The sequence below is a fragment of the Strongylocentrotus purpuratus genome, unplaced genomic scaffold (genome assembly GCF_000002235.5).
Source record: "Strongylocentrotus purpuratus isolate Spur 01 unplaced genomic scaffold, Spur_5.0 spur5_scaffold_6, whole genome shotgun sequence".
Lineage (NCBI taxonomy): Eukaryota > Metazoa > Echinodermata > Echinoidea > Camarodonta > Strongylocentrotidae > Strongylocentrotus > Strongylocentrotus purpuratus.
This window is the reverse complement of record NW_022145612.1, coordinates 10,801,307-11,015,495: the sequence shown is the minus strand read 5'-3', so window position 1 is coordinate 11,015,495 and position 214,189 is coordinate 10,801,307. Positions and strand designations below refer to the sequence as shown.

The window sequence follows — 214,189 nt, the reverse complement described above, 5'->3', positions numbered from 1 at the left end:
AGTTGAAGTTAGCATAGAAAAGCACCCACACAGAACATAAGTTGAACTATAATTCGTAAGCGGGTTATGTTATTCTTCCTTTTTTCAAACTCCTTATCTGTGAACCCATAGAATGCCAGCTGATTAATTTTAGTTTGATGTTATACATTAAAGCTGTACACAAATAAATTGTATATATTTTTATCGATACTCTTAAGGTCTTTATATCACTACTGTTGACCACTTTATTATGAAAAAAATACAATTTGTAGATAACGTGCACTACTAATGCACTCCTCTCCATTATGTGATGATAGAATGAGAGTGAAAATAACCAGGAAAGATGTTTATCTTCTGATGGAACCCAATTTCGGGCAGTACCTTATAAATGGTTTGTTTTATTGAAAATCATCTCGCAGCCCGAAGGCTGAATTGTGTGACTTTTTACAAATTGATAAAAAAAATTACATTACAATAAATACATGTGAAATCAGACATTACAAGCTATAAATTCAAAATTCGTTCAAGTTCATGGTAAAAATATAAAATATAAAGATATATATAAATGTGAACATACAATAATATTTCCTCTCCGATATTCATTGATTTTAAACGGGTCGTGTTTGTTTGTAACCAGACAGGCTTATACAATAGTTGCATTGTATCTTTGATTCATTCACAAATGTATAGAATTTGTAAGGAGCATGACATATCTTAAATCTTTACTCTAATATGTTCTATTCCTCATTAATAATGAAAAACAATAGAGAATATGCATTGAGATTATACTATACTTCATCCCCCAAAGAAGTTAAAGCTAAAGAGAACAGTGTTCTACCATCCTCCATTGTGCCATCTGAGTATAGTGACTCTAAACCAGAGTCAGGTGATGACGGTTGGTCACATTTAGAGGATGTTTGGACGTCCACGGGAGAATGGATATCCACAACCTTACTGATGCTATCCATTTCTTTGTAAGGCATAGAATCGGCATAAAACTGACTCTCCTGCATATTCAGTCTTCCATTGATCATGTTGTCATGGTGAATAGTTGCTGGTACCATGGAGGGACTGGTAAATCTGCAGGTGGGGTCGTCTGAGTAGATGGTAGTTCCATTCGACAGAGGGAAGTGATTGATGTACCGGGTGCCATTCAGAGAATCACAGTCATCTGCAAGAAAATATTATGACACCAAAGTAGTCTTTTGAAGGAAATCATTGAAAATTATCAATGAAGCCGATATCAATAAATGTTGTGGATGTTCTGCAACACAAATCATGACATTGCAGATTCAGTTCAACAACAACGTTAACAAAAATCTTAATTGAAAGAAGCACACACTCAATAACAAAGTAATTGTAATAAACTGTAAACACGTTTGCTCCAAAAATAATATGTTTTTAATTTCTTCAGCTTCAGTCTAAAAATTATATATCTTGGTTCTTATACTTTTACTTATAACATAAGTATAATAGCAACATGTTATAATGAACTTTTATGGAACCAAGGAGACTAAATTATTATAGTGAAACCTTGTTATAGCAAGGCTAAAAAAATATATATATCATCATCAAGAATTGGGACTTGTCATTGGGACATACTATTATTATTTTTTTGTTATAATATAGTATTAATGACTGCTTTGAGAGAAATAGTTGTTTTATTACGCTCAAGGGAAGGTTAGAATTGTGCTATTCCCCGAGGCTTGCCGAGGGGAATAGCCCAATTGTAACCTTCCCGAGAGCGTAATAAAACAACTATTTCTCGAATATTAAAGCAGTCATTAATACTTTTATATGCCGAAAAAAAATAGACTAAAAAATACAAAATAAAAAATAATTTACATTTTTGTCGAAGACGGGATTCAAACTCTTGCGTATAACAAGAGGTGTATCGAAAACCAACGCTTAGACCACTCGGCTATCGCGCGCCGTTAACATGCTTGGCAGTTTTCTCCAATATATACATTAAAATGGATTGAAAACGGCTCCGCGTGAGGGATGCTTCGCAAAAGCTCCATGAAACGGACCCTTCTTTTACTTTTGCAATGCATATTGGCACGAACTTAGATCAAGATCTATCGGCAGATGTTGTTTTTTTTGTTTTTGAGAGTTAATTTTCGTCTTCATGTCAACAATGCAAGATAAAATTGTCGGTAAGATCGATCGTGATTCAATTGTATTGAAATTGCCGACCAATTTTTCGCACACGTATGGTATCCTCCATCGCTCAAACCATTTTTTAACATGTAAACCTATGGGGTAACCATGGAGACTGACCTATTTTTTTAATAACCATGGTTATTAAAAATATTGAAATGTTTTATGCATGGTTACCGGGAATTTTACAGGAACAGCTGAAGTTTATGAATGCAATTCGACCAATCAGATGGCTGGATTTCTTAAGTTAGGTATATAATTATTATTATTATCAACATTATTTTCTATATCATTATTATTATCATTATCATTGTTACTATATATATTATTGTCATAAGTACTATGATTAATATTAGTATTATCATTGTCATTGTTATCATCGTTATTATTATCATAACATTATTTGTATACCATGATTCCCCTGTGTCATGAAAGCAACAGGTCTTACTATATGGAATGTTCTTAAGATGAGGCATGGATGACTGTGTCGGGTCACCTCCATCCCTCGTCTCCTTGGGGGGACCAGGCGAGTGCGCGCGGCTCCTCATGTAGGAACGGAAGATAAAAAACAAGATCAGGACCATCAGCAATAGGCCTAGGACTCCACCCAGAGCTCCAGAGAGTGTTGCCAATGGAAGACTGTCTTCCGGTTTGACTGAGGTACGTAGATGTGAAGAGGGTGTAGGCGTGGCTGTAGGGGACGTGGTTGGGTCAGAGGGGGTCGTCGATGATGGAGGATGGGTCGTAGATGAGGCAGGAGTAGGCATAGCTGCAAAAAAAAGATGAATACCCGGTAATCATACAACGAAATTATCCCATTGTGTGCAGGAACCAGGAGGATTTTGTATAAAACCCTATAATTATATGGAAATGAAATTTCAAATAGTGAAGATCTTCAATAATCTTCTTCTTCTACCTTTAGCCTCGGTCACAAATGCCATTACGAACGGCTACGAACGCCGTACGAACGATTTTCAGACAATGGAAATTCGGGAACACAATGGAAAAACAGGGAGATTCGTACGAAATTATCGTTCGTACGAACCTTTGTGACCGTAGCATTACTTCAAAGGGCTATGTAGCCTATCACATAGATGAACTAAAGATTGCAAGCGGTGTGAGGGAGACATATGAGCTTTAAATGGAATAAAGGAATAACATGCCTCAGGAGTAATCCCTGGAAGTTTTTTGTACTGTCAGCGTGCACTTCATTTGCTGCCAGGCTGTTCCTTTTATTTTAAGTAGCATAAGAGAGGAGGATGTGCTATCTCGATTGAACGTAGCATGAATGGGGATTTGAAGATAAATAGAATTTAGAACTCACCTTTAACAGCGATGTCATTATCGGAGTCAATCCATAAAGGGATACATCCATCACACTGTGTTTCACTAATCCATACCTGAGGTGCAATTTATTTAAAAGAAGAATTCATAAAAGTGGTTAAGTTGTTTTGAATATTAATAAACCATGAATATAAGTATATGAATAAAAACAATATATTGCAACAGTTACTTTTAAAGTCTGATCACAATTGTGCAATGCATACCTGAGGTGCAATTTATTTAAAAGAAGAATTCATAAAAGTGGTTAAGTTGTTTTGAATATTAATAAACCATGAATATAAGTATATGGATAAAAACAATATATTGCAACAGTTACTTTTAAAGTCTGATCACAATCGTGCAATCTTCGGTTATCAAGAACTGATGATGATCTTTAAGATATTTCTTAAAGGGCAAATAGAGAAAAGAGAAAGATATTTATAAAGTTAGGAATATCATGGACATATAACAAGAAATTTAAAAATTAAAAAATAAATTGTAAGTCAAGACTAGTAAATTAACGCTTCTGAAATGATAAACATATTTTCATGTAATTGGAGGGTAACAATTTGATAAAAAGCATGTTTAAAATTACACACACTATTAGATCACTTGATCATGATTGTTTTACAATGTTACTTTCAAAACTTACATGTGCTCTATAAGTTCCCTCTTGCACGTTGTTGAAGAGCACAATAGGAGCTTCATTTTCCTGAATGAAATAATTACAGAAAGGTTATGAAAAACCTACATTGTATCATGAAGACAAAATAATGAATCTAATATAAATTGGAGATATACCATATTTCTTTTAAAGTGCATAAGAAGATATCAGGAATGAGAGAGAAAAAGAAACAAAACAAACAAGAACATGCAACAATTTCACTACTACTACTTTTACTTCTACTACTACCTTTACAAGCTACTACTACTACTACTACTTCTACTATTCATACTAACACTACTACTTCTACTACTACTACTACTACTACTACTACTACTACTTCTTCTACTGTTTACCACTGTCTACTATTAAGGCCTAACAAAAAAATTACATTGCTCTTTATAGGTGCCAGAACCTGTGTCGGTCGGTGGGATATCTTTTTTTTTAAATACTTCCCCCCCCCCCTCAAAACATCCACCGTCGCCCCACACCCCCCCCCCCCCCAAAAAAAACAAAAAAACCCGGGAACATTGCCCAAATCTCGCTGGTTTCTAGCTGGTACAGTGCATGGTATAGACTAGTACGAGGCTATGTCTACTTGTTTCCCGCTAGCAGGATTTGAGTGAGAATTTGGGAATAATTTGAAGATGTTATGCATTTATATCCCATTTAAACAAATAAAATACATATTTTTAAATTCTTTGATTTTTATTAAAAAGCCGACCGTAGATTTTAAGATTTTTTGGTCGGTCGCAAAGGGCAATTCAACATCAGTTTTTGTAACGCCAAATACTGATGCCATTGACTAAAAATATAAAGTATTAAGAAGTTTATTGAATGAATCCACGGTGGAGGCCTGTCAGGTGTTCCAGACTTTAGGGGCAAGAAAAGTTAAAAAGAAGTTACGCAAACTTCAGTTATATTCTTAAAAATGAGCTAGCAGCTCATTAACTCACCAAATTCAGCATGGGATTGAACCTGTAGGTCACCTGATAGTGCTCGTAGTTGCCTTCTTGTTTCTGAAGCAAGACTTCATAGACTGTATATTTATCGCTAGGCCAAAAAGTCACCTGCACGGAACCATTGGCAATTTGAGTAAGGGTTGGCCGAGAATATGGTCTCCAATTGTCAGGTGATTCTACATAGCAAACAAATTCATTTTCAACATGACACAAGTGATCTAATATCCTACAGCAGAATCATAGGTGAGGTTTACAAAGTTACACTGTGTAAGTCCTTTATAGGAATATGAGCCATGAATAGGGATGGGTTTTGCTTATAATGTAGAGCCCTTGGTATTCAACATTTCAACTATTCTCCTGAAGACGATCAGAGAATACATTGAGAACCAAGAGCTCTTAGCAACACACATCAGCTAGCTTATTCACGGCTTTTATTCCTTTGAAAGAATTACATTGTGTAACCCTGAAAACTTGAGCTACAATTCACTTTCTCCATCATATATAGTATTTACATTTCACTTATAAAACATAACCCAGAGCAGGACAGTGTCGCCTTTAAGTGATTTGTTTGCATTATCTTTTGATCCAAAAATGCTAATTATTGCACATAATCTATGTATTTTTAGCACGAGCAAAAATCACAGGAAATATGGGATTCATCTTTGTTGCAGTACATTGTACTATTTACAAATATATGTAATTGAAAATTAAATAGAAAAATTGGCAACATTGGTGGAAATCGTAACCATTGTTTCCATCTACAATTGGCATTTTTATTGTCTTTTGTAATATCTATTTGCATAGGTTCAATCAACACACATTTCCATTTGCTCCTACAGAATGAAGAGTGAACTGGAAATTGTTGCCAATTTGAAGGGGCAAAGGTGATCCATTTGGACGTGTTGGGAAATCCTGAACCTTTCTGGATTTGCTCCTTCATGCATATGAAACGTATTGTCTAAAGATTAGAAAGAATAGCTGACATAAAACATACAAATTGGTCAAAAGTGACACATGTATATCAAAGTAACTTACCAATGTTGCATACAGTTAAATTTGATTCCTGTCCACAACCTGCACAAAATATAATAAATCAGAAGGTAAATATGTACAACAGAAAAGTAGCTTCATTGTCCCTTCGTATAACATTTGAGTTTGCTCATCATGTTGATGAATACGAAAATAATGAAAACTATACCAAAAACAATAACATATGCCAGGCAGTGTAACATAGATTCTTGTTCACATGAGCTTTATTGTATTCGATTTACATGTACACTGTATCTCTGATTAAATATATATTCCCTCTTTTAATAAGAGCTCTTTACAAGTTTTCTACAGTTCTGTAAAAGCTTTATCAAAATAGATTTGGTCACTACTTCCATTCTATATTTTTACTGGCACTTACTTGGGAGTTTTGTAAGAAATCTTCCTTCATTTGAATTATCATCATTGTTTGGTAGGCTGCGGATAATGGTGATGTAATCCATGTCAGGCTGTGCAAAATCCCCATACTGGCATGTCACTGAGAAATTGGACTGAAAATAAACAAGAAAAACTTGCATAGTTAAGGTCACAAAAAGATAATTTACTCTAAATGCTGGTATATAGTCCAAATTATGTGCACGTGGCTTTACATTATCTGTAATTCTCCATACTTCTGTAAATGTTAAGCTATATAGAATACTGAGTAACTGAATTTAACTCAATTTTCATTTATTTCTCCTTTTGTTGTGGAGGGGATGGATGATTTTAAACATACATGTATACAAGGAGCATACAATTTACATATTAGGTGACTGATGGTACCCTTTAAACCTAACTAAATTGTAGATTAATACTTGGGTAGTCTCATATCATCCATGTGTTACGTTATTGCAGGACTAGAGCACATCAAAAGCAATCCAAGTATGTGGAAGCTTATATAAACATATTCATATTATATTGACTGGGCTTTGAGGGGTACATCAGAAATATTGACCAAGCTAAGATCATATTGACGAGGGCAATATAGTCTTAGCGCGGTCGGTAGTTCTGATGTACCCCGAAAAAAGCCCTGTCAATATAATTATTATTACCTATACAAGGCATTTTTAAAACAAAAAAAATCTTAAATTTCAATTTTCTTTTTGTTTGAAAATTTCCATTTGTAAGATTTCCAAAATGTTAAGAGTCTCGCTTTCAATTTCCATTAGATAATACAATCATATGGATTGTTTTTCAAATATATTTTCTTAAATTTGATAACCTCTATCTAGTAAAACAATACATGCATAGTCTAATGGCTATTAAATCACTTTTTTTAATAGCGTAAAAAAGTAAATGCGACCTACCTGAGCATCACTAACCGTCAATGTTCTGTTGAATAATATTGTGACACAGAAGTATTGCGTTGCACAAATACTTTGGTGACACATGACTTTAACTTCATATCCAGTCAAATAGTTGATGCGATCTGGACAAAATAATAACAGCCATGAGTTTTCTGATTAAGATACATCCATTATATTCAAACAACATTGGTACATTCCATTGGTATGGTTTAAGGGTTGATTAGTATTATCATCATAATTATGTTATACCGTATTTCATGGGGGGAAAAAGCTTTAGTTTCCAAACTACATATTATAAAGAGGGATCGACCCTTCTCTCTGCCATGTCTATTTTTAATGGATTTTTTTTGTTTACATTATTCAAATAACATTCAAATGGGCTGAAATGTTGTATAGCTGTATACATGCATACTAGAATACGTCACTAACATAGGCTTTTATTTAGTTGGGTAGAGGGGACAAAATATCCTAAAATTTCTTGACGAGGAAAATCAAAAATTCCATCACCTCAAATTTGGACTTGGGTATTAAAACTAAGCCTCTTATGTTTCAAAGGGGGGGGGGGGGTAAGTGCTGGTTATGTCTCTTAAATCTGCAAGTGGACAGTGCATTGTATCATTTACCTGTCGAAGCCTTCCAGCGAGGGGCCAGATCAAGATAAATCTTCCCATCTGTTGCTATGTAGGAGGAGGAGTAGGAGTCTAAACCAACCTGGAGGGGAGGGCCAGGTGCCTGATTGACAGGTACAGTGCCATCGGTTTCACAACTTCCTAATCAAAGTAACAAAATATATAAAATATTTCATCAATTAACAGAGCTGTAGCTACAGGGAGGCGAATGCCCCAATCAAATAACGGAGAAAAATATGAGGAAATTGAGAAAGGAAATTGACAAGATAGAATAAGCCTGGATCTCCTCTACCACAAATCATTAGCCCCATACTTAATGTTCCCCAATAAGATCAGTGTCCCCCCCCCCCCCTCAATGGTTGGACTCACTATATGCCACCATTAATTCTCATTCTCTTATCCAAAAGAAAAGAAGAAAAACAAAGCAAGACTAAAACAAAACAAAAATAAATGTTCATTTGATAATATGTATATGTCTGAGATGGATTTAAATAATAATAATAATTAAAACGCTGCTTTTAAAGAGCTTACCACCGAAGTCTCTTAGCGATATAACAAATAAAATACAATGATAAACAATTACATATTTAACAAAAATATTTAAAAAATTGCAAATAAACCTACAAATTACAATACATATGATATATACATCAATGTGAACAGAGTAAGTTAATCATTGAATGTGCCTTAAGACAAGTTTTGAATCAACAGTCCCAACGCTTTTGACTTATAAAGGTAGTTTGTTCTCATATTGTGTTTTCTTTGGATGATTGACATCATTTATTTTCATATGTTTTCTTTTTTTGCCACTTGACCCCTAAGCTTGCAATAACATTTTATTCCTCGTCCTTTATCTCATTTTTGCAGGTAAGAGATTGGGTTGCTATCAGGATAAAAGAAGCTAATAACCTGATGTATTACCTCTCCTCAATAGGATATGGATCCCAGGTATTTCCCCACCTTGATATTTTGGGATCAAAACAAAGTACGAATGCATCGAAGGCCTCAAAGCATTCTTCAAATAATGTTTCATTAAAATGCAGCTTTTGCTATTTCCACAAGCCTGAGAAATTGTAAGTGAGTGCAAAAACTAAACACTATAATTTCTGAAAGTAAAAGTGTCCATGATGTAAAATACTAAGATTATATTAAAAACAAGGATAGCCTATTCAAATTATAGACTTTGCATAGAAAGGTTAGTGTGGAAGAATACAATAAATGTGATAAGGAATATAAAGAAAGAAAGCGGAAGAAAAAGAAACAAAGAGAGAGAGAAAAAAGGGAGAGAGAGAGAGAGAGAGAGAGACAAAGAGAGAGAGAGAGAGAGAGAGAGAGCTGGTAGAGCAATTGGTGACAGGGGCAAAGCATACAATCTGTACGAAGAGATAAGATAAATAATTTTAGACACGCACCATAACTTCTAAACTCTAAATACACAACACAAATGGATCCTTTCTGCGACCCTTTTCCCGAAGGATCTGTTGACAAACTCTGTCAAATGTTTGCTATTACTTCTAAACATGAGTTTTTAAAAAAATCATTAAGCCAACAATTTAACAGGTAACTTTATATTAAGCACTGTACAGACTTTACACAATGGGAGCATTTTAATCAAGTACTTTGCTGATCCAAGATTTTGGCATGCCAGCAACTTTTTTGCTCTTGCCAATGGCAAATATGGCACCTTAAAAAGATTCATCCCCAAGTTTTTGAGTTTTCATTGAAGTTTTCATTTTTTTCAATTTATTGTGAGTTCTTCCTCTTTCTTCTCTAGTTACGTTTTGTTTAAAATTGATAAGATATCATGTATATATTCTTCTGAAATTAATATATAGAATTGTAGATGGACTTACTTGTAGTACTTAAAACGCATGGTGGTAAAGATATACCTGGAGCTCCAGTTGCATCCTGTAAGAGGGAAAATAGAATGATTAAATTACAAATCAGGAAACTTATTCTTCATTCAGGTATACTCAGGTATACAGGTATACATCTTCTGTAGAAAACTAAAATCGTACTTAGATATAATCATCTGATGAGACTCGGAAGGTCATGAGTTCATATCATTTGAGGGGTTAATTACGCCCCTCTAAACTCTCAAGAGATTTGGGTCACTTTCATACTGAATGTTTCCTAAATTTCTTCTTCAAGTGCCTTCCCAAGGCTTGATGTTGGTAGCTAATCGATTGAAGCCACCTCGATCTGTAGCAACACCCCTCCCCCTACACAAAATATCAAGTAAGCTTTTACCAGGTACCAGGTATAGAGCAACCTCCATGAACCTCAAGCCATCCATCAATGGCTGATCTTAGCTTTACAACATGATCAATCGCAAAGCCTTCATGAAGAAATCAACCTAAAGCAACTTGAAAAGCTTTATAAATCACCTATCGAAATCTGTCAAAATTACAATGACATACATTTTTATGAAAAATCTTTGACAATTTGAAGAAGAAAAAAAGAAAGAAAAAAAACCATCAGAAAAAAGTAGGGTGTCCAGGAAGGGGGGAGTATATGCATTGGACCTCTATTAGTGTTAAGCCCTGTTTCAAGGCCAAGTACTAAGCCCAAATATCAGTATAACTTTTCTTTAAATACATATAACGTCAATCATGGCTAGATCTAGGGGGAAGGGGTCGTGTTTGTGCCAGATAGCTTTTGGGGGGTAAATGAACACCCAATAATTTTTATGAGCACTTTTCTTTGCTTGCTGGTCAGTCTTCTGGGTTATTGGACCCCCCCCCCCACCTCAAAATTTCAGATCTGCCCCTGCTGATAGTAAGTAAACATGTTGTAAAAATCTCTTGATGGTTATCCAGGAGCTCCTTGGTGTCATTTCGCTGACTACCCGTATATAACAAGACGTCTTTTACTGCCATTTACAATAACTTGCATATACAGCCTTGTTGCGGACAACCGTTGATTTGTTTTAAGTTGAGCATAGACCTAGTAGGTCCATGGGTTGAGCTAATCAAGCCTATATATGCTGATTGTACACAAATTGTACACAAACCGTTTTCGCAATACAATAAAAGACTTCATAAGTTTCATGAAGTACAGCAGTACAGGGTTATCACCCTGGTTATCACCCTGGTTATCACCCTGGTTATCACCCTGGTTATCAACAGATTGCCAAGTCTAGAGAGGAAAACCAATGTTAGATAAGCCTTGATAATAACAAAAAGTATGCTTGTTTGGAATTGTATGACGTTTCCTAGCTTCCTTCCTCATATTCTTCATAATTTGGTTGGAAGGGTCTGATTTAAACAATTTTTTTCAAAGGGCACTTCCTCATTTGGATAAATGACATTTTCTGACATTTTCTGGCATTTGCTGCAAATATTAAACTTTATAACTGTCTGCTTCACTGCTAGATGTTCCTGCCTTGAACAAACTTACTCACTGTTAGTATATATTGCACCACTTTACCTGTCAATGTAAAACACAATATTTTGTTGTGGTTACGACCTTTAAAAGATTTACATGTCGATTGAAATGTAGTAGATTACTAGAAGCAAGTCTCTAGATTTTATTGTTTATCCACAAAAGCTCTTTGTAAGTTCAGAGCTTCAGTGCTCACTAATATAGACCTATACATAAATTTATCAAAGGCGTTCATAATTTATATCATGAGACGATTCAGACAACTCAGCTTTGCTTACTAGTATGTTTTGTGTGTAATATAACTTCACTGAACTTTGACCGTTGATATTATTATATTGAAACCTGATGATATGATTCCCTACGTGATACACATTGTTCTATGGTTTGAACTTCACGCCCCACTTGATTCTATCCCCTTAACTTCTGAAGTTGAAATATCATCCAGCACTTTGCCTTGCGCCTAGGCAAAAAAGAGGTTTTCCCCTTTCAAGATACTGTTTTCAAGTGAGCCTGTGTAAAGATTAATCAAGCTGCGATAATCCCTATCCTTTTCAATACCAAGAGCAAATTGTGATGGGGATCTGGAGTCTGGACCCCATTTTCTTTTGCTAGTCATAGTTTATATTGTTATTATTTTATATTGTATTTGACCTCCATTATGGAGGGTGTCAATTGCAGTCAACATCCTTGCCCCCCCCCCTTTAAAAAAAATTAAAATCCTCGAACTGCTAGTAAACACTGAGGAGAAAGATGGCAAGGGATAGTCTATACTGAATCAATCACATCGTCATTAAGATGAGACAAGAACCCTTGCACTTGGATTCCCTCAGAACAAGAATAGAGAGTTCAAAATGAAACCGAAATACGAAAATAGATCTCTGTGTCATGAATGTTGAAGATTTCTCTGTAAATTGACCCTGCAACATTCTGACCTTTGACATCCTGACCCCCCAATCTTCTGAGTTCATCTGCATGCCTGTGGGATACGTGCTGCAGTATCAAGATTAACAATCTTTAGATGGTTTGTGAACTAATGTAACAACATAATGGGATAGACCGCTCATAAACTATGGACCCTATATACATATACATATACCCAACTAACAATCGGACGTTTTCTGAACGTTCTAAAAAGGTTCCAAATTGGTTTCCTAAACGTTTTGTGAAAACGTTCTAAAGACATCTATTTGTGGTAGGTTTTGGACGTCTTTTGGAACGTTCCAACTGGACGTTTTTTGAACGTTTTCTAAACGTTTTTAGAACCAATAAAAAACCTTTTATAGATTTGCTTTTAAGTGCAAGGACCTGCAGAAAACCTGTCGGACGTTTGGGACGTTTTTAAAACGTTTTAAGAACCTTAAAAACGTCCGGAAAACCTTTTAGGAACGTCTAGAACGTTTCCAGGACGTTTAAAGAACGTCTAGAACGTCCAAGAGAACCTTTTAAGAACGTGTAGAATGTACTGGAAACGTTTTGAAAACGTTCAGAAAACCTTTTACGAACGTCTAGAACGTCCTGGAAACGTTTGGAGAACGTTCAGAAAACCTTTTAAGAACGTCTAGAATGTCCTGGAAACGTTTTAAGAACGTTCAGAAAAACTTTTGAGAACGTCCAATATACAGTGAATTTTTAATAAACGCTAGGTCACACATGTATTTGATTGATTTTATGAATTTATTATCAAACATATTTACAAAATATGTACAAAGGCTTGGCACTACAGTACATCATGTATATTTCAAAAAGAGTATTGGTATTTCCCGAAGTGCCCCCGAAAGAACATACAATTCTAATATTCAGAATAAATTGTTATTTGATCAATATCGATTCACAAACGGCTGAAATATCCATAAATATATTTTTATTCAAAATATTAAAAATGCTTGAAGACTACTTTGAAGAAAACAAATCTGAATAGTTCTTTAAAAAGCAATTGATATAGACATTATTTAATTATTATTTTAACAAACATTAAATGCAGAAACTGAAAGTAACGGGTCATTTTGAATAATAACAGGTGTTTTACTTGGCCGTTTGTAATTATTACTTTGCACCGTGATGGTGCAGGTTTTGGTTTTAAAGTTAAGTTTGACCAATACTAAACTATCCCTTTAAAACTATAGATACATAACACATGAACAATCTACAAATAAAACATAAGAATATGATAGATGAGTTGAAGATATGCCTCATTAACTGGCAAATATGAATACTCATATAATTCACGGGTCTATGTCTCTATGAATATACAAGGCAAGATAAAATGAATACTTTGAATAGTGTCAATAATTTGGCAGCACACATATAGCAACTTTGGTAACACACTTTATACAAGCAATTTGAGTTATTTACAGAACCTGGCAATTCATGCCAAAAAGATGCCCCAGCAAATGATTAAGAAATCTTTCTATAATAAGTCTTGATCTTTGGTAAAACCAAATAGTGGATTGAATTTTTTGAGTACTATATCAAATTCAATGTGAATAACCGATTTAGCTATGTGCCTCCACCCAGGATTAGCTTCATCATCCGGTGCAAATTATAACTATTCAAAAGAGTACATGTATTTACTTTCTCATCAACTTCTACAAGTGATAAAAATGTGACTATTTTAAGAAGTCACATTTCAAGTGAAAGTACGGCAAAAAAAAAACAAGGAAACTACACTCGTTTCAGCTCTACAAATTGGCAACACTGATGACACCAACTGTGAGTAGCTATCCATCAACTTTGTACTCAAAATTTCATATTTTCTAAATTTTCCATAAAGTTACACATTTCCACAGCTTTTAATCAGAGTATGTTCAGATTACTAATGACGAGTAGCTTTCTACACAACATGCTTTGACTATGGGGGTTAGAAAATGTGAAATTTTGTGTACAAAGTGAATTTAGAGCTACTCAAGATGTCATCAGCATTGTCAATTTGAATAGCTGAGAGTAATTTACTAGAAAATGTAAAAAAAAGAGTAGTTTCCTTACCGAGTTTGCCCATTTCTTATTTTTAATTTTGTTCAAATTTGTCTCCTTTGATTGCTCAGTGAAATTTCTAGGGTAGATTTCCCCTTTAAATCCGAGTAAAAAATTGTCCTTTTGATCGACCAAAGATTTAGTGGGCAGGTCAAGATTTCCCAGAAGCCTTGCATTGGACCTTGCATCTTACTTCAAATATAAAATCAACACAAAACACATAAACAATCTACAAAAAGCTATTTACAATAAACTGATAGAAATGAGTTGATATGAATTATTAACAGGCAAATATAAATACTCAAATTTAAGGGTCTATGAATATAGAAGACAAGGTTATAAGAGCGTTTGGCAGCACACACATTGGCCCGAATTCACAAAGCAAGGTTTGAGCTCAGACCAAGGTTTGAGCTCAAACCTCCTTTTGTTTCGCCAAACCTCCTTTTGTTCTTTACAAACCAGGTTTGTAAAAAACGCGTAAACCGCGTCATATGACGTACGAAACCAAGGTTTGAGCTCAAACCTCCTTTGTGAATTCCGGCCATCGGTTTCAGCATCCTTACAAAAAATAGTAAATTTACAGACCTATACAACTTTGTCTTGCATTCTCAACAAGATGATGGCAATTCAATTCAAAAAGATGCACCAACAAAACTGTTATGTCGCTGATAAAGTTTCTCCATTATTAGCTGAAATGGTCAAATTTGGTTTCAATATGAGTTTTAGGATTTTTGCATTGCCCCTGAATGAAGGTATCTTAATCTACCTTGAATGAAAATTTGGTGTTCACTGGTTTGGTAAACGGCTCCCTCAGGTCTTCCACATCAACGGCCGCTCCCGATTTGGACAAAAGCAGTTTTTGTACCAACTGCGTCAGCTGCTGCTGCCCTTCCTCCAGCCTCTGCAGCGTACAGTGTGCCTGCACTTGAAAATTGCCTGAGAAGAAAAAAAACAGACACATAAAATACATTATAATAACAGTTAAAGTCATTAAAAAGTTTGACAGCAAATTAATAGGATATTTTGGCGAGATATGTTTGATAGCTGAAAAATTTAGTCACTTCAGGAATATATCACCCAGCTTCAAAGACGACACCTGTGCAGCGCTTCCAACAAAGTATACATACTGTAAGGATTTAAAAGCGACTCATCTGTAAAAAAAACTATACCCATGCCTTGTTGATGAAATAAATTACATGTACGCCGAGATAATCTGCCTCTCTTATCCAATCCAACAGTATTTTAGTGTAGCAACTTAGTACAAATGGCAAATGTTGTTTTGTTAGTTTATACGCTCTACAGTATATGTTCTGATGATAAAAAAACCCATCAGAAACTTTTGTTTGTGAAATGCTATCTGAAAAAAACTTACTTTTCGAAACCCGAGCCCTTGCTGGAGTTGTGGGTTGGAACTGAAAAATGTGATGTGGACTTGGACTTCGCATTCAGTTTCGGCATTGGTATCTCTGCTGCCACAGCCTTAGTCGTTCCTCCGCGTACATGTTGTTTTCTTGGGTCCTAACCGATTCAAGATCTGAAAAACAGAGACACATTGCAGATGTTAAAAGGGATATCAAGACATGACAAGAATTCTCATAAACTGAACAAACTTTTGGGTAATGCAAACTTCTTGTCCGAAATTTATGCCTAGATTACAAATTAATTTCCAGTTTTGCCGGAATGGTGCCACATCTATTAATCATCATTTTGCATGGCTGGGACACAAAGCAGGTCTATAGCTATCCCAAATAAATTATCTTAGGTTTTCATCTGTTGGATTTTGAAGAAAACAAGAAATAAGATGTAAATTATACGTCTCTGGCCGAACCAAGCACTACTAACCATCAAGAGACAAATACTTACCAGCGTCAATTCCGGAATCACTAGAAGATTTGCTAAATCTCTGGGGAAGACGTCTCTTTCGCTTCTACATAGCATCATCTTCCGATACCAGGTTTGACGTGTCCTCTGCCTTCCTGGCGATGCTTTTGCGCTTTCACATAGTTGCCTGTATGTAAAAATAAAACAAATCAATCCTTAAGTTATTAATCTACGTTATTGGAAATCAATTTCTTTAAATAATGTGTCATCTGAACTAAAAAGATTTTTTTTAAAGTGACGAAATTGAGAACAAGATAGGCCTATAGATCTAGGTCTCGATATTTCTAAAAAAAAACAATATCCATACAAAAAAGGTGGTTTGGGGAGCTATTTCAATTGCCTAAAAAACAAACCTGTTGTAATAGGGGGTGGGATAATATAAAGTTGCTAAATGGTGGTGGAGGGAAAAGCATGGAATGTTCCACTCCCATGGGATTTTAAATGCTATTGAGGGAAGAGTAAATAAGTCGAGAAATGAGCTGGTAGTCGAGGGACGTATTTTCTTCACGAAATAGCATTTTAAATCCCGATGGGAACTTTCCATGATTTTTCCAGACAGCAAAGTTAACAACTCAACTGTTTTAATCATCCGATTACCATGTAATGTAACGAGCCATGCGCACATACCCACTCCAGCAAAGAGTCCATGCTATTATGCGTATTGACCTCTAACGTTAGCACTGCACTACGTGTTAATAGGCAGCATTTGCTCAAAAGGAATAGTCAATACACATAATACACATATGAACTTATCATGCCGATGCGGCTGTAAGCAAATGTTGACAGTAGATCTAGATTTTCTAGATCTAGACAAACAATTTGAATTTCTAAATTGTTCTTTCTAACAAAATAACATCGGTAAGTTGAACAAATTGTATTTTATTAGACTACTGCTAACAGTGCTATTTTATTTAGGTGTCATCAATTGTCACTAAAGTACCGATTTTTAGTGAAAGAGTTTTGTACAGTGGTGTTTGAAATGTTGAGTATCAATAGCACAGCTTTTAATACACACAGCCAGAATAGTAATGCAGCTATGTATGCACTAACTCCAAGAAGCTCCGACGCCGTTCGGCATCGGAGCTTCCTGGAGTTTATGTGTGCACAGTACCCTAGCCTACCCAATTACCATACCAGTCAATGCAATGAAAGTTTCAACGGCCTGCACATGCGACATAGAGTCTGCCGTACTTTTAGTTTTAATGCAAAATTGCAAATAATCAATATTTTATTTCATTTTACATGCTTCAAAATCAATCAAACAAAGCTTAAATTCCTTACAGATATCAAAATGTTAAAATAACGCTTACCTCGGTGTCGCAGTCTAACATATTATTTGAAATCTCGAAGTCACGTCATCAAGCAGTCAACTCGTCAGTCAGTTTAAAACACGCGGCATGCAGCTCCGGAGCGAGCGCGCCGCACCGGCCGCGCCGGATACGATTCACTGACCTATACAGTGGTACGATTATATACGGTGCGTACGCACTTTGTATACACGTGGTTGAATGGAGCATAATAAATGATGTAGCGCGGTCGGACTGATTGGGCTGGGGGGGGGGGGGGGGGGGGGGGGGGGGGGGGGGGGGGGGGGGGGGGGGAGGGGCACAAACATTATGTGAGGGGGAGGGGTCACTCCTTATGTATTTCTTTTTTCTTCATCTGCATCTGCATCTGCATCTGTCTGTGACGTACAATCACCAGCATCTGGTTGTCACCTTATGTTTTCTATTTTTTTCCTCAAAATTATTGGGGGCACGTGCCTCCCTACATCGCTACGCCACAGGAGTGCATCAGTTTCACATACCTCGACCCCCCCCCCCCCCCCATGCGTATGCATGTGGCCTAATTTCGCCAGCTGGTATTTTTTAAGAAATATTTATTTGGACATAAACAATAAATTCAACAAAATACGTCTGAATAAAACGTTCTGTAAACGTTTTACAGGACCTATCCAAGAACGTTTAATTTGTAACGTCCAAAAAACGTTTTCTGAACGTCTTCAAAAGACCTAGCTCCGCAGCGAATGTAAAGTCCCAACTTAGACGTTATATAAACGTTTTTTAAACGTTTAATATGGACGGAGACGTACGGAACCTGATACGAACGTTCTGTAAACGTTCTAAAAACGTTTTGTGTTTGCTGGGTACATAGTGCCTCTGGCACCATCTGTGGTGGCAGGTCTAGGCATAAATCTTACTTTAGTTGATTGCAAACAAGAACATTTTAGTTCAAAACTTTTTTTTCCCCATTCCGTTTCTGAGAGAAGCTCCACAAAACAAATACGGAAAGAAGTAGCTGGATGAGAAAGTCGTGCTTTATGGTATTCAAATTTATCTGAATGAGTGTAAACTAAAATATTTGGTGTCATAAACAAGATCTTTGTACAACAACCTGATGGATAATGCAATGTAATTTTGTTTCAAATTTAATGGAACATCTAGATACTCCATCAGACTACATCTGAAAGGGTACACATGCCTGTCTCATCAATGATTTCAAAGGTTTATGCAGGTGTTGTGTAGGAAACCTCGACAATCAAAACGAATTGACCCCTCTCTTTTTTTTGTATAAATCAAACTGTCATACTTTTTACTCAATACTATACGATAGATTTCTGAAGAAAAAAGCTATAACATTAGGTGAAGTTCAGAGGCTCAAATCATGTCTCAAACTAGATATTTCTTACCGTATAATAAAGAGGCAGTAGGGTATCAGCAAACCTTTTGCCCACCTTTAAGAACATCTCATTAATCATCTAGATATTTAATGGTTTTATTCAAAATTAGAAAATCTACATTAAATCGTCGCTGTTTTCACGAAGTGACGGTAGTGAAAAAAAAATGCATTCACTTTGCGTTACGATTTTCCTCACTACCGTCACTTCGTGAAAATGTATATTACAAACTTTCCAGGATAGGAAAAACAACCTTTAAAAAAAAAATCGAATTCCAAAAGTTTAATTTCTCTTTACTATATTCCTTTCGAGGGCCAACTCTTAATTGTCTGCATAATGAAACCTTCCACGTGTTGTTAGGACTATAATGGCTGTTTTGAACCACAATGGCATAACGTTAAAGGTATAGTTGAGTATTGGTAATTTCCAAAGTGCCCCTCCAAAACAGATTTGGTTTATTTCAGTACCATATGAAAGATCATCGAAAAAAACATGGGAGATGATAATAATTCCAAATCAAATGCTCTAATTGTTGTGCAATTTGCTTTCAAAACATTATATAAAAGTGTTTGACGTCCGGACATCACTTTTGACTTTCGACGGTTTATTTTTTGAATTTACGTGTTTAGCTCCCTCTATGTCATTTAACAACCAGCGTATTTACAACGAGTGTTTGAGTTCGTTGGTAGCTAGCAGGCGGGTATCCGACCGCGCGCTAGTAATACAGTACACAGCTGATCAATTCCAATACGCTGCTTTCACGTAAAGTATAACACACACAGCTCAGATCAGATTATCACCGGCGCCGATCGAACGCTAGACAGCTACAGACAAGCTTTGATTGAAATACGATAACGAGATCGAGATTGGAAAAGGAGCTCGAGGTCACGGACGATGGCCGACTCGGACTCAGCTAGTGCTAAGCCTAAGGACAAGGCTAAGGCTACGCTAAATCGGAATAAGACTAAGTAAGACGGTAAGAGGAAGGAGAGAAACAAGCAATGGCAGCTCGACCATCCGGCCCAGAGGAGGCGCGGGAGTGGCTGTGAACAAGGCCAGGGTACGGCGGAGAAACTTCGCGAGCTGCAGGCGGCCTTCTCGTTGCCGAGTCTAGAGGATGCAATAGACCCTATGGCTATGCCAGCTCACTGAGAGGTAAGTTGAAATGATATACGCCCCACTGCATTGGGTAGGCCTACCGTTTTAATTTGATCTAGTCTAGAGACTAGATGCATGGGATCGGCAAATTTAAGAAATTACGTTTTGTTATCTCTTGCCTTGGATTTTTAATTCAGATTTCATGAATCATATGATATTGATAGTCTAGCCTAGGTCTACAGTAGACCGAAAGCTTCAGTCTCTATATCGTCGGTTGTTCCACTGAGACTACGTCTGGCTCCACTAGACCTCCGGATGAATTTTGTTCAAATGAAAATATTGGAAGCATATGCGATCCTACAATATTCAGTGAACGTTGTCGCGTTGAAATCGAGTCTAAAGTGATGAAATTGTAAATAATAATCTCTTTATGGGGTATACTATAACTCTCTCTCAAGGTCAATATATTAATTCAGCTATACAACAAGCTACAATTGACCGATTGGCTATTACCTTTTTGAAATTATATATCACAACTACATATTCCGGGATTTTTATGGTAGCAGCTACCGTTGTACGACCGTAGGCGCTATTTTAAATTTATCAAAATTTACCGGGAGCATTCAATTTTTTTCGAAAGCAGAACTTGTTTTAGGAGCTAAATTTTCTAGTGCTTATAATACTTCCACAGGGGCATCCAAATATATCAAAATTGTAAAGAATCACTATCCACCCAATTTTCAAAATTTCCCAAAACTTTGTAATAGACCCTACCTTTAATGTCCCTCGTTACAACTGCAGTTTTCTTTGTAATGATGACGTGCAGGGCTAGTCAACCGGGTAAACATCCTGCTCTTTTTAAAAGTCGACAAGGTTATACTATAGCTTGCTTGAGATGTGACTGTCTCATCTATATTTATCTCTACCAAAGAGTGTCTCAACTTCACATACATGACAGAGAACCAATGCATCAGTTATTAGTCATGCAAATTCCAAATCTGGCTAGCTGTGATAATTATTAGAGAATGCCATCTTCAAAATAATTTCTTTTGGTGATTTAAAATCTGAATGTTTTTTACTTTGTGAATGACTTTCATTTCTTCACTTTTTACAGATATGAAGAACAGACAACACAATCCATCCCCAGCGAAGAAATTCCAAGCAGCAGTAGGGGAATTAGCAGGTGAATAGTACAAGTCACCTTTGACCGCAAATTCATGGAGAACTTGGCCTACTCTGCTGATTTGCTCGCTTCAGGTAGGATTCTGTATACATGTACGAAAGGCTCTGTAAATTGAGAGGAATTTAATGAGAATGCGTTCATTACGTACATGTTTGCAAGATTGAGCTCTTTTTCGGCTATGACCTATAAAATCAGCAGGTCAAGATAATGCATCTTATTTGCTCATGTGTATGACATGGGATTTTCAATATTGATTTTGTGGTATGAAAATAATGAAATGCCCTATCATTTATATCAGTTTTTATTTTGTTTTCATAATTCCTTAGGCACACCAGCATGCTCGAGTGTTTCCACAACCATATACTGATGTATGCTTCCAAGCGGTATTCCTTTGAGTAAGTATTTTTAGTATCATTTTGTATGTTTGAAGTAAGATTGTCTGTGGAAAAGTTGAAACATATCATTACAGTACGGTTACAGTTACAATATCATATTTTGAAGCAAATAGCAAAGTTAATGAGAAATTATGAATGACATCTAAATGCTGAAATCACTTTTGGATGCATGCAGAGTCTTGAAACAGCAGACTTTGTATCGTACTTGTGTCGGTACCTGATGTTAAGTCAAGTTGGAGTGGTTGTAGCAGGGAAATGTAACTACCTTTAATTAAGAGTCAATAATTTACAACACAAATCCAGAACTGAAGTGAATGGCTCGTATTCACAAAGGAGGTTTGTACAAACCATGGTTTGGCCAAGGTTTACATCTATGGAATGCCATTTGTAAACTGATGGAGAAGGAATGTAAACTCCATACTTGTTAACAATGTTAATTTACAATTTACGGTATGCGAGCAGCATTCCATAGATGTAAACCATCGTCAAACCATGGTTTGTACAAACCTCCTACAAACCTCCTTTGTGACTACGGGCCAATGAGTCTGAGATTTGTCTAAAGCATTTACTATTCATTCATCATGGTAGTGGTAATACCAATTGTTTGTCTTATCCATCCAGCTACCCAGCAAACCGGGCAAGGAATTTGCTTGCGGTCATCGACTACATGGCACACAAGGACAGGCCCGACCAGATTGATGAACAAGGCAATACAAAGTGAGTGGAAATTAGAAAGAAAGAAAAAAAGGTTTTCTTTTCTTTCTTGTTTTTCCTATTTTTATTTGTACATTTTTTTTTAGATGGACAAGGCAATCCAAAGTGGGTGGAGTAAAAAAAAAAAACATGATTTTTTGTTTTCCCTGTGTAGTTGGACAGGGCAATCCGAATTGGCAGTTCTTTCCCATGAAATTTATCAATTTTGGGGAAATTATTAAATATCTAATTGTCCTTCCTGGGAACGCCCCTTTTAAATCGCCAAAATATGACGTCATCTAAAAAAGTTGTCCCTGTACACGACGCACATCTAAATTATGTAGATGACGGACTGTAAGCTGATGGTTTGTCAATCATGCTGCTGATTTTGGACCCTAAATGCGGACTTGGATTCAGTGTAATAATATACTTGGTGTGTAATGCAAGGTTCTGGAGTCATCAAAATCATCATAAATTTGGCAGAGTTTTGGTAAAGTAACAATCACTTACACAGAAAGATGTATATGGGACAACACACATGGTGTCGGCCTGTCGGGGCTAGTACTACCCTGATTTCCTTATCTTTCTATGCTCATTACTCAGCCAGTATACATTTTCTTCCAAAATTGTTTGGCACATGACATTTATTTGTAATCTTGAACATTCAGTGTAAGTTTCGTTAGATTCTGTGAGAATTCATTTTCTTTTTTTACCAGAACTCAAGTTTATCTTTAAGAGATATGAATCATTTCCAATTGACAAGAATGAGTGTGCATATAATGCAACTTGTTACATTTTGCATGTTCTTTTATTTTATGATACAGATATGTTGCAGTATGGTCAAAGCGTGCCAACAACTACGTGGCCCGGAAGGAGAAGGTCCCCAAGACCTACCCCTACATGTATGTACAAGGACTCATCGGTGCGATACTGGAACGCAGAGAACAGGACCAAGGACCACTGTTCTCGAAGGCTGTTTTGCTCCCTGATGACCCTAGACACACAAGGCCCCGGCTTGCACCATTTCCTCCACCACAAGTTGATGTGATCCTAGCCAGGAGACTAGGCCTATTAGAGAAATCCATGTAATCCTCTGTAGTGAACATTTGGGATTGTCTGACTTGAGAACTGCTTTTTTTCGAGCAGAGACTAAGGGATCCAAATGTCGTCCTTCCGTCCATCCTCCGTGACTGTACACAAATTTGAATGAAGTCTAATGTGAAATCTTACCTGCAAAAATCAATTAGGGTTGCTAACTTTCCAACCCTGCATCTGTTTGTAACCATACTTGATTGGTAGATGCCCTTTATTTGCCTCCATGATATTCTGGAGTTGAAGGTCACATAAGTAGGTCAAAGGTCAAATGAGGTTCATTGTTGCATGATTGCATGCAAGACTCTTAATCGCCTCGATTTAATTTGTCCATGTGGCATGTTTTTAGGCTATCTTGAGGATTGGTTGGAACTTAACATTTTGGACTCATTTGGTTGCTAATGATTTTGTGGTCCGGAGGTGAAAGATTGCATGGCTTAGCATTACGAGCATGTATTCTTGATATGTCAGAGACCCTTTGACAAAATACCACCAAACTTGATACTAGAGTGTCCCTGGGGATCATGGGGATGTGGTTATCTATCAGTATAAAAAAAAAGTCACATAACGCATGATATACATGTACCAGAAATAAATTGTTATTGTTGCTAGATTAGCCACCATGCTTGGCACTTGTATATTGTATTACAATAAGAGGTTGGCAAGTTTACAAATGGAAGAAATGTAGAAATATAAAAGACAAATTGTGACATCAGTGTATAAAAGCTCTATGTGATTTATACAATTCATAATTTGTGATAAAATCAGTGCTTGCTCATGTGGAAATGGTGGATATTTCAATTTGTATCTATTTGGCAACCTATATTCCTTGAAGAAGTTACGGTAGTAATTATAAAATTTACAGCCAAGAGGTCAAACCATGAGTCAACAATGTGTTTGGTTTTAGTGACTGTGCATGTAACTGAGGTAACAGTCGATCATGAAAAAGACTATACTTCGGAACCTGTTGAAAATCAACATGGACAGAAGAAAGATTTGTAGAATATCTTATTGTAAATAGTCTTCATTTTTTGTTTAATGCAATCAATGTGACTAAAATAATGCAAGCGAAAAAGAGAAATGATCACAAGACAGCAAAACAGTTGGTTTCATGCATCATTTGAATCAATGAACGTGAATCAGCTCAACGCCAAAGTATTGCGGTTCAAGGTTATACCATCAAGAGATATGCTGCCTGTAACTACTTTGTAGTTTGAAAGGGTGTATAAAGGAATAAGGATACAGTTGGGCAGGCGAGTCTTTCTGTTGGTCTATTGTAAAAAACTGGGTCAAATTTTTTCCAATTTGTACGCAAATTGTAATAAAACTTGGTATACCGATTGACCCGAGGGTGTGCAAGACACATTTGTTGTGTCTGTCTGTTAAGGTACCTCCATGGTAACCAAGCTTTGCACAAAGAATACAATTTTGTTTTAATAATCTTGTGGAGCATATTCTTTCCAAGTTTTAGCAATTTTATAGTTTTGGTATCTTTGATGAGGCATTATAATAACAGTATAAAACTCAATGCATGTGCAGTGTGTAAAATAAGTATGTGAGCAAACTATTGGAAGTAGTTTGATCGATTCATATGAAACTCAGTACACACAACGCAGAATTGTCTTTTGTGTGCGTATAGGACATGACCAGTTTTGAAATGTCTGTGCTATTTTTTTGAAAAACCTGATGTTGGATGTTAATCACTTGAGGTGATATTCATAGTCGAGCATTAGGGAAGATGAAAGACATATATGTACCTAACTATACTTAATTTTGTGCTGAAACTGATATGATTCAGGATTTGAGATCGATATGGAGTATGTATACATGTATACTCGACTACTCGTACATATTAAGGAAAAGAATCACTCAGACAATTTTTAAAGCATTTATATATAAAGTAAGATGTGAAACTTAAAAGATAAAACCAGTTATGGTCATGCGACTGCATTGTGAAAAGATTGTTGTGGAATCGATCAGAAAAGGTTGATCATCTAGCATATAAGTCTTGGTGTGTACTGCAAGGTTCTAGAATCATCGAAATGATAAAAAAATTGGCCCAGTCTTGGTAAAGTTACAAGCACTGTACACAGAAAGATGAATATGGGACTACGCACAAGTGCGCGACACATGCGTTATATCTATCAAGTCCAAATAGATATAATAATTTACCAAATATATCAATTAGTAGGCAGTTTCTCGGCAAAATTTGTATGATCACGTACTAGTCAAAACATTGTGTGCGGGCAAGCACTGAATCAAATGACCGGGGTAATAGTATATTTGTCAAGCGCGTAGAAACATTACTGTTATAGATACTTTTCTTTGGTAAACTTATCTACACATTGCCTATAGAGAATGTCAAGTTTTTATGAAAGACACAAGATAAGATGTATATAAATAAGCAGTAACTAATAAGTAACAAGACATGGTGGTATACAAATAAAGTATATTGCTCCTTCTTAATGACGACGGTTAAAGTTGTCATAGCGATAGATGCTAAATAAAAATGTGCCTTTTTTAATACACATGATCTGTTTGTATGCAATGGTTGGAATCAACATCACATTTAAATATTGCCTTCAGTACAGCAAGTATAATTTGTATTCATCTGAATAATGTTGTGTAAATTTAACTGTTAGTTATGGCCGAATAAAGCTTTCAATGTACACCATACAAATATGTTATGTATCTTCATTTTAGCATTACTATAATTATATTAAAATCTTATGTCTTTACACATTTACACGTTATCACGTACTGACGTAGGTCATGCAATACACAGGCACTGTAGAACACAACTTATTTACAAGAAGTTACAATCACCTTTTTTTTAAAAACTTTACAATTGCATGCAGTACCAAAATAAGAATACTGAAAAACACTGCATTATGGACAAGTATGAATCAAGTAAGATGTTAAATTAATTCACTACTGTTATTCATTATAGTATACTGATACAACAATTTTTAATATTTTTTTAAATTTATTTCTTTTTATTTCTCCACTTTCCCTTTAGCCATGTACCTTCATGTTGTTATATATGTTAAAGGTGTCGCTCTGGACCTATAACATATGATAAGACAAAAAAATCCACCAGTTATTTCTGATTTCTATCAAATTTTTAGATTTTGTGTTGTTGTTGTTGTTTGGTATTATCGGCGTTTCATTCTTTTTTAGAATATTTACGCCTTTCACTTTATTTCTTTTTTTTCTTCTATTTTTGGTACTATTTGTCAATTCATATTCATCTCTTTTTTTTGGATAATATAATCTCAGATCTACTGGTCCATGAAAACCCCTCACCGCAATTGGCACCTTCCTGCCAGACCGGCGCGGTACATTGCGCAATCTTCTCGGCCATCATTGGCCTAGGCAACTCTGGTGCCGGTGAGAGGATTCTGGGGTAGATCTTTGGAGTCTCTTGTTTGGGGTTTACCGTCCTCAATCCGTCTTTACTCTTTCTTACCTTTTCTCTTCTAGTATTTTTCCATTTTGTAAAACCTTATTTTTCTATCAAAGTGGGTATCAACATCTTAGGGCATTTGGTTGTCGTGCGATATGTGCCAAAAAAAAAATGTGGATTTAGTAATTCCTTTTTGAATGAAACATGGATTTAGCTTCTTTTGGAATTGAATGGATTTAGCTCCTTTTGGAATGAAACTGTAATAATGTTGTTTACTTTCTTTTCGAAAGGTTATATTTATGTGTGATTTCACTATTACTATTAAGGAAAGGTTTGCTGCTAAATTTGAATAAAATTTCAGTGACTTTATTGAGAAAATATGATTTATTTTTTATTTTTTTAGGTACAATAGCATGTTTCATTCCAAAAGGAGCTAAATCCACGAAAATAAAAAATCTAAAAATTTAGTAAACATCAGAAAAGCCGAAGGGAAGATTTTTTCTTATCATTATTGGCAGATAATCAGGTCCATGCAGGGTGACACCTTTAACATATATAACAACATGAAGGTATACATGGCTAAAGGGAAAGTGGAGAAATAAAAAAGGCAATTTACTCAGAAGTACCCAAAGTGGATTTGGCTCCTTTTGGAATGAAACTCTTCACATATTATAAAAGGAAGACAAGTAATATAAAAGGAAAAACGAAGGCCCACGTCATTTACATAGAAGGTAGGTGGACAGATAACCTCGATGTTTTTAATCTAATTTCATCTGGGAGATCATTCCACAGCTTTGTTCCTACAAACGAAATACAAAATTGCCCTTGCGTTGTCTCACATATTGGTTGATAGATAGAGTAAGCCACTTTCTTTACACTGTAGAAGTAATCAACTGGGTCATACGACGTACAATACATACACATACACTACTACTATATACACATACAGTATTCGCACATCGCGCTCAAAAACAATAGCGCTACCAGTACCACAGACCATGCAATTATGTGCAGGCCTCGCATACCATAATGTGTACAATATAAATCAGTCAGCGCGCTATAGACATGGTTCGGATATTACTTGCACGCCCATATCCGATCGTCGTCTTGGCGAAAATTCACGGTGTGCTGCCGCTTGACCGAGAGGTGGCGCTATACAATTACACTGAACACGCCTCGAAAGTAAAATTTTTGATAAATAAAATCATTTGCAGTCGAACAGGTTTTTTGCATATAAATTCACTCTAATGTAATATTTCGGATTTATATCTTCAATGATGCATTCTTAGACATTTATTGTATGTTTTTTATGTTTAGATCATAGTTTCGTTCGCTAATGTGAGTATTGACCAACACTCAACTATTCCTTTAACTAGATGGTATTTTTTGTATCAAAATATAGTATATGAGTTATCAGCTTGTGGCTCTGAATAAACTGTACATAACGTCGTATCGCGTCGTATGTGATACAAACGTTTTATTTTGGCAATACGCTTTTTATGTCTTCATTGATCAATGTGGACAAAGAGTTAAAAAGTTAGAATGTGAAGCAATTCAATGTTGACATTATGATTCATGGGCTCATCCTGAATTCTTCTTACATAAACAGACCATTGAACTTTCAATTTTGTCGAAAGTATGGTAACCAGAATCACATGATTCTGTTCCATTTACACTAATAGATATTCCATAGGAGAAGAATTCATCACAAGATCATCCCCCACAAAGTACATCAGTCAGCCACAGTTGATGATTTGAGATTCACATTTCCATCTTTATTTTTCTTCCTTCTTCTTCAATTTGTTCTGGTATTATATATTATATATCAAACTAGGAATAGTTTGAAAATCAGAAAAAGGAATATTTCGAGTAAATTGGGGATAAACAAGTGGTAGATCTTAATCCCAATCTACCAATTGTTATTTCAACTTTCAAAAATCTTACTTATTCTTTGTCCATTTTATGAATCTTTCAGTAATATAATTCAGATCATTTTTAAAATCAAGTTGTGGCACAGGGGATTTATGTACAAAAAGGAAAAATAAAAAGAGAGAGTATATCAAAGAGAGAGAGAGAAAAAAAAGAGAGAGACAGAGAGAGAGAGAGGAAAAAGAGAGAGAGAGAGAGAGTATAAATACATAGACACAGAGAGAGAAAGATCGAGAGAGAAGAAAAAGAGATAGTGAGAGAAAGAGGGAGAGAGTGAAAAGGGGGAGACAGGGATAGTGAAAACGGTAGCCATGCACATTTTACTCTTTTGAAGTGTGAAAAAAAAAAAAAAAAAAAAAAAGAAGCACGTAATAGGCCCACTTAACATAGCAGACCTCCGCAGAGGCCAACATAGTATAAGCTCCTCTCCAAAATCCAAACACTTCTATTTTCAGAGTTGGGGAATCCCAGGTAGGCTAATATGACTTTTGTAAACATTATCTTCAACTGCTCTTTCACTTTCATCGCAAGTGTGATCTAAAACTGTTCAATGAAAAGTACACCTTCCCCTTCAAAATGATTCTGGAATGATAAGGGAAATCTAGATCTAGTTCATAGAAGGGTTACTCAAAAAATAAAACGTGACCATTTCAATATTCATGTTATACTTAACCTAAAACATTACAAATAAAGCTTTTGAAGTCAACCCATGCAGGTCACTTATATTGGATCAAAAATTGAATAACATTAACATACTAAAATTGTCTTCCGTAACCCAGTAAATTAAAAGTTAGGGGACAAATGGCCTCTAAATCAAAACAAATTTATATTTTAGGTTAATTCTCTACTATTCTGTTCACTTTTCTGGAGTGTAAAATGTAGGCCTGTATTCAATCAGGAGTTGATCATTGCATAATATACCAGCCACTTCGGTGGTAATCCACTCAGATTTCTCATAATATAGTACATATCCCTACCATCAACACTATCAAATATGATCTGTCAACTTATCAGCAGATTTTCGGACGATGTCACGGCTTGGAAGCTAACATTTCCAAGTGTTGTTTTTCGGAACATAACATTCTATGCAGCATTGATTATGCATTCGGATAAATAGAAGTATAAATAAGAAAAACAAACTTTAAACAAAAGATGTATAGAATGTAAACTTACCGCTTGTTGACAGGGGCTCGTGCATGTCAGTACTCCAGAGCTTGCTTCAGATTTAAACAAAATAACATTTAATACAATTCCTACCAGAGTAGGGAGAGATAGTGGAATTCTAAACATCTTTGCCTCGCTCGAGAGAAACCGTGTTTGTGGGCTTCTGAAAGCTCAACACGGTACCATTTCCCACTACCTGTGTGTGTGTGTGTACCGCGTAATTTACTTCCGGAGGCGGAGCACGTACCTGATTTATGGGGGATATAATTATGGTCGATGGGGGAAAAACTTTCCAAGAATGAAAGTATAAACCCGGACTCTGAAGTAGCAAGCTAGATAGTTTTATTTCTACGCTGTTGACAATGAAACGGGGTGGTATGCGGTATGTGCCCTAAACTGACCCGGGAAACTATAGTAAGTTCTGGCATGCATATACGAAAGGGAAGAAAAAAAAGAAGTTTGGACGATAAAAAGTACCTGACAAATGGGATTCTTACTGTTTTAATGAGTTACACATGATTACTAACTTTGGAAAAGTACATGTAATGCAATTTTAGGAGAAGAAAAAAATTAAATAATGATTTGAATTTCTGAATGCACGATGTAGACAGTGAAGCTAAGTTTAAACGAGATAACATAAAAGTTAAAATTGTAAACAGTTCGACGAGTCACAACATTATTTTTTGTTCCAAAATTGTAAATTAAAGCTTTTTAACATGCTGGTCCCAATTAACCTTTACAGTGCTGCATCGATCATGTTGAAAGTGGGAATCTAACATTTTGCAGAAAAAATGATTTGACGTTTGAGTTTTTAGAGTGAGGGTGCGCCGATAATCCTGAGCAAAGGTTAAGGGCCGAAGTAAAATCTTGTGGTGTTATTTATTTGGTTGCCGGTACTATACGAACTAAGCACACCTTGTTTATTCAGAAGACATGTTTCGATGAAATATTCCTTGTCGCCGTGTTTGTTTACCAAGAAATCTGTCTTGGTATAACCATCCGTGTTGCAAGAGAAAGCACAAATCAAACGAAAATAGTTAAACCTTTCAAAAAATTATCCAAATCAGAGAAACTGGAAACAAAAGACAACAATAAAATTGCGTTAAAATCTCGGAAAATCGGCGGTATTTCTGAAAGAAACTTCTCAATCACTATGCCACAATTAGAGACTTTCGGATATACACGTCGGCCCCATTGTTGAATCTACTTGATTTCACTTTAAAGAGTATATAGCTGTAAACTTTCACGTCTTACTCTTTAGTTATAATCATATTATTTAGTTTATTAATTATTTAGTTTAATCATAAATATTCTACAAACTTCAACAAGCGCGTTGCTCCCTTTCGATACTCGCTAATATGTAATTCATGTGACTTGCTCTTCAATTGAAAATGGAAACCATTTTAGTTTATCAATAATCTTGTACATGTCTATGTCTTCTTCCCCTCATGTTGCTCATTTCTCTCAACTTTCTTTTTCGCAGATCTAATATTGTTCCTGTCGCATTTCCTGATTTTCATTACTTTGGGGGGAAAATTAAAAAAAAGAGGAAGTTGGTCCGTTTTTTAATTCCTTGACCACTATTTCCTCGAAATTAACTAACAACCACGGACGCTTATACTCAAATAGTCGATAGCATACTATTATAGATCCTCTCAAAAGAACAAACCTTCCCCAAGTCATACATTTTTAGTCATTTTGTGGTTTGAAAGAAATGAGAAACACATCCGGCATTACATCAAAGTGACATTACACATTCAACCAATTTGAAGTGCCCATATAAATAACAAATTTACGATTTTTAGTAATTAGTAATTTAGTCATTAGAACTTCCAAAAATTCCTAACTTTTTTATTTTTTGTCTGATTTAGTTCAAACTTTGAACAGTCTATTTTTGTTGGCTTTATTTTAGAGTGGTTGGATTTTGCTTTAATCCAAATACATGTATTTGTTATCTGAAGGTTTGCGACCACGAAACAACACACACACACAAGTGATACATTATATACCTCTCAACACACAAATATTCAACTTAATTTGAACATAATCAACCATTGCAAGTAACTTCTAGATAATTTGGTTAATCATTGAAAATACATGACCACTACTAACTATGACATTTAAATTAACGATAAGAACATCACTTAACAGCAACAAATTACAAGAAAACTTTGATTTTCTGTCATACTCCGACATGTATGAGTAAGATTTATTAGCAAACAAGACAAAATCTGCCTCTCGATCACAGTTTCCATACACAAAACTGAAAATATACATCTTCTGCTGTTGCAATGTCAAGCCAAGGGCCAGGGTAATGTCTTCTTTTCTTTATTTGTTATTACTTTGAATATTATTCTGTATATGAACAAAGCAGTACTAGAATGCAGTAATGAAGAGAAATGAGTTTTCATGGAGAACCATTTCACGAGGACTACATTTTCAAACATCAAAGTCAATTTCAACGTTTAAAAGGAGTAAAGAAACCTTTTTGATTACACAGGGTTTCAAAGCATTATATCATCCACCAAAAGCCACAAGGGCATCAATTCCTATACTTTTATACAGATTTAATGCCCTTCTGGCTCTCAACAGACAATATAAGCTTGACACTTATACACCATTCCATCTCCTAATCCACATATTTCATATTGCATTTTTCAATTCAGTAGAGACACTACAAACCAAGTGACTTTTTTGTAAAGAGTTCAATTTAAGTTCATTCCTAATAACAGTCAAGAGACTTTTTATAATAACACTTTGCTTTTACAGTATTTCAAATTCTTTAGTATCAAGAATTCATTTTATATTTCAAATTTATAAAATCAAGATATTGTTTTTATTCCTCCTGTTCTATTTAGGTCCTGAACTCAAGGTCTTTTTCAACAATCAATGCTGTTCAACCAAAAAAGCATTTCAGCTCAATGACAGTCTTTTCTACTAATTCTATGCAAAGGGGACTTGACAGTCTAAACTTAATGACTCAGCAATTTAGTAGTACTTGACTTAATTCAAGAAAATGTTATCATACCAAGCAAACTTTTTTCCCACTATTGCAGAGGGGGGAATCCCACGCCCACACAATAAACCATTTCCTTGGCCTCGTGACAGGCCACAATTTCCTTCAATTGATGTGGTAACAGATAATTTTTAAATAAATTGAAACTACTGAGACCTGAACATTGTTTGTTACTCCAGTCCCATGCTAATTAAACATACAAGGTACTTTGAGATCACTATAGCGGTATGAGGATTGGCAGTCTCAAAGTGTACTAATCACCCTACAAAGGGATTTGTATACAGATAAAGTGTATACACGTTTACCTTATGACACTTTAAATTACATTCTATTGGGTAATGGTTAAGGACTATGAATATGAGAATAAAATTCAACCCTAATAACACAACCCAATTCCAAATTGGGTTATATTCAAGTACGTACTAAATACTAATGCATCGACTAGTAAACTCACAAGTCATTATTATGTTAATTGAGAATGTATTTAAAATTTGCTACATCTATTTTATAGCAGTATTTGAAGAACACATTTTAAATACAGTACAGCACAAGGTATACTTGTTGGTGCTTGATGCACTTTAATAGCAAGAGGGGGCCTAATACCCAAAATTGTCGGGTTTTTCCCCATTACTTTCTGAGAAGTATGTAAACTGAATAAAGAATATAATGCATCTGCTTTCAGTCCACGTCCACATTGATATCAAAACATTTTTTGTTTATTTGATGTGGCAGATGTTTGTTATATCCTTTTAAGAAATTTAAGTTTCTAAATCAAAACTATGACATATCAACAGTTTCCTGTTTCTACACAAAATGAGGAAGCACATTGCAATTTTTACGTTTCCAAAAACTCTTTATTTAAAAGGACAAAGAAGGAAGTCATATTCAGTCAGATATGGAAAATCCCTTACATTTTATTGATATTTATTTATTGTTTTGGAGGAAGCCCTAACCTTTTCATGAATATTACTGAAATCATAGGGTGAAATATATGAATGTTGCTAAACCATTGACTCGTGTGGTTTACTAGTAATACATGAAAGGGACGTATTAAATATCCTAATTTTGAATGTTCTACTTTTTGCTTCAAATAAATACAATTTTATAACCAGCTTTAACATTATGCATCTACCCATTGGCTACAGAAACTATGTTTTTCTTAATGAGAATTCAGTAACCATCCAGTCCATAAATGATTCCAACATTGAAAACCATACACATGCCAGTCATTAATTAGCAATGCTAACATCCCATATTTGTGGAAAGTGTGAAAATAATAATTAATCCATCCATACTGCATATGATGGAGGAAAAAACAACAATTCATTTCATTTTAAACAGTACTTCTAGTTCACCCTTTATACACTCTATTACATGTTTTTCCAAATCAAAATACATGCATGAATATCCAGTGGAAAAATAGAACATTAATGCATTTTTGTGCAAGTATAAAAGACTCTATTTTGCATTGTTTATACATATCAACACATGTACTTCAGGATATTATATCCACAAGCTACAGTACTGCATTTACATGTATCTATAACTGGATGAAAAAGTGGAATGTAAAGTACATCTAAACCCAAAGAGTACAGGAGGAAAACTGAAAAAATATCTACATGTATTTGGAAAGACTATGATATGCAAATCATGCCCAGACAAAAGCTTTGGTCTAACACAACATGGTCCTACATGATCCCTTTACTATATTGCAAACCTATATGAATGACTACACAGCTAAAGGGCAGTTTGAATGTTCACTCATCCATTTATCAACAAAATCAAACTATTTTCTATTCAAATTCATGTCTAAAATTAGATACATGTATTAGACATTTACAAATTAACTTCGAAGCATGAATGGGCTATGTATAAATAATAAACAAAAATAAAATCAAAACTGCACATAATGTTACATATTTCATTCAGTTCACTTCAAAACAAATAATACTATACACTATGTACACGTAAGAAGCACAAGGAAATAAATAAGTGCCCATGTTTAAAGTCAGAAATGATAAAAAGTAAAATAGGCCTCTCAAAATTTACAAGGTAAAATTTGCCTGAGATTTTGTTTTCTTTGCAGAAGTCTAAAAATATAAAGAGGTTGTGCTCAAATTTAGTTTACTTAAGAGAGATTAAAGTGGCAAGTGCTTTGATTTTCAATGAAAAAGACATCCTTTTATGTCTGAAAGACTGTTAATGTTTAACACTGTCTCTAATGAAGACAAGAGATTTATGAAGTATTAAATATTCTATCAATGCATGATGATTCATATGATGCTCAACTAATTTTTGGATAACATCACAACACATAATAAAAAGAATGAATTAAGTTATCAGGTCTTCATGAGCTAGACACTCATTACAAATAGCTTACAGGGGAAAAGTCCTACTGGCATTTCGGATTTCCACTTTCCTTTCTGGAAAGAACCACACAACTTCCAAATTCTCCCCAGCTTTTGTTCACATTTCCTGAAATTGTGTTTATATTGGCTCTGATTAATCTGTAAGGGAATCGTTAACTTCTCAAAGTGATTCCCCCTGTGTGTTGTATTTGTTCAAAAAAAAAAAAAAAAGGAATACCATTACTGCTATAAATTCATTTCACTAAAGCACATCATCTCAATCTCTTTTATCTTTTCCCCAGAAGTCATCACGCCTCTTCTTGGCTCTCTCGAGTACCTCAGACGCTAGACTGCAGCTGGATGCATTGGACATGGTTGATAAGGAGAGCTCATCGCTGTCTCTCCGCCCCCCTCCTCCACCCCTGGGTGGGGTCAGGTTCCAATCATCGGGAGACTCTAGACCGTTGGACCTGGGTGACATGAAGGAATGGAGTCTTTGCACCTGCTGAGAGGCAGCTTCTCTGGTCTGTGGGACGGCCGTCTGTGGGCGTCCGCCGATCCTCCCAGAGTGAGGTCTTTCAAGGGGACCTAATGGTCAGAATGAACATGCAAGTTAGAATGGTCAGTCTATTAATCATCTGTGAAGAGCCAGAAGGGTGTTACCTCTCAGAATATGTGTTAACATCCTACTGGCTGTCAGCAGATGAAATTTGAACTACTAATGTTTTATGACAAATGTTTTTATTTTTTAATAAGAGCATTTTGCTGCAATCTGAATTAGTATCCTGACATTCTGTAATTTAAACTTTAAAAGATCACAAAAACAGATGTCTCTAAAATGCCTGACCCTTGACGAGTCCCATGTTTTAAGGGTAGCAAGATAACAACCACACTAACACAAGAAGTGTAATATGTCACTTTCTAAGGTTATCAAACAAATACACATAACGTTACTAAGGAAAGCAGAAGAAAGGACCATGTCAGTTATTTCAGTAAACTTGGTCTGACATTATCCAAGGTGTTTTCAAACATTATTCATTGATTTGATCAAAATCTCTATCGTAAAACTGACAGATAAATGTTTCTTCTCAAACACACACCTGATAGCAATGATACTTTCAATCTTATCTTTCACAGCAGGAAGGACTATTTTTTGGACCACCTTACAAGATCCCCCCCCCCCCAACGTTTAAAAATAAATAATCTCAAATAAAATAACAGATGTGTCTTCTCCAAACCAGTAATGAAACTCACCTTTCCCAGCAGCAGGAGGAGCTGTTTTGAGACCCGCCCAGGGGGCAGCCCACGTCTTTGGCGGCTCGATCTTGTTTGGGATGGTTGGCATCCCGGGACTGGTTTCAAAGAATCTCTCAGAGTGCCTCTGGAAGCCTGGGGATATCAGTTCCTCGTTGAGAGGATGTGGATCAGAGGTTCGCCTTCCAGCTGATGGTGAAGAGTGCAAGAATCTTCCCATCTGATTAAGAAACAGTAGGATAGGAAAGAAAATTGTTTTTAGAACATTCTAAGTACAAAATTATACAGAAATGGTACCTTTTGGAAAAGTATTAATCATTTTATTTTTTATTCAAACAGAATGAGGAAAACATGTAGGAGTCATATGAGAACATGCATAGATCTTAGAGAACAAGAAAGAACAGACAACTGGCTTTATCTAATAATTTTTTTTTTTTAAATTAAAAAAAAGAGTGTCAAAAATCCCCTGCACTAACAATAATACTGAAAAAGACATTCTTTTTTGTTACCCTATCCAACCCTAATTATTGCAGATTCAGATTCAGATGAATAAGGCCCAATGCGTACCTGTTTTTGTTGGGTTGGATTACGAGGAGGAGTCTGCTGCCCCCGTGTAAGTGTTCTGTCGAGGTCAACATCATCCTCATCATCATCATCATCACTATCATACTCAAAGCCTTTTGTGATACCACCAGGAATGATTGCTGTAAAATAAAAAAAGTACAAGATGTGATGAAAATTAACTATAACGCATTTATGTAAATTTACATGATGCCAATATAAATGTACAGTCAAACCTGTCTATAGCGACCACCCAAGGGAAACACAAAAGGTGGCCTTGAAGACAGGTGGTCTTTGTAGACAGGTTCATTTAATACAGGTTTCAATGAGAAACCATTTTCAAGAGAAACAAAAAATGTGGTCTTTGTAGACAGGTGGTCACTATAAAGCAGGCTTGACTGCACTATACATAGAACATGATAGAGGATATGTGGAGCAGGCCAAAGTCATACAATGGGTGATTCCTTTTCTCAGATTTGGTTTACAGCTTCACATAACCGTGCAAATGTAAATGAAAGCAAAAGCCATGAAAAATCAAAGTGCCAAGCTTTAACTAGCTTCTAGTTTTTGTCCCATTACATCTGCACCTCTCTCTCTCTCTCTCTCTCTTCTCTCCCCCTTTCTCTCTCCACCATTACAAGGTTAAATTAAAAGCATATATAAATATATTTTCATTTAGCAATGGTCAAGTCTGTAATGGTCATAAAAATAGATCCCCTTTGCCTATTACACAGTGAGAAATCACCAAATCAAGAACACTTATCAATATGCAAGTTAAAGAACATTTTATTAAAAGGGAAACCATATTTCGGAGCAAATCAGAAAACTGGAAATCCAACTCCAGACTGCCTACAATGCAATCACACACACCGACATGCCAATATTTATGAAGTAAGAGTTTAGGACTCACCTTTGACAGGGGCAGACCTTGCAACGTATGTACGACTACTGGGCTTCATCAGCTCTCCTTGCCTTGGATAGGTCACTGTGGTTTTAGGAACATGGGTGGCTCTTCTTCTCGATGCTGGTGAAGTCAGCAAGGCACCTCCTACAGAAACGAAAACACATCAAGCTAACACAGTGACCTCTGTCGTTTGCTAGCCAAATACTTCATTCTGATAGGTATACATGTGAAATAATATCTGAGTAAAGCTGGGGTATTGATATGATTGCAAGGCCCTCATGGAGCACAGTATGTATACTAATGAGGCTACCCTTGGTAAACAAGACATTTATTAAAGGGATAGTTGAGTTCTGTTTTCAGACAGCAATTGCCTTCAAAGTGCATGGTCATTGCTCTTATTCTTATCTATGACATTTCTAGTGCCCTTTGATGACCTAAAAATTGCTATGAAGATAATTTTAGACCCCAAAATGTGTGAAAATTAGCCAATACGATCATACCAATTCAGCTCCACTTTAAAAAAAAAATATGGTGACCGCTAATTAATTAGTTAATTAATAATAACAATACATGGGCGGCTGGGTTGGGCTTATTATAAACAACACAAAAAAAGCCAACAAAAAAGCAAATATCTGCATTGGTTGAAATACAACGTAAAAGGCGCTATTTCATATTTGTTTTCAACGGCTTTTTCAAATTATTGAATATTTGTGGTGGTACACAAATATTAGAAATCATTATATTTATGGATATTTCAGCCGTCTCTGAACCAATTATGATCAAACAAAGATTATTTTGTCATTTAAATTTTATGTTCTTTCAAATTTGACACTCAGTTTTTCATTATCTCACAAAAAAATCATTTTGTGTAATGCCCTCTGCAACAGAACTCAACTATCCCTTTAAGAATAATCATTTTTGAGTAGTACCTTTGAACACAGTAGCTTAAATAAAACTCTTTAATTTATGAATTTTAAGATGCCATTTGTCTAAGCATTTCCTCTGTTATGTTATATAGTTTGCATAAAGCAACTCTTACTCATTATAAGTATATGTACATGAGTAAAGCTTCTAGCTTCTACTTTAATGAATTCTCCAAAGGTTTTCAATCATAAATTTACATGCTTTTTTTTTTTGGGGGGGGGGTATTCTGTGCTCTTATGATCTCTTCCAAAAGTCTAAGATCCAAATTTCCTGAAAGAATAATGGCTTAACATTCAAATATCCAAATGCTAAAGGTGATAAAATGTACATTTACACTACTTTTGACCTCTCACCCAATTCCAAATAACCACTTTAGACTGCAGCAAATTGAAATTTACTTGAACCCAGGCTTCTTGGACATCTTTATAGTACACCTTGAGGAAGTGTTTATAAAATGACACGTCTTCAGTCTGTGGATTAATTACATGGTTTGCGGTCTGGGCCCCGCCACGAAACTAGTATCCTTTGGAAAGACAATAATCTTCATTTGGCGCTCTCCGCCCAGGTATTGAATGGGCACCAGTAGGAAGGAATTCCATGAATGCTGTGAGCACTGAAATAGGTAGCCTAGGTGAACTGGGTGGATATGTACACTATAAAAATATCCAACAGTATCATCATCAGGGCATAATGATAGAAAGAGTACCTTTTGCAGGAGTGGTCCTGTCTAAATGGTGTCTCTTACTTCCATGTGACTGCTGTTCAGACTCTTTAAGGGTTGGGGTTGTGAGGCGCCCATTCTCTTCAATGCTTTCTATCTCAGAACTCCGAGATGACATGCTTGGCATTGACTCAGGGGTTGTAACACTGCTGATACTGTTAGAAGATACATCAATTAACATACCGGTAGTAAAAAGTTATCCAACTATGAACACAGAAGGTAGAAGAAGTAAAATGTTGGAGATCTGTGGATAATTTCTCTGTAACCATTAACATTGCTCATAATGTTTCTGAATATCATGGACTCTTTCTATGTAAATATATTAAGAAAAGGAACACTGCCTGGTAAAATTACGGCAAGAGTTACATTGCGTAACTGCTTTTACTTGTGCATTGGCTGTATTGCATTACTAGTTCCCATACATGTAACAGATGGAAGGATATATCTTTAACATACAAGAAACAACCAACTGTTTTAACTTACTATCAACAAGTACGTTTATGAATAAACTTTTTCTTTACCAAAGCATAGCCCTTTCTAGCTTTACAGATTCATTTATATCGCTCCTTATTTTTCTCTTCCAGATCTCAGAACTTATTTTCTTATATTTCCTGAAACCAACCCCTATAATCAGGAAACAAACTCATACCTTGATCTCCTTTCAAGATGTGCAATGTTTTGGTTTGGGTTGGGTTCTTCCTCGGCTTTGTTGTTGTTGGCATGCCAAGCTAGCTTTCTTCTCGTTGGTTCATGGCCCAAGTCTGGAGCGCTCGCTGAAGGGCGTGCTCCCTCCTTTGGTTCACTGTAAATTCATACAACGGTGAAAATATAAAGTGAATATGTAATAGAATTCAAAATGTTGTCATAAGCTCATATTACTATCTTGATCATAAATTTGTATAGCTATCATGACATAATGCTCACTATCATACTGGTTTACCAGCAAGGGAAAGTAAATCAGCCATTTAAGCATCATGATAAGAAGTAGATCTATGCTCTTGTGTAAATTGCAATCAGAATTGTCAGATTCTTGTTTACAAGCCAGCAGGTCTTCAACATTTGTTTGAAATATGTACATAACAAACTTTTACAATTGCAAAATACCGCACATTCTCACTAAAAATATTAAAATTTCATTTCATTGCTACATTACTAGAATAATTTTTCATCAGATCTGTTTCTTAAGTAGCAGAGCTGTGGGAGCACTCACTCTTTTTTCTCTGACCCCGTTGTTTGAGTGGAGATAGAGCTTGATGTACTAAGTTGATCACTGGATTCCTCCCATAACTTGGCCTGATTAGCCAGTAGTTGACCTAGGTGCTGCCTGGTAAAATGAGTGCCTCGGGACCGCTTCTGATACTCTTTTGCCCTCTCACGTAATTCTAAGACCTGAAAGAACAGCATTAATTTTAAAATGTCATATCTGTGGGCAATTTTTCTAATCTGTGACAGCTTAAATTTGCCCTCTCACCTCCTAACATCACTTCCAAATTGACAAAAATTTGAAGTGATGTACAAACCATATGATATAAATGACATGAACTTTGGAGGGTAACACAATAATGTTCCCTTCGATTGATATGACCAACAAAGGCAACCATGTAACAGTATTTGTGGAGTCTGAGAAATTTTGGATTGGCAGTTGGATGCTTACATATATATCTTCAGTACTGGGCTGAAAGAAAAAATCCAGATGGTGGCAAACAAACTTTGAAAAAAATCTTTTTAAGGTAAACAATGTTTAAAACATCCACCCAATACACACCTTCCTAACCACTGCTAGAGGTTTAGGCACAATACAGTGTCACATAGACAGTGCATCCCAAATGAAATAGACCTAAATAGCCTGTATATAAAGACAACTTTTCTAGAGCAGTCATTATAAACAAAAATTGACTCGACATTAAGTTCATTGTAAATAATGTACTTGAAATCACTGAGCATTTTTGGAGCTCCAACAGCATATGTGCCAGAAGCAGTTGCTCTGTGGTCTTAGCCCTAACCCTAGACCCAAACCCACTTGCAACATTGACCCTACACCCTATACCTTAAATGAAACCCTAAATGAAACATCTGAAGAGCAAATGTCAGGTCACCTATGTATACCTGAGTGACTTACTTCTGAAAACCAGTTGGGTAAGTCCCCTACGGACTTAGACCTGGTCAGCTGTTCTGGTTTACCCCCTCTATCTGATGAATCATCTCTAGGTTGGACATGAGGAGGATCCGCACCTTTCCATACTCCATTCTCATAACTAAACACCTGAGGGGTTTTGAAGTTGGACTTGTACTCTGACCTCCATTTTCTGAAATGAGAATTTGTATGTGAGATTTAGGCTAAAACCATTTAACTCTAGAAAGCAGTCTTTCCCCCAAAGTACTGAATTAATTTCTAGGACATATCAAATGACAACACCTTTCAATAAACTTGGTTTACCTGTTAATAATTGTGTGTACACAGCATGGGTGTAAATCCTTACGTAATACCTATTGATCAGGGGGGATGAATGAATAGATCATCCCCCCCCTGAACAATAGGTATTACGTAAGGATTTACGCCAATGGTACACAGACATTAAAAAAGATTATTTTCAGGTTATCTAACTTGTTATTACTTTTGGATTTGTATCACTTAATGGATAATTGATATTAAAGTAAAATGCAGGTCGACTATGCTTACTTTTCCTTGGTAATTTATTGATTTTTTTTCTAATCACAACTTAATTTATAACAGTAATGAAAAGGAATTACATTAAAATATACTGGTATTGTATTTTGCTGTGCAACTTATCTATTGTACAGTTCTGAGGAAAGACACTTGACAGCCTTATAGAAATATCATAATCATTTTCCAAGTTCATTTTTATCTGCACTGCCTTTGTTTAAAAAGAGACATAACCAAAAAAGAACTCATCCAGATAATATGATGTAGGAGGGAAAGGATGTACTGACCTTACTGTTGCATGTGGAAAGAAAGGTCTCTGAGGATTTTGAGATGATTTGACGAGTCTTGGATCATCATGTGAGATTACCGATAGCACTCCAGCTGGTTGCTGTTTATCAGGGGTCAGCTTCTTACCTCGTTTGCTCTGAGAGATGGAGAAAATTGGCAGATTTATATTTACAAATACACAAATATATAAGACTCATAGACAACAAACCAGATATATAATTGTCTCTCCTCAATTATATTAATTTGATATGGTAAGGATATTATCAACCATAAGATGTGGTACAATTTCATATTCAGTGAGAAAGAAAGATATAGAAAATTTCTTCAAATGATTCTGAGAAAGGAATTTTATTATTGGAAATCAATCTGTTCTTAGAAAATGGGAACTAATGTATAGATACATGAGAGGAAGTTAACCGAGTCGCACAAGATGAATAAAAACAAAATTTAAAAATAAAATCAAGAGTTAAAAGGATGAGTTTAGCAAGTAACCATCAGAAATTTAGGGGGAATCTGGAAAAGAATATTAATTATTTCAGTTTTGTATGATTAGATAAGTGTGATTAATTATCATACATTACTTTGTATTGTTTTATAGTTCTTATGAGAATTTGTTTTATGCTGTAAGTGTAAAGCTTGTGACATTTGGTGTCCACTGCGTTACAGTTTTGATTTTGATTTTCTCAAAGTTTACTTGAATGAATTGATTATTTGACAAATCAATGAATTCCTTTCTGTTCTCCCACTGATGAAACTTACCTTTGTTTTGACCCTGTACTTTGCTTTGATCTCTTGCTGTGCATTCTGCATGAGCTGATCTTGTACCAAAGGGCCACCATGGTTCTGCTGCTTGAACTGCCTCTGGTATTCTGTGTGCCGGGGTATCTTATCTGGTACGTACGGAGCCAGGTTTGCATTAGAGGTATGTACCATCTGAAGAAATAGAACAAATTGGATACCAAATATTCATTATAAAAGATGACATAAAAATAATATGCACAGACCGTGACAACACAAAGTCTAAATCTATATGCATGTTATGGATGCTGGATAACTTAATTGGTAAATAAATATTTTGTCAATGACATGTTGCACCTATAGGTTATTACAAGGATTCGAATTGAGATAGGGGAACGATCATAAGAAATTAAACTCAACTCCATACCAGCTTTGGTATACTAATGAAACAAATATTGGACTGCCATAGTCAAGTTTTTGTCACACATGCAGTGTACTTCTATAATGCACCGTCATGATTATTTAAAATGTTAACTCTTACCTGTTCTGCAGCCATCAAAGGTGATTCTTTTGATGGTTGCTTCCAGGCAAACTGTCGCTGGTACTCTGATGAATACCTGGGACCACCAGGCCTTGCTTTAATACCAGCACGGTACTGTAAGGCTTCATCAGTCTAGGATCAATTAAACAACATTACAACAGTGCCAGAAGGTTGTATCAGTCAGGATTGTGTGTGTGCGTGTATGTGTGAACATAATGCATCTTTCCAGTAATTTCACAGGAAGTTTGAAGGCTCAAACTTACATGGTTTTTTTGTTTAAAATATCTACAGACTACCTTACTAACATACAATGCATTTGAAGTGCTTCTGGTTAGAGAGAAAATGAGAGAAAAGGAGAGAAAGAAAGAGAAAGAAAGAGAAAGAAAAAATTGAAACAGTAGAAAAAAAATGTACTTGGCAAAGGTAATAATCTAATTCTGAGCTAAACACTAACATGGGTCAAATGCTTTTGGAACCCTAGAATTGAACTCCTGACCCACCACATTTTCAAATTTCAACAACAGCCTTGTGCACACAATCCCTTAAAATTAAAATCCAGACCCCCCTTTGAAAAAGGTTAGTGTTGAGCTCTGTCTAATTATATTTTCATAATCAATAAGATGCTTACCTCCTGTTCAGCTTTGCCCTTTGTTTTTGATGCATCGCCTCCTGCTTTAGGAACATGTTTGCCCGTCTTAGTGATTGCTGGACCCTTAGCTGCCCTGATTGGAGAGGGAGGGGCCACTTTCTTGGGAGGAGGAGGTGGCTGGCTAGGTTTGGATATGACTCTGGTTTGTGCAGCAAGGGCTTTGTTCTTCTCCGTCTTTAGAGTCTTGTCAATAGGTGGCCTGAAGAAATATATATTTAAAAGCGATAAGTACTGCATGAATGATATAACGTTATTATATACGGATATGATGATGTAAATTGATATGCACATGAAGGACAACACAGATATACATTAGCATGTGTATGTAGCTACATATATAATTACAACCCCTGTTTTACAGATATTGATGTTGCATTTGAACAAACATGAATTGCATAAAGATTCATGGTCTCCTAACTGACACAATAAGTTCCGCTGACATCTACAACACTATACATCATTGATTCTTATGCAGTATGAGGCACATAGGCTGACAAAAGCTATACATGGGTTGTATCACCTGACTTGATTTAGTGAGCGGACTCAACTGTATAATCACAGCAAGGAATGCCATTCTTTTTGTAATAGGAGTAAATAGTTTCAACTGGAAAATTTAGCTATAAACCCTTCAAGTGTCATTGGTAAAATCTGAAATGAATTTGACATTTTCAGACAGCTTTTAGATTGAAAACTTGTCTCATAAAATTGCATGTACTTAAGAGGCACTGTAAGGGTCAAGGTCAATGCACCTGATCTGTATCAATTTGGGATCCAAAGTCTCACCTTGTTTTTGCGGGCATATCCACTTTCTTCAGGAAAGTCTTTGAAAGCGATGACCCTGGTATCTTATTTGGTTTGCCTATATCACTGCTGTCCTCCGAGTCACCTGCAGCCATGAACTGCTTTGTGGTGTAGGTCATCTTGTTATCTTCCTGGATCGGTTTTCTCCTTCGCTGAAGTGGTGGCTCGCGGGTGATTGCAAAGCTATCAGCTAACAACAAATATCCAAACAATTACGGATAATACATATCACACATATATATATATATATATATATATATTAAAGAACTAATCTGTATTGTAAATTTCAAAACATTAGATTGCATACATGTAGCTATAAGGGGAAAACAATAAGATGATACATAAAATCACTTAAAGTAATTCAAAGTTTCAAACCTAGTACTATCAAAGAAGTGCATTAAGTTATTTGTTTGTTCTTGTTCTGTGTACAAAAGTTTATGGAGCTGAAAGAAGTCCTGTGCAATAGGGGGCTAGGGGAATGAATGGTGTACTAATTCGCTTGAGAGCTCAACAAGTTGTACTTACCATGGCCAACAGATGACATTCCCGCCTGCGGGGCATTTTGCTCTTTGGTAGGAGTAAATGATGCAGACTTGACCGAGTCATTCCAGCGGAACTTTTTCACATATTCAGAAGACGACTGTCAAAGGTGAAATATAAGAAAAATCATTTTACATAACATTTATACGTTTCAAAGTAATGAGATAGCACTTACATGTAACACGCTGTAAGATATTCTCAGGCTGGCATACACTGCGCGTCTCCTCTTTGTATATTTGCTAAGTTTTATAACCCCCCACCCTCCCCTCCTCTCAAAAAAGAAAATAATAAAGTAACCACTGCTCTATTTTATTCTATACAAGAATTTCTTTTCATGCGAGTATCATGTTTTGTTTGTTTAATTTTTTCACAAATTCAGATTCCCTGACCGCATCCCACCTGCTATTTGCAACAGAGGAGTGTTCCTTTTAATTTTTTGGAATGCGATTTGAATTTGGCATACATATTCATACTGTATTTGTCGGCGATAAGGCCGCACCCCGATTTTGACATTTAAAAAAAATTAAAAAATAAAAACTTTTGTCGAAGGCGGGATTCAAACTCTTGCGTACAAATGTAGATTAGGACCCAAAACCACCGCCTTAGACCGCTCAGCTATCCCGACTCTAATGCTTTCTTTTGCAGCTTTCTCTTATGTATTGCTTCTCTTGTGTATTGCGCCATAGCTTTGCTTGCGTGAGCTGAGAAGATTGAGATTGCGCCATAGCTTTGTTCGCGCGAGCTGAGAAAATTGAGATTGCTTTAGCTATGGCAAAAACTTAAATCTAGATCTACCAGTAGAGTTTGGTTGGTAAGTTATGAATTTTATTTACGAGATTGACATGTGTTATTCTAGACAGTTATTCTAGAAATGTCCATCACCTTTCATTGTTGTCCCATATGTACAAATTTGTGCTGTCTTTCATGGTTTTGACTTGCAATTTTTTTTTTTTTTTACTCTTTCGACGCAAAGGCCGCACCCTGACTTTTTGATATTTTTTCTCCCAAAAATACTGCGGCCTTTACGCCGGCAAAAACGGTAATTAAATGATACATGCCAATAATTAACAAAAACAACAACCACTTTATTTTACCTGCGGCCACGGCAATCCCGTTTCAGGTCCGTGGATAAAACGGAAGGGATGTGAGACAAGGGGAAGCGGAATGGACCGGGCTAGATTTTTAATCAGTCAAAGTCACATCTCCGCCACCAAGCCTCTGCACCATCATCGCATAGATCTAAACCCCTTTACTCGTTCATCACCCGTCATCATCTTCATTGGACTTTCCACGTCATTTCTACTGTCTCAAGCTTCATTTATTCACTGCATTTTTATGCATATCCATCTCATTTATTTAGTAGATCTATTCACCGATTTATTTTAGTGCAATATTCTCTTTTCTCCTTCATATGACTTTCTTATTCTGAGTCATTTATTTGCCTGACTGCACTTGCAAGCGCAAGTGTACAATTTATAACTCAATAAAAAAATGAAAAGGGAATAGATCTAGGCCTAGTCTAGATCTCTAGGATTTACAGTTTTAACTGTCTGTGCAACTTTGCTTCCTCATACTGTTAGACTAGGACGTGGCTAAAATAAAAATAGAGTTATGTTGTGTGATCAGTGAACACGCAAAACAATTTTCATTCACAACACCACCTCACACTAATTCTACATTATTATTAAGCGTCGTCCCAGGCCAGGCCAGGCAAGTGAATTCGCGAACTAGGCCTAGACTACACACATTCATCACACAGCAGCAGTCAAAACGGCCACGGCAGGCAGCAGCAGAACTTGGCCGTTGTCTTCGCCTGGCTTGACCGAGTCGCATACACGGGCGACAGTCACACACACAGACTCGATTGTGGCATTCTGCAAATTATTAAATCCTGACGAACACCGATTAATCTGAGGTATATTAGGCGTTGTAAATTTACCTTCGCCCTGACTGGCATGATAGCAAGCTCACAGTTTCATCATCCAAAAATAAAAACGTAAAAAACCCAGCGACATTAACAGTAGTATGGAAATGCAGTGTTTGGTTTCGGTCGCATTATATTCTAGGCTGCCACCATATCAACAAGTAGGTCACGTCAGAGAGTCATTTGTGTTTGGCGTCCTTTACATTGCGCATGCGTAATCAACGGTTCTTTAATCCAATCCCAATTTATATCCGTGAAGGGGTGCATGGGGGGGGGGGGGGGATTCATAAGTGATAACGGATCCCCACTTACCTTTCAATGCTCTAAACACAAAGAAACTGGTGTGGGATGATCCTTTTCAACAGTGCCCCGTTTTTGTTTTACGCATGCACTTTCACTTTAGAGTTCTCAGAATTTGGGGAGCCTATAGGGGCGTGGCGTGCATGTATACGTGGTTTATTTCAAGTTCAAGTTTTCAAGTTTTCATTGTTCCACATTTTACAAAAAATATAGACCTACATATAAAATTTAAAAATTATACAATACAATTGTAGTATAAATGAGCACGTCTCAGTGATTCTCAATTCATATAATAGGAACCTATCAAAAATATTATAGGCTCCAGGAAAAATAAGTAATGTATAGATGAAAAAGCGTAGCAGTAGAGAAAGACGTAATTTAGAGGGGAGAATTTAATACACAATGGTATAAAGAAATTTGTAAACAGAATAATAATGCATTAGCACCAAAACCCAGAGTCACCCAGTTAAAATGCGTAGTCACCCGAGCACTAGTCAGCACGTACAGCACAAAGTAATTTGTTTATAATATACATTAAAAAACCGGAACAAGCATCATTAATTAACAATTAAGATTAGCATTGAAGAAAAAAGGACTGGGAGGGCAAACAAATTATATATTAGATGTACGAATTTAAAAGAAAAACTTGAAATTTGCGTTTAAAGGCCCACTGCACTACTTGTAGCTACTTGCGCCCTCTATATAACAAACAATTAATGCCTAATCGGTGACCATTGGTCCCCCATGATCCTCTTTTTCTTATGTTAATTGAGAGCTGAGTTGATGAGATAACCACCTGTCCAGTGACCTTGCAGGGCAGTCTAATCCCTCCTGTAAACTACGGCAGATAAGCTTTAAAGCAATTTAACGATGGTGCTATTTTACCTCTGAATCCAAACCATTCCAAAAAGAGGAACCGGTATACATGATTGTTTTGGGGGCAAAAACTGTCCGGATTGGGGGGAGATGGAAATCGTCTCTTTGTCTTGTGGGATAGGAGTGAATAACTCTGTTCAAAGCGATCATAGGAGGGATCATCCTTACTTAGCTGATACATGAAAATTCCAAGGAAATAATTGTATAAATCAGGTACTTTTAGAAAACGATTTGCAAGAACTGAATAAAACGTTAGTGTGTGCCTGGAAGTCTGCCAGACTGTTATTCTCATTGCTCTTTTTTTGATCATGAAAATCGAATTGATTTTTGTTTTTGAACAATTTCCCCACGTAGAGCACCCCTTAATTTAGATAAGATAGTAACAGAGTTAATTTGTTTGCTTGTATCCATTCATCTACAAAATGCATTAACAATGTTGATCGCTATGTTTAGCAATGCAAAGTACTAGTATCGGGAATTAGCCTAGGGCCTCGTATTGTCATTATTGCTTATGAAAACAATAGCAGCTTCTTTGTAATCTCTCTCCTCTTCCCTACCTTTTTATTGTTTGCAATTTCATTTTTGTTTTAACGTACCTAGTTTTTTTCATTGGCTATAAATTGCCTTTTTCATCTGATTTGGAAACTTGAAACTCTAGGAAAAGAAAAAAACTCTCTCTCTCTCTCTCTCTTTGTAATATCATAATTCTTAAGTAATATAAAATCTGTACTAATGAAGAAAAAAAACATAAACAAGATGTGCACAAATAACATAATTTAATATTTCACAAGAAACCAAACTCTTACACCACATACACTTCACAGATGACATTTTTACAATAAAAAGACTAATGTCTACAACAATATACACTTGTCATCACCAATGAACATTTACATTTGATTACAGGCTAAGTAGTTCCAACCCTTTATAAAATATTCTAATGTGGGATAAGTTTTTTCTCAAAGTTCCTATACACATTAGTTTTGACCAAAATATATTCATTAACAAGTTCTATACCACTTCATATATCCAAAAGATCTGTTTACCCGGAATACATTGCACATATAAAAAGTGTTTGTAAAAACCAAACTGGAATATATAAGATTATAGTAGACAGGCAGTGCCCTATACATTTTGAAAAACTATATTATAATATCATTTTCCTGAATAGTGCATTGACGCTAGTTGCCTGATGTAACAATGATAGTTGACATTTGATTCATTTTTAATGAAGTGTAATATTTGAGAGTCACTCCTCACTCTGAAAAAAGTATTTCAAAAGGGTTTATCATAATAAGTATGATAATACTTGCATCATTAAACTACTTGCAATCAATGGATTATTTTCCTGATTTACTTTATCAATAAAAAACATAATTTCTCAACAATATGCATCCGAATATAATAAGTAGTGAATCTCTTTTGTTTTGAGGCAAGAATACTAACAACATAATAATAACACACAATTGTGTACATTTCGTGGACAATTTGATTCATTTTGGAAAATATTAGACACAAATTCAATATTTTTCTCTTTTATTATGAAGGAAAATCAATGCAATAACTTTTAGGAAGAGTGACATCATGAATTATTTCTTTCCAGTTCCATTGCTAACATTGGCAAAGCATTTAATTTTGAAAGACAAGTCTAAATCTAGACAGAGAGCAACATTCACTAAAAAGACTGACGTTTGATGAACAGATATTTCACAAAAATGAAGAACTACACACCAAATCAATGGCACTCACTAAAAACAAATTGACAAAGATATGCTCAAGAAAAAATAAATAAGCAACAAAGTTGCTCACATCTGATTTAACATGGAAAGGGTATGATTACCCAACATATAATTGATTCTGTTCACTTTAATTTAAGAAAGAGCAACAAAATCATGAAGAAAATGAAAAGCACAATTGTTGCTTACAATTATATAAAACCAAAAATACATATATATAAATAGGAGCATTTATCATGTACCATAATTTCATATGAAAGATAAGGCCTTTTTATGGCCAGAAAAATGACATTTACGGGGTCATGAAGAACAAAAAAAAAAATAGAAATAAGTGTAGAAAAGAAAGCCTTTTTCCTTATGAAGATATTTTGATTTGAAAGATATATGATAGCATGTTAATACACATTTACAATGAAATAACCTCTGATGAATTGTTTAAAAACAGTTTAAAAAAACATGTTCCAAATATGATTACATCATTGACAACACCACTGATACATGGAAATAACTATTCTGCCATTTAGCAGAGTCAAAATGATGGAAGACTCATTAAAGGACGTGTGCTTCTTTCATACCATCATACCTTGTGATAGTAAATCATTATTCATGCCATGCTATAAGCAAATCCTCTGTAAATGAAGTTTGTTTTCCTTTCATTTTTATCAATGAATCAAGTAGAAGCTAAATCCATACATAAAGAATTTGTTTCAGGAATAGAAATATTATTTTGTTTCCATACACATCTATCATTTGACACACTTTTAGGCTGCATAAAAAGTACATAAAAAGGGCTAACATTGAACGAACACTTTGCAAACTTCATTTGGAACTGATTAAGCAAGCAGAAGTATAATTACAAATCTTTGATTTATACCAAAATATAATTTGCCCGAGAGAAAATTTCAGATCTTCAATTGCAACCAACCTGAAAGTCTAATTCAGCCATTCATAACAATTAATGTCTTATGCTATGAAACTGTTGGCATAGGAACTCTAACACTTGCATCATAGCAAGCCGATGTAACTCATATAAAAAACACTTCTAGTTTGCTTCATAAAACAATAAAAAAGATAGACAACAACATAAAATGTACTCAATTCATAGGTAAAGGGGCTCATACCCCCAAACAAAGACTTCAATTTCACTGCAAACTGGAAATTAAATTTACAAAATGAAATTCTGAAAGCAAAGTTATGATACATAATGTACATACACACCCGTCGGTTTAAATATTTCAAAAAATAAACACAAAAGGTATTTACAATGTGCTGATGTGCACTTGAAATCCTGCATGAATAGCAAGCCCAAAACACCACCAAAAGAAGATGTTACTGCCATTATAAATTGTTCATCTACTGAACAAGTTATGCAATCTACAGCACTGGTTTCCTAATTTAATCTAAGTCTTCTCTAGACATGCAACTCTCCAACATTGCTGTTTCTGTATTTTCTAACTTTCAAATTTTTCAAGAAAGATTGAACCCGGGTTTGACAGCAGTTATTTCAATGATTTTCTTAATATTCTATCATTTATGATACCTTGTACGCCCTTGTACAATCTTTTCATTCCATCCAATGACACGATAAACATATATCAATATCTTGAGGAAAACAAACATTTCAGGAACCATGACAAGACATATCAATGCAGGTTTTCTAAACATGTAGGTATTTTACAGTGTTATATTTATTTAGAGCAGGAGTTTCAAATGATAATATTATATTTGAAGAATCATGTTTGTAACATTTTTCAAGCTCTTGTCAGTTAAATTTAAGACAAGTAACACAATATATTCTGGGGTGAAATTAGACTTAAAGCTTCAGTCGCTTCCAAGTATAGTTGTTCCAATGAGACTACATCTAGCTCCATTGACAGCCGCAGTGTGTGCTTGCCAATCTGGTCACGTGCCATAGCTTCGTGAAACCGGACAGATTAACAAAATGCAAATCTGTACACCCATTTTACAAAGATTTTACATACGTTTCTCTTCAGATCATAGATCACCAGTTGAAATGTCAAGGTTAACATAAAGGCAACCTGGGGACAAACTTTTGGCTACATTGTAGCCAATATTGTGAGTTAACTCCTCTGTGATTCCATTGTAATGGGGTATCATATGTCAGTTATCATCAGTTATATTAAAGAATTCCCAATACCAGGTGTTTATTTCTGTCCAGGACAAAATATTCATGAATGAAAAACTTATATCAAGGCATGATGCAAAGTATCAATATCAAACATATCAATCATCCAATAAATAAACAGGGAATCCTTAGTTAACAGAGGCCTTTCTCAATTAATCTAAAAATAACCACATACCGTAAAAGGAATATCCTCCTGATTTCATGTATAACAGCTACTTCTAATCTACTATACAAGTTTATTTCCAGTACTTCAAGATTATAAAAGGATCACATATTCTCTGATCTTTATCCCAAATAACTCCCTAATTTAATATTCACCACACAAGACACAGGTAAGGGGAATACATAGCACACAAACAACAACAACATAATTATCCTCATGATTTCACAAGATATAGGCATAGTCCACCACCCATGTGGTGCATTACCCAATCGTTCAGATATAATGCGTAGATCATCATTCATACATCTCCATTCACCTCTGTTCTCATTCGAACTTCTAAAATTCATTAAGCATCTTAATGCATAAATATATCAAAATGAAATGATATAGCTTATTCTTAGCATTAAATCCCCACACAGCTAATCTGTATTAATCTCCTATTCATGATTAAGTAGGTATACACAGGTACATAATTGTCAGTGTCAAAGCCATTGGGCTATTCATGTGCTTGGCTAAAAGCCTTTATACATTATAGACTGGACATTATGCAAGGCAGAGAAAATGAATCTGAAATTAATGAAGGTTATTGTCCAACAGCACTTACAAGCTATCATGCAGATTTAAATTTATAACAAAATATGCAATTTGATGATAACAAAATTGAGCTACTGAACGAAACATACGATAAGAACATGTATAGGAAAGCTTTACAAAAGCTATTTATAGAACAGGAATTCACACTACTTATAATCTCGCACCCACATACCCAAAGTTCTTAACCAATTGATTACCGGTACTGAATTATGTCATTGCCGTAGGCTTGAATACAGGAGCCACAAAAAACAAAAACAATGTGACCATAATTGATTTGAGAGAAAAAAATCTTTGCCTCTTGGAATTATATAAAAGTGATTATATCATCGATTTTATGCCTTCCCGAGGCCTTGCTAATGAAGAGTTGTGATTGATAAAAATTTATCACGACTTGCTCTAAATCGTAAATGTGTACCTAAGAGATATCAAAGACATTGTCAATTTGTAACTGATTGGAAAACTATAGATTGATTCAGATCAAATACATCTCTTTGTATCAAAGACAGGGCCTTGGTGATTCAGATGTGAACTACTTGCATGCAATGTGTCTGAATGTGAACTGATAGCTAATCAGAAAAACTTTGAAATGGATGAAACTAGCTGATCTTCTGAGAGGCCGCAAGGAAGAGTTGTGTAGTGTCAAATTCAAGACGGTCATAAGCCATATGTCGAATAGAAAGAAGAGTGCAACAATTAATGTACAAGCTTTTACAGTCAATTAAAACACAAACTGTTTGTACAAGAATGAATACATGCTGTTAATGAATTGCATATTGTACTCTTTATGAATAACTTGTTAAGGGTCGTGCACATATAATGCGGTAATCACGGCAGTTTTGAATTTGTTGTAGTATAAATGAATGACAAGGGGCGATGTAGAAAAGTAGCAGCAAGCAACAAAGTCCCACACGTAATCACTATCATTGTGCTTTAAGTTAGACAAATGTGTAGTGCACTACGCTAAAGTCGCTATATTTAGCCGGTGGTTTCCTGCGACATATGTAAACGAAGCTTTATTTTACATTGTCCAGTATGCATGTCAAGTCTATCGATGTATTATGTGCATCACTTCAGCCTTGTTTCAAGGTAGTCTTTATGGCGGGGTTGAGTGGCTGGTGGGTTGAGGTCATGATGTGAAGCTCATAGAAAGCCGAGAGACAGAGTCTGGGCTAATCCTCTTCAGATTATACCTGCAATTTAACAACAACAAACACAAAAAATAAGTGATTAAATAGCAAGTTCATAATTGTTATCAATACGTCACATATTTCTGTACTACCTACTATATGTTTCTATCAATTACAGGCCTTTAATGTTATCAATTTTAGGTGCAGTCCATTTCAGCTGGTAAGAATAGTACATCTGACAAAACAAAGATGATGCAATGTACATGTAGTAAACATTAACAAAGGCATAGCTAAAGAAACATTCAGCTATCTTATTTGGAGAGAAAATGGCAGCTGGAGAGTAGAGCATCAAAGGATGTGTTGTAGTGAGACCTTTACAGGCCTTTAGATCTCCACAAGATCTAGAATTACTATCTATTTTTTTGTTAAAGGTGTATTCCAAAAGTGTTTGCAATATCTACATTTTGAGAAAACAATAGCTACGTTATATCTATCTCGTATGATCAGGATTTGAGCTGACAAATCTTTGATTTAATAATAAGCAAATAACTACCGTTGGTGAAGGTGATGGGACAAACTATCACTTCCGAGGCGATCTGGATGTGAAGCTGAGGAAAGATAGCGTATATACATTCTGATCGACGAGGAAATGATAGTTTGCCATCGCCTGAAACCAAAAGGTGATTATTTGCTTTATATTCCACATCTAAAACAATTTAACTACAAAAAGAAAAGGACGTGTATGCATCTACATAAAAGACACCATGCCCAAATTCACACCAACAAAGTTAAACAGTTTATAACCCAACCCCTTGAGGGTACGGTGCGCATGTGTTTGTTTTAATTGCGCGCTTAATTACGCCTGTTTTAGTGCGCTTTTGGATAATCTTCAGTGAAAGTGCGTTGCCCTTTGTAGATAGTACCTCTATCTTCAGTAAAAGTGCGTTGCCCTTTGTAGATAGTAGTACTATCTACAAAGGGCAACAAACTTTTTGCTTCTCCCATCAATGATGGGCGAACTATCTTTGATCACGTGATTTACTTATGACCAATCGTAGAGCTAGATTCTTAGTATGTGGAATATAATAACAAATAATAATATGTTTATTTATATAGCACAACTACTATACAAGTATATTATACTGCACTCAATACACACTATCATATCATTACCCCGGTTGTAGCTGAGCTGCCACGATAAAATGCTAAACATTCAAACAATTTCTTCCTACTGGGTATCCATTTCCCTCACCTGGGTGGAGAGTGGCTGTTGTAAATGAATGTCTTGCTAAAGACACAATTGACCATAGTTTACATTTACACGTACTCATCCAAAGACAGTTGCACACTTTGCACATTCCTAACAAGAAAATATGAAGACTTGGATTTCAGAATTTTAGTTTTCTTAAACTTACCATTCTGTTGTGGCCTTGCTGAGGTCTAGGGTGGCAAGGTCGATGTCAACCTATGATGAGAGAGAGAGAGAGAGAGAGAGAGAGAGAGAGAAAGAAAAGTTACTTCAACAAACCTGGTTCTAATGTTCCCCTGTAATCACTACCACCCCCCCCCCCCCAACTGTATTGACTCAGATGTTAACCTGTTACTTCAAAACATAGTCATCTTTTAGAAGGCTAATGATAGAGAGGGATGGAGAAAGAACTAAATATGGCTCTAGTGTGAGGAACTACCCTTGACAAGAACACCACAGAGAGAGAGAGAGAGAGACTTAATACTCCACTAGTAGTAAAGGTTAGTACTGAGAGTACAATAATATTCCCTTACCACTGTGTGTGATATGACTTCAGTGATATGTAAGCTACAGTGTATGCTACTGTGATTTCTCAATCTTAATCTCATTAACAGACATTATATAATACAACACATCATTATTTTCTTAATTTTAGTTAATAATAATAATAATAATTCAGTAATGTGAGAGACACCCACTAACATTGAGTCTTTACCTAATATCAAACTCATTTAACCTATTCATCTACATCTCAGGAGTAGAAAATATGTTTAAAGGTCTGAAAGTGTGAATAAAAAGGTATTTAAAGCATTATTTTTACCTGGCCAATGGTCGGGTTGTTGAGGGGAAGGAAAGAGTGTGAATTCTTGATGCAGATATCCAGAACTCTCTCGGATAACTCTGTGGACGTGCAGGAAAACTCAAACCTGGTAAAGAAATTACAAAAAATATATCAGTTTCAATCCAACACAAAGTGAGTAGCAGATGACATCTGGTTCAGAACTGCATAATGGCAAGAATATCAAGTTGTGCCTGGTATGGAGAGGTCATTTTAAAACCAAAATTAATAACTTAACATATTCTTTCTTTTCCTAAAGGCTAAAGAAAGTCACATAAGGAGGATAGTCACTTATTATAAGCGCTAGAAAATTTAGCCCCTAAAACAATTCTGCTTTCGAGAAAAAAATTGATATAACAACTTACTGGTGCTCCCGGTATATTTTGATACATTTTTAAATAGCGCCTACAGCCGTATAATGGTAGCTAAGAACATGAAAATCTCAGACTATGTAGTTTTGATATATAATTTCTAAACGGGAATAGCTAATCATTGATTTTAGTCAAGAAACATTTTATAGCTTTATTAATATCTTGACCTTGAGAGGGAGCTATACAATATAAAGAGTTATTTATTTACAATTCCATAACTTTAGACTCGATTTCAACCGCAACAATGATCATTGAATATTGTAGATCGCTTATGCTTCCAAGATGTTCATTTGAACCAAATTTGTAACCCCATACCAAAACTTTGTATTACCTTTAAGATGCTACATGAATTCTATAAGTTTAAATGAGAACAGAGGTGAATGGAGATTTTAATATCCAAAGCCAGAATATTAACAGTATGATAAATCCATGTATGAGGTAAGAATAATAAATTCAAACTGCAGGATAATTCAAGGCAAAAGATGTAATTCCCACAACTGATTTGGGCCTGAAAATCTCTTGATTTTAGTCATGAATCTAAAAACGGTGATTCTATAGTTTGTGAGAAATTTGTTTACAAGCATGCCTACCATAGCCTGCAATGTTTTACTGTAGTAAAAATAGGACGTGATACACCGTAGCACCACCGAACCACCCAGAGAGGACAGGGACTACAAATGAGGGTATACTTACGTGTGATCAAAGACAGGATCTCTTGTGTCCTTGATGACTTTGGTCTTCTGTTTACCACTTTTAGACTTGTCTGGTAGAAGGTATGCCCTGATGTAAGAATCAGGCATGTCTTCAGAGTCAGGGATCGTCAGTTGCCTGGCATGGAGATAGATATAGAATGAGAGTGTGTTTAATTTATTGAGGAAGACAGTCTTTAACACTTCATAATAATTAAAACAATTACCAACACTTTTGGGAATCTAATGTCATTATCATGATATTCTGCATTTGAACATTATTTGAACACATTCTGATCAAAGAAAGATTACAGAGAGTCCTTTTCAGGACTCCACAATCCTCTCTCTCTCTCTCTCTCTCTCTCTCTCTCTCTCTCTCACATGGTGCACCCGCAAGCCTACTGTATACTGTACTCATTCTGTAAAAAGCAATTAGTAATTTCAACATTGGGAAGAATCATAGTATTAGATACAAAAAATTCATAAATTTTTGATGATCACCAATGACAAATCCAAAGGTCTTCATGTTTTGTTTAAAATACCAATTAAGGATGAATAAGCTAGTGTTTAAGATTTGAGAGTATCCTCTACGTTATTGCATGTTATCAAAGTCATTAAGACAAATAAAGACAATGAGAACTGTACATGTACATTCGGAAGTATTCAAATTGATGCTACAGAAATGTTTTCTATTACAGTACTGGTATTTAAGATATTGATAACTGATGTATTCAATTACACAACTGCAACCTGCAACATTTCTAAATACTACATTTAACATCGCAATCAGGTAAGTCTTAAGGTCAGTTTAAGGTCTTTGATTGTTTTACATCCCATATGTTACTAAGTATCATGGAATATTGATTACAATCATCATCATTATCATAATTATCTTTTTCCTTCATATTTCATCTGATCAAAGATGTAGTAAAGCTATGGACTTCATGTAATCAAATTATAAAGAGTTACGATTGACCCTACAATCATAAGTTCTCCAATCAATCGCAAGTTTGCAGCCTCCTATCTCTTATGTACATAGTTGCGATTTATATCAATTAATGTCAACTCTTTATAAGACGGGCCCAGGTATATGAAAATCTTTGATGTAGTCATTAATGTATATTACTTACGATGCCTTGTGAATGACGACTATGACCTTCCCTCTCGGTGAACTGTATCTAATTGTCATCTGGACACGACCATATGGGAACGGAGCCTTGGGACTGAAAGGAAGACATTAAACATACAAATTACATCAACATGAATTTACAAATTATGTATCAATCACAATCATGATTTTCTCATTATGTTGTTGTTTTGTGTATTCCTTTCTCAAGTATGGATATTTTTGTATTGCAGTCCTCAATAAAAATCCTAAAAGTTTGTTATTTGTGAGAATGACTTAAAAAGTATAAATAATAAATAAAGAAAGAATTTGATTATCTTCAATAGACTTCACCGATATATATATATATATATATATATATACATACATGCATGCAAGGCTCTCAATTAATTTGATTAAGCCGACATAAACAGAATACTTTCCTTCACAAATAGACAGGACTGCAAAAGAATTTTACAAAGAAGGAAATTATAACTGTAACAGATTATTACCACGCCTATAGTTTATCATGCATGCGTTGTAGCCCACAATAATGACATAAGTATGCAATTAGTTCTAACTCCACATTCACCTTGCATTTGAACACACTGATGTTAAGTATTATTTTGTATTTTATTTACAATGAATAACATTTTACTGAGTAATACTTAGTAATTTAGAATCGAGAGTTACAAGAACCAAGAAATCAAACTGGAACTCAAACTGATTAGCAACATGCTAAAAAACAGCAATGGATGAGTCAGAAAATGTTCACAAAATCAGAACAGATAAGCTGATTTAAATTTGATTCTTTCTCATTTTTGCTCACATCTTCAGAAAGTTAAAATAAGACCTGGCCCTGTTGCACCAAACTTACCATTGATGGTAACTTTGCCATCAATGGCTACCAATCTTGATTTTGATTGGCTGTCGAGCCTTGTTACCATGGTAGTTGCCATTGATGGCAATTAAGTTACCATCAATGGTAAGTTTATGCAACGGGGCCCTGTACTGCCATTTTACTATTCAACAATATACTTTAACATTTTAATTTTGTTCAGTTATTCTATTTTTAATGTCTCCATCTCCTTCTTGTAAGGCAAGTGGCACAAGCAAGCTTGAGCTTTTATGTAGTAGAATTAATAACCTAAAACAGTTTTGAACCATCTGCACAGTCAAACAAGATTTAGTATCATGAATATAATATTGTATAATGTTCACATTATACCTTTCTCTCTATCACATTATTCATGAGAAAAACAACCACTCCGTAGGCTACCTCAAACCACAGATATCAGCTGCTGAAAGCCAAAATACTATTTAAATCTACATAAAACAATAAAAGTACCCTACTAAAATTATGGCTTACAGCTGAAGATAAAGCTTTTCATCCCATACCAAAATATTGAAACGGTTCTTATGATACAGTGTACAAGATGGTAGTATGTTACCAATGATTATATAATGTTTACAAACGTGTATACACCACTGTGAGTAATATATTTCATTATACACTGGATTAGAAGCCACTGGATATATAGTGATATATGTCTCATCATTATTACCTCCATGTATACCGGTAGTAAGAAGTTAATGAGTATAACCCATGACCCCTAAATGTGGATACTTCCTACTGCCTCTCACCAATCCATCATCTCCATTGACACCATACTCTGAATATACTCCGTATTTAGTAGAACATAACCAAGTTTTCCCTTTTAAATCAGATATATTTAAACTCACTCTCCATTCTCAGGGATTTTGAGACTTTCTGAAGTTTCTGCATCATTCCTAAATATCAAACATGTAGGCCAACCACAAGGTCAATCAAAATTAACCAATTGAATAAACTCACCCATTGAATTACATAAACATTTGTATGCAGCATGTACCTGATTAACTTCAGTAAAACTTTAATGTAACTTAAGAATAAATTTAGGGGGATCAATTCCCAATTACATGTACACTTTGCTTATATACAGTGTAACACTGAGTTGACATTCCTGACTTCTTGTCTGACCTGTGCTCAAGCAGAATGATCTTCACTTCTGATTACAAACAAATATATCTCCTAATACTCATGTGATCAACGATACAAAACAAACATATAGATCCAAGGGAACTAGGGCGTGATCTTAACTATGTTTGAACATACCAGATGATAATGAATAAATAACAATAGATGCATCACTTTCATATAATTAATGAGATATCTTATAAATTATCTATTTACAGTATATTTAACACCTCTTATCCTATCTCACAAAATTTTTAACTAAAGTATGTAAATGCCATTAGTTCATCCCTGCCTTTGCATCTCGTATTAAATTTACTGACTAATTATGTCTATAATTATATAGAACGACATAAAACAATATAAAATAATACTCTGCTACCGATACTATCTAGCTATTGTGCAGTGATATTTCACTTCTCTTGCTTTTATCTATAAGGGTGTACATTGTTTTTCATTTAAAAATTATCAGATCATTTGAGGTACAAATAATCATGTATTCTGATCGATGCAACCTCTAAACAGAAGCAGTAATATCCAAGATTGTTCTGATATTGTATTACAAATGTACAATGATAATTTTTTATCCTGAAAATTTTCACTGTTAATCTACAGGCTTTACAACACTAAATAGGTCCTAAAAAATCTGGAGCCGTAGTATAGGGCAAGTACCAGCTATTTTCTCCCATACGTTACCGACCACATCTAATATTTCAGTATATCTGATGACTGTATCAAGCTGATAACCCTAAAAGAGATTGAATCAGATACATCAGATAACAATACATTTCAACAAAGCTTGGTAACATATAGAACATAATCGGACTTGCCCACAATACTAGTACAAAAGAGAAAATAAAAGTTGGAGAAAGAAAGGCTAAAAACAAATGAAAGTAGAATGTTATTCATCATCCTCTCTCTCTTACTTCTCTAATCTACATCTTCTGTGATCTACATCTTCTATGGTCTACATTTGACTCACTCATATACATATGGATGCACATTCCTCTTCCTCAGTTCCACCCCGCTGTTCTCTCCATCCCCCACCCTAGGGGAGGTCCCATTAGGGGGTGGGGTGCTGCTCTGACCGTCTTCTTCCTCGGGACCGTTGATGGTCACTTCGGCCGCTGGAAGATCTGATTTAGCATCGGATGACTTCTCCAGGGATTTCTCCATCTGACCGTCAATGTTGTCATTGACAACACCCTCGTCTTCTTCTTCTTCCAGTAGCTGGTTCTTTGCCTACGAGGTACACAAGCAAAAATGAATGAAACGGCACAATTAAAAAAAAAAATTTAATTATTTTACCACACAATTCATGTTACACATTCATCTCCTTTGGCTGCTAATTGCTGGTTCTTTTCCTGCAGGGTATACAAACAAAGTTGTATGAAACAGCAGAATATTATATGAAAAGTATAACTTCTTACAATTTTATATCATAGCTTTTGATTTTAAGTTACATGAAACGTATTAATCTTCATCATCTTTTAGTAGCTGGTTCTCATACTATAGGGTATAAAAGCAAATCTGAATGAGACTGAAATTAAGTGAATTAAATGACATATAAAACAAATTTCATATGGTCATTCATATTTTACCCTATAATTTGAGTTACATAACAGTGTTCTTACTTAAATACAGATTATTATTTTGATAATAAAAATGACAAATAATTGACACTAGGATAACAAAATGATAATAGAAAGAGCTTTCTTAGGATTTAATTTCACAAATGCTTACCAGAGCAGCCATAGGCTCAAAAGGACCATGTTGTTCCCTTGCTTGTCCTTTTTCCAGAGCCTGTCAAAAAATACAAAACCATAAACATCATAAAATGTAGAAGAATACAACGTTTATGTCTGGATTGGAAATGCAACCAATTAAAGTGAAAACCCTCCTCAAATATGAATGCGCTTATCATACACAATTTTAACAACCTGTTTCAATCTTTTTTCACTTATAAAGTTATAACAGAACCATCTATCACACAAAGGGTTTTTATTTGGTACTTTATAACCAGGACTTTGCCTTGGAATCTTGCTAATGCCACCAGTCTCATCCTCAAAACTCATTTGCTGGAGATACTCAGCATATGGTCTCTCGATCATCTTGTCTGGTTGGCTAAGGAGAACCTCTTTTGGAGGGACAGTGATTATTTAGAAAGATCATCCCTACACCCAACTCTGACTTACCCTGAGACACATCTTGAGTGTGATATTACTCTGTGGGCCAGAGTTACTCAGCTTAAATGGTCTCTCGATCACCATGTCTGGTTGGCTCAGTAGCAGCTCTTTCAGAGGGACAGAGACATTACCCATAGTTTTGTTTCCCTTCTTGCTGTCTGTCACCTGAATAATTAAAAAGATGAATCGTTATTTCATAAATGGCATTTGGGAAATAAATATCTTCATCACAGCTAGAAAAATGCCCTTAATTGGGTTCATAATAACTGCCTCCTAATTCTTGAAATCTGTTTCCTGGCCCTAAGCCGCCCCAAAATGCCGCACTGATAACATAGTCCTTTATTACATTCATGTAATATCTTATCATGAATAAAACTTGTTGTCAAAGCAAAATAAATCAACCACATACATATATAGAAGGCTTGCGGATGCACCATGTGAGAGAGGGAGGATTGAGGAGTCCTGAAAAGGACTCTCGGTAATCTTTCTTGAGGGTGTGTGTAGTCCTGAAAAGGACTGTTGGTGTAGTCTTGAAAAAGACTATTGGTTATCTTTCTTAGCTTATAGTTCTAAGGATTGGAGAGGATGGGTGGCGGGAGTGGCTCAACGTTTCGAACAGGTTGACTATCTGTCGTCACATGGTGCATCCGCAAGCCTACTGTATATCTACATAACCATGCAAGCCGATACTTACAAGCAGCATCTAACCACATACATGTAGTATATTTAGTTTTTTAATTTATTATCTAGCCCTGTGCGCATTCCCCTTAAAACTGAAATGTTACAAAATAAAAAATGTTACCAATGTAATAAATTTGTCACACCAATGATATCAATCAGGTTTTAGTTCCTAGCTGTAGTTTCCTTGTTTATAAAACAGCTACGGAACAATGCAATAAGTGATTTCAAGTTAGGTGTTAGTGTTAGTGTTAGTGTTTAGAGCATTGAAGAGCTCTTAAATCGAGCGAAAAAATTGCTGATGAAATTAAGAGCCCGATACCGATATCAAAATCGATAGCTTAACACCAGGTGTGACGTCACCACATACTTGATTTCACGACGATAATTTAAAAATGGTACATTAAAACTAAGATATCATCAAAAGTACAGAATAAATTTACACCTATTTCTCTGGTCTTATAAAATAACTCATTTTGTACAAAAGAATATATGAACTACCTTTTTCACATATTTTTACTTGATCGTCAGACAATAAATTGGCGTCGATCGTGCGTTGTCTGTGTGCGGGTACAACACTAACACCGAACTGGAAATCAACATTTGCTTAATCCCTAGGGGCTAGTGTTAGTGAATAGGACATTTGTACGTAAAATATTAACACCAGCCACAAAGGTCGGTTCAGCAGACGACAATTTTGCAAAATCAATAACACTCGCTACCGGAAGTTGACGATATTCAGAGGTCAAAGCCTTAACACCAGCTGATTTCCATTTCGGTGTTTAGGCTGGTGTTAGTGTTTATTAAACACTAACACCAGCTTTAAACACCCAACTTGAAATCACTCAATGTCCTTCTAAGTATAATGGTGCATTATCATTGATTTTTTAAATGTTGGTGAATTACTAGATTCTTACCTCTATATCAAGGGACTGCATGGCAGGATTCATCACAAGGAAGTGATACGTCTCTTCCCAGACAGGGCGCATTGTCTTCTGTTGAACCTGATTAAAAAGAAAACCAAGAAAAAATCAATCTAACTTCCTCAGCTATGACAAGGAAATGATAGCTATCTTCCTACACAAGGCATATTAGGTTTCACCTGATCAAAAACATAAATTAAATCACCAATCACTGACTTCTTCAGTAATCACTAGGCAGGATGCTTCTTCTCACAAAGGGGATAGATCATCTCCAATTGTACTTGAATATCAAACCTTAACAATTAAATAATCAATCACAGCTACTCCTTTTATCAACAAGATATGCCAGGTACGACTACACAAATTAACCACATAAATGGTGATATTCATACATTTTATGCATGCATGAGTGTCATGTGTAATTTCATCAACATTCCGTATGGTATGACTGCATGGGTATTGTAAGAAGACTGTAGTTTGTTCGACCTACACCATACATACGCAAATATGAATGATCTCTATGGGTGAAGGAGATGATACAAGGTATATACTTACATGACTCTTCTGCATAGTCTGACCAACCTTCAGCGTACATACAGGACTGGGCATACTGGTAGACCTCGATGATACCTGCATAATTCCAAGATTAAATAATCAACTTCTATCAATCTGTTACAAAAATATTGTAGGACCAATCACTCTTGTAGAAGCACAATGATCTTTAACCCATTGCCTGTAGGAGCCAGGTTGCTCATGAATTAAATCCTAGGAATAAGAGAATTCAGGAGTCAATTGCTGACCACAGAAGTTCTCACTCCCCTTGGCTAAATCTTAGTTTACATATGTAATGGGTTATTCATAAAGCTGAAATTAGATTTTTGTTCAATACTGAACAGTTTGACTTGGAAATAATAGTGAAATAGATCTTTTTTTCTATTATTCATAATAATAATAATACATTACATTTATAATGCGCTTAATACAATGTTTCTAAGCGCAATTTGGAAGTAAAATACAATTAGCATTCATATAATATAATGTTTTGGGGTTCAATCTTTTGTTGCACTGGTTTGGCTGCCTAAGTTAGGGAAATGCTAACCACAGCTCAAAGTCCTAAGCTACGCTGCATGGAACCACAGTAGAAAACAAAAAAATATTATTATGAATAACCTTTAATTTAGAATTTATATTGAATGCTGAAAGACCTGGATTTAGAAATGACACGTTGAAATAGAAATGAAGGACACACATACATTCTTATTATATCAAATTTAATTAGCCTAGCATTTTGGCTTTATAGCTTAAGCTAATATAATGGTCATTTTTGGAGAGTGATGAGAAATTTGATGAAAAGCCTGGATCATGCAACATGTGTAGGTAGTTCTATCTACCCATTTCTGTGCGCTAGGCATGTGATTTTTTACTTTGAGCAAGACTTAGACCCTGTTCTCACTTCTCACTCACTTCCTAAACCGATCCAGGCTAGATCGATCTACGCTAGACAATTCCTAGGGATGCCATATATTTCAGTAAGTTTGTAATAATACATATATGATTGCATACTTTCAACCTTTCAAATTGCATTGAATCTCTGAAATCACAACTTAGGATGCTTCCTTTCTTCTTCTTTTTTTCAATTTAGAGAAAGGAAAGAACCAACCAACTTCTCCTAAGAAGCCTGTGTATAGGGCCGCTGTCCAACAAAGTTATGTTTGTCCCATTTAAACTAATCCCATATTAAAGCAAAATGCATTCAATACTTGCAAAGATGTTTCACAGGAGTGTAAAACCAATTATGCTCAACATTCATTTGCTTTTGTGAAGTAATGAAAATGACAACTGCAACATATTTGTCAAGAAATCCATGCATGATTTAATATACAAATATATGATCTGCATTCCAAATATATCTGGTAAGCTTTCTCATTATTTGTAATTCAGTTTGCAAGAATATCATAGTAGAAATATCCCCTGATAAAGGATTGCTCTTCTAATGCCCTCAATGTTTTCAAATCCAATTTAAAAACTTATTTGTTCAATTGAGAGATCTTATTTTGTAGAATTTAGTAAAAAAAAAAGAGCTCTTAACAGCGCGGCTGAATATATTTTGTATAAAAGATGCGCTATATAAATTTATTATTATTATTATTATACTCAAAATGTGATGAGAAATAGATGAAATGCCTGGACCATGCAACATGTGTAGTTCTATCAACCCATTTCTGTGTGATAGGCATGTTATCTTTCACTTTGAGCATGTTTTAGTTAATACTTTCAACTTGGATCATTCCAAAATCTTACAGATTAGGCCCAAATCAATTGTTAAGTACTACTTTAATAATCGAATTTCCTAATTGCTTCCAAATAGTTACTTTCACAATATAATCACATGACCTTTATTCAACTTTATCTTTAATCTTACATCACAAAGTGCAACATAACTGAACAAATACGACTACTAAAACAAGGGAATAAGTTAGTTCAACAATCACTAATTTAAAAAAGAAAACTTCTTTGAAAGTATCATATTATTGAATCAATTAACAGCTAATGCTGTGGAGAAATTATGAGGAACTACCTGTACTTATCAACTTATCAACATCTTGAACTTATAAACATACTGTAATAACACAATTACTTGTTAAAAATGTTATAAAGAATTGAAAATCCTGTCAATTGTAGGATCTATACCCCATGTTATATTTTATGCTTTGAATTCATTCACATGCTTGAATCAACAATTCTTTGAAAACTGATATAAATTGTAATGGATTAAAAATATATGTGGAGTATGCTGATTTAATGCACATCAATATAATCCCTGCACAAATATTCCTAAGTATATTCTTCAGCTTTAAAGAAAAACGACTATAAATAGAGAAATGAAAGTACAACATTGTTTTTCTTTTTTTCTCTAATGAAACAAATTCACTATTTTTAGTGAAAAAGCAAACACACTCTGAATGCAATGATGAAAACAGTGAGGTTTGCATTTAAAAATAAATCAAAGACATGAAAGGAAGGCAAAAATGATGGATGCTTTCAAAGTTCAAAGAGAGCAATCAAAAGGTGAACATAAATAATAAAATACTCACTAAACCTGGGATTGTTCTTATTAGTGTACTTTTCTGTTGATGAAAGTACACACAGTTCAGTGCTCTTATTTCATTACAAGTATCTAATTGACTATTGGTACGTACAGGACTGATTCTATATGAAACTGATGAGTGATGAATATATTGGTATATATAATTTTTGTAATAAAACTCTGTGGGGGCAAATGTTTTTAGTGTGGAAATCACACTCAATTCTTTATGCCCTATGATTGCAGATACTTTCTACATGTTCTATGCATTATTGCCTTGTACACTGTTGTTTTAAATAAGCTATATTTATCTTATTTATACTGATTTATTTTACAAATTCAATATATCATGTTATACTATGTTATGTATTACATTATGTGTTATTAAGATTGTTGGTAAACTTTTGTAATTCGGCTAAATGCTGCGATGAAAGATTTATTTGAAAAAAACCATTTTGAATTGAATTGAATTGAATAAAGAAGAACCAATGTGATGTATATTATTTCAACATTAGCATCACTGACACCTTTAGAGTCTCTTGGACTACAATTTGCAGGCCTGTTTTTTAACCTAATCAGCACAATCCTGGGTTTAACCTTGGCTCGCAATGAGCTTGTCTCAGAGACAACTTCAAGAAGTCCTCTGTTAAACTCAACCTTAGACCAAACTTAAACCCACATCACAGAGATTATATTTGATTTTGCTGCATGGGGTAAATGTATGATCACAACTTTTTCTGTTGACAGCCAGAAGGGAATTACCATATACACTTTTACAGAGAGTTAACACCGTACAGGTGCTCAACATATGATATGGGAAGTTCAGAAGGACATTAACTCTTACTTTTTTTCACAGGGTTGACTTTCTGGCTCTAAACAGATCATACAAGAAGTTCAGAAGGGCTTTAAATCATTATTTCATACTGAATTAACACCCTTCTTGGCTCCAAACACACGATCTGAGAAAAATTCAGAAGGAAGACGGTCTTACCGGTAGATCCTTGGCAGAGTCCAGCTTGACCACCAGCAGGGCACAAGAATGAAGTGACTCTGAGGTTGGCGAGGATACCTGTATGCAGTCGGCTACTTGCTGCTCAGACATACAAAATATCAACCACAAGTGAAAGAAATAGAATTTAGATACATGTATGATGAGTAAACTTTCTATAACTATCAAGAAAAATAGATTTGATTTTCAAAAATGAAAGGTTCATCAATACCAGGTATACAATGATGTTCAATATTAAATAGCTCATTCAAAATGTTTATGATGCGATTGAAAAAAATATGATTTTACTTCTATGTGAAAAATTGATTTGTCCAGACTTATATATCTTTAGAATACGACATACATGTACTAAAGCTTACATCTAAAAGTATTCAACACAGGCCTGAATTCTTTCTTGAGTTACAAAAAACATATAAAACATACAATTTACAAGGGGTACGAATGTTTGAGTTGTTAACTTATATTATATCAGACTATATAGTCCTACATACTGAAAGAGAAAATCTTACATCATGGATGATATCAAAGTTCTCTGAAGGAACGAGCCATTCCAAATGAAGATGAAGATCACCATGCTTGATGTCTTCAAGGGGCAACCACTACAAGGTAAACAAAGAAAACAATTAATCACTTTATTCAAACAAGCATTTGTGTACATCTTCACTCTGAGACTATACCAATATAATATTTCAACTTTGCATCCTTTTGCAACCTTTGAAATATTAACCATTTACAAATATGTACAAGATCGATATGAGCAACAGGTATTGAAGCATTAAAAAAAATAACCAAGATCCATGTCTACATACAAACTAAAGACGATCTGTGAGCTGTTTTTCTGCATTATATCATAAATAAAAGAAATGAAAATCCTCTAAAATTTTAAGCATTGTTTTACTTACAGAATCAAAGGTTCCCATCTTGGAGATGTAGTGAATGTCAATGCTCAAACTGAAAATGTAAAGATGAATAAGGAATAATTAATACATACAAGATGGAACATAGCAGTAAGTCGTCTGACAGGCATATGTAATTTGCATGATAAGACGGTATTCAAAATGAAAGAATACAAATTCTAATAAACGAAAAGTTCTTCCCAATTCTGGAAATTATGTTTAAACACTGATATACACACAAGAACAGCATAATGGATAATTTTGAGGATAAATGTCAAATGCACTTACTATACAACTACAAGAGGTAGAGTATTAATCAAGCATAACAAGTCCTAGTGTAGGCTACACTTTCATATTTGTCTGTAAATCACCTCACAATGTTCTTTTTGTTCAATTATTAATTTCACATTTTGCTCTATCGGTTTTGAGTGATAAAACTAAAACAAATGTTACAAGTAAGATGTACCTAAAATTTGGATGAATAAATACCTACAAATGCCTAAACTCTTCAGGTCAATAGCAGCATCATATCTATGGACTTTACTACTCTTAATGGCCTTCTGGATCCAAAGACAACTGACACACTTACTTTCCTAGAGGATCATCTTTGCTCCCTGGATCCTCATCCCAACAATCCACATCTAAAGTCTGCCCATGCTCCTCATACACTAGGGCCTGGTAATAAGATAAATATTTCAATGTAACTAGTCATTCAAATTGTAGTACTACTCGTTTACAGGAACGTTTCTAAATATCTTAAACAATAGTATTCAACTATAAAATCAGATACTTTTCACACATGACACATTCACCACAAGGGATACTCATGTATGTTTCTGTTGTACAAATAGTTTGAAGATTGTACATTCTATCAAATACAATAAATGAAATGATGGTCAAGAATAAACACTGCATCATTATGCTGTGTTGGTGTGATGTTTTCAACAGACAAAAAGAAAACAGGAGAATTGACTTGAAGAGAGAAGTAAATCATAATAAAAATCATATTTTATTGATTGGAACCCAGCTTCCTTTCGTTTCCTTAGGCGTATAATCGACTTATGAAGCAGAATCAGAAACTACACCGCACTCAAGATGATCTAAACTCAAAGAAAACTGATTCCAGCATCTAATAATAATAATAATACTTAAAACTTTCTCCTTACCTCAAAAGTCTGATTCCACTTAGGATTGAGATTGTTGTTGATCGTTTTGGTCTTGAATTTCTGCATTCCAACTGTAAATGTTTGAAATAAAATCATACATTTTCATTGGATAGAAGTAAAAAAAAAAAAAAATTAAAAAATTAAAAAAAAAAAAAAATCATCCATAACCCATTGGTAAGCAATAGAAATTAACCAGAAGGAAAGGACACCGACAGAATATTACCATATTACAATTTAAAGAAAGTTTTTTCCTTTTTAACGGATGAATAATTTTGATAAATGTACTTTAATACTTTAACAAGGCTGTGGTCTTGCTTGGTACATGACCTTTCTAATGCAGCAACAACCATCTGAGTCATGACTTTACATGATCTGATAAACTAGGATCAGTTTTTAAACCTAAGGCACATCCTGGTTTCAACATTTCCTTTTCAAACAGAGCTGAAACCACATTCCATCTAAAACACATGGAGGAATTTACTTGAAAAGGCCTTGTAATGTGACATCATGTTATTTAATGAGCTCTTACGATAAGTTTTTAAACCTAAGGCACATCCTGGTTTCAATATTTCCTTTTCGAAACAAAGTTGAAACCACATTCCATTTAAAACGCATGGAAGAATTTACTTGAAAAGGCCTTGTAATGTGACATCATATTGTTTAATGAGCTCTTAGGATTTCCATTTCTAAACCAATACTGACCATTGATGACGAGATAGGGGTCAGATTTGCCCTTCTTGAGCAGGCCCATGTCAGCTCTGACCAGATTCCTTGCTTCTACTGCTGTGATACGCAACACTCCCTACGAGATAGACAGACAGAGATAGAAAGGGCAAGAGAGAGAGAGAGAGGCGGAAGAGTTGGAGGATTTATATAATATAGCATTCACATAAGACTTTTATTATGAAAGAAATTACACTAAAAAATATATTTCATTAGTCTCCCAAATGATTATCTCTTTTGTACACAATCAACAAAATTTCATTGTGAACACTTTTGAAGAGTCTTTTAAAGGTCATATTCAGTAATTAAAAGTCAGTTATTCCATTAAAACAAGATTCAGTGAAGGAATATAAATCAAAAGAGGACACGAGGTTGTTTAAAGATCAAAACCACAGATACAACTTATTTTTTCATCTCCCATTTTGCAGATTACAGCACTCCTTTACCTCGGGATGATTAATATGCACAAACTTAAAATTGCAGGGATGTACTTGTATATTGTGTAATCTATCAGCTAAAATCAAAAGATTCCTCAGGAAACAAAAGCTTACTAAAATTGTATCTGAGCTATAAAAGGAACCCTTTTCCATCCTACAGTGGCAAAAATCTACAGCAAGGGACACTCTAATAGATAGTCATGGCACTACATGTCCTTTGGCAAGACATTGATCTACATTTGCCCTCTCCACCAGGTGTTAAAATAGGTACGCAATAGAATGCGAAAGCTAATGTGGTTAGATTAGCAAGTGTGCCCTTGTAAAAATGGCGTCTGACTGGAATGCTTCCCAGGGAGTGGAGAATGTGCATACATTGTGTGCGGGTAAGCCTGAATCTGATGACCGGGGTAATAATATATCTGTAAAGCACTTTGAGAGCTTTGCGGTCCTGAAAAGCACAATATAAGAACAAACTAGTATTATTAGTACATAATTATAGACAATCGAGGAACAGTGAAACTTGGTATTCAGTTGGTCTTACCTTAGGCATTGGGTACTTGAGTTCATTGATATCAGTCGTGTCCATGAAAGTGAGGGGAATTCTATTGGGTAGCACCAGGAAACAGGCAAACTGATCCTCTAAAATACCATGAAGCATGTTGCTGTTCAATGATAAAACAATAAAACATTGATAATCAGTTTCAAGCTTAGGGCACTTGAGTTCATTAGGATAGATTCTACTGGGTAACACCAGGAAACAAGCAAACAGATCTTCTAAAATACGGTGTGAAGTAGTTTGTTTTTTAATGATAAGATAATGAAACAATATTTATGTCACATACATGTACATGCTTAAGGTCCCTGATAAAGAAAGTACATTGAGACAAATATTTGTATCATCAGATAAAAATGAATGTTTAGATAGATACTGAATATAACAAACTAACAAAAGGGAAACAAAAATGAAGATCACCCACATGCATCTACATGTTCTGTAGACTTCAATTTCCTGTTTTGTACAGAATCACTGCAGAGCCAAATATATAACATACTGTGTTTATCTGAAACTTTACTTTTCCTAACACCATGAAAGCCTATCATTCATAATGACTCCTTAATCACTAAATATGCCTATCCTATACTTGTAAAAGTGGCACTACAGGTAGCAAATTACACATGTATAGCATCATATTACAATTGACAACATTTCTTTTTCGTACTACAATTGTTGTCAAGAAGGTGGAAAAAGAAGGAGAGGAGGATAGCTAGGAGAAGAAGATGAAAATGTAAAAGAAAAAAAAAAGATGAAGAAGAACACACAATTTTAAAATAATCCTGTAGGAGGTTATGAAAAACAGAACAAAGCAACAAGAGGTTTCTACCAAGACAGCAGGAGGAAAGGAGGAGGGGAGGGTGGGATGGGGGGGGGGGGAGGGGGGAGATGGAGGAGATATAATATATTTACCTTAGACCTGGTACATCCAATAGGTCTGCCAAGTTGGTAAGATTGAAGTCTATGGCCTGAAAGAGGAGATAAGAAAGGAATTTATACTTATCTAATCCACAGTATGATATCTATAGGCATATATCCATCAATTATAGATTTAATCAAACTGCACAGATGGAATTAAAGTGATGCTTAGCTGCAAAAACAAATCTAATTCAATAATTGAAAAACAAATGTTCATTAGCATCCGTCTGCAAATGACTTCTGCTTGCAGCAAGGAGGGCGTTAACTCTGTGTTTAGTGTATGAATCAATGCCTTCTGGCTCCAAACAGACAACTAATTATAGCAAAATGCTTGGATATATGATATAAATGTACATCTCAATCACATTCCTCTCTATGCAAGACTTGAGGAAAATGACTGTTGTAGAGTATGCAGCAATACAACATAATTATTCATGTACCTGCACACATTTCTGATTGACTGTTGATGTTTGTAATAGTGTACAAGCAAACTTGAACAGAAAATATACCTTCATAATATCTGGGGTATGCTACATTGTTTAATGTTTAATGCTTAATGAGCATTGTAGTACACATACATGCAGTAGATCAAATATCACATACTCGAGCTTAGTACAGTACATTTGGTCATTAATTCAACTCATGCTCATGATATCTGTACATGTAGATGTCATACTAAGCATTCAGAACCCTATGACAGTTCTGACACATAGCTTTGCTATGCAATCTCATTCAAATATTTGAAAGCTGATTTGACAGGTCAGGGAATACACTCTCAAAAAGGCAAGGGTTAAAAAACGGTATTTTTGCTACTGTATCTGTAGACGTCATACCAAGCATTCATGACACTCCCACATTCCCGGCACATAGCTGGATGCAATCTCATTCAAACCTTTGATAGCTCATGTGACATCTAGCTGTCTAATAAAAGACAGTGGTATACAAATGATGCATCATTTTCATGGTGTAAATTTTAAACCTAATTTAACAATGGAAGAAACATCTAAAGTCAAAACATTAACACTTTTATTTATGACAATCTTTCAAACAGAAGAGGGAAAGAAAAAAGGGGGAGATTGAAAAAAGGGGGAGATTGAAAAATGGGGGAAGGGGGAAAGAGCGGGAAAGTGGTAAGGGGGAAGGGGGAAGGGGGAAAGGGGGAAGGGGGAAGGGGGAATTGGCAGAAGGGGGAATTGGCAGAAGGTGGAATTGGCAGAAGGTGGAAAGAGGGGAAGAAGCAAAAGGGAATGGGGAAGGGGAAAAGGGGGAGAGGGAGGGGAAAAGGGGGAGAGGGAGGGGAAAAGGGGGGGGGGGAAGAGGTCTTACCGGTCTGTTCAAAAAGTAGATTGACATCCCACCAATCAAGGGCATCTTGTTAACCAATGGCCTCATCTCTACTCTCAAGGTACCATGGAGCTAAAAGTAAACAAAGAGAAATATATTTACATAAAAAACAAATAATGTTAAATACATTGTACATAGCTAGGTATATCCTCATGAACCTCTATACAAACTACATTCATTAAAATAAAAAACACATCTTTCAAGAGCACAAATTTTCAAAGAATTTTATAATTACTTTACAGATGCTTATAGGTAAATGTATGTACATTCTCGTTCTCTAATGGTAGATTTATTTATAGTCCACTCTCCTCTACATTTTTCATCAACCAGTGCAGAACAAACTTTTGTATGCATACATTTACATTGTACACAAAAATTGTATATTCAAAAGGATAATGATAAAGCGACTCCAAATCTTGTTTGTGGTTTGACCAGCTTGCCCATCAACCAATCTCGATTTATACTTTTAACAAAATCAAATAAGGAAACTAATTTGATGCAGATAAAGGAAACACACAGTTAACCCTGCTATGTGTTTTTTTTAAACTTGAATTAATGGTGATAAAGGTTAAAACTACATACCTGTAGATCTTGGATTCCTGCTTTCAATCTCTTGACTGTCTTCACACTGATCTCAATGTCACAGTCACCTGCATAGCTGTACAAAAGACAAAAACAAACAAACAATCATTCAATATTTGAGAACTTGAAAATAACGTTACTCTGATGGGGTATGTGCTGATTCCTTGAAAATTAAATAAAACGATACTAGTAACTGTAGTGTTCTGATGATGAAGAAGACACAACTAAACTGATAATGGCATTGTTTTTACCAAACAGCATTTTTAAATGAAAATACATGGTGAAATAGTATTCAACAAAGACATCTCATTGATAGCAAACCAAATTCAGAGAGTGACATGTTACTGCAAAGAAATCTACATATGTTTTATATTTTAATTGATTGAATAAATGCATCCTAATGTTTGAATAGCCATGGCTGTGCCTGGGTTACATACTTGCGGTTAAATGCATGCGTATGTACCTGTACAACATTTTAAAGGTAGCATTGAGATTATAGATAGCATGGGAGTAGTATCCTCTTCATATCAGTCATGCATGGCCTTGAAGAATTACACTAAAATCTACAATTACATATAACTTAAATTCAAATTCAATCATCATGCTCAGTAATAGACAAGTAAAGAATATTTCAAATCCTTGAGGTCTCTCAATTTTCTCTTTGCCCTTGCCCTTTCTCTCTCTCTCTCTCTCTCTCTCTCTCTCTCTTTCCCTCTTCCTTTCTCTTCCTCCTTCTCTTCCTGTACTATCACTCCCATCCAACTTTTTTTTCCTAACATCATCCCACTATGTTATATTTCCTTGTCACATTCAATGATTTTTGTGAACTACAAGTTATTATGAATCAGCTGTTTTGAAGCTAGAGGGATTTTAACTCTGTGAAAATACATTAGGAGTTAACACCCTTCTGGCTCAACTCAGACAAAATGTTAACAAGCTTAATCCTGTTTACATATCTCTATGAATGTTTGGCATAACACACAATATGCCTGTCCTCATCAGACCGAAGTTGCAAAATAACCCGCTATAATAAGCCCGATCTCAAATTAGCCAGCTACCGGTAATTTGAGTCATCATCAGCCAGAGAAATCTAATCTTGGTCTTGTTTTCCCAAATAGCCTGTTATAGTCCGAGCTAGTTTGTGATGAGCGTGTCAGTCTCGTGAAGACGCAATTCCGAGCTTCGGGAAAATATCCAGAGTCTGGAAATAGTGGGTTATTTTGCAACTTCGGTCTAATGAGGACAGGCCTAATATGGTTTTGAAATTTCTGTCCTTGAACTGGAGGATGCATGAATAATAATTCAAGTACAAATAATAGACTTCATATACATGTAATGTGGCATGAACACCCATTGTCTGACCTAAAAATTTCTTTGAGAATAATGAAATAGGTTTGTTCACACAGTCAACAACAAAATCACTAATGCACAGTTGTACATGAAAACATACAGTCAGTGAGTATCTCATGATGTACATGTAGGGCTACCTGTATCAGTTTTATTGAAAGAGCTTATATGTCTGTATCTACAGGTATGTTCTTTTGATATTGATTATTGAATAGAGCACCACGCCAAACAAGAGATGGAAAGCTATATATAGGGGGTATATTTCAATGGGCATCTTTCCTCACAGACGAGTCAGTTTGCATAGGAGTGCATGGAGAGTCCTTTCTTAAGAATAAATCATGGAACAACCTTGAATAAAAATGAATAGACAGCAAGGTTACACATTGTTCCCTATTCAAAGTTACCCAAGCTCTAACTTCAGACAGAATACCACAGATCTATCATTTCAAGGTCTGTCTTTGCAGGTTATATTTTTGTGCCTTTCACAAAAGAACTCTACACTGTAGGTATTAAGATTCCTATAAAACATCCATGCATACAACTTAATAAAGACAAGCTCCATGTATCCATGCCTCTTCTACAAAATAATGACTTCTTTTATCACAGGACAATCATATGCCTAAAGCATATTGTTTACTTATTTTTCAGTGAAGTTATTTAGTGAATAATGCAAACCTATCAGGCAGAAAATGTATCCTTTGAAAAAGGAAAAGCTGAGCACAGCAGGTTGCACATGAAAGCACACTGAACATATCTTCCCAAGCAACAATATTTCATTGTAATTTTTAAATACATAAATAAGGAAACATTATCAGATTGGGAGAAAATACAACTCAACTAGAGGAAAAGATAAGGGGCAGGCAAAAACATTGAGTGAAAAAAAAAGGACGAGGATATACTGTACATGTAGAGAATTGGGAAAAGAGAAATGCTGATGCTTATCAATTTCTCACATCAAAAGATTAGCAAAGAAAGAAAAATATTTCTTTCAGACCGACATAAAAAGCATTTAAGAGTCTGATCAAAGAATATATGAATGCGAAATTAAATATGTGGCATATAGTGCAAACAAAAAGTTAAATCAATATTGAGAAACAAAATAAGTTATGGGGACATTATAAACATGAGAAGTTAAGAGGACATAAAACAAAAAATTCAAGAGAGAAGTGGGTGAAAGCAAGGAACAAGGTGATATACATGTATGAGAAGGTGAAAGACTTTCCAATCTAAAGTCACACACTTCAACATGCACATGAATGATGTGTGCATTTCATCTGTTAAGAAACATAAGGGCATTACCTACATGTAGTTTAAGACATACATGAACACCCTCCCAGTTCCCAGCAGACGATATCATGTCTCAACTTCAAGGACCAGGATTTAGTTTGTCTAATCTTAGGGCAGATGGTCTAACACTCTCTAGATCTCTTCATCCTTCGGCTTTCGTCGGGAGAAGGTCTCTCCTCCCAAAGGTTTTATCTGGTCATTGCCTCATCATCATCCAAGGAGACATACTATCAACTGCATTTGACGGTACTTCTGCCTCATAGCACAGTTTTTTCAAGCCTCATAAACATATGCTCATTTTGCTTTTAGCTTCCTGTTGAAAACATTCCTCCACATTTGATACATACATGTAGGTAGGATGTGTTCATACATCTTAACATCTTTCTAAGCCTACATGTAAGTACAAAAACCCTGAGTCTATTCCTTTGTTTTTACACTCACATAAATGATATCAGATAACTAGAAAGGTAAAAAATAACATCCTTACTGAAAATCATCTTATGGGTGATCGATTCCATGCAATGTGTCGTGTCGTGTCCCATACCACATATGACTGACTATTTGTCGTACAATTTATGCATATAATAAGATAGGATTCTTTGATAGGTGTGTACTTTTTAACATACTCCTTTTTATTTGTTTTTCATTTATGGATATTAAGATTAATATGGATTCAGATGTATCCCAGTAAAATGAGTCACTGATAATCATGTATGCTTGTTTCATCTTTTATCTCTATCCATCTCAATGTTCCTTCCATCTACCATTCTACAAGCTGCAACATATGGCCAACACACACAAAATTCTCAAATGCATTCATATGCTCTTTGAGGGAGACAAAATTTATGACATATTTCAATATGACGAGCGTCAAGCATGTGTGGATGAATGGGAAAAAGGCTTGTTGCTTCTAAAGCAGTGCATATTTGCCCTAAAATGAAGTTGGCAAGCGCTGGACTGTCTCTCTCTCGAGTCCAGCTGCATCGTTTCTGCCAGTGAGGGAGGTGAAATTCTAGACACCGGGCTAAAATACGCAGTAAAAGTATTCCATGTTTATTCACACATGGGCAAAGTCTTCTGCAAACATAATTCCCTGCCATTATTGATCCCGGAGCTCAGGAAAGAGATTTCGTTACACACCATTTTCCAGGTAGATGAATATCGGGGAGAGTGATGAGGGTTATAGTGAGACATTATGTAGACTTTCTGTCTCACTATTATTTTTTTCGATTCCATTAAAACATGCCAATCTAATAATTCAGATATGGGTAGGGTACATCTTTATATGTATTTACAGCCAATTTAGCTACATTGACAGCTGGCATCTTCGAAAGGAAGACAGGTATACTAAGAGTATTGTGTATGCCTGTCTAGTACCTGCCTACATGTGTATACGTGGGTACATGATAAAAGAGGGCTATACTTATGTTCAGAGATCCATCTATAGGCTGATTATTATGAAATGTTTAAAGCATCATCAAAACTCAATTATGAATAAGACAACGTGTAGATCCTTCCCATCAACTCATTGACACAAACTTTATTTCATGCTGGTTTTTTGCTTTCATTAATGGGAAAATATCACCCTAACCCCTCATGTTTGTTTGTGTGCTCGTTTTCTTTGTTTCTTTTGCTTTTAATTTATATCTTTCTTACCTGTACACAAAATTTACAAAATTTAGGTGTGGGAGGAAATCACAAAACAATTTTTTTGTTTAATAATAATTTTTTTTTATTATTATCATTATTTTAATTTTGATTTCAATTTATTTTTTATTTTAATTTATTTTAATTTATTTTTCATTTTATCTTATTTGTCTATTTATCTGTCTACTGGTATCTATCTATCTACATGTATCTATATCTATCTACCTATCTATCTATCTATCTATCTATCTATCTATCAATCTATCTATCTATCTATTTATTTGTTTATTATTATCTTTATCTATTTGTTTATTTTGTTGTTGGGGGGGGGGAGGTAACAATTTACAGTCATCCAAGTACTTTTCAAATTTTTAACAGACAGCCACAAAAGTACCCCCTCACTGGAAAAAAAAATACTGCACAGACCATGTACAACTACAACTACTTCATTATAGTTTATGAACTTGTTTAATTTCAAAGCTAAATTTAGTATGGCTAGCCTAGAAATAAATGTAGTTCATCAATGACAGTGATGCATGCTGTTAACACCATGGGACTGCACCTGGTTTCTTCACATCATTCCTACATGTACTGCATGTACACTGGCTTTATGGATGCGCTTGCCCTGTCATCTTGAGCTGCTTTACCATCTTATCAAGCACTTGAACTCGTCCTCAGCCAATAAATCATTCCATCAATTATCTCAACCATCTAAGCTCCTCAACCAATTCAACATAATCTTGCAGTCATGCTTTGAAAACTACATGTATTTGTACAGTGCATACATGTAAGTAGGAAACCTACAAGACATCATATTAAGTCCATGCATATTGTACATATTGGAGACTATATTTTGGAATCAGAAAATGTATACAACATGAATTGTCCATTTCTCTAATTATCTTAAAGACTTTAGTGATTTATCATTGCATTTTAATTTGTTTGTTCTTTTTACACGCATGATTTAGGATTTAGCAGAATTTCACAAAATATTACAAGATATTTTTTAAAAAGATGAGACTGTGTATCTAATGCCTTTAATAATGTGCAGGAGGAAGGATGAAACTCTAGACAGATATCAGACTACATATATGCTACTTCATTACAATTATATGTACAGGTCTATTACAATTTCATCACGGGCAATGAGCTCATCATATCCAATTCCACACCTGTGTCATCATGTTTCACCAATAAATGAAAACAACTATGTAATACCAATTTTATTCCACCAAGATGCTACTGCATTTTACAAATGTCAAGCATAGCTTTTGGGATACTCAGTGGTGCTCTGTGGTATTCTAACTCCATAGCTCATGAATTTCAGGTATATTTTCAAATTTTAGAGTGCTGCTAAATGTATACATGGGCAGGATCGACCAATGAATGAAAATAAAGTGCAGTAATACCATTTTCATTCCTCCAAGATGCTACTAGTATTGCATATTATTAATGGCAAACAAATCATTTGGCATACCGGTATACTCCACATTTTAGGACCTACATGTATATGTAAATGACTGCTTTGTGTGCTTTTGTAGTAAAATACCGTAAATCTCTGTGTATAAGACGCAATTTTTGGCCGCCGAAAAAAATTGAAAGTCGGGGGTGCGTCTCATACACAAGTACACACACACACGCACAAAATATATATTTATTTTTTTCTAAGTAAAAAAAATAGGGGTGCGTCTTATACACAGAGATTTACGGTATTTTTCTAAATGAGTTGATTTCATATTTTAAATGAGTTATTTTTGGTTTTGGAGGACTGTTGGATGGACAGGAAGAGTAGGATCATCATATTTCAACCTTCACTGTTTGACATGAAGAATCTCTGTGAAGCTCATATTATGAATCACTGGATTATGTTCCCATGGTACCCTTCCACTGCACGATAAATACCAAGACTAGACAAACAGTTCTTTTTTTAATAAAGGGAGGGTTAACAAAATGCTGCTTGTATTTTTCTTCTCTTCTGAGTTATTTTGTTTTATAAATACTGGCTTTTGGATTTACATTGAAAATATCAGATTTACAAATGAACCAGTAGGATTGTGTTTTTCGTTAAATATAATATATTTCCTTTTTTGCAAACCTTGATTACAGTTTTTTAAAGCTTTTTTGAAGCTTTACAGTAAGTACTATGTGCTCTGGAATTTTTTTGCAATGAGATACCGGTACATAATTTGTAAGTATAAATAATTTGCACTGTATAACCAAAAAAAAAAGAAGAAGAGATCTATGGTATGGTGCAAAAGTGCAAACATTAAAACCTACATTATAATGAAATATATTAAATTGGCCATTAGTCATTCAAACAGCTCGTCAATCCGGATGAAAGTGAAGAGGCACTTGTACGAAACGGAACGTCAGCATTTCCAAAGTGATAATGATTCAATCCATCTGATCTCTTTAATAGCAATGCTCCAGGCGAACATTATAAAAAGCATTTTCCTTTATGTGAGAGCAATGCACACCTGTTTAACCGTCATTCCAAAGAAAAATTTGCTGCATCGATCGATCTATTAGCCAATGACATGGAAATCAATATTTTTTCTGAACAGAGCCAAAGGATATTTCCTCTAAAACTAGCACAAAGAGAGTGTTGAGCATTCTGGCTATCAAAACACGACTTCACAGCTCACAGTGTACAGTATGCATAGTAAATATCATCAAATACCTTTAATAAACATTTTCTGTTTACATGCTTTGATAAAGAGAAAGCTTGCATTAAACATGTATTTAACAAGATCTGTTTTGAATACAGCCAATTAGAATGTTGTTAACATATTGTTATTTTTGGAAATTTGATGTTATAGTTTTGTATCATTGTGTACATGTATGCTTACAGTGCACATGAAAAAAACAAGTTTTTATAATCATTTTAAAACATATCTAGGTTTTTAGTGAAAATATCATAATTTTGCAAGGATGATTTTTGTTATTGGAATAGAGTAACATTTGAATGCATTATTTCAGTATTCATTTCTTCTTTGAACCATGTTTACTAAGCTTGAAGCCCATGGGGAGAGTGGGTGCAAGTCAAACACAATCCTCCACCCACAAGCCCCTATTTCTGGAAACAGAGGGAAATGGAATGACAGTCGACAAAATGTCACCAGCCACCATCATGAGCTCGCGGTCTCCACTCTCCAACCTCCATCAGTGTATTTCAAACAATTCAATTGTGCATTGAAATCTAGTTTATATGGAATTACCTGACATGCATACTATACATGTACATGTACAGTAATTCCAACCATAATTGATTGAGTTACATTCCGATAATGTATAATAATATGAATGAAAAGAGGTATGAGGAAAAGAGGTATAGAGGAATAGAAGTTTCAGTGAATCTCTTATATCCGAGACATATTGTATGATATTCTTCGCTTAAGATAATATTAGAATATATTCAGTTTCGCACGGCTATTTGCGGCAGTTGGCAGAGCAAAGAAAGCAAATGGGTATGATGTTGCCATGGATACTGCGCTCCGTCTGGCTGCATGCTACGTCACACTTCACTGCGTTTGATTTCAATTTAAATTATGTTTCACACAATATTTTAATAAAGGTATGAACATTTCTTCTAGTAATCTTCACAATCTATGCAGCCTATCAGGTAGGTCAGAGGAAGAATCCCATTTTAAAATCATCAATGAAATGATTTATGAAAGAGAGAGAGATCGAGAGAGTGATCACGAAAGAAAGTTTTTCATTTAAGATTAAAGATTTACAGCTATTTAGTTGTGACAACTTAGGTTTTTGTTTAAATCTCGAAATTGAAATTGAGAGCTTATTACAAATTTCAAAGAAGTATTTTAGAAATAGATTTTCATACATACATATTTTAAAGTTTACAATAAAAAGAGTAGTCATTATAATGCCAATTCGCCTGTAAAGGAAAGAAGGTGAAGACATACAGTATATGTGTAAATACATGTTTGTGTACTCACAATATCTCCAGATCCAGAATCATTTCATCTCTCCCGACATGCTCCGTATAAGCCTTCACTCCTCCAATACGAGGTGACTGTTGGCAGAAAAAGAAGAGAAAAAAAACATTAAATATCAAATTGTACCTAATGTATTTCTCTTCTTTCAAGGAAAAGAACATTTAAGGGAACCTATCATTCCCAAAGAATTCTTTCAGTTGTATGTACATCGTAAGAGCACGTTATTATCTAAAATCCATTAGACATTGAAATGAAAGACATTCTTTTTCTTTTGCTTCTTAATAGACACCAATAAGTGGACATTGACAGACATCAAAATGGTTAGAGACAAACGAGCATTTAAGAGGAAAATGATATCACATGAAAGCCTGCAAAGATGTTACTTCTGTGGATGTGTACATGTATGTGAATACATCATATATAAGAAAAGAGTTATAGCATGAGTACATGTATATAGACTCATATTTGCATTCATGATACCTTCCATTAAATAGTACTTAAAATCGTATATCTTCTAAGGTGTTTTGATGCTGATATTTTCACTAGATATACCTACATGTAGTAGCAGGGTTATTACCGTATATCAGCATGGAACCCCAACAAATATTGTTTAACTATATATTTTATCTATTCATTTACTTTTTTATGACTGGTCCCTTTATGGTTTAGTACCAATTGAGTGGTTTCATACCAATACAATATGTGAGACTTGACCTTATCATTGAAAACTGAACTGCTAAATGAATTTTAATATAAATTGTGTATTTTGTCTACTTTTGTCTGTGACCATTCGTTCATGATGATGACCTTCATGACCGAGCATGTTCAAGTGCACTTCCTAACACTGTACTTTTAATAGTCTTTGTTGTTGGTGCACCTGTCTTCTGGGATAATGACTAGAGGGGGAATGAGCTAGTGAATGAACTGAGCTTCATCACCTACTCACATGTACATGTAGCTATATAGCCAACGGATTGATAGTCACTCAAGACAAAGGTCAAAGTTGAATTATCCATAATACATACACTGTAGCTAATTTTACTATTCAACTTAATTTAAAATTGGTAACCCATGGCACTTACTTTAATATATATCTCTTACAGTAACAAGTACAACTAACAGTACTGGTAATAATTTTCCTAAGACCATGCTACAACCAACATCCTGCACTAACTGATTTATAAATGCCAACCATAGACCAAATACTGTACCAGTAATGCATACAAAATCCCAACTCTAACCCTAGTCTAAACCCAGATTGGAACCCTAACAGGTCATCTTTGAGGAAATAAAGCCTGGAGCTACATGTATTATCACCACAGCAAATATATCTGAGTACCTCTCTATTAAACCAGGGAGATCTCCCTGATTAAACTTATACCCCAGTTACAACAGCGAACCAACTCCAAACCGACTAACCATCCACAAAATCTTGGCCATTTGGCCAAGATAATGTAATTTTGTCTAATAGTGGTCTCGTGTTGGTCTTGCTGGTGTGAAAGGTGTTATAATCAGTGATAGTGATTTTTTAACAAACGAACCTGTTGACTATATACTTAAATCTCATATTTCCACAAACCACCCATTTCCAGTATAGCAATGGGTTAACAGTTATGAGAAGAGAAAATGTTCTCATCAATGATTCTAGGTTCAGGGAATGTAATAAGTCCACCAGATTTTCTGCCCTTGCCAATCATGAGTATCATCTGTGTACCAGGCAATCCATCTGAACTAAGAAATCCTACCACCCAGCTATCAACTACAGAATACCCTGAGGACTATGAATGCATTAACTGGATTAGACCATGAACCTTTTAGGTTCATGATTAGACTGACATGTCTCACTGTAGAACACTTCACTACAGCGAGAGGAAACCGGCCCTTACTCTGCTAATACTCAAGAAGCTCAAGAAGTTGCCTGATTAGAGCCAAAAGGGAATCAAGTTGTATGCCTTTACATAGCAGTAGTACCTTTCTAACTCTCAACAGATGAAGTATCACTGGGATCTGAGCATATTATATTATATTATTATATTATATTATATTTTATGATGGTTTACGGTAATCATGTAGGACACATGAACATGTGCAGTTTAATAACAACTAAATAATTTATACCCTTACCCAAGTTTTGTAATTTTTTAAATATGTGCAAAATTTATTTGTCAAGATTTATATTCCTTGAGAATGTGACATATTAAATTAAAGCGTACATCTGAAAGTATTCACCCAGACCTTTCATTTTTTAGTTACAAACAAAAATAAAAAACAAATTTACAAGGGGTATGATTAATTCAGTTATTAACTATATGTTCTTGATACTCAACTTTATAAATTCATATAATTCATATTCATTCATATGTGAACTGAAATAACAGCAGAAGTGTAAGCATTAGTCAAAAGTAAAGGTATTTCATTTTCATGTCTAGCTCAGCTTGAAGCTCATACTTCATTAAAAAAAAAACATGTTATATTCATAGCTATTCATTATTTTGGTGTATGAGAGAAAAATATACCATTATTTAGGTGGATATATGTAAAATAAAGATATAATTTTGTCCTCAATTAAACTTTGGCTAAGGCCTAAAAGAAATCAGGTTCATTGGGGAAAATGAGAAAATCAGGAATTTCAAATCATACACAATTGGTGACTAGAGACCCTGTGATGTCACAACCTCGGGAAAGAGTTGCTATTTTTTTCATTTGTCTTTGTTAGATACATGTAGCAACCTTTATTACATTAGAACATTTATGACTTTTTTATCTTTTTTTTATCTTCCTCTAACCTTCATTGATCAGTTTCTCTGATTTTCCTACCTGTTTTAAGACAACTTATTTAGAGATGACTTTTTTCCCTTTAAGGGAGATATGCTAACATACACAACCTTAAAGTGCCTGTTCAAAGAAAATCACAAATATGGCAAATAACACTAGAAACTTGTAAGCTAACAGATGGCCATCATACAAGTTTTAGGTCAACTACATATCGGGTGATTTATAAAAATATAATTAAAACCACCTCCATAGCATCTGGGATATGCGAGAGATTCGCTGGAAAAATTAGAGATGATTTAATGCCGTCACAATATGAACCAATCCTGCCCAAGCAGACGACATCCCATACAGAATGAACATGATTGCAATGCTATTATTTCTCAAATTATAATGAGTTTAGTGTATAAATGTGATGGAATTTTACACCTTTCAAAAAGGGATATGAAACCGATTCTGAAAACTAAATTATTTTGTTTGTAAATACACAGGATAGGGGTTAATGAACAATCAAAGAAACCACACTTTCAAATAAAAAAAACCCTGGAATGACAGCATGACGGCCTATGCAGGTGCTATGCTGGGGCTGTATTTAAGTGTTTTGCAATTGATAATAATCATTACCTCGAATGTTTCCAAACATTGAATTTTGATAACCTTGTCCAATCAAAGTTTCACCTATGCAATAATGACAATAAGTTAGTTTTTAAAATCAATGAACCTTCTCTTTTTTTTAAGTAAAAACCTTGTTATTGTTATCATTAGGCCATGTAAAATTGATTACATGTTGATCGTCCGGATTTTTTGAAAAAGAGGAGGAGGGTGTACCATGTTATTTGATATTTGATATTTCAAAATGGCCGCTCAAAATGGCCGCTCGGTACATTTTCCCCGACAGTCGAGGCTATTTTTTTTCAAGATGGCCGCCGACAATTTTTTTTTTTTTTAAATCAGAAATAGAGCCATTTTAGCAGTGTTTTTCATGTTTTTTTTCTTTCAAAAAAAAAAAAGATCAAAAAAAAAAAGATCAAAAAAAAAAAAAAAAAAAAATAACAAATAACAAAAAATAGGAGGCGGCCCCCAAAAAGGAAGCGGGCGGGGACGATCAACATGAAATCAATTTTACATGGCCTTATAGTTCAGGTCTGACTCTGACCAGCCCTTTAAACTGGCAGATGGGAATGTACAAGTTCAGTGTTCTAGGTAATACAAGCAAACATACAGGTGTACCAAAACACAGGCACATTAATCACCAAGGAAGGACAATGACTCAATAATGGAGATTGATGTGCGGTTTTTAAGCTGTGATGGATCTTGGGTACCTCAGGATACGGATGAACTTTTGTTGAATGGAAACTGATAGTAGGCATTTAACAAGGACATACAACGAATGATTAAAGGGATCCGGTAACTTTGTCTCAGATTCTGAAACAAAATTCTGGATTTAGCTCATGATGCAATGATAATTATAAACATTTAGGTCAGTCAGGAACCCCATGACTTTTACAAGCCGATCGCCTGTCTGATTATCAAGATATTTATGATTGGAATTACAAATTTTGAAAACCGTTCGCCTGACAGCTTTCATAACACTACAGTCTATTAGGGAAAACGAGTATGGTAAAACCGGTCACTCAAAGATTTTTTACTTTTTTGAGGCACTTCTTGATCATTTTGAAGCACAATTTTTTTAGGGCTTCAATATTACACCATATCACAGACACTGATAACATGTAGGGCCGTGTATCTCAGATTTAACATTGTTACACGATCCCTTTAAGCTTTGGAAAGCTTGATTGAATTATTTAACAATTTTGGGGTTGACACAAATATATATGTACCTGTATATCCCTAAAAGTATCTGGGATAGATAGCCAATAAAATAAAATACATGGTGGAATCTTGGGGGTTATTCATTTTTCTGAAGGTTCATTATTTCCAAAAATGATAAAGAGTTCTAGTTAATTTTCTGAATTATGAATCCTTTTTCTTTTTCTAAATTATGAACAATCGGAGTAACAAATCTTTCATAAAACGAATCTTTGGAAATGGGAAAACTTCTGAAAAATGACAAGTACGGTAACCAAAATCTGTCCCTCCTGTGGGTGACTTGAGCATTTATCTAAATATGCACTTATGAAACACACCTTGAAAACAAAGAGACATAAAGATGCAAATATATATATCAGCACCATATCAGACTATAATTTTTAAAAGCTAATGATAGTTTTAAATGTAGCCATATTTGATTGAAGCGCTTCATTAATTCTAGTGTTTTTAGATGTAGGCCTTTAATTGTACATCATCATGTCATACAGTGTACATTTACATTATTGTCTTGATTTTAGCTTTCTTAACATTACTAGATCATTGCCACCATTCACTGGCAGACTCTACTTACATATCTTCCAAGCCTGATCTTCTCAAAGCGAAATGACTTGAGGTAGGATGGTAGATTATCCTGGACAGCGGGCTCTACGGATGTTCTCAAGAGATCCTCCACATACCCCTCCAGGTACGGCCAAAGGTGCTTCACAATCTACAACAAATAAATGATTATAGAGGTATCTTTTTCATTTCTCTCTTTGACTCTGTCTATAAGCTCTTGCTCTACAGCCATCCCACCATAGTACTTAGTAGAGTTTTGGTTAGAAACTTAGAGTCATTGATGAAACAGACAACAAATTCTGATATGCCAATGGCTGCAGGAAAGCAAGAGATTTAAAATAATACCTGCACGCATTTCATTTTTTATAATTTATCTAGATATGAGATCAAGAAGACCCTACAGAAATAAACACATATTGTACATACTTGTACACAAAATAATGTAGATGCATCACTCAATTTATTCTTATTTCTATATTATTGAAAGCTGTTAGCAATGAAAAAAGATAAGAAAACTGAAGTTTGGCATTCAATGAAAATTACCCTTTGGGAGAACCATTGGTATCTGAATGCAAGTTCAAGATTCTGGAGCACTGCCACTGTCACAGTGCACTACTGCATTTCTAGTACGACACCTTGTAACTTGTTGAACATCTGCTATCTGTACACCATGCAAACAGTTGGACAAAGGCACTCTTTGTTGATGGTTCTCAATTTCCCTTCCTTCTATCACTTCCATTTTCTTCTCTTTAAACAAAATTTCTTAGGTGTAAATTGCTCTTTCGCTCAAATTCTCAATCTCTTATTCTCTTGTCTCCCTTCCCCATAATTAATGTACCATCCAAGACATGTAATAACTCTTCAAAAAATGAAACAATACATAACATGTACAGTCACTATGAATATGACTGACAAAGAAAGCGGACAAAATATACAGTTCCCCAGGTAGACAAAGGAACATCCCTTCAATGCTATTATGTAAAAATGTGTAGAACAGGTGTCACATGCATATTCACATTTTTACATAATAGGAGTGAAGGGATGTTCCTTTGTCTACCTGAGGAACTGTATATTTTGTCCGCTTTCTTTGTTCGTCATGTTCATAGTGAGTACATGTATTTCAGAGGGTTGTGGTTGTACAGGACAGTTAGTGCACTCAACATCAATCAGTGTGTGTACCGTAATGAGTCAGCTTGCTTGCCCACATGACATCCCATCTGTGAAATCCATCTAATCAATAATACTACCATGACGCTTCATGATGCTATTCTACTCAGTCAAGGACAATCTTGGTCAGTCTTCCCTGGATACCGTACTTACTGTCAGCGTGACAACACTGGGATCGTGAACAGTTCAGTTTTTGCACCTCTGCACTGTGTTTAGTTTGCAGGCACAAGCCCTAGTCAGTCGGTATGCGTAACATGATAGTGTCTGAACAGTTAAGACTATGCAAACTGCATGGTCAACTACAACAATAGGCTCTGTACGTTAGCTGCTCCTCATTTGACACAGTACCAGAGAGGGAGAGACTCAGAGGCCCGAATTCACAAAGCAAGGTTTGAGCTCAGACCGGGTTTGAGGTCAAACCTCCTTTTGTTTCGCCAAACCTCCTTTTGTTATTTACAAACCAGGTTTGTAAATAACAAAAGGAGGTTTGGCGAAACAAAAGGAGGTTTGAGCTCAAACCCGGTCTGAGCTCAAACCTTGCTTTGTGAATTCGGGCCAGTGAGTGCAAATAGGCTCTGCTGAAGACTTAAAGGAATTTTGCTCATGTGTCAAATTAGGGCCTGTGCCTTCAGACTAATGTTTATTCATTGTGTGAACAATCTAATCATGGTGCTATCTTACTGTGCCAATAACAAGGCAAATTGAATGTTTAACCCATCTGATATATAAATGACATGTAGATCATTAAATCGTCATTAGTCAGTAGCTAAAAATATATTCTTTCTTCAGCCTTATTTTTCACACCTGTCTCTAATCTTTTTAATGTAAATAATCTGTAAAGAGCATTATCTCTGTAAAATTATATAATTTAGCACCCTTCTGGTACTCAATAGATAAAAATACAAGGTACAATTCACTGCAACAAACTGACTTGGTTTCACTTTGTTTACATGATACATTGGGATTGTACTCAAAATGCTCTTGTGAGATCACTTCAATATGACAGGTTTCAAGTGCTTTAACCCACAACAAGATGAACAAAGGAAGAAAAAAAAGAAGCAGGTCCGGTATAAAGAGATGAATCACATTTTGTAAGGCATCCAAGCTGCACCTGTACATCATATCTGATTAGTCTGTCGGGTTGTGATGAATCATACATGTATGTATCATGGATATAGACCCTTGGGGCATCATTGCCTCATAACACTTGAACAGGAGAATCATATCACAGAGCTTGCTGATTCAATAGGATTGAATGTACTGTACATGTGTTAAGTGATTCAAGTTCCAACACAGTATACTTGATGTAGGCTCCAGTGACGATTGCTCTCTTATACTTGGTAGGTCCATGTATACTGTACACTAACCCAATTCTTAACTTCAACCAAGGACCAAACTCTTGGCCTGACTCTATTAACCCTAGGGCAGTGGCGTACCTGGGGTACTCCGTCAGGGGGGGCAAGCGACCGAAACAAACAAAAAAGGCGATGCTAATTTTCACTTCTGGCGAGCGAGCGAGCGAGCAAAAAAAATCTTTAAGTAACGTTTGGTATATAAACTGGTATTGTTGCAAGTTGGGGGTGGGAACATTCACTTGTTAGCAACGTTAATTTCATTTTTTTGCAAACTAGTGTAGCGAGCAAGAAAAAAATCACTTCTTTTTTAATAATTGCCACTTAAACTTGGTTCAATTGTCCCATGCAGGGCGCGGGAACAATATTGTGTTTAGGGTGATTGTTGCAGGTAGGGGGCGGGCACACTCGTGTTTAAGGCAATGTCAATCCCATTTTGGCGGGCAGGCAACCCCCTACATTTCTCTTTTTAATGATATTGTAGCAGGTTAGTGGTGGGCACATAATTCCACGAGCTAGCGAGCGTAGCGAGCGTAGCGAGCGAAAAAAAAAATCACTTTTCTTTTATAGGGAAAATATGGTACATAAAACTTGGGTTCATTGTTCCATGTCAGGGACGTGATTATTAAAAGCGGTGTTAATTCTATTTTGGCGAGCGAGCGTAGCGAGCGAGCAAAAAAAATCACTTCTCTTTATAGGGAAAATATGGTATATAAACTTGGTTTAATTGTTCCATGTCAGGGACGTGATTATTAAAAGCGGTGTTATTTCTATTTTGGCGAGCGAGCGTAGCGAGCGAGCAAAATTTTTGTAATGATAATTGGTTCATAAATTTCAGATTTTTTTGTTGCAGGGCAGGGCTTACACAATCATGTCTAAGGTGATGTTAATTCCCTTTGGCGAGCACGAGCACACCAAAACTTCTTTGAATAACGTTTCGTACATAATTATTAACTGGTTGTTGCAGGTTGGGGCGGGCACGTTAGCGGTGTCAATTCCATTTTGGCAAGCGAGCATAGCGAGCAAGCAAAAAAAATAAATTCTCTTTTAATAGAAATTAATAAATAAACTTGTTTTTATTGGTGCAGGTCAGGATGGACGCAATCGCGTTTAACGCGATTCAATTCCTTTTTGGCGAGAGGGCGAAAAAACTCTTCCATTTTTAATGATATTGTTGCAGGTCAAGGGTGGGCACAATTGTTTCCAAAGCAATGTCTATTCATATTATTCGCGAGCGAGTATAGCGAGCGAGAAAAATGAATTAGTCTCTTTTAGTAACATTTGGTACATATATTGTGTGTTATTGTTGCCATGGTTGCAGGTCGGGGCCCGTCGGGGCAGGCACAATTGTATTCTAGGCAATACTAATCCTTTTCTCTTTTCAGGGGGACGAGGAAGTGAAAACATTTAATACAAAATAGGCTAGCAAGCAGTTCGCGCCAGCGAAGAGTTTCAAATTTGTTATATCACTTATATTTTCCTATTTTCATTTGTTTTAATATTTCAGGGCCGTATGCTAAATATTTTTCTGATGGGGGAAGGGGGAAAGATGCGTTAAAAGTTTTCGAAGAATCTCAAAAGCAAAAGGAGTGAAGGGAGTTCGAGCGACCGAACTGGTCATGAGGGTACTTTTGCATTTTCAAAAGTAGAATTGAAGGATTTGGTATAGGCCTACACTACATTTTCAGGAAAAAAACTGTACGATTTCAAAATATCTGGGGTCAACTGCCCCTCCCCTGGTGCTTACGGCCATGTTCTTTATTTTTTTCCCCATTTTTATTCCTTTCCTTTTCTTTTCCCTTTTTCTTCCTTTTCTCGTCTTCTTCCTTTTTTCTTTCCTTTTTTTCCTTTTTTCTCTTTCTTTCCTTTTTTCTTTCCTTTTCCTTTTTTCTTTTTCTCTCCTTTCCCTTTCTTTTCTTTTCTTTCCCCTTTTTCTTTTTTTCCCCTGGAGCCCGTCAGGGGGGGCACTCTGCCCCCCCTGCCCCCCCCCATAGGTACGCCACTGCCCTAGGGCTAACCTAAACTAAACTAAACTAACCTAAAACCAAACTGGAACCATAACCTTACATCTTTGATGACATAAATCCCACAACTTTTGTCACCTTAGCAAATGTCTGATATTCCTCAGGTCATAATTGCCTAACATCAAAACATGACTCTAATGACCTCATTAATCAATATGATGAGATTGATGACTTACCTGGTTGAGCCATTCTGCCCTCTCGATGTCAGGAAAGTATACCTGAAACATAACAAATAAAAGGTAATATGTAAGTAAGCATGTTCAATTGATTTTAATATAAATATTTTCAATGTACAACTTCACTTTTAAACAGATATGATATGACACACAAAGATTTTTTTCCACTGAAAGTGATAATCGTACTGCTGATTGCCAAAGGAAACTTCACAACTTTTAAAATGAAAAAAATGTATGCTACATCTAAGTGTGTTTTTATAAAGAAGAACAAAAAACTGTTGTACTTTTATCCTAGTGGCCTCTTGCATTAAGGGGTAAGCTCTAATGTAATTTCCACTATGTATTTCCTACATTATACTGTACATACGGTAGATTATTTATATGATCATGAATAGTTAAAAAATAAAGTGTTAATTTTCCAAGTTACCCACCTCTTTACCACTTAAAATGAAATACTGGATTTTTCTGGGGGAAGATGATGGGAGTAAAATATAAATCTACAATATTTTATCTTTTGTACATACCCACAGAATTCAAGAGTGCAATTTTTTCTGAAATATTTTTCTAAGAAATTTTTCAGCAGTGGAATTACTACAATAAGTTTTATTTTATAATGGCTTCAAAGGAAGAGTACCGGTAGGTGGATGAAATTTAGCTGTATTCAGGTTGCATAGAACTATCAAACTGAAATAACACTTATTCTCTGTTTACAAATAAATAAGAGCTAGATTCGCATGTCAATGCACATCGCATCATCCCCTCCCCGTTCCTTCTTTTCTTACCCTTGAAACTGTACCAATCAATACATGTAATAATAAAACTAAGGTTTTCACACTCCACTGGTCAACTTCAGCCATAATCAGTTGACCCTTTATTACCTATTGCAAAGAATTGTCAATGCAAGCTCTATTAGGAATTTAGGATTCCTTGTATATTTGTATCATGGAATTTCAGATAAAACATCAAGATATAAAATATCAAGAGATAACAGTGCAAGAGATAACAGTGATCAGTACATGTACATGTATAAGTTTCCTTTTTTTTCCTTTTCATTATATTTTCTCACAGGTGTTTAAGTCATTAAAATTAACACTTTAGGCAGTAGATTCAACCTTCCATTATTCAAAATGTATATTGGTTTCACCAGGGAGGTGAGACTTTCACTTAGATTTTGGGAAATTTAAAGTCAGTATTGAAAGTGAATGACAACCTTGTAGACATGTGATAGGTGGATCTTACATTTACCTTGAATAACGATTCACTGAACCACTGAATACACTTTTTAATGAAAAGCTTTATCAAATTTCAAATCACCCTAGCAAAATATGTAGATAATGAAAGTCGAGAGGCCACTTTCGAAGACAGAAACAACTCTTTATCTTCAATGGTAATTCTGGTGTATCATGATTATTACCAGGACTACCGGTACTAACCTGACAAAGCTCAAATTATCTGGAGTCTATCTTTTAATCGTTTTTGCATGACTTTGTCCAATTTTCATAACTCACCAGTTTCCATGCAGATCATTGTCCATTGTTACAACTTATTTTATTTAAACAAATTAAAGGTTGATGTTAGTAGCAGGAGCATGAGAAAGTTTTCTTTCTTTTTTTTTCTGAGAAAAGGCAATGAGTAGTTGGGTATCTCTTGCTTGAATGTTTTAAAAAGCCAGGTTTCGTAATTCAATTAAAACTGAGAAATATTGAGGATGGTTATCATATTCATAATCCTATTCATAATGGCTTGGCTTGAGTTGGGTATCCTTCCATTTCTAGTCTATCGTTGATATTTGGAGCTTATATTTTAATAAAAACAAAACCTTTGAAGCTTGTATATCATGAAATAACAGATTTCAATATCAAATTAGTCTTTAGAAAAATTAAAAAAACATACCTATGACGGCAAATCCCAGGTTTCGTAATTCAATTAAAACTGAGAAATATTGAGGATGGTTATCATATTCATAATCCTATTCATAATGGCTTGGCTTGATCTTGAGTTGGGTATCCTTCCATTTCTAGTCTATCGTTGATATTTGGAGCTTATATTTTAATAAAAACAAAACCTTTGAAGCTTGTTTATCATGAAATAACAGATTTCAATATCAAATTAGTCTTTAGAAAAATTTAAAAAAACATACCCATGACGGCAAATCCCGAACTACACCGACAATGCTATCTCGCTCATTCTCCACGGCTGCCCTGGCCAGTGCGGTCGACCGGGCTTTGCGGCGGCTGGCGCGATCTCTCCACACACTGACGACAACAATGAGCAGCAGCCATAATACACTGAAGCCGAGGTATCCGACAAGCCAAACCATCAACAAAATTCCCAAAATGAAGCCATGTTTTCTGATCGATGACAGCAAATCGGTGCTCTCTTCCACCTTGATATTCCGGACAGGTTCAGTGGTTGTTTCATCTCCCACCGTTTCTGAATTTCCAGGTACCATCCTGAAGACGAAATTCCGCAGAGTCTCCGCCGCATCTGCAAACAACAGTGGTAGATGGAATTAATAGAATTTGAAATCGATTGTTGGTATAACGCGCGCGCGCGTTCGTGGGCCGACCGTTTATTATGTGTCAATCAATCACAAAGCTTCTTGTTTGGGGGAAAGTGCGGTCAAGATTAAAACCATCGTCTCGGCGCGGCGGGCCAAGGTAGTAACTCCTTGCATACACCATGTTCACCTCCTTGGTACATGCCGCGGTTGTCGATCTAGGGGAATTTTCTATTTCAATCACAGCTGGACAACCAGAATATTATACCCAATGACTATCGCTTTGAGTTTCCAGTTTAGCCTTTTTTTGGTGATCATCAAAGGCGTATTAAAGTTATATAAGACCAAGGCAAGACAAGAAAAGTAAATATTTGAATGTGAGAATATGTGGATTGACTGATCTTGAAAGGGCTCCCTGATATAACCAATGGACCTACATAACTTATAAGTCATATCCCTACCAATTTACCATATTAAAAAAACTACAAGAAAATGGTTTACAGGTGCCCTCCCCCCCCCCCCCCCACAACAAAAATCTGCTGGGGGCACAGGACCACAATATTATTCATTCATTTAATAACATAACTTTGATTTATATTGAGAATGACCCCATACAAGTTTTGATTTTACACAAAAAATTGTATTGGACTTGGAGTTTGAATTTTAATTTTTTTTTTTAAGGGGGGGGGGGGGTTCTTCCACGAGATTTATATTTTTGTTATTTGTATAAAATTATCATCATATGGTTGTTGTTGCTGGTGTATTACTTTTTCCCCCTGAAATGTAAGATGTTAAAAAAAAAAAAGAGCCATATGGTAGTAGGGCCTATACGTAAATTTTTGCTACTGTAATTTGACATTATTTGTGTCTGAGCGCAGGGTTAGTTCTCATGCGAAATGGTGGGGGGGGGGGGGGGAGTCCCAGTGGTGGATTCAGTGGCGGGCATGGGAGTGAGGTCCCGAAATAAGTTGATAAAGGGCATAATATTCAGACAGACTGTCAGACGTATTAACAGGGGTAGAACGTTTTAGAACATTACTGTCCAAGAGTGCTATATGAAGCTTGTATATTTAAAAGATTTATTGATGTATAACCTACTGGGCCTCCGAATGAAAGGAGCTGGCCAGTCATATAGTTTCAATATCGCTCTTCCCACACCGGCACCACCATATTCTGTATACTATACCACGTATACCGGAGATTCAAGCTGGCTTAACAAACCATTTTCATAAGTTTAATGCACAAATCTTAAGTGCCTCGTTCATATTTATTTATTCCAATCACCTGTTACGAATAATTGTATTTCAATCGTCAGAATGCAAATTGCATATTACATTACGTGTTGTAAGGTAAGACAAGTCATGATCTTTGTTCTACCAAGGAGGTAGGATTAATACATTGAAACGAGGCTCTTAACAAAACTTTGTGCATCAATTATTATTGTATTACGAAAATGAGCGTGCTGAGTGAAAGTAACATTTGGGTCTATATTATTATCTTTCAACAGAGAGGTCGCTCTGCAAGATGGCAAGCTCTGTGAATATTGGAGACAATGATGTTCAAGGTATACAGGGGGAGGGAGTACTAAAAAAAAAAAAAAAATTGCCCCGACATTAAAATAAAAGGTTAAAACGTGTTTTTTGGCCCGGGGGGGGGGGGGGACAAGTCTATTTCAGTATTACTATTTAAAGTTGCTAAATCCCTAATATTTTGTCTATTTCACATTACACATTATACATCTTTCTTGCGTGTCCCTAATTTAGCGTATCTATCACAGGGTGTGGTCGACGTATGCTCCCCATAGCTCCGTCTGCAGGCAGTCACTGTTTTAGAAGATATTTGCAGGGGGAGGGCTGGGGTTCTTGCTTTCATTATGAGTATGCCGCGCTTAAATTCATTTATTGTCACACACATCACCCACTCCCATTTAGCTATTTCTCAACTAGTTAATCAAATCGAAAGAACGAGATCAAATTATCTTAAAAACTGTTTGTATTTACATTCCAAAGACATTTAATAATAATATTCCGCTTTTTATATAGCTTGTGTCTCTAAGCGCTTTACAGACTAAACATTATTTTCCCATCCGTGCTTTGATAAGGTCTAAATGATATTTATTTTGCAAAGTAAGATAGTTATCTCTGTTTATCACAAAACAAATATTTACAGATAAACTGCGGACCTACAAAATGATTATGATGCGTCAATAAAGGCCTACCCCTTTTTGTAAGACCGAGTGCAAATAATCATTAATACCTAAACATTTATTAATTATTACTTCTTCAAGTGATAAAAGCCATGGGTCTTAACTTTTTACCTGTCTCGGTATAGGCAATTAGAGCAAACAGTGGGCCACCACATTCATTTTTGTCACACGTACAATGGGTGAAATATACTATAAAACAGTTGTACAGTCTATTGAATTTTTAATGAGTGGTGAATTTGTGTTTAAACAGGTAAAGTCACGAATTATATCAGTCAGTGGAGGATCCAGGGGGGTGGGCAGGGGCCGGGCCCCCTCCACGTGTAAGGGCTGTGCGATTTTTCGAGGACCAAAGAAATTAGTGCTTACTAACCCCCGAATTATCGGCCGGCTGTTTCGCCACTCACGAATTGGACCCCTCCTCAATCAGATCAATTCAATCTCTTCCAATATTTCACAGATACAGCAAACTTCTGATTTACGTACCTTTTTCAATTTTATGCCGCATTGCTCTTGCTATGACAATTGGCACAGACCGCACTTTGTTTTCCAGTATATGAGAATCCATATTCATTTTCCTACAACGACAAATTCAAGAAAATGCAATTCACTGCACCTCGTTCTTAGAGGAAGCAACATAAGAAGAAAAACTATCCTGGTTACGATAGTTACATTTGCGTTTCCGTTTATATTTTAAATCTCAATAGTGACAAGTTTTATGACAGGCGTCAAAATTGTGGCAACTAAACTGACAGAAAATCCGATATCTAACTGAAAAGTAAAAGTTGCATGTAGCCTTTAATATTCCGGATAGGGAAAACGGAGATTATTTTGTACATTATGTTCCTGGTATTAGTTACGGTATATGTTGTGGCATATAGCGGGTATCCAGACATTGGGAGGGGGCACCGGTATCATGGTGGGGGCGGCACCGTTACTCAGTGGATGAAATGTGAATTATCATTCAAGGCCATTGATTAGAATAAGGGGTGCACGGGAGAGGCTCATTATCATCTTTTTTATGTTCTCTTTTCCCCTCTTCCTTTCTGTCTCTTTTTTTTTCACTTCTGTTATAATGTGAGGGGGGAGGTGCCCCCGACCCCACGTAAATACGCCACTGTGTGACATTTTGAGGTCATTGATTGGTATTGAATTTTGTGATTGAAGTGTCAGGTTTCAATTACCATCAATCATTGTCTTAGCCACATTCAAGGGCGTTTTCGCAAGTGGAAAAGAGACCTTAACACATTTTGCATATAATTTATAGCACTGATCCCGTGTCTACGGGTTTGTGGGAGGGCACGGTCCTGGGAGTGTTCCCATGCAACTAAATGGCGAAAAATGCCATAGAGATATAGAGAGGGGAAGAAAAAGAAAGGAGTGACACACCCCCCATCACCGTTGGCCTTCTTGAGTCAAACAGGTGCCCCCCCCCCCCCTCGATAGCTGGATCTACACTACGCCCACTACCCCGAGGGCATTGCAAACACAATTGATTCTGTCTTTTTTTTTAATGATATGGTCAAAGTTATCATGGAGTATTAAAACAATAATGTGATATATCCACGGTTATCCCCAAAGTGGAATGGGGTGGGGGGGGGGGGGGGCACAGCATATGGTGTTACCACAGTTATTCTTCTGATAAAGGGGGATCTACATTGTCCATACGATGAAACTGGCCCAAGGAAGAATTCAGCATCACTTTTAATAAAATTCAAAGGCCTATTGACTCCCTCACACTAATAGTTACTTTCTGGAGGTCACCTTTTGTCATCACGATCTTGCATACTACAATTAATTTTAGGGCAATCTCTTTGTCAAAAATGCTGGGATCCAAAAGAGAAGGCGTAACATAAACTAATATCAACCACGATGGCCTTGAGTATTATGCATAATTATGCATGCATTAAATCCTGTTATGATTTAATCACGTGCACAATGTATTCTCTTTAGGGTTAGGGGTAGTCATAAATGACATTCAATTTTCCTGATTGGGCTAATTTCAGGCATGAATTCAACTAGGCCATAATCGTAACATTACCTTATTGAGTTGTAACATATTTGAAAATCAAATAAGAATAAAAAGTGCTTTTATTTTAAATCTTGATTAAGTTTGAGTCTTGTATAACTATAAAAGTTATCACGCATGCAGGTATTACAGAGTGCCCCAAATTCTATAAAAGGCGAACACGTATACAAACCCACTTAATACTCCTCTTTTGTGCTCATACACAAAAGAGAGGAGGATTTTGTTACCTTGTATTTAAAGTGATAAACGATTCCCCACCCCACCACCCCCCCCCCCCCCCAATCGGTAATTTAGGTTTGGATTGTTCATTGTTGATCATCCAGAGTGTTGATATAAGATATACCTCACTATTTTCAAGTCACCATTATTTATGATTATAGTACGTGAGCCACCTTTTTTTTATTCGGGGGCCTTCAAAAAGGGGGGGGGGCGTCCTTATGTTTGATGCACGCACCACTAGGTCTGATCTACATTCTTATTGAGAGAAACAAACTATATTGGAGGAGCACAGACAATCTGTATTTACTGGGTATACCCAGTTGTTATTGTGCTATGAAAAAATAGACACTGAGAATACAACAGATGCAGTGAGGCAAATTTACCTTTCAAAGTAGGCTAAGGGTTTATACCAAGGATTCTAAATTTGGCTGCAATGCACTCTGTTGAGAAAGAGGACTGTTAAAGCAATCTACTTCGTAGTAGGTCCATGGTTAAAGGTATCAATACACATACGATTTATATCAAATATTCTCTGATTAATCATTATAACAGATGTATCAACGAGGTTTTTAGACCCAACATGGATTACAAAATATCAACAAATATAATTTTATTTTTGTTTTACACAAACGCACGGAGCAAAGACAAAGTGCTTGTATTCGTGATGGTTATGATGTTTTGCGGTTGGCCTTACGGTATCTTCTCATTATAAAGGTGCTTTGTGGCTTCGCAATTTAACCAATACCATTGTGTTTCAACAGGTGTTGTGCTCAAAATGGAATTTTCAAAATTGATGGTAAATAATGATTACCCGATGATTTTTTTTCTTCTCCAATATTGAAGACCTTCGTAAAATGGCGATCCAATTTTGTAACAAATGAAATTGACCGAAAACTGACAAACCAGAAAATCCGGCAGATGAAACTTTGATCCCAAATCCGAAAAATGACAAAAAGAACGTTCTGAATATTCATATTTTGATATCACGAAATGCATGTAAATCTCAAATTGGCGAAGATCCCCTGACTGCTAAGTAATAATGGATAATGCTCAAATTTTGTGTTAACTAAAATATGATTATTGATTTTCCATTCTCTCTTTCATGACCTTTACCTGGGCGCTTGAATCGAGAAACAGTGGTATATTGTTTCTCCGTCCAATTAAAAGATCCTGTTTATCAACAGAATTATTAAATATTATTATTACAGACACTGTGTATAGGATCGACATGGAGAGTTGTCCAACAATACATCACAGTGATATGACCAATTTGCCAATAGAAAGTTACCATGATACTGATCTCAAATCTATAGAGTGATAACTTTCTCATTGTTGACCTAATTTCCTTCCATTTTACGAACCTCTTTCCTTTTTGTTTTAACTTTCCTTCTGAGCAACAAACAAGGTAGAATTACAGTTTAGGGCCAAGTTGCATTATTTGGCAAAAATATAACTTTTATGAAGGAAACCATTGGTGGTGGCGTAACAAGGGACAAATAATGGGGGAGTGGGGAGGCACTGAATGCGATGAGATGGCGAGGGTGAGAGGGGCGGCGTGGCATAATGGCGTCCTCGTCTCTCATTCTTTTTCACACCTCCTACTTTTCCCCATCTAACCTTCCTTTTCTGTCACCCCATTTCCTTCTCCTTTCCCCCTTCCCCTCTCTTTCTCTCCTTTCCCACCCCTCTCTCACTTTTTTACCCTCTCTCTCTCTCTCTCTCTCTCTCTTTTACTCTCTCGCTCACCCACTCTTTAACCCCTTTCTTAATTTCCCCTCATCCCTTGGGATGCATCTGCCCTCTGTGCCCCCACCTTTAACACAGCTTAACATAATTTATGCCCATCTTGAATATAGGAAGTGTGACAGGAAGAAATAAAATTTAACAAAATTGTAAAAATGCAGAATCTATAGCCCACATGACCTATAACTATGATGTTAGAATCAAAACGAAACATTACAACAGAACAATAATCTGCGTGTCTATTCTAAAACACTTGAACTTCAACGTGATCAATATTATACAAATCTTATAGAGAGACCATAGCCTACCCACATCTTCTTCTATGCACAATGTACGGAGAAGACAAGGGGTATTGTTTGTGTAACAACGATTTTGTCACATAATTCTACCAACACACTATTATGTTACGTCTTGAAAAATAACGTTATTTTACAAAGAAAATCAAATAAGTGGTCAATAACCCCTCCTCCCCCCCCCCCCCCCCCTCCGACAAAAAAGGGCAGGTGCACACTAATGGTAAAGATGGCACCCACGGTCAACTGGGGCAAATGAAAATTATTAGATACAGTGAGTTTTTAGGGATGGATAAAGGCCTGTAAAACGAAGGGGTTCTAGGGGTTTGAGCAACTCCCCACTGCAAAAAACAATCACTTATGATTTATGTCATATTTCCACCTTTTCCAGTGATAAGGGATCCCCAGATGTGAGGATTATTTCCCCCTTTTTTTAAATTTATTTTTTGTTTTGTTTTGTTTTCCTTTTCATCAGACAATTTTATTGGAAAGAGATTCTAAGAGATGTGAGGATTTTTTTTGACCCCCCCCCCCCCTCCCCGAAAGGAAAACAAATGCTTTAATAGAACTGTTGCTGAGCTAGCACCATGAGCGTCCCTGGACGGTGTAAGTTAACACTATTACTATTATTATTATTATTATTATTATTATTATTGTTATTATTAAATGGGAGTGGGATACAAAAATGTGGTGAATAGAGCATGGCCTGAGAAATCGCGCTTACAGAAAACGGGAGGGAAGTCATTTTTGTTAGACTTCAACAAAATAATCGTGAAGGCCAAGTTGTCACAACTATTTACCATTGCCTGGTGTGAAGGCCCCAAAAGCTAATTTTGTAACTGAAATCCCACCGGGCAATTTCCCAAGCGGAAGGATGTATACGAATTCTCTCAAAATGTCTTCAAAATCAAGTTAATTTCCTACATTTAGCCGGCTTTGGAGCCCCATGCATGATCCCAGTGTAATGAGAATATGAGTCACTGGATACAATTAACAATCTGCTAAGGACACTTTAAAGGTAGAGTATAGAAGCAACCTAGTATGTCTATGTCTTTTTCAATAACATTTCAACATTTTCAATAGCCTTAAATACACCGAAAAATAAGGGAATATTTTTAGTCTGTGACTTTCAACTAATGGCTGACAAATTACTCGTACATGTTGAATTGTGTTCATTATCTTGGCAAGAATATTCATTTTTCAAAATAAGTACTTTTATAGTTAATTTATAATGCACTGTGATACTGAAAAAAAAGCATTGAGAGAGCTACAGATATCACTTCACTTAATATTTCAATTATCATTGTTGTTTCAACCCATTTTAAATAGAGAGAATATAATTTTATTTGGAATTGATTTGATAATTTTATTGGCGTCTTGTTTTAGGACAGGATCTTCGACAAGAAGTTTCTTTGATTTAAAGACCAGAGGATCTCGTTTGTTGAGGCCAATAAACACGAAACTGCTCAGTTTGTTTTAAGCCTATTTAAAAAAACGTTTCTAAGTATATTTTGTCGAGGTGCCACTTTCAACCAAAAAGCAACAACATATTCATATCGGATTGATTTTGAATTCGTAAGGCTATGTATGAACCTATCAAGACAGAATTAGTCTTGTTTATTAAGGCCTATTATAAACAAATATTGGAAGTCTTGTCTTTTTTTTATTGGCGAATAAAAAACTTTATAAGTTTGTTTATAGGCCTACAAACTAAACGTTTCAAGTATATATCACATGTAGTTCACAAATATATTAGTTTGTTTAGGCCTATACACACATAAGCTACAGAACAGAATACACGTTCTTGTTTTCGTTGTTTGTATTTTCCATTGCATAACTATTTTGTTTTCTGACTACTGTGATACCCTTATCATACAAGAATGTGGACAAGATAAAAAGAGACTGGTTCTATTACAAAAAAAAACTGCACTCTAAAAACTGAAATGTTAAATCACCATTAAAAGGCCGAGGAGTGACCACTCTTTCAGAATGGTAGATTAACACTTTTAACATGCTGGATCCAACACTATAAAGGTTGAATCCAGCAAGTTAAAAGTATCAATCTGACATTTTGAAAGAGTGGTCACTCCTCGGCCCTTTTAAATTGCGATTTAACATTTTAGTTTTCAGAGTGTAAAAAAAAATGTAGGCTAATAATAAAACTGATTAATATACTGTAGTTTTAAAATTAACTCTCTCAATTTTCACGGCAACGAACATTATATACCCGACTTCAAAAAATTGAGCCTCACTACAGATATTATGATGCATTATGGAATTATCTGGTTTGATTCCCTGTCAAATGTATGAGATTAAAAGAAAAGTTTAAAATAGTAGCCTGCAGATTAGCAATAGAGCTTAACTGCAGGTTAATGGCTCTAGGGGTTTTGCAGAGCTAATGACTCAGATGAATATCCGACAGTTTGTGCTGACCCCTACTGAAAATACTTTTAATAGACAATCACCCATGTCATATTTAATCATACTAATGCGAACTCCAAAGTATGAACCGACATTTTCCACAAGATTCGCATAATTCCGGGAAAACTTTATTTAATAAGTTTAGTACAGCCTTTATCTTTATAGTCAGTAAATTTTCTATCATCTGACCATGGTATATTAAATTGTAAAATATATTGCTTAATCAGGGGCGGATCTAGCTTTTTGCTAAGGGGGGGTTGACCAATAATGACGATGCGGAGCATCGTCCACGAGCCGCGAAGCGGCGAGCCGATTTTTTTGGGGGTGTTTATTTGAACCCCGTAAGTGATGTTTTCCTGGCATCTATTCACACAATGGAGACCATAAAAAGCAGTGCATGAACACGTCCGTATTACACCCCCATGTATGGTAATTTACCCTGTATGCCAACTTTTTTGCATGATTCAAACATACCTTCCAGTAAAAAAAGATGCGAGACTGGATTGCCGCAACTTAATTCTTTGCCCTGTTTGCTTCCATATTGCTTGTCACTGGCAGACCAGACTGATAAAAAAGTGAGCAACTTGAACAAGTAATCCAGGAAATGAGCAGCCCAGCTCAGCGTGCGTTAAATCTTCACTAAATGCCCACCCAAACGACACTTAAAATATCCCCAAAGTTGCCAAATTTTGACAGAAAATCCCCAAATTCGTTTTTCATAAAACTCAATATTATTTTCATTCCCAAATATTTATTTTTCATCCCCAAAGACTTCAACAATCCCCCAATTTTTTTTTTTTTTTAATGTGGGGATTTTGGGGATGAGAATCGGCAACGCTGGCCTAGCTTGTCACTTCGGCGGTGGCCCGTGTCCTCAAAAAAGCTGATGGGGGGGGGGGGGGCAAGGGACTCTGTGACATTTGTTCGCCCAACCCCCCCCCCCTCCCCCCAAAAAGAAATAATAATAATAATAATAATAATAATAATAATAATAATAATAATAATAATAATAATAATAATAATAATAATAATAATAATAATAATAATAATAAATGAAATAAATACATAGAAATAGAATAAAATAAAATTACAAGTTTAAAAAAAAAGATAAGATTTAAAAAAATGGTCCCCGGATTTTTTTTTGGGGGGGTTGCAACCCCCCCAACCCCCCCCCCCCCTCTAGATCCGCTTCTGTTAATACACAATGATGTGATGTGTTTATCATTTTCAAAGCCATTACTGGCCTACAGCAGTCTGTAATGTTACCTTTACATAGGCCCACTTGCTGCATTAGGCAAGTCGCCAATTCTTTATTTGCTTGCTACTTATAGACCATACATTTTTGGATATCATTGATAACAATTAGGGGCCTACAAACAACAGCCAATATATTGCTAATGCAGCTAAAAATACAATTACTCGAGCGTTTCGAGCCCTGGCTGAAACTTCTTTGTACGTCGTTAATAAACAATATAATGGGGATAGGAGGGGGAGGGGGGGGGGGGGAGTCGAGCAACATTGGCGTTCAGCCAAATTGTCAACACACTAACATTATACGCTAATAACCATAAAATATATGACATTATTGACATTAACATTTGCAACGTAGATAGGTAACAAAAACCTCTGAATCTTTGGATGTAAACTTTGAATGGTAAATGTCAATGCATGCATGTATTTAATGCATGTGTGTGTGTGAATGAGGGGGGGGGCGGTTGTCATTTACCAACTTACAGACTTAAAGAACAGCAGAAAGTATATAAAAATATTCAATCCCAACGACTATTGCCTGGATACTCAAAGTATTACCAGGCGAATATCGTGAAAAATGAGATAATGATAATAGATAAAATATTCGTAGTTCCTATTTCAATATGTTGATAAGCTTACCTTCATAAATTGTAGCCCACATTCTTCCGATTGACGTCCAGAACTTTTTCCCGATTTCAGGCTTAATTTTTTTCCCGAAATTAATATCAGGGCTAAGCTTCTTGACAAAGTCCGTGGACGAAAATTGGCGGGTAAATTTCGGCATCGATAGTTTTCTGGATGCTCGCTTCGTCGACCCTTTGCTGTCTGAATTATTATTCATCTTGAAGGAGAAAAGCAAATTCTTCTTTACTGCAAAGCACTTTTAATGCAAGTTGATGATCTTGGTTATTTTCAATGGATCATAATTGAACGTCTTCATTAATTTGATGACACAGGAGTCGACACTTTGATGATGATCGTCATTCTTTCAGATAATATCAAGCTTGAAGTATATAAACAGAGGCGATTCAACACATTAGTACCTCAAAGATGACACAGGAAGGCTTATAATAATGTTTGTTTATCTAGGTTTGATGTACGTATATAAACGTGAGCAAGAGCCTTCATGGTTTTCAGTCGCATCACCGTCTTGAATGCATGTTGGTGTGATTCACAGATTTTCTGTCTCAGAATTTCCGGCTAGGGATCTGATGAGAAGATTACGCAAGAGCTAAGCTAAAGACCTTCGTTTTGGCAGGGTCTTGGGGGCTCGACTAAACCATGGACGTACTAAGTAGTTCCATGAGTAAACCGAGCAAGAATTCAGCTGTTTTAATCCCACTGATATCAAGAGAGTTGTAAATCCTTAAAACCAAGACGAGTCATATATCCACAGGGTTCAACATTATTCAAGTGTAATTCTGTTTTAAGCCGTCAGCCAGCGACTATCGGGTGTGCCCTGCATCACGTGACAAATTTGTGAACATAATGTAGTCTGCTACACCCCCTGACACTCCCTATACGCTATGTCGTGACTCTGTGATGAGATTGTAGTTTAGTCAACGCAGTCATAAGCAGCTATGAATAGGCCTACCACAATGATTATAAAAATCGCTCTTATTTGATATCTAGAGCGACAGTGGTAAACGAAAACAATTTTTAATGACTCCAATAGTCGAGGTTTCTCTTAATTCTCTCAAACTATGCAGAGTCCAAATCAAAGATCCGTGATAATGTATAGTTTAGCCAATTCGCTTTCTGTGTTGATACTCCGACGTGCAATTCTAAAGTGGACCAGTCTCTGCTATATGAAGTTGATCGCATACAGGCCAAGTCGACCTACCCACATGAACTTCTCGCTATGATCTCGGAAAGTTATGAAAATTCCTTTTCGTACGTTGTCTGCCACGAGACACTGTGCTGTTAACCTCTAAACCTCTGAAACCTCTGAATTACCTCTCAAATATATTTTCCTGAAGGAAATTGACTGTTAAATTTGCGTTGGTTGGCTATACGTAGGCGTGAGGTATATAGGTTGGCCTGTTCAAATAATATGCTCGAATGATCGTGCGCTTAAATCACTGCACTGGCTTGGCGATTGTAAACACAAATACGAACACACATGCATACAAATATACGTCTGATAGAAATCCCTTGATGACAGTTTAGGTATTCCAAAGGTATTTCACGGTATTTTTTTCAAACAACAAAAATTATCAACTGGAACGCGGCCAAAAAGGTGAACTGTTATGCAGAATCGTAAAGTTTCGCCCATGAAAATATCAAGGGTTAAGAAAAGTCCGCACTCAAGTTGAAGTTTAAAACAGTAGTTATTTTGGTATATCCTCTGATATTTCAGTCAGAACGAGTCAGAAGAAAATTATATTGATGAAGGTTCACTTTGAGTTTACAGTCTTCTCGAGTCCATGGCTGCATGTGATCCCCTGAAAGCATATTCCAGTTTACAGGTGTTTTGTAACAGATTACAGACGATCAAAGCTAAAAAATATTGTTTAATTTATTGGGCTCAAGACTTCTTCCCCAATTAGCAAGATGCGCTTTAATAGTCGCAAGCCATTTTGGCAACAAACCTGCCGAATTTACTCGGACTAGTAATTGCATACCTCGGTTGAACAACATTATGAACATAATAATTATGTAATATTTCCTCTGCAATGTTTTACAGGCTACAATGCATACCACAGCTGATTCAGCCAATATTGTTGGTATATTCGCTTGAGTGGTTTTGTAAACAGGTATTGGATCCGAAGTACGTATAGGACGTTCGGCAGCGCACGACATTCAAAAGAATATATCCCTTCTTCTCCTAGCTAATTCTGTTGATTTTTGTATCAGAAACTTCTCAAGCGTTTCTTTACCTTCCTTTTATGTCGCATATCAGAGAGACCTGGAATATTATTACCTTCAGGAATGCGAGTGCGTGGGATGGCCCAAATTGAGTTTGGTAGACCAAAATAATATTTTACGATATTTTATGCTAGTCAGTGGCGTAGCTATAGGAGGTAGGGAGGGCACCTCGAATGGCGGGAAAATGTGTGTAGAGAGAAAAGGTGGATATAAAGATCGAGAGATTGCGTGTGTGTTTGTGAAATATAGAGAGAGGGGGGGGGAGAGAGAGAGGAAGAAGGAAGGAGGGAGAGAGAGAAGGAGAGAGAGAGATGGGAGAAGAGAGAGAGAGGGGGAGAGAGACAGAGAGAGAGAGAGGGAGATAGATAGAGAGGGAGAGAGAGAGAGAGAGAGAGAGAGAGAGAGGGGGGGGGGGGAAAGGGGGGGGGGGAGGTAACATTAGAATAAGATGACTGCACACTTCCGCAACCTCACGCGCACAAAACGACCTTGTTCTTCCACATTTAAACCACCTAACTCGGGGTTCCACCACCCCTCCCCCTCCCCTCCTCAGTGGTTGGACTGCCACGCTACACCTCTGCATCTACCGTAGTCAAGTTCACCACGCTACAATGAGTGTTTACATGGCAGTGTTGGTATCAGTATTCAAAAGGCAAACAAGATGACTTGACTTAACCTTCATTGAAGTTCAAAATGTATATGCCCCTGGGAGAACGTAGGCAAGTTGAAAAGCTTATCAAATGGTAAACAAAATAACAAAATACACTGCGAAACGCAAAATAATGATTTTGCACTTTTCGGAAAAGGTTAAACTCGGAGCTAATTATAATAATATGAAAGAGTTTTACATAATTTGAAATCACGTTATACTATAGAGTCAAAGGTTACGACCTAGCCTGCAAGATGAACAATCTGTAACAAAATGTTATACTGAATATTTATGTGATAACAGATAATAATCCTTTAAGTATTAATGCGCCTCTTTCCGCCTCTCTCGTTATTTTTTTAATTTAACTTCTTTTTTCTATCTACCCTTCTCTTCCTCATTTTCTCTTTCCCTTTTCCCACCCATCTCTTCCATTCTCTCTGCCATGGGTCTCTTTCGAGTTTTGATCCTTACAGGACTGGACTTGACCCCCTTGAGAAAGAGAGAGAGAGAGAGAGAGGTGGAGACATTAGAGCTGCATCAGTTTTAGTGTCTTGAAACTATAAAAGCGCTATGGATAATCTGTCGTTCCTTTTTCCATTGTCTCTGTCCCTCTATCATGGTTGCACTTCATTGTGTATTGAATAGCTGGATGATTTTATTATAATCATGTTACTAACTAATCAATCAAAATCATTACAGCCGACATGATACTGAAATGAGGGGAAAAGGGCCAAATTTGGGAGATTTTATTATCATGGCCTACACGCGCTGTTTAAAGCCTATCTGCACTAGTTTGGCCAGGAGAGATTAGACCTCCCTGCATGGTCACTGACAGGTGATTGTCTCTAATATTTCTAATGATCTAATCAAGTTTAACAATTTTGGATGGCGTAAAAATTATTAATTTCTGTTCTGAAATTGTTTGCTTAATTGTTTTGCATGTTTCATATTATTGTACTCTGTTTCTTGTATTATAGTAATGCTGGTGGGAAGCATATTTCCACATTGTGGACGAATAAATAAATCAAATCAAATCAAATCAAATCAAATCAAATAAAATCAGCTCCAATTAACATAAGAAAAAGGGTTTCATGGGGAGCAGCGGTCACGGATTAGGCATTGTTTGCTATGTAGAGGGCGCAAGTAGTTATGCAGTAGTGCAGTGGGGCTTAAATCCAGTCAAATTAGAATGATTTGCAAATGAGGGTTTTGCTATTAATATGATCGCAAAGACTGCCAACAGCCTTGTTCATCTGTCCTCATCACCTATTGTGATATTATTTGCGAACATTACAATGGCACATTACGGAATCCCAATATGATTTCTACATGGGATGTACAGACATCGGTATTGAAATTGCTCTTGAATTGATATTTCGAAAGTGTTTACGACCGTGTGAATTTTGAGTGACACTTTACATTTGCAGCTGAACACTGCACTACTTTGATCAACCATAATGGGGTGCAATTAACTCGATCAGTCGATCCTCTGATTCAGTACATGTTACAAAATATACAGGATGAGTAAATGCCTCTTAGCTATAGTAAACGATGCGGATTAGACAATAGCATCGACGAGGATCATAATACATGTTTGAAAAGATATCACTGTAAAACTTAAGTCAAACATATTTTATCCTGGTGACTCGACATAATTATGCTCCTGCGACAGTTACCCCAGGCTATATTTCGCCAAAGGCAGGCGCGTACACAGGGGAGGGGGTTAACCTCTGTGTGTAAACCCCCCCCCCCCCTTGGATTTTTTTTTTTTTATTTTTTTTTATTTAAAAAAAATAAATTAAAAAAAAAATATTCCCATGGCTGACCTAAAAAAGCTGACCTTACCCCCCCCCAACGGAGCAATGTCAAATTTTCAAATTTCGAGACCCCCCCCCCCCCCAAAAAAAAAAAGTGTCCTCTTACCCCAACCCCCCCCCCCCCCCCCCCCCCCCGCTTATTCAGCGGCTTGCTGACTCGTTGCGATTTTGGGGGGACCAAAAAAAAAAAAAAGTGTCCTCTTACCCCCCCCCCCCCCCCCCCCGGCTTCAACTGGCTGAGTCGTTGCGAAATTTTCGGCCCGATTTATAAATTTTAAACCCCCCCCCCCCCCCTTGAAAAAAGCCTGCGTACGCGCCTGGTCAAAGGTATAGGGTTATGGTTGCAGTTTGGGATTATGGTTAGAGTTAGTTATTGTGTTAGATCCAGAGTTGAAGTTAAGAATCCGGCGAGTGTAGGAAATTGAAGAGGAGCAATACATCGCATGAGCTATCCTACAACCTTTAGTCTATATACGTAATTAAGCAAGAAGAAACAGAGAATAAGAAACACTCGAAATATGTTTGTAGTATAAGGCAATTGTATTACACACTAAAAACTATGCCATGAAGACGTAATAGAAATAGGAATGACAATAATCATGATGGGTTGTGTGACCTTAGTGGCTTGGCGTAGCCTGTCTGTCTATATATTGAGGGGGTTACTTGTCTTATACTATAGGGGATGAAATGCGAATTAACAAGGCTATTGATTGGAAGGGGAGGGGGATGATTGGCAGGCACGGATCCAGGATTTTTTTTTTTTTGGAGGGGGGGGTGCATGGGGGCAGACAAAGAAAAATCCACATCACCCCACTCTTACATGCAGGCCCCGCTGAACGTTTTTCAAAGTACTCTCTAAAAAAAATCGAGTGATCACGGACGTCACTCCTCTGGAGAGTGAAAATGTAGTGAAAATAGAGTGAACATTCACTCTTTTCTTCTTAGAGAGCACTCTAAAATCAATCGATTTTCACTCCTAAACAAGTGATCACGGACGTCACTCCCAAGAAAGTGAAAATAGAGTGAAAATTCACTATTTTTTTTAAAGAGAGTAGGTGGGAGAGGCTAGAGTATTTACGATCAGGTAGAGCGTAGCGTAAAATTGGCGTGGGGTCTAGGGGCAAAGCCTCGGCGGGGGGGGGGGGTCCAGGGGCAGAGCTCCCGGAAGCGACTTTGCGTTTTACACCCTGGCCTGGACATTTTCCCGGTAAATAGCAATGAAACTGCTTGAATGAGTCTAGTCTACGCTCCTCGATCGTCTCAGAGAGCTAAAATATTAAATCTCATTTCTTAACGTCTAAGCCTATGGAGAATTCATAATAACATAAAATATTGGACGCAATGAACATTCTGCCACGCCCACAAGATTATGATTGGTCAATACATGATTGTGTGCATTCAGCTAACGTGAAGTAACAATAAAACCTATGTTGCTCTTTTTTATTTTTCCTCTTAAGCCACGCCATTATTAGTGATTGTGCGCATGCAGCTATTAAACGTGACGTCACCATATGAAATTGCACCATCCAAGTAACTACTTCGTTTTCAATAATTGTAACGTCACAATAACTTCAAGTAACAACTTGGATTGGGATATGTAAATTCTAGATGTTCGACTTTGTACAGGTAAATGATTATATTAGTGTTACGGTAGGCCTACTGTTTTCTTGAAATTCAAACATTTTTAACTTTTCATGTTAGTTGTGCACCAGCACCACATAAATGCTTGGGAAATTTCATATTTGCACTCGTTTCAAGCTTCAATTGCCAAGATGCAGTTTACAAGTACATATTATAAAAAATGGTGAATAAATCACAATATCTCTGTGGAGTATCTAAATAATAATTATAATATTGGATGATCAATTTTCGCGAAATACGTGAAATATTGTTACTCGCTGAAGAAAAATATTTTCACGTATCATCCATTATTATGTGTATTCAGTTCGTTGTCTCCAAAGTAAAGTGCGGTGCACGCCTCTGCGCCCATGAATCCGCCTATGTTCAGATCTCTTTTTATCTACATGTGCATGTATTTTCAAATAAAAATTTCTTATAGTCATTTCTTGCATCTAAATCTTAACACACTGTCAAATTATCTGTTCAAATTTCTACTATTGTTTGCTTTCACTTTTACTACATATTTCTTCTTTATATAACTATTTATGCATACACATACTCCTGTATCTTTTGTATTACTTCTCTGACATTGAAGGATTAGATTACCTTCACGAAAAAAAAAAGTATATGAATGTAAAGCAGTAAATAAAGTGCAAATGAATTCATGTAAAACTGGTGTATAATTTCCTTTATATATATGTGTCTGTACATTACACTAGACAAAGTGATGAATGGAAAAAGAGAGAAAGAGAGGTCTTATAAACAAATATCATGAATTTAAAACGAGAAAGAGAGAAAGGGAGAGAGAGATAGAGGTCTTAGAAACAAATATGAATTCAAGAAGTGAGAAAGAGAGGGGGTCTTAGAAACAAATATCATGAATTGAGAGCTAGAGAGAGAGAGGTCTTAGAAAATGAGAAAGAGAGGGGGGGGGGGGTCTTAGAAACAAATATGAAGAGAGAGAGAGAGGCCTTAGAAACAAATATGAAGAGGGGGTTAATGAGTGAGAAAGAAAGAGGGGTCTGAGAAATACATACGAGAGAGAGAGTGGGTCGAGAGAGAGAGGTCTTAGAAAACAAATATGAATAGAGATGGGGGGGGGGGGCGGGGGAGAAATGGGTCTTAGAAAACAAATATGAAGAGAGATGAGGGGGGGGGGGTCTTAGAAAACAAATATGAAGGGAGAGGGGTCAAGAGAATTAGAGAAATTAGGTCTTAGAAACAAATGACATACATTTAAAAAATGAAAGACGTGATCCCACAATAATAGAAAATGGTACGAGTGCAATATTTAAATCACAGTTTATGTATTACATTACCATTACACATATTATGTCGAGTGTAGTCTGTGTATGTGTCGATATGTGTACACGTGTGTTAGGGGGGGGGGGGTCCGAATCAGCAAATGGTTTGAAAGTAGGCTACACGTCAAAAATTGAAACCCTGAAGAAGGCGGAATTAAACCACAAAAACCATAATATTATTTGGTTTCTCTCTTTCCTTACTTTGATTAATTCCTTCTCTAATTTCTCTCTTTCTTTCAAGTTAGTTTTTGTTTTCTCTCTCTGCTTATGACATTCTTTGTTTCCTCTCTGTTCTTTAATTATTTATTGTTTTTCTCTATTTCCTTCTGTTGTTATTCGTTGTTTTTCTCTCACTCGTACGTCTCGATACAAAAGTACATGTACCGCGTACCGCGACACTGGACATATAGGACGTACGTTGAGCATTGCAGAAGAGCTACGTGCGCGCGCAATATCTTGTCATGGATAGACTTTTCCCAGTCGGTTCCTTGAAATTTATTGGGAAAAGGTCCAGGCCAGGGTGTAAAACGCAAAGTCGCCTCCCGGAAACTCAGGGGATATAGGCATTTAATTACGGTCAGATGAGCATATTTTGAAACCGTAATGTTGTGACACTGGCAGGACACTAATTGGCTTGGGGTCCCGGGGCTGGAGCCCCGGCAGAAGCTCAGGAGTTTTAGGCATTAAATTACTGTCAGATCCAGGGGGCCCTCCTTAGGGCCTTAGGTGGAATCCAGGGGGCAGAGCCCCCGGAAGCTCAGGGGATTTTAAGGCATTTAATCACGGTCAGATGAGCATATTTTTATACCTCATTATTTTGTGACATTGGCAGGTCACTATTCCTTGTTACTTTCTCTCTTTCTTTCTATTCTCTTCAATATACTTTTTCAAAAAAGTGGGGGGGGGGGGGGGGGAGCTTGAGGCCTCCGAGGCCCCGCAGTTTCGAGGCCCTGACATGTAGGCCTCTAAATAAGCATATTTCTTGCCTGATTGAAATTTTAGGAATTTGTCATTTTCCAACAAACGCATAACAAGTATAATTTATTAAAAAGTGAGGAATAATCTCGGAAAATTATGCCATTTCAGCAACATTTCTAAATTACCGGTATCGAATTAGAAATAAACCACCTTTGAGCTATATTAGTAGGGGAGGGGCAACTGACACCCCTCCCCCAATCAGAGAGGCAAAGGCTTTTTGGGCCCCCTCCCGGCGGGAAAATGTCAACTGATATCCCCCTTCTTCCTTTTTTCCCCTTTTTTATGGGGGGGGGGGGAACAGCCTGGGAGGCAATTAAGGCCCTAATTAAGCCCCACCCTCCCCGATCTCCGTCTTTTCCCCCATTTCTTCTTCTTTTTTCTTTCCCTTAAATTTTGCTCTATACCTCCTCTTTCCCTTTCCTTTCTTGCCCTTCTCTCTCTCTCTCTCTCTCTCTCTCTCTCTCTCTCAATCTTTTTGTGCGGGGGGGGGGGTGAGACAGTGGCGGATCCAGGGGGCAGGGGTCCGGCCCCCCCTGGGGAAAAAAGATGTGTATTTTTACATTATTTAACGTTAATTTTACCTTTTTTTGGAGATGCCCCCCCCCCCCCTCCAATGAGCGATATAGTGGCCGGCACGATTTTCATATTTCAGCACACAAAGTAAATTTCAAATTGATTTCAAATTTGGGCCCCCACCCCTAAGAAATCCTGGATCCGCGCCTGGTGATTGGGTCATACCATACTTTGTTTTATACTATTGTATCCCCAGTTTTCTCTCCTTTTCTCATATTCTCTCATTTTCCCTTTTTTTTTCTTTCTTCAATTTTATTGAAAGGGGGCACAGATTGAGTGCGTTGTGCTAAATTAAAGAGGCGCGAATGAGCCAATGGGAGGGCTGTAATTTGTGAATAATTAAGTCATTTAATTATCGATCGTGCGTGTGATTTATATCCGACTACTAGATTTAGACGCTGAATTTGTTTACACAACTTCAACACTCCGTGTCGGCACGGACACTATGACTTAGCATTTATATTCAGAATAGAACTAGACCTCTATGCTAATGTTGTGAATGTTGTCAATCTAATCTGCCATGGACACGAACTCATGATATAATTTTAGCCGAGTCATGTTGACATCATTAGTGAACCACAACAAGTAGGTTCCCGCTCGCCGCGGATCACCACTCGCAACACTCGAGATCGGCCAGAGCTCAGGGCCAAGCAGTCGCTGTTCTGCCACGGCTCCAACCTGTACATGCATAGCTCTTCTGCCACGGCTCCAAGGCCAAACCCACTGCAGCAGCACTGGCAACTGGTCATTTCCTGAGCTTGATCTTGAGGTAAATCTCCAACCATTAACCAAGGAGCTTACCCCCGTTTACGTTGTTGTTGTTGTTTCAGTTTTTATTGCTGTGTATCATTCATTCCTGAATATTTACGCCGAATTCAAGTTGCATATTAAACAATATTAAACAAAATTAAACCAAGAAGAAGCAGAACTCCCAGAAGAAAGAAGGGAAAAATATCTATGCCTACAAACAACGTTCAATTTTTCGCATTTTGTGGAGATTCCAGACAGGCTGTCTTTTCTGGCCAACTTCATGCATTTAGGAGTGACTCGATCCAGGGACCGTCACACGGTTTAACTGTTTTTACAAAGAAAGAATTGCGTAGGGCTTAGCCCTAGGGTTAGGCAATCTTGTCTCTTCACATCAAAATTATTTGTGAAATATCGATCGATCATGTACCAAGACTTGAACGGGGGGGGGGGGGGGGGAGCCGGGGGCGTCTTCTTTTAACCTTACCTTATAGTTATAGCCATCCTACCGCTTCATTTGATTGGCTCAATAGGAACCTACATGTATGCATCATGCGCTAGAGATAAATATTCATGATACTTAAATAACGCACGCACACATAATCTGATGCGATAATTTGTCAAATAATGAGATTTCATACAAAAATTACAAGTGCAAAGCTATGTTTACTTAAAATGAATAACATTGCAATAAAATTTTGAGGCTTACAGTAAATGAATGACTACCCAGGTCGTAATGTGTCCATAATCATTGCAACATACTGGTTAGTTCAGAACTGGGCGATTTAATTCTGATCTCCACCACACCGTACCAATGCAAATATTCATATATTCAAATATGATATGCAGCGCTAGGATGGCTAGGCCAGGTTAGGTTTTTAAATGATGCGGGCCTGTTCAAGCTGACTTATTTTTGATCTGTTATTATATTGTTGTATGTTGGAAGCTTGTCGAATAAAAATCAATCAATCAATCAATCAGTAGATTGTATGCATCTAATAATGTTTTAATCTACTTTTGTTTAGATTTTCTTTTCATTTGAATTTCATTGGTTTCATTATTTCATAGAAGTCTACCAGTTTGAGTATTTATGGGTGGAGTTAGCTGTTACACAACTCTGCAAGATGTCTACTGAAGAGAATACGTCGACGTCTGTATCTTACACAAGACTAGTGGCAGATGACGATGTCGAAGATTTTGATGATGCAGCGAAAGTTGATGAAACAAGTAAGTTTTATACTTTCCTCATTCTTTAAATGCATCAGTAAATATTGTGTTAAGACTCTGTACATGTCTGATTCTCTTACAGTAATAAAATATTCTATAAGTATAATCCACAGTACCATAATCTGTATCTACATATTTGATATGTACACCATACTCAACTTGTACATGTAGTTGTATATGAACATGTCCAATATTCTTTAAATTGCATAGACATGAATTTGATTAAATGACTTGACTCTCTTCAGTGTATACAGGCAGCAATCGTTTCAAACCTGGTGCTTGTATTTGTATTGTAATAATCAGTGATACTAATATTCTACTCTGATTTAAAATATATAGATTTACAGAAAGTAGAAATTAAATGGCTTGTAGATTTTGTAAGTGTACACCACATCACCACGTTATTTCATGGAACTAGATACATTTAATAAACTTGCATCTCTGCATGCATTTGGCTGCGCTTTACGAAATCTCACTCCTTCTGTATTCTGTTCTGTAAAGCACATAGAGACATGCAATTGTGTCTTGTACATCCTGTTATGTGCTATTCAACTTTTTGAATTATTATTGTTGTTATTATTACCTTTACCTTTACCGCAAATACTGGAAGAATGCTGAGACAGCAGTCGAGCTTCCAGGTCTATCTTCTTGGTCTATCTTCTTGTACTCATACTCTTTAATAATAATTCTCATTATATACAAGTCAGGGAGGCAGAGGGGCAAGAGGTTGCATCTTGACTGGACAATGTACCATGTACAATGTCCCAGAAGCAAAGAAATTGAAGAAATCAGTTTGAGTATTGAGGGATATGATCTTTTCCTTAACTTGCTTTGTATCCATTTTCTTTCTTTCTTTTTTTTGTTTGCTAGCTTTTCTTCTTTTTTCCATTGAAAAAAAATGAATCAGATTGCCAATATGGAAGTTTAGATTAGACCAAGATACTCTTTTGATAAGGATCGACCCAAGACTAGGTTTCAGTTTTCTCTCTCTCATGCAATCCATTATATATTTTTTGTCATGGTTTCATCATTACTTATTGAGTACATCTATGTATGTGTGTATTTTATGATATTACTCTGCAGGTTTACTTGTAGACCATAGCACGGGAAACGAAGACTCCAACAAAAATGAAAAGGGCATGTATTTTACTCTTCTCCAACCTTACTGCAATAATCTTGATGCACATGTACACTACATGTATGTAGTTTCTTCTTAGCTTTCTCTTTTGGAACTTTCTGCTCAGTATTCACCAGATTTTGGGGGCCTGAGAATTTTTTCCAGATTCATCCACCATAGTAGACAGGGAGACAGAAACTGTGCCATATGGTCTCATCAGTCACTGCATTTTAATTATGATTATTGAAGCTGGAGAAGGTCTCATTAACTCATTTACATAAAGAAAATACAATATCAAGCAGCCATCATACTATCCAGATAAAAATGTGATGAATAAATCAATTTTTCAATGAAAGCTGAAGATTTTTTATACCAGCACCTAATGATGATTGAGCTCATAAAATCAGACAAAAACAGGAATGACAACTTTTTGGTTACAGCTTACAGAAAGGATCAATCTCTCCACTTTAAACAGTAACATGCAAAACGTATATACCGGTAATGATCAGTCATCATCACTGTTCATATTATTGATGTGAGTGGAGAATCTTTTTGTTATGGGTATTAATGGTACCATGTTGTCATTTTGGCTTTTAAAGCTAAGTTCCATATGAACATCTGAATCCACTTGAATAATCACGATACTTTTATAAACGCCAATTTTATGTACATACATTGATTTTCATAGACTCATTAGCTCATCCTTCTGGTAGTACCTTTACCTCTACTTTTACTAATTTTTTTACGATTGTAAGTTCGTATCTTTTCACAATTTGTACATATACCGGTAAGTATTATTCACTTGTGCATTGTACAAATATTGTTGAACACTGTAACATGATACATCCTACCTCATGTTTTGTGTCTTGATCTCTTCTTATTACTTAATTTTCAAATCATGGTTCATATTTTGTAATTTAATTCTGAAGGTAATAGGATGATAACATAACAAAAATAAATGCTTAACTTTACACAGTACACTGTAATATTGCTTCAAGGGAATCTAAATTGCTGTCATGATTCCAACTTCATTTTTATCAAACTTTAACTTTTGAAAGATAGGCCTACATACTGCCCGCATCCCGCTTTTCAGAAGAAATTTAAGAAAAAAAGAGCAGAAAATAAAACAAACAAACAAACAGAGACAAGCACACAACATATTATCAAAGAGCATTCACCTTTTAATCAATGGTTTGTTTTTTTCTTCTCCTTTTGACAAGCTTTCCAGTTTCTCTCTCTACACTTTATAATGCATTTAAATTATTTAGAGAGCTACGTGTACATGTACTGTACATGCATCATTTGACCTCGAGTTGGATAATACATGTATTAGGCATCTAACTGTATACACAATGATAACAGATGGTTTATCTAGGCCTACAATGTATACTATGATCATACATGTATTAATTCATATTGTACAGACCATAGGCTAAGGTTGGAAACTCATAAAGGTATTTGTAGTGGTACTCGTAGCTTGTCAATGTTCCGGTAGGTCACTTCCTAAAGTACACATACTTGTAAATTAGACAAGGTCAGTACACTTTCGGGTAATGAAACTGTTATCAGATTTTTCTCTTTATCAGTCTTAATGATGTTTATCAATTCAGAAATTAGATTGGAATATATGGAAAGGTACTGAAAAAGGGATGTACATTGTTTTGAGTTTAATCCTTTGCATACAAGTACATACTAAACTTTGTAAAAACACATTTTTTTTATATCATATGATGAATTAATATGTAACTGGTACATATACATATGATAGGAAATTTCACAATTTGTTTAGATTTGCAAATCCATAAAGCTCTAAATGTGTATCTTGACCTTGTTTGTAATTACTCTATATTTTCCCCATTTTTTAGTTGCTTCCAAGTTTCTATACCATATCTATTTTCAACATACTCTTTGTTTCAGTCTGACACATAACTCTTTGATACATACATGTAGTTAAACATTGTAAATTATTGCAGTTGCTCTTTCCAGTGTTACATGTAGAAACATTTGTATTCATTTCCTTATCTGTTTTCTCTTTTTTTTAAGGTTTTTTTTTCATCAAAATTTGTGGTAGCCTCCCATAATATAGCCATGTGCCTCTTCCCTTTCACCATTCATCATTTTCTCTCTATCTTGAGATTTAGTGTTCACGTTTTTCAAAGCACATCACAGTGATTTTATCTCATTCCAAGTTTTTTCGATGATTCTCTTGCATTTATGTTATTAATGACTGAATTTTGTTAATTGGAAATACACAATTAGATATTTTATTAATGGCAAGAAAATAATCAAACTTCAAAAGAAAATATAAATATGTACATCTACCTGCTTTTGTTAAGTTGTTGGAATAGGTCATAAAAACAACCAGTTTGTACATTTTTGCTGGAAAAATAGAAGCCAGAATTTGCTTTTACTCAGATTTGTTGTCCTTCTCAAACTGTATGTTTTCTATAGAGGGTTACCACAAGCAGCCATCTTGGAGGACAAAACAAAAGCAAACCTGTGCACTAGACCAGGAAAACAATGACTTTTCGTAGTCTAATGCACAGGTATTTATTGTTAGTCCTCCAATATAGCTGCTTGTGGAAACCCTCTATAGATGCATCTACTATACATGGAACATAAAATGACGGAACTCACATGTATACATGTATACTCGAATGTGTTCATGATTACAGTTCTGTACAAAATCATCTGGGTAGAATAAATCATTTAGATGCAACGTCTTTATGTTCACTTTCCCTCTCCAATTTCTACCATAGAGATATTTATTAGAGAACTGGACATTTGAAATAATGATTAAATATTGTAATGTTTTGTTTGTTTCCGTTATTTTTCAGATTCAACAAACGGTGTTGGGGCAAGTTACAGTGAAGCTGTTGAAGCATCAGGTAAATTTATTTGTTTTCATTATGTGTTCAAATGCTTTAAAGACAAGTTGTAAAAGAAAATCAGCTCAGGCCACAAAAAATATTTGAATGAATGAATAGATACCGGTAGATAGATAGATTAATGAATTAATAATGATTAGGTAAATATATAAATAAATATTTATTAACAAATAAGTGAATACATAAATGAATATACAAATAAATGAAGGAATGAATGAACTAACTATATAAATGAATCAATAAGTGATTGAAAATATAATGGCTCTTCCATTTGTATTTTTTAAAGAAGTGATGCAGGTTAGGTACATGAAGAATAAACATTTGCAATAACATGACTGTATGATGCTTCTTGTTTGATTAGGTTTTGGAAAGTTCCATGCCTTGCTACTGATAGTTTGTGGATGGGCTAACATGAGTGATGCAGTAGAGATCCTTAGTGTATCCTTCCTCCTACCTGACGCCTCTGTAGACATGAATATCAGCAGTGTTGAGAAAGGACTTCTCACGTCTATCATCTTTGTAGGTGAGTACATACAAACTCAAGTTTTTGCCCTGGTAGCCTGGACATCGTTTCATGAAACCATCATAAGTACAACTTCACCGACATCTCATTGAAACACTTATATTCAATACACGCATTTCAATAGGTTGTCGAAGAATTTGTACTGTTTTACGGTTTTGTGAAATACTGTGCAGGTGAGGATTTGTCATGGTTTAGATGCAAACACTCAATGCTCTTGTTTTAATGCTATCAGAAGTTATTCCCCAAGAGTTGATTCCACCCAACAACAACAAAAATAAAAATATCCCTAATCCTTCTCACTGTTTTTATTAATTGTTGGGGGGGGGGGGGGGAGAAGAGAGAGAAAGAAAGGTATATGAGGAACAAGAAAATGACAATTTGATGATATGACTCCCTTCCACACTCTCACACTAATTAACGATCTTGTGAATTTGCATTTAATCAAGTAGGACCTGTCCTACTCCGAAAATGAAACCAGTGTCTTCTCAGTATTTGGACTCCTCCTAAAAGGATACCAATGTCTTCTCACTATTTGGACTCCTCTAAAAATGATACCAGTGTCTCCCCAGTATTTGAACTCCTCCTAAAATGAAACCAGTGTCTCCTTAGTATTTGGACTCCTCCTAAAATGATACCAGTGTTTCCTCACTGTTTGGACCCATGCTGTATTCCTTAAAAATCAACAATAAACTTATGATTTCTCAAAAATGCACCTTAATCTGAAAACTTTCAATGTGAACTATTTGTAGGTATGTTAGTAGGAGGCTACCTGTGGGGCTCCTTAGCAGATGTCCGGGGACGACGTCAGATCCTCATCTACTCCTTGTCCTGCAATGCTTTCTTTGGTGCTGCTTCAAGCGTCTGTCAAAACTTCTGGCTCTTCCTCTTCATGAGATTCCTTAGTGGTGTAGGGTGAGATATGTTATTGCTACTAATATATCAATACTTGTCATTAATTGTCATAAATATAACCCAGTGAGTTAACCCTGTATGTTTAAACATTGAGTGATAGTTGATGCTCTTCCGTCTGTTTGGAGCCAGAAGGGCATTAACTCTATGTTATATGATATGAGTTAACACCCTTTGGACTCCAAATTGATGATTAAATTCATCCATTCAGTTTAGTGAGATAATAAGTTCCTGTATTTTCCTGGCTTTTGCCCTTTCAATTCTATCTAGTTTAGACTGACTAATTGCTTATTACATGTATATGTATTTTTAGTGAAACCATAGTGTAAGTTCACTGTTGAATTAACGATTGTTATCAATGAGAAATGAAAGAGATCATTTATAACTTCATGTACATGAACATTACATCTTTTACATGATATGGATGCTGGGTAGATATGAAGAATAATTCACATGATTGATGTCAGAAATCTGCTTGAGTTCCTAGTCAGGAGCTGAAATTTCAGCTCATTTTATCCTCCTTCTGGGACCTGTTTCACAAAGCCTTTTTTCAATGACAAATGACAAAAATCAGAGACAAATCTGTTGAAAACCAATCAGAAGCAAGGATTTCAGTAGCTTATAACAATAACAACGCCCCCCTGATCTGTATCATAAATGTATTTTTGCTATCAATCAGAGTTGGTGGATCAATCCCAGTCATCTTCTCCTACTTTGGTGAATTCCAACCGAACAACCATCGAGGAAAGATGATCAGCGCCCTCTCTACCTTCTGGATGGCTGGCAATATATTGACTGCTGGCCTCGCTTGGGCTATCATACCCAGGGAGCACTTGGGTTACCACAACCCAGATGGGTTTAGCTATGAGAGCTGGAGAATCTTTGTGGCTGTTTGTTGCATACCTGCTGCATCATCGGTCCTAACATTCCTCCTGATGCCTGAGAGCCCAAAGTTTTTGCTTGAGGTAAAGATTATCAACTGCCAATGTTTCATTAGTTGGTTTTCTTTAGACGATCATGTGCTTTGTTCATATTCATGAAAATGGATTTTAATCTATCATGTGCAGAAAATTAAATGCCATAAAAAAAAGCTTTTCTACTAAAATCTTTTGAAAGTTCTATAGCTTGTGATATAGATTCAAACAGAAATTTGTCTTTAAAAAATAGCTAAGTTCCTTCAGATATATTTGAGTTATATTCTACTTACAGAACAGTAGTACATGTATATTAAATAAAATAGTAATTAAAATAGTAAGTAAAGTATTACATGAGAAACACTTGTACCAAAACACATACATGTGAAGGAAAACATTTTTGAATAGCAAATATACTACTAATTGGTTCTGATAAGATGGGATTGAAACGCTTGAAGAAGACAACGAAAAATGGAGAAAAAGATTTTTTGCATCTACTTGTAAAATAAGTGGTGTACTAGTTGTTGCTTTTTTCTCTCACATAAGTTTCTCTTCTTTCTTTGTTAATAATGATTGTAATGTCTGTTAACTTGTATGATTCCACAGCAAGGAAATGAGGAGAAGTCACTTGACATTATGAAGAAGATCTACTCTTGGAATCATAAGGGTGTCAAAGCCAGTGATTATCCGGTAAGTTTATCAGTATTTTATTTGGGCATGATGTGATAAATCAGATATGTCATCTTGATACTCTATGACCTTTATCGGTTAGACCTTACACTTAAGATTGTCCAGTTATCGTTTGTAATATGGAGACTTTCAATTTGGCCTCCAAAAGAGGGCACTTTGTCCTAACATATATTACAGTTGAATTTATTTTCATTTTAAATTGACTCTTGTCCCGACTACTTTGTATTTGTCCCCTAAATTTTAGCAGAAATTTTGAATTTTATTATTCTGACATGCATTTAAAAAAAGATGCCTTTTTCAGATGAAATGATGTACCCATATGTATGAGTAGTTACTCTAAAAAGAAACAGGTTATTTTTGTTTATTTGTTTAATTTTTTTTTTCTTCTAGTATCTCCCAAGGTTATGATTTATATCTCTTCAGTCAGAATTTCCCTTCTCCTTCCAAGAATTCAGATGCACAAAGCTAGCATAGAAGTAGCCTGTCAAGTATCAATAAAACTCAGTCATGTACATGTAAACGAGTATCATTTCGTTCTGATACAGTGTCAGCCTAATTTTTGCGTTTGGCTTCTGGTTTATTTCAGATTGATTATCTTGTACCATCAAGCAAGGACAAGCAACACACAGCGGATGGTAGGAAGATGACCCTGCGGGTACAGTTTGGTGCCCTTTTCATGGCCACCAAGCAACTTTTTAAGCGCCCTTTGACAGGAATCACAATAGCCATGCTTGTCATAATATTCAATCTTTCATTTGGGTAAGTATTTTCTTGAAATCATTACCAGGAATAGGCCCTTCCGAATATCCTTTCATACATGTAAACCCCAACAAAATTTCATCAGAGTAGCTTGACCACCAAGTACACATTCAGAAGGCCTAATTATTAGCTGCAAATCATCTTCATACGATTTATTAAACTTTGTAGATATGCTTTTTGGTTATTATCAACAGTAATATTAATCACAAGGTCCGCGGTTCGAGTCCCTCCACGGCACTAATGTCCTTTGGCAAGACATTGATCTACATTTGCCACACTCAACCCTGGTGATGTAAATTTGTATCTGGCAGGAATTAATTCTTTGAGATGCTAGAGCACTGTAATGGCAGCACAGCTAAAGCCGGGGTAATAATCTCCAATTTTAGAAGCGCTTAGTGATTGTAATAAGCGCTATATAAAAGCTGAGTATTATTATTATTATTATTATATGCATAATTATAGCTCAACAAAAGCCAAACAATCAAATCCTTCGCATTCTTGTGTTTCTGTTTTTTTTTTTTTACAATAGTGTCACAAGTATACAATAGTGTCACAAATAGTACTAGCTCATGGTAGATAACTCTATATGTCATTTTCTATTGCAGATATTACGGTTTGTTCATGTGGTTCCCTGAGCTCTTCAAGAGAGTAGAGAATGGTGGTTCAGCATGCAGTTATTTCAACGAATCAGCTGTAACCAATTCAACTGTACCAAGTGATCGAATCTATGTGGATGGTTTCTTCACATCCCTCTCCAATCTACCTGGAAATCTCTTGACCATCTTTCTCATGGATAAATTGAGTAGAAAGTTTCTAATAAGTAAGTAGCATTTATTGGAAGATGAAATTATTGATGTACACTGAGAGAAGTATTCTTATTTCAGCTTTAAGAAAAATTTTAAGAGGAGAATACTCATCTTTGCTACTTTGGAATGAAAACAGGATAGCACTGACTGAATGCCCTGCCAGATATAAGGGGGCACGTCTTTCGGATGGTGGCATTAAAGGTCGGTCCCCAGATGTAAATAATCATATCTGATTGATACACATCTGTAAAAACCAAATTATACACACACACACACATACACACACACACACACACACACACTCATATGTTGATATACCAAGCATGCTTACATCATTTCATTTATTTTCTTCTTGTATCTAAATCTCAGCTTCCAGTATGATTGTCTCTGGCATCAGCGTGTTCTTCATATGGTTCCTAAAGACAAGAATCCAGGTACTCATCATGTCTTGCGTGTTTGGCGCCATCTCTGTCATAACATGGAACACTCTCAACGTGGTCGGTGTTGAGCTCTATCCCACCAGCTGCAGGTGGGTTGTCTTAGCGCTCTTAGTTTTTAACAAATGGAACAAGGAAATTGCAAATAATGGAGCAAGGGGGCAATGTGAATGAATCTGTACCATCCTACTGATCCTAGGTGTATTTTGTTATCTGAGCTGACTCCAAACATATCCTGAAATAAGATTGTGTTATTTTTACTTGAATAGTGAGTTCATGTCTATGTACCCAATTTTCTGCTATTGAAATGTGTTCGGAACTTCAGATATGTAACAGTATTGCGAGAAAGCTGATAAATCTTTAATTCAGATCAAGATTGACTTCAATAAGGATTTACTCAAGGATAATCAGGGTTTGACATTGATAATGTTTTTTGTGTTTATGAAGAAATACAATTCTTGTATTGTGAAGATAAATTTATAAGGTTTGTTTTAAGAATGAATCATGTTTGTATGCAGATGCTCGGTCTTCTATAACTGCTTTTGGGTATAAATTGTGCTATTGCAAACAACAGCCAGTTCAGGTATCAACAGATACATTGTAGTTGTTGATGCTTTTTAAAGCCAGTCATGCTAAAACATCAATGTACATATTTAAAAAAATCACATTGATACAAATGTATTCATCGTCTCTGTCTGTTTGTTTGTTTATCTTCTTTACAGGAGTACAGCATTGGGAGTCCAATCAGTGTTTAACAGAATGGGAGCCATATTAGGAAATCTCATGTTTGGTATTCTCATAGATCTGAACTGTTCTGTGCCTATGATATTGATAGCAGTCTTGTTGGCGGTAGGTGGTTTTACGGCATTGACTTTACCAAATACCAGCAAAAAAGAACTCAAGTAGAGACCTCACTGGGGCCATCTTATATTTGGTGTTCTCATAGACTGAGCCATACTTAAGATTCTAAATGCTCTCTTGTTATACATGTAGCTGTAGTTGGGTAACATAATTGACTCTTCCAAAGAAATCGCACAGGAAATGACAACAATTTTGTTCTGTAATATGCAAATTTTAGTAATTAACAAGGCAGTAATTTTGAGTACTGGAATACATGTGCTTCAAAACTCCAAATGCTCATTTTTGGGGTATTACTCTGAGTGAAAAGATAAGACATTTCCTCAATGGGAAAACTCTGAATTTTAGAATTGTCCAAAGAATACTTAGTACTAATGAATGATCAATTTTGTGGTGTGCGACCTGGCAGACTGGCTCTTACTTTTTCTAGGGATTGGAAAGTACTTGAAATGATGATGATGATGATAAGTATAGTAGCTCAGGAAATATGTATTTAGAGGAAAAATACATATGACTATATTAGTTATATTATCAACTTTTTATATTTTGTTACTATTGCTGCTCTGCTTTCTCATGCAATTGTTTATGTTGTAAATATTTATTACTTGGAAATATGTGAAATGAAGACCATGAGTGACTATCACTACCTACAGAGACAAAGGCCCATATTCTTGAGAGCGGCCCAAGTTAAAACGAGTTATTTAATCCACTGAGTTATTAAAAGTCAAGTGTTGACCCTTAAGTTTTATACAAATTACTTTGATTATGTAACGGCATAAATAAACAATGACGTAGCATTTTTCTGATGAAGCCTTATTAGCAAAAATTTGAAGTTACAGAGGTTTAACAGAATCATTTATTTATTTTCAACTTGCTTTGAAGCAGACTACTAATTCACTAATTAAACAATGATTCATTTAAGAAATGATAAGGAGAAAGTAATGTCCTAATTGTTTTTTGTGTTTAAGGTGAAACAGACTACTAATTATCTAATTAAACAATGATTCATTTAAGAAATAATAAGGAGAGATTAATGTCATCATAAGTGTGTATATGTTTTGTGTTTAAGGTAAAAGCAGACTACTAATTCTCTAAGCAAACAATGATTCATTTAAGAAATAATGAGAAAGTAATGTCATCTTAAAGATAAACTGGTAAAAAAAAGAAAAAAGAATTCTCACAGAATCAAACGAAACTTACACTGAATGTTCAAGATTACAAATAAATGTCATGTGCCAAACAATTTTTGGAAGAAAATGTATTCTGGCTGAGTAATGAGCATAGAAAGATAAGGAAATCAAGGTAAGCTAGCCCCGACACCATTTGTGTAGTCCCATTTACATCTTTCTTTGTACAGTGCTTGTTACTTTACCAAGACTGGGCCAAATTTATTATGATTTTGATGACTCCAGAACCTTGCAGTGCACACCAATACTTACATGTTACATGATCAACTTTTTATGATCCATTCCACACCTTTTCTTTCATAATGCAATCACATTACCAGAACTCACCTTTATCTTTAAGTGTTTATGTTTTTATATAATTACAGAATTTTTATGGTGATTTGTAAATGAGGAAGAAGTTGACAGTTAGGACACCATAAATTGCTGGATGAAATATACGCATTTGAGTGAGGTTTAAACCTTGCTTGAAGTTTGGCAGCTTTTGAGAATATGGCTCAAAAAGTCTAGATGATGTATATTGTTATTGGAAAGGTGGATATGATGAGGTTCATGAGATCATTATTGACTTTCATGTAAATAAAATTGATATTTTTTATACATGAATATATATATATATACCGGTATATATAAATAATCATGGCTTTCAATTTATTTTGGATTAAGAAGAATCTGGTTCATAATATTTTTAGAAATGTGTATGATTTTTTCAGGAAGCAAAGATTTTTTTTTAGATGGCAGAGTTATACACGTATAGATTTTTTTAAATGATTTTCTCTAAAGACTCTAGGACAGCGTGCTTTCTATGATAATGTGCTGATAAATGGCATATTAATCACATATTTGGTGTATTATGTGTCATTATGCTAAATGTTACATGTTCTTAAACTATTTTTGTTTTCCTCAACCCATTTTTTTAATACAGTTGAACCACAATGTTGGTAATTTTTATAATTGTTATATAATATATCTTTGATTTCCTTAAGTTTTTGTCATCTAACAAAGCATTCCCATGACTTCAAAGATATATCAAGATTTAGATTTAAATCAGTCAGACCAAGTGTATAGGTGTCATTTGAAATACAATGTTATCCTTTGCAAATCCTCCCACAATTTTTATTTTTATATTAACATTCTTAAACTCATTCATTTATACAACTTTTGAGATATATCAATCTCTGAAATATATAGTTATAACTCTTGTTCACAGATACTGTTGACATTTTAACAGTGATTGTCTTAACATGTTAACTCGTGAGTTACATCTCGATTCTGATGTCTGTGCATTAAGTGTATTTGATAACAAAGATAAAGTGATCAGAAATGTGCAATGAAAAATAATGTTAATATAATAGTTTCTTTATAGCATATACTATATATACGAACTCACTACTAGCAATGAATTTGACATTGATTTGTAAAATTGTGTAAACTTGATAAGTATTATTTCTGAAGAAAATAATGACATGAATCAATCACATCGTTTAAACATGGTTTATTATTTAGAATCTTGGTGTTTCTTTTGTTTTTACTTTGGCTGTTTACAGCTATGAGATTCTTAAATGAAGTTGAAGGCTCTTCTATGAAAAGCCTATACCTGTAGAAGTGTCGTAGTCGAGTGGTTTAAGGTCTTGACTTGAAATTCAAAGGTCGTGGTTCGATCCCCGATACGGCACTAATGTCCTTTGGCAAGGCATTAATCTTCATTTGCCACACTAGACCCAGGTGAGGTAAATGAGTACCTGGCAGGAATTAATTCCTTGAAATGCTGGAGCGCTGTAATGGTAGCTAGGCTAAAGGCAGGGTAATAATTAATGCACCTCGGAATAGAATTTCTAGATAGACGGCACTATAGAAATGCCTATAATTATTATGAATTATTACCTGTAGCTGAAAATAATTATTTTACCTTTTCTATTATCATTCAAATGCATTAAAACATTTTAAAATCATCTCAAGACCTTCATTAATGTATGGTCTGCATGGTATATTACAAATATCATGAAATTTTACCAAAAATTGTGATTGACATTGTTATAATTTTTTACATTTGTAAATTGTGCCTTAAATAATGTTGATGCATTTGAAACATTTTCATGACGTTTCATACATACTTTATGAATAATGGTTGGATGCATTGACATGCTGAATGCATACGTATAAGTATATGATATACCAGTACACTTAACATAAATGCAAACATTTTAGCTATTAAATGATACCTGTTTTATCTTTATTCTATTTGTGCATCCATGCGTGTGTGTGTTTATGTGTGGGTGAGAGAGAGAGAGAGAGAGAGAATATCAAAAGTGGGTTGTGCAAAAGGCAATATTAAACCAGGGACTTGGAATGCACATTTTAGAAATCATCTATCACAACTGTCCTAAAAACCTTGACCCCTTATGAAAATTAGATTTTTAATTAATTCAGTAAATTTTTCCACGAAAGAATTTCGCATTTGTTCTTTACATGGTCATAAGCTTATACTTACACTAAACTTGGTGGTACAGGAAGAATTGAAAGACAAAGTAAATGAGATGGTTCCAGACATGAAAAATATTTCATGTTTTATTATATTATCTCAAAAGTATAAATATTGAATTATCAACATTGTACATGTCCCTTTTTCTTAAAAAAATGACATCGTAATAATAAACACAGTTAAGTACAGAAATATTTCACTTTCGGTCATGATCGTCGCATAAGAGTCTACTTCAACCTACATGAAAAGTGTAGCATGATGCAAACAAAATAATGCCCCATTCATTGATGTTCTACAGAAAGTTCTAATATTTAAAAATATTAGATGACCAACAAAAAATTGTCTATGAAATAAACTATATGCTCACAAAACTCACTGCATGATAAAGAAAATATCTGGGAAAATATTGTATTTCATTATACAAACTAGAAAAGTATTACAGTATACTCAGTATAGGAATTCGAGAGTGAGGGGGAGGGGTAAAATGTGGATAAAGGGTGTGTGAGAGAGAGAGAGAGAGAGAGAGAGAGCGAGCGAGAGAGATAGAGAGAAAGAGACAGACAGACAGACACAGAGAGAGAAAGTGAGAGAAATAGAGAGAGAGAGAGAGAGACAGACAGACCGACACAATCTTATGAAACCAATATAGACAAATTTAAGAGAGACAGCGGAGGATGACAAAGAGAAGTGAACAATTATAAAGACAGACACCGATATTCAGGATGGAATGATAAAATAATAATTCCTTACATTAATGAACTAATAACGAACAAAAAAGATTTGAGAAGATAAGTAGCCTCATGCCGTTGATGATTATCAATATAAAGATAGGAAATAATTATCACCAACACGAATTAATATGAAATATAAATATATTTGACCATACATTTAGCTGAACACTGCTCTATACTTATGATGTGTTTTACTATGGTTTTTATATCCTTACATGATATTGAGGATTTACTTTAACTTAAACATATATAACAAGTCTTATTCATTTGATCAGTGTTAAGCAATTAGCATGAGATAAGTAGTATGGAAATGTTATTCATTCTTTTCTTCTTCTCATTTTTGATTAATCAAGAGTAAAACGCATCTACGTGGCTGGAGCACACACAACATGTCGAAAAGCATATCCGGACAGTTACCCCTGGACATCCACCCCCGGATAACCACCCCCAATCAACTACCCCCTAGGACAACTACCCCCTAGGACAGCTACCCCCTAGGGCAACCACCCTCTAGGACAACTACGCCCGAGACAGCTACCCCGGACAACTACCCCATGATAGTTGTACGGGGGATAGTTGTCCTAGAGGATGGTTGTCGTAGGGGGTATTTGTCTGGGGGTATTTGTCTGGGGGTAGTTGTCCGGGGGTAGATGTCCTAGGGGGTAGTTGTCCGGGTGGTAGTTTTCTGGGGGGTAGTTGTCCCAGGGAGTAGTTGTCCTAGGGGGTAGTTGACTGGGGTGGTTATCCGGGGGTGGATGTCCAGGGGATAGGTGTCCTAGAAAGGTAAAAAAGGGAAAGAAGGCAACATGAAAAGAAGATGATATGACTCCATCCCACACCCTCCCCTAACATGACGGCCTTATTTTCTGGAACGTTTTCCTCCATAGAATCCTTCTCTTAATTTCCTCAGATGGAGGAGAAAATTGTTGTTCATTGCTGATTACGGTTGAAATGTAGCAAAAAGAAGGGTTTATCAACAAGAACTCAACTGATCTGTACTCCGCGATTTGGCGACCCTGTAGCATGGTTTCCTAATTTTTGAGTTCTCATAAATGTGGTCGTCTGAAAGAGATAACATATCTTCGCCCTCGTCGTCTTCATCTTTGAGTTTTGATGGACTTAGAACTGATCCTGCTCTATCTTTAACGATGGGTCTAAGCTGCTGACACGATATCGTTTTAGGATTACTATTTGAGTCAATTCTCGAATCGGGATTATTATTCCGTCTGTTGGTCCCATTCGTTAACGAGCAACCATTGATAAACATATGTTCACTTTCCGATTCTAAACTCTCGGATTTCTCGAGGAGTCTTTGGTGTGGGCCAGTCTTTTTGCTGGCGGGGACGAGTTTCAGTACATCTGGTTTAGGTTTGATTGTTGGTTTCCCGTTTCGCCGGAACGCGGCTTGAAGGATCTCTCGTGCTTCGTTACGACCACGGGTAGCCGCCGCACCGACGACCACGGCTGCGGGCGTGTTCGAGTTCATTGGAAACGGCACCTGCCCAAACGGAAACAATCTCTTGCTGATATTCCTATCTTGCCATTTCGCGACGGAGTCATTCACATAGCCATGTGGAGCATTGTTCAGCGCCCTCATTTGTCGTTGGACCATGTACTGTAATAAAAAACACTCTGGGGACATCTCGAGTGGATCTTCCCCGTTCCCTCCTAAGATTCCATTCTCCCCATCCTGGCCAGTTAGAAACTCGTAAGGATGTGAATAGTCAATGCTATACATGGAGTCTTCGCGGTCTACGTTTAGGTACACATGCGAACCGTCACTGCTGGTTGAAGATTCGAGACTCCTCGAGTCGGCTGGTTCAGGAATGGGAGGATCTCGATGAGGGGGGCTGTGTTTGAATTGCGTGGAGATGCTACCGGCGAATCGGACGTGATGCTTGCTGGCATCTGGTGGTCTTACGGGTAGTGATGGTGATGAAGATGGTGGTGATGATGCTGGTGGTGGTGGTGGCGGTGGTAATAAAGATGGTGGCGGTGTTAATGAGGACTCGTTTGCTGATATGTTGATTTCGGATGCCGTAGTTACTAAAATAGAATGAAAAAAATTGTATATCGTTTGTTAATAATATCGTTAAAGTGAAGTTAGATTTAGAGATAATTACAATATATTAGGATGTTCTGTATTTCTTCATACTTTGGAGTCGTTCGTTTTGTTTCTGTAGAAACTCGTCAATCATTATTTATCTATGGGTGTATGTCCTATACCTAGTGGAATCAGTACCATATACATTCATTTTTATAACTGAAACCAATGTCTTTTAAATTCAAGCTGCATGAAAATTCATCGATAATAAAGTAACGATGATAAAGTATAAATTATAGTTGTACTCGTGTTGATTACCTGTTGTAGGTTGTGTGCTATTGGCCCCCAATTCTGTCTCATCGTCCGAGTCTAATTCCTCACAGTAATCCGAATCGCTGGAAAAGAAGATAAGAAACAGTAAGGATATCAATGAATGAAGATTGGTGAACAGTGAAACAATGTGATTATTCTGAAGTATTGAAAAAAAATAAAGAAAAGAAAGGCAAGTAATTAAAAGAAGAAGGAAATGAAAGAAAGAAAGAAGGAAAGAGAAATAAAGAACAAGGAAAGAAAGAAAGAAAGAAATGCAAAGAAAGGAACGAGTAAAGGCGTTGTCAACGTTTGCCTGGGGGCATCTACTGATGTGTCCAACTTCGTTTGGTGCAGGGGAATCCCCTTAGAGTTTACACAGTGAAGAATATAACAGATAATTAAATACAGTATCAAGAATGTTCTAACCTCTTGTAGGTGGGGAAACTAAACGAGATTAACTACAAAGCTTTTGAACTTTGAACCGTAAGGGAAAACAAATATATGTCTGATGACGAAAGGGAATAAAATAAAAGACCATACAATTAATGTGAGAACATAAAACAGAGAACAAAGTATGTGTGGGAGGAGGTGGAGGCGGAGGGGGTTTCCCCTGATGCTTGACTCACCGTTTGTATTCAATCTTAGACTTATAGCGCCTCCTACGGATGCTACACACCACACAGACGCCCCCGAGTGTTATCCACGTTGTTATGGAAACCACAAATAGGGCGATGACGTAACCTGTAAAGAAACATAAAAGAAGCATACAGTAAAATAAGATTTTTTAAAAAAGGAATAGGCACAATGGATGATTTCGTATTCGATGTTGTTGAACAAAAAATAAGTAGGCCAACCTACAGACAAAGCATTTGGAAGAATAAATATATCAAAGGCAAATGCACCCATCATCATATTCTAAATCAGTTTTCTTTGGAGACACTGATTATGGCGGTAAGCACCACTCCTGGTAGGCCGAGAAATCACTGCGTTTGAAATAATCAAATACAGTATTTCTATATTAATACAATTTCCCCTACTTTATGTGTTGTTGGTATATTTTGTCCGAGTTAACTTGAAACTGATAAACCTTTCCTTTCGATTCCATTTTAGACTCTTTCATTTTTTAACGGATTAAAACCTTACTAGATGTAACATAAGATGTTAATCATATTTCATCATCAGTGAGAATCCATGTAGAGATATTGCGTCGGCAACCATCTGGAATCATGATAATGAAGTTTACATTCAGAATAGTATAGCATGTCTTAACCCATTCTCTTCGTCTCATGTTTGATTAAGTGAATAATCATGAAACTGTATTGATGTGAATTTTCGAACCAATTAAGACCGGAGAGATTTATGTGATGTTGCTAAAATTTGACTTTTTTGTTGTTTTTGTTGTTGTTGACGGTTTATATTTTTATGTTGTTGTTGTTTCTCCTGCATTAATTTTTTGGTGAAAAAGATAAAGGTATTATATTAAATGTTCTTTTTTTGTTACACCGATACCGAATCAATGTGACTTCATGCGGCAATACAACTTCTGACTAACAACTGTTGCATCATGCCTACTTTTCCACTTGGCTTAGATTTTCATTAGAATCCCCCAGATTGCGATATTCCAACGAGAAACCATTTTCAAGGCGTCTCCGTTTCTTCTCGATACATCGAGGGACTTTAAAGAAAACACCACAGTGTAATCTTCACCAGGTAAGTCTTGGATCAATCTGGGTTTACATGTAGATCATCCTCATTAACCTGACAAGTCTACATACCACAGTACATCGGCGTGTCAATTATTCATGACTCAAATGATTAGATCTAGAAAGGACGTGCTCGCGGTGAGTCTAGCACAATTATCAAGATTCTCTATCCCCAGGTATATACATTGTACTTTGATTAGGTTCTGGAATACTTAATTAACAGGGATTAGTGCAGAGATAGTGGCGCCATGGGATATTCTAAATGTCCCCCACGGCAGTGGAGCCTTAAGTTTTCTAGGTACATGCTGCATTATTGTTATTGTCTTTGGTTGCTAGCTGTTAACACTGGTTATTTATCAACAACACGTACGATTTTTCATTAAAATAATTATGTGTCTATTATACATGTAGTGTCTATTTTTATCTAGTGAAAATTTCAAAGAGAATATTTTTTGGTTAATATTAAGCAATTTAAACGAGACTGGGGGGGGGGGCCTGTGGGATAACCAAAAAAAAGGGCAACTTTCGCCAGTTGTCAATGGGGGGGGGGGGGGGGGGAGCACGCATCCTTCTCTCGTACTTGGCGAAGTGATTCAAAGAGATCAAACTTCAAAGAAATCATTAACTTTTTAATGAGCATTTCTTCGTCACAAGAATGTCATAAAATGTTTACAAGGTCCTTCAATGTGTCCTCTTCGTCCTTAACACTCATTTTACAAGTTCCGATGAATTCCTAAGAGAGTTTTTCATAGCTATATACAGGTATAGTCGGTTGATTCATGCATTTAAGTAACTTGGTTTCCATTGATAGATATAATATCCTTGAGGGATTTTCAAGACGGTCAATTTTGTTTTTGTCTCACCCAAACCGCATCATTCTGACGATCTTCCTGGTTCGTGCATTCTATGACACATATCTTGTCATGCCGGGAGCACCAACACTGCTTGTCGGCCAAACCCTTCCTTTAAAGTGCGAGTCAAAATCTAAACCAACATTTCGAATTCCTTAACACGTTCCTTATAAGTACATTTATACAATTGATTTCAAATTGTGATCAATTTTAATGGCTTTCTTATTGTATTAATTTGCTAATTGTTAATCTAAATTATTCGCTTCATAAAAGTAAACATTTGGACATAACTAAAGACATAGGATAATGCTTAAGAGTTTAATTTTCATCATGTTTCCATCAAGCTTATTTCGAGGAGTAATGGTTGTTATATTCAAGCCAGAGGAGGCGCGATAGCTAAGTCGGTAGAGCATTGGTCTCGTAATCCGGTGACCCGGGTTCGAAACCAAGTCGATGCGCTATTGCCCTTTGGTAAGGCATTAATCCTCATTACCAGGTCCTTCGGAGAGGACCTAAAGCCGTCGGCCTTCTTGTTGCTTCCTCACAAGCATTATGCTTTCTTAGCAGTCAGGTAAAATAACCACCACCACACCATTTCTTGATATACAGTATGGGGTCACATTTTCTCAAATTGAATCCGTTTTTCTTCTAACCAACGACAGCAACTTTATAATTACAAAATCTTTAGCTATCAAAGAAACAATGCAAAAAAAGGGGGGGATATGCACAAGAGCCCTTGTGGAATGTACTTTTGATAATCTATGAAAGCATTCTTGGACAATATTATCAATCCTCGTTATCCCCTTTTTAGAAAAGCGATCTCAACAACGGTTTGTAGTTCTTAAAATCCATTGAAGGCCAAAAACTAGTTATGTTTTTTTATATAAAAGTACTGCCCATAATATTATGTGCCCTTTCTCGACTGCTACAATCGTATCAACAATTTTCACTCGGGCATGACTACGTTTATTCTCGATATTCAGTCAAAACTTAACACCAGAATAAACAGAAAGTCAAATATCTCTTGTTATCATAATTGTATTCGTCAAATTTTTTCATCCAGTTTTTTACATTGCATTTATTCTGTTTTTTCCATTCAATTATGTTACAATGGGGCAGTCCACTCTCTGTCATGAACCTAATAATTATATTTAATATCTTGTTTTGTATCTCAGAAACAAGAAACAAATTTTCAAACCATCTCAGAAATAACTCATCATATAGAAATGTGAACAATATCGCCCGACGAAGTGTTGCAGCGGCGCACGAAACATCGTGATCTTTTAGATCCCTTGTTGACATACATTGTGAGACAAACGAATATCACTAGCGATATTATTTTCGATATACATCCGTAATGAGTAATATATTTAATATCTATCATTTTATGGTCAAAGATCTTTAGAAAATTCTAAATATTCATTCCACCCCCGCCCGAAAGTTCGAACCACTCGCCCTTTGCTGTTAGAGGGGTGCACACACGTAAAATAGGTCACCCTCACCTTCACAGTCTGTGTTAATTAAAACTCCGTCTGAAGAAAATAGATCATTGCCCGGTTTCTTTCAAGCATGTGTTTAAAATCAGTGAGTATGAGTTTGCAGGATTGGCGACAAAAGGCTTGTCGATTCTATTTTTTAGTTTCGTGTATACAGTGAGCCTGAGGGAGTTCAACCATAGCCAATTGCAAAGACCTTTTTTTCTCGATCTACTTGAATAATAATACCTAAAACATACCTAGGTTTGAGAATTAGATATATTTTGTTTTTTTGTTGAGGTTTATATGTTTTTTCATCGGATTTTTTATCAATGGAAATGTTGATTCGTTGTGTGTATTATTTGATTAACTTACCGATATAGTATAAGATGTACATGTATTGAATTAAGAGAATCATATCGAATTAACAATAATTACATAACACAAGAAATAGTGTATAAACTTAGCCAAAGAGGGCAGCCCACTCCCTACTTCTATTTTGTTATTTACGCTTGACATGCAATTTGACAGTCAATACTTTAAATACTTTCTCTAATTTTATCTTGCATTGTAATATAAACGTTTCCGGTATACAGTTGTGGCTATATCGTGAAAACAATTTGAATAATGTCGTTTAATAAGCATTGAGTTTAAAATGTCTTACCACTGTTTATCGGCAAATAATCTAATTCATCTCTTCTCTACCCTTGCTTTTTTTCTTCTCTTCTTCTTTTCTTTTTCTTTTGTTTGTTTATTTGTTCTATGTTGGTGTGTTTTTTGTATACTGTTGTACTTGTTATGTGTTTAAATGTTGTGTGGGGCGGGGGTAGTTGGTGTTCTCTATTTTTTTTCTTTTTCTTTTTATTATTTATCTTTTTTAAAATCATAACCCTTCTTTTTTCTCTGAAGGAAATTTAAGATGAAAAACAAAATATTGTGGAAAAGAAAAGAACTAATTTGAAATTTATACGCAAGCTGGTCGAAGAAATAGTACAAACTTTATTTGCGATTTATTCAAAATATGAAAATAAAATTTTGGCTATGTGAATATTTTTCATCTGTACTATGTGTAACTTTATTTGTAACCTTGTATGGAAATGTAAAAGTTCACTTGCAAATTTATTTAAACCTATGTGAGATTATTTTGTTATTTTGTATACAATGTTATAAATTATATACAATTTTCTTTATGAGAGAAATGAATAACAACCTATGAAGAAAAAAAAAAATCAATTTACGAAAAAATAAATAAAGGGTTAACCCATGCCCCCTTAGCATCTAAACTAAAACAAGTGCAATCTTGATGAAATAATCGCCTTTCTTCTTGTTATGACAGTCTTGGTCTATCAAAGTTCATACTACAGGCTTATCGTGAGGATTTAACCGGGGCAGCTAATATTTCGCTGTGTCACAGCAGTGAAGAACATGATTGGGGATTGAAAGAGGTATACAGGTATGGCGGGCGGAACATGCCATATACATGACAACTATACAACTATACATCCATTCGATGGATGTAGGGTTTTAACCAATCAGAACGCAGGAAACTGTACAACTATACAACCATACAACTATACGACTATACGGCTATGCATCCATCGAACGCATGTATAGTTTACAGCGTGCGGGCCGAAGTACCATAATCAACAACTATACAACCATACAACCATACGACTATACGTCTATAAAGCCAGGGGTTACTGCTGCTCGTGCAGTGGTTTCTCTCTCAAAACAACTACTGCTCGCGCAGTGGTTTCTCTCTCCTCACCAAACAACTACTGCTCGTGCAGTGGTTTCTCTTTTCCCCTTTCTCCTCACAAAACAACCACTGCACGAGCAGTATTTGTTTTGTGAGGAGGGGGGGGGGGGGGAGAAACCACTGCACGAGCAGTAGTTGTTTTGTGAGGAGGGGGGGGGGGGGGGGAGAAACCCGCTGCACGAGTAGTAGTTGTTTTGTGAGGAGAAAGGGGGAAAGAGAAACCACTGCACGAGCAGTAGTTGTTTTGAGGAGAGAGGGGGAAGGGGGGGGGGGAAGAGAGAAACCACTGCACGAGCAGTAGTTGTTTTGTGAGGAGAGATCGAGAAACCACTGCACGAGCAGTAGTTGTTTTGAGAGAGAAACCACTGCACGAGCAGTAGTTGTTATGTGAGGAGAGAAACCACTGCACGAGCAGTAGTTGTTTTGTGAGGAGAGAGGGGGAGAGAGAAACCACTGCACGAGCAGTAGTTGTTTTGTGAGGAGAGAGGGGGAGAGAGAAACCACCGCACGAGCAGTAGTTGAAACCCGAGCTTTATAGACGTATAGTCGTATAGTTGTATGGTTGTTGATTATGGCACTTCGGCCCGCACGCCGTAAACTATACATGCGTTCGATGGATGCATAGCCGTATAGTCGTATAGTTGTATGGTTGTATAGTTGTACAGTTTCCTGCGTTCTGATTGGTTAAAACCTTACATCCATCGAATGGATGTATAGTTGTATAGTTGTCATGTATATGGCATGTTCCGCCCGCCATATACAGGGTGTCTTAGCGTTACTCGTAATACCGAAGGGGGAAAGATCTGCCTTTTCTAATTACCGGGCTGCTCTGCCAACAAACGTTAAAGCTCCCTTCAAGTGTTGGTAAACCATCTTAAATCGAATTTGTCAGACTTCTTTGATTTGAAAGTTGATATTAACAGTAAGATAGCTTAACTGTAGACGACTGCCAGAAGCACGTAAGAAAGTATTCCCCCCTTTATTTTTGTAACTCTTTGAATTTGCACTAGATGGATGTCCAATAAACATCATTTCAAAAGCTGTTTCTACAAAAGAGATCTATAGAACGAAAGAAAGGGAAAGAAAGAAAGAAGCAGATATCAAAGTATTACTTCATTATTGAGACTCTTGTATTTCTATCCTATATGAATATGATTGATGGGGGGGGGGGGTTAATCTGGAAATATGTAACTCGACAAAATGTCATCAATTATGTATTCAAAGGCTGTATATATAAAATGGCAGCCATATCAATGCTGTGCGAAGGAGCACTCGCGATTAATTTCGTCATATTCAACCATCTGGATGTTAACATGCAAAACAGACATGAAAAAAAAAACGAAAGAAGGTGTTTTGATAAGATCTTAAAAACACAGTTAACATGCCTTTTTAGTCAATATGACACCCTAGACATAGAGCATATAGAGATCGTCATCAAACTTCTCGACTGTTGTGGGCCCCATAAAATGGTTTACGTTATCGTTGATTCAATGAGGTATGGCGGTACATTACTGCAAGTCATGAACTACAGACGTGTCACACACTATTCACTGAGCGTAGATCAGCTCAAAACTAGGGCGACAAAAAAAAAAGAGCGAAGATTTCCTCCGTAAGTAAAAATCATGGTGGGATTACAAGCTGGATCAATTTCAAAACAAAATTAAAAAAACCACTGCTAAGAACGCTATAGTCCAGTTTAGCGTCGAAAATAAGTTTTGACGAAACATCATAATTTGAGATATGAGTAATAAGTCATTTACTTTCTACAACGGTAAAAGCACAAAACCTAACAAAGTCAATAGATCGAGGTAAATAAAACAGAAAGTATGTGTAACTACATGTACCATGACTGAAGTTACATTGTCTGTAGATTTATTCATGAAATAAAGATCTTTTACATGGTCAAGCTGTCCAGACATTCTTGACCACATGCAGGATAGGCTAATAAAATTGTAGATTATTTGAATACAATTTGACTCTCTTTCAAGGGTAATCTTTAGATATGGAGAACTTGGAAATTACATTTGGAAGAAAAAAACAGAGCCTATGAACTGATCATCATTGTAGTGAGTTAAAGGTTTACTTTGCATCTTAATCCAGTGAAATGGCCATACTCTGGTGGACAGGGTTGGTGTACTTACCAAGTATACTTTTTATAGCATGAATATATTAGGCTTATAGGTACATAGATTCTTTCATTTTTCTTACATACATCATTCATGCGCAGTTCTTTACTTTAGAGTAGATTCCGTTCGCTTCAGTCTGTGAGAAGCCCACGTCACATTATTACCCAAAGTCTCGTCTACCTTTAATTGATTTAATTTCGAAACATTTCCGTCTACAACTCCTGCATGTCTTCAGACTCACCTGGACATTTACACGTTCCTCCATCCAGCGCACAGGTGCATCCTATCTTGCTCAGCACACCACAAGATGAACGGCACATGGCCGTACCGTTACCTGGTGGTAGTCGGTCGTATGGTCGTAGAGGATTGACCATCTCATCGCCATCAGAATCATCCTAAGATATTATGAAGGAAATGGCGTGGACAGGAGTTAAGTAATATTCATGTCATTGCATTGTGATAGATGTCTTGAAGCATTGGGAAAGGTTGATTGGGAATATACAAGGATTTATGTGTACTGTGACATTTTGTAAAGATCTAATAGGAAAGATATTAACTCATTCGTGATCGAGAAAAAAATGACACGACTACTGAAGGGATTGGTTAAATAGAAATAAACAAAATGTGGCATAAAAAAACTGCATATCTTATTCAGGGCACTACAAGATGAACTTCACATAGTTGTACAGTTACATCATCCTGAGATGTGGAAGAAGTGGTGTAACTAAATTTCAAAGTTCACGGTTGAATGCTGACATATTTAGGCGACGGAATAGATATCAATGGGAACATTCGATGTATGTTTGGATGCCCGTTGAACGCGCAATGATGGCAGGATCATCAATGCAGTAGAATTTTTTTATTTTTACGAAGAACTCTTCTGTTCACACTTTAAGTTTATTTAGATAATGAACTGCAGCAAATAAGCTATTACATACATTAATACAGGTTTTATGGAATGACCGTCCCTTTTACTTATTATCTTGCCAAAATAAGAACGCAGTTCCCTCCACTTCACATTAATTGCAAATATCTACAGTAGCTTTTCATTTTCTCGTACATCATTTTATCCCGCCCCCACCCCCCCCCCCCCCCCCACTCCGGGGTCGGAATGACCGCATGCGTGTTACCAAAATGTCCGGTAAAGGGGTACTTTTCACGCACCAAAGTCCGGCTCGTACATACACAAAATTGACTTTACACACCGGACTTAGGTGTTTTCAAAAGGAGGGAACAAAATTATGCGTACCCTAAATAACACTGAGTGGGGGGGGGGGGGGGGGGACGGGCATTTGATATCGGGTTATCAGCACATTCAGTGATAAACTTGGTCGCATAAAGTCTTATTTCATTTGCAATGTGCATCTCACCAGAGACCGACAGCCTAGGCGACCGACAGCCTAGTATACCGACAAGTCAGTCTCCCGAGCTGTCATTCTACTGGGATGTCCCCGACTATTCTATCAAGGAACCCACCTCTGATGAGCTGCATGTCCCAGTGACGTGGTGGCAAGCCTCATGATGACTGCATGCACACAGTCCCTGGCAGTTCACACCATAACGACCCCGTCCACACTTGCGATCACATCTCGGCCCTTGGTAGCCCGGTTCGCAACCGCATGACTGGGTCTGCTCGTCGCAGATCTGACCGCGGTTACACGTGACTTGACCGCAGCGGACGCGGTAGTTCTTAGCTGTGGAGGTCAAGAAAATAGAATAAAGTGTCACGATTATTAGATGTTATACATGACTATATATAACCACAGAATGACATGATATTATAGAACATGATATGAGAAAAAGACGTAAACGATATAATTAGTATTGATTCATAAATAATAATAACAATAAAAAATCAGAATGAATATTTAAGTGACGACTTTAGATATAGATGCACAAACCTAATCTACATCTTTCGAAAGGCGCAGACCAAGAAGTTTTCTAATATTCCAAAAATAAGCTGATTCAGACGATTTTGGGGTAATACAGAGTTCACCTATAGTAAACAATTTTACCGATATATCATAGCTATTGCCCCTTGACAATCCTCGGCGATTTAAGCTCCGAATATATTCGGTTTGCTATATAGAATTGCTCCTCCCAACTCCTCTGTGTGTTCAGAATCAGAATCTATCGATGACAGATCCGACACACTTTTGAAGTTGTGATTCAACTCGGACTCATTGGAAGGGTATTATTCACTAGTGGTTCTTAAATGTGCTGGAAAAAGTTGCGTCGCCATGGCAACTGCAACTCATGTTCCCGCCGCATCCGGCCAGGGCAGCCCAGCGCTTCATTTTTAGCTCCATGTTCATCCGTTCTCGTGTGCTCCCCTATTGGATGCAGGCTGTATCATTCAACAAGTAACTCGATCATTAAAAGTGATGATAATAGATAGTTACTGCGAGAAGGATTTTTTTTTGTCATTGAAAAGTATCAGGTTGCTTTCCGTTTATTCTTCCTTCGCTTTTGTATCTTATTTCTTTTTCAATTTCTCCTTTTTCTATCGTACCCTTCTCTAAAATACTCTTCGTTGTTTCGACACAGGCCTCTTATCGTGTATTTTTTGCTGATTCTTTTCGCATTCTCTTTTCGGTCTTCTGACTCCGAAAAAGAGACATCTGTCTCAGTAGTCTGGTTATAAAATATATAACCCGTTATTTCATACACATAGAACAAAGGTAAATAAACTTGAAATATGACCACAGTCATTTTAAAATTGAGGCGCTATTCAATAATCAGAGAAGATGAAGATGAGCATGCTCAAACAATTCCCATGTTGAAATTCTACTTCTTTCTTGAAATATTTAAGGTTTTATTTATGCGTGTGTTTCCAGTTGTTCTCATTAACTTTTTGATCTCTCCCGATGTCTATATTATATCGCCCTCTTTTAGTTTGGCTGCCTCCATCGACTGTCTTTCTGTCTCTGTCTCTGTCTCTGTCTCCGTCTCTGTATGACTGTCTGTCTGTCTCGGTCTGTCTGCGTGCGTGCGTGTGTGTGTGTGTGTGTGTGTGTGTCTCTCTCTCTCTCTCTCTCTCTCTCTTTCCCTCTCTCTCTCTACTCTCCCTTTCCCTTTCTTTCCCTCTCCCTTTCTCTCTCTCTCTCTTTCTTTCTCTCTCTCAAACTCAAACTCTCTCTCTCTCTCCTTCTCATTATCCACTGCTCTCACTACTCTCGCTCTCTCACTCTGCCTCTCTATTTTCTTTCTTTCCCTCTCTCTTTTCTATTTCGCATCCCTTGGTTTTTTTGCTGCTCCCTTACTCTGTCAGTATATTCTTATTTTGTATCATTCTTTATCCCTAAATCTGTCTCTCCCTCTCTCTGTCTTTGTCTCGCTCTTATATATTCTCTCTACATTACTCCCTCCCTTGCACAACTCACCCTTCACGGAGTATCAAGGGACTGACAGCAAGAACAACATGAAATTATAATGTCTGCCCTAACTCACTAATTTAAGTAATGACTCACGGAGGGATAAATTTAGTATACCCTGCCCCGCTCGTGTCCGCTGATCGAACCCAGTGGAGAAAACTGGAAGGAAGGAGGAATGATTTGAAAGCTAAGGGAAAGCCTGAAGAAGTAGAAATGAAAGAGAGAGAGAGAGAGAGAGAGAGAAAGACAGAGAGAGAGAGAGAGGGGTAGAGAGAGAGAGAGAGATATATAAAGAGAGGGGGAACAGATAGAGACAAACATACAGATACATACAATGACAGAAAAAAAGATGTAGAGAACACAACTCCGGCATTCATGTCGACAAAATAATATTGTATAAATATACTTGTTCGGGATACAAGGAAACCATTTGAAATTCATTCGAACAATTAAGATGTTAGGCTAAGGAAGAGCGATGATTTTTTTAAAAACATTTTCGTAATCGAAGTATTGAAATGCGATAAACACTCCCATTAATCCAGGACACATTTAGTAAGAAATAAGTTGATGTCCGTATTAATCAAATAACTTTTACATCGAGTTTGATACTCCTTTAACTCTTAAAGAAAAGGGAGAATCACTTCTCATCCCCGATTGCTATTTGAGGTAGTGGACTCTCAATTCATCCCTCATGTTCAATAGTTAGCATTCCATTTTAAGAGTATTACGTATACCCTATTTCCAGCGTGTTCTAGTTTATTAATAAAACAAAAACACGATGAAGCCCTCCCCTGACCTCGACCTTCAGGAATTGGGTCCAACTTCCAGACCCGTTGACATTCGATATGACTATGAAAAGCCAAGTTAGATGATTAGGAAGGATGGTCATTATCATCGAGAAAAAGATGGTCAGGAACAGATTTCGAGAGTCATCGACTAAACACAGGCAGAGAAGATAGTTCATCATTAAGTGGCGTCACTGGAATATTTTACGAAATTTTACACAATGTCAGGGTCGGGTAGCGATGCTTTGTACGGCATCAGTGATGTTATCAAAAGAAGGAACATAACTAATGCATTTTAACATGTTTATTGTACGATCATCTCAAGCTCTTTCACAATGATTACTGCAATTTTCTGTAAACAATGTAATTGTTGTCATACATCTTTCGTTAAAAGATTGCAAATTTACAACGACGATGCACAGTGTATAAACGAATATCAAATGATAACAAATGTGTAAATTATAGAATATTTTAGAAACATCTAAAGGTGAGCGGTCAACATGACTGCAACGGGATGGAGAACGTCAAAAATGCAGACCACACTATCATGAAAGACCCCCTTTCCTGTAAACTTCCACCTACTTGTCTACATGCAGCACTTATTACTAAGGTTATTCCTGATAGGATATTGAGAATGACGTCGGAAGGAAGTGGAAGACAGCACACTGACCAGTCTAGATCATGATGAATCTTAAAGAGAAGGTCGCGTTCTGGTAATATGATGATTAACTGGGGAACTTTCGTATTATTTCTGTGTCAGTTTGGAAGGTTACCATACTGTCATGTTCCCTGAAAGCTGCTCTTAAATAGCCCGATTATTCGAAATATGCCAAGAAATAACTGAAAAGACTTTTGTGGACCATGCAACCACTTGTGTGTAGTCTGAAATAGCCAGGCGCGTACGCAGGGGGGAGGGTTTGGGGGGTTACCCCCCCCCCTTTGGTAATTTTATGTATGTAAACCCTCCTAAAAAAAACTAAAACCCCGCCCCTTTTGATTTTTTTTTTTTTTTGTAATAAAAAAAAAAAAAAAAAAAAAAAAATTATGCCCACGGCCGACCTAAAAAAGGTGACCTTACCCCCCCCCCAACTGAGCAAAATGTCAAATTTCCAAATTTCGAGACCAAAAAAAAAAAAAAAAAAGTGTCCTCAAAACTTTTCAGTGTAGAATTATTGTAATTTACTACATAATGTATACTAAAACTTTCCCAGTTGGTTATAGAAAGCTTCTTTCACATACGTAATTGCATGACTAGTTCTCAACTTCATCTTTAATTCTATTATGTGGAAGATTCGGAAAGAAATGGGTTGATGAACAGCTATTATTTTCTTTGAAAAGACGTTCTCCTAATTTCTTAATTTTTGTCATCCTTACAGAGATCATATCAAATATTTTCTACCTCTATTGTCGTAATCACTATCTGCAAGCTGATATTCATTTCCTTTATCATCGTGAACAAAGAACGTTATATAGCCATAATACGCGATATATTTATCGACCATTTGCTTGTCTCCTTTTGATTCTTTCGGTATTTTGATGTTCTTATTTTTCTTCGTCTCATTCTTCTTCTTCCTCTTCCTTTCATTCTTCTTCTTCTTCTTCTTCTTCTTTTTCTTCTTCATCTTCATATTTTTCTCCTCCGTTCTCTTTTTCGAACTCTTGAGTCACCCTCACGTGGTTAACCGATGAACAGTGGCACATCTTGAGTCATCGATCAATTAAAGACGAACAAAGGTAGTTCAGAACGAAGAATTATGACGAGGAAACGTTGGAAATGAGGTATATCTGTGAGAACAACCCATCAAATTTGAGTAATTAAGAATAGAGATTAAACTAAGAATAACAAATATATGAGGCAATATGGTCTCTATAGTATGAGGAAAAGGTCTGAATACATTAAGATATTTGGTGAGAATAATGATCATCTTAATAAGAAATTCAACGAACGTTGATCTATTTTAAATTAAAATACGAATCTTACGAATCTATTAGCTGATACATTTCATATTTTATACAACCTGTTGAATTTAAATTTTATTATCTACGTCCCTATACCTAATGTTTTTTTTTCTTCACGTTAATTGATTGTGTAAGATATATTCGCTGTTAATTGTTTATTTGTTATGTAATCAATTAAGCAAACTTTTAGGAATGCTTTTCTGATAAGAATCAATTTTTTTCTAAAATGTGCAAAAGTTTTAATGATCGTACGGCTTTGGGTATTGTGTGCGTATGTGCGTGTGATTGTGTGCGCGCGTATGCATTCGAGACGCCACTTGAAGAACCTGCTTAACACTCTCTCGTACTTTTAACTGTATGTACCTGCTGGCTTCTCGCGTTGTTATGGCAGCATGTTGTAACTATGTTGTCGAGCTCCCTCGAGTCTGACAAAGCAGTATTGTAACCGTCCATATTTCTCTCCTGCGATGATGGAGAGGGACTAGCACGACCATGAGATCCATGGCGGGTCCAGGGGGTTTCAGAGAGAGAGGTTCACCCTCACCTTCTCGTCCAAACCAAATCTGACATTTACATCGAGTCTATGGAAATGTGGTCTCCCCTTAACAAATTTAGCCCCTAGGAGACATCTTAAAATGTGATATTTTTGTTTGGTCACGCAAATTTTCGGACTTCTACCCCTTCTTGTACCCCCTCCCCTTTCAGAGAATCCTGGATCCGCCACTGGATACTGACAGCATACTCAGCAAAACATGCATTGGGGCCACTGTGATTGGGGCCCTACAACTCTGCTTTAATGTACCGTGGCATTCTCAAAGTCATTGGCTTGTGTTTAAAGATAAAAACACGACCACGCATTCGTGAGCCTGTTATATTATACGCGAACATGAAAATGCTTTTCGCTGCGGGATTTAAATTTCAAGAGTTAAAGTGACTAAGCCTCATTGACAGGTTAAACGCCAAAGGCATTGATTTCTACTATTCGAAATGTAGTGAGGTTGCTGAAAATCCAATCTTTACTACAACTCAAATTATAATGCTAACATGATACGCACAGCTTTTTGTTTGATATTAACACTCTAATACGAATAGCCAGTCCTTCAATTAAATAAAAAATGATAACATTGCTTTAACAAATCATAAAAACTATACTTATATCTAGTATAGCAATATTTAATACCCTGTTGATGGTAGGTTTGAAAGATTTGCTATGAAGTAGTTGTTGCAACGTATATCTGATACTAAAGATGTGTTAAACACTATATGCTTCTGGAATACTTTAAGAGTAAATCACTGTTAGTATTCTGATAAAGGGCTCAATAAAACAATTAGTAAAATAAGCTCAGTATTATTCCTAGCTTTATTATACAAGGTCTAAAATATGTAGCAATTGCATTCATTCTGCTTTTTTATACAGACATCGTTCTTACAAAAAAGGTTGCTCGCGATATCATTACTTCTACTCTCATTACTTTCACTATTTTCAAGATTTAGATCTTATCCGTGGGTACACAGCCTCGAATTTCTAATTCTCTACTAAAAGATATTTATTTTTAAAAAGAAACATTATACACTGTCCTGCTTCTGTTTCTCTAGCCTCATTATCTTTCATCTTCTGCACCCTCTTCTTCTTTCTTTATCGATAAATCATCTCCATTTCTATAATCTCTATGGAGAAACAGCTGTTTCAAACAATTTCTATTTCTCGGAAGAGTATTTGAACATTTTGAGATGGCTTTAAGCGATAAAGTCTGAGGCCTTGTGAGGAGTGCATGAAGCAGAAGCATTATACGTGCAGAATAAGTGATTACGAAGGAATAACAGGAACTCTGGTTTGCAGGGGGTATTTTCCAAAATAGAATGATTAGGGTTAGCAGGTGAAGATACAAAGTATTCATCACAATGATTAATCCTTCAAAATGATATAACACGTGATTTAAAGAATCACATGATTATGACTTGGAGAAGTATGGAGTAAGGTCCGCTATTTACTTGACTTTGAATAAGTCAGTTACATTAGACAAAAAAATACTGAACATATTTCTTTTTTATATGTATTGATTGATTGATTGATTTTTATTAGCCACGCTTCCAACATACAACAATATACAAGAATAAGATATCAAAATTAAGTCAGCTTGAACAGGATAGCCCACGAAAGCTCGAGAGCATATTTCCAGTGGGGTCCCCAACATGCACGTACAAAATTAATAAGTTAAAATAGTAATATTTACAGACAGATAAAAAAAAATATCAACGTATACATTGATCATTTTGATTAAATGATATACCAATTAAGCAGAGAGGGCTTGTCTGTATATAAGTAATCGATTTAGCCTCTTTCGAAATTGAATGTAATCTCCTATACTGATTAATGCAAAATTAATAGTCCCTACATCATAATTTGATATCAGACCTAATTGACGATTGCATCCATACATGACTATCGCTTTTTCCATGGAGTTACTGAAGCTAGTAACTCCATGCTTTTCGAAGCTGGCAGATTTTTTGGGTGTTGTATTAGTGTAGATTACACGCTGATTTATTACTGTTATTTGCATACATTATATTAAATTCACAAATGCTGTCTAGGCGTTACAAATTTCACTGTAACAAACTTTAAGATATAGTGTTGTTTTCTCCAAACATTTAGTTCAAACACGAAAAGCATTTTCATCGTAGATTATAAAGTATCTACCTTAAGTTTGTGCAAAGTTAAATACTCTTTGACAAGGTGCAAATCTTCAACTTCTACATGAAACATCTGGCGGAAATCATGTTGAGCCACTGTCACAAAGCTGAACCAGGGACTTGATAGACGGCAATGTACAGAGTATGTTATCACATTGGGACTATAGAAAGCTATCATTTGATCGTTGAAGCTCTCATGAGTGTCATAAAGAGTGGGAGATAACTTCTCTTCGATAAAATAGAAGGATGGATAAGTATGAAAAGGAACAATCATCGACCAATAGAGATTTGGTTTCAGAATCCATAACAACTAAATATATAAATTCTGCCAAATCTTGGGTGGCCTTTTTTTAAAGTATGTGGTATCGCGTGCATATGGTTTCGTATATACTGTACGTCTATTTAGTTAATATATGTTTATGATAAAAACCTGGGTTAAATTTAAAAAAAGGTATACTGGATTTGAATTTGAAACCATCAGGTAAAGGATTGATACAAGATATTTTGTGACATAATGAATATGATAGAAAATAAAAACATTAATGAGATAAATATGATATGGTTATCTTGAAGGAAGAAAGCGCTTTTAGCATGCATGCAAGAGAAGCCACTTTAATGATAATACACATGTAAACCATTTAAAAGCAGGCCTGACTTTAACAAAATTACCTGATGTTGAACTCGTGATTAGCTCTTCTTTTCTTTCTCCATTTTGCGGAAAACCCCCTTCCTCCCTCTCACTCTTTGAGAATTCTTGTCTCTCGATCGCCTCACCAATGACTATGCGCACACCCGTCAAATAACTCCTCAGGAAATTGTTCTCATAATGCGGGGTATTAATCATAAATGGCGACAAAAATAGACTGGGAGAATTGTACAGGGAGAAGGAGAGAGGGAAAGGGAGAGGGAGAGAGAGGGAGGGAGAGAGAGAGCGAGAGAGAGAGAGAGAGAGAGAGAGAGAGAGAGAGAGAAAGAGAGAGAGATGAGCAGCTTCAACATGACCAAAAATAAGTACCGCATCTCCCAAGGGTCCAGCGTACCCTGTTCATTTTTCCGCAAAATGAATTAAAGGACTTTATAATGGTTCTGAAAAGTCTTTATGAGTGGCTTATCTTTTTCCTAATCTAAGCGAGATATAAAGTAAGATTTAAAGAATTATACTACCTGACTCATTTAAGTATTAGCTGTTCAATGGGCAACAGAGAATCATTAAGCTGTCATGCTATAATTTGGAAGCAATGTTTTAACACGATATATTTTTGCGGTGTGGCACTTTACCCTGCCAATCCGTAGGATGAGATTTTGTGTAAAAAATTATGATTTTATAAGATGTGGCATGCATGGGCATATTATTTTAGGGGGTGTCTAAATCACCATGATCAGACGATAAAGCGACAAACAAAGTTGTTTAAATTGAGCCATTTAATAAGTCATGTTCTACTTATATAACACGTCATTAATTCTTCTATTTTAAAGATGTTTAAATGAGTAGATATTATCACCCAAAGAGGAGGTGTAGGGTTTCCCCTTGAATCATTAAAACACAATGGTGACTCAACTTAAAAGGTCGGATTTCATTAATTACCTCTTTTCTCATCATGCATGTTTCAAAACCAACGGGTTCATCAATCGTCCTACTTTCATAACATGATCAGAAATTGAAATCATGTAAACTGTGTTGCCAAGTTTTTCGATGTATTTGCGTTTCTAAACAGGGGAGTATCCAGCATAGGATAAATCCTATACGTACGACTCAACTAATGGCCCACCTTACACCCGGGTTGCCCAGATACATTCCTCCGCTTGGGAAAGCTCCTGCCCCCTTTTTGAAAATCAATCTCTGGATACGCCGTTATCAAATATAGGGTGTCGAAAATATCAAGCATGTCAAGTAATAACATAAAAACACAGTCAAACTTGCAGAATTTTGTAACAAGTATGAAATATATTATACTTCATACACACACACGCGCACACGCACACATACATACAATATTAGAGGTGATTGATTTATGTTGTTATATTCATATAAAAATTATTTTGTTTTGGTAATTTCTATTTTCTATTATTGATTTTTGTATTTTCAATGAAGTTCTGTGAATGAAGTACAAATACAAATTGCCCTGAGTGTTAATAGATGACGGTCATCCCATTGTTACAGTATTCTCTATACCCTTTAACGTATTATTTGGCATGCAAACGACATGTGCCAATGATTATGTAATTCGGAAGATGATATCATCCCGCCATTACCTGTTCACGTGATGAGGCATGCTTACAAATGGCACCAAAAACCACCTGCCGTGAGTTTTGGTATCAAAATGAACAAAAGATGATGAAAGATTTCTTTCTTATGCATGTCCGTTCCAGATATAAATCATGATTAGTCCATTTATGTTCCCTAATGTCAATGTTAATTAGTCTTTCATACCTGCATCTTAAACTTTTTATATCCCCCTCACTTATGTATTGTCCATCATAACGTTTTATATACCCATCTCGTCTTTATGTAACACTTATGTAAATTTCTTTGGATAAACTGATCGATTCGAGTTTGACTGTACAAAAATGCCGCTCTTTATCCAAATATCACCCCGAAACGCTGAATGCTTGTTGCAGATCTTTATAAATCGACTCGGCTAAAAATGCGGTAACAAGGAAAAAAGTAGAAGGCGCATTGAGTATCCCTGTACAAGTCTTGTCTTTCTCTACATCAGTATACTCCACCCCTTTTACATCTTCTCGCTCCGTAATTATCAATCCTAACATCATACGTTTCGGACTTAACCCCAATTACACCTCCCGACAGCTGTTGAAATATGATGATGAAACTCGATATTATAGCCACAAAGCCGAAATTATTTACTTAAGGCTGAATGTGACGTCACCTATACTGATGACGTCTACGAGTGTACTTTTGATGACCTTGTACTTGAAATTGAGTTTTAGTTTGGCTTTGTCTGCTGACCATTATCAACTGAAGATAAGTCAAATCGTATTCCATTGAGGGCTCACGACAAAGCGATTTTTTTTTCCTTCTAGATTGTTTATTAAACTATTTTAACTGTAGTTTAATGGTTTATAAAGGAATAAATGAAACTTTGTAGAGCCATTGTTGCAGTTGTTCATTCGTGTAGTCCAAATAGAAGCATTAGTCCCAAGCTAACAAGAGATTTAAATGAGCAAAAATGTAGAAATGCAAAAATTGTATAAGCTTATACCTTCGTGATCAGACCGTGCTTTCTCTCTCTCTCTCTCTCTCTCTCTCTTTCGCTCTGTGCCATCAAGTAAGAGAGCAATCTGCTATACATCCTACTAAACATGGTTAACAAGTTAACATATTGCACAAACAAAACTAAATCTCTCCCACTCACCCATATTACAAGTCTTCCTCGGCTTGCCGACGTCACAATACTCCCACGTGATGACGTCAGAATGCGGCCGTGCCTCGACGAAGCACCAGGGCATGGGCCGGTCCGACCACGGGTTGCGGCAGTTGCTCTCACCCCGCGCGAGTATCTGGTCGACCAGCGGAGTGATGACCATCGAGACGTTTAGATAAGGCATGATACGGTGGCTGGACCACGGCACACAGCTGCGACCTCGGATGGTCTTGTTCACGAAGCCGTGGTAGTCCTGGCCCAACCGCATCGAGAAACACTCCTCGTCTACAGAGAATATAATGAAGAAAAGAAATTAAGGGTGGATTGATATAATTGTTCAACATCAAAAGTAGATCGCATTAAACAATCAAACTTAGCACACACGACATACACAGTTGAATGTATGGCTAAACCTTCACAGTCCTCTCGCAATCAGGGCATCACCCATTTTCTTAAAATTTGTTCCTCTTGTGTATCACAGATTCAATGGATTATCTTCTATGCTAATCATAAGCCTATTAAAATGACATCGACATTTCGTTCAGAATTTGTCTATCATTATTATTTATTCATACATTCACAACAGAGAAACTTATGGATATGTATTCTTTTCTCTTAATCAGTTCCTTGTCCACATTCGGCCTTTTGCTGTTACCTTCCAAGTCCCAAAACTAAAACTAAATCCAGAACATCTCGAAGAAAACCATCTCGAAGAAAAAAGCCCAGACACCACAACTCTACTAATGACTAGAATTGTGTTCATTTAACGTGTCGAAAATTGCAATTCAAATGATGTCTGTCTGCTATCTGCCTGTACACGTTCACCATGTTCCATCCTTGTCTCACCTCACTCTTTAGGGTGTCTATACAGGATATTGGATTTCGCTGCCTCTTCATACAGCACTACCACAACTTAATAGCATATGAAATAGGCAATAACTTAATTTAAAGCGAATTCTCGTAGTTTTTTTTCTCACTAAGTTTTGCGAGTCGCTGTATACAAGGATGACGTCATTATGTAGATTATAGTCAAAACGGTTTCCTCAAAAGGTTTAATTGTGTGTGTCTGCCATTATCCAATATATGGTTTACATATAGCATCATCTCAAAATTGTGATATCGTGCAATTGGTTTGAAAGTTTCATCTAAAGATAAATTTGAAGCGAGATTCTAGCACTAGGAACAGTATGATGATGCTGAGTTTCCCCCTAGAAATCGTCTATCATAAGCGTGTTAATTATTCGATAATCATTGTCTGTTAAAATGACTAATTAAATCTGACCGTATTTGGGTTACTAGTAGGCCTATATGAAAATGTTTAAAGAAAATATTCTAAAAATATATCTTGGTTTATCAAGACACTATCAAGCAACTAATTCCATGTTGTATATGAGTCTTTATATGGAGGGACTTTATAACCCCAATATTCTCAATTCAGAGTTCAATTAATGCTGCAGATACAGGATAAGTTTAACTTCAAGAAAACTGAATGAACACAATTATTTAATCAAAAATCAAAAGACATTTCGATATGTCCCGCTTCAAGCTATTACACGTTTCTTATGTAATCTTTTTATCATATTCCTAACACAGGATCTTTACTCTTATTCCTTTACAGCTTCAAGACATGCTGCACAGTGAGTCAATCAAATCCGGGCATCTCAGATCCTCTGATTACGTCATTGACATAACCGCAGTTTCTTGACTAATAGATATTGATGATAACACTTTGCTTACATCCATCCTCTGGGAAACATTCACAGGTCCCGTTCACGGAATGAAACGAGGTTTGATAGTTACAGAATGATTTAGGAACTCTTTTTAAACACTTTTTTTCCCTCGTGTAATATTCCAGTCTCCCATCTCACCATCCACCTACACTTTACTCAGGAAAACATAGAAAAACCTAAAAGGAGTCTATCTTTCCTTTCTTTAGCGGTTAATCTATGTTCGTACAGACTACAAAGCATTTTGACTAGATGACAACAATATCTGAAAAAAGAAAACGTGGAAGACCCAATCATGAATTGTCTTTATGTCTTATCAATGTAATATATCACGTAAATACCACAAATTTTCATTCATAAACGAACAATAAGACGAACCCTATGAACCTTATCATGTTCATGTAATTTGTTCAAATTGGCTACATAAAATACCTCCCATAAAAGGTTCTGGGTTGCTTGGCTTTTATGTTCTTATCATGGATCAGCAAATGTTCAAACTCATCAATCTCATGTTCATCATCGGATGATACACACTTTACAAACTTTCAAAATGAAAAGTCACTCGATGTGGAGGCGTATGAAAAGTTCAACAGTTTATGAAAACACCACCCCTCCCTTTCCTTCACCCCTCCTCTCCATCACGTAGAGAGATATACATGTATGCACGTCCATCTATGAGTAATATTGGTGGTGGGTGTGTGCGTATGTGTGTGTGCGTGTGTGTCCCTGTACGTCGTGTGGGTGTGCGTGTATGGTGATTTTTATGGGACATACAATACCGTCTTGTAATTGCCCATAGCTTTAACGAAAATAGTTGTGATCGTGTTGGTGATCGTCTTTTGAAATATATGGTAAAATTGTTGTGATGATGATTGAATTAAGGCTATTAAAATCATAAGCGTGGCTATTTAAGGGGCGAAAAATAAACCAAGGATTAGCTGTAACAAGTGTTGAAACATTGGATAATCTTTAAGATCACTGTTAATCCACGGATTAAGAAAATGGATCAGGGCGCTACCGAACAGGTACATTCAGATTTCAGCCACTCAACACAATGTCGAGTTTCTCCTTGTAGCTAGAGAGTGAGTCATGGACTTTGTGGTGAGTTCTACAGGCCTTATCCAGGTGAGCTTCATGACAGCATATCGCCTGCGATTCACATTCTTCATGTTCCCATATAACAATGTTAATTTATTTTTTTAACCGTTCACAGGGGCGTAGCCACCAAAACTTTGGATGGGTGTCTGGCAAAATCGTGAAACAAGTCAGCGGGAAAATTTCCAACGATTCATATAGCCATAAAATCGAAGAAAATACATCAATGCTTATATCAGAACAAGGATGAATAGAAATAATTCTTAACTTATCGATTAGACTTAAATCGACTTTGAAGGAGCATTATTCTTTATTGATGCACAATAAACGTAGAGATTATCAGCTTTTTCCCAAAGCAAAGTTTTATTCTGTTCAGAACTTCCCAGGGTATGGTATGTAAACTCATCGCGTATCACTCTCATCATTTCATGTGATTTGAACTGCAGCAAAAAGTTTCACCCTTCTTTACAGCTGAAACACGACAACTACACATCGAATTTAGCCCCAAACTTTACCAAAACACATTGGGAACGAGTATCACTCAGCGCATGATGACGCACTGAATATAAACCCGACGGTTATTTACTTTTTCATCCTACATTTCAGAATGCATTAGAAGGAAGATGCTATCTTTTGGGCTTCAGTCAATTCAATTTGACACCCTCAATTTCTCTTGGGTTGTACTCTTGTCCGAGACATTTCAACAAACAGACAAAGTCACACCTTTCGTGTAAGTCTACAAGATATGTGTGTCTCTTTCTTTCTTCACGTGAAGTTCTTAAAGGATGTAGTTATGCTAACCAATATTTGAATACTAATCATTACCTTTTCAATCACACGTAGATCTTACAGTAGGAAATAAATAGTACGTTCTACTCTCTCAGTAATTCTGTTTTTCGTACAGGTGAGCGTAGACCAAATACAATATGAATCTTGAAAATAATTATTAGGCCTTATTAGGCCTACAATCTTAATATATTATTTTTTTGGAATGATGCTCGAGATTTTAGTATCCTTAAAAGGTTTCAAACTTAATCAATCAATTATTCCCGGTTATTTGGGATAAATTTGCCTTCACACATAATATATAGATTTGTATTGGTAATTTTACATTTAACTACTAAGTAGGCTACTTCGTATGCTCATTGCTCTAAGCATATTGGACACTTGAAACAAAAGTATGATTGAAAGAACGGATCTCACATCGCACTACTTTTCATGCAGTTGGAGAAGGGTTACGTTTATGCCCCTTTCTTCTTACCCCTTAAAGTGTTCAGTCTGTGTCTAAATCTGGAAGCGGGTCCGTCTTATATAGAGCATTAAATTGAATTCATTGCAGTTGATTGGGAGCTATCAACCTCGTCATTGGATTACACGGCCAGCTTGCTGAATGATGATACTACATGATAGAGGAGCTTGAACCCCAGAGAGGGGTAGATAGGGGTCACGTGATGTGCCCCTTCTACAACAGGTGGATAAGAAGAGATCTCTATTATTATACTTTCATTGCCAAGTAAAACAATATGCAAATATAATGACATCTTGGACAACTCTCTCTGAGCAGTCATCCATCTTGGACATAACACAGCTATTATCCAACAATTCCAACATCTGATGATTGTACAACCCTTTCATCATCTTAAAAAACTACCACTGGCAACTGCCATCGAGGTTTACCATTACCATCTTAATCGTTTATAATACCATCTGTTTAAAAAAATACCCCGATAGACCGGCTCCATTGTAACCGTCCAGTGGTAGTTGTCTGGATAGTTACTTCGAGATATAATTTACTTAGCAGAAACGTCGAATTAATGGTTTGATGGTTTGTTTGTGTTACCTGACTGCTATAAAAGCATGCTTATAAGTAAGCAACCAGGAGACCAACTGTTTTAAGTCCTATTCAAGGGACTTGGTTATACGGATAAATGCCTTGCCAAAGGACACTAACCGGCACTACCACATCGATTTGATTTCGAACCCTGGATATAGCCTACCAGTTACGAGACAAGTGCTTTGTGAGTGCGTTCATGTAATAAGTAATGTTTGAATTAGGACAGATTATTAGGAATTAGAAAGTTAGCTCGCTTACCTGGCATGCACTTGTTTTTCTGCAGCTCCCAGCCCTCACAACATGTGTAGAGCGACTCCCGACTGAAATGAAAATATAAAGGAAAGAATATGGATTAATAGATTAATCTATAGAATAAGTTATGAGAGTATGAGTAGTAAATAGGTTTACCCCTGGCAAATTAACATTTTTATTTGGGACTTAATACTTCAACATCAAACTTTCTTACAAAAGTGAAAAATCATTTATCGATCTGTTGAACACATTCACGTATATACTAAAGAATAAAATACTTTCAAAATCTGTTTATGATTATCAGTTTCTGCGACTTTCATAAACTACGTTTACAAGACGGGTATGATTACTAAATAAATGAAGAAGTAATGATACCATGAGCTTACTAGTAAGCTACACTTCGGTATAAATTCATTCAGCTTGATTATAGGTCAAATGCAATGACTGTCGCATCAGCAGATAAAGTTTCAATTGGCAAAATGTGATATGGTGAAAATTTAATCTTTTTTTCAACAATTTTCTTTCTAGAAGATTACAGTTCACTATAAAAAAAAATAGTCTGTCTAGATTACGATTTAACTAATATCAGCATGAACGAAATCTTACGATAAAAAACAAGATGACCAGGGCCTCGTTGCACAAAACTTACCATTGATGGTAACTTTGCCATCAATGGTAACTACCATGAAAACCTTGATTTTGATTGGCTGTTGAGCCCTGTTACCATGGATGGGGGAAATATTTTGTTTCATTCCTACAGAGGGAAGTGACGATTATCAAGCAATTTGCCCCGGAGATATAGTGGAAGACAGTAAATTAATAACATCCTCTTCAAATTAATTTACCGTCTCTGATTACTGTCATCTTAAGAAGCCGCCGTTATTTCATCTTGTCGCAAAACTGATTATATGATGATCACTCATATCATACAGTTTGTTAGTTGAACAAGCATTCGAAATATTCATTGTCTCTTCACAAAGATCTCTATCTGAATCTTTGCTACCGCGCCACACACATTTAGAGTTATTATTTTTTTTTTTTTAATCTACAACCTGTTTAATCCAGATGCACTCTTATCGGTAATTCAAGATTAAAGTCTTTCGGAAAGAAGAGTTTATTTAAGACTTCCGCGAACAGTCACAATGAAACTATAGTTAATCTAATCAATTTTTGGATATAATTTCATCTCCTTTTAATTTTTTCCTTTTTCTATAAGTTATTGCACAAGGAATAACAGGAAATACTGATAATGCTCTCATTTAGTAGAGCTTTCCTTCAGAAAATTAAAATGAAATACGATATCGTACATATTTTAATAACTAAAATCGGATATACATGATTACCACATTTTCCCAAGCTTCCCATTTGACTTTTACTTTTTTTTTTATTCAATACATTCTCCGATGTTATGGAATTGACTTTTTTAAAGGTAAAAGCAATATAGAATTTCAAAAAGGGAAATCTAAGAAAGATTGATAGAAAACTAATGCATTTTATGGAGTTTTGGTTATCTTGCTTGTCGTGAATTAACGGAAATCCTCGAAAAGTTTTTGCCAAAACAATATAAAAGTATTGAGTACATGAACCTAAAAACTGACACAACCTTCTACAACCAATAGATACCTAAACAAACAGAATTACACCAATCATATTATTTGTAAGCTTTACGAAATTTACTCCACCCCGGAAACAAATAATTTCGTGTATTTTTATGATTCTCCTAGAATCAATTTCTAGACAATTACAAACACTGCCAAGTAGTTTGTACACCTGTTGTCTTCAAGCTACTACAGGGGTCGCTATAGTATAGGGTCAAGCGGGGAAACCTTTTCCCCTCGTAGATCTTGGATGCCTGCCATGAGGGGGAAAGGGGTTCAGGTAAGTCCGTCTGTAACAGTGTTTCCACCTTGATGCTTTGTTCATGGTATGGAACCGTGTAGAATTCTTGTTTTGTATTCAGTCTCCAGCATACACGAAAGGAAAAGCATACTTACTGTGACTAAATAGTAATATTCTTGTTGTAGTTCTTGTTTTCCTGTGTATAATCATGCTAGACTGCAGACTGAATGATAATTCTATTTACTATAATCAATATTGCACATGAATTTGAACTAAGTGTCTATGACAAATATTACCACTCTAAAATGGTTTCTTCCAAATGTTTTTTAATTTCTTATTTTATTCTTCAAAGCTTTTTCACAAGATATATTTTCCAATATGAAAACGAGGGTTTCGGAGCCTGCTGCGGAATTTTACATTTTACCAAATGTTCTTGTATTGCTTTATATCTTAATTCATCTTATCTATCTTTATATCCACAATCCCTGTCGTCCAATTACTTCCCCCTTTTGTATGATTTTTCTTTCTTTGGTTTTTATTCTTGCTATAAAATTTACGCCCCTCAAACAACAGTGGAATGCTATTCAACCCGTATACATTCATTCCTCCCTTAAACATCAACATTGCGTCACCAACTATGAATAAAAGCAAAATAACGAAAGTGTATGTTTCTTTCAACTAATTCCGACACGAAACAAACAATGAGCCATTTTTATACAGGATGACAGAATCAAGAGCCGAAAATATCAAAATCCAATGAATCATTGAATACGAATGCTAAAATGGTAACTGTACATCTACCCCCGTTCAAGGTTGACTGGCTATATGTGGACTTAAAGTGGATTTACTCATTTTGAATGAAAAGTTCATGCTTTAAATTGTTGATGACATTATTTTGGAGCCATTTACGGTAAACCGCGGGGCATAAGAGTTACGTGCAGCGATTGTTATGCGTTGGTTAATTACGTCCTTCCGAATTAGCAGGCTGTAATCAGAACATTAAAACCTTAACACATTCATCATGTTCGTTGTGGCGAACAAGTTGGTCACATCTTAACTGTGTATTTGGCAGGATAACTAATCACTTTCGTCCATTGGTAGTATCACAGTCTCCGATAATTACAATAGTAAAACGAATAGAATATCATATATGTAGCAAATGAAAGTTATACACTTGAAACTTAAGAATACGAAAAGTAAATATCTTGACTTAGAGATAACATTTTACACTGAAGAGAGTATCACAGCAAAAGATCATAGTTGGAACATAATCTGAAAGACAGTTTCCCCTCCCAATCCATCTTTAAATATGTATTCTTGATTTTTCTCATTCCATCGTTGCATAACCTTAATAATTTTGTCTATCATCATGATCATTAGAGAATTAGAGATCACTATTAATATTGTGATGTATTTATTTTGAAATTTAAATATTCAGGCTTACTATACACTGCGTATAGGATGAGCTAAATTTAAGAGTGCCACTGCTGCCGCAATCTTCTTTCTATTGCCTCTTATCTTATACCATCCTTTAATTCATACCTTAAGGTGGGTTTCTAGAATACAAGATTGTAAGATTGTAAAGAAGTTTTGGTTTCTACGAGAGGCAGCGCAACTGCACAACTGGTTAATGCACTCTTTCGTACTCCACATTTTGAGCAGAGAAAACTAGTTCACATTGAAACTCGGTCGTTGCACTTTCTTTTCGTCAAAAATATTATGTTTTAATGATTTAGTGAATTATGAATGCAGTTATACTTGGCAACACATTTGCGAATTTACTGATCCGGAATGCAACAAGATACCGATAAAATTAAAGCTTGTTCTCTGATCTCTGTTCCGATTTTGATTCTATCTATAAAGGAATGTATAGGTCTAATTATTCTATCATGTTTTCTATTGTCTTTATAGGCCTCGTCTAAAGGAGAGGGGAAAACAAAAATTACATGTGATATATTCTAAAGCCTCTCAATATTTCATTTCATTTTAACAAAATAGTTATTGGATTTGAAAGCTGATACAATGATATCAACAGAGATTTGAATTTTATTGAAAGTTTCCAAATATGCAGTCTGGAAATATATATATATATATATATATATTTAAAAATCTTACTTCTTCAGAACAGAAGAACTGTCATTTCATGTTATGGATTGACCATTAAACAAACCGTTAGTAAATTTTTTAGAATCCTTGTGAATATAAAATGAATAAATACTATCAAAGCAGCAGGGAGATTTGATTCACTACTCCACAGTTTGCGCACATACTAAATAATGTTCACTTGATTAGAAGTACGTGATTTGGTTAGATAAAACGGAGTGTGAAAATAGGACTTAGTTCACCGACATATATGGTTGCAGTGCAAATTGATTTCAACCATATGATTTGAAGAAATAATTTCATTTTCATCTCTACTTGTGGAATTAAATTAGATCAGACACATTCAAGTTATCATGGTGTTAAAATAAGTAGCTCCGAGATTAATTCTCAATGTATGAAAGCGATGTAACATTTAATCCCCTGTTCCAGGCCACATGGCTTGAAGACTGTTTGGAAGTAAACAACCATGTGTCTTCCTACGCAACCGTGCTAAGTATGTTCTAGATGCCTATCACTACAGGAATACATGCACAAACTAGGGTTTCGATTCTTTCTAAAGTTCAGGTTGTAGTTTTTTAAACTGAGTTATAGTCCTTTCTCTACTGTAAACAAAATTGTTTTTATTAAACATCATACCTGTTCAGCCTCATTCTATAATACCTTTACTATGAATACTGAAAGCAATATTACAATTTCTAGTTCCTCTTTTAATTCCAATTAAACATGTAATGTCAGCATACCTGGTGCAATATGTATAGACCGACTAGTTCTCCCTCCTCTCTTTTTACTACAATGTGGCCTCTACTTTAACTTTTTTTTTTAATTTCGTATACTTATTAGTATCACACTTTTCGATATGCAAGTAAGAATTTAAATTAAATAAGTGTTACAATCATTACCTCTATTGTTTTAATTTTTAAAATCAGATATGCAATTCTGAACACAATAAACTAAATATGCATTATCGACCGAATGTCCTGAGCTATACAGATTTTGTTTAATTCAGCTTTTCAAGAATATTTATTAGAGAGGCCGCTAGAATGACGATGAGTACACAAACAAGTCTCTCCGTTTGGGAGGGGCAATTTCCATGGTCCTGGCTACATCTACAGTCCACTGCGAATTTTCAAACATATCTTTGGAAAATGGGACTCATTTTCATCTTGATCTAGAATTTGCACGTACTTTTGCAGGAAACGTCCGCATCAAAGCATCACACGACACTGTTAAGCGTCACTGAAGATCCCAAGATAGCACTTATTCCCATCACATCTTAGCCCTCCCTCCAGGCCTACCACTCCTGTTATTCGATACCATACCTGTCTGTTTGGGAAGCAGAACGAATTAAAACTCAATTGATACATCCCTTGGTCTCCTGAGAGCTTCCATTGCCATCTATCTAGAGAGGTATCCTTTTATCAAATGATGCATTGCAGCCAGAGGATATGTAGCCGAAAAGTCAAAAGGTGATTTAAGATCAAAGTGAGATTGTCAAGGTCTATACGCTGGCAAAGTTTCCAATCATATAGGTCTCCACCTTTCGCAAAATAATAAGCCATAATATGCTACTTCATATGCGTATACAAATTCATGTAGCCCAATATCATCCATGTGATTTACCTAACGAGCACGCAATTGTGATGGAGAAGTTTAGACATTTTCTATTGTATTCTCATCATAATGCTCTTGTTCATAATCTGAATGAATTAATCACCCCATGCAACATTTCGCTTTCATTTTTTCTTCAACGAGTGTAAATAGCCGAAGTAAAAGTTAGATAAAGATGCAATGCTCATTACGTGTACTGACCATCGAATTGCAAAGATGAAGACGGTGTTCCTCAGCTTTCAAATTATTCAGTGCAAAGGCACAAAACCTTTTCTAAAACACAGTCACATATAGTTTGCCAACATTAGATTTTAATGATTTTCGTTACAAATGTGAGGTAATTCCATCTGTCTAATGTGGTAGATGGTAATTTTTTGTCGATGTGGTTATTATAACATCATTGACTCCGATGTATGCACAATAAACCACCAAAAGATTTCACACACAAGCATGTAATGTTCAATTTACAATGTAGGGCAAGGTTCCTAATGAAGCCATTACTTACAGACATTAACATGACGATTGCAGTTTGTGTAGAATATGTTTTATTTGTACAATTTAGGAATGTAAATTATATTTCTATAAGAGCTATTCGGGTCTGTAACAAAACGTAAATTTTCTCACATGAACAAAGCAATGCCAAGGTTTGACTGGGCTTATTATCTGGATGGCAGCGTATGGTATGCTTCCTTATACTGTCTCGTGTCATGACTATGTCTCTATCACCTTTCATGCACCCCTACCCTTCTTGTACCCCTTCCCTCAATGCACCCCTTCCGATTCCTTCCAGTCTAAAAGTATGGTCACAAAACTGCGTCGTGTACTTAGATATGTGTTAGGTAATTCTCGTCATGACAACGTGTAAATAATACCAATAAGTCAAGTGCGGAACATATATCATTGCGATTAATTAATTTCCATATCTAGTCATTTACCTATCTTATTGTGTTTGTTAACAAATTCCACCTATTCAAATTGTTCATACTGTCTAATGTGATCGCTCAGTCTTTATTTTGTATTTTTTACCGCGGTGACTAATTCGGCACTGAAGCAGACAGATTTTCCCTCTTCCTGTCCGCTGTCACCATTCATTCCCTGAGTAGAAACAAAATGCTGATTGTCCGGAGATATAACGACACCAAGGAAGCGAATTCAAGAAGCAGATCTCAAACGTCTTCTTTTGTTTTAAGTTGTTTTTGTTTATACATCTGTTTTAGGTATAACGAACATTAAATATTAGTCATCAAAGTCTCTATAAAGTCCCACGTAGGCTGGTATCTAATTTTGGACGGTACCTGTCAATTCTTTGTCACATTGATCAAGGTATTATCTCTATGGAAAGACTTATTTCAGCATGTATGACTATTTATATCTCCCTATGGTCCGAAAGTTACTCTCTTTCTTTCCTTGTATATTTCAACTAGCCATATTGTTGGTTTAATCCCATGCTTGTTTATATATCGTTATACAATTGTACTTGAGTACAATTTTCGTCATCAACGTTATCATCTCTGCTATGTATTCAATTTCTTGGTCCTTTAATGAAATATGTTTACTAAGTTTGCTCATATTCTTATTTACAATGGAATTATGTATGAACTGTTTGAAAGATAATCGTATTTCCAATTTTACCTTGTACCTACCTTTTCCTAAAGATGAAAACAACTTTAGCGGCAATTTTCTTTTAAATTCAATCTGCATTTAATATTCGATTATTTATTGATCAACCATTTGACCAGAGCATGAAGGCACTATTCTCTTTTACTTATGAATTATTCCAATCAAATACTTCATTTGCATTGGCGTCACGCTAACCGCAACTAGGACAAGAAGGCCCCTTGAAGATTCCACCTCCACTATTACTCCCTTAAGTCTTTCCAAACTATTGAAAGATGCACAGTTTCTACACCCACGCCCTTTGTTCCTCCCAATTCCGTTTAATTACATTGTCTCAGTTTTGGCTGTGAAGATCTGAGAGGGAAAACAAATCTTCTTTCCTGCGGGAGCACAATCTGGCTGTATTTCAGAAGATTGATCAAAGGATGAATTCGAGGGACTCACCAAAGTTTTCTGATCCTTCTTTTCAAGATGACTACAAAGGCACAAGTTACTTGTGAACAAAATACAATAATTCAATCATACCATTAGGACATGTCTTGTCGACAACCTAAACACAACCGGATGAGTCTGTAAGATGTGATCACTGATTAATGATTCTTTCTGCCTTTGCTACCAATAGACACTGGTCAAAAACTATATCAAGTGAATTCGCTTTGGATGAAAAACTTATGTCGTACGGGGAACATCTTATGGAATCGCCGAAATGGGATAATGGGAATTATGCGCATGAACTGTAAGGATGACGAAGTCTTTCTCATTTGCTCCCAACCACGAGTGTATCTCTACTCGGTTTACTGTAATATAGGTAGCATACTGGACATGAATATGCATATTATGATGTAGCTTTAGACTGGCTAGAATGTGTGTTAACTTCTAGTTCTACGTGCTGCACCCTATAGATTTGAATTGTGCCTTGGATACCCTTCTCTTTCAACAAAAGTATTTGATTTTGGCGATAGCTACATTAAACGCTTCCTGTATGCGTGATGGCTGCAGTTTTTAATACAGAGAGCCAAGGGCATGCCCGAGATATACATCAGAAATTTTCAACAATATACGAACAAAATGAGTTTCCACTGAGTCAGTTCTCTTCACCCACAGTAACTTGGGATGCTGATGCCACAAGATAAAGTTAGCTTCCGGGTGACCCTACACGTCACTTCCGATGCCACTTCAATGTATCGCGTATGGTCTTGGACAACACTTCTGCTAAGGGACACTGTAGGGATAATCTTCTAAGACCATTTGGCTAGACCACTACTTCCATAATAGATTTCACGTGACTACAATCATTTGAAGAATTGTAAATTATAACTATCATCGTTAGATTTGACCACTTTTATGACTCTACATATTTAGGTACATTCCATTTTACCCGATGGTTTGGATCTAATCGTGGCGTAAAAACAGCGCCAAGGCGTATCGACTGACCGATACATAGCAACAAAATTAGCTGCTCAAATGAACTTCAAGAACAAGGCTCCCTATTTAAATTTGAATGACATTTGAATAAATACCACTAAACAGTTCGTATCAATATTATTCTAGGAATGAGGAATAGATGTGCATGGATTTAGAAACAGGACTGGTTACATCGAGTTAAGGATGTTTGTCCTTCAGAGATAAAAAGTAGGCCCCTTTTTCTTCACTTGCAGGGCAGATGACAATCCCGCATGGCCTCTGAAAATAATTATCTTCATGTTCTAGTCGTACACTTATGCATTAACCCCATGGGGGCCAGGAGAAGGAAGAACAAACATATGTTAAATATAGATTTCGTTTATTACTCTCGAAAATTGTATTCATGTCAACCATTTGCAGTATAAATTTGTTTAAGACATCAATTTATATGTCTAAATATGAGTCGTGTTAGAAGCTGGATTAGAGAAAGATGGTAAGGAGCGACTCATTCCATGGATTGGGCAAACTTTGTAGATACACAGGTGGTTGCGTAGCAGTATCATCAAAACGATGATCTCTGGATCATGGCGGCAAAGAGATCGGGGTCTGGCCTTTCCGGTCAAGATCATTTCATATACATTGGTCATCAGTGATTGCGTAATAAAGGTCTCTAATTGCAAAAATATCGTTCTCTAATTGCAAAATGATGGCCTGTGATTCTGTTATCCTGTTCATTTTCCCCAAAACTCAGTTCTGAACCATAAATGTATGTCTTTAACAAAGTTATATACACATCTTATTTCTCAACAAAGTGAAATACAACATTGGCATATCTGAACAAGATAAAAAGAATAACAAGTTAAAAAGAATAAACAAATGCTATAACATCTGATAACATCAGTGATATGATGAAAAATTACTGCATGCCTATGAATATGGTATAAGTTTCTTTAAAAGAAGTTGTTATTGCATGGATAACTTCAAAGCGACCATTAAAATGTTGAGATCTTGTCATGCATCAAGATTCACGCACCTTGGTCTTGTAAATGGTAAGTCTATACGGTCAAACAGACAGGTTGAGTAAACTTTGTTGACGCGCTCAATTTTCCATTCATTGATCTCTATTACACCTTCATTGATGACCACGTAATGAAACGTTCTTGACCGGAAAGAAGCTAGATCTTTTTGGCGCCAAGTGATCATCGTTCTGATGAGCTGTATGAAGGTACAGGTGTTTTAGCTCTTCTAGTCAACCACCTGCCGAAGTGTATTAATAAAGTCCAAGACCGGCACCTTTGAATTGGATTAAGGGCGACAGATGACAACAACCCAGTCACTCAACCACAACATGTCCAATCATGTTGATTACAATCCAGCAACAGGTAGTCATATCTTGTAGAATGTTCTCCTGGATATTATTTTTTTTGCAAAAAAACACATTCATCAAATAATTCCTTGCGAGGGTAGGAAGATTATGATGTCGTCATTGGATTAAGGTGATCATAATATTAGACTATCTTGACAAGAAACGTGGTGGTATATCGTCTGTGGTTAAGTAACATTAGTGATTAATACAGCCATAAATCACGGAAAAATAAATGATGAATGTGCTAAATTTGTCGACGCTAAAATAAGTGTAATACCAAAGTGATTAAAAAGCGTCTAAGTGATTCGAAATTGGGATATTCAGTTCATTTTATCAATTTCATTTTCTTATGGTGAAAATTCGTAATCTCTTTGCAAAAAAATTAATCGGTCAAAACCATTCAAAAAGCTTTCTAAACATGTATTGCTCCATATAGTTATCGAGGAGAAGAAGACAAGAACCTATTAATCTAAATTTTAAAAAATAACAAAAACTGGTATAGATGTAAGCCTATAAAGTCCCTCCAGATTGTTACATTGTTGTTCAGTGTGGCGCATACTTTGGCATAAGTGATTAACTCTTGCGATGATCTTGAAGAGTTCCAAGTGCTCATACCTGTTTGACCGAGGTAGGTCTTTAGCCTTCATCAAACCGTGTTGTCACCTAATGAGGCCCGACGGAAGGATGCACCTCTGATCGCTAAGCTTAGTATCTGTCTCCAAACTGTGCCTGTCTTCATACGATATGACCCTTTCTTCTGGCGCTACTTAAGGTACCCTACTTGTTAACCCTTTACAAGCCCCATATAAGATTTTCTTTTGCAGCACAACTTTATACCGCTACTTTAAATTTTAAAATATCGGTAGTAGTTTACTCGTATTACGATATTTCTTAAATAATGATTCAGCATATGCTGTATATATACACTATAGCCCATATAGTTGGAATAACTTTTCTTACCTCTTTTCAAGAAACGATAGAGACGATATGGTTTATTATTGATGGCTGAAACTTTTATATTCTCACAACTTTGGTGATCGATCTCAATGGCTCTTCAAATTGATCAATAAAGTTCTGAGAAGATTATAAACTTTATCTTTAAAAAATAAACCGTATTGACACAATCATTTCATGAAAAGAGTTTAGAAAAAAAAAGAAAACAAATTCATGGGCGACAGTATATTATATAACTATAGTTCAGGGTCTGAATTAGACAAAAACATGCGATTGCATGGGGGTATTCACAATACATTTGATTAATTCTGTTCTTGCTCAATATTTGTGCTTATTGGCACTCGCGGTAAAGCAGCAAAAGTTCCAGTTGGTAGATTCGGCACACAAACAGGTTGAGATTTGCATTAATGAGGCACACCATCATGGGTTTACTGTATAAAGTCCAAGTACAAGTACAAGTACATGGTATTTGGTTGTCTTGGTGCCCCATGTTTTTTTTTTGTACCTCTTATTGTGGAATTAGGAATATGAATTTACAGTTCATATTTGGTGTGGTCTAAGCTCCAGTAGAGCTATAAACTTCAAACAATGTCGGATATACTAAGAACTTAACTGTGGTCGGTAACTAATGGGACAAATTAGCTTGGACGAACCCATTACTTTGATCCGAAACTCGATTTTGAATATAGAGGAATGGAAAGTGGTGAACAGAAAAATATACATTACATACGATGTATAGTCAGAGTCAATATCCATAAAAATATTATTTTATTGAAAATGCACCAAAAGCAAGTAGAGTTTTTACAAGCAGCCATAGTCCTTATCCTCCATTTATATAAGTCGTAAATTACCAATTTATACATGTCAAAAATCTTGCGAGTTGATAATCCCTTCACAGAGTTTCCATCTTTAAATGACAAAAGTCTTTTTACAGGAAGCGGAAGGCTTTCTTACCGCTATGTGTGAAGGTGTGAAACTGTATTTTGCACCTTCATCCACCTGTATTCACGACAGTACTTTGCCCATGTCGATATACTGTAATTAGCAGAGTGGGTGGGTGGGTATATGTATGTGAGCGTGTGGGTGGGTAAATGTGTGTGAGCGTGTGGGTGGGTAAATGTGTGTGAGCGTGTGGGTGGGTAAATGTGTGTGAGCGTGTGGGTGGGTAAATGTGTGTGAGCGTGTGGGTGGGTAAATGTGTGTGAGCGTGTGGGTGGGTAAATGTGTGTGAGCGTGTGGGTGGGTAAATATGTGTGAGCGTGTATTTATAATGCAATCCATACTCAACGGTTAAGCTTGAAGGAAAGAGGACAGTTTCAAATGACGAGTTCTTGCTCTGCAAATTAAAAATCCCATTTTAATATCTTAAGAAATTTGGTAATGAACATGCATTCCTTTTTAATTTGTTGATACGATGACATTTTCTGTTCATGCTGTATAATAAAGTTAAACGAGTTAGACGAGCAACATATCCCTGGTATAAAAATATAACTCTATAGAAGACAAAAACTTCTTGGAAATTGTCAATGTACAATTTCTTATATTACTAATGTCGTCATTTGGATACTTTGACATTGACGACAAAAGGAAGCGATTTTGTTAACAAAAAGGACTGTAATTTTTTTTTTTAAAGTTGAAGACATTACTCGCTCTATGGCCTACATTTTGGATATTATTTCTGTTGAGAAAAAAATGGTCCGGGGACAAAGTTGGAAGAAAGAAAATCAAATCGTTGTAGATATATCAATAAAAAAGATGCAAATCGATTTGTTTAATAATGTTATCATAACAGTTTACTACTTTTTATTCCAATAAGTACTCGACGGAATTACTTTCAACAATTGCTTATGTAGTAAGGATCGCTTTAACCGAGTGTGACATCCAACATCTGCTATGCGATTGACTAATACGAAAACCTTACATAAACGATAAATCATGATAATTCTATATCAAATACATGTAGCACATTTCTAAAGATTTGAGACTGGTTGACATAGATACACAATGAGGTGGATATAGATGTAAATGTGTAATCAGTAAAGATCATTATAATTTGATTTTGAAACATGTTTAGGAGAAAGCGCATTTCGACAATATGCGTTGTTTTAGTACATAAAATGGCATCTTTTAACTGACAAATGTTGTCTTAAATTAATGTAATAATATGTTCTACTATTCATTCCAATATTAATTTTTTATTTTATTTTATTAAAACAGACGAAAGGAAAAAGGTATCAAATGATCGTCGCTCTTTCTGCAAATCTTCTGCTGAACTTTAGAACAAACTACCTTTAAATGTCAAAAACTGTCAGACTGTTAACCAATTAAAAACTTGTCTTAAGACACATTTATTCAAAATTGCCTTTGATGATTAAATTACTCTGTTCACATTGATATATATTTCATATGTATGGTAATTTGTAGGTTTATTTGCATTTTCTTTTTGTTTTGTTTAATATGTTATTGTTAATCATTGTATTTTGTTCGTTATAGCGCTTAGAGACTTCGGTGGTAAGCGCTTTATAAGCACCGTTTTTATTATTTATTATTATTAAACCGATATTGATCTCTATAAAAACAAAGAAGCTTACAGAACCAACGAATTCGAATAGAAAAATGGGTAGCAATTTAAACAGTATAATTATTTTATATCATATGACATTCATAATAATATTGTTCTCCCCTAGTGCCTCGAAATAGAATTATCTAGATAGATGGCGCTATAGAAATGCCTATTATTATTATTATTATTATTAGGTCTCATGTTCTTGGATTAAAAGAAAATAGAACCTACTGGCTCTCTTGTTCAATTGACGAACTTCAATCACGTTGATATTAGTTAAGCTAAATGTTCTGACTGAAAGGTAGGTCACATGGGTAAGGTCATTGGAGGAGGGTAGTTTGTGAGGGTTACATTAAACTCGACCGGTACTGTTCCCTTCCCCCTCCCCACCTCTTGCTCTCTCTCTCTCTCTCTCTCTCCCTCTCTTCCCCCTCCTCTCTCTCTCTCTCTCTCTCTCTCATGTGAACTCGGTGCCCCTACTTTCAACTCTCCTTGAGACTTCCAATTTTAGACAGCAAGGAAGCGTAGCAGTATGCCTTCACGGGTATCAATTGCAACACGGAAAGGAAGTTTGTTAAAGGAATGCATTATTTCATCGGAAAGGGAAAACGATGATGGAGAGATAATTGTTTATAATTTTGCTGAAGTCAACCCATTTCATTGTCATAATGGTTTAATCTCTTAAAAATATTATTTCGAAAATTATTTTTTAAGTATCTTCTTCCTCTCCTTTCTAAGTATATTGTATCAATAGTTATTTACATTTTGTTCTGATCAAAAATCACCCTGCCCATACTCTCATGGAAATTAATATCAAGATTATCAATCATAATAAACATGCTATTTATTCATTTTATAGGGTTTTCAAACACGTGTATGCTGCAATGAAATGGAATCGAATCGTTTAAATCGAATCTTTCACTTAATGATCAATAGCAATTTTCGATAAATTAAGTCTAATGTAAAAATTGTTCCTCGTTCTGAAAAATAGATATGGGCAAAACCGATGAAACAATACAATAATTCCATTATCACGAATAATGTTTTCCAATTTTTTTAGACGTCTATCTTAAATCTTGGACAGTTATAAGTTGATCAGTGATGAGCTTCGTTGGTGTAAAAGAAGGTTTTTCCTTGAAAATCTGTCTTCGCTATACCATCGAATACTTCATCGTACTTGCAGGAAGATACCGCTTCGCACTAAGCGGAATCAAATGCACCGAACAGGGTGTGATCTACCTTTAATTACAAGAATGGATCATTACCATTCTCCTCGACTGCATTTAGCAACCTGGTGATTGGGTAGGACGGAAAGGACCCCTGCAGGGCCAGAATCCCACCGGGTTTGAAGGTTATTCACGCCTGTATATACGTGAGAACGGTGAGATCGGATTGGATCTAAATAAGGTTGGTCCTTCTTTAAAAGTTAAGTAGACTATATACTGATTATACAAATTTCACTGTGGAAGAAACTGTCTAATAATTCTAGTACTACTCAGTAAGGTTGCATGTAGTTTTGTCCTACATACAAATAAGAGTGGTTTCTAAGGTTTTAAAATAGTCAATATGATATTTCAATATGGATAGAATTAACTTACAATAAAAAAGCATTGTACACAGATATGGGGTTGTAGGATTTGTCCAAAGATTAAAGCAATATTAGCTGTCAAGAATATGAGGGGAATTTCAGATAGTATAGCACTCATGGTACGTTAATAATTAGACATGCTTCCTCACAAAAATACAAATAATAGGAAATTTCACAGATTGTTTTCACCCCCTACAAATTGCTTTGCATTCTAGTTGTCTTCATAATTGATTTAAATCAATAGTGATTTAAAATAATTTAAAATCAAACTAATAATTGTGGTGTTACAGAGCTTGCAGACCCTTGTTCCACGGGCGAGGGCACTGTAATGTTAACCTGTAAATTTATAATTCCAATACACTGAACCAGTTGAAGCAAAATTATAGTGTTGAATCATTAATCATTATTATGATGGGGAATAAACTTTTACCGTGACATGGCTCTCTGTTTATCAGGTTAATGGTGGGCCAAGATGGGGGCAAAAAACAAAGAAGGCTTTTTTCATGGGGTAGTGAATGCTCATATTTTCTATTTGTAACTTTTCAGATTAATTAAATTGGAAAAGAAGTCTTGCTGGGGACGAAATCTTTATGACCACCATAATCTGTAAGTCTTTATCTTCACCTAAATGTGCGCGCGCGTGCGTGTGCGTTTGTGCGTGAGTGTGTGTGCGTGAGTGTGTGTGCGTGTGTTTGTGTGTGTGTGGGAGATGTAGGCGTATGTAGGGGATGGGTAAATGCATGTTTTTACTGAGGTGTGAGATGTGTGGGTACATGTGAGTGTGCGTGTATCCTATTATAACATCACTCATGGTATTATAAAGAAGAGAGAATGTTTACGTTATAAAAATTATTGAAAAGTTTTTTTTTTTTTTAAAGATGCTTATAGCTTTAAACAGCATATATAAGGTTAAAAGCTATATATTTTATGACGTCTTGTGATAGACGAATACAAATATGTTAGTCATTATTATTATTTTTGTTTAATAAAAAATATTTCTTTTAATTGGTGCTGGGTAACATCCTAAATATTAGGATTCATCAAATTTATTTCTCTACATACACCAGCCTGCAGGCTACATTACTTCGAAATCTAATTCTAGGGTCGGACTGATGAAATCGAAACAAGGTACTGACTAATGAAAGAAAGTCAAACATCATTACTGTGGAATGTTGCCAAATTCAGAGTCTTTTTGGCGGAGTAAGAACGAATGATGCAGCTTCAAGATCATGGCGTCGTTTGTGTACAAGTTACCAAGGCAACAGAAATAGCGGTAAGTGCTTAATAACACATGTTGGAAAATGCGTAGTAATGTGCAAGATTGGCAAAAAGTGCTGGGAATGAATACAACATTCATTTCTTATGAAAATGTATGGTCAGTATCTTTCAATGTTACTGATTTAAACACTCTTTAAAAAGAAATTATTCAAATTCGTTGTGCGTTGTACTGATTTAACGAGCTCAGCAATATACTGTTTGTTCGATTTGTGTCATTTTAATGATTGAAAAGGTTCTAAATAATAATAATTTCCAGTGGTAAAAATAAAAGCTATGATATCGTTTGTTCGGTATGGTATACCTAACCGACATGAATTTACTTTTACTAAAGTAAGAGCTCACACCACTCTCACTTCCGACATTGCGCTTACTGCCTGTGTATATCTACTATAATACACACACATGCTATACTTAGAGACTCTTATAAAGGGTAAACATACACCCCTCTCTCTTTCATCTTACCCTCTCAAGGTTTACATGGGGTGCATGTCATTGTACAAATTGGATGAGTAATCGCCCTACTCGTTAAACTTAACCTGTATGTCCGAGTTATAAGATTGGACCTCATGGAGGCTAAGAGAGGCCTGCCTATAGTAGACAGGATATACAGACACGGGAACGAATGATTGCCAAGGCCAGTGTGCTTAAAACACTGCTATTTACACAAGTAGCAAATCTAGGGTTCTTTTTGCTAAGCTGCAGTTTTGGAGAAAGCTCAACGAACGAACAAAAAGAAAGTGATATCGTTGATGAATTTAATACACTCTGACATCACCTTCCTGTGTGCAATGTCAGCTGTCCTTCTCAGTTAATATAACTAATAGCCTTTCTATCTATAGAAAAACAATGCAAAGAATTAACTAAAAACGCATCCTGAGTCCAATCTTCATTGATGTGCTTAGTTTTAGTTGGTAAACGAATCATAACGAGCGAAATATACTTCAAATGCAAACAAAAATGGATCGGAAGAAAACGTTGGCAAGTTAAACAAAAAGTTGTGGCAACAACATCTTGCAAGACATGTGGCTGCGATTTTTTGTAAACATAAATATGAAATGCAGACATGTAGTTCACTACAAGTGATCAGTCTTTGCAGTAGTACTCAACGCTGTGCAAACGAATTTCATCCCCAAATAACTCGATTGCTATAATTACGCTATTATTAACACAATGTCATCTTGCGTACAGACTTCTTAGATTCTACCTTGGGTTAGCTTAGGCGTTGCCATTACGGATTATCTGTCTGATCTTGACAGAATGACATGCTTACCTTGGAGATCGACTTGGTATAATCTGAGGCCTGGTACAATCTGTTGACGAACCTCCGACTGTTTGTTGTCTGTTGTAGATGATGGCACCGGGTCGAGCAATAAACGATGACGACGACGACGACGATGCTAGTTCCATCCGATAGCATATCGACATCCACAGAAGTACTATCCACCTTCCTTGAATTATAGGCGTACCAATTAGATCAGATGCCATTTCAATGGTTATTGTAGATAATTATATCCAATATTCGAATCATCTAGTGGTATTTTATTCCTCAAATGTGCAGTGATATCTTACCCAACACAGGTCTGGATGGCATGGTCATCTTGGGAAAGCTGAAAAATGACAGATCAATCGAATATTATTCTTCGGGAAGTTGGAAACTTCTAGATTGATTGGTTAAATCCTTAAAAAGATGTTACTCGATATACATCAATAATATCCAGAAAGCCTCATTCATGTGGCATAGATGAAATGCTTGAAGCATCTGCTGTACATCATCTTGGCGCCAAAATCTGCATAACTGTGTTGCCAATATTTATTTCCTCGAGATCTTAATGTTATAATCCACAATGCGTAGGCGACACTGTACAGCTGCTGCAGGAGAAAATGTCTTGATGCATTGATCAAGCTGAAGTAGTATCAAAATATCGATGCAATGGAATGGCTCATGTAAGTTCCATTTAAAACTTGTTGAACGTTGTTGAACAGCGCGCTTGTTTCGTTCTCCAACCGATCGTTTAAGTCCTCAGCGTAGGAACCACGCAGAAGCACTCATCGTCAACCCCTGAACTCGACCTCACTCACTCACTTTCACTCTGGCCGAGTTGATGTGTATTCCGTAAACTTGCAAGAAGTGGACTGAGTTCTACATTCGCTAGTCATCTCGGCCGCAGTGGAACACATGCAAGCTGCCAGAGTGATCCTGAGTCATCCAACTTCAACTTCCGTCTGCAGTCGATGAGCGCGTCATACACTCTTTGGTTCTGCACCCGCACTGGGGGTATAAAATCACAGACGGGTTATAAAACAAAACAGATTGATAGATTCTCTTTCTCCCTCTGTGTGTCTCTCTCTCTTTCTTCTTTTCTCTTCTTCCCATTTCTTGTTCTCGTTCTTGGTCTTGTTCTTCTTCTTCAGATCATGTTCAGGTCCTGCAACATATTCTCTTATGACTATTGTTTGAAATATTTCCTCTTCTGTTTTCGCACTTTCCGTTTTTGTCTCTCCCCCTCTCTATATATATCTCTACACACACTCCCTTTCCCTCACTCCCTCTCTCTCTCTCTACCTCCTACTCTCTTTCTTTCTCTCTGACAGACAATTTATCTGGCGATCAAGAAAATAAAAGGTCAGATCTAATGCTCCAAATTCTTCAAGGATGAGCTCCGACTGCAAACAAACTTCTTTCCCTGAAAGCTTAATGTAAACGAAACAAACTTTTCTCCTATTACAAATTTTGATCCAATTGCAGTTTAACTCATGTGTACAGCTACCAGATCTAGATTATTCTTGGAAGAAATGAATATAAACAGATAACGTATATATATAGATTTTTAATATACCTTTTTAAGAACTGATATTCCTATGACAGAGGTCAATCAATAATTTTGCCATTATGGGGAGAAAAAAAAATCTCCATTTTCGTTCGTTTGGAAAAACGTGGGAGTGCCACAAAAATACATTTTGATTAAAAAAAGAATACAATGGAGGAAGAGAACAGTGGATTTAGAAGATCAGGAAGGGAATAATTTTTCACCTCGGGAGGGGCACATTTTTCAACTTCTGCTGCCTAGGGGGAAATGCACTGGGTTCCTAATACAATTACGTAAAGTAATATAATAATTGAATACAATTACTGAAACCTGGAGAAGATCCCCGTGGACATAACAATGTTTTTTACGAAATTGAATGAAAATAGATTTAAAATTTAGTGAATAAATGACACATTGTGACTATTATGAATTTGTAAATGTTTGTTACACTAATAAGGGGGTTACACTAATAATTCTAAACGAAAGTATAGACTTTATATAAGATTAGTGTACATAATTATCTACATTTCAACGAAATTTAAGTAAATATGAAAGCTCTTATCATAATTGTTGGCGTACAGACACATCAATTATTTATGGCACACAGGTTTGTGTATCAAAACATTAATGTTTGCCCAAATTATGACAGTTACCTCTCTAAAAATGACACCGGGATTCGTGTAAACTTTTGACGCAATTGGTGTTAATAAGTAGATGCGTCACAGTCATGTTGTATTCTTTCACCCTTTCTTCACCTTACTGTCACCTTTCTCATAGTAAAGCATGGTAAATAACTCTCTTCGTGAGCTAATCAAAGATCGGAAACGATTGCTTCGCGGTTGCTTAACACATAAATCATCACCGAAACATTAACTTTCTCAGTCATCATCTTTAAATCCAACCTTTCCTCTTTTATTGTTTTAACTTGTCTGGAGGAGGGATATAAAAGAGTAAATGAGAACTCTTTTATAAGGATATATTTTAAAACAGACGAGATTAATCCGCTTTATATGATTTATTACCCGATTAGATTAAGATTACGAAGAAGGGGTTGATTCATATTTATTTTGCCGTCACTCTATAAAAGAAGAGAATGTTTGCCTGGTGTGCTTAATCTCATAGCGACGTAGAGGCTATACGACAGTTGATTAAAACGTAAGTGATCTGCCAAGAAATTTTCCGGAAGGAATAAATTAAGGAAGCACACATTTATATGTTCTCTGTCATTACCCCTCATATCAACATGCCGATATCTGGCACAATAATTTGACATTTGTTCTGAAAAATGGACAGGTAACCATATTATTTACTATTTCTAATATGCGGATGTCATTTTTACTGATAATCGGATGTCATAATATCATAGGGATAGTTTTCTCCTAAAATCATAATTATACTTCTACTTAGGGCTACTTATATTGAACAAATTCTACTGCTATAGGCCGGTACTGCTAATTACGTTCTTCTTCTTCTCCTTCTTCTTCTCCTCCTTCTCCTCCTCCTCCTCCTTCTTCTTCTTCTTCTTCTTCTTCTTCTTCTTCTCCTTTTTCTTCTTTTTGTTGTTGTTGTTCTTCTTCTTCTTCTTCTCCTTCTTCTCCTCCTTCTCTTCTTCTATTTCTTTTATTTTCTTCTTACTTTTAATATAATTTTATTACTACTATACTACTACTATACTACTACTACTACTACTGCTACTACTACTACTACTACTATATACGACGACGACGAATACTACTACTACTACTACTACTACTACTAACTAGTACTACTACTACTACTACCACTACTACTACTACTTCTACTACTACTTCTACTATTACCACTATGTTATAACAATAACCTCAATCAAAATAATTGTATTGTAGTATTGTGGTCTTTGTAATTTTTATTCTCATGCACGCTATTGATAAATCTTCATAAAATGATATAAAAACATGTTTCTCTGTCATACCTAAAATTGAATGCACGGAGTGGGGGTTCTTTTAATTGTCGCAAACTTTTTAACCTTTGGAATATGGCGTCATCTTTCTTAATCGATGTCATCTGTTTACTGACAAAACAATAAAAATAACCTACTTTGGTCAATACTTAAGGGCAGCATGCCAGTAAAACTAATACGTTTGGAAAATTCTCAAAAACGATAAGTATTTCTCAAGAGCGTTGACTCCTGAGCAAATGATAACCTATATGCGGACAAATCACTTAAAGTTTTAGCATGAAATAACTGGATTGCGAGAGTGAATTTTAGAATACCTAAATATGAATTGTATTTGTACAGTAGGTAATAACTCAATTCGCGCGTAAATTGAAGATTATGATATAAGAGAAACAACACAAAATGCGTGTTGGACAACTGCGAATACACATGGAAACAAACGAATATTAAGTGGTTTTAACGAAATGACAATCGGTATATAATTTTAGTTTTAGAAGCCGTTTAATAAGGGGCTTTCACACAATTTTGATCTACTGTGCATACAAAATATAAAAATGAAAGAATATACCATAATGATATTCATAAATGGACTTTTGAATTCTATTCTGAAGATGTTTGAGATACATTTAAATGATTTATCTAAACATCTTCCTAGAACCGCTTAGGTAATATCTTTTATAAATTAAACAAAAAATGCAATTTCATTTCGTTTCCGAAAAAAGAACTATAATTTAACATTGCCTATCTACTATTACATTCATTTGAGAATTATCTAGATTTCTTTGTTTATTTTCAACAAGTCCACATCCGCGCGTGTGACCAATACGGAACCGTCATACACACAGTACGACCGTTCTTATGACGTCACGAAACGTCATATTTTCGTTAACCTTGAAGTTCATTGACACAATGGTGTAGTATCGTGACGTCATGTACACTTCTTGCCAAGTCATAGTGTTTGTAAAGAAACAGAGGGCACAATTTGTACAGAAATGGCTATAAATCAATTTCATAACGAGAAAGGATTATTTCGATCTGTTAACGTCAGTTAAAGTTTAATAATCGAGGTCAACTCGTAGTATCAATATTAGAAAACGTTTAGTCGTTTTATTGAAAGGCGAACAGTATAGAGTACCGAAGTGTGACGTCATACTGGTCTATTTGTCAAGGTTGCTGTTTCCAAACAGTTTTGTGCTAAACAATAGTAAGGTGATCACACCAGTCCAAACACTGAATTGCCCTGCTCCAGCCCGTTGCTTGAATGATTTCGCGGTGAACCTCATGCGCAGTCTCCGTTGTTTAAAACAGTAACCTGGGAGACGAGCGAATATGACGTTAGTACTTCACTTTTGTAGGCTGCCTAATATTTTATCTTTATTTTAAAAAAATTGCCCATTGTTGCTAAAATTCAAAATTTCGACAAAACTAGGTGAAGACGGTATCCCCATGGACAGGTTTACATGCAGAAATGTCATGTCGCACCACTTTGAGGGACATGTCTTGTTTTATTTAAATACGATCAATCTAGTTGTAGCAAATTTCACAGCGTTTTCACATTACTTTTTTCATTTCAAAATGCAAACATACTTTTCTTCGGTTACTCCATCCCTCCTGAAAGTTAAGTGATACCGAAACTTCTTCGACAAATCCGTCATCACTGAGCAAATCTCACTTTGATGTATTTTTAAAGGTTCTTGTCTTCATGGTATTCCAATATACAAGTGCCAATTTGTACGTGTACCTGATAATTATGACACAGCAAAAAAAAAGTCACTTCGTCAAACCTGACAGGTTACTCTTTTACAGGTTTATACACCCTGGATCCGCGGGCTTACCTCTTATATCTGATGATGAACCTAGACAGTCCAAGAGAGATTTCCGCCCAATCTCTATAACGTCCTAACACCCGTAAACATGGGATTTGCAGACGGATCCAGGATCTCAACGGATAAATCGGGGAAAGTCTTGAGCCTAGCTAAACGTGTGTCTTTGAGGGAGTGAGTAAGCTTGGAAAGACGCGAGGCTGAAGAAGAAGAAGGGGAAAAAAGACTGATAAAGTCAACCATTTTACTTGATTTAAGTCAAGAATTTTCCTTAAAGTATGGAAATATCATCATATTATTGTGATTTTCATGCCCTGAAGCAGATGTTAAAGGTAATACAAAGTTTTGGGAAATTTCGAAAATTGGGTGGATAGTAATTCTTTACAATTTTGATATATTTGGATGCCCCTGTGGATGTATTAAGGGCACAACAAAACTTAGCCCCTAAAACAATTCTGCTTTTGAGAAAAATTGAATATAAACATTTACCGGTGCTCCCGGTAAATGTTGATAAATTTCAAATAGCGTCTACGGCCGTACAATGGTAGCTGCGACCATGAAAATCACAGAATATGTAGTTGTGATATATAATTTCCAAACGGGAATAGCAAATTGGTCGATTTTAGTCAAGAAACATTGTTTTATAGCTTAATTAATATCTTGACCTTGAGAGGGAGCCATACAACATGAAGAGCTTATTATTGACAATTTCATAACTTTAGACTCGATTTCAACCGCGACAACGATCACTGAATATTTTAGGATCACATTATGCTTCCAATATGTTCATTTGAACCAAATCCATGACCCCATACCAAAACTTTGTATTACCTTTAAGTGAAGAAATTAATGTGAACTTTTGTGTTTATTTTCATTATTATTTTATTTTCATTATTATTGTTTATATTATAATAATTAGGCAACACTGAAAGACAAACAAGTGCAAGCTATAGAATCAGTATATTTAAAGGCCTGCTGTACTAGTTTAGCCAGAAGGGATTAGACCACACAGCGAGGTCACTGACAGGTGGCTATCTCATCAACTCAGCTCTCGATTAACATAAGAAAAAGAGGATCATGGGGGACCAACAGGCACCGATTGGGGAAGTTTTCTATATAGAGGGAGCAAGTAGCTACAAGTAGGACAGTGTGGTTCAACTTCTATCTATATGAAAGGGTAGTTTGGTGTAAAGATACCATGTCCCTTTTGCAGCCAACATCAAATTCTGTATATAGAACCTTGCGAAAATTATGAATATGTCGTGTATGTGCTATCTGTAAAATTTAAACGTTAGCAGTGTCCTAGTATTTAAATAATGCAAGGAAACCCGTTTACTTTCTAGACTTCTCTGTCAGTGACTGACTGACATCTGTTTTCTTTTGTAATAATATACATAAAATGAGCTGTAACAGGTACATGAGCATTTGCCTACATCAATAACACACTATGGCCAAAATTCAAATGATTTAATCGTTGTGCTGTACAAAACGTACGACCATTCGGTACAAGGTTCTGAAAATCAGACTATTAATTAGGTGATTGCAATCACTTATGTCGATCCGAGAACAGTTTACTAATGGTCGTTATTTCCCACAAAAAGCAATTTTCAAACGTTTTAAGGAAAGTTCTAAATAAGTATCTTTAAAATGCCGTTAGAATATAACCTTTTCATTTTGTTGACCTGCCAATGGTACATAGTACCTCGAACTCTGTAATACATTATAAAGATTGCACCAATAAATACAGTGCTCTTTATATTTTGTATAATTACACATTCTTATTTAATTTTAATTTACTTAATTCAAAAAATTACTCTGCATTGCAGAGTCTGCAATGCAAAATGCATAGGCGTCTTACCATGCTCCATTTCGGCAATGATTAGACAAGATAATTGGAGAATACCGCGATGACTGTATCTCATCTTGACTTCCTTCCAACTCAAGATTGTCCACCTATGAACCCCATCTTACAACAAATTCAAATAGATATCCACCTGTCGGCTGGTCAATCTGAATCTCGTTTGCTTGCCAAACTCACGGGCAAGCACAAGTAAACGCAGTAGCAGATCTCGGAATCTCTGACGGGTCATAATTCCTCAACTTATCTGATATAAAGCAGAGAGAGGGAGAGAGAGAGAGACAAAGAGAGGGAGAGAGAGATAGGGGGGGGGGAGAAAAAAAAGAAGAGGGAAAGAAAAATCTCACATTTTGGGAGTGCTCGCTCTTTTCCAAAATTGCTTAAATTTGGGGAAAGATCGAGCATTCCCAAAATGAAAAATTTAAAAAGAAAGAAAATAGATACGAAAACGGTCAGAAAAAAAGTTTATCAAATTTTCAGGTGCTTGTTTAGTCTAAAATTTCTGACAGGGGCACGCAGGAGAGGGGTGCACATATCATGTTTGTGTCCAATTCGGATTTTTCGGAGTGTATATATGGACACTGTACTCTCCATTATGATCCCAACCTCCATCCCTAACAAGTCAACGTAGTGGCTTCCGCCAGCTAGTCCGATCGGTGCGGGCAGCAAGCGAACCTATATAGGCCTACTTTCTGAACTAGAATCGTGAGACAGCAATAAATCTTCCAAGACAAGATGAGTGAAAGTTAACTACCATGACAGGACAGAGCATGTCATTGTAATTTGATTGACCAATAAAGGGATAACAGATGTCGACCGCGTTAAGAATGACCGTTGACATATTTTCGAGATTATGCGACTATAATCCAAAAACGTCACTTGACATTGGTTGAGGAAAGTCAAGTGTGCTCACAAATTATTGATGACCTGTTTGACTATATTTGTTAAATATTTTGTTTTATAGAAGTTATGATTCCCACTTATAGGTACATATAGTCAGTATGAAATTGGTAAAGACTCTGATAAGACCAGAATCTGATAATAAGACCGGCAAAAACTGGGAGCCCCCCCCCCCCCATCCTGTTTCTCCGTACCCCACTCCCTTGCAAGCTCAGTGAACGCCATAGATAAAGCCCCCCCCCCCCCCCCCTTGTGAAGGAACAGCTCTTTACTACGATGAATATGCATGATAATACCTTATTAGTTTTAAAAAGTCAACTTTCCGAAATCGTCTCTATTTTGCCCCTGAAAAAGTTTAGTCTGTTCCTCCCTTTCTCTCCTCTTTAAAAATATATCATCATTACCTCTATCAAACTCTAAATCCCTGATGCTCTCTTCCCTTTTACCTCTTTTTCACCCAACAAATTTGTAATATTAATGTACCTGGGTTGAGAAAGAGAGAGGGAGGGAGAGAGAGAGAGAGAGAACGTTAAATGACTTGTCTCATCGTGGCTTGAGTCATCAGATCAAAAAAGAAAGTGGTGGGGTATTGAAGACAAATCTGCAAGCCACAAATCTCATAACTATATAGCAGTTAATTGCAACGACATTCTCGAGACAGATGTTTCTGTACGCAGACTTTACAGAGATGAAAATCTTCATTTGTTGACATGGGCAATTGATATTTCTCTTTTGTGAAATCCTGTATGGACAATGGAACCCCCCCCCCCCCCCCCCCCCCGAGCATGGTTCTCCAAATGTTTAGAATGAAGAATCATAAAATAAACCCTAGGCAAAACATATATCGGAAGAAAAAAAGAATAGTTGCAAAGGAGGAACAACGCCCTTTTCTCTTTATTTGTCTTCTCTGACCTATACACTTATCAAAGGATACATCCTTATGTAGCATCAGCTCTTGCTACTTCCTTTAAATGTCCCCTTTGGTATTCTTAGTCAAGCACTATGTGTTTATACTGATCATAGATGGACTTTAAAAAAAGTATTAAGAATCAAGATAAACCCTAGGCAAAATGTGTGTAAAGAAGGAAGAATAGTGGCATGCACGTTTTAATGCGATGACATACTCCATTAGAAGATGTGGTTAACAGATCTAGATCATGTTCAATTCTATTAGTTGTGTTCTATACTTTGTCTTCAAATTGAATTTTGGTGGTTTGACTCTTAGTCTAGCTCTTAGTCTGCTATGAGAAAGAAATACATTTAAGCTAGGTGAAGCATTACAAAAATGACAGCAATATCACAGGAGGTAACAAAGACATTGGAATAGAGATGTTGGGCATTTAGGATTTTAAAGATAAAGTTGAGTTCTGGTCTTGCAATTGCATTGTAAAAGAAACAGTGTGGAATTGATCAGAAAAAGTATTGGTGTGTACTGCAAGGTTCTGGAATCATCAAAATGATAAGAAATTCGGCCCAAGTACACAGAAAGATGTATATGGGACTACACAAACATGTGGCATAAAAATGTGGTCATTTTAAAACTGTTACATGTCAAATTAGAATATGAAGGCATTTGAAGAGCTACGTTTTGCAGGAAATATTTTTTTTATTCTTCCGCACCTGCATAAATTAAACAATTAAAACGCTCACAAATCATTTTCCACCTCATCCCAGAACTCAACCTTCTCTTTAAATAACAGAGATTTATCAAAGAGTGACTACTTTGATGATTTAACTCGGTGGAGATATTTCATTTTCAAAAACTGAGTCTTGTGTACTTTCATGTTGCTAATGCTGCCTTTCAGGAATTCTCCATATTTCTAATGATAATGGAACAAGAAGAATGTATGTATCATCTTGCTCTTACTAAAAACATTCTCAAATATGATTTAAAACAAATAAGAGTTGAATCAACATAATCTATGATGGGAAAGTACATGTATTGTCATTAAAAAAAAGAGAAAATAAACAAAATGATAATTTCAAAGTCAATTTAATCTTTCTTCGCAAGATATACACAGGCCATTTCCCTTCAATAGATTAAACATTTAAATCAAACTTAATAACAAATACAAATACAAGACAAGAACGGTCTTGTTTACCTTCAATATAATATCTAAATCATCAGATGGTATCTCTACTTGTTTTGAATGGTCATAATCTGCTAATCATACCTTGGAGTGATATGATGTGACTTCATGTCTACTCAGTGCCAGAAAGGCATTAACTCTGTCTTGAAGCATATGAGTTAACGACCTTCTGGCTCCAGACGACTTCTATGTCAGCAGTTCTTGCCCTTCATGACTAATCCCCACCCTAAAATAAATGACAATGCACTTTATGGTAACAACCGAGTGACTTCTCATTTGGCAACGGGATCCGACCATCACCTTGTGTACTGAATTAGCTTCATCAGAAGGGGGCCAGGCCATGTACATTCTTATTATTTAACTAATAAAGCATGCCAATAAATGAAATGTGATTTAAACAAAATGCAGAAATATCTCCCCAACAGAATACAAATCTGAGTCTATGACCTCTTAACCCTCTTTGGTCAATTAATGGGACAAATAGTGGACTGTCGCCTTGATTTTTGTGACACATATAAAACGTAATATTCCACAGAATGTTACATTCTAGGGATTCATGAGGCAGGGAATGAAGAGTTAACTTATTAAAACTTAAAAATAAACAAATTGGGGTGGTAGTCTATGAAACATTATGTTACAGTAAAATCAAATCATATGCAACAGCTTAAGGCATGTGTAAGGTAAAAGATTTAAGGGCTGAATTTATTTTTTAAAAGGGAAACTCCAGAGTATGTACCATGCTACATGTATTTCACTAATCACTACTATTGTATAATGCTGCTTCGAAATTGTTGATTTGTGAAGTCCAAAGATGAAAGCTCATTATAGAGAGTAATAATAAAAAGATGCACTTTAGAGTAGACATACAACACAAAATGTCCACTGTATATTTATATATACTGTACCATTTATAAGCCTCTCTCATCTTCAACACCACTGCATAAAATATACACTATTTGTCATGACCTATTAAAGCAACATATGTCTTGATTTTCAACAGAGTTCCCTTTCATATTGTTGTAATGGCAACCAAAGTCTGTACATTTCAGAAACTCTACACATACATGTATTTTGAATATTCATGTGAATTCATATTTTCAAAACTTAAATTACGATACTCAAGAGCAGAACAAGTTGGCATATTATGACTTGCTGAAAGCTTGAACAAAGTTTTGAGAAATGTAAAATAGCCAATACACATCTAATCTCTACAATCAAATATTTTTTTATTCAGAAATGAACCGATTAAAATTGTCATTTACCTAGTAGTTTTATTCCCAGGATTACAATCGGCAAAATGTTGAAACAAAGCACACATATATGGTGCTCAACCAATCAGCAATTTGTGATGAAAATGAATTATTGCACCATTAAAATACGTGCTTACAGTATTCTTTTTTTTAATAAACATATTAATAAATCTTTGGGTTTATATGAATGTGGCTTAAGCACGGTATATTACTGGAAATTATTTTCAATTTATTTCAGGCTACATTTGCTGGGTAGAGTTTCCATTCCACGTGTTATTTTCATCATCATCTTCTTGTTGTGTGTTTAACCGATGAACATTGCCCTCTTGGCGAGAAAAGTTATCAGCATTACTTCCAGAAGCTGGTGTTCTCCTCCTCGCGTATGAACTGTAGGAAATAAAGGTAAATTATCAAAACAGAGAACATTAATATTAAGGGTAGACTAGCTGTACATGGTCAATGAATTGATTCCTAAATGTTGGCATACATCGTAAGTTATAATGCAATTAATCAAAAGTTGGTATTCTTGACTTATCATGTACGTGGCCTGTTGTGGACACCAATTCACTCATTTATTGAAATGTTTCTATTATTTAATCTGTAGAAGTTTAAGGGACAAACATCAAATGATAGAGAGAAAGCATGTTGTTTCATCATCAACATACCTGTATCCCTAAAAACAAGTTGGAATTTAAAAGATCCTACTGGAAAATAAGCACAGGGTTCATAGTTAACTAATTTAAAACACTTAATCAAATCATTTCCTACCACCAGCCAAAAAAATAGGTGCATTATTTAAATTATTCTTTAAATTTTGATATCAAATATACCACAAAAAGCACCAATCTTTTTTTCTTTTCAATCCTCTGTATTAAACAAAGGAATCACATGCCTCAAACAAGATACAAAAGGAGAACTACTGATAATGCTTCTAAATTTTGGAGAATCCCCTGCTATCTTGTATAATCTAGACAAGGTACAGACCAAGATATATAATAATGATAATAATATTCAGTTCTTGTATAGCGCATAATACATTATGAATTAACATCTCTATGCGCTTCCAAAGAGCTTTGGAAATTATTACCCTAGCTTTAGCTCTGGCAGTATCAGCGCACAGTGCATTTCAAGGAATAATCCTACCAGGTACCCATTTACTTCACTTAGGTTGAGTGTGGCAAATGTAAATTAATGTCTTGTCAAAGGACATTAGTGCCACAGGCTTTCTAAAAAGCTGACATTTTTGGGGGTAGAATGAGTTACTTTTTGAGAGCGAACACTAAAATATATTTTGCTATGAATGCTTCGCATTTCAAGTCAGTATGCTATATTATAAACATCAGTGTTAATATTACTTCTGTATAGAGAAGTAGCGAGTTTAAATACTCTCTATTAAAATGATAGTAAAAACGAACTGTGGGTAGACAAGTCAACCAATCTATAAGCCAGACATGGAACCCACGTTTGATTCTCTGTTCTATGCGGTGTTTCTTTATTATCCTTCATTACCTTAACCTTTGACCCATAGAACATAATGTAAAGTGTTTGTGTCATTTTTAAAATTTACTAGCTGTACACAAATAATGTCATAGGTGATTGGGACCGTTATTCTTTTAAGAGATTTACCTTTTTGGTCTAGCACCTGCGCCTCTACTACTCCTATCTCCAGCGGGGGATTCCGGCCCGACGGGGCTCTGTGAGGGTGACGGGCTAGGCTGGGGGCTGGAGGTTGACTCCGGAGAACCAAAGATGACGTTGTAGATGATGTTGTAGACGAATAGGAATGGAGCGAGGACCCAGGAGACGAGGCCACCGTCACTGGATGCAGATACCTGGGACCTGGACTGGCCCGATGTTGTAGGTGTTAATCTCCCCTGGAAAAAAGTAGAATGCACAAGATCAATAATGGATAACACTCCTTAGTTATGAAACATGTTAGCGGTATAACATATGTCAATGTCATTTGTATATCACTTATTTTCAAACGGATGTTAGTAAACCCAGACTACATGTATGATGGTAATAATAATACTCAGTTTTTTGTATAGCGCTTATTAGAATCATTAAGCGCTTCCAAACTAGGAGATTATTACCCCGGCTTTAGCTGTGCTGCCATTGCGGCGCTCTAGCATTTCAAAGAATTAATTCCTGCCAGCTACCCATTTTCATCACCTGGGTTGAGTGTGGCAAATGTAGATCAATGTCTTGCCAAAGGACCTTAGATGATGCTCTAGAATAATAGATGTATGTCTATCATCATCATCTATACGGGAGTGTAGGATATCCTGTAGGTCTCCCGGTCAGATCACTTGGTACATTAGTAAAGGTCTATAAATCAGTGCATGCGTGGATGTCAGACTATGCTATTACAAAGTTATTATTACTATTACTCTCCTTCTGTTTAACTAGTATGATCCATAAAGAAGTTGGATAAAGAATGAAGTTGTGTATTACAATCAAAATGATATTTAACTATATAGCATAAAACTGATTCAGAAATGTTATAAATTCTACACAAAATTAAATAACAAAATTTCAAAATATTTTAAGATTCCAACCATGGTGCAATGTTGGCTCAATTCAACTGAACATTGAGAACGTCACCATTCTTCCATGGAGTCATTGACTCATTGGTGATAAGTACCATGACCTCAAATTATTTCAAATACAATTATAGGAAGGAAAAAATTCATGACAGATGAAGTAAAAAAAAACTCACTGGCAGTACAACTATTGCTGCTCTAGGAGCTAGACCAAGATCAAGGAACGTTGTCTGCATGTCGTTGGGTCCAAAGTTCCTCCTTGGGTATGTCACTGATAGAGTAAACTCAGGCAGGGCTGCTCCAACATTCTACATACAGAGACCGTTACAACAATTATTTATTCATGTAACCATATATATTTAAAGCAGGCTCACCAATTCAAGATTCATGTTTTGTTGTAATAAAAAAAAATTAAAAAATGTAAGTGATGTAAAATTTAATATTTAAAAAAAAAGGATTGTAAAATAAAGAGTGCATTGTACATTTGTACATTGTGAAATTATCATTATCCTGCGAACACATGCAAATAATAACTAACAAATACAAACTAAATGAAACTGTTCTATAATGGATAAGCATGGCTCGTGAAAGATACAACTTTCATGCATATTTGCCTTGATCATATATTACGTAGTTTGCCACTATAAAATATAAAGAATAAACAACAAATTATTCACTTTGTCAAGATTTCAAACCGAGTGATTTTTTTCTTCTTCAAGGTCAAGTGTACAAACATCGTTAACACTAGATTGTGACCATGTTTTTGTATATGCTATCTCTTACTCAATGACCCAAGTGTAGTAGGTCATTAAGAAATGACCCAAGTCTTGAATTTTAAAATGTATGAATACCTGTTTGATATAATCTTGAGCTTCTTGAAGGGGTGCTTTGGAATCAAACTGATTGGTCATAGTGGAACCATCTGGTAGTCGGAACTGTATCATGGCTGTATCCCTATGGCAACAAGGAATAATAACATAAGATCACAGATGTTGTGAGAGAATGAACATGCTATATCTTTAAATATTTTGAATTAACCAATTGACCATGGATACTGGGTGGTTCCTACATTAAGCCTTTGAAGAAGAAGGAGAAGAAAAAGAAGAAGAAGAAAAAAAAGAAGAAGAAGAAGGAAAAAGAAGAAGAAAAAGAAGAAGAAGAAAAAGAAGAAGAAGAAAAAGAAGAAGAAGAAAAGTAAGAAGAAAAAGAAAAATAATAATAAGAAAACTTACAGCTTAGCAGCTTCCTTTTGGGCCTGTGTTGCTTTCAATGTTTCTTCCTTCTCCTTCTGAGCTTGCATCTTCTGCTGTTCTCTCTTCTCTTTCTCTGTTCTGAATCTAGCCTCTTTCTCTGCCTTATCTCTTGCTAGCTGCTGGAGAACCTATACAACATGTATAGAAAGAAGTGATGAACATCAATATTACATTGTGGATTTAGAAATAGTGACATTAAAACAACAAAGCACTTGTACAGTAAATCTTTAAGGTCAAAATACGACTACTGTTTGATTTGTTTTCAAGATCTTACTTGGAGTTACCCGCAAATTACAGTCAAAAATTGATTTAGATGAATCAATTTCTAAATAGGGTTTTCTAAACAAACAGAAGTAAAAAAAATCATCAAAAATTGATTTAGACGAATAAATTTCTAAATAGGGTTTACTCCGCAAACAGAAGTCACAAATCATCTATTCAACAAAACATTTACTCATTGACATTTACACATATAATGATACACGATTATCAAAGCCCATGAATTTTATCAACCCTGTTCCTTTCTTGATACTTTTGATAGGTTTGCAATTCTTCTTACAATTTGTTGATTGACCAATTATTTATTTTACCTGTTTGCTTAGATGTCTCAGAAATTCCTATACACTTCTTCTGAATCTGAGGCTTATGTGACTAGGGAATTTGAGGATAAATGCAGGGATGCCAACCTTTCAGAGCACAAATCAGTAACCATAAGGCTCAAAATCAGTAATTTGGGGAATAAATCAGTAATTTCCTATGCGGCGCCATGAATCTTAAAAGAATGGCGGACGCATGCGCGCATGATTATCTGAAATTTGTTGTGATTTTACTCCCACAAAGTTGCTAAATATTGATTTTCAGTTCATCACAACACATAAGTTTTCAATGAAAAATTGGCTTCTATTAAGAGAATACTTGATAATTTTCCATCTTTCTCATGCAGCGAGTGCTGGATGGCCACCATACTGTACAGCACTTGCTACGATAGATCCCTATGCGCAAAAAAAAAAAAAAAAAAAAAAAAAACGTAATTTTTAGTCAACATTCCGTACTGCCGTAATGGTCGTTAATTTCCATACCAATTACGGGAAATCCGTACTAGTTGGCATCTCTGTAAATGCCCCATTCACCTCCTCTACAACATTTTTGTGAGGCACCCCTCCTACTTTCAGGGTAATGAGATGGGCTGCATTTATTACTGTCAGATACTGATCCAATTTCTAACCTTTTCCCTGGCTAATTTGTCATCAAGGCGTTCCTTGCGAAGATCATCTGCTGCCTTTCTGGCCTGTAGCTCAGTTCGGCCTTGATCAGCCTTCTGAATTTCTTGTCCTACCTTGCGTCGTTCAAGCTCCTTTTGCTTCTCAGCCTAGATGGATAGAGGATAAAGCAAAGCATTTGGAATGTACACAAATATTTATTTTAAAAAATGATTCAAGATAAACTAGATGGAACTTCGACTGCGCGCAGTCGAAATGATGCCTCCGTCATAGAGCAATTTTACAAACCAAAACAGAAGAAATTGTTCAAATTCAAGTTCAATTGTAATCCATTAACAGGTTCTCAGAATATCGTGATTACAAGCAATTTCTCATATACATATATGACCCTTTGATCTTTGACCACATGACCCTAACATCTACTCAGTTCATTGGCTCTGCAAGATGTCCCGAGTTAAATAGTAATCCATCTGTCAGTTCTAATGAGAATGCGTTCACAAGCTATTTTTGCATACATAATGAGCCCATGACCTTTGACCTTTGACCTCATGACCCAAGAATCTACTCAGTTCATTGGCTCTGCAAGATACATACATGATCTAAGTTTGGGAGGAATCCATCAATCTGTTCTAATGATAATGCGATCACAAGCTATTTTTGCATGCATAATGAGCCACATGACCTTTGACCTTGACCTCATGACCCCAAAATTTAATCAGTTCATCGGCTCTGCAAGTAACATACATGGCCTAAGTTTGGCAGGAATCCATCAATCGGTTCTTGAGATAACGCGATCACGAGCTGTTTCAGCATACATAATGAGCCCTATGACCTTTGACCTTTGACCTCGTGACCCCAAAATCTAATCAGTTCATCGTCTCTGCAAGATACATACATGACCTAAGTTTGGCAGGAATCCATCAATCGGTTCTTCAGATAACGCGATCACGAGCTGTTTTTGCATACATAATGAGCCCTTTGACCTTTGACCTCGTGACCCCAAAATCTATTCAGTTCATCGGCTCTGCAAGATACATACAATCATACATTACCAAAGTTTGGCAGGAATCCATCAATCGGTTCTTCAGATAACGCGATCACAAGAACGGGACGTACGTACGTACGTACGGATGGACGGACAACCCGAAAACATAATGCCTCCGGCTACTTCGTAACGGAGGCATAAAAATTCCTGTCCTCACTGAGGTAGGAATATGTTAATAAGCAGTGTTACAGAACGTAATTGTATGTTTTCTTTATGAAAATTTGTCAACAATGCTGAATTTTCTTAGACTAGATTTTTGAATAAAATGAAATAAGTGAATGTTTTATTGAAATTTTTGTGCCAGATATTTACCCTCCCACTAACAAATAACCCTTTGAATAAATTAAAAACTCTGTTCCTCTGAAATGCGCTTGCATTTACATCATACTAATATTTTCTATCCATCCCTTTTACCTCTTTCCTCTGCTGTTCCTTCTTCCGATGAACCTCCTCCATCTTCTGTCTCATCCTGGCTGCTCTTTCTTGAGCACTCTCCTTCTGACTACCAGATGAGGATGATGAGGCTGCTGCAGATGATACCTGTTCATATGTGTACAAGGAATGTGAAATAAGTGATCTAAGATCCATCATCACATTGTGCCTAGCTGCTACATGTATTTAAAATAGATTTTCTTTTTCTTTTTTTTTCCATCTTTTTATTTTCAGACAGCTTATTGTTTGGGGCTTTGTATGCGCAATCCTCCAGTGACAGTGGCTCTGTGGACAATTTGTTATCCTAGTGGAATTCCTAGCTTGAACCCTGGACATGACACTACATCTAACTTTATAAGATGATGACGTGGATCCTAATCAAATGATTGGTTGAAAGAGTACACGTGACCAGGCATTTATTTTGCCTAACGCGTAATTTGGATAATGACCGGTCATTAGTAAAATCATGTTATAAAACAAATAAACCATAATCATATAAAACAAATAATACACATCATTTTGTTCAGGTATAAGTAAAATTACCCACACTCAGTACCTTCAAAACAGTTGAAACACCCTTGGCTACCGCCTCGGGCGTGTTAGACTGTTCCAAAGGTACGTTGTGAGAGTATTTCTTATTATAAGATGATGACGTGGATCCTAATCAAATGATTGGTTGAAAGCGTACACGTGACCAGGCATTTATCTTGCCTAACGCGTAATCGCGCGTAATTTGGGTAGTATAATAGTATAGTATAATAGTTTATTGTCCTTTTCAGGAAATTTGTTTTCCACTGGTTACAGAGTATTGCGATACAGATATATAAATGAAATATTACATGACAGTGATAAACATACACATATTATAAACATACAATAGATGAGGTAATATATATGTAAGCTACGGTATATATCGTCCCTGTTTTCACGAAGTGACGGTAGTGAGGAAAATCGCACATATTTTCACTTTTGATTTTTTTGCATTTTTGGACATCATTCACTAATACCTTGAACCTCACAAAATTTCAGATCATAATAATGTCTAATTATGTCACTATGACGATGACGTAAACAATAAAATACCTAGCAAAAGGATTTTCTGTTTTCACGAAGTGACGGCCAAGTACGCGCTTAACAGCCGTCAATTCGTGAAAACATCGCTTGCTCTTTTCCTGCTTTTAATGTTTTCACGAAGTGACGGTAGTGAAAATTTCGCAGTTTGGAACAGTCACAGACCATGAAAAGGTGAGTTTTTAATTTTTTTTTTTAGGTAAATTAATATGATACACTCTTTTGATTGATTCTGATTCTTTGTAAGCCATAAAAATATGTCCATGAGCACAGAAATGTGTGAAAAATACACCGCCGTTCCACATATCGCCCCATATACTTGTTTTCATGTAAGTGAATAAGGGAGTGAAGTATCATGTGATCCAAAACTAAAAAGATCAACTTATGTCTTAACAAATATACATCTAGACTAAATAAATTAGGTGGAGAGTCTTTCTTATTTAGCTCCACACCAAATATTAATGCTATAGATCTCTCCGGAGATCTCTAAGGTTCTTTTTATATCTGCTTAAGTTATAAATTTGAACAAAGTTTTACAGAAAGTTAGAAAATAGAATCTATTCTAGAGACCAGAGTTTTACTTTTATTTTTTCAGTAATTTACTATTTAGCTAATTATAAATTTGATTTAGAGTCTAGAAGTCTAGTTACTCTAGAATCATCATTTTATAATTATCAGTTTATGTCAGCCACTACTCATCGATCTAGAATCTAGAGATGAGTAGATCAGGATCTAGACCAGACTGAGACCTTTCTTGTAAGGCGTGCCTGGGGTTTAAGAAACTTCAGGGCTCCAAGCCCAAGGCCAACATCAACATTGCCAAGGGCAAAGGGAGTTTCGAAAATTGTCATCATGCGGAGTTGAGATGACCTGGGATGTAGCCCGTCCTGGTTAACTGTAAGGGAATTCAATGATTTGCCTTTCATGCAAAGAAGGACATGAATGAACATTTAATTAAAAATTGAAAATTAGATACGGTCCTGCCCTGAAAATGAGTAAATGGCACCATCCGAAAAAGGAATACTTTTGTTTTGAGACTGAAGTAATCATGAGTAGTCTACCCAGGGTATGTGAGTTAAAAACACCTCCCTGGTCTACCTTTTGGGGAACAATGTCCACATGTTTAGCTTAGTTTCTCTCATTATCTGTACTCTGTGTCTGTTATATTCAAAGGCAGCACTTTAGTACCCTTGGTCCCTCACCCTATACAAAAATTTGTTCAAACAATTGTTCTTGATACCAGCAAATGTTGCCCAACTCCACTTCATATTTTAAAGAATTTTCCAAGCAAGCACCATACCATACCAGATAGTGTACATGTCTCACTACACTTCAGTGGTAATGAAATTATGATGATGTTTTTGCTTTCACTTAGTTTCAGATGCAGTAGATACAATTTTCACTTGTATGAAGGAAGCACTGGGAAAGTACATCTACTTTTCAAGAATGCCACAGGCCAGAAAAAAATCCAGGTGAGAATAGTTTCATGATCTGTTCAAGAAAATCACACTTTAGCAGCAAAGTACTAAGCACACTCACTGCGTATGTGCATTGGGGTGGTTGTGTTTGGTAGGGACAATTGGAAAATTCTATTTTGGGGTAATAGGGGCAATTGAAAACTTCTGTTTGGGGTCAGTTATGCCGAGTAATTAATTTGATGTACAAAAGATAATATTGGATTCATTTCCTTACCTCTGCTTGCAAATAAATGAAAGAAAATAACTTGTAATTATTTCTTTCGTTCTACAAAATTAGATTGGATACGGGGACCGACATGCTGGTAAGATGGGTCCTTGATAATTCACTGAACACAGAGCTGCAGAATGTGACTTGGCATAGTGACCTAAGAGTGGGAGCGGTATGGAACCGTTGAAGCAATTCACTGAACACGTACAGTCAGAGCTGCATGTGTGACTTGGCATGGTGACCCTTAAAGTCTCCTGACGGCTCCGATTGCGATTCTGATGATGACCCATTGTCTATGCTTCTGAGCGAGTCAAAAGGTATCTTCTCTCCTTCTTGATTGTTTCCCAATAGTTAAAATTTTAGATATTCTTAATTGCTTTTAATGCTTAGGTCCCTTTGTTAAGGGAATGAGTGGTCCTATCGAGGTCAGCATCTAATTTTTTTTTAAATCCTTAACAAAAATTGCCAATACTAAGGTGATACCAAATTAAGTATTTAATTCATTAAGAGCCTCTCTAAAAGTTGGTACCAAAACTACACAAAATAATTTCGCCCAATCATAATGCACTGTAAAGTTTCCCTTTCATAATTGAAATTCTGATAATGGTTTTCTATTGATCGGTCTTTCTCTTATTTCATTTTGCTTTCACGCAGTCTAGATAAAGGATCTTCGCTGCTTCAACCACTATTGCTTGGGTGACATACGTGTGAAGAAATTTGAAGAACTGTTGTTGAAGAGCATGCTTGAGAAACTAGAATCAATTACATGATTGTTTTGACAATGCTTCAATGTTTCAATACCTCAATCTCTCTTTTATACTGTTTTATTTTAAACATTTGAAATATCATAAACAAAGCAACTCTACTCATAATTGTAATTGTGTGTTGTAATCGCAATGAAATGGATTGATTATACAAATCAATGAATTGATTTAAAGCAAACTGGTAACATTGTCCATGATTTCTGAAACAATGAACTGAATAGTTGTACAGGTGTCAGTTTTCTGTTACAGTATTGCAATGAACTCCTGCATACATAAATCTTTATTATTCAAATGTATAGCTCAGAAAAGCTATTTATCAGGTATACCTACCTCAATCAGTAATGCATATTAGAGTTTTCGGCTCCATGAATCCTCATATCGTATCTTTGTATTGAAGAATTTGTTTATCTATTTTCTTTAAATTTTTGTATTCACAGGGGTTGATGCCTTCATTAGAACATGAATATAAGTTACATTTCCACAATTGATTTTTCTTTCAAAACACAATGTTACTAGTTCACATTTAATGCTTTTATTTTTTACTTCTATAGTCATTCTCATCATAATTGTATTTGGTACTTCAAACTATCTTATAATCATACAATATAATGTTGCTGTTTTGAATTTTATCTGTTTGATGAGAAATGAAATTGTTTAGTGAAATTGATATTTCCATGTTTATCATGCATTGTTCAGCTGATAATTGTTTAGTCAGAGATTACGTGTTTGCCTGGGTGAAGACAACCTTTTAGCATGGGTAAACTTTGAAGCGTTTGAGACTGTTTACTAAATTTTATTGAAATACCCTAGAAAGAGATTGTGTAAACTGACTTGCTTCTGAAACTCTACTCACAAGATATTAATGAAAAACAGTAATGAACAAAAAAGTAATGATGATGATTATATTAGTCATATTTCCCATTGAAAAAACTGTGCCATCTTTTTTTTCAAGAACTGCCTCGTTTACGATCAAAATGTAAACCTTTCAGCCAGAACAGGATAACCATGGCGTGCAAGAAAGAGACTATACCACACAGTACTGTTTTGAATACCTCTTTTGTCTTCAGGTAAACAAATCTGTGCAGATGACCCTTTAAAAAAAAAGAGTTTATTTAGCAACCAGTATATTTCAGCATGCTAATGATGTAAAATTTCTTATTCATTTTGTTTTGGAATGGTATTTTGAATATAGATTTATTTCTTTGTTGACTTCATCATTCATGTAGTACATGTATGTCAAGCATTTTGTATGTCACATGTGGCATTTATTTGCTATGATTGCTGAATAAACATGATAACCAGGACATGTATGAAGAATAAGTTAAAGAGTGACATTTTAGCATATTTAGTACTGTATAATGTGCTAAATAACCTTTGTATTCCGTGGCTGTATACCTGATGGGTCATTTCCACAAATCCCTAAATGTACATTTCAAAATGCAATATAGTATTGATGATAATTGATGATGATATGTTTGGTATGAATTATTTAATATTTTTAATTTATTCTCCATTTGCCACTTGCTGTTCTGGTTCCAAATGTTTGAATTAAAACTGCTCAGTCGAAATTCATTTTCTGTGTTTATATTGCAGAGTTGAGTAGTTAACTACAGATTATGGTCAATGATCAATACTGAATCTTTTTCCTTCATTCAAAAATATTTCTTAACACATTTGCTTTATTTCCTATGTGAAAAAATATATTTAGCAAGGCCCCTCTCTAAAATTTTAGAAATTCTTCATAGTAATAGAGTAGCAAAAGCCCTAATATCACCCGCATGAATTTCAACAAGAAATGGCAGAATTTGTGTGATATTAAGAGGAGATGGAGGGGGTGAAGAGAGAGAGAGGGAGAGAGAGAGAGAGAGAGAGAGATAGGGAGACTAATTGAACGTGTTCTTAAGTGGAAAGTATATAGTAACTTTAGTGCAATCTTTAGTTCCTACTACATACAATATACCTGATAATTAAACCTCAAAGAATATTAAATACATATCCATTTTTAGCTTTAGATTAAAGAGAATAGCTTATTAATCATTTTAAAAGCACTTTGTGCCAATATCCATCTGTGCTATTGATAGTTAATTTATTGTGAGCCGTAGCTTCGTGAACAAAAACTGACATCATACATCTAACATCATAATTATACAAAGAAGAAAAGGTGCTCTTATTTTATCCATACATCTATTAAACAAATAATTTTACCGTATTTCAGTGTCTATCTCATGAAATTGCTTCACACAATAAAAATCCCATATGTTTTATACGCGCTCGGCTACGAGCCGTCACTTCGTGAAAACAAAATACAAGCGTTCTATATGATTTGTGTTTTCACGAAATGACGGTTAAGTTAAAAGTTCATACAGAGACATTCAGTTTATTCTTATCAATAAAAAAAAAACAGCTACCAAACGAGGAAAATGTACTCTATCTCTCAGTTCGCATTATTTTATCTGTACATCAATTAAACAAAACATAATGCCGTTTTTAGTGTCCATTTCGAGAATTCCATCCACAAGGGAAAAGTCCAATACGTTTTACGCGCGCGGCTACGTACCGTCACTTCGTGAAAACAAAATCAAAGCGTTCTATGCAATTTGTGTTTTCACGAAATGACGGATGTGTTAACAGTCCACACAGAGAAATGAAAAAGCAGCTACAGAAAGAGGAAAATGTACTCTTTCTCACAGTTCGAATTATTTTATCTGTACATCAATTAAACAAAACGTTTTGCCGTATTTAGTGTCCATTTCGAGAATTCCATCCACGAGAGAAAAATCCCATATGTTTTACGCGCGCGGCTACGTACCGTCACTTCGTGAAAACAAAATCACAGCGCGTCCTTGAATTTCGTGTTTTCACGAAGTGACGGTAATGTTTACAGCTCATTTCCTCAAAAAATATAAGAAATTATGGAAATATTTAAAGATAGAACTAAACATTGAGATATTTTCAATCCCAGGATATAAAATTTATTTGCCTTTGATAAATTACAGAGGTTGAGATTATGGCTCGAACCTTTGAAAGCGATTTATTCAAAACCAACTTTCTTTTAGTTGCGCGCTCTACCGTCACTTCGTGAAAACAGGGACGATATGGTGGTTAAAGAGGTAATATCAGATTCCATTTTACAAAATATGAAGCTGAATTATTTAATATCAATGATTATTTCATAGTAAATCTTAAAATGATAATAAATACATAAATCATTTTTATTGTCATTTGTATTATTGTTTTATTATTATTATTATTATTATTATTATTATTATTATTATCATTATTATTATTATTATTATTATCGATTACCATTTTGAGTATAATTATTACGGGCATCGTTTTTATTGTTAAGTTTATTGATGACACATAGATGGTGGTTACTGGCTCGAACGGTAATTGATAGTTGGATGCAATATTCATGGCATATATTTGAAATTTATATTATATTACATTTATATTAATACATTGACATGGTAAGTTCATAGTAATCAAACACGTTTTGCTTTGGAATTGAAAAGATGAATGGAGTCGGGGATAAAGGATCTTCGGAAACGTGCACGTTGAGTTCGTGGTGTGCACAGGCATATTCCAGATCTGTTATAATTGAAATGCTCATTCAGTGGGTGCGAGGGGTCATGCATTATTTGTTTTACTTTAGAGAGGGCATTTTTCTGATACAGATCTTCTATGGGTGTTAGATCGGCTCCTGTGATACGTTTTGCTGCCTTTCTGGGACGTTCGAGTAGTTTCTTGGCAACAATTTTAGCGTTTGCATAATAGCAAATTAGGTTGAAGGTTAGGACACTCTGAATTAGGGACTTAAAGAACAGTTCTATCAACTTACTATCTACTCTTAAGTTTTTCATTACCCTAATAAAGTATAGTCTCTGGTTGGCTTTCTTTTGGATGTCTACAATGTTCTTAGTCCAATCAAGTGACTTTGAGATAGTAGTACCTAAATACCTGTACTCTGTAACTTGTTCTACAGGAGAATCATTTATCAAAATCGGAGTATGATCGAAGGGGTTTCGACGAAAATCAATTATGATCTCTTTTGTTTTAGTTACGTTTAGTATTAGGGAGTGGTCATTGCACCATTTAACAAACTCATCTATGACCTTAACGTATGGGTCTGCATCTTCAGAAAGATAACCTGTGATGACAGTATCATCCGCATATTTGATGATGCTGCACTCTCCTACATTACATAGACAGTCACTTGTGTAGAGGGAGAAGAGCGCAGGGGAGATGACACAGCCCTGGGGCGCCCCTGTATTCACAATTCTTGGACAGGATAAGGCGTTTCCTAAGACCACTCTCTGTGGTCTGTCACTTAAGAAACTCTGTATCCACAGACTTAACTGGGGTGGGACTTCCATATCAATGAGTTTGTTTATCAGAAGGTGGGGAATAATAGTGTTGAAAGCACTAGAAAAATCCACGAAAGTGGATCTTACGTAGGTCTTAGCCTTGTCTAAATGGGCATATACCTTATGTAGGTATGTTAATGACCGGTCATTATCAAAATCATGTTAGAAAACACCATTTTATAAAACAAATAAAACATAATCTTATAAAACAAATAATACACATAATTTTGTTCGGGCATTAGTAAAATTACCCACAATTGGTACCGTCCAAACAGTCCAAACACCCTCGGCTATCGCCTCGGGCGTGTAAGATTGTTCCAAAGGTACCTTGTGAGGGTATTTCTTACTAATGCCCTCACTGCTGTCTATTATTTGTATACTAACTCTACATTTGCCTAAATACAGCCTGGAGCAGATGGTGCAGGATCAATGTTTGATCACTGGTTCCGTGTGTGGTATAATTATACAGTGTACTTCTGAAATAATATCATTTGGCATTTTCTCACACAAAATTAACTGGGAAGGCAGATCGCATTACTCACAAACTCTTATAACAAATAACAAGGAAGTATTTCATATTACATTCACAGTCTCGGAACATGACGATGGACTATAAATAACACTGTATCTGTCTAGAAAAAGAGGATGTGTTTCAATACACATCTTGGCAGAAATCCAGCACAATGTATCTGAAATCCTTGTTACAATTTGCTTATTCTGAGTAATTACAAGAATAAGGTCTAAACATGATCGCACAGATTTTCAAGAAATAAAGCAATTTGAATAGCTTATATTGCATAACATCAACATAATTCCTGTCTAGGCAATTCAATAGGATATTTGAAATAGGGCCTAATTTGAAATTTCCCTTGAGTTTATTCCTCATAAGTCTTTGCAATGGTGTTGAGGTACAAACCTCTGGTGTGCTACTTGGTTGCACAGGAGTGACTGCAGCAACTTGTGGTGCGGTGGCAGGTTGCTCAGCAGGTGGTGATGCAGACTGGGCCTGTTTCATTGTCTATAAATAACATACAATTATTACAAAATGAATGAAAAAAGGGGATTCTCATCTTTCAGTTCAAGAACTAATATTAGAAATGTAGCCCTCACTTCAATAAACGTGTTTACAAATGTACTTAACTGTAATTTATGGATGATTCTTACCCATTTGAACCCATCTATTTGAGATTGCATATTAAAGGTTTAAATATCTGTTATTCACCTTCTGAAACAGAAAGCATTCATATCGAGCAACCTTAGCCATAAAATAACTTGTTTACTCATGTATTCAAATGTGCACAATTTCTAACAATCTTAAAGTTTACCAATCACTTGAAAAAAATACTTGTATCTAGGTAAAATGTATAAAATACACATTTCAAAACATTTTTTGAAAAGATAATCTAAGCTGACATTACAGTATATAGGTAAACAGGTTAGGAGTATGAAGAAAATGAAGGATAAAGCAGAACCCAAGTCTGACTTGGGTTCCAAGCGCGCCCCATACTTTGCTAGTGCCCACGCGGGCATTAAGCAGTAAACAGTCAACTGGGAGTGTATCAAAGCTGCCATATATCCCTTTGTAGAAGAAATATTTGAAGCAAATAGTTTGACTGGAGTATATATACATGGAACCCTTTACTTCAAGATCAAGAGCAATACAATATTTTGGTGATTGATAGGGTACACTTGGCTTTTATGAATAAAATAATTGTGAGTGTCCCCATCCAATGTCAATAACTAATTTGTAAGAAATTAAATTAAGGGGGGGGGTTCAAATTATCATTGCTCCATCCAGGAACCAAACGTTACAGTTTCCTCTTAAATCTTGCTGCAAAAATAAGCCAGTAGAATAAAATATATTTTGCAAAGACATTAACTTGGCTTATTAAAGATGTTGAGACTTGTTTTATATTCTTACCTCATGGACTTTCTTGATTTTCTGCACTAAGTCTGAAGATGTAGCGAACCCTGCAATGCTCTCAATCAAAACTCCAGTCTCACCGGCGATGAGATAAACGCAGGGAACACAAATAACAGGATCTTGATGCAAGTATACAAGGTTAAGGAATTTGTTTCTTCAATATACATGTACCTCCAGCAAAAGCAAAATGATTATAAGCAGCCTTATTATTAGGAACATAGCTTCATGTTAAGCAAATATTAATATACTACGAGGGTAATGGTGCAAACTATCATCGCCGAGGTGATCTCGGGGCTACATGTACTATCTTCCCGAGCCGCAAGGCGAGGGAAGATGGTAGCCCCGAGATCACCGAGGCGATGATAGTTTGTATCCATTGCCCGAGTAAAGGAGGTTAATATTTGTTTTATATCCCACATCGGCAATAAGGTCTATTTAAAGTGAATTTTACATAATTGAAACAACTGATTTTGCAGACAGTTTAGCTTCAGCTAGATTTTACAAAGCACAACATGCGTACATGTAATAAAGTCGATGCGCGCTCATTTGACATTGACATTGACTTTGACATTTCGCGTAACCTACTTTGCTATGCTTATTCAATGCGCAAGTCGTGCAAGTGGGGCAGCAGCAAAAAATTCCTTTACAAAAAGACCTATCTCAGGTAGATAGTACTTATCTATACCTTTTTCGTGCTCTGTACAATCACAATGCAAACAACTATACATGAGGGATATAATATTTTATATCCCTCATGTATAGTTTTTTTGCATTGGGATTATTTGTACAGAGCACGAAAAAGGAATAATTTCACTATCGATTTTGAGAGAGTGAGAACATTTACTATTTGGAGTAGTATAGTAAATTCCGGAATCCACTTTTTCCACCGATCACCGATATTTCTGGGATTGATATCTAATTTTTTATTTTTGGGAGAGCAACGAGCGCGCAAGCTAAGTCTCCAGCATGAAGTTTCTGCAGTGCAGCCGGTAAAGTGCAGTGTGCAAAGCCATCGGGAGAGTTCTGGCGCGGCGTGCGCGTAGGATAGCGCATTGAGAAAAGCAGCTGGAAAAAACGTAGTTCGACAAATTGGCTACCGACTATCCCCGTTTTCACCTGTTAAATGTGGAAGAATTGTTGAAATTTAACGAAGGAATTGACAGCAGAAACACGCAGAAACAGATCAGGTACGGACTTTCTATGTTTCAGGATTTTTTCAAGGAAATAAAAGCCGATTTTGATGATGATGTTGTTGATAACGAAACGGTATAACGAAGCCCTAGACCTCCTTCACTCGCACTCGCAGTTCTACCTTATTATGCTGGAGCTCAGAATCAAAACGGTGAATACTAGAAAACAATGCAGGCTTTGTAATACTTTCTTTGTAAAAGTGAGCTGCTCATGAGGGATATAAAACAGATATACAATGGCTTTCTTGGCTCTAGCAAACTATGAGCATTCAGAGGCATAAATATTAACTTCTCCTCGAGACAAATTTATATCAAATTTACTATATCCTCAGGAAGCCTCAGGTATACTAAATTTGATATAAATTTACTCTCGGGAAAGTTACTATTTATGCTTCTTCATTAGCTCATAGTTTTTGCTAGACCCTCGAAAGGTATTGTATATTTGTATACTATACATCATATTTAACTTGTTTACTAAGAAGTTTTTAAAAGATCATAAAGAAAAGGCATAACTTTTCATCTACATCTAGTATAACAGGTCAATAATTTTTTAACCGTGATTGTCATCTGCTGATTCTAAATTCATGTTGAAGCTTTAATTGGCACAATATAGATTTAAAGGATACAATATACAGAAAACTGCTTGCACTCCTCACTGCAAAGAAAAACATTCATAAGACAAATATTAAACAATAAAATAGCAATTTGCACTCAAACATAAATACATTACTACCATTATAAGCAATTGATAGCCTGGTAGAATTTTGTTTTAATATATATGAAATGGTCTAAACTCTTTTTTATAAAGTTGAAAAAATACATCCTGAAGGATAATTTGAACATTAATAAATTTGCATTCACAATAATCTGATACAAAAAACAAACAAAAATAACAAAACCATGAGATTTGTTTATATATTTTGTTTACGGTTACCATGCATTACATTGAGCATAAGAGAGGGAGAGGAGATAATCTGGGAGAGTGGCATTTACATGTACTATGGATTCAACAGTTGGTAGAAAACATTTGATGGGAGTAAAAACTTCATGAGAGGCATACACTGTACCTATCTGCTTGGAGTCTCAGGACAACAATCCCTGCTTCTTGACAGCTTTTGTCTACAGTTTCTTCCTCCCACGTTGCATCCATTTTCTCTGAGTCCTCATTTGATCCTGTAAAATGTACGAAGGAGATATGTTAATAAATGGGCCATTGTAGGAGTGCCTTCATAATTTGTATATATGAGAAGGGTTTTTTTTTTCTCAAGTTGTGATCAATCAAACACAAATTGGCAACTCTGTGAATTATCTTTCAATGTCCTCCCCCATTCCCTCTGTACAGAAAGCTTCATTTACGGTAGAGGCACACAGATACATGTAGCAGAAATACAGGAGAGTATTTCTTATTTGGGAAACTGTCTCCAATCTCTAAGACTTTTGTCAAGAATTTTGATTGCCTATTAGGGAGACAGTCTCCCATTTGGAGAAAAAAATTCCCTTTATTTAAATGAAAATTTGCTAGACACAGAGAAGTTGGCTCAAAATATAAATATGATGAGCAGATTCCTCATGAAAAGTTACCCATATTGAGAATCTAATTTAAAAGTAACCATCTAATTTTGTTTTCATTTTTGTTTTTGTATGATCCACACACAAAAACAATGGGCTCCTTGGCTCCTTGCGCTTGCCTCGGAGTCAACAAATTGCCTTGGTGTTGATGTTTTTTTTTTTGTGTGTGTAATTTAAGTCTTCAATATGGGAGACAGTCTCTCAAAATCGGCTGTGCACCTCTACTGAAAAGAGCAGAACATGAGGTTGGATTAGTAAATCTTGAGCAAAATCTAATAAAAAATAAGGAAGTTATGAATGTTATAAGATGTAATCAACCTAAAACAAATAAGGAAGTTATGATTTTATTTTTTCCAAGTTGTAACTTGTAATCAATCTATAAAAAAATATCATGCACTTGAAGGAAGATGACGTTATTCATTGACAAATTTGACAGTAACACTAACAGTTTAAAATATGGCTGCAAGAATTTCAACACGGAGCTCAGTTTCGAAAAAGATCATTTGGAAAAAAGACCCTTAAACTCATCATACAGTCAATCTGGTAAGTGCAACCGATGCATAGTAGCCTAGGCCTAATATTCGAGAATAAATGTCTCTGATATGAATCCGCTAAAATTTAGTATTTTTGGCAGAGTTTGGTGACCAGATCTTGCCACCACAGTTTTCGCAGGAGACACAGTAAGGAGTAAGGTCGGCTTCTCTTCTGTCTACATTTCAAGAGCATGAAGAGAGAAGCCGACCCTACCCACTCCAGCAAAGCATAGAGAGTCAATGCTATTGCGTATTGACCTCTAGCACTGCATACATGCTGTGAGGCAGGGACCTAGAAGTCTATACACAAATATACACACCACACAATATCGCATAGACTGTACACAATCATGTCGAAGCAGCTGTAAGCAAAGTTTGACACCAGACTTACAATTTGAATTTTTAAATTATTCTTTTTAACATCAGTAAGTTGAAAAAAATGTATTTTACTGCTATTTAGGTGTCATCAATTATCACTAGAGTACCGATTTTTAGTGAAATCAGTCGAGTTTTGTACAGTGGTGTTTGAAATGTTGAGAATCAAAAGCACAGCTTTTACTACACAGCCAGGATAGTGATGCTCCTATGTGTGACCCTACCCAAATAATTAAGAGGCTAACGAACGAAAGAGACAGAAATTTTCGGTTTATAGGTATGGTTGCCAATTATTAACATGATTAAAGCCAAGGCTAGGTGATGTCAATATCATAATTCATGATCATGGCCATGATAGCCGCGCAGACCCTACAGCTACAACCGTTCTGCCCTGGTCCGGCGGCCGCAGGCAATGCCAACGGCATCATCATCGGTGGCCGCGCCGCGATCCCCGAGAAGGGTGACATTGCGAATTGAGTGACCCAAGCTTACCTCTAATGTAAACCATAAATACACTTCTCTGTTGTCTGGCCTGAGCAACGGCATTTGAAATTTGTCCTTCAAACCACTTCATGATGGTTTCCTGCTGTGGTTTGGTATGAGAAGAGCAAGTATTCGGTTGTTATCTTGTAATTTCTCTCAGAAAATCGGCATGAAATGACCAAAAGAACTAACGACACGTAAATAATAGAAGTGGATTAAGCCGTTTTCATTTAATCTTTTAATAATAAAATGAACGCCGGGCAAAAAATGAGAGTCGCAAGTTATGCCAAAACTGGGGATCATGATCAGCCTATATTGTAATTGTTTCCCATTCCCAATGGTAACTTGAAACGAAATGAATAGTAATCTATAAGTATAATGAACAGACTATATTAATACCCATATTGATTGCCTGCATAGGTGTGCAGAAGAAAAAAGTGCAGCCCCTAAATTTTTTCCAAATTTATATGTCAAAATTATGGATTCTGCTGATCTCAATAAGTCTAGTTGCAAGGTTTTTTTCATTACCTATTTATAATCTTTTGATTTTCAAAATGGTCCAAATAACGTAAATGTGACTTATTTTCACTTGAGCCATCATAAAATATTATATTGTCATTTAGAAATGCATGAAAACGGTCCAAGAGTGCCGCCCTGCCAGATGCCCTGTTGAAGAATTTCCCATTAAAAAAAAAATACAACTCTCCTTCTTTCTTGACTTTTTTGTTTGAAATTGTCTTCCAATTGTATGAAGTACAACACTTGTCTCTAATTCCCCCTTCAGTTAATGTAATGATAGGGCATCTCCGACCCCTGAAGTGATAAATGGCCATGGTAAGCTCCTTGGGTATGCATGAGTTAATACGTTATAATTAAGCCTGATTTTTGTTGTTGTAACTTTGACCTATCTGCTTAATAATTAAATTATTAGAGAAATAAGACGATTCGTTGTACTGTTTTCGACTCTTAAGCCTTGTCTAAATTCAGTTTACCCCTCCCGCGCAAAGCGCGGAAACTTTGACGTTTCATAACATTATTAGAGAAAGAAGACGATTCGTTGTACTGTTTTCGACTCTTAATCCTTGCTGGATGCAGTCAGTTTCCCTCCTTCTGCGCGAAGCGCGGAAGCTTTGATGTTTCATTAAATTATAAGAGAAAGAAGACGATTCGTTGTACCGACTCTTAATCACTCTGTCTGAATTTTCTAAAATGTTTTCTTTGACCGATAAAAATTCATAGTTCGTAGGGGGGGGGGGGAATATTGCCGGCCGACCGACATATTACATCTCACCGACTTCAAACTTCTGCATTAAAAAAAAAGTACACGACTCAACACGAGGATCGAGCAAGAATTCCGACACAGCGGACCCGACACAGCAACATAATTATCTATATATGCGTATCTTTCTTGCCCCATCGACGCGGTGACTCCACCCCCCTCTCTCTTACTCACATCCCTCTTCTCTCAGGCCCTTACCCCCTCCCTCTCTCTCCTCTCCTTAATCTCCCGTTTCTTTTGACAAAAGAAACGGGAGATTCTTCCTTTTCTTTACTTTCTTTCCTTTCCTTTGTTTCCTCTCCTTCCTCTTTTTCTTTTTTCTTATTCTTTCTTCTCTTCTCTATCCTTCCTTTCCCTTTCTTTTTTCCTATTTTTCTTTCCCTTTTATTTTCACCTCCCCATTTTCCCGACAGCAGCGCAATTTTACCGACAAAAAGGTGGAGGGGGGGGGGTGTCGCACCGTCCACACCCCCTTTAGAGACGCCCCTGGTTGTTATCCCCATTATTCTTTTTAAAGAAATACGGATTCCTCTTGCTCTCCCACCTCTCTTCTATTGTTGTTTAATGTTCTATTTCATTTTTTCCTTTCACCTTTAACTTACAAAAATTCTCTCTTTCCCCCTCTTTCATCTATTCTCTATGTTCTTCATTTTTTTTTGTTGGGGGGGGGGGGGGGCTACACGCCTGCAAGAGGGACCCCATATTATGCACACTGCAAAAATGCGTGCCCCCGCCCCTTTCCCGGTAAAAACTTCTTTCTTTCTTTTTTTTCCCTCCTCATTATTCTCTTTTCCCCCTTTCTTCTTTTTCCGCCTTTTGTCTCCTCTCTCTTCCCCCTTTCTTCCTGTTCCCCCTCATTTCTCCTCTCATCTTTTCTTTCCTCCCTCTTTTCTTCTTCTTTCTCCCTTCTCTTTTCTTCTTCTTTCTCCCTTCTCTTTTCTTTCTTTTTCCCCTACTTTTTCTCTTTTTTTTTTTACCGGGGGGGGGCACGTTCCCCCTGTGCCCCCTGAATCCGCCACCGTTTTCTGAGGTGCAAAAGAGTGCTTAAGGAAATACATGGTCTAGGACCATAATAGGTAGAATGTTCATAAAATTGAATAAAAACCCAAACGTCTTTAATCGAGGTTAATATGAATGATACACAATCCATTAAAAGCCGCACCTGTCTGGGGTCGGGATTAATGCATTGGCCACTGCATGCATGCGCTAAGGCTAAGCCGCTATGCACACACAATATATCACATATCGGGACATGGATTGTTCGATCAAGAAGCAATCAGTTAGGCCTACTAGTTAGCTCAACTCACACAGTCACACAGTAGGCTAGCACTAGCAGATTAACAGGTGAGATTCTTGCTGTGAGTTCAACATTTCCTTAAATTTCTTAATGTAGTTTACAGACCTGATATTGTTCTACTTTGAATGTTAATGATTATGGTGACCAGATCAGAATCTGGACAATTATTTAATCTACCACGCAAGTATTTTATAAAACTATTTTTTTTAGATCTAGATCTAGATGTAACTTAGATTCTAACGTTAGATCTAGATCTAGCTAAATCTGAGACTGAATTTTCTGTCTCTTTCGTTCGTTAAGCCTCTTATTTGGGTAGGGTCGGTTCTCTCTTTAGAGAGAGAGTCGACCCTACACAAATAGTCTAGACGGAAAATTCGGTCTAGCTAAAATTAAAATCTTAGACCGAATTTTTCTGTCTCTTTCGTTCGTTGGCCTCTCTCTCGAGACGACCCTACCCAAATCAGAGGCTAACGAACGAAAGAGACAAAAAAATTCGGTCTAGTTAAATGTAGGCCTAGACGATCTAGATCTAGTCTAGACCAATATTCTAGCTCCTCTGACCGCCTCTAAATCTATTAATCTAGCAAACCAATCGTAGTCATTTCCAGTGGCAGTACAGACTAGATCTAGGTCTAGATCTAGACTCTATATGGGGAATGTCAACAAATGTCAGTTTAATTAAAGACCCATACCAGACGGTTAATTCTGTCTAGATCTATGCTAACTAGATTCTATACTAATTATTACTTAAAACTAGAATTTACAAAAACTATTTCCTGTCGTGCATTGTGTGTCTGCATGCATGTTTGCGGCTGTGCTAGACCGAAAATTTCTGTCTCTTTCGTTCGTTAGCCTTTTATTTGGGTAGGGTCTGCTCCTCTACCCTAAGTAAGAGTATGAGTAAGAGGCTAATTACGAAACAAAGAGACAGACATTTTTGGTCAATGACTGCATGCTTCAACATTTAAGTCTAACATCGAGATCTATAATTCTAAATTAGTCAATTAGAGCCTTAAAAATAATCTATTTTATACACAGATGTTGTGACTAGCTTTAGGCCTGACAGCTAGGTACATGTAGGTAGATCTAATTGTGTTTTCTATACTTGGGTCTAGACATCTAGACTAGTGTAAATAAAGTATTTCTTGTTATATTTACTCAATTACTGTGCAAGGTGTTGTAACATGGAGTATTAGGCGAAATCATTTTAATTTTCATGTTTAGCATCCACGCCCACTTTATTTTCTGTGGTCACCTGCTTTTTTATATTTGTTAATAATACAAAAATTTAAAAAGATGGCAGCCATCTTGAAAAATAGCCTGAAAAAAAAAGGGCCGCCTTCCTTTTTGAAAAAGGCAGTTCGCTAAAACATTTTTTTGTGTGTGCCTTTTATGAGAGAAAGCAAGATTAAATGTAAAAATACATGTCTGACTGTATTCCAACACAGGAAATGATAGAGTAAAAGATGGAAGAAGTATAGGTCTAGTGACACATAAAAATACAGAAATAAAAGATGAAAGAAGGATAAAAATAAATGACATCAAAGGAAAGGAAGATAATTGTTAAAAGAAGAGAATGGAGAAATACCAAGGGAATAAGGAAAGATTAGGCTTAAAGGAGAAGAAAATAAGGAAAGATATATAATATAATAGGAAGAAAAGAAATACATATAAACTGTAGGAAAAGTTGAAGAAGAAATGAAGTATAAAAACAAATAATGTAGAATGGAAGAAGAAAACGCTAAATAGGATTTAACACAAAAGTGACATGAGGAAAGACCGAAAGAAATGATCAAATAATAAAAATAACGAATCACAAGGAAATGATAGAAGAAACAATGAAAAGAGGGGAAAAAGAGTTGTACTAAAAAATTCATAGAAGATAGAAAAAGGACTCAATATGGGCTTTGGACGTGTAATTTGCATCACTGATAGTGATGGGCCTAGGTGTTAAGCTAGTATTTCAACTAAATTATGTGCACTAAACAAAGTTTACTCATTTGAATCTGCCAACTTTTTATTTATGTTGTTAAAGGAACTCTTTACAAAAAATTAAACCCCCACCCCTCCCCACTTTCCATTTTGAGATTCTGAATAATGCAATCAATTCAAGTAATGGCATCTGCCTACTGTATACATGTAATTTTAGACCATGCATATGATCTTTAACACACCACTATAGGAAACTTCCAAGGAAGTGCATGTTATCCAGATGGCCTTCTTTCTTTATACATGTTCACTGTAACACTGTCAAACCAATCTGTCTTAAAGACCACTGCAGGAAGACAGCTGTCTCTGTAGGCATGTTGTCTTCTGGAGCCCGACCTGTTCATGTTAATGCAGGTTTCAATGAGAATGTATGTGTTTCAGGGGAAACAACAACAAAATGCTATTTTGTTAATGTAGTCTTTATGGACAGGCGATCTTTCTGCATGTACACTGTA

At 36.0% G+C, this 214,189-nt stretch overlaps 7 protein-coding genes and 3 long non-coding RNA genes across 14 annotated transcripts; 3 read left to right on the top strand and 7 right to left on the bottom strand.

Annotated features, from left to right (window-relative positions):
* Positions 1-361: 361 nt before the first annotated feature.
* Positions 362-30,122, bottom strand: LOC100892022. Its single transcript, XM_030973401.1, has 11 exons — positions 29,932-30,122; positions 9,904-9,958; positions 8,045-8,191; positions 7,422-7,543; positions 6,497-6,626; positions 6,124-6,162; positions 5,083-5,264; positions 4,115-4,174; positions 3,464-3,539; positions 2,588-2,908; positions 362-1,150 (listed from the first exon to the last, which is right to left on the bottom strand). Exons 1-11 carry the CDS (start codon positions 30,046-30,048, stop codon positions 768-770), a joined length of 1,632 nt encoding a protein of 543 aa, XP_030829261.1. The 5' UTR covers positions 30,049-30,122; the 3' UTR covers positions 362-767.
* Positions 13,090-17,707, bottom strand: LOC590718. Its single transcript, XR_004061868.1, has 4 exons — positions 17,596-17,707; positions 16,268-16,412; positions 15,777-15,938; positions 13,090-15,340 (listed from the first exon to the last, which is right to left on the bottom strand). It is a non-coding gene; the product is annotated as an uncharacterized LOC590718 (long non-coding RNA).
* Positions 19,691-25,203, top strand: LOC115919475. The gene is made up of 5 exons (XM_030973402.1): positions 19,691-20,117; positions 21,175-21,317; positions 21,570-21,638; positions 22,260-22,355; positions 23,156-25,203. The coding sequence occupies exons 3-5, from the start codon at positions 21,580-21,582 to the stop codon at positions 23,418-23,420; spliced, it is 420 nt and encodes a 139-aa protein (XP_030829262.1). The 5' UTR covers positions 19,691-20,117; positions 21,175-21,317; positions 21,570-21,579; the 3' UTR covers positions 23,421-25,203.
* A 1,975-nt stretch (positions 30,123-32,097) lies between the features above and the next one.
* On the bottom strand, positions 32,098-47,977 carry LOC594510 (nuclear protein MDM1). The gene is made up of 15 exons (XM_011683423.2): positions 47,812-47,977; positions 45,858-45,972; positions 45,315-45,522; positions 44,511-44,730; positions 43,883-44,014; positions 43,363-43,536; positions 42,603-42,739; positions 41,770-41,956; positions 40,861-41,039; positions 40,300-40,452; positions 39,636-39,805; positions 38,012-38,149; positions 37,108-37,244; positions 36,541-36,760; positions 32,098-35,874 (listed from the first exon to the last, which is right to left on the bottom strand). Exons 1-15 carry the CDS (start codon positions 47,827-47,829, stop codon positions 35,564-35,566), a joined length of 2,499 nt encoding a protein of 832 aa, XP_011681725.2. The 5' UTR covers positions 47,830-47,977; the 3' UTR covers positions 32,098-35,563.
* A 1,754-nt stretch (positions 47,978-49,731) lies between these two features.
* On the bottom strand, positions 49,732-108,797 carry LOC579674 (extended synaptotagmin-2). Of its 2 annotated transcripts, XM_031000436.1 has the most exons (26): positions 106,919-108,797; positions 95,761-96,107; positions 93,621-93,662; positions 88,915-89,052; positions 83,742-83,818; positions 75,505-75,580; positions 74,905-74,994; positions 73,573-73,628; positions 72,649-72,769; positions 71,650-71,749; positions 70,948-71,018; positions 70,371-70,456; positions 69,788-69,836; positions 69,395-69,484; positions 68,868-68,966; positions 65,347-65,421; positions 64,786-64,872; positions 63,200-63,355; positions 62,748-62,807; positions 61,987-62,246; positions 60,734-60,781; positions 59,016-59,108; positions 57,890-58,024; positions 56,808-56,913; positions 56,154-56,203; positions 49,732-54,801 (listed from the first exon to the last, which is right to left on the bottom strand). In XM_031000436.1, exons 1-26 carry the CDS (start codon positions 107,118-107,120, stop codon positions 54,738-54,740), a joined length of 2,778 nt encoding a protein of 925 aa, XP_030856296.1. In that variant the 5' UTR covers positions 107,121-108,797; the 3' UTR covers positions 49,732-54,737. The 2 variants fall into 2 exon arrangements, with proteins under 2 accessions (XP_030856296.1, XP_030856297.1); XM_031000437.1 differs by lacking the exon at positions 60,734-60,781 and having other exon boundaries at positions 106,919-108,796.
* A 7,666-nt stretch (positions 108,798-116,463) lies between these two features.
* Positions 116,464-129,127, top strand: LOC582715 (synaptic vesicle glycoprotein 2C). 3 transcript variants are annotated; one of them, XM_011683421.2, is made up of 12 exons: positions 116,464-116,857; positions 117,907-118,062; positions 119,146-119,199; positions 122,017-122,067; positions 122,429-122,590; positions 123,340-123,502; positions 124,179-124,464; positions 125,020-125,103; positions 125,690-125,862; positions 126,468-126,682; positions 127,038-127,197; positions 127,828-129,127. In XM_011683421.2, exons 2-12 carry the CDS (start codon positions 117,960-117,962, stop codon positions 128,009-128,011), a joined length of 1,635 nt encoding a protein of 544 aa, XP_011681723.2. In that variant the 5' UTR covers positions 116,464-116,857; positions 117,907-117,959; the 3' UTR covers positions 128,012-129,127. The 3 variants fall into 3 exon arrangements, with proteins under 3 accessions (XP_011681723.2, XP_003723431.2, XP_787750.3); XM_003723383.3 differs by having other exon boundaries at positions 117,904-118,062; XM_782657.5 differs by lacking the exon at positions 119,146-119,199 and having other exon boundaries at positions 117,904-118,062.
* Positions 129,128-133,116: 3,989 nt separating this feature from the next.
* On the bottom strand, positions 133,117-178,188 carry LOC100891631. Its single transcript, XM_003723382.3, has 8 exons — positions 177,321-178,188; positions 159,737-159,798; positions 154,814-155,107; positions 144,107-144,324; positions 142,872-143,025; positions 135,343-135,457; positions 134,723-134,799; positions 133,117-134,406 (listed from the first exon to the last, which is right to left on the bottom strand). Exons 1-8 carry the CDS (start codon positions 177,533-177,535, stop codon positions 133,334-133,336), a joined length of 2,208 nt encoding a protein of 735 aa, XP_003723430.1. The 5' UTR covers positions 177,536-178,188; the 3' UTR covers positions 133,117-133,333.
* A 2,528-nt stretch (positions 178,189-180,716) lies between these two features.
* On the bottom strand, positions 180,717-182,811 carry LOC115919502. Its single transcript, XR_004061879.1, has 2 exons — positions 182,629-182,811; positions 180,717-182,105 (listed from the first exon to the last, which is right to left on the bottom strand). It is a non-coding gene; the product is annotated as an uncharacterized LOC115919502 (long non-coding RNA).
* Positions 182,812-187,351: 4,540 nt separating this feature from the next.
* On the bottom strand, positions 187,352-209,389 carry LOC590623 (UBX domain-containing protein 4). 2 transcript variants are annotated; one of them, XM_790221.5, is made up of 12 exons: positions 209,179-209,389; positions 207,277-207,382; positions 206,836-206,864; positions 205,017-205,138; positions 204,012-204,113; positions 195,190-195,315; positions 193,736-193,879; positions 192,490-192,638; positions 192,109-192,211; positions 191,434-191,565; positions 190,341-190,588; positions 187,352-189,101 (listed from the first exon to the last, which is right to left on the bottom strand). In XM_790221.5, exons 1-12 carry the CDS (start codon positions 209,258-209,260, stop codon positions 188,954-188,956), a joined length of 1,491 nt encoding a protein of 496 aa, XP_795314.2. In that variant the 5' UTR covers positions 209,261-209,389; the 3' UTR covers positions 187,352-188,953. The 2 variants fall into 2 exon arrangements, with proteins under 2 accessions (XP_795314.2, XP_030827897.1); XM_030972037.1 differs by lacking the exon at positions 204,012-204,113.
* LOC105441405 lies at positions 196,137-198,809 on the top strand. Its single transcript, XR_004061712.1, has 4 exons — positions 196,137-196,452; positions 197,654-197,750; positions 198,034-198,281; positions 198,619-198,809. It is a non-coding gene; the product is annotated as an uncharacterized LOC105441405 (long non-coding RNA).
* Positions 209,390-214,189: the final 4,800 nt, after the last annotated feature.

What these genes read in the sequence shown, in the direction of transcription:
- LOC100891631 (XM_003723382.3), bottom strand. Translation starts at nt 177,535, where the DNA reads ATGGCATCTGATCTAATTGGTACGCCTATAATTCAAGGAAGGTGGATA. An exon ending in GAGGAAGACTTGTAATATGG is followed by an intron (nt 144,325 to 154,813) that starts GTGAGTGGGAGA and finishes TGACCTCCACAG; the next exon opens with CTAAGAACTACCGCGTCCGC. An exon ending in TCTAAGATTGAATACAAACG is followed by an intron (nt 134,800 to 135,342) that starts GTGAGTCAAGCA and finishes CTTCTTTTCCAG; the next exon opens with CGATTCGGATTACTGTGAGG.
- LOC100892022 (XM_030973401.1), bottom strand. Translation starts at nt 30,048, where the DNA reads ATGTTTAGAATTCCACTATCTCTCCCTACTCTGGTAGGAATTGTATTA. An exon ending in ATTTCTTACAAAACTCCCAA is followed by an intron (nt 6,163 to 6,496) that starts GTAAGTGCCAGT and finishes TATTTTGTGCAG; the next exon opens with GTTGTGGACAGGAATCAAAT. An exon ending in TCAATCCCATGCTGAATTTG is followed by an intron (nt 4,175 to 5,082) that starts GTGAGTTAATGA and finishes TATTTCATTCAG; the next exon opens with GAAAATGAAGCTCCTATTGT.
- LOC594510 (XM_011683423.2), bottom strand. An exon ending in GATATGCCCGCAAAAACAAG is followed by an intron (nt 44,731 to 45,314) that starts GTGAGACTTTGG and finishes ATATTTCTTCAG; the next exon opens with GCCACCTATTGACAAGACTC. An exon ending in ACGGGGTCAGAGAAAAAAGA is followed by an intron (nt 40,453 to 40,860) that starts GTGAGTGCTCCC and finishes ATGAATTTACAG; the next exon opens with TGAACCAAAGGAGGGAGCAC.
- LOC582715 (XM_011683421.2), top strand. Translation starts at nt 117,960, where the DNA reads ATGTCTACTGAAGAGAATACGTCGACGTCTGTATCTTACACAAGACTA. An exon ending in CACGTCTATCATCTTTGTAG is followed by an intron (nt 122,591 to 123,339) that starts GTGAGTACATAC and finishes AACTATTTGTAG; the next exon opens with GTATGTTAGTAGGAGGCTAC. An exon ending in CTCTATCCCACCAGCTGCAG is followed by an intron (nt 127,198 to 127,827) that starts GTGGGTTGTCTT and finishes TCTTCTTTACAG; the next exon opens with GAGTACAGCATTGGGAGTCC.
- LOC115919475 (XM_030973402.1), top strand. Translation starts at nt 21,580, where the DNA reads ATGCTCGAGTGTTTCCACAACCATATACTGATGTATGCTTCCAAGCGG. An exon ending in TCCAAGCGGTATTCCTTTGA is followed by an intron (nt 21,639 to 22,259) that starts GTAAGTATTTTT and finishes TTATCCATCCAG; the next exon opens with CTACCCAGCAAACCGGGCAA. An exon ending in GATGAACAAGGCAATACAAA is followed by an intron (nt 22,356 to 23,155) that starts GTGAGTGGAAAT and finishes TTTATGATACAG; the next exon opens with ATATGTTGCAGTATGGTCAA.
- LOC590623 (XM_790221.5), bottom strand. Translation starts at nt 209,260, where the DNA reads ATGAAGTGGTTTGAAGGACAAATTTCAAATGCCGTTGCTCAGGCCAGA. An exon ending in ACAAATTAGCCAGGGAAAAG is followed by an intron (nt 192,639 to 193,735) that starts GTTAGAAATTGG and finishes CATGTTGTATAG; the next exon opens with GTTCTCCAGCAGCTAGCAAG. An exon ending in CAGCAATAGTTGTACTGCCA is followed by an intron (nt 190,589 to 191,433) that starts GTGAGTTTTTTT and finishes ACTTTTTTCCAG; the next exon opens with GGGAGATTAACACCTACAAC.
- LOC579674 (XM_031000436.1), bottom strand. Translation starts at nt 107,120, where the DNA reads ATGAATAATAATTCAGACAGCAAAGGGTCGACGAAGCGAGCATCCAGA. An exon ending in GTGCATCCATATGTATATGA is followed by an intron (nt 60,782 to 61,986) that starts GTGAGTCAAATG and finishes TTTGATATTTAG; the next exon opens with GAATGATGCAGAAACTTCAG. An exon ending in ACAACCCGACCATTGGCCAG is followed by an intron (nt 56,204 to 56,807) that starts GTAAAAATAATG and finishes CTCTCATCATAG; the next exon opens with GTTGACATCGACCTTGCCAC.